We start from the raw sequence: 287,560 nt of genomic DNA on the forward strand, positions 1-287,560 counted from the left end.
GTTAAGACCAATAATTTTAGGCAATAAGTTATCGCAAATTTGGTGTAGTGTCACTAACATTTATCAAATCATCCATTAAAAATTTCCGATTAAAATTGATTTTGCGAAGTCTGATAGCAACTTGTAATCTTGCATGACGAGTTCTCTAATGTTAACATTTTAAGGTTGATTATAATAGTACTAGTTTAATTGGGTCTTAGTCTTTGTATTATTTTAATTGTTACACAGGAAACATCCAAGAAGCAAGAGCATTGACCAGAGGCTTACATCACATGTGGGTCTTGCCTAATAAAACAAAGAAGTGGAAAGAATAGGAGTGCTTTATATTAAGTTAAAGAGAGTTTACAAGAATATATGAATCTGAGAGATAACTCTTTGGAGAATACAAAAAATCGTGGAGCATATCTAGAGGTAATTTTCTTCCTTGTTTTGTTGTCTGTTTTCTCTCTCTTTTCTTTTGTTACAAATTAGCAATGCTTTATCCTTTTCTTTTAAATTTTTTGTCTGTGCAGTTTAATTGTTTGTGACCACCCTTCTCCTGTAATTGTATAGACTATAGACCTTGGAATTGCATTCCACTAGAGAAAATATTATCTGGTACTGGGCTTAGACCCTCTTTTGTACCAAAAAATAAATAAATAAAATTTGTTACTTCCTGTTGCTAGTAAATGACATACTACCTGAAGCTAAAAAATTTAGATCTTCTTAGAAATCGTGGTTGGGCCATACACAACCTCACAAAACCGGCTTGTGTGGTGATGATTATCCCCACTTATAAACACATGTTCATGCCATATTTTGTTCGACGTGAGATTCTTTAACAAATCTCTTGTTTCTTTAATAAGATTTTTGAGATGAGGCAACAAACTAAATATTTCATACGCGCCTGTGGTAAACTCGCACACCACTGAGGCCTATGCATAAGCCTGTCAAAAGTTAGGGGATAAAAATTCGGGAATCCCATATTAGTGTCGAGGACCGGGGTTTCAGCGCAGTTGGCATGCTCGAGGCCGTCCGATCAAGATCGGACGGTCTAGATTTCAACCTTAGAATTTCCTATTAAAAAATAAAAAACTGTCTTAAAATATCAACTGTACGATCTTCATCCAATGGTTCCCAGAGGATGATTGTAGCCTTACTTCACCTATTCCGACTGCATTCAATCCAATTCCCACTGCAGGGATTGAGAGTCTTTGAATTTATGGAGGGAGCTGCCCTGTACCTTTCTTTCTATCTCTCTCCTATAACACACTATCTCCCATTTTATTTTCCTCTCTTTTTCAATTTTTGCTCAATAAAAAATGTCTAAAGTCATCAAAAGGTAGGGAATACGAAGTTAGAGAATCTCAATCCCTCATGTAGTGGTTCACACTCCAAATTTTTATCCAACCACGGGCCAAAACTAAAATGTTATCCTATTGAAACTAAAAACATAATAGTATTATTAAATATAAAAGAAGATGAAGTTCAAATGAAAATGAATGCATTGGTTCAAATGGAAACCAAGCAAAATAACCAAAGCCTTGCCAAAATGACAGATTTTCAAGCTCAAGTAGAGACTCAAAGCGACAGGCAATAAAACTTCAGTGGTAGCACAGGTTACTTTTTTAGCAGTCATTTTTTAAAAGTTAATGTGTCTTAACTCAAAGCGATCGTCAACTAAATAGGGGTCGTATTAACTAGTGGAAGGACCGCTATCATGCACAAAATGAATATTTTTCTTTGTTGGTTAAAACTAATATTTTCTTTATGAATTTAAAAGTTAATGTGTCAAACTGAACTTAAATGATCGTTCAAAAAACTAAACGAGACACTTTTTTTTTTTTTGTGAAGACAAACTATAAATGAGACACCATATGGTCTAATTAATATCTACAATAGCTTAGATAAAAAATTTGACCAAGCATCATCTATTTTATTAGTGTTGATCAAGTATCTCAGTATGCAACTGCAGAGACAGCTCTTAATAATTGGTGATTCAGCTCTTAATTTCTGTGTTTCGTTTGTTTGTATAGATTGATACTTATTGTTGCTGCTTTAGGGTTTCTTCATGTCACAGTTTTAATTAGGTCAATTATTATTAGTATTTCAGTTGGAAAGTTGCACTGATTTGTCACTTTTTAATCTGTTTTTTAGTGTCACAAACTTTGGGATTCTTTCTGGTTAGATATCAATATATAAGCTTGATCATGTATTCTACTAATCAAATCTAATGCGAAAACCTCTGTTGTTTTCTCCCTTCATATATTCTGATCATTTCAATAAATTTTCCATGCAAAATTTTATGGAAAGCTAGCTCGTCCTTGATTATTTATCCCTGTTCTGTGACATGGCCTTGCTTATTGTTGCTCCATTGCATAGTTGAATAGCTACAGCCACCGTCTAATCCACGGTAGACAAGGGTGGAGCCACCAAGGTGGCCTGCTGGTAATACACCTCAACATACTCTAATAAAAGGAACAAATAGTGTATCATTCTAACTTAGTCCTTTAACTTATTTTTCACTTTGGTTCTTATAACTTTTGCTTAGCTCTCCAATACACTCCAAACATATTCTATAGGACTGAATTTCTAATGAGGGACTAGTATTGAGACATTGTGATTATTTATTGAATTCCTTTATGGCATTGGTATGCTTGCTCATTATAATATTTTTAAAAATATCTACATGGTGAGATACAATTGAATGTATGTGTAAAAAATAGTTTATAGTTACAATGAATACAAATTAAATTCAACAAGACTGAATTTTTATTTCAATTGAGAAGTTTCTGAATTCTTAAAGATAATCTAAATTGGACTTGAATACTTAGTACTGCATTACTTGATAAACACATGTTAGTTTTTATTTCAGCGGCATTAAGACACTCATTATTCTACTCCAAAAGATTATAACTACAAATAACATCAATTTATATAAAAAAAGATGGAATGTCGAGTGAACCCCAGAAATAGTGAGAGAAATTCACAGCTATCTTTCAAGTTTGTTATTTATTGATTGAATCCCATGTTTCATTTCAACTGACAGATAGCAAAGGGGTGGCCATGGATGTTATTATTTCAATTGCTGCTAAATTTGCTGAAATTATGGTTGCACCTATTGGACGTCAATTTCGTTACATACTCTACTACAAGGACTACCTTAAAAAGATGAAAACTGATGTCCAAAAGCTGGAGGGAATAAAAAACAGTGTGCAACACACTGTTGATGAGGCTAGAAGGAACGGAGAAGAGATTGAAAATGTTGTCCAAAATTGGATGAGCAAAGTGGACAACACTTTTGCGGAGGCAAATAAACTAATTGACAATGAAGACCTTGCAATAGGTCAACGTTCTATGCGAAACTTTCCCAATCTGTGCACAAGGCATCAGCTGAGCAAGAAGATTAAAAAGATGATACAAAAGATTTCTGAAGTCATAGTAGAAGGAAAATTTGACAGAATATCTTACCGTGCTTCTTTGCAAGTAACAATCACACCATTCGGTAGAGGTTATGAGGCCCTGCACTCAAGAACATCAATGCTGAATGAGATTATGCTTGCATTGAAGGATGCTAACATCTTCATCATTGGTGTGTATGGGATGGGTGGAGTGGGGAAAACGACATTAGTGAAAGAATTAGCTTGGCAAGCTGAGAATGATGAGTCATTTAGTGCTGTAGTTATGGCTACTATAACTGATTCTCCAGATGGGATAGAAATTCAAGGCCAAATTGCTGATGCCTTGGATCTGAAATTTAACAAGGAGACCAAAGAAGGAAGAGCAAGAGAATTGCGTGAAAGGATAACCAAGGAGAAGAGTATTCTTGTTGTGCTAGATGACATTTGGAGGAAAATTGAATTGACAGAACTGGGGGTTCCATTTGGTAATGATCATAAAGGATGTAAGGTGGTGGTGACATCTAGAGATCTAAATTTGTTGAGCTGTGAGTTTGGTACTCAGAGAATTTAGACTTGAAGTTTTAAATGAGGAGGATAGTTGGCAATTGTTTAAGAAAATGGCAGGTGATGTTGTTCAAGATTTCAATATAAAACCAATTGCAGTAGAAGTGGCCAGACGTTGTGCTGGTTTTCCGCTTTTGATTGTTACTGTGGCAAAGGCTTTGAGGAAGAAAAAAATCTTTGATTGGAAAAGCACGTTAAATGAGTTAGAGAGATTTGATCAAGAAGGGCTGCATAAGAAAATATATTCTGCTTTGGAATTGAGTTATAATTGCCTAGAAAGTGATGAGCTAAAGTCACTGTTCTTATTCATAGGTTCGTTTGGACTAGATTACCTCCACACCGGAGAACTGTTTTCAAGCTATTGGGGGATGGGCTTATATAGACACTCTCACACATTGACAGATGCAAGAACCAGATACTGCAAATTAATAAATGACCTAAAGGCTTGCTCACTGTTACTTGAGTCTGAAGCTGAACTAATTAGAATTCATGATGTTGTTAGAGATGTGGCCAAATCAATCGCATCTAGGACTCGACCAACCTATGGTGTGCAAAGGTTCGCTTTGATAAAACAGTGGCCAGAGATAGATCAGCTCCAAAAATGCCATCAGATCAGTCTGCATTGGTCTTATATTTACAATCTTCCTGAGAAGATGGAGTGCCCAGAGTTGACTCTACTTATACTTGAAAATATAGGTGAGTATTTAAAAATCTCCGATGACTTCTTCTCTGGGATGAGAGAGCTATCGGTCGTTAGTTTATATGGAATGATGTTTGCTCCTTCTCCACCACCATCTCTTCGTATCTTGACAAAAATCCAAACGCTGGAGCTGGCTGGATGTGTGTTAGAAGACATATCAATAGTTGCAGAGCTGAAGAGTTTAGAGATTCTCAACCTTGAAAGATCTGATATTAAAGAACTCCCCCAAGAAATAGGACAACTAACTAATCTTCGAATGCTGAATTTAGCCAATTGCTCTGGGCTGAGATTCATTCCTGCAAACCTTATTTCGAGCTTAACATGCTTGGAAGAGTTATACATGGGGAATTGCTTTATCAAGTGGAATATAAAGGGAAGCAAAGATCAAAGTAATCATGCAAGTCTAGAAGAGATTTGGAATTTGTCACATCTAACATCATTAGACATAATGATTCAGGATGCTTCAATTTGGCCGAGGGATTTGCAGGTCTTTGAAAAGCTTGATAGATACAACATATTTATTGGTGATATGTGGAAATGGTCTTTGGAATGGTCTGGATGTGCTTCTGAATCTTCAAGAATACTTAAGCTCGCGGACAGTAGGAGTTCAAACATTCTTTCTGATCATGGGTCTACCTTCTTGTTAAATTCAGCAGAGGACATGTGCCTTGCCAAAATTCAATGTGTTAGAAATGTCCTTTATGAACTGAATAGGGAAGGTTTTCCACAATTAAAGCATTTGCGCATTCAAGATAGTACTGATCTAAAGCACATCATTAACTCAATTGACTGGATTCATCCTTATCCTGCTTTACCCAACTTAGAGAGTTTAGCTCTTCAAAATCTATTTAATCTTGAAGAAATATGTCATGGCCCAATTCCAATTCAATCTTTTACCGAACTAAAATCTTTTGAAGTCAAAGGCTGTGACAAGTTGAAGAATCTTTTATGGTACTCTTTGGTTAGAAACCTTCCTCGCCTTCTCGAAATAAAAATTTCTGATTGCAAAATGATTACAGAAATCATAGCTGAGCAAACATATGATGCTGATAAAGAAATCGATAAGATTATGTTCCATAAGTTGCGTTCTATTGTACTTGAGAACTTGCCTAGTCTCATTAGTTTCTGTTCCATGTTATTGACAGTTGATATCAAAAAGTGTGGTGAAGATTATCAAGGTACACAATGCTTACCTGTGGCCCTAATGGATGAAAAGGTGAAAACATAACGCTTCCACTTTACTATTTTCTTTTTAAGCTACATAGATCCCAAAATAAGATCTTCATGAATTTTTTTGTTAATAGGTTGTGATGCCCCACCTTGAACTCTTGAAGCTGTCTAAGATCAATTCTAGGAAACTGTGGGATGACAAACTTTCGGGGCATTCTTGCATTCAAAACTTGAGGAGTTTGACAATTGACAAATGTGGTAGCATAGCCTATGCATTCTCATCCTCAATGGCTGGAGAGCTTGTAAACCTGCAGCATCTTGAGATTAGTAATTGCCAAATGTTGGAGCAGATAATTGTCTCAGATGGAAAGTTTGACAATCTTCCTTTATCTCAGGAACCATTCTATAATGATGTGGGCATCTATTAACTATTTTTTATTTTCTTTTAGTTCTGCTGCTTGTGAAATTAACTGTTAAAGATCTAAGTATATTCCCGATTGTAGGTCATATTTCCAAACTTGGAGACATTGGTAATATCCCACATGGAACACTTAAAGTCAATATGGCACAATCAACTAGCTACAAAATCATTATGCAAACTGAAACAGTTGAAAATTGAATTCTGCAATGAAATTTCAAATGTAATTCCATCTTATGTGCTTAATAAATTACAGAATCTCGAGATAGTGACTATAGATAATTGTCCCACACTGGAAGTTGTATTTGAAACACAAGGTTTAAAAGCAGATGGTGGTAGACAGACAAGGCTGGAAATGCAGTTGAGAACTCTCAGTTTGAAACATTTACCAATGTTGAGACATATATGGAGTGGGAATCCTAATGAAAGCTTCATGTTTCAAAACCTCTGCCTATTGAATGTTACAGAATGCAAAAGCCTTATTCATGTTTTCCCCTTCTCAGTGGCTAAAGAGCTTCAGCATCTCCAAGAGCTTTATATTGAAGAATGTGGCATGGAGATTATTGTAGCACAAGATGAATTGGTCAACAGATTTCCAATATTTATTTTCCCAGAATTAACATCTTTGAGTTTCCAAGATTTGACACAACTTCGAAGCTTCTACAATGGATTACATACCTTGGATTGTCCTGTTTTAAGAGATGTGGATGTGCTTCATTGTGACAAGCTCGAACTATTCAAGCCAATGTCTATAAATTGCCGAGATATTGTCCCGGTTGATACACTACCCCTCCTTTCAATTGAAAAGGTGCATTCTACATCTCAGTACTCTAACAATATAGATGTAAGAATGCTTTATACATATTTAGTTGCTTCTACATGCCAAAAATGTCATTTTTGATAGATATGTGTCATGCTGTTTGTTATTTTCTCCTTGAAAAAGTAAACAAAATGTGAGTGTTGGTTTCATTCCATGGTTTGATTAAGTTTATCTGATTATGTCTGAAAACCAGTGGGCACTGTTCTTTTCTTTACAAAGTTATTAGCTTTAATCTGATTACTTGTGTTATATATAGGTTGTCCAGAACACAAGGGAGCTTATTCTGAGCTGCAAGGATGTCTCCATGTTACGCAATGGTCAACTTAATGATGAGCTTATTTACGCGGTGAAATCTCTTTGCCTACGATGTTTTCATGACGAGTCTGTCAAGTTTCCATCAGGTTTCTTGCAAAGGTTTATCAATCTCGAAAACCTTAAGTTGACATGTAGTTCCTTCTCAGAGATTTTCTCGAGTGGAAGCGTTTGCACTGGACATTATAAAACAAGTATGAAGTTGAGAAGTTTAGTACTCAGTAACTTACACAACCTTGAGTTTATATGTGATGTCAAATCTGAGGTGCAACCAATTATTCAGAACATGGAAACTTTGGTTGTATATAGATGTTCTAGACTCAAGAATATAGTTCCATCCTCAGTGCTGTTTGAGAATTTAGAGCACTTGCAGGTGAGCGATTGTACTGGATTGGAAATTATTGTGAAATCATCAACAGCTGCCAGTTTACAAAAACTCACAAAGTTGTGCATAGATGATTGTGAAAATATAGAAGAAATAGTTGCAAGTGATGATGAGAATGATGCTTCTGAGCTAGATTTTATGAAACTGGAGTATCTGAGATTGAGTAACTTACCAAGGCTAAGAAGTTTTTGCAAGGGTAGACATGGCTTCAAATTTCCACAACTGCAGAAGTTATTTGTAGTAGATTGTCCCGTGATGGAAACTTTCTCACATGGAGTGTTGAACGCACCAAAGCTCATAGCAGTGCATGTGAATGAACAAGATGAATGGCATTGGAATGGTGACATTAATACTACTATAAGAAAATTTGTAGCAAAAACGGTAATGTCTATACAAAATCGATTATCTCCAATCACAAATCAATTGTTATCGCTTTGCATTCTCACATTGTTGTGCTTTTTCTTGTTTATGAATATCCAGAACTCTAAGGATGATTGAATTTGTTCGCAACGTTCAAATGAATGCTCAAGTAGACCATTCTTCGCAACCACCTGGTAGGTTATTCAGAAACAGCATATTGGCCTTTTTTCTTTCTTTATTTTTTATTATATTTCATGTTAAAAAAAAAAAAAAAAAAAAAAAGAATATTGTGTTAGTTTCATTATATTTAATTTTTCCTGTAATTTTGACAATAGTTCTTTCTTTTTATGTCCTCCTGTAGGGAAAATCCAGATGTATTGGGTGTGAGGCTAATCCCTAATGGCACAAAGTGTTTACATCATGATGTATCAGTCTAATGACTTTTCTATGATGATGACTTCTATCTCTTGTAATCTATTATTAGCAAAACTTATATCTCCTAAACTTCCTTCCTCATTTAATAGGTAAGTAATGCTTGATTCAGTGTGTATGAGCAATTGTTACTTCTTAATATTAAATTGGTGGGATAGAAATGTGTGTTTCTTCAGAAATTTTGTGTATGTTGGTCATTGGTCAGGCAGTCCGGTGCACTACCATTTGGTGTATGTAAGTTTTTTTATTAAAACTTTCTATGGTCATTAAATTAACTTTTTAGGGGAGGCACAAATGCTTTTTAAGCAGCTTTTTAAAAAGGAAAGTGAAAATTCTCTCAAAAAAAAAAAAAAAGGAAAGTGAAAATGAAAATGAAAATTATTTCTCTTGGTTGGTTGTGAGGTTTCTCTTATTTCCAGAAGAAAACTTTCAAATCCTCCTTAATCTTATAAAGGTAGCAAATCTCTTTTGTTTGTGAAGTTAGTTGTGTTATTTTCACACATAATTTGACATCAAATTTTGACAACAAATTATATTGTTTACACATTTCAAATATTTGGTTAATTACTCCTTCAAAAAAATTTTTTTTTGGTTAATTACGTTAAATGAGTATACCAATGTGTCCGTTGCAATTCATTAACCATCAATTGAACGTTATTAACTAAAATCTTTTGTGAGATTAGTTGTCATAAATAGATTAGTTTTATCCAAGAGAGTTGTGAAGAATACAAAATGATTATAAGTTCTTTACTAGTTTACTTCTCTTTACTCCTTCCTTATCATATCAGATTAGATGAGCTTAGACACTTCACTAGAATTGACCATCGATTTATATTATGTGTTATGAATCTTGATATCAAAGGAAAAATACAACCTGTATTCATTTGGAAAAGATCAAGAGAAAAAACCTAGGACTTGACACTCTATGAATTGTTCACGAAGTAAAAGAGTTTTTGTGCTAAGGTTCAAAAGTTCTGATGCGATTTCCTAATTTAAAACCCTCCTCCAATACAATTTTTAGTTCTCCCAAATGAGGAGGATTTTATATTTTGAAGAAAAATAAGTCCTCCAAAACCCTTTCTCCCAATATCTTCTATTTCATCCACCTACTCCTTCCTTTTTTTCATTTTTTTTTTTCCAAACCCTTCCATCCCTTCCCCTCTAGCTTTGCTTGCGAGTTTGGAGGGAAGAGGAAGGAAAGGTTTTGAGGGGTGTAAAATATGAGAGGAAATGGAGAGATCTTTCAAATTTTTTAAAAGTGATAAATTAATGCAAATAATTACTATATTTTTAATTTTAAAAATAATATATATAACAATATAGGTTAAATTTAACAATTCATATAAACCCTCTAAACCCAACCCACCCACCCCCCCCCCCAAAAAAAAAAAAAACTCCTCCAATACAAATTTTTAGTTCCCTCAAATGAGGATGATATAGTATTATGAAGAAAAGTTAACCCCTCAAAGCCCTCCCCTCCCATTTTCCTCTATTTCTTCCACTTGCTCATTCCTTTTTTCCCAAACTTTCCCCTCCAAACTGCCAAACATGTATTTACTGTCCCAAGGAGATAAAGTTTAATGGTGGAACGAGTTCAATGAGAAGTCATTGGTTGAAACACCAAGAGGAAGATAGGAACAAGAAGCAGAAATCGGGTTATCCTTGTCTTTGCTTCCTATGCCTTGTCTTTGCTTGCTATGCTGTTTTACTCTTGTATAAATTATAGGATTTGCTTGTGACATGGTATATATTGCTTGTGACATGGAATGAGTCCAACTATTGCAAAACAAATTCCAGAATTTGACACTGCCAATGATGTTAAGAATCTTGGTTTAGGATGGATGATTGCATTTCTATTTGTTGTTAGCTTTCTTGGTGGATGATTGCATCACAATTCACAAGATTTATTTAATTTTTTGGATGATTGTAACTATTATTGGTGTACAATGATTGAGTTAGCTGTGTTTTTTTGGATGATTGTAACTATTATTGGTGTACAATGATTGGATTGATTTTGTCGTGACTTACAAAACTTATGGAAAACTAGTTACAAAACTTAAAAAAAACTGGTTTAGTTCAAAAAACTGGTTTTTCTGACAAACCGGTTCTGAACCATATCCAAACTGGTTGTACTTAAAACTGGTTTTTAGTGAAGTGGTTTCATGAACAAAACCAAAACCAATATTTAGTTTTGGTTTTGGTTTGGTTTTAACTTTTCACACCCCTAGGTCTAAAACATGACGGTCACCGCGAATGCCTTCAATTCAAAGGCAACAATAACATTGTAAAATTGGAACAAAATTTATTTGTGAAAAATATTGATGTGTTCTCAAAAATCAGAACATTGAAACCTGCAATGAAATAGTACTTATGAAATACAGAAAGTTTGCTTCTAGTTTAGAGCAAAAACATGAAAAACAGCTCAAAACAACTTTTCACATGCCTTAGTTACTGATGAGAATCTTAAGCAACAAATTATATCCTCACTAGATGCAGCTATATATCAGAATAAACAAAAGAACTAGTTACAAAAAGAACAAATCAGCATGCTGTAAATCTAAAATGGCTCAAGTTTCTCTTCATTCATGCCAAGTACATATTCCAACATTTCAATCCACGATACAAATCATTTTACTATAATAAACAAATAGCATGAAATATCAAAATTCACCAACTTTATACGCTAAAAAACTAATAATCAAAAGAAAACAAATTACATGAGAAAGGAGAAAGCTTACCAAAACCAAAAATCGACAAAGGAAAAAGCGAGAAAGCTGTTAATCGAACCCCTAATATCAAAATCCAACCCATTAAGTCATAAGTAAGAGTAATAATCATGGTTATTAAAAAAATTATAGAAAAATATAGTTATTTATAAATACTAAAACCATGTCTCACTAACCAAGTGCAGACTTCACATCTTCAAATCGTGAGGGACAAAAAGCTCCTATAACAAATACAACAGCGTGTGACTCCTAGATTGAGCGAAGACCAAGTTGATAAGCAGGGAAATTAAATTAACATCTTATTATAGAGAGAAAGCTTACAGTAGATTGTGTGTATGGCGAATCGAACTGGTGCGGCGAATTCGAACTGATTGAGAAAGCTTACAGCAGAGGATGGTAACAAACTAATTTGGGGATTAGGGTTTAGGGAAGAAAGATGCGATTAAGTTTTCTGAAGAAAGCCATGACTTTGGGGAAGAAAGATGAAACTGATTTTGGGGTTTTTTGATGGGATGAAAGATTGAAAGAAGGAGTGGGGTGTTCTGGCGTGGCTTGTGAAAGTGGAGTGAAATTTTTGGAGAAAAAAAAGTGTGGGAATGAAATGTGTATTACGCACCTTCTATTTCTTTTTTCCAGCATGTCAAAGTTATCCACAGTCAAAACAAAACCGTGAGAGTTATAGTGTGGCAAGTGGACCCTTCTATCATTTTTTTGTTGTTATCCACGCCTAAGGAAAAATCGTGGCAATTTTAGTGTGGCCAATAGCCGTTTTTTTGGTAGTGGTTTTGCAATGTCTATAAACAAAAGTCAAGGGCAATTACTTGAGTAAGTTGGCATCTATTTTCCACAATCGGTATTCTCGCATGGTTAGCTATATGTTGCAATATCACGTGTTACATCAAGAGATGGTTTGAAGATATTATTAATGGATGACAATGGAGATTGTATCAACACCACTTCATTCCTGTTGGGTAAAATAGGCATATTAGATAAATATATTGTCCCTAATACATCTTACTTGTTGTTTGAATTGAATGATGTATGCAAGTCAAAATTATTTTACGTCAAGGACATTAAGACTTGTGACCTTAAATCTATCAACTAGAAACCCTATGAGGATCAAACTTAAATCCTAAATTGATCTTTCGAGTTACTGGTTTTATCTAGTAAGCCTATTTTCACGTCAACAACCACATACATCAACTTTTAAACTACTATTTTTTTTTTTTTTTTTATATTTCATTTCAAATTGAGAACAAAATTAAGCGCAAAACTTAGGAAAATCCATTGAACACAAGTTATACTAAACCGACAGTTTTAAGTTTACAATGATACCAAAACCAATTGAGAGCATGATTAGCGGATTAGTTAAGTTGTTAATTTGTTCAAATGCATGTACTTTAAGTTTACAATGATACCTTATTTAAAAAAAAAGTTTACAATGCAATGATACCAAGACCAATCGAGTAAAAAGTTTCATGCGCAATTAGTGATATTTTTTATTTTTTAATAATTAAGACCGCTTTAAGTTTAAAAAAGAACGGCCCAATTTTAATTTTAATTTTTTACTTTTGATGATAAAAAGGTGGAAATTATACTAATTAAACAGAAAATCCAATTCCAAATGCGTTGAGACAAGTTATACCAATGATTCCTAAAAAGAAGAAGTTATACCAAAGAGACACTTTTAAGTTTATTAATTACAATGATACCAAAGCTAATTAGGCAAATTTCTTGCAAGATATACAAATAATGTATCCCTAAACCTCTAAGTACACACAAATTAATACAACCTGCATTTGCATCTGATACTTCAAAAGCTCGCACCCAACGAAGAAGAAAACGAAGAACTGAGTATTTGAAATCTGAATCTAAAGCATATTTAAAGGTAATTTAATTTCTTCATTTCGTTGCGTTTCTTTGAGTTATAATTAGAACATATTTATCCAATCATATGTAAGACAAATATCCATCATGTAAATCTTTGCTAACTAAATTAATATGAATATCCTCCAACGTTCTAAAATATAACGTGACTTTGATCATAAATCAACTACACATAAAAATTCCATAAAAATCAACTACACATAAAATTCCATAAAAATTAACGTTCTAAAATAACAAATCTCCTGTTTTATATCGCATCTTAATTTTTATCAAACATAAAGAAATCAACAACACAAACAAAAATTTAGGTTTTTCCTCAATCCTGACCAAAATGTTTCTTCAAAACCAAAACTTTGACACTTATAATTTTTCAACGTTTCTAAGAAATTTTTTCCTTAGTTTCCTTTGTGTTTACATTATTTTATGTACTTCACGTAAACCACAAACACATCTAACATTTCTTTTTTAATTTTTTTCAAGTAAAGCAACTAGGTTGCTTGCATAACAACCATTTTTGCAAAAATTATTTAAGTCATGACAATTTAGGGCACACAGTGGCGGATCTTGAGTAAATTTTTTAGGAGTGCCAAACTTCCATGGAATATATATTAAACAGTTTTAAAAATTAACAATAAATGATAGTTAATCTAGTGGCATAAATCCTTTGAAAGCATCAAGAGATTGTGGGTTTGAATCCCATCAAAATTGTTTCTTTTAATACATTTTTTAAAAGTAAAAGATAAAACTTGTAAAAAGAGGACTAGGCAGTGTTGAACCTGCAACCTTTCCCAAATCATGGCACCCCTTACCACTGCAACAACTAAATTGTTATTGAAATTATACACCAAATATAGTATATAATGGAAATCTGGGGGATGCCATAACACCTGCCTGTCCCTTAGAAGATCCGCCACTGAGGGCACACACCCACTCTCAATATCTTCACTAAGGACTAATATTTTTTAGGGTCCCACACTTCATGCATTAATACCACAACCACAAAAATTAGGATATTTTTCTCGTTAATCAATAGATGTTTTCTTCAATCTTGTAGCCCTAGACAAATCAGCAAATTAGGGTTAGGCAATTTTTTCTCATTTCAACACTTTGGTAAGTTTTCCTAAAAAAAAAAACACTTTAGTAAATCTATACCATATATAAGCAGAATGCATGAGTTTTATCTGTCTGTTTCCTTTCATACTTTATTTAAACAATTTTATTTACGTTTTATAATATTATTTAAATTATTAATTAAAAAAACAAAATCTCATTAAAACAGGAATGGGAAGAGCCATTTCGGCTGAATTTTTCTCTCCATTTTTACCCCTTCATTTAAACCATTTTATCATTGAATTTTGCTAATTACCCCACAAATATTCCTTGTTACATCCTACAATGACAAAATTACCCTTAAATAAAATTTTATTTTCAAATTTACCCATTTATCCAAAAAACTTACGTCTCTTCCTTCTTTCCTCTTCCAAAACACAATTTAAGTAAATCATGTAAACTGAGTTTTTTTAGTGTACATACTTAAACTCAGTTTAACTAGGTCATGTAAACTTAGTTTAAGTAGTCAAGTAAACTTAGTTTGATATGATTATAAACTTTTAAGTAAAGTTTGGTGTAACCAGAAATAGATGGGGTGTGAATAGAAAAACTCTTTATCATTTTTATTTAAATTATTAATTAAAAAATTATTTAAATCCCATTAAAATATGAATAATCCACAACAAAAGAAGAAGCACGATGAGAAACCTTATTTTGACCTTATATAACAAAAAAATAAAAGTGTTTTGATCTAACAATTTTTATTCCAACTTTACCCTTCACTTAATAATTTTTACAATTTTAGCATTCTTTGTCAATAAAAGCGGAAAGAGGGACATGATAGTGCCCTTCTTGATGCTATAGATATATGTAATGGGGATAAGAGATTTTTTACTGGCTTTTTTATTATCCCAGTCATATCCTTAAATAAATTTTTTTATACTAATGTTTATTATTGGTTTCATTAAGAAATTAAAAATTTATATTATATTTGCTATATTGTTAGTGCCATTGAAAAATATAAATATGGTTTGTTAAATTGGTTTTTTTTTTTTGACAAAAAGATTTGTTAAGTTGGTTATAATTTGAAAGTCACAAACATCTATATTTATACTTTTAACTAAAATTTCGTAAAAAGTATTGTTTATAACCCACCCATGATTTAGAACCCAAACTAACAACAAATTTAACTAAGCCATGGGCAGCTCTTTGTTCTTGGTTCTACCAACAAAAGCAACACTAACATTAGGAAGTATGTAAAGAAAATGAATACAATCAGATATAATCAAGTCCAATGCAACTTTCATCTTCGCTTGCAAGCATTTAACATTAGATTCCGAGTCTGTTTCAATGATAACAAGTCCAGGGTGGTTGGAGGAGATTAACCAATTAAGGCACCATCTTAGAGAAAGAGTGGTTGCTCTTTTTATACGAGAAGAATCCCAACTACAGACTTAGAACAAGAACCTAAATTCTTTCTCTTGCAATATTGAGAAAAAACTTAAATGATGTTGATTGATGTGATCAAATTATCTTTGTTTTAATTTTTCTAATTTAATGTGAGTATGTCTAAATATTGTTTATTTTATGTTGTGATTATAGAAGACTTACACTTAATAAACTAATCCATAAATATGAATATTATTTTAGTTTTCATTTCAGTGATATAAAACACTCATTAGCAAATTTGACCTAATTGTATTCATTGTTTTAAATCAACTAACAAATAAGAGATGGCAATAGAAATTTTTATTTCAATTTTTTTTCTAAAGCTGCTGAATTTTCTAAATTTTTAATGATTTTTTGAAGGATGAAAATTGCTAATGTTTATTTGAGTTTTTCTAAATTGAACACAGACACATTTTTATGCCACACGATGGTGTTTCTCTTCTCTTTTTCTTCTTCCACCAATCATTTAATATTGTTATAAAGTGGTAAAATATTTCTCGTAAATTAGAATCTAACTCTCTATTTCAATAGAAAAAATTCTATAAACTCAAATTGGTAGCTAGCAAAGGGGTGACCATGGATGTTATCATGGGAGTTATTAATAACTTTGCTACTAAAACTGCTGAATTTACGGTTGAAGCTATTGGTCGTCAATTTGGTTACATACTCTACTACAAGGGCAACCTTACCAAGATGACAACTGATGTCCAACATTTGGAGGGAATAAAAGACATTTTGCAACACAATGTTGATGAGGCCAGAAGGAACGGAGAAGAGATTGAAAATATTGTCCAGAATTGGTTGAACACAGTGGACATCACTGTTGCAGATGCAAATGAAATTATTGACAGTGAAGGCCATGCAAAAGCTCAATGCTCTATGAGACATTTTCCCAATTTGTGCACAAGGCACCAGCTAAGTAAGAAGATGATAAAGATGATGCAAACGATTTCTAAAATCGTAGCAGAAGGAAGTTTTGATAAAATTTCTTACCGCGCTGCTTCTCAAATTACAGTTACGCCGTTCGGTAGAGGTTATGAGGCCCTTGAATCCAGAACATCAATGTTGAATGAGATTATACTGGCATTGAAGGATCCTAGCATCTTCATTGTTGGGGTGTATGGAATGGGTGGTGTGGGGAAGACAACACTGATGAAAGAGTTATCTTGGAAAGCGAAGAATGATGGGTCATTTGGTACTATTGTTATGGCTACTATAACAAGTTTACCAAATCTTGAAACAATTCGACACCAAATTGCTGAAGCCTTGGATTTCAAGTTTAATAAGAAGACAGAAGAAGGAATGGCAAGTGAATTACGTGATAGGATAACCAAGGAGAAGCGTATTCTTGTTATTTTGGATGACATTTGGGGGAGACTTGATTTGACAGAACTAGGGGTTCCTTTTGGTAATGATCACAAAGGATGCAAATTGGTGGTGACATCCAGAGATCTTAATGTGTTGATTTGTGAGATGCGCACTCAAAAAGAATTTAGACTTGAAATTTTACTTGAGGAGGATAGCTGGAAATTGTTTGAGAAGATGGCAGGTGATGTTGTTCACGAATTCAATATAAAACCAATTGCGATAAAGGTTGCCAAATGTTGTGCTGGTTTGCCCCTTTTGATAGTCACTACGGCAAAGGCTTTGAGGAAAAAACAAGTCTCTAATTGGAAGGATGCCTTAAATGAATTACAGAGATTTGATCAAGAAGGGTTGCATAAGAAAGTTTACTCTACTCTGGAATTGAGTTATAATTGTTTAGAGAGTGAAGAACTGAAGTTGCTATTCTTATTAATTGGTTCCTTTGGACTGGATTACCGCTACACTGGTTCAATTTTTGTATGTTATTGGGGGTTGGGCTTATTTAGACATTCTCACAAATTGGCAGATGCAAGAATCAGATTCAACAGATTAATAAATGACCTTAAGGCATCTTCATTGTTACTTGAGTCTGAATTTGATCGGGTTAGAATTCATGATTATGTAAGAGATATGGCTAAATCAATTTCATGTAGGACTCGACCAACCTATGGGGTGAAAAGGTACACTAAAGTAAATCAATGGCCTGGGATGGATGAGCTTCAAAAATGCCATCAGATCATCCTTCCTTGGTCTTATATTTACAAGCTTCCTGAGAAGCTGGTGTGTCCAAAGTTGGAGCTACTTCAAGTTGAAAATATAGGTGATTATTTGGAAGTCCCCAACGACTTATTCTCTGGGATGAGAGAGTTAAAAGTCGTTAGTTTATGTGGAATGATGTTTACCCCTTCTCTACCATCATCTCTTCATCTCTTGACAAAAATCCAAACATTGGATTTGGGTGGATGTGTGTTAGAAGACATATCAATAGTGGCAGAGCTGAAGAGTTTAGAGATTCTCAGCCTTGAAAGATCAGATATTACAGAGCTCCCTAAAGAAATAAGACAACTAACTAATCTTCGAATGCTGAACTTAGCCAATTGCTCTAGACTGAGATTCATTCCTGCAAATCTTATTTCAAGCCTAACTTGCTTGGAAGAGTTGTACTTGGGGAATTGTTTTATCGAGTGGGATGTCAAGGGAAGCAACGATCAAAGCAAAAATGCAAGTCTAGAAGAGCTAAGGAGTTTGTCTCATCTAACCGCTTTGGACATAATGACTCAAGATGCTTCAGTTTGGCCTAGGGACTTGCTAGTCTTTGAAAAGCTTGAAAGATACAACATATTTGTTGGTGATATGTGGAAATGGTCTTTGGACTGGTCTGGAAATGCATATGAACCTGCCAGGATACTTAAGCTCAACGACAGTAGGGGTTCAAGCATTCTTTTGGATCGTGGATTTAACTCCTTGTTGAATTCAGCCGAGGACATGTGTCTTGCCAAAATACATTGTGTTAGAAATGTTCTTTATGAGCTGAATAGGGGAGGTTTTCCGCAATTAAAACATTTGCGCCTTCAAGAAAGCACTGAGCTTCAGTACATCATTAATTCAACGGGGTGGGTTCATCCCTATCCTGCTTTACTCAACTTAGAGACTCTGGCTCTTCAAAATCTGTTTAATCTGGAAAAAATATGCCATGGGCCAATTCCAATTCAATCTTTTGTCAAACTAAAATCTTTTGAAGTCAAAGGTTGTGACAAATTGAAGAATCTGTTGCGGTATTCCCTTGTTAGAGACCTTCCTCAACTTCGTGAAATAAAAATTGCTGATTGCCAAATGATTACAGAAATCATATATGAGGTGGATAAAGAAATTGACAAGATTATATTCCCTGAGTTGTGTTCTCTTGAACTTGAAAGTTTGCCTCGTCTCGTTAGTTTATGTGCGCCATTGACGCAGTGCATACATGTGCCGCTAATTGATCAAAAGGTAAAAACATGTTTAACGCTTATACTTTTTAATTTATCATAGGATTCTTCCAATACCTTTATTTTCCCGGGGAGGGGGATGGAGTCCCTCTAATAAAAAAATATGATACTCTTATCATTCTATGTATTATTGTTCAATCAACAATATGGTATTTTTTTTTCCTCTTATACCTTCAAGTTCCATTATGTTACCTCATTAGATATTCACAGTGAACTATCTTTTCATCTCAATGATTGTTTGTATTTTTCTCAACATAAATTAATAGGAAACATAAGATCTTCATGAGGATATTTTTGTTAATAGGTTGTGATGCCCCACCTTGAACTATTGAAGCTGTCTAAGATCAATTGTGAGAAACTGTGGGATGACAAACTTCTGAGTCATTCTCGCATGCAAAACTTGAAGAGTTTGACAATGGACAAATGTGGTAGCATGAGATACGCATTCTCATCCTCAGTTGCTAGAGAACTTGTAAACCTGAAATCTCTTAAGATTAGTAATTGCCAAATGTTGGAGGACATATTTGTCTCAGATGGAGAGTTCGGCAGTCTTCCTTTACCGCCAATCTTGGAGACATTTGAAATCTCCAACTCTAATGACGAGGTAGGCATTAATTTCATTGTCTCCAACTCTGCAACCATTAACTATTGTTTTATTTGCTTTTAGTTCTGCTGCTTGTGCAATTAACTGTTAAAAGATCTAAGCATGTTACTGATTGTAGGATCTACTTCCAATGTTAGAGACATTTGAAATCTCCCACATGGAACACTTGAAGTCAGTATGGCACAATCAATTAGCCCCAAATTCCTTCTGCAAATTGAAGCAACTGAAAATTCAATTCTGCAATAAATTATCAAATATAGTTCCATCTAATGTTCTTGATAAATTACAGAAGCTGGAGACAATGACTGTAACAGATTGTCCTAATCTGGAAGTTGTGTTCGAAACACAAGGTCTAAAAGCAGATGGTGGTAGACAGATAAGGCTGGATATGCAATTGAAAACTCTCACTTTGAAAAATTTACCGATGTTAAAACACATATGGAGTGGGAATCCTATTCAAAGCTTCAAGTTTCAAAACATCTTCGTATTGAAAGTTATTGAATGTAAAACCCTTAATCATGTCCTTCCCCTCTCTATGGCTAAAGAGCTTCAGCATCTCCAAGAAATTTATATTGAAGAATGTGGCATAGAGTTTATTGCAGCACATGATGAATTGGCTGACACATATCCGATACTTATTTTCCCAGAATTAACATCTTTGAGTTTTCGAGATTTGTCACAACTTAGAAGCTTCTCTCATGGATTACAGACCTTGGATTGTCCTGTTTTAAGACATGTGGATGTGCTTCATTGTGACAAGCTTGTTCTATTCAAGCCAAAGTCTCTAAATTACCAAGAAATTGTTCCAGTTGATACAGTACCCCTTCTTTCAATCGAAAAGGTGCATTCTACATATCAATACTCTGCCAATAAATGTCAGAAATACTTATGCACACCAAAAAATACATTTTTAATAGATAAGTGGCGTGCTACTTGTTATTTTCTCATTGAAAAAGGGAGCAAAATGAGAGTGTTAGTTTTATTCCATGTTTTCATAAAGTTTATATGCTTATTATTTTCTTCAGATAGCTATTAACTTGAATCTGATTACTTGTATTTCATAGTTTGTCCCCAACACAAGGGAGCTTATTCTGAACAGAAAGGATGTCACCATGTTATGCAATGGTCAACTTAATGGTGAGCTTATCTACAGAGTAACAGCTCTTCGCCTGCGATGTTTCCATGATGAGGCTGACAAATTTCCATCTGGTTTCCTCCAAAAGTTTATCAATCTCATAATGCTTAAGGTGACATGTAGTTCCTTCACATACATTTTCTCGAGTGGAAGCGAATGCGCTGGACATTCTGAAACAACTATGAAGTTGAGAATTTTAGTACTTGTTCAGTTAGATAACCTCGAGTTTATATGTGAAGAGAAATCTGAGGTGCAATCAGTTATTCAAAATATTGAAACTTTGAGTGTACATAGATGTTCTAGGCTGAAGAACATCGTTCCATCCTCGGCTTTCTTTGAGAATTTAGAGCAGTTGGAAGTGGTAAATTGCGGTGGACTGGAATATATTATGAAATCATCAACAATTACCAATTTACCAAAACTTCGAAAATTATGCATAGATTTTTGTGAAAAGATAGAAGTAATCGTTGCAAGTGATGATGAGAATGATGCTTCGGAGTTATCATTTATGAAATTGGGGTATCTGCGATTGAATAACTTACCAAGGCTAAGAAGTTTTTGTAAAGGAAGACATGACTTCAAATTTCCACTATTGAGGACGTTATTTGTAATAAACTGTCCCATGATGGAAACTTTCTCAAATGGTATGTTGAACGCACCAAAGCTCATAGAAGTACGTGTAACACCGCAAGATGATCGTTGGAATGGTGACCTTAACACTACTATAAAAAAAATTGCAGTGAAAAGGGTAATGCATACAAAATTGATTATATCCAATTATGTCTCAACTTTTATGGCTTCCATTCTCACATTGATGTTGCCTTTTTATTTTTTTTCTGAATATACAGAACTCTACCGATGATTAGGTTTGTCCTCAAAGTTTAATGGAGGGTCAACTAGATAATTCGTTGCAATCACCTGGTAATTCAGAATCACCACATTGTGAATTTTTTCCCTTATTATTTTTTCATTATATTTCATGTTCTTCAAAATTTTGTTTTAGTTTCATTGTCATACATAAATCTTTTTCTTTCTTGTTTTGATGATTGTTTCTTATCTTCATTTCATAGGTTGTATCTTCATGTTTCCCAATCAAAGCTAGTCGGCTAATCTCGAATGGCACTAAGCATTTACCACTTCTGTCGCTTGTATCAGTTTAATGACTTTTCTATGATAACGACTTCTGTCGCTTGTTCTCTGTTGTTTACAAAACTAATCTCTACTAAACTTTCCTCTCTCAGTTAATCAATTAATATTCCTTGTTTTCATTTAAAGGCATCTTGATCGTTGCACTGCATTCAAGTGTTTCTTTTAGGGGAACCAGGATTGATTTGTAAGATACTTCTGAAAAAAGAAATTAAAATGATGGCTAAACTCTTCATCCAATTCTACTCTTAAAAAATTGAATCCAATATGAAAATTGTAATATAACAATTAGAAAGTGTTGCAAAGAAAATACACTTAAGATCAAGAGGAAGTCTTGTTTTCTTACAAGCATTTGAGCACACTATATATATCTAGACACGCACAGACGCAAAAATAAATTTAATTTAGGGTTAATTAAGTTTTTGGTCCCTATAAATATCTACAGTTTTGTTTTTAGTCCCTATAAAAATAAATGACATTTTTTAGTCCCTACAAAATTTTCTGTTAATGTTTTTAGTCCCTATTAAATTAAAATTTGTTTAATTATGCTTAAAATTTTAAATTTTTTAATGATTTTTTACATACTTGTTTAAAACATTATAAAAGGTTCCGCCACAATAAATTAGCTCAAAATTTTATTTTTAGGTCCAAATTTTCGTTACTTTTATCTTGAATTTTTGGCGTTTTAAAAAAATTATATTTAATTCATTACATGTTAAAAAATTCTAATTTTTTATAAAAAAGATTATTATAATGTTCTTAACATGTCTGTTAAAAATCATTTAAAAATATAAAAGTTTAAGTATAATTAAACAAATTTCAATTTAATAGGGACCAACAAATACTTTTAGTCCTTGTAAAATTAAAATTTGCTTAATTGTGCTTAAACTTTTAAATTTGTAACATATTTTTCACATACTTACTTAGAATATTATACAAAGTTCCTCCGCAAAAAAGTAACTTAAAATTTTATTATTAGGTCCAAATTTTCATTAATATAATCGTGAAAATTTGGCTTTTAGAAAAATTCATATTTAATTTATTACATGTTAAAAAACTAATTTTTTTTTATAAAAGAGTGTCTTACGATGTTATGAACATGTATGTAAAAAATCTTTTAAAAATTTAGAAGTTTAAGCATAATTAAACAAATTTTAATTTAACAGGGACTAAAAACATTAACAGAAAATTTTGTAGGGACTAAAAAGTGTGATTTTTTTTTTTTATAGACACTAAAAACAAAACTGCAAATATTTATAGGGACCAAAAACTTAATTAACCCTTTAATTTAATTGTTGAAAAATTGATATCTTTTAATTATTTTCCCTTTCTAGTTTTTCTCAATTGTGTATGTGTGCTCTAATAGTGTCCAAATCTTTGTCATCAAGGAAGTATTTTCCTAACAGAAAACACAACTCAAGTGGAGTAATATTAAGGTGCCTAGTAACCTTTATGTCAGTTACAAACATACTTCATTGATATATATTTTATACTCCCTCCGGTCCTATTTATTAGAGAATTTTGGGTCAACAAAAGTTGATGTATCTAATTAAAAATTCAATCCAAATACATTCATTTTTGTTGACCTAAATTTCTCTTATAAATAGGATCGGAGGTAGAATATTTTCTACTGATATCATTCATTTATCTCTTTTGTAACCGGAAAAAAAAAAAAAATCCATTTCCTCTTTTTTTATTGGGTTACCATATATGTAGGAAGTTCTCACCACTGTTTAGATCTGTGATTTATCCCCATATAAGAATATGTGAGGTACATAAGATTCTACTTCAACTGTTTTTTTTTTCAAACACAAGACAGAGATCGAACCTGTATGGATGAGCAATAGTCGACTTCGGATATGATTAATGAAATGCATCTGCATACGTTTTAACCAAGGTAGGGGTCATGTACCAGACAGTGGAAAGGACAGATTGTTCAGGTAGGTTGGTGCAGGTAACCACAACAACAACAAAGAAAAAATAAACAATATGATAATAAACAGAGGGGAGCAAGAGGAGGTCCTCAAAGTGTTGTAATTCTCTCACAATGACATAAAATTCTGCAACGCAACTTTAAAACTATAGCACAAAAAGAAACACAATTCAAACATGCACCAATTGACTTATATACCATGGAGAAGAGTTGGTACATTATTTTTGGTGTGAAGCAAATCTCATTTGTGCACAAATGTAGACACTAATCCTTCATATAGAAGTAGACCGTAATAGATGACAATGTTCTCGCTCAAAAAATTTAACATAAAGTTGACACTTTTATGTAAAAGAGAATCGTTTGTCAAAAAAATAAAAAATAAATGAAAAAGAGATTCTTGCTTTCAATAAAGTACAATTTCACCAGTGTCGATTACAAGCAAAACTAACCAATGTTACAAATATTACTATATATTTTCAATGAATTTAGTATCTAAAAGACTCAAATAAGTCGCTCACTAATTTGGATCAAATCAGTCCCTACTTCATACGTATCTGGCTCATCTAATTGAACCTCATCATGTAGCCATAAGTATCAATTTAGAAAGTGTTGCACAGAAAATACACTGAAAAAGAAATTACATCTCATTTGGAGTAAGATTAAAAGGACATAGGTATCAATTTATGAAGATATTAAGGTGTCTAGTATTGTTTATGTCAATTACAAACATACTTCACTGGTTACTGTTATATTAGAAACAATTAATTATGCCGATTGGCTATCAATAGTAAACTCTTTCGAAAAAAATACTTAAGAATGAAACTACACAATCTTCAAACTATTTTCAAAATTTCAAGATTGTAAAGAATTGACTGCATCGTTGATGTTATTTATATATCAAACAGAATTTTCATACAAATGGTTAAAGTAGTTGCAAACACATACTTCCTATGTCCCTATTTATAAACACATTTGGAGAAAAATGTATCCCTAAATATAAACACTATTTCATTTTATTACAAGATACATTTATTACTTTTTTTCAAAATATATCCTAATTAATACTTCTTATTTGTCTTGAAAGTTTAAAAGTCAATGTAGAATAAATTAACAGGGATGGAGGTCATAAAACAAATGTACACATTCGTTCCTTAAAAAAAAAATGTACACATTCGTTACACTAACAACTTTTCTTAATATATATGTAAAATGGCAAAAGATTATAAAAAGGGATGGAGGAAGAATCCAATAGACCTATACCTCATGATAACTTTTAAAATCTCTGTCATATGAGATTAGCCGATTAGTCTCGCATCCAAAGGAAATAAATAAATAAAATAAACAATTGTTAAAAAGACAATAAAAAAAGGAAATGTATGGAAATGAAGCTAAGACAGCATATAAATATTGAAGAACACAATATTATGCAAAGGAGATGAAAAGTTTAATGTGCTAACTCTGTTTGAATTACCAATTGGAGAGATTTGATCAACAAGGTTTGCATATGAAAGTCTACTCTACCTTGGAACTGAGTTATAATTGTTTAGAAAGGGATGACCTGAAGTCACTCTTCCTTTTCATTTGTTCATTTGGACTGGACCATATCCACACTGGAATGTTGTTTCAATGTTATTGGAGTTCAGGGTTATGTGAACATCTTCCACATTGACAGAGGCACGGAATCAATTTTTCAACTTAATAAATGACCTTAGGGCCTCTTCATTGTTGCTTGAACGTGAAAGAGGTCGAGTAAGAATGCATGATGTTGTACGTGATGTAGCTAAATTAATTGCGTCTAGGTTTCATCGTACTTATTCTGTGAAAAGGTACTCCGAAGTCAAACAATGGCCAACGATAGATCAGCTTCAAAAGTTCCATCAAATCATTTTGCCTTGGTCTTATATTAATGAGCTTCCTGAGAAGTTGGAGTGCCCAGAGTTGAGGCTACTTCTACTTCATAATATAGGCGACAATTTGAAAGTCTCTGATGAGTTTTTCTCTGGGATGAGAGAAGTAAAAGTTCTAGATTTGTATGGAATGATGTTAACCCCTTCCCCACCTCCATCTCTCTCTTTCTTGACAAACCTTCAAACATTGACTCTGGGGGGATGTGAGTTAGAAGACATATCAATAGTTTTGGAACTGAAAAGTTTAGAGATTCTCAGCCTTGAAAGATCTGACATTATAGAGCTCCCAGAAGAAATAGGACAACTAACCAATCTTCGAATGCTGAATTTAACCAACTGCTCTAGGTTGAGATTCATTCCTGCAAATCTTATTTCAAGCTTAACATGCTTAGAAGAGTTGTACATGGGAAATTGCTTTATCCAATGGGATGTCAAGAGAAGCAAAGACCAAAGCAACAGTGCAAGTCTGGAAGAGCTAGGTAATCTGTCACATCTAACAACTTTGGACATCATGATTCAAGATTCTTCAGTTTGGCCAATGGAGTTGCAAGTCTTTGCAAAGCTTGAGAGATACAATATATTTATTGGTGATGTATGGAAATGGTCTTTGGAATGGGCTGGAGGTGCTTCTGAATCTTCAAGAACACTTAAGCTGGCAGAGAGTAAGAGTACAAGCATTCTTTCAGATTATGGATTTAACTTATTGTTGAATTCAGCGGAGGATTTGTGCGTAGCTCAATTACAACGTGCTAGAGGTGTCCTTTACGAGTTGAACATGGAAGGTTTTCCACAATTAAAGCATTTGTGCATCGAAGACAGTTCTGAACTGGAGTGCATTGTTAATTCAATAGGTTGCTTTTATCCCTATCCCGCCTTCCCCAACTTAGAGACTTTAGCTCTTCAAAATCTGTTTAATCTGGAAGAAATATGTCATGGACCAATTCCAATTCAATCCTTTTCCAAGCTGAAATTTATTCAAGTCAATGGTTGCGATAAGTTGAAGCATCTGTTTTCATATTCTCTAGTTAGCAATCTTCCTCAACTTCTTGAAATAAAAATTTCGGATTGCAAAATGATTACAGAAATCATATCTGAGCAAACATCTGAGGATGATATAGAAGTAAACAAGGTTATGTTCCCCAAGTTGCATTTACTTGAACTTGAATGTTTGCCTGGTCTCATTAGTTTCTGCTCTGTGCCATTGGCAGTTGAAAATTATGAAGATACACGGTGCATGGCACTAATTGATCAAAAGGTAAACATACGATTTTTCTCTTTTTTATCATTATTGTCTTTTATAGCTTAATTAAGCATCCTGATGTATTTATTCAAAATCACTGGATGTCTACAATACATCGCCATTATCCTATTGATAAATTTGAAGGTGTTTACATATTTTATTTCCATTTTTATTTTTGACGGAAGCTCCTCAACAACTGCCTTTAGTTGTAACCTGCAAGCATTGATCATAATATATCAGGGATAGACAGATAGCTTTAGCTGTGTAAATGGTAACTAGCATGGTATAAGAGGATGAACTTTCCTATCTTCTGAAAGTATACCAATAATAAAAGGGGTGTATGTTAACTAGGGATAATACTCCAACTAAATGATTGTACGAGCCTGAGTTTGTAATTTATGCTATATAGGAGACACAGATGAGTAGAGTAGTAGTTTGTATTGCTTGTACCTCTGGATTACACTAATCAAAGGGAATTCTGTTGTTAATATTCAACTCTTGTTTAGTGGTTACATCCTTCCTTTGTTTTGTTAGTTCTATCATCTTTTATCTTATTACCGGTTTTCCCCCAACATCACTCAATATGAACAAATAACAATTTTGCAATATTATTCATGTCAATAGGTTGGAATGTCCCAACTTGAGACCTTGAAGCTGTCTAAGATCAATTCTTGGAAATTATGGGATGACATACAATCCGGTTATTCTTGTGTTCAAAACTTGACAAATGTAAAAGCCTTGATCATATTTTTCCATTATCTGTGGCCAAAGAACTTCCATATCTCCAAGTGCTTCATATAGAAGAGTGCGGTGTGGAGACTATTGTTGCACAGGATGAAATGGCCGATGCAGTTCCAATACTTGTTTTCCCAAAATTAACATCTTTAAGTCTGCGAAGTTTAGCTCAACTTACAAGCTTCTGCTATGGATTACACACCTTGGGTTTGCCTTTCTTAAGAGATTTGGATGTGTATCATTGTGATCAGCTAGAACAATTCTGATATGCAGTTTGCTGTTCAAAATCTTGAAGTATTTGAAGTATTTGAAGTATTCAAATGTTGCATACTACGGAATATAGTTCCATCCTCGGTGCGATTTGAGAAGTTAGAGAGAGTGAGAGTGGCCTTTTGTGTTGGAGTGGAAAATATTATGTTATCATCAATTGCTACTAATTTACCTAAACTTCGGAAATTAGTTATAGACAATTGTGAAATGATTGAAGTAATAGTTGCAAGTGATAAAGAAAATGATGCTGGTGAGCTAGCTTTCTTGAAATTGGAGTTTTTGCGATTGTATAACTTACCACACTTAAGAAGTTTTTACAAGGGAAATTACAACCTCAAATTTCCATTGCTGCAGAAGTTAGTCGTGGGAAAATGTGACATGATAGAAACTTTCTCAAATGGAGTGTTGAGCGCACCAAAACTCGGAGCAGTACATGTGACTTTAATACTACAATAGAAAAACTTTTTAAAAGGTCCATGGAGTTGGAATGGTGATTTTAATACTACAATAGAAAAACTTTTTGCTGAAAAGGTAATGTTTACAACTTTTAATTTTTTTTTAAGAGATAATTCAACTTTCATGGTTTGAAATCTTTAGTCGTTACGTTAAATAATGCCTAAGCTTGTTGCGAATAGCTCGAATTGAATCTGATGAGTTAGAATTTGTCCTATAAAGTTGAATAATGAAGACTCAAGGTAATTACTCGCAACCAACTGGTAATTCAGACAGAGTTAGCACATTGAACTTTTCATCTCCTTTGCATAATATTGTGTTCTTCAATATTTATGCTGTCTTAGCTTCATTTCCATACATTTCCTTTTTTTATTGTCTTTTTAACAATTGTTTATTTTATTTATTTATTTCCTTTGGATGCGAGACTAATCGGTTAATCTCATATGACAGAGATTTTAAAAGTTATCATGAGGTATAGGTCTATTGGATTCTTCCTCCATCCCTTTTTATAATCTTTTGCCATTTTTCATATATATTAAGAAAAGTTGATAGTGTAACGAATGTGTACATTTTTTTTTTGAAGGAACGAATGTGTACATTTGTTTTATGACCTCCATCCCTGTTAATTTATTCGACATTGACTTTTAAACTTTCAAGACAAATAAGAAGAATTAATTAGGATATATTTTGAAAAAAAAGTAATAAATGTATCTTGTAATAAAATGAAATAGTGTTTTATTTAGGGATACATTTTTCTCCAAATGTGTTTATAAATAGCGACATAGGAAGTATATGTGTTTGCAACTACTTTAACCATTTGTATGAAAATTCTGTTTGATATATAAATAACATCAACGATGCAGTCAATTCTTTACAATCTTGAAATTTTGAAAATAGTTTGAAGATTGTGTAGTTTCATTCTTAAGTATTTTTTTCGAAAGAGTTTACTGTTAATGCTAGTAGTTGTAAAAATAGCTTTACATTGAAAATGAATACCAGTAAAGTTCTTTTAAAATCCATGTAACCTTTTATGATTCAAAAGTATATTTTTTAATTGGTTTTTGATTCCTTCTCATTATTTATTTCTCATTACTGCACTTTGACAAACTTTGGATGTAAAAAGGGCAAGATTTGAAGTTGCAAGGGTCTACACAAGTCCTGCATGGCCAAAGGATAAATTCTTGGCAGAAACCAGACATGCACATCAGCAAGCCTGCGCTTATCTGCACGGCCTTACAGTACTCAACCAACACACTAGTTAATGGTTGCAGATTTGGAGACAATGAAATTAATGCCTACCTCGTCATTAGAGTTGGAGACAAATATGTCCTCCAACATTTGGCAATTACTAATCTTAAGAGATTTCAGGTTTACAAGTTCTCTAGCAACTGAGGATGAGAATGCGTATCTCATGCTACCACATTTGTCTATTGTCAAACTCTTCAAGTTTTGCATGCGAGAATGACTACGAAGTTTGTCATCCCACAGTTTCTCGCAATTGATCTTAGACAGCTTCAATAGTTCAAGGTGGAGCATCACAACCTATTAACAAAAATATCCTTATGAAGATCTTATTTTTCCTATTAATTTATGTTGAGAAAAATAAAAACAATCATTGAGATGAAAAGATAGTTCACTGTGAATACATAATGGAACTTGAAGGTATAAGAGAAAAAAAATAATACCATGTTGTTGATTGAACAATAATACATAGAATGATAACAGTATCATATTTTTTTATTAGAGGGACTCCATCCCCCTCCCCGGGAAAATAAAGGTATTGGAAGAATCCTATGATAAATTAAAAAGTATAAGCGCTAAACATGTTTTTACCTTTTGATCAATTAGTGGCACATGTATGCAATGCGTCAATGGCGCACATAAACTAACGAGACGAGGCAAACTTTCAAGTTCAAGAGAACACAACTCAGGGAATATAATCTTGTCAATTTCTTTATCCACCTCAGATATGATTTCTGTAATCATTTGGCAATCAGCAATTTTTATTTCAAGAAGTTGAGGAAGGTCTCTAACAAGGGAATAGCGCAACAAAATCTTTAATTTGTCACAACCTTTGACTTCAAAAGATTTTAGTTTGACAAAAGATTGAATTGGAATTGGCCCATGGCATATTTTTTCCAGATTAAACAGATTTTGAAGAGCCAAAGTCTCTAAGTTGAGTAAAGCAGGATAGGGATGAACCCACCCCGTTGAATTAATGATGTACTGAAGTTCAGTGCTGTCTTGAAGGCGCAAATGTTTTAATTGCGGAAAACCTCCCCTATTCAGCTCATAAAGAACATTTCTAACACAATGTATTTTGGCAAGACACAATGCCTCGGCTGAATTCAACAAGGAGTTAAATCCACGATCCAAAAGAATGCTTGAACCCCTACTGTCGTTGAGCTTAAGTATCCTGTTAGGTTCAGACGCATTTCCAGACCAGTCCAAAGACCATTTCCACATATCACCAACAAATATGTTGTATCTTTCAATCTTTTCAAAGACTAGCAAGTCCCTAGGCCAAACTGAAGCATCTTAAGTCATTATGTCCAAAGCGGTTAGATGAGACAAACTCCTTAGCTCTTCTAGACTTGCATTTTTGCTTTGATCGTTGCTTCCCTTGACATCCCATTGAATAAAGCAATTCCCCATGTACAACTCTTCCAAGCACGTTAAGCTGGAAATAAGATTTGCAGGAATGAATCTCAATGCAGAACAGTTGGCTAGATTCAACATTCGAAGATTATTTAGTTGTCCTATTTCTTTTGGGAACTCTTTAATATCAGATCTTTCAAGACTGAGAATCTCTAAACTTTTCAACTCTGCAACTATTGATATGTCTTCTAACACACATCCAGCCAGCTCCAGTGTTTGGATTTTTGTCAAGATACAAAGAGATGGTGGTGGAGAAGGAGCAAACATCATTCCATATAAACTAATGACCTTTAGCTCTATCATCCCAGAGAAGAAGTCATCGGGGACTCTCAAATAATCATCTATATTCTGAAGCTGCAGTAGCTTCAACTCTGAGCACTTTAACTTCTCAGGAAGCTTGTAAATGTAAGACCAAGGAAGGATGATCCGATGGCATTTTCGAAGCTCATCCATCCCAGGTCATTGATTTACTTTAGTGTACCTTTTCACCCCATAGGTTGGTCTAGTCCTACATGCAATTGATTTAGCCATATCTCTTACATAATCATGAATTCTAACCCGATCAAATTCAGACTCAAGTAACAATGAAGATGCCTTAAGGTCATTTATTAATCTGTTGAATCTGATTCTTGCATCTGCAAATTTGTGAGAATGTCTAAATAAGCCCAACCCCCAATAACATACTAAAAGTGGTCCAGTGTAGATGTAATCCAGTCCAAAGGAACCAATTAATAAGAATAGCAACTTCAGTTCTTCACTCTCTAAACAATTATAACTCAATTTTCCAGAGTAGAGTAAACTTTCTTATGCAACCCTTCTTGATCAAATCTCTGTAATTCATTTAAGGCATCCTTCCAATCAGAGACTTGTTTTTTCCTCAAAGCCTTTGCCGTAGTGACTATCAAAAGGGGCAAACCAGCACAACATTTGGCAACCTTTATCGCAATTGGTTTTATATTGAATTCGTGAACAACATCACCTGCCATCTTCTCAAACAATTTCCAGCTATCCTCCTCAAGTAAAACTTCAAGTCTAAATTCTTTTTGAGTGCCCATCTCACAAATCAAGACATTAAGATCTCTAGATGTCACCACCAATTTGCATCCTTTGTGATCATTACCGAAAGGAACCCCCAGTTCTGTCAAATCAAGTCTCCCCCAAATGTCATCCAAAATAACAAGAATACGCTTCTCCTTGGTTATCCTATCACGTAATTCGCTTGCCATTCCTTCTTCTGTATTCTTATTAAACTTGAAATCCAAGGCTTCAGCAATTTGGCGTCGAATTGTTTCAAGATTTGGTAAACTTGTTATAGTAGCCATAACAATAGTACCAAATGACCCATCATTCTTCGCTTTCCAAGATAACTCTTTCATCAGTGTTGTCTTCCCCACACCACCTATTCCATACACCCCAACAATGAAGATGCTAGGATCCTTCAATGTCAGTATAATCTCATTCAACATTGATGTTCTGGATTCAAGGGCCTCATAACCTCTACCGAACGGCGTAACTGTGATTTGAGAAGCAGCACGGTATGAAATTTTATCAAAACTTCTTTCTGCTACGAGTTCAGAAATCGTTTGCATCATGTTTGTCATCTTCCTACTTAGCTGGTGCCTTGTGCACAAATTGGGAAAATGTCTCATAGAACATTGAGCTTTTGCATGGCCTTCACTGTCAATAATTTCATTTGCATCTGCAACAGTGTTGTCCACTGTGTTCAACCAATTCTGGACAATATTTTCAATCTCTTCTCCGTTCCTTCTGGCCTCATCAACATTGTGTTGCAAAATGTCTTTTATTCCCTCCAAATGTTGGACATCAGTTGTCATCTTGGTAAGGTTGCCCTTGTAATAGAGTATGTAACCAAATTGACGACCAATAGCTTTAACAGTAAATTCAGCACTTTTAGTAGCAAAGTTATTAATAACTCCCATGACAACATCCATGGTCACCCCTTTGCTAGCTACCAATTTGAGTTTATAGAATTTTTTCTATTGAAATAGAGAGTTAGATTCTAATTTACGAGAATTATTTAACCACTTTATAACAGCACATGAATAAACAGAGAAAAATGAAAGCACAGAAATGAAGACAATATTAAATGATTGGTGGAAGAAGAAAAAGAGAAGAGAAACACCATCGTGTGGCATAAAAATGTGTCTGTGTTCAATTTAGAAAAACTCAAATAAACATTAGCAATTTTCATCCTTCAAAAAATCATTAAAAATTTAGAAAAATTAGAAAATTCAGCAGCTTTAGAAAAAAAAATTGAAATAAAAAATTCTATTGCCATCTCTTATTTGTTAGCTGTTAGTTGATTTTTTTGGTAGTGGCCGGGGTTTCCTCCAACCACCCTGGACTTGTTGTCATTGAAACAGACTCGGAATCTAATGTTAAATGCTTGCAAGCGAAGATGAAAGTTGCAGATTTGGACTTGATTATATCTGATTGTATTCATTTTCTTTCCTTACTTCCTAATGTTAGTGTTGCTTTTGTTGGTAGAACGCCAAGAACAAAGCTGCCCATGGCTTAGTTAAAGTTGTTGTTAGTTTGGGTTCTAAATCATGGGTGGGTTATAAACAATACTTTTTACGAAATTTTAGTTAAAAGTATAAATATAGATGTTTGTGACTTTCAAATTATAACCAACTTAACAAACTTTTTGTAAAAAAAAAAAAAAAAAAAAAACCAACTTAACAAATCATATTTATATTTTTCAATGGCACTAACAGTATAGCAAATATAATATAAATTTTTAATTTCTTAATGAAAACAATAATAAACATTAGTATAAAAAAAATTTGTTTAAGGATATGACTGGGGTAATAAAAAAGCTAGTCAAAAATCTCTTATCCCCATTACATATATCTATAGCATTAACACTGGCACTATCGTGCCCCTCTTTCCGCTTGACAAAGAATGCTAAAATTGTAAAAATTATTATGTGAAGGGTAAAGTTGGAATAAAAAATGTTAGATCAAAACAAATTTTTTTGTTTATATAATGTCAAAATAAGGTTTCTCATCATGCTTCTCCTTTTGTTATGGATTATTCATATTTTAATGGGATTTAAATAATTTTTTAATTGATAATTTAAATAAAAATGATAAAGAGTTTTTCTATTCACACCCCATCTATTTCTGTTTACACCAAACTTTACTTAAAAGTTTATAATAATATCAAACTAAGTTTACTTGACCTACTTAAACTAAGTTTAAATGACCTAGTTAAACTGAGTTCAAGTATGAACACTAAAAAAACTCAGTTTACATGACTTATTTAAATTGTGTTTTGGAAGAGGAAAGAAGGAAGAGACGTAAGTTTTTTGTGTGAATGGGTAAATTTGAAAATTAAATTTTATTTAAGGGTAATATTGTCATTGTAGGGTGTAATCAGGAATATTTGTGGTGTAATTAGAAAAAATTCAATGATAAAATGGTTTAAATGAAGGGGTAAAATGGAAAGAAAAAATTCAGCCGAAATGGCTCTTCCCATTCCTGTTTTATGAGATTTAGTTTTTTTAATTAATAATTTAAATAATATTATAAAACGTAAATAAAATTGTTTAAATAAAGAATAAAGTATGAAAGGAAACAATCAGATAAAACTCATGCATTCTACTTATACAGTAGAAACTCTTTAAATTAATACTCGGTAAATTAATAAACTCTCTAAAATAATAAATTTGTCCGGTCCCGACTTGGGCCAGTGTAAAAAATTGAATAACTCGATAAAATAATAAGATAATAATTTTTTGGGAGATCCCTTTATAATTTTCGGTCCCAAGAAAATCATAAATTAATAATTCATAGAAACTGAAAAAAAATATATTACACTTTGTTGAAATATGATTCAATAGTTGTTTGTTTTCCTTTAAAGTTCTTGTACTCGCACAACTCCTTACGCATTTGATCTGACATAGTTGATTTTGCAACACCTTTTAGATGAGAAGTCATCTCGTGAGTGGGATATGGTTTGAATACTTTTAACACATTCATGTAATTTATATATGCCAAACTTACTTAAGAATACATTGAACATTCCACTTGTTTACATTTACTATACACTTCAAAAGTCAAAAGTCATATTTCCAATGGATATGAATACAATATTTATTAATTTACATTGAGTCCCAAGATTTGGTGCAACGTAATTCTAAGAGACATAGACTAATTTGCCTTTTTGTTTGGTATGTACAGTATAATTACTTAAAAACTCTTTAAATTAATAATTATTAATTTATCGATAAATTAATAACTCTCTAAATTAATAAATTTCTCCAATCCCGACATTATTAATTTATAGAGTTTCTACTGTATATGGTATAGATTTACTAAAGTGTTTTTTTAGGAAAACTTACCAAAGTGTTGAAATGAGAAAAAAAATTGCCTAACCCTAATTTGCTGATTTGTCTAGGGTTACAAGATTGAAGAAAACATCTATTGATTAACGAGAAAAATATCCTAATTTTTGTGGTTGTGGTATTAATGTATGAAGTGTGGGACCCTAAAAAATATTAGTCCTTAGTGAAGATATTGAGAGTGGGTGTGTGCCCTAAATTGTCATGACTTAAATAATTTTTGAAAAATTCCTTGTTATGCAAGCAACCTAGTTGCTTTACTTGAAAAATATTAAAAAAGAAATGTTAGATGTGTTTGTGGTTTACGTGAAGTACATAAAATAATGTAAACACAAAGGAAACTAAGGAAAAAATTTCTTAGAAACGTTGAAAAATTATAAGTGTCAAAGTTTTGGTTTTGAAGAAACATTTTGGTCAAAATTGAGAAAAAACCTAAATTTTTTTTTGTGTTGTTGATTTCTTTATGTTTGATAAAAATTAAGATGCGAGATAAAACAGGAGATTTGTTATTTTAGAACGTTGATTTTTATGGGATTTTTATGTATAGTTGATTTATGATGATAAAACAAACCCTAGACTGTATTTGGGGTACGAGGATATTCATATTAATTTAGTTAGCAAAGATTTACATGATGGATATTTGTCTTACATATGATTGGATAAATATGTTCTAATTATATAAATCAAAGAAACGCAACGAAATGAAGAAATTAAATTACCTTTAAATATGCTTGAGATTCAGATTTCAAATACTCAGTTCTTCGTTTTCTTCTTCGGTATCAGATGCAAATGCAGATTGTATTTGTGTGTACTTAGGGATTTAGGGATGCATTATTTGTAATCTTGCAAGAAATTTGCCTAATTAGCTTTGGTATCATTGTAATTAATAAACTTAAAAGTGTCTCTTTGGTATAACTTCTTCTTTTTAGGAATCATTGGTATAGCTTGTCTCAAAGCATTTGGAATTGGATTTTCTGTTTAATTAGTATAATTTCCACCTTTTTATCATCAAAAGTAAAAAATTAAAATTAAAATTGGGCCGTTCTTTTTTAAACTTAAAGTGGTCTTAATTATTAAAAAAATAAAAAATATCACTAATTGCGCATGAAACTTTTTACTCAATTGGTCTTGGTATCATTGCATTGTAAACTTTTTTTTTTAAATAATCATTGTAAACTTAAAGTACATGCTTTTGAGCAAATTAACAACTTAACTAATCCGCTAATCATGCTCTCAATTGGTTTTGGTATCATTGTAAACTTAAAACTGTCGGTTTAGTATAACTTGTGTTCAATGGATTTTCCTAAGTTTTGCACTTAATTTTGTTCTCAATTTGAAATGAAATATAAACAAAAAATAGTAGTTTAAAAGTTGATGTATGTGGTTGTTGACGTGAAAATAGGCTTATTAGATAAAACCAATAAACTCGAAAGATCAATTTAGGATTTAAGTTTGATCCTCATAGGGTTTCTAGTTGATAGATTTAAGGTCACAATTCAAACCACAAGTAAGATGTGTTAGGGACAATATATTAATTCTCGTATTTGATGGTGTCAATGACAACATCGGAGATAATCAAACCTGAGATCTCGATGAGAAGTAAACTCTGAGACCCCAAGCCATGGTCGCTATATATTTGAATGAAGAAAAACTTACACAACTAAAAAAGTAGCACTGAAATTGGATATGAAAATAAAGTGAAATACTTATGGTCGCTTTAAATTTGAGTGACGAAAGTCCTCGTGAACTTAGCTCAGTTGGTAGGGACAATGCATAATATATACAAGGTCCGGGGTTCAAACCTCGGCCACCATAAAAAATTTGAATGAAGAAAAATACTTAAATAAAGAAAAAAATAGTAACACCGTTGGGTATGAAAATAAAGAATTTGAGTACAAATTTCATCAAGTTTTTTATTAAAGACAAAATGAATGTATTGAAAAATCACAACCAAGTACAAAATAAAGCTTATAAATATAAAATGGCTTAACAATATCAAAGCCAAATGACACCAAAATCATGATAAAAAGCACCATTATCGGTCAACAAAGAAACACACACCACTACCAACTTGATCTCAAATGATCCCATGCATAACCTACAAATGAGAGACCAAATATAATTCAACTCCATGAAGGTAACAATCTACGAAAATCTCTTCATGAACTCGCCAATTATGGAGACACTTATGCAAAGAATCAACACCAGCAACTTCTACATGAGCATAAGTTGAATGTAGCAATAACCTCTCCATGGAGCAGTCAACGCGCAATAAATGGACAAACTTTATAGTTAAAAATCTGCATAAATGAATCACTTGATAACCTAAGACACCTTAAACCTTTCTGTTAACCTTGGTTTTTGCTAAACAACCGTTGACTTAAAATTAGTTACATGCAAGATCAACCAGTAAATCTTTAGGACATACTGTGTTTGTTATTTTCGAAAATTATGAATGTTCTTGATATTCTTATGTAGAATATGAATATAACCGTCGAATTAAACAAAGATTGAACCCGTCGAAGTTATCTTCAAAGGAGTAGGATAGAATGCTTGAAAAGAACAAGTAAATTGCAAAGGAATTTAAAGAAATAAACGTAAATTGCATAGACTGAATGTAAATTGGTACACATATTCAATACATTGTGACTTGTTACTCATTTCTCTCTGAATGCGGATAGTTTGAGTGTAAGTTTTCTGTATGATTGAATTGTGACCCGTTTTTCCTATGAAAAGCGACTATTTATACTATGTAACTACCTACACAGAAACGATCGAACTTAATTGCTAAAAACTACCACATACATCCCTTTGATTTGAATTTCAATAGACATCCTTCGACAGTAACCGTTGCTTGGCTCCTTTATCTAGCACCAACCTCTCTTCGACGCTTACTTGCTTGTCGAACCATCACCATAAAAACATCAAATCTCTTTAAGTCCAAGAATTCGAAGTTAGTGAATCGAACTCATTAACTCTCTTCAAAACCTAAGTCAAACTCAATTGACTGCATTTATTATAAAGTTCAAGGCCAAATTGTTGATGCCTTGGATATGAAATTTAACAAGGAAAGCATAGAAGGAAGAGCAACACAATTACGGAATAGGTTAACCAAGGAGAAGAGTATTCTTGTTATTCTGGATGACATTTGGGGTAGACTTGATTTGGTAGAAGTGGGGATTCCTTTTGGTGATGACCACAAAGGATGCAAGTTGGTGGTGACATCCAGAGATCTTAATGTGTTAAACTGTGAGATGAACATTCAGAAAGCATTTAGAATTGATGTTTTGCATCAGGAGGATAGTTGGAAATTGTTTGAGAAAATGGCAGGTGATATTGTTCATGAATTTAATATAAAGCCAATTGCGGTAGAAGTGGCCAGATGTTGTGCCGAGTTACCTCTTTTGATAGTTACTGTGGCGAAGGCTTTGAGAAAAAAAAGAAGCCTCCGCTTGGAAGGATGCCTTAAACCAATTGGAGAGATTTGATCAACAAGGTTTGCATAAGAAAGTCTACTCTACCTTGGAATTGAGTTATAATTGTTTAGAAAGGGATGACCTGAAGTCACTCTTCCTTTTCATTGGTTCATTTGGATTGGACCATATCCACACTGGAATGTTGTTTCAGTGTTATTGGAATTCAGGGTTATGCGAGCATCTTCACACATTGACAGAGGCACGAAATCAATTTTTCAACTTAATAAATGACCTTAGGGCCTCTTCATTGTTGCTTGAACGTGAAAGAGGTCGAGTAAGAATGCATGATGTTGTACGTGATGTAGCTAAATCAATTGCATCTAGGTTTCATCCTACTTATTCTATGAAAAAGTACTCCGAAGTCAAACAATGGCCAACGATAGATCAGCTTCAAAAGTTCCATCAAATCATTTTGCCTTGGTCTTATATTAATGAGCTTCCTGAGAAGTTGGAGTGCCCAGAGTTGAGGCTACTTCTACTTCATAATATAGGCGACAATTTGAAAGTCTCTGATGAGTTTTTCTCTGGGATGAGAGCTTTAACGGTTCTAGATTTGTATGGAATGATGTTAACCCCTTCCCCAGCTCCATCTCTCTCTTTCTTGACAAACCTTCAAACATTGATTCTGGCGGGATGTGAGTTAGAAGACATATCAATAGTTTTGGAACTGAAAAGTTTAGAGATTCTTAGCCTTGAAAGATCTGTAATTATACAGCTCCCAGAAGAAATAGGACAACTATCTAATCTTCGAATGTTGAATTTAACCAACTGCTCTAGGTTGAGATTCATTCCTGCAAATCTTATTTCAAGCTTAACATGCTTAGAAGAGTTGTACATGGGAAATTGCTTTATCCAATGGGATGTCAAGAGAAGCAAAGACGAAAGCAACAATGCAAGTCTAGAAGAGCTAAGTAATCTGTCTCATCTAAAAACTTTGGACATAATGATTCAAGATTCTTCAGTTTGGCCAAGGGACTTACATGTATTTGCAAAGCTTGAGAGATACAATATATTTATTGGTGATATGTGGAAATGGTCTTTGGAATGGGCTGGAGGTGCTTCTGAATCTTCAAGAACACTTAAACTGGCAGAGAGTAAGAGTACAAGCATTCTTTCGGATTATGGATTTAACTTATTGTTGAAATCAGCGGAGGATTTGTGTCTAGCTCAATTACAACGTGCTAGAGGTGTCCTTTACGAGTTGAACATGGAAGGTTTTCCCCAATTAATGCATTTGTGCATCGAAGACAGTTCTGAACTGGAGTGCATCGTTAATTCAATAGGTTGCTTTTATCCCTATCCTGCACTCCCCAACTTAGAGACTTTAGCTCTTCAAAATCTGTTTAATCTGGAAGAAATATGTCATGGACCAATTCCAATTCAATCTTTTTCCAAGCTGAAATTTATTCAAGTCAATGGTTGCGATAAGTTGAAGCATCTGTTTTCATATTCTTTAGTTAGCAATCTTCCTCAACTTCTTGAAATAAAATAAAATAAAATAAAATTATTACATGTTTTCATCCTGGTTTTTGTTAGCCTACAAGTTTATATTGTTCTATCTACAAAACATTGAGCATTAATCTTCTTTAAACATAGTAATTAGGCTGAATCTTATTACTGGTATTATATTTATGTTTATATAGGTTGTCCCAAACCTAAGGGAGCTTATTCTGAACGGAAGGGATGTTACTATGTTATGGAACAGTCAATTTAATCACAGGCCGATCTATACAGTAAAAGATCTTCGCTTGCGTTGTTTTCACAATGAGTCTGAAATATTTCCACACAGCTTCCTCCAAAGATTTATCAATCTTGAAAAACTTATGGTGACTTGCAGTTCCTTCACAGAAATTTTCTCAAGTGGAAGCTTTGACCTTGGACATTCGGAAACAACAATGAAGTTGAAAAAATTAGTACTTGTTGAATTACATAACCTTGAGTTTATATGTGGAGACAATTCTGATATGCAGTTTGCTGTTTGATATATAAATAATATCAACGATGCAGTCAATTCTTTACAATCTTGAAATTTTGAAAATAGTTTGAAGATTGTGTAGTTTCATTCTTAAGTATTTTTTTCGAAAGAGTTTACTTTTAATGCTTGTTGTTGTAAAAATAGCTTTACATTGAAAATGAATACCAGTAAAGTTCTTTTGAAATTCATGTAACCTTTTATGTTTGAAAAGTATATTTCTTGGTTTTTGGTTCCTTCTCATTATTTATTTCTCATCTTTTTGAATTAGCTATATGAGAAGGAAAATAGTATAAAAGAGTGCATTACTGCACTTTGACAAACTTTGGATGTAAAAAGGGAAAGATTTGAAGTTGCAAGGGTCTACACAAGTCCTGCATGGCCAAAGGATAAATTCTTGGCAGAAACCAGACATGCACATCAGCTAGCCTGCGCTTATGTGCACGGCCTTACAGTACTCAACCAACACACTAGCAGCAGGACCTGAATTGCTTTTGAATTACCGTGTTAGAAGACGAACATGAACACACAGATCATTTGTCATGGTCGGGCCTATGTTCACTGGACGCAATTTAAGTCAAGCAAAATAAATGTATCTATATGATCAACTTGTAAGGTTGCAATTATTTTTCATTATCTTGCACTGGAGTCATTTTTAATAGAAACACTATTAATAGCCAATCGGCATAATTAATTGTTTCTTATATATAGTAATCAGTGAAGTATGATTGTAATTGACATAAACAATACTAGACACCGTAATATCTTCATAAATTGATACCTATGTCCTTTTAATCTTACTCCAAATGAGATGTAATTTCTTTTTCAGTGTATTTTCTGTGCAATCTTTTTAAATGAATGTTTGATCCTTTTAATCTTTTTCAGTGTATTCAGAGATATATAAATGAATGATATCAGTAGAAAATATAAAATATATATCAATGAAGTATGTTTGTAACTGACATAAAGGTTACTAGGCACCTTAATAGCTTCATAAGTTGATACTTATGTCCTTTTAATATGACTCCACTTGAGTTGTGTTTTCTTTTAGGAAAATACTTCCTTGATGACAAAGATTTGCACATACACAATTGAGAAATACTATAAAGGGAAAATAATTAAAACATATCAATTTTTCAACAATTAAATTAAATTTATTTTTGTGTCTGTGCGTGTCTAGATATATATAGTGTGCTTAAATGCTTGTAACAAAACAAGACTTCCTCTTGATCTTAAGTGTATTTTCTTTGCATCACTTTCTAATTGTTATATTACAATTTCATATTGGATTCAATTTTTTAAGAGTAGAATTGGATGAAGAGTTTAGCCATCATTTTAATTTCTTTTTTCAGAAGTCTCTTACAAATCAATCCTGGTTCCCCTAAAAGAAACACTTGAATGCAGTGCAACGATCAAGATGCCTTTAAATGAAAACAAGGAATATTAATTGATTAACTGAGAGAGGAAAGTTTAGTAGAGATTAGTTTTGTAAACAACAGAGAACAAGCGACAGAAGTCGTTATCATAGAAAAGTCATTAAATTAACTGATACATCATGATGGTGGTAAATGCTTAGTGCCATTCGAGATTAGCCGACTAGCTTTGATTGGGAAACATGAAGATACAACCTAGGAAATGAAGATAAGAAACAATCATCAAAACAAGAAAGAAAAAGATTAATGTATGACAATGAAACTAAAACAAAATTTTGAAGAACATGAAATATAATGAAAAAATAATAAGGGAAAAAATTCACAATGTGGTGATTCTGAATTACCAGGTGATTGCAACGAATTATCTAGTTGACCCTCCATTAAACTTTGAGGACAAACCTAATCATCCGTAGAGTTCTGTATATTCAGAAAAAAAAAAAAAAAAAGGCAACATCAATGTGAGAATGGAAGCCATAAAAGTTGAGACATAATTGGATATAATCAATTTTGTATGCATTACCCTTTTCACTGCAATTTTTTTTATAGTAGTGTTAAGGTCACCATTCCAACGATCATCTTGCGGTGTTACACGTACTTCTATGAGCTTTGGTGCGTTCAACATACCATTTGAGAAAGTTTCCATCATGGGACAGTTTATTACAAATAACGTCCTCAATAGTGGAAATTTGAAGTCATGTCTTCCTTTACAAAAACTTCTTAGCCTTGGTAAGTTATTCAATCGCAGATACCCCAATTTCATAAATGATAACTCCGAAGCATCATTCTCATCGTCACTTGCAACGATTACTTCTATCTTTTCACAAAAATCTATGCATAATTTTCGAAGTTTTGGTAAATTGGTAATTGTTGATGATTTCATAATATATTCCAGTCCACCACAATTAAACACTTCCAACTGCTCTAAATTCTCAAACAAAGCCGAGGATGGAATGATGTTCTTCAGCCTAGAACATCTAGTTACACTCAAAGTTTCAATATTTTGAATAACTGATTGCACCTCAGATTTCTCTTCACATATAAACTCGAGGTTATCTAACTGAACAAGTACTAAATTTCTCAACTTCATAGTTGTTTCAGAATGTCCAGCGCATTTGCTTCCACTCGAGAAAATGTATGTGAAGGAACTACATGTCACCTTAAGCTTTATGAGATTGATAAACTTTTGGAGGAAACCAGATGGAAATTTGTCAGCCTCATCATGGAAACATCGCAGGCGAAGAGCTGTTACTCTGTAGATAAGCTCATCATTAAGTTGACCATTGCATAACATGGTGACATCCTTTCTGTTCAGAATAAGCTCCCTTGTGTTGGGGACAAACTATGAAATACAAGTAATCAGATTCAAGTTAATAGCTATCTGAAGAAAATAATAAGCATATAAACTTTATGAAAACATGGAATAAAACTAACACTCTCATTTTGCTCCCTTTTTCAATGAGAAAATAACAAGTAGCACGCCACTTATCTATTAAAAATGTATTTTTTGGTGTGCATAAGTATTTCTGACATTTATTGGCAGAGTATTGATATGTAGAATGCACCTTTTCGATTGAGAGAAGGGGTACTGTATCAACTGGAACAATTTCTTGGTAATTTAGAGACTTTGGCTTGAATAGAACAAGCTTGTCACAATGAAGCACATCCACATGTCTTAAAACAGGACAATCCAAGGTATGTAATCCATGAGAGAAGCTTCTAAGTTGTGACAAATCTCGAAAACTCAAAGATGTTAATTCTGGGAAAATAAGTATCGGATATGTGTCAGCCAATTCATCATGTGCTGCAATAAACTCTATGCCACATTCTTCAATATAAATTTCTTGGAGATGCTGAAGCTCTTTAGCCATAGAGAGAGGAAGGACATGATTAAGGGTTTTACATTCAATAACTTTCAATTGGAAGATGTTTTGAAACTTGAAGCTTTCATTAGGATTCCCACTCCATATGTGTTTTAACATCGGTAAATTTTTCAAAGTGAGAGTTTTCAATTGCATATCCAGCCTTATCTGTCTACCACCATCTGCTTTTAGACCTTGTGTTTCGAACACAACTTCCAGATTAGGACAATCTGTTACAGTCATTGTCTCCAGCTTCTGTAATTTATCAAGAACATTAGATGGAACTATATTTGATAATTTATTGCAGAATTGAATTTTCAGTTGCTTCAATTTGCAGAAGGAATTTGGGGCTAGTTGATTGTGCCATACTGACTTCAAGTGTTCCATGTGGGAGATTTCAAATGTCTCTAACATTGGAAGTAGATCCTACAATCAGTAACATGCTTAGATCTTTTAACAGTTAATTGCACAAGCAGCAGAACTAAAAGCAAATAAAACAATAGTTAATGGTTGCAGAGTTGGAGACAATGAAATTAATGCCTACCTCGTCATTAGAGTTGCAGACAAATATGTCCTCCAACAATTGGAAATTACTAATCTTAAGAGATTTCAGGTTTACAAGTTCTCTAGCAACTGAGGATGAGAATGCGTATCTCATGCTACCACATTTGTCAATTTTCAAACTCTTCAAGTTTTGCATGCGAGAATGACTCAGAAGTTTGTCATCCCACAGTTTCTCACAATTGATCTTAGACAACTTCAATAGTTCAAGGTGGGGCATCACAACCTATTAACAAAAATATCCTCGTGAAGATCTTATCTTTCCTATTAATTTATGTTGAGAAAAATACAAACAATCATTGAGATGAAAAGATAGTTCACTGTGAATATCTAATGAGGTACATAATGGAACTTGAAGGTATAAGAGAAAAAAAAAATACCATATTGTTGATTGAACAATAATACATAGAATGATAAGAGTATCATATTTTTTTATTAGAGGGACTCCATCCCCCTCCCCGGGAAAATAAAGGTATTGGAAGAATCCCATCATAAATTAAAAAGTATAAGCGCTAAACATGTTTTTACCTTTTGATCAATTAGTGGCACATGTATGCACTGCGTCAATGGCGCACATAAACTAACGAGACGAGGCAAACTTTCAAGTTCAAGAGAACACAACTCAGGGAATATAATCTTGTCAATTTCTTTATCCACCTCAGATATGATTTCTGTAATCATTTGGCAATCAGCAATTTTTATTTCACGAAGTTGAGGAAGGTCTCTAACAAGGGAATACCGCAACAGATTCTTCAATTTGTCACAACCTTTGACTTCAAAAGATTTTAGTTTGACAAAAGATTGAATTGGAATTGGCCCATGGCATATTTTTTCCAGATTAAACAGATTTTGAAGAGCCAAAGTCTCTAAGTTGAGTAAAGCAGGATAGGGATGAACCCACCCCGTTGAATTAATGATGTACTGAAGTTCAGTGCTGTCTTGAAGGCGCAAATGTTTTAATTGAGGAAAACCTCCCCTATTCAGCTCATAAAGAACATTTCTAACACAATGTATTTTGGCAAGACACATGTCCTCGGCTGAATTCAACAAGGAGTTAAATCCACGATCCAAAAGAATGCTTGAACCCCTACTGTCGTTGAGCTTAAGTATCCTGTTAGGTTCAGATGCATTTCCAGACCAGTCCAAAGACCATTTCCACATATCACCAACATATATGTTGTATCTTTCAAGCTTTTCAAAGACTAGCAAGTCCCTAGGCCAAACTGAAGCATCTTGAGTCATTATGTCCAAAGCGGTTAGATGAGACAAACTCCTTAGCTCTTCTAGACTTGCATTTTTGCTTTGATCGTTGCTTCCCTTGACATCCCATTGAATAAAGCAATTCCCCATGTACAACTCTTCCAAGCACGTTAAGCTGGAAATAAGATTTGCAGGAATGAATCTCAATGCAGAACAGTTGGTTATATTCAACATTCGAAGATTATTTAGTTGTCCTATTTCTTTTGGGAGCTCTTTAATATCAGATCTTTCAAGCCTGAGAATCTCTAAACTTTTCAACTCTGCAACTATTGATATGTCTTCTAACACACATCCTGTAAGAACCAATGTTTGGAGTTTTGTCAAGAGACATAGTGAAGTTGGTGGAGACGGGGCAAACATCATTCCATATAAACTAATGACCTTTAGCTCTATCATCCCAGAGAAGAAGTCATCGGGGACTTTCAAATAATCTCCTATATTCTGAAGCTGCAGTAGCTTCAACTCTGGGCACTTCAACTTCTCAGGAAGCTTGTAAATAAAAGACCAAGGAAGGATGATCTGATGGCATTTTTGAAGCTCATCCATCCCAGGCCATTGATTTACTTTAGTGTACCTTTTCACCCCATAGGTTGGTCGAGTCCTACATGCAATTGATTTAGCCATATCTCTTACATAATCATGAATTCTAACCCGATCAAATTCAGACTCAAGTAACAATGAAGATGCCTTAAGGTCATTTATTAATCTGTTGAATCTGATTCTTGCATCTGCAAATTTGTGAGAATGTCTAAATAAGCCCAACCCCCAATAACATACTAAAAGTGGTCCAGTGTAGAGGTAATCCAGTCCAAAGGAACCAATTAATAAGAATAGCAACTTCAGTTCTTCACTCTCTAAACAATTATAACTCAATTCCAGAGTAGAGTAAACTTTCTTATTCAACCCTTCTTGATCAAATCTCTGTAATTCATTTAAGGCATCCTTCCAATTAGAGACTTGTTTTTTCCTCAAAGCCTTTGCCGTAGTGACTATCAAAAGGGGCAAACCAGCACAACATTTGGCAACCTTTATCGCAATTGGTTTTATATTGAATTCGTGAACAACATCACCTGCCATCTTCTCAAACAATTTCCAGCTATCCTCCTCAAGTAAAACTTCAAGTCTAAATTCTTTTTGAGTGCCCATCTCACAAATCAACACATTAAGATCTCTGGATGTCACCACCAATTTGCATCCTTTGTGATCATTACCAAAAGGAACCCCTAGTTCTGTCAAATCAAGTCTCCCCCAAATGTCATCCAAAATAACAAGAATACGCTTCTCCTTGGTTATCCTATCACGTAATTCTCTTGCCTTTCCTTCTTCTGTTTTCTTTTTAAACTTGAAATCCAAGGCTTCAGCAATTTGACGTCGAATTGTTTCAAGATTTGGTAAACTTGTTATAGTAGCCATAACAATAGTACCAAATGACCCATCATTCTTCGCTTTCCAAGATAACTCTTTCATCAGTGTTGTCTTCCCCACACCACCCATTCCATACACCCCAACAATGAAGATGCTAGGATCCTTCAATGCCAGTATAATTTCATTTAACATTGATGTTCTGGATTCAAGGGCCTCATAACCTCTACCGAACGGCGTAACTGTAATTTGAGAAGCAGCACGGTAGGAAATTTTATCAAAACTTCCTTTTGCTACGATTTCAGAAATCGTTTGCATCATCTTTATCATCTTCTTACTTAGCTGGTGCCTTGTGCACAAATTGGGAAAATGTCTCATAGAACATTGAGCTTTTGCATGGCCTTCACTGTCAATAATTTCATTTGCATCTGCAACAGTGTTGTCCACTGTGTTCAACCAATTCTGGACAATATTTTCAATCTCTTCCCCGTTCCTTCTGGCCTCATCAACATTGTGTTGCAAAATGTCTTTTATTCCCTCCAAATGTTGGACATCAGTTGTCATCTTGGTAAGGTTGCCCTTGTAATCAAATTGACGACGAATAGCTTCAACCGTAAATTCAGCAGTTTTAGTAGCAAAGTTAATAATAACTCCCATGACAACATCCATGGTCACCCCTTTGCTAGCTACCAATTTGAGTTTATAGAATTTTTTCTATTGAAATAGAGAGTTAGATTCTAATTTACGAGAAATATTTTACCACTTTATAACAGCACATGAATAAACAGAGAAAAATGAAAGCACAGAAATGAAGACAATATTAAATGATTGGTGGAAGAAGAAAAAGAGAAGAGAAACACCATCGTGTGGCATAAAAATGTGTCTGTGTTCAATTTAGAAAAACTCAAATAAACATTAGCAATTCAAAAAATCATTAAAAATTTAGAAAAATTAGAAAATTCAGCAGCTTTAGAAAAAAAAAATTGAAATAAAAAATTATATTGCCATCTCTTATTTGTTAGCTGTTAGTTGATTTTTTTGGTAGTAAGCTGACGAGGACAAATGTTAGTTGATTTAAAACAATGAATACAATTAGGTCAAATTTGCTAATGAGTGTTTTATATCACTGAAATGAAAACTAAAATAATATTGATATTTATGGATTAGTTTATTAAGTGTAAGTCTTCTATAATCACAACATAAAATAAACAATATTTAGACATACTCACATTAAATTAGAAAAATTAAAACAAAAATAATTTGATCACATCAATCAACATCATTTAAGTCTTGAGTTATGGGTTGTGTTGTCGCTCAAAAAGTCGACTTAGGGGGTTGTATTAAATTGAGATTTTGAAGGATTTTAAATGACTTTTTGGTTATAAAAAAATCTTGAGGTATTCAATCATGATTTTAAAATATTAGAAATAATTTCAGTGGTATTCAATTAAGATTTTCAGGCATTTTTAAAGAGTCCACATTATTAATTTTTTACTCATGATCACGTTATTGCATGTTTATTTTTATTTTTATTTTTCAGTTTGTCCTAAGACTTTTTGTATTAATTTTAATTTTATCATGTAAATTTTTTATTTTTTATTCAAATATTAGATTTTTCAGTTCTTCCTAAGGTTTTTTGAATTTTTTTAGTTCAATAGAGGCATCCAATCTTGTAATTTTGAATTTTTTCTAAAATTTAATAGAGTCATTTCAAATCCTAGGAATTCTCATAAAGTACTTTCAAATCTTTAAAAGTCTTTGAGTTAAAATCCTTCAAAATCTCAAAAAATCTTGAAAGTTAAGGCATTCCTACACAATCTTTTAAAATCTTCATGACTTTTTTTACCAAAATAGTCTTTCAAAATTTCAATCCAATACACCATCCTTAGTATTTATGACAAGTTAGAGCAGACACAAAAACACCCAGTCATAGATGAATCGTGCATTTATTGATTGTTTCGACAAATATGTGCTCGTCTTTTCAAATTTTTTGATCACGCTAACGTTGGTAATTATAAACAATACTTTTTACGAAATTTTAATTAAAAGTATAAATATAGATGTTTGTGACTTTCAAATTATAACCAACTTAACAAACCTTTTTGTCAAAAAAAAATAAAAATAACCAACTTAATAAACCATATTTATATTTTTCAATGGCACTAACAATATAGCAAATATAATATAAATTTTTTATTTCTTAATGAAACCAATAATAAACATTAGTATAAAAAAAATTGTTTAAGGGTATGACTGGGATAATAAAAAAGTCAGTCAAAAATCTCTTATCCCCATTACATATATCAATAGCATCAAGAAGGGCACTATCATGCCCCTCTTTCCGCTTTTATTGACAAAGAATGCTAAAATTGTAAAAAATATTAAGTCAAGGGTAAAGTTGGAATAAAACATGTTAGATCAAAACACAATTTTTTTTGTTTATATAAGGTCAAAATAAGGTTTCTCATCATGCTTCTCCTTTTGTTGTGAATTATTCATATTTTAATGGGATTTAAATAATTTTTTAATTGATAATTTAAATAAAAATAATAAAGAGTTTTTCTATTCACACCCCATCTATTTCTGGTTACACCAAACTTTACTTAAAAGTTTATAATAATATCAAACTAAGTTTACTTGACCTACTTAAACTAAGTTTAAATGACCTAGTTAAACTGAGTTTAAGTATGTACACTAAAAAAACTCAGTTTAAATAACTTACTTAAATTGTGTTTTGGAAAAGGAAAGAAGGATGAGACGTAAGTTTTTTGGGTGAATGGATAAATTTGAAAATTAAATTTTATTTAAGAGTAATTTTGTCATTGTGGGGTGTAACCAGGAATATCTATGGTGTTAAATGAAGGGGTAAAAATGGAAAGAAAAAATTCAGCCGAAATGGCTCTTCCCATTCCTGTTTTAATGAGATTTAGTTTTTTTAATTAATAATTTAAATAATATTATAAAACGTAAATAAAATTGTTTAAATAAAGAATAAAGTATGAAAGGAAACAGACATATAAAACTCATGCATTCTGCTTATATATGGTATAGATTTACTAAAGTGTTTTTTTTTAGGAAAACTTATCAAAGTGTTGAAATGAGAAAAAATTGCCTAACCCTAATTTGCTGATTTGTCTAGGGTTACAAGATTGAAGAAAACATCTATTGATTAACGAGAAAAATATCCTAATTTTTGTGGTTGTGGTATTAATGTATGAAGTGTGGGACCCTAAAAAATATTAATCCTTAGTGAAGATATTGAGAGTGGGTGTGTGCCCTAAATTGTCATGACTTAAATAATTTTTGAAAAATTCGTTGTTATGCAAGCAACCTAGTTGCTTTACTTGAAAAAATGAAAAAAGAAATGTTAGATGTGTTTGTGGTTTATGTGAAGTACAGAAAATAATGTAAACACAAAGGAACCTAAGGAAAAAATTTCTTAGAAACGTTGAAAAATTATAAGTGTCAAAGTTTTGGTTTTGAAGAAACATTTTGGTCAAGATTGAGGAAAAACCTAAATTTTTGTTTGTGTTGTTGATTTCTTTATGTTTGATAAAAATAAAGATGCGAGATAAAACAGGAGATTCGTTATTTTAGAACTTTGATTTTTATGGGATTTTTATGTGTAGTTGATTTATGATAATAAAACAAACCCTTGACTGTATTTGGGGTACTGATCAAAGCCACGTTATATTTTAGAACGTTGAAGGATATTCATATTAATTTAGTTAGCAAAGATTTAGATGATGGATATTTGTCTTACATATGATTGGATAAATATGTTCTAATTATAACTCATTTTGTGGATGGTATGTAAATTTTTGCATTTCCATAAGATGGAGAGTCGTATGTTATTATTTTTTATTTTTTTAGGGAGAGTTGTATCTTCATGTATTTCATAATTTTTTTTTCAACAAGTCATGCATTTCATAGTTAACTATATGTTGGAGAGACTACACTCGATGTAGAATTTTTCTGTATGGAGCCCACTTTATCATGGAGGATTTTAGTATGTATTTGGTTGGTCTATGACTATAGCCCTTCAGAAAAGCTCGACACTACTAATTTCATTTAATTTATTTGTAACTTTACAAATGAAATTAGTAGTAACGAGCTTTTTACCTTAGTGAGAAAAATATTATCTGGGTAATAGATTGGTTGACTTGCAACCATGTCTTAACTACTCAAAAAAGACTGCTATATTGACAATATAAGATAGATTTAGAAAGATTCATAAATCATTGCTCATTTAAATTCAAAGAAATGCAACGAAATGAAGAAATTAAATTACCTTTAAATATGCTAGAGATTCTGATTTCAAATACTCAGTTCTTCGTTTTCTTCTTCGTTGGGTGCGAGCTTTTGAAGTATCAGATGCAAATGCAGGTTGTATTAATTTGTGTGTACTTAATTAGGGGTTTAGGGATACATTATTTGTATATCTTGCAAGAAATTTGCCTAATTAGCTTTGGTATCATTGTAATTAATAAACTTAAAAGTGTCTCTTTGGTATAACTTCTTCTTTTTAGGAATCATTGGTATAACTTGTCTCAACGCATTTGGAATTGGATTTTCTGTTTAATTAGTATAATTTCCACCTTTTTATCATCAAAAGTAAAAAATTAAAATTAAAATTGGGCCGTTCTTTTTTAAACTTAAAGCGGTCTTAATTATTAAAAAATAAAAAATATCACTAATTGCGCATGAAACTTTTTACTCGATTGGTCTTGGTATCATTGCATTGTAAACTTTTTTTTTAAATAAGGTATCATTGTAAACTTAAAGTACATGCATTTGAACAAATTAACAACTTAACTAATCCGCTAATCATGCTCTCAATTGGTTTTGGTATCATTGTAAACTTAAAACTGTCGGTTTAGTATAACTTGTGTTCAATGGATTTTCCTAAGTTTTGCGCTTAATTTTGTTCTCAATTTGAAATGAAATATAAAAAAAAAAAAAATAGTAGTTTAAAAGTTGATGTATGTGGTTGTTGACGTGAAAATAGGCTTACTAGATAAAACCAGTAACTCGAAAGATCAATTTAGGATTTAAGTTTGATCCTCATAGGGTTTCTAGTTGATAGATTTAAGGTCACAAGTCTTAATGTCCTTGACGTAAAATAATTTTGACTTGCATACATCATTCAATTCAAACAACAAGCAAGATGTGTTAGGGACAATATATTTATCTAGTATGCCTATTTTACCCAACATGAATGAACTCTTTTGCATGGAGTCTGATTCTATTATTTATACAAAAATAACAAACTAACTTCTTAAATGAATGAATTACAAGTGTCCTTCAAGATCCTTCGTTATTTTGAAAACAATTTAACATAAACTATCTTTTAGGACATATAACAGTTGTTCATACATGTTGGAATATCTCTAATTTATATAGTACATTTGAAGTGGTGTTGATACAATCCCCATTGTCATCCATTAATAATATATTCAAACCATATCTTGATCACGTGATATTGCAGCATATATGCGAGAACACCGATTGTGGAAAATAGATGCCAATTTGCTCAAGTGATTGCCCTTAACTTTTGTTTATAGACATTGCAAAACACATAACTATAGGAAATTGTCTGCGCTGAAATTTGAAAGGAATTAATTCTCGTATTTGATGGTGTCAATGACAACATTGGAGATAACCAAACCTTAGATCTCGAGAAGAAGCAAACTCTCAGGCCCCAAGCCATGGTCGCTATATATTTGAATGAAGAAAAACTTAAACAACTAAAAGTAGCACCGAAATTGGATATGAAAATAAAGTGAAATACTTATCGTCGCTTTAAATTTGAGTGAAGAAAGTTCTGGTGAACTTAGCTCAATTGGTAGGGACAATGCATAATATATACAAGGTTCGAGATTCAAACCTCGGCCACCACAAAAAATTTGAATGAAGAAAAATACTTTAAATAACGAAAAAAATAGTAACAGAGTTGGGTATGAAAATAAAGAATTTGAGTACAAATTTCATCAAGTTTTTTATTAAAGACAAAATGAATGTATTGAAAAACCACAACCAAGTACAATATGTGCATGGACGGAAAATTACAAAATAAGGCTTATAAATACAAAGGTGAAAAAAACTTTAAATAACTAAAAAAAAAATAGCAACACAATTTCGTATGAAAATAAAGAATTTGAGTACAAATTTCATCAAGTTTTTTATTAAAGACAAAATGAATGTATTGAAAAACCACAGCCAAGTACAATATGTGCATGGACGGAAAATTACAAAATAAGGCTTATAAATACAAAGGTGAAAAAAAACTTTAAATAACTAAAAAAAATAGCAACACAATTTGGTATGAAAATAAAGAATTTGAGTACAAATTTCATCAAGTTTTTTATTAAAGGCAAAATGAATGTAGTGAAAAACCACAGCCAAGTACAATATGTGCATGGATGGAAACTTACAAAATAAAGCTTATAAATATAAATAATCAAAGCCAAATGACACCAAAATCATGATAAAAAGCACCATTATAACAAAAGATGTACTCATTGCACCACTTACAAAACACTCTATCGGTCAACAAAGAAACACCACTACCAACTTGATCTCAAATGATCCCATGCATAACCTACAAATGAGAGACCAAATATAATTCAATTCCATGAAGGTAACAATCTACGAAAATCTCTTCATGAACTCGCCAATTATGGAGACACTTATGCAAAGAATCAACACCAGCAACTTCTACATGAGTATAAGTTGAATGTAGCAATAACCTCTCCATGGAGCAGTCAACGCGCAATAAATGGACAAACATTATAGTTAAAAATCTGCATAAATGAATCACTTGATAACCTAAGACACCTCAAACCTTTCTGTTTACCTTGGTTTTTGGTAAACAACCGTTGACTTAAAATTAGTTACATGCAAGATCAACCAGTAAATCTTAGGACATACTGTGTTTGTTATTTTCGAAAATTATGAATGTTCTTGATATTCTTATGTAGAATATGAATATAACCGTCGAATTAAACAAAGATTGAACCCGTCGAAGTTATCTTCAAAGGAGTAGGATAGAATGCTTGAAAAGAACAAGTAAATTGCAAAGGAATTTAAAGAAATAAAAGTAAATTGCATAGACTGAATGTAAATTGGTACACAGATTCAATACATTGTGACTTGTTACTCGTTTCTCTCTGAATGCGGATAGTTTGAGTGTAAGTTTTCTGTATGATTGAATTGTGACCCATTTTTCCTATGAAAAGCTACTATTTATACTAAGTAACTACCTACACAGAACCGATCGAACTTAACTGCTAAAAACTACCACATACATCCCTTTGATTTGAATTTCAATTGACATCCTTCGACAGTAACCGTTGCTTGGCTCCTTTATCTAGCACCAACCTCTCTTCGACGCTTGCTTGCTTGTCAAACCATCACCATAAAAACATCAAATCTCTTTAAGTCCAAGAATTCGAAGTTAGTGAATCGAACTCATTAACTCTCTTCAAAACCTAAGTCAAATTCAACTGACTGCATTTATTATAGCCTGTCAAAAACACAGGCTAACAAAACAACAATAGCATAAGCAAAATACCAGCAGAAAAGTGGCATTAGTCTATGCTACACAAGCACATACCATTAAATTTTTTCCAGTCCCTGGTGGTCCATATAAGAACACTACAAATTTGAGTTTCATTGAGGCTGTATTTTTCTATTTTGTATCATTGTCATTGAGGCTGTATTTTTCTATTACATTATAAGTTCAATTTGAGTTGCTATCTCAAGCTATGGTTTATATAGTTATTCATACATAGCAGTTGAGCACACAAATTAGTGTTCAAAATCAGATTAATTGTTGTAGTAGACTTTAAGATTCTGCAATAAAACAAAGGTACGAGAAAGAAAAAAAATTAAGAAATGATAAATATCTTTCATTCATTTTTGTAAACTTTGACAAATTTCAGATTTGGATTAATCAATGATCTGAAATTTACATGAATCACATCAGTCATCACATTCCTATTACTTTTAACCCAACACTTTGCCTAGTGCCTATGCAAATATGTCAGGATTGTGTAAAAGTGTTGGGCTTTTTTAAGTTAAAAGAAAATGAAAATGGATATCATTCCATCTATACTATTAACGAATTCCCCCTTCCTTTAACCAATTGATTAACAGAGACAAATTGAAGACCATCTATACTGTCAACAAATTCCCCCTGCCTTTAACCAATTGAATGATGATATCAAAGAATCGACACAAATTAGAAAGATTAATCATGATAAACAAGAATTCAAGTATCCTGACCGTGGGTAGGGGTAAGTGCCACACAAATTTTACACGATGAAACACAATAAAAAAAACAATTCAATAAGAAGGTAACCTTTGTGGAGACGCAACTCGCCAGCACTTTGCTTCTTAACATATACTCCATTGCTGGCGTTTTCAGCTTGTTCTCTTTTCTTTTCTTTTCTTTTCCTACAAGAACCGACATCAACTAGCATTAGAACATTTCATATAACAGACAAAGAAATTATCCAAGCAAAAACAACATCTACAACTTCCTTTCAATAAGAACAACAAACAGACTAAAACAAAAACAACAAAACAAAAAATACCAATCAAGCCCGTCCCCATCTAACAGCTTTGTAGCTTCTGCAATCAAACAGAACCTTTTTCAGAAGCAACAAATATTACAAGCTTGATAAAAAAAAATAGCTAGGTTACACATTAAACTTAACCCAGCTAATCAATAATGATATAAAAGAATCGACACAAATTAGAATGATTAATCACGATAAACAATATTAAGATCGCGTTTAGGTAAAAAAAAAAAATACTTAATCACACAGATTCAACAAAAAGCACTGCTATCTAATCGTAGAACTTCAACCTGTACGAAAAACCAAAGAAATCACAGATACTAGATACTTCGTTTAAATATTAATTAAACAAAATAAAATTTCAATTAGAGACAGATATAGGTAAATTATGAATTAGGGTGAGGTTGTTAATTAGAAAAACAGAAACCCTAGCAAAGGAAAGGGCAAAGGGATCGATAATTGAGAGAGAGTAATAGCGTGAGAGAAATTAAGGAGCGAACCTCACCTGGTTGAGAAGATGATAAAGAACTAAACATGGTTGATTTCACAGCTTAGCTCTGCTTTGATTATCAATGCTGGCTGAGGTTGTGGGTGAGAGTGAAATTGGGGAAGAGCAAATGAAATTGGAAAATGAAATATGGGGAATGCTTCAATTGAGCCATAGGTAGTAGAGATTTAGGTTTTAATTTGGGGGAAAGTTAGATTGTGGAATAAAATTGGGTTTTAGGGTTTTTGAGCAATGGGAGGGAGACTGAAATCGGGAAAGCGGGAGTGATAGAATATTTGGCCAAAATATTTATTGTGAAAAGCGCTTGAAAAAAAAGTATAAAAGCTGCGACCCTTAATCCAAACAGTCGCAAAAGTGTGATTTGTGACAGTTCTAAGCCAAGGGTCGCAAAGCAAATGTCGCAAAATGACAAATTTCTTATAGTGAGAAAAAAAATGACGTTTTTGAATCTTGCTGAACACATTTCATTTAGTCGAAACGAATAACTTCTTAGTATCAGCACCAAAAGGCAGTTGAAAAACCTTTTGTGATGTCATCAAATCCCACTTAGTGGGCCATGTTCCAATATTTGAGAACTACCATTTTCTTCTTTTTTTTATAATCGTCAACCTAAGATGTTGACACTTGTTGAAAATCTGAGACTATAAAAAGGTATAAACCTTTTCTTCTTCACTTTTTCAGTTTTACTCAGACTTTATACTTTCTTCTTCCTCTCCTCTATCACGAAATTTTATCGCATTTTCTCAAACCCTTAAAATCTCCATCAACAGATGATTCTTTCTGAAAAAATCATCCATCATTTTCTTATCATGACGAACAACAGCGAAAGTCCTTCACCATCTCAGCCGGAGCGAGGGTTACAAAATTTCTCCATGCAACATCAATCTGGCAACGCTTGGTTCGCTAGCGAACTGGAATTGAAAGAGATAAAAGCTCAAATATGGAAATCCCAGGAACTGATTCCTTCTTCTGATTCACGTATGCATATTTAGGACCCATTGAGAGAGATGATAGCGGAGAAACTAAAGAATTATTTCCCGATGATAAGACGGATTCACCTCTTATCTTTCCCAGAAACCATGACGAGCCTTATAACCTTAGTTATTTAGATACTAGGTTTTTTAGGTCAGCCCCGAGAATCGATAAAGTCAAAGATTATATCGCATGGCTCGATAGGATGGAAAAACATAAATGTAGTTTTTGGAAGGATTTAGGCATTTTTAACCTTATTCAGCTGTCGAGACAAGGTCCTAGATAACATAAACATATGCTATTGGCTGCACTCCATTTTTGGAATAGTTCCACCAGTAGTTTGCATCTGAAGTGAGGCATGCTTACGCCTACATTGCTAGATGTTGCAGCCATTACTAGCCTAAAACCTACTGGTGAAACTTTCGACCTAAGCACTAGTGAGTCAGTCATTATATCTTTGATTTTGGTAAAGCCACTTGTGGTCACTATATTAGAGACCATCACAAACCTGATGACAAGGAAGTTTCAGATGATGAACCCATAGCCTTTTTGACCTATTGGTTATCCCTGTACGTCTTTTGCACAAGATCTAACCAGTTAGCAAAACACTATAGAACCTTAGCCTACCAATTACATGAAGGAAAACAAGTTTGTCTTGGAAAACTTATCTTAGGTTCTTTGTATGAGTGTCTTAATGATGGAGCAGCTGACATGAGAGACCAAGTTGAGAGTCTAATTATCCTTGACCCAATCTGGCTACTCCAATTGTGGCTGTTAACCACTTTAAAGTCAAAGCTAATTGACACTGCCTTTCTTCCTGGGGACTTCAAAGCTAATTGGCCTCGCATTGTTTCGATATAAAGAAACCAAAACTAGCCAAAAGCTTTTTTCAGAAGCTTTTAAAGTCTTTATGGATTGTGACGTCTTCACATCTTCTCTAGCTTCCTTTTCGACAAGGACATCTGGGCCAGCATGGTTCGTTAGGAAATTTCCTGCCAAAAACGTCGAACACTAAGAAGAAACCAATGTCGTTTGGAAAGCTTATTTGACTCCTACTCTCCTCTCGTAGGACAGGATCCAATACCACTATAGATTCCAATGGTACATTTGGCTATCAGCCAAATTTAGTGGCAAGGCAATTCGGTTTAATCCAAACCCATCCCGGCTCATTTTTCAAAGCTAAGAGAGACATAAAGAGACCAAAGCCCGAACAACGATGGGGGACATATCTTCCTAAATTTAACGAAGTAGTTCCAGACTTCAAACCTGTCCATTTCGAACTCTCATATGAATGCACTAAATCGTTCTTTAAATTGTGGAGAGGATACTTCGTTGACAAAAGAAAAAAGTGAACTTAGACATTTTTCTTTCTGAGCTGATCTCTGTTTTTAATTTTCTGCAGACAAAAACAAAGAAACGAAAGGTATGCACATTCGAGAAATTCAAGCTTTCCAAAAGTACTTTGAAACTGTATATGATCCTTTACATCTTAGTCGGACTGTTTATTATGCTGCTAAAACACTAAAAGAAAAACTTTTAGAAAGAATTGCAACATGTAATTCCAATATCCATTCTCTTACCAGATTAAAATCTATTGAAGTCAAAGGTTGTGAGAAGTTGAAGCATCTGTTTTGGTATTCCCTCGTTAGTGACCTTCCTCAACTTCTTGATATAAAAATTTCTAATTGCAAAATGATTACAGAAATAATAGTTGTGCAAACATCAGAAGCTAATAAAGAGATCAACAAGATTCTGTCCCCCAAGTTGCGTTCTCTTGAACTTGAACGTTTGCCGAGACTCATTAGTTTCTGTTCTGTGCCTTTGACAGCTGCACAATGCACACCGTTGGCACTAATTGATGAAAAGGTAAGAACACGATTTTACTGACGGTGCAGTATTTTTGTTTCATCAAATCCCATATCTTTCCATTATCTCACCATCTCACTTTATCTTGGTTTTTCTCTCAACATAAATGACTGTTACAAATGAGATCTTGCTGAGAATTTTTTTTGTTAATAGGTTGGAATGCCCCACCTTGAACTCTTCAAGCTGTCTAATATCACCTCTAGGAGATTGTAGGATAACAACTTTCCAGGTCATTCTTGCATTCAAAACTTGAGGAGTTTGACGATTGACAAATGTGGTAGCATAGCTTACACATTTTCGTCCTCAGTTGCTAGAGAACTTGTAAACCTGCAATATCTTGGCATTAATAATTGCCTGATGTTGGAAGAGATATTTGTCTCCGATGGAAATTTGGGCAATCTAACTTCAACTCAGAAACCATTTTCTGATGATGAGGTGAGCACTATCTCTAATTCTGTAATTGTTAATAACTATAGTATGATTTCCTTTTTAGGTCTGCTGCTTGTGCAATTAACCATTAAAAATATAAGCATATTCCTGATTGTAGGTTATATTTCCAAACTTGGAGACATTGGAAATCTCCAACTTGAAACACATGAAGTCAGTTTGGCCCAATCAACTAGCTCCAAATTCGTTCTGCAAACTAAAGCAGTTGAAAATTGAATCCTGCCATAAGTTATCAAATGTATTTCCATCTTTTGTGCTTGACTATAAGTGATTGTCCTGTACTGGAAGTAGTATTTGAAGCTGATGACAGTCCGTCATTCGCTATTTCTAGAGTCTTTTTTATATGTATTTTGATCACAAATTGGAGTTCACAAGGCAACTTATGCAGCAAAAGAGTAGAAAACTGAAGAAAATACAAAGAAGAGAATCGTGCCACGATTTGGTAAAAACGTGACACGATTTTAGAAAACCAAAATCAAGCTTCGACATTGAAGAAATCGTGTCACGATGGCATAATCGTGGCACGATTTGAGGAAACCCTAATTCAGTGATTTGGGATTCAAGGAGAATCGTGCCACGATTTTAGGCGAAATTCTGTGCCTATTTAAGCTGAAGACTATTCTGAAAACAAGGGTTACGATTTGGAGAGAGCCAAGTGCGATTTTGAGACCTCAAGACGGCTAGGAGGGCGATTTCTTCAACCTTCTATCAGTTTGTGTATGTTTTAATTCTGATATTGATTATGCTATTTGTAAACTCAATTATGAGTAGCTAAATCTCTTAGAGATTAGGTCTGAGATGATTCTTTGTAACCCTAATTGAACCATGTTGCTGTGAAACTCTATTTATTGTGAATGACAATCTAGTTTTTATTCAATTCAATTGTTCTTAATGCTTTTTATATCCTGATCAAATATAAACATGATTTAGTGAGAATGAATGACTACTGACCATAGCTTTCTACTTAGACAGAATTGAATTGTTCTAATAAACAGGGTTAGTCTAGGAATGGATAATCGTTTGTTAGTGATATTAGGTTAACGTTCTTAAAACCTTCAAAGATTATTAGACCACCTAAGAAATTAGGGGCTGTAGTATGAGAAGAGGGTCCTAACTCAAGGGATTGATTAGGACTATTTTGTTAACTATCGTGGAACTAGAAAATCATTCATAAGAATAGGTGCAGTATACCAATTAGGGGAACATAGATGATTCGAAAGACCTGATCTCATCTCTCTCTTATTCTTTCCAACTCTATCTTTATTTTATGTTATTTAATTTTATGCAAACCAAAACTACTGCCTCAGGCAACTAAAAGAAATTTACACATCCTAGATATTAACCTTATTGCTAAATTGAAATTAATACAGTCCTCGTGGGAACAATATTTTTACTACTTCGATAGTATTTAGTACACTTGCTAAAATATCTATCAAGTTTTTGGCGCCGCTGCCGGGGACTGTTAAGTCATTTCAATTTGGTAATTTTGTTTTTATTTAGGATTTCTGTCGTTTATATTTTTGTTTATATATAAAAAAAAATAAAAAAAATATATGATTGATACTCTGCGTTTTCTTCTTATTGTACTGTGCTACTAAAAAGTTTATCCAAGTTTTGCAGCTATGATAGACAGGTTATATCTCCATGACACAAAAGAGATTGATATGTTGAAGTATGAAAAATATATGCTATCTTTGAAGATAGGATATTTGGACAGAAAAATCTCGAGATTAAATGAGAGATGTGGACGTTATGAGGTAGATCAACCAGGTAGTAATGGTGAAGAGAAGAAAGAGGTGACCAACATAGATTACAATACTCAACTTCAAAATATTTTAGATGAATTCTTGGTGTCAAATCAAGTTTCATTTGAGGAGTTTGATGTTCAGTGTGGTGATCTTGTTGAGAAGGCGCATGAGTCTCAAAGGAAGTTGGTTAAGATGGAGACAGAATGTCACAAGGTTGTGCTAGAAGAAAATCCCAAAGTGAGGAGTGTTGATATCGGTCCGAAATCTGAACCAACGGAGGTTGAAGAAATAACTCGTGTGCAAATGGATGCATGTCCTTCTCTAAGGTGGAAGAGCTTAAATTCCAAAAGATCAATAGTGAGTGCATGGGAATATCTGATTCTTTATGCCAAATTCATGGAATTCCTACCAAACAAGAGGAAGAAGAAGGATGATATCTTCTTTATATCATATTTGCCACCCTAACAGTGGTCGAAGCGTCAAGCTCAATGACGTAAAAGAAAGCGCTTGGTGGGAGGCAACCCATCATTTTTATTATGTTTTTATTTTCAGTCTTTTATTCTTATTGTTGAGTCAGACAATTGTCAGTGTGTTGAATAACTCAGTTGTATCCCCCTGTTATGTAATTGTTCTTGCACTTATTTGTTATTGATGAATTTGCTTGTTTGTTGACTTTTTCCAGTTTAGTAACAAATATGTGTTCAAGTGGAATTCCAAAAGTTCAAAAGGAGGAGTGACTTGTGATTCAAAGGCGAAGTGTACGGCAGTGAAAGATAGGTAGTCTCAACTCCCAGAAATCTAAACTGTAAGGTTCATGACCAAATTTTATTTTCAAATTTACTTTTAAAGAGTGTTCCATGCATTTACATTTCTAGAACTTGCAATTTTTCTCTGCTGTCGATTGATCTTGTCATATACACACTGAGGCAAAAGTGCTTGGTCCTGTGAGCCTTTTGAAGCCTACCCTGATTATATTGAAATATTATCCTTTCTTTAGCCAAATTGAGCCGGTAGGTTTAGATCTTTTTGTTCGGTGACAAACTACATTACAAGCTTAGAGACTTTTAGGAGTTATCCCTTATTGTTTTTCTGAGTTAGGCATTGTAGAATGTTGCTTAATATTAAGTTTGGGGTTGCTATTGGAATTTGCAACCAATTAAGTTTGGGGTGGGGATACTAGAGAACAAGAAAAAAAAAAAAAAAAAAACATTCTCATGAAAACAATATGCCAAAATGGTGTATTAGAAAAAAAAAAAATGGAATGGAAAAGGGACAAAACATTGAAAAATCAAGTAACTTCAAGCTCGATTGTTTCAATTATTTTAAATAATCTCTAGTATCCTTGCAAGAATTGTTGTTCTAAAAGGTGAATTTTGTTTTAAAATATCTATCAGAAGCGCAAGGTCTAAAAGCAGACGGGAGTAGACAGATGAGGCTGGATATGAAATTGAGAACTCTCACTTTGAAAAATTTACCATCGCTGAAACATATATGGAATGGGAATCCTAATGAAAGCTATTGAGCTAGGAGAACTCTCACTTTGAAAAACTTACCATCGCTGAAACATATATGGAATGGGAATCCTAATGAAAGCTATTGAGCTAGTAAATAAATGCACATATTATGCCTAAAATTGTGCATACGTTAGCTGTTATTTTGCTTTTTACGTTACTACTAATTAATGGCAATTGTTACATTGTAACAAATATATATATATGCTTTTTCATTATACTGTGTTGACATTCAGAAATAATTCAATTATTGGAAACCTAATTGGTTATCCCTTTTTCATCTTTTACTTATTCTCATATGGTATCATAGAGCCGTGAGATCCATGGCACCTCGCAACATCCATCAAGTCCTTATTATGTCCATCTAAGCGATGGTCCTACCTCAGTTTCAATTACTCCCCTACTTACTGGTTCCAATTACCATAGTTGGGCTCGGTCTATGCATAGGGCTTTGGGTGGAAAAATGAAATATGATTTCGTTGATGGTTCTATTCCGGTTCCTACAGATCCATTCGATCCAACATTTCGTGCTTGGACGCGTTGCAATATGCTCGTTCACTCATGGATCATGAATTCTGTCGCGGAATCAATTGGCCAATCCATTGTATTTATGGAAAATGCGGTCGATGTTTGGAATGATTTGAAAGAACGTTTCTCTCAAGGTGATTTAGTTTGCGTATCAGAACTGCAACAAGAAATTTATGCTCTCAAGCAGGAGCATCGAACGGTAACTAAATTTTTCTCTGATCTTAAGATTTTGTGGGAAGAACTAGAAATGTATATGCCAATACCTACATGTACCTGTCGTGTCCGTTGCTCTTGTGAAGCTATGCGTACTGTTAGATATAATCATAATTTACTCTATGTGATTCGTTTTTTGACTGGTCTTAATGAAGAATTCAGCGCTGTTAAGTCACAAATTCTGCTATTAGATCCTTTACCTAGCTTGAATAAAATTTTCTCAGTGGTTATATATTCAGCATGAACGTCAAATTGTTCCACATGTTTCAGTTAATGATGACTCTAAAGTCCTTGTTAATGCTGCTGAAAATAGGAGATCAAATTTTAGAAATAATAAGACTGGTTCAAAACCTGGAGAGAGAGTTTGTACTTTCTGTAACAAATCAAATCATACTATTGATACCTGTTATCGCAAGCATGGAGTACCACCTCATTTACAGAAGAAAGGTTCAAACTATGCAGCTCATAATGTTAATGCAGAAACTTCTGCACCTCCAGCCCTTACACATGAGCAGTATAATACTCTTGTGTCTCTACTTCAGGCTTCTAGCATTAGTAAACAATCTACTGCACATGCTTCTAATCAGGTGAACTCATTCCAATCAACTGATCATCCATCAGTCGATGACAAAGGTAATATTTCTGTTATTTCTATTTTTTCTTCTTGTGTTAATAACACAACTCTTGGTTCTTGGATCATTGATTCAGGAGCTAATGATCATATTTGTGTTTCATCCCATTGGTTTCATTCTTTTCATGATATTAGTCCTATTTTTATTAGATTACCTAATGGTAATTTTGCTGTAGCAAAACAAATTGGCACAATTTATTTTTCTCAAAGTTTTTTCTTAACAAATGTTCTTTATGTTCCTAATTTTTCTTTGAATCTAGTTTCAGTTGCCAAACTCTATTCTGATTTACCTTGTCTTGTTAGTTTCACTAATTCACAATGTCTTGTTCAGGATCCTCAGTCATTGAAGACGATTGGTTCTGCTGAACTCATTGAAGGATTGTATCACGTGGTTCTGCCAGATAAGATTCGGAATGTATTTGCTGCCCCTTGCAACTCTGCTGTCATCATACCAGAAAATGCATTATGGCATTTTAGACTAGGCCACCTCTCTATTTCTAGAATGACTTTGCTACATTCTGATTTTCCTTTTATTGTTATAGATCAAAAAGGAGTTTGTGATGTATGCCATTTGGCAAAACATAAAAAATTACCATATCAAAGGAGTTTTTATAAAGCCATGAAACCTTTTGATCTAATTCACTTTGATATATGGGGTCCTCTTGCTATTAAATCTGTTCATGGTTTTTCTTATTTTCTTACTGTTGTTGATGACTTCAGTAGATATACTTGGGTTACTCTTATGAGATCTAAGGCTGAAGTTAGTCAACATGTCATGAATTTTGTCCAGCTAATTGAAACACAACATAACACCCTTGTTAAAACCATAAGAACTGATAATGGCCCATAATTTTTTATTTCTTCTTCTATTCTTCCAAAGGAATTATTCATCAAAAGAGTTGTGTAGAATCTCCACAACAAAATGGAAGAGTAGAAAGAAAACATCAACATATACTAAATGTAGCCAGGGCTTTGTTGTTTCATTCAAATTTACCAAAACAATTTAGGTGTTATGCTGTGTCACATGCTGTTTTTATCATAAACCGTGTCTCTAGTCCTCTTCTTGATAATAAATCACCATTTTTTTTTTATGCATGATAAACTACCTGATTTGAAAATTTTAAAAGTGTTTGGCTCTTTAGCTTATGCATCTACTTTACATTCACATAGAACTAAATTGGATCCCAGAGGTAGAAAATGTGTGTTCCTAGGTTTTAAAAGTGGTATGAAAGGATCTATACTTTTTGATCTAAACAATAAGGAAATATTTGTTTCTAGAAATACCACACACCTTGAACATATTTTGCCATATAATCCAATTTCAAAACCTTCCAATTGGAAATATCATTCTCATGGTAGAACACTCGGTGATGATATTCCAATTATTCATCCCCCTAATGACACTATATCATATAACACAAAACCACCGGATTCTGTTCCATTATCATCTACACTAGAACATAACCTTACAAATTCAACCATACCGGAACCTGAATCTTTCACCCCTGTTCCAAGAATACCAAATCAAAATCCACAACCATCACCTCATCAACCTATTAGGCAAAGGCATCCACCATCTTATCTTGCAGATTATGTGTGCAATGATTCAGATGGTTCAACAAAATCAAAGTCTTCAGGTACTCCTTACCCTATCACCTCTTATCATTCTTTTTCACAATTATCACCTTCACATCAAGGTTTTTCTTCTTCTATCACACACTGCACAGAGCCAAAATCCTTTAAAGAAGCAAGTCAGTATGATTGTTGGCAAATAGCTATGAAATCTGAATTAGATGCATTGGATAAAAATGGCACTTGGATTCTAGTAGATTTGCCACCTCATGTGAAGCCTATTGGTAGTAAGTGGGTATACAAAGTTAAACATAGGGCAGATGGCTCTATTGAAAGGTATAAAGCACGATTGGTTGCGAAAGGGTATAATCAGATTAAAGGTCTTGATTTTTTTGATACCTTTTCACCTGTTGCAAAACTCACTACAGTTAGAACATTACTTGCTCTTGCTTCAATTCATTCTTGGCATTTACATCAATTAGATGTAAATAATGCGTTTTTGCATGGAGAATTACAAGAAGAAGTTTATATGACTATTCCAGAAGGTGTTTTATGTACCAAACCTAATCAAGTTTGTAAACTTCTTAAAAGTCTCTACGGTCTTAAACAAGCAAGCAGGAAATGGTATGAAAAATTGACATCTTTGTTAGTGAAGGAAGGATATCAACAATCTACATCTGATTACTCACTTTTCACATTGAAAAATGGTCATGAATTTACTGCCTTGTTGATTTATGTTGATGATGTGATCTTAGCAGGAACTTCTCTCGATGAATTTAAAAGGATCAAACATATTCTTGATTGTAATTTCAAGATAAAGGATCTAGGAATTCTTAAATATTTCCTAGGCCTCGAAGTGGCTCATTCCAAAATTGGGATCACTATTTCACAAAGGAAATATTGTTTGGATTTATTGAATGATTCAGGTTTATTGGGATCCAAACCAGTCGGTAGTCCTCTTGATCCTTCCATTAAATTACATCAAGATGATGGTAAGCCTTATGATGATACTGCCGCATATAGGAGATTAATTGGTAGGTTGTTATATTTGAATACTACTCGACCAGATATCACATTTGCAACTCAACAACTAAGTCAATTTCTTCATGCTCCAACCATGACACATTATAATGCTGCTTGTAGAGTTGTGAGATATTTGAAGCATAATCCTCGAAGAGGCCTTTTATTTCCTAGAAATTCTGAGGTGCAGATTTTGGGGTATTCAGATTCTGACTGGGCTGGTTGTATTGATTCTAGAAAATAAATTTCAGGATATTGTTTTTTTATTGGTTCTTCCTTGATATCTTGGCGTGCTAAGAAACAACAAACTGTATCGAGGTCTTCTTCTGAAGCTGAGTACAGAGCTCTTTCTACAGCAACATGTGAATTATAATGGTTGCTTCACTTGTTCAAAGATTTGCATGTTATCTCCACACGACAGCCTGTGCTATATTGTGATAGCCAAAGCGCTCTTCATATTGCTTCCAATCCTGTGTTTCGTGAGAGAACAAAGCACCTTGAAATAGATTGTCATCTAGTAAGGGAAAAGGTTCAAGATGGTACTCTTAGACTTTTACGAATTTCATCACAAGAGCAGTTAGCAGATTTTCTCACAAAGGCTTTGGCCCCTCCAAAATTCAACTCATTTATATCCAAGCTTAGCATGATAGACATCTATAATGCTTCAGCTTGAGGGAGGGGATATTGAGCTAGTAAATAAATGCACATTGTTGGAAATCTCGCCCCGAACGTGAGGGGGTGGGTTAGTAATTCCATCTTAATTGTGATCTGACCCGAGTTGCCTTATGTTGGCTTGCCTTTGAGGGGGTGGATTTAGTCCCACATCGGTTATATTGGAAGTTTGATCAGAGTTTATAAAGAGGAGGCACTCCTCACCTTACAAGCCGGTTTTGTAAGGATAAGTTAGGCCCCAAACTCGGCTTCTGCTCTAAGCTCTATGGAAACTGGAATAGGTAAGCCTTACATGTTTTTGCCTTCTGCAAAGGATGTGTGGGAAGCTGTTAAGGAAACATACTCTGATATCCAAAATTCTTCCCAAATTTTTGGCTTAAAATCAAAGCTATGGCATGCTAAACAAGGTGACAGGAGTGTAACTACTTATTACAATGAGTTGCTGACCCTGTGGCAAGAGTTGGATCTCTGTTATGATGACAATTGGAGGTGTATAGAAGATAGTGTTCTGTTTCTCAAGAGGCAAGAAAATGACCGTGTCTTCATGTTTCTTGCTGGGCTGAATAAAGATCTTGATGAGGTAAGAGGTTGAGTTTTGGGAAAAATACCATTGCCAACTCTTCGTGAGACTTTTGCAGAAATAAGAAGGGAGGAGGCACGGCAAGGAATTATGATGGGCAAGACACCACGAAGCTTTGATTCTGAAGGCTCGGCTCTGGCTACTAGGAACCTCGATGAGTAAAAAAGGTCGGACAAAGTAATTCCTTATTGTGATCATTGCAAGCGTGAATGGCATACGCTTGAAACTTGTTGGAAGCTCAAGGGAAAACCTCCTAACTGGAAGAAGAAAGGTAGTCGTGCATTTCAGGCTAGTAATCTTGATCAAGGGCAGCAATCCTCTTCGACTCAGCTTCCACTCACTACGGAACAACTAGACAAACTTTTCAAACTCCTCGAGTCTCCAACCCCTTCTTGCTCTATAGCAACAAAAGGTAATTCTGCCTTTCTTAGTGTCAGTCCCAATCATACTTGGATAGTAGATTCAGGTGCCTCTCATCACATGACAGGTGAATCCACTTTGTTGTCCTCATATAGTCCATGTGTAGGTAATCAAAAAATAAAAATCGCAGATGGCTCTTTTTCAGCCATTGCAGGTAAAGGGTCAGTTGTGTTGTCTCCACTGTTAACCCTTAAAGATGTCTTTCATGTTCCAAACTTGTCATGTAATTTACTATCTGTCAGTAAATTAGCTGAAGATATTAATTGTCAAACTATTTTTTTCCGATCTCATTGTGTCTTTCAGGATTTGAACTCGGGGAAGATGATTGGCAGTGCTAAGAAGAGTGGAGGACTCTACTACCTTGACATTGGATCTGCATCACAACTACCTTCAAAAATAATAAGTTCCTGCTTTGAGTCTTTTTTTGTTTTGAATAATAATGATGACAACGTTATATTATGGCATTTACGATTAGGTCATCCTAGTTTTCGTTACTTAAAACACTTATTTCCTAAGTTATTTCATAATAAGAATTTTTCTTTGCTTAAATGTGAAGCATGTGAGTTTGCAAAGCATCATCGTTCCCAATTTCCTATACAGCCTTATAAACCATCAAAACCTTTTTCTCTTATTCATAGTGATGTTTGGGGCCCTAACCGTACAAGTACACTTTCTCTCAAAAAATGGTTTATCACATTTATCGATGACCATTCAAGAGTATGTTGGGTGTACTTGTTAAAGGGGAAATCAGATGTTTGTCTGGCTGTTAAGGATTTTATTACAATGGTGCAAAACCAATTTCGAACAAATATTCAAGTCTTTAGAAGTGATAATGGCAAAGAATATTTTAACACTGTTCTGGATGATTTTTTTCTTAAAAATGGGATTGTACATCAAAGTTCATGTCCTAATACTCCTCAACAAAATGGAGTTGCCGAAAGAAAAAATAGACACTTATTGGAGGTTGCTAGAGCTTTACTTTTCTCAGGTAAAGTTCCAAACTATTTGTGGGGTGAAGCTGTTTTGACAGCTGCATATTTAATTAACAGAATGCCTTCCAAAGTTCTCAATTTTCAAACTCCAATTAATACTTTTAAAGAATGTTTTCCTAGTACTCGTATTTCAACTTATTTGACATTAAAAATCTTTTGTTGCACAGCCTTTGTTCATGAACATAAAAATATTGGAAAACTTGAACCATGTGCTATAAAATGTGTTTTTGTTGGATACTCCCCAACCCAGAAGGGATATAAATGTTTTGATCCAAAAAACAAGAAAATGTTTGTCACTATGGACGTTACATTCTTTGAAAACAAACCTTTTTTTGATGACACTCATCTTCAAGGGGGGATATAAAGGAAGACTCGTTTCAAACTGAGGACATGAATTTTTCAAATAATTTGTCTTTGCCTGTACCACAAAGTTCTAAGACTTATACTTTTGCACCAACAGAAAATGGCCATGATTCTTTATCTGATCCTACTCCTGTTATGGGTACGGAAGTTGGTGAATCTCAGCCTACATTTTCTCATGTGGAAAACAATGAGAATCTTGAAAATGATGATAGTGATGATCTAATCGAAATGCCACAAGATAATGAGTCACTTAAAGATAGATTTGAACTAGGAAACAAGATTTTGAAAGGGAAGGTTTTTGTGAAGAAGCACCACAAAGAAAGGGATGAGTCCACATCTCAACACTGCCATGAATCTGAACCAGGTAATGATCAACCTCCTAAGAAAAGGAAAGGTAAGTCTATCTCTGAGAGTCGTATTTTGTATCCGGATATAGATGATCCTGTTGCCATTAGAAAACCTGTTAGATCTTGCACTAAACACCCTATGTCCAATTTTATATCATACTCAAATTTGTCTTCATCTTTGTCAGCCTTCAACTCAAAATTGTCCAGTGTAGAAATTCCAAAAAGTGTACAGGTTGCTCTAGAAATTCCAAAGTGGAGGAAAGCTGTACTTGTGGAGATGAAAGCTCTTGAAAAGAACAAAACTTGGAATGTCACGACACTACCAGATGGCAAGAAGACGGTCGGATGCAAATGGGTGTTTAATGTGAAGTATAATTCAGATGGGTCGATTGAAAGGTACAAGGCTTGCCTAGTGGCTAAGGGCTTTACTCAAACCTATGGTATAGACTACTCTGAGACATTTGCTCCTGTTGCAAAATTGAACACCGCCAGAATTCTCTTATCTCTAGCTGCTAACCTGGATTGGCCTCTACACCAGTTGGATGTTAAGAATGCCTTTCTCAATGGCGATCTAGAAGAAGAAGTATATATGGACATACCTCCTGGTTTTAAAAACAAATTTGGATCAAATGTATGCAAACTAAATAAGTCTTTGTATGGATTAAAGCAGTATCCTAGAGCTTGGTTTGAAAAATTCACTCAGTCCATGAAGAAACAAGGGTACATTCAAGGACAAGCTGATCACACCTTGTTCACAAAGTTCTCCAATGATGGAAAATTCGATGTCCTGATTGTTTACGTTGATGATATTGTCCTTACTGGAGATGATACGGTTGAAATGGAAAGAGTAAAAGAGAAATTAGCACTAGACTTTGAAATCAAGGACTTGGGATCCATGAGATATTTTCTTGGTATGGAGGTTGCTCGATCAAAGAATGGTATTGTGGTTTCACAGCAGAAATACATTCTAGACTTATTGAAAGAAACAGGAATGAGTGGATGTCGTCCGGCTGATACCCCTATGGATCCTAATGCTAAACTTTGGGGAGAAGGTAGTGTTCCTGTTGATACTGGAAGGTACCAGAGATTGGTTGGGAAATTGATTTATTTGTCACACACCAGACCTGATATTGCTTTTTCAGTTAGTGTAGTAAGTCAGTTCATGCATTCTCCTTTCGAGGAACATCTTGAGGCAGCATATAGGATATTGAGATATTTGAAGGGAAATCCCGGAAAAGGCTTACTTTTTAAGAAGACTAGTGAAAGAAATGTGTCTATCTTCACCGATGCTGATTGGGCAGGTTCAGTCACAGACAGAAGATCAACCTCTGGATATTGTACCTATGTTTGGGGTAATCTTGCAACATGGTATCAGAGCCTATCCAAGATCTACCGTTGTCGGGATTCCGCATTGCCACGCTTCATGCCCATTGGGTCTGAGCGTGAGGGGGGATGTTGGAAATCCCGCCCCGAATGTGAGGGGGTGGGTTAGTAATTCCATCTTAATTGCGATCTGCCCCAAGTCGCCTTATGTTGGCTTACCTTTGAGGGGGTGGATTTAGTCCCACAGCGGTTAGATTGGAAGTTTGATCAGAGTTTATAAAGAGGAGGCACTCCTTACCTTACAAGCCGGTTTTGTAAGGATGAGTTAGGCCCCAAAATTTCAACACACATATTATGCCTAGTATTGTGCATGCGTTAGCTGTTATTTTGCTTTTTACGTTACCACTAATTAATGGCAATTGTTACATTGTAACAAATATATATATGCCTTTTTCATTATACTGTGTTTTACATTCAAAAATAATTCAATTATTGGAATTATCCCTTTTTCATCTTTTACTTATTCTCATAAAAGCTTCAACTTTCAAAACCTCTGCCTCTTGAAAGTTACTGAATGCGAAAGCCTTAACCATGTTTTTCCTCTCTCTCTGTGGCTAAAGAGCTTCAACATCTCCAAGGGATTCATATAGAAAAATGTGGCGTAGAGATTATTGTGGCTCATGATGAAATAGCTGACACAATTCCAATTTTTATTTTCCCAAAATTAACGTCTCTATGTTTTCGAGAATTGTCACAACTTCGAAGCTTCTACCGTGTATCACATACCTTGGATTGTCCTTTATTAAGTGATGTGGATGTGTTTCATTGTGACAAGCTCCAACTATTCAAGCCTGAGTCTCTAAATAACCAAGCCACTGTCCTAGTTGACACACTACCCCTCCTCTCAATCGAAAAGGTACAATTTACATCTCAATTTACATATCAATATGCTCATTTTGTTGCTGCTACACATAAAACGTCATTTTTAAAGGTGTCTTGCAGCATGTTCTTTTTTTGTTGGAAAAGTATACAGAATTGAGTTCTTTTATAGGTGTGTTTCACCATGTTTAATTACATGCATAAAAGTTTATATAAGTATGTGTGGAATATGGAAATAATTTTCTACAGATAATTTCAAAACATGAATATAGTACAAATGATCATGTGCTTAAATAGACCACAAATGGCGGCCACTAATATACTTAACAATGACAAATAAACAAAACAGCTGAATGAGAGAACAAACAATGGGCATCAGGAATACCCAAAATATCTCAAACTGTGATTCTAACCCCCAAAAAGACAGAGAGGCTACCGATGTAGTCCTTCGCTGGAAATCTTTTGGGAGTGCATGAAGGCGCGTCTAGTGTCTTTTGGCCACAATCTTTCGGGAGCTAGCCAGCTTTGGGCCTGCTATCAGCCGATCCTAATGGCAGGGCCGAGGATGCTGGATTTGCGATAGAAAGTGGAGAAAGAAAGGCGTGAAGGTGCTGTTTGCTTGTGAACTAGTATGAAGTTGGTCAAAGGCAGTATTTGATTGCTGTTTGGTTGTTAATAGGGGTGAAAGCATTCCAATGAATCCTTTTGTTCTATTTGTCTCTAAACAACAAAATGCAGAAAATAGTACTGAGTTACTAATCCGATTTATGAAGTTACATACTTGGTACTATGAGTCTACAACATTATATTTTCATTTATTATCTTTATTAATATAGCACCTCTAAGAAGACTCTCCCATTCTTTTATGTCAACACATTTATGCATCCAATATTTTTTACTACTACTACTCTTGTGCCATTTGAGTTGCAATATAATAATATAGCCGCTACAAATTAGGTGGCATTTCACGTGGGAAAAGTTAATCCTTTCCCATCATGGAAAAGTTGGATTCAATGATTAGATTAAGTGAAGAACATATTCTTAACATACTCTTTCAACATTAGATTTTTCTTCACATTATCTTCCAACAATTTAAAAATTCTGAAAATTAATTTTCAGAAATTAAAAAAATCGAGAAAATATAAAAAAATTTAGATAATTTTTTTTTTAAATTCTGTAATTCATTTATTGAATGTTAGAATTTTTTTTTATTTCAATAAAAATAAAATTTTGGAAACTAAGAATAGTTTTTATTTTTCTAAGTGAAGATTATATTTTTTTTTAATTTCATAATAAAATAAGATATTCTGAAAAATAAAATAAAAATCCTAAAAAATATATTTTGAAATTAAAGTTTTTTATTTTTCTAAGAAAATAAAATTCTTGAAAATAAGGTTTTTGAAAATATTTTGAAATAAAATTCTGATTATTTTTTTTCATTTTTTCAAAAAAATAAAATTCTAACATTCAATAAATGAATTATAGAATTTAAAAAAAAATTATCTGAATTTTTTATATTTTTTTGATTTTTTTAATTTCTGAAAATTAATTTTCAGAATTTTAAATTGTTGGAAAACACATTAACATTAACATAGATAATGCAAAACACATTAACATAGATAATAAGAATGACTATTAATGTTATTTTTTTTCGTAGAAATTCTACTCAAGGTTTTATAATAAAATAGATAATGAGAATGAGTATTAATATTTTTTCTTCTTTCCGAAACCCATAAAGATATGAAATTCCACCACGCCAGAAACATCCACCAACAAATCACCAACCTTACTCAAAACCAAACCAACATTGCAAACGGTAGCAAATTTATCACTGAATGCAACGTTAAGATTTCAGAAAATGGACGAAACGGTAACGTTAATGCAGCAGAAACAATATTCAACAAAATGTCCCAAAAGAACATTGTCACTTGGACAGCCATGCTCGTTGTCTATGCTAAAAATGGTCAAATCATAAATGCCCGTAAGCTGTTCGATAAAATGCCTGAACGAACAACGGCTACTTATAATGCCATGATCTCCGGTTATATTCGTAATGGTTGCAATGTTACTAAAGCTTACGAGCTTTTTACATCGTTTAATGAGAGAAATGCGGTGTCTTATGCTGCTATGATCATGGGTTAAGTTAAGGCTAGGAAGTTCCATTTGGCGGAAGAGCTTTACCGTGAAGTTCCGTGTGAGTTTCGTGACCCGGTTTGTTCCAATGCTTTGATGAATGGGTATTTGAAAATAGGCGAAACAAATGAAGCGTTGAGGGTTTTTGAGAATGTGGGTGAGAGTAAGAGGGATGTTGTTTCGTGGAGTGCTGTGGTTGTTGGTTTGTGTAGAGATGGGAGGATTGGTTATGCTAGGAAGTTGTTTGACAGAATGCCTGAGAGAAATGTGGTTTCTTGGAGTGCGATGATTGATGGGTATATGGAGAAAGGCTTGTTTGAAAATGGGTTTGGTTTTTTTTTGGAAATGAGGAGGGAAGGTGTTGTTGAGGTTAATTCAACTACCATGACTATAATGATTAAAGGGTGTGGAAATTGTGGTGGTGTGAAAGACGGAATGCAGATTCATGGGTTGGTTTCAAGGTTGGGATTTGAGTTTGGTAGTGTTTTGAGTAATACTATTATTACTATGTATTCTTTGTTTGGTTGCACTGACATGGCAAAAAAAGTGTTTTGAGCTATGGGTAATAAAGATTTAGTTACTTGGAATTCTTTGATTTCTGGATATATTTATAACAATGAAGTGGATGCGGCTTATGAAGTTTTTGAGAGGATGCCGGAGAAGGATTTGATTTCTTGGACGGCCATGATCAGGAGGTTTGTAACGGATGGAAGAATGGGAAAGCCCGTTGAATTGTTTGATACGTTGAAAGAAAAAGATGATTTTGTTTGGACAGTTCTTATATCTGGTTTTGTGAGTAATGAGGAGTACGAGGAAGCTTTGTGTTGGTATGTTCGGATGAACCGGGAAGGATGTAAGCCTAATCCTTTAACTATTAGCAGTGTTCTTGCCGCTTCGGCTTCTTTGGTGGCACTGAATGAAGGGCTTCAGATCCATTCCCATGTTCTGAAGATGAACCTGGAATATGATCTTTCAATACAAAATTCCCTTATATCATTCTATGCCAAATGTGGAAACGTAACCGATGCTTACAAGATCTTTGTAGACGTCGTTGAACTGAATGTTGTCTCTAATAACTCAGTCATCAATGGTTTCACACAAAATGGCTTTGGCGAAGAAGCTCTCAATATGTATAAAAGAATGCAGAATGAAAGCCTTGAACCCAACCGTGTTACTTTCCTTGCTGTTCTTTCAGCCTGTACTCATGCAGGACTGATTGAAGAGGGACGGAATTTATTTGACACCATGAAATCTCGTTACCGAAATGAGCCAGACGCTGACCATTATGCTTGCATGGTTGATCTACTTGGCCGTGCCGGCTTGCTTGATGAAGCTAATGATTTGATTCGTTCAATTACGGTAAAGCCTCATTCTGGGGTTTGGGGGGCTCTTCTTGCTGCAAGCAGTGCTCACCTACGACTTGACCTTGCCAAGCTTGCAGCTCAACATATTACCAAGCTGGAGCCTGCAAATGCGACTCCTTATGTGGTATTATCCAACTTGTATTCTGCTGCTGGACAAAAGATTGAAGGCGACTTAGTAAGAAACACCAAGAATTTAAAAGGAATAAAAAAAAGTCCAGGTTGTAGTTGGATTACTATTAAAGATAAACTTCACCTGTTTCTTGCAGGGGATCAATCACACATGAATATTGAAGAGATAAAAGCCATAATACTGACTATAGATAAAGGGATGCAGTGGTTGTATTATTGTGAGCTCTGACTTCAACATTAACTACTGTAATTATTAGTACTAACCATGGAAGTTATATTAGTGTCTAGGCGTCTAGCAGATTTCAGGCATTAAAAATATGTACGTATCTTCTACCTGATATGTTAACATACTGATATGGGACATGCTAGAGAAACAGACTAATATGAGATGTATCAGAAGCTCTTCAATTCTAATATAACTTACTTGAACTTTCTAGTTATCTGTTATAATATTAATAATTTAATAGTGTGTGTTTGTGTGCGTGAGAGAGAGAGAGAGCCTCAATTACAACCTGATGCAGTTCCTCTGATGTTGTCAGTTTACTGCATAATTATTGTTTATTTTGTAAATATTAACATTATTGCTGTTGTTATTATTAGTAATGTTTTCTATGTTTTCTATTAGTGAGTTATGCCCTACTTTGTGGTAGCAAAGGTTTGTCTCTTATGATAACGTTTTTGCTGTTTTTCAAATACGTGTCACCCTAAACTCATAATAAGATGACACTAATTTGCCATTCCCCAGAAAATAAGAAACCAGAATTAACTTTTATAATATTAATTTTGTTTGCCAAAGTATGCATATATCGGAAATTGCATCCAAATTTGACACATTTAACCTTTTTTCAGACCTACAGAAACTGCTACTGTTTTACTCAAGCTTCGTTTGTGGTTGCTAGTTTTGGAAGCTAATATATAATATGCTGTATACTGTGATGGTTATATGTAGGTTCCCTTAGTAAAGATGGTCCACGAAGTTACTGCCAACATACCGAAATGGGCTTCATTTAATAGAAGTTGAGTAAAAGATAATAGAAGTTGATGTATAAGATCCAATTGCACTCAAGGTAAGTTCTTTACTTCTCTTTACTACTCTCTTATCAAAAATCAGATTAGATAACCTTAGACTTTTTTTATTAATATGGATAATCGAAGAGAAAACCTATAAAAACCTCAACACTCTATAAATGATGTTGTTAAAGTCACGTGTCATTAAAATAGGAATCACAGAGCTAAAAACATAGAAGAAATTATGTATGTGTCTCATTTAGTATCGTTTCACTTAAGAAAAAAGTTGCGGCTTACAAGAGCGATTACCTAGAAATATCTTGCAAGTACAAAAGAAACATTTGTTTATGAAATAAAAGAAAGACTTTTCGTGCTAAAGTTCAACAGTTTTGATCTGATGTACTGATTTGAAGTTTGAAATAGAAAAGAGTGAAGGTTGTCCTTGAGGGTATTGGTGAAGACTGTGCTGGATGATGACAACTGTTGAAATTTGGGGTCTATTGGTGAGGAGTGCCTCTTCTTTATAAACTCTTCTCAAGAGTGCTATCTATCCGATGTGGGACTAAATCCACCCCCTCAAAGCCAACATAGTGAAGGTGTTGGAGACTGCAATTAAAGCTAACCAAAGGTCGCAATTAAGGCGACTAGGGGCGGACCACAATTAAGGCGGAATTTCCAACAACAACCATTGGGGACCTCCTCCTGCTCCCGTCTTTATCATCTTTTTTAGTCATGCTTACCTGCTACAGTGCACCAAACAATCTACCCTTTGCACTGCTTAGTGCGTGATCCCTTGGCTAAAACGTACATACATTGGCTTCATTACACGTTGATCATATATTAATGTATTGAGGTTTTCCTATCGGAAATCTACTGCTGCTAACTCATAGCGGCTTCATTACACGTTGTCTCATTACAAGATTTTATTAAATTTTGTTCATTTAATTCATAAAAAATATAAAAATTAAATTCAATGCACGAATTCCAACAAATCATTTCTATATTTGATGCATTAACTTGTGCCCTTTAGCATTCCCCAAAAACAAATTATTATTACGGTTAAGAACGTTAGTTTTTAGGCAATATGTTATCACAAATTTGGTGTAGTGTCATAAACATTTATCAAATAATCGATTAAAAATTCCCAATTCAAATTAATTTTGCAAAGTGTAATAGCAACTTGTAATCTTGCATGACCAGTTCTCTGATGCCGACTGATGTAACTTTTATGCAAGGTTGATTATATTAGCACTATATTATAATGGGGGTCTTAGTACTAGTGCTAGTTTAATTTAATGGAATACTGGTCGCACAAGAAACTTGTAAAGAAAATCCTTGGCATGTGACGCGAAAAAATTAAGAAAGCTAAGACAGCAAGAAGAAAACAAGATTATGAACAATGGGAACATCCAAGAAGTTAGACCATTGACCAGAGGATTAATTAAAGAACTTGCATACATCACATGTGGGTCTCCCCTAATAAAACAAAGAGGTGGAAGGAAGAGAAGTGCCTTATACTTAAAGAGAGTTTACTAAAAGACATGAATACGAGGTATATCTTTTTTTGAGGGTACAAAAAAGCCTGAAGTATACTTAATATATTTAGAAGTGATTTTCTTCCTTGTTTTCTTGTCCTTTTTTTTCATTTTTTTTTTCATCCTTATATTTTAAACAAAATTAGCATTGATTTATCATTTCATTATTTATGTCTGTGCAGAGCAAGCAATCCTTATATGCTCTCTTGATTGTATAGACCTGTCAATTGCATTCCAGGAGAGAACAAGAGAAATTATTGTCAATTACAGCTAGTTTCTAGCACTTGACATATCACCTGAAGCATTAAGGTATTTCTTTTCCATCAACCAAAAAAGTTTAGATTTCTGTTTTTTATAGTACTATTTTATAGAGTGTAGGGTTAAATAAGAGTACATACCAATTATAGTCTTGAGAAAAATGTTGAACCCAATCTGTTTGGATGAACAACTTATTTTACTCCTTATAGCATAAGTGCTTATCATATAAGCTCTTAAAAAAATAATAACTTTTTTGACTAAAAAATAATTATTTATTAACCTGTTAAATTTTTTTGTTTATTGTTTAGCAAATCTATCACTTCTTTTTTGATAAAAAAAAAAAAAGTTTAGGCGAGTTGGGCTTCGAGGACTCACCAGGGTCAGGGCTGACCTCAACGTTCAGCGAGCGTTAACAGAGGTACTTAGAGGTTACCCAACAAAGAGTTACTTACACTGGCAGCAAGAGTTGAACCCACGACAATATGTCAACTCTTTACCAACTGAGGCAACCTTCATTGCCTCTTTAGGGTTTCTCGGTGTCAGAATTTTAGGTCAATTATAAGTAGTAATTCGGTTAGAAATCTGCACTGGTTTGTCACTTTTGAATTTGTTTTTTTAGTTTCTTGCTTCTTTGTGCTTAGATCTCAATTTGTAACATAGTTTAATCAACTTCCTATCTCAATTTGTAACATGTATCCAATACAATTCTTATGAGAAAACCTCTGTTTACTCCCTTCATTTATCCACGGCAGACCAATCATGACAGAATCTTCTTCAGGCTTCTTTTTTCTCTTGCTGCTTAATCGAATAACCATTCACTGGTAACGTACAAACAAGAATGCCTGCAATCAAACTGTGAGCAATAGTTAACCTGAAACCAAGAGAGATAAAACCACAACTAAATGCCAACCTGTTACACGCAACAACAACTATGCAAGCACAAATGTACAGGAGAAATGCAGCTAAATGCAATCCTTTTTAACTTTTTTATTTCAGTGGCATGATGACTCTCGTTAGCCTGTTCCTGAAGTTTATAATTATAAATAACATCAATGCATATACGAAATGCTGGATTATTGAATAAACCCAAGAGATGGTTGAGTCCAACTCACGGCTATCTTTCAAGTTAGTTATTTATTGATTGAATTCTTTGTTTCATTTCAACTACCAGCTAGCAAAGGGGTGGCCATGGATGCTACTATTTCTGTTGCTGCTAAAATTGCTGAGTATATGGTTGTACCTATTGGTCGTCAATTTGGTTACATACTCTACTACAAGCGAAACCTTGAAAGGATGAAAACTAATGTCCAAAAGCTGGAGGGAACAAAAGCTAGTGTGCAACACACTGTTGATGAGGCTAGAAGCAACGGAGAAGAGATTGAGAATATTGTTCAGAACTGGATGAACAAAGTGGACATCATGGTTGCTGAGGCAAATAAACTCACTGAATCTGAAGGCCATGCAAAAGTTCAATGTTCTATAGGACACTTTCCCAATCTGTGCACAAGGCACCAGCTGAGCAGGAAGACCAAAAACTTAATACAAGAGATTTCTGAAGTCCTAGCAGAAGGAAAATTTGACAGAATTTCTTACCGTCTTGCTTCTCAAGTGACAGTCTCGCCATTTTGTAGAGGTTATGAGGCTCTGGATTCAAGAACATCAATGTTGAATGAGATTCTGATGGAATTAAAGAACCCCAACATCTTCATAAGTGGGGTGTACGGGATGGGTGGTGTGGGGAAGACAACACTAGTGAAAGAGTTAGCTTGGCAAGCAGAGAAAGATGGGTCATTTGGTGCTGTAGTTATGGCAACCATAACTAGTTCTCCAAATGTTGAAAATATTCAAGGCCAAATTGCTGATGCCTTGGATCTACAGTTTAATAAAGAGACAAAAGAGGGAAGAGCAAGACAATTACGTGAAAGGATAAGGAAGGAGAAGAATATTCTTGTTATTCTTGATGACATCTGGGGGAGAATTGATTTGACAGAAGTGGGGATTCCTTTTGGTGATGATTACAAAGGATGCAAGTTGGTGGTGACATCCAGAGATCTTAATGTGTTAAACTGTGAGATGGGCATTCAAAAAGAATTTAGACTTGAAGTTTTACAACAAGAGGATAGTTGGAAATTGTTTGAGAAAATGGCAGGTGATATTGTTCATGAATTAAATATAAAGCCAATTGCAGTAGAAGTGGCAAGGTGTTGTGCTGGGTTGCCCCTTTTGATAGTTACAGTGGCGAAGGCTTTGAGAAAAAAAGATTCCTCTTCTTGGAAGGATGCCTTAAATCAATTAGAGAGATTTGATCAAGAAGGCTTGCATAAGAAAGTTTACTCTACCTTGGAATTGAGTTATAATTGTTTAGAAAGTGATGACCTGAAGTCACTCTTTTTATTCATTGGTTCATTAGGACAGGGCAATATCCACACTGGAATACTATTTCGATGTTATTGGAGGTCTGGGTTTTGTAAACATGTTCAGACATTGACGGAGGCGCGCAACAGATATTTCAACTTAATAAATGACCTCAGGCACTCTTCATTGTTACTTGAACTTGATAAGGATCGAGCAGAAATGCATGATGTTGTACGTGATGTAGCTAAATCAATTGCATCTAGGTTTCATCTTACTTATTCTGTGAAAAGATACACTCAAGTAAAACAATGGCCAGAGATAGACCAGCTTCAAAAATGCCATCAAATCATTTTCCCTTGGTCTTATATTGAAGAGCTTCCTGAGAAGTTGGAGTGTCCAGAGTTGAAACTACTCGTTCTTCAAACTATAGGTGATCATTTGAAAATCCCTGATGAGTTTTTTTCTGAGACAAGAGAACTAAAGGTTCTTGATTTGTATGGAATGATGTTGACTCCTACTCCACCTCCTTCCCTTCGTCTCTTAACAAGCATTCAATCATTGGTTCTTTCAGGATGTGTGTTAGAAGACATATCAATAGTTGCAGAGTTGAAAAGTTTAGAGATTTTAAGCCTTGAAAAATCTGATATTACCGACCTCCCAAAAGAAATAGGACAACTAGCTAATCTTCGAATGTTAAATTTAACAAGCTGCTCTGGACTGAGATTCATTCCTGCAAATCTTATTTCAAGCTTGACATGCTTGGAAGAATTGTACATGGGCAATTGTTTTATCCAATGGAATGACGTGAGAAGCAAAGATCAAAGGAAAAGTGCAAGTCTAGAAGAGCTATGTAATCTTTCTCAACTAACTACTTTGGACATAATGATTCAAGATGTTTCGGCATGGCCACGGAACTTGCAGGTCTTTGCAAAGCTTGAGAGATACAATATATTTATTGGTGATATGTGGAAATGGACTTTGGAATGGTCTGGAGGTGCTTCTGAATCTTCAAGAATACTTAAGCTGGTGGAGAGTAAGAGTACCTGCATTCTTTTGGATCACGGGTTTAACTTCTTGTTGAATTCAACCGAGAATTTGTGCCTAGCCAAATTACAGTGTGTTAGAGATGTCCTTTACGAGTTGAACAGTCAAGGTTTTCCACAATTAAAACATTTGTGCATTCAAGACAGTGCTGAACTAAAGTACATCGTCAACTCAACAGGGTGCATTCATCCCAATCCAGCCTTCCCCAACTTAGAGACTTTGACTCTTGAAAATCTGTTTAATCTGGAAAAAATATGCCATGGCCCAATTCCAATTCAATCTCTTACCAAATTAAAATCTATTGAAGTCAAAGGTTGTGAGAAGTTGAAAAATTTGTGGTATTCCCTCGTTAGAGACCTTCCTCAACTTCTTGAAATAAAAATTTCTGATTGCAAAATGATTACAGAAATCGTAGCTGTGCAAAAATCTGAAGCCGATAAAGAATTCAACCAGATTATGTTCCCTAAATTGCGTTCTCTTGAACTTGAACGTTTGCCATGTCTCATTAGTTTCTGTTCTGTGCCATGTACAGCTGCACAATTCACACCTTTGGCACTAATTGATAACAAGGTAAAAACATGATTTAACGTTTCTTCTTCGCTATTTTGTCTTTTTAAGCCATATTGAGTGCTTTACCGGGATTTTTAAATTTCAACATGTTAAATTTAAAATTCTCAGATGTTACATACTTTTTTTATAATTTTGTTTTATAAATTTGAATGTGTTTACATATTTCATTTCCAATTTTATTTTCTGATTAAATTTCCAAAAACTCCTATGTGCTATGTTTGGATTTCCAAAAGGGAATGAACTGTACTAGCATTAATAAATTGCAATTGTTTATATTGTGTAAAATAGAGTGGAAAGCCTAACAGGGGGTAACAGATGGAAAGTTGGTATGAAATTATTATTATTTTTTTTTTTTGACAGAAGTTGGTACGAAATTATTGCGTGCAAATACACACACACACGCACATTAAACATCTACTCTTTTTTTTTTTCTTGACAATATCCATCAACCATCAACTAAATATAATTAAACACTTATTTGAACTGCGGTAATCACACAACGTTTTTCTTGTTTTAAAGCCTTGTAAATAGAAAACCCCAAAAATTAAGCATTGTCTGTCGAAGCTGATAGATAGTAGGCCCAAGAAAAAGCTCAAACCCACATCCACAAAAATGTAAAAAGTGACTGTTGATGGTTGTCTGAGCATGGCTCATCTATATCACATCTTTGGGGGTAGGGGAGAAGTGTTGTCCCTCCAATACATACTGCAATATTATTTCCATTCTAACTATTCTTCAAACAATGAATTGGAAACTTTGCTTCCTTTCAAACAACAGTGCAATATTTTTGTTTCATCAAATCCCATATATTTCCATTCTATTATGTACCTCATTAGATTTTCATAATGTGTTATCTCACCATCTCAATTATTTTTGGTTTTTCTCTCAACATAAATTAATATTGAAAATAAGTTCTTCACAAGAATCTTTTTGTTAACAGGTTGGAATGCCCCACCTTGAACTCTTGAAGCTGTCAAATATCAACTCTAGAAAACTTTGGGATGACAACCTTCCAGGTCATTTTTGCATTCAAAACATGAGAAGTTTGACAATTGACAAATGTGATGGCATAGCGTACGCATTCTCATCCTCAGTGGCTAGAGAACTTGTAAACCTGAAGTATCTTGAGTTTAGTAATTGCCAAATGTTGGAGGACATCTTTGTCTCAGATGGAAAGTTGGGTAATCTTCCTTCATCTCAGAAACAATTCTCTGATGATGAGGTGAGCACTGTCTCCAACTCTGTAGCGATCTTCGATTTCAATTTTAGTTTTGTTGTTTGTGCAATTTACTGTTAAAGATCTAAACATATTATCGATTGTAGGTTATATTTCCAAACCTAGAGGCACTGGAAATCTCCCACATGAAACACTTAAAGTCCATATGGCACAATAAACTAGCTCCAAATTCCTTCTGCAAATTGAAGCAGCTGAAAATTCAATTCTGCAATGAATTATCAAATGTATTTCCATCTTTCGTGCTTGCTAAATTACAGAATCTGGAGACAGTGACTGTATCTGATTGTCCTGTACTCGAACTTGTATTTGAAACACAGAGTCTAAAACCAGACGGTGGTAGACAAACAAGTCTGGAAATGCAATTGCGAACTCTCACTCTGAAACATTTACCGATGCTGAAACACATATGGAGCGGGAATCCTAATAAAATCTTCAAGTTTCAAAACATCTGCCAATTGAAAGTTACTGAATGCAAAAACCTTAATCATGTTTTTCCTCTCTCTGTGGCTACAGAGCTTCAGCATCTCCAAGTGCTTCATATAGAAGAATGTGGCATAGAGATTATTGTAGCACAGGATGAAATGGCTGACACAAATCCAAAGCTTATTTTTCCAAAATTAACATCTCTGTCTTTAAGAGAATTGACACAACTTCGAAGCTTCTATCATGCATCACATACCTTGGATTCTCCTGTTTTAAGAGATATGGATGTGTTTCATTGTGACAAGCTCCTACTATTCAAAAGCAGTGTCCCAATTGATACACTACCCCTTCTCTCAATTGAAAAGGTACAGTTTACATTTCAATACTCTTCCCACAAATGTCATTTAGTTGTTTCTTGTTGCTACACACAAAAAACATCATTTTTATAGGTGTCTTGGAGCATGTTCTTTTACCGTTGAAAAAGTAAACAATTTTCTGTGGAATTGGGAAATAATTTCTTCTATGTGCATAAAAGTTTATATGATTATGTCTGTGGAATTAGGAAATAAATTTATTTTTCTAAATATAATTTCAAAACACGAATAGAGTACCGCCTAATATGCTTAAACAGACTACCGACGGCACACTAATATATTTAACAATGATAAACTAATGAAAGACCTGCAACAAAGAATGAACAATTGGCATCAAGAATAATCACAAAAATAATATCCTGGGTTGTGATTTTGATTCCCAAATAGACCAAGGATTAGTTGGTAAAGCCACCGATGTAGTCCTTTGCTAGAAATAACAACAGCATGGTAGAGTGTGGGTTACACATGTCAGAAATGCCTCGGCGTGTGTAGGCGGTCAGTCGTTTTGGCTGCGATCTTCTGGTTTCTAGCCAGTTTTAGGCCTGCTATTAGCCAATCCTAATGCTACTGGCATGAATGCTGGATTAGCGACGGATAGTGGAGAAACAAATGCGTGAAGGTGCTTTTTGATTCCTGTTCAGTTGTTAACAAGTATGAAACGGGTCAAAAGCACTGTTTGATTGTGAACCGAGGTGAGAGTGCTCCATTGACAGTGCTGTTGGTGTAAGCCCTAGAGGCCAATAGTTTATGTTAAACCTATCTTATGTATCATGACTTTTATTATTGAATAATATATGGCACTCTTTATTATATTTAGATAATGTTAATAAAGTCCTTAGAATAGATAGTTCGTGTAATAATATATTAAGTGTGACTTAATCATGAGATTACATTATCTTATAGAACGCTATTCTTAAATGTATCCGTAGTCAAAGCTTTAATATGAATAAAGGATAATAATAAAGCGTCGAGACTATTATGTATGTAGACTGATGACCGCATCTCATGGGTCATAGATATGAGATATCAAGTCTATACATAGATATAAATATTAGGAGTAATATTTATATTGGATTGACCCACTGTGAGAATACTACATAGTAAGTTATGAAATTGTCATAAGATATTCTCACAATGATAATAATGTATATCGCTCTTGGACCTGAAACCACTATGATCTCTAGATGTGGACTCAAGTGCTTTGTTGCCATTCTAACGTTGTCTGTAAAAGGATAACAATAACGTTGGTTGATGGGCACTTGATGAATCATGCTGAGGGTCATGAGTGTCCTAGATGGGATTTGTCCCTCCTCATAAACAGGAGATATATCTTTAGGCCTCTTGATGAAATATGACTATAAATATGCATGGCCATGCCGAACTAAGTCAATATAAGATATTGGACTTATTCGTTAAATAGTATATTTCGGAATCAAGATAAATGAACATTGATCTATACAAGGGTGACACTATCTATGCCTTGGGATCAATGAAGATATTGAGACAAAGGGGTAATTATACACATATGTATTATCATGAAAGGTTTCGTCAGATCACTTGACATTCTTGTCACTTGGGTAGCCATGATGTGTTGCTAGATACCGCTCATTGTTTATAATATTAAATATTAGATTTAATATTATTGCCAACGTGACTAGAACCTAAAGGGTCACACACAAAGAACAGTCAAAAGAGATATGTATAAGTACGACTTATATAAAGGGTGCGCTTAGTAAATAATGCTAATGATTTAGCAAAGTTTACTAAACTCGTATTGGGCTTAATGAAGTCAAAAACGAGTTTGACTTGCAAAGCACATAAGGAGTTCTATAAATAGAACCCTGGTGCAACAGGTTGCGGTTACGTTCTTTTGCAGAAACCCAAGCTCTCTAACTTCCGTCTTCTTGGCTAGCACCGAGGTTTTGGAGGAGGACTGTTCGTGTGGACTTGATAGAGGCTCTGCTATTTGCTTGGCTGTGATCGTGATTCCGGTTCGCAAATTTCACCGTTCGTTCTCAGACCAACCGTTCTAAGGTAACAATCATATCACTGGTTCAAGTTCCAATTCGTAATGATCCAAGGAAAGTAAATCGAAATTTTATTCCGCTGCTCAGGCCCGGCCCTTGGGGGGTGCAAACAGCTCAATGGAGCTGGGCCTCCCCAAGGTATGGGCCTCATAAAAAAATTTATAGCCTAGTAAATAAGTAATAAATAAATATAACGCGAGTTGTTTTTTGTATTTGCTGAAGCGGCTCAGTGGCATTGTTGCAAGCTGGTAATGCCAAGGTTATGGGTTCAAAACCCCCATTTCATTGTTTTATGATATTCTTTTCCTTTTTTTTTTTCTTTCATTTTTTCTTCTTTTCTTTTCCTTTTTGCTTCTTTAATTAATATGAGGGCTTTGATTTATACATTATTTTATCTGGATTTGAGGTTCATCTATCTTCTCTTCAATTTAGCCAAAATCTTCTTAATATATTAGATTATATATTTACAAATGAAAACATAATATAATTTTTTTCTTCTTCTTATTTTGTTAGAAGACTTGTAATTTTTGGCCTATTCTTGTTGTATAAGATAGTTACACTCTAACAACAAATATTATAATTGTTTTACTTGAAAGAACAAACATTATAAACCATTTATTTTTGGCTTTGTACAAACTAAGGAAAAATATAACCCAGAAGATTGATAAAGATATTCGCTTAAATTGTATTTATATTATTGATTAGAATATTGATCTTTTATGTATTAGTTACAATAAACACTTTTTTTAATCTTTACGGATCTTATTTTCAATTTCAATAGATAATTGCTCTTTTAAAAAAGTTATATTTTTTATTTTATTAGGGGCCTATTTTCACATGAGAGCCGAGCCTCCAATTACTCAGGGACGGCCCTGCCGCTGCTCATTCTGATTACGTCGATTTACCTTCAAGTGCTCCACTGAAGATGGCTAGGGTTTATGCGGAAGCGAGCCTCAAAACCAAGAGCTTGCGATACCATGTGGAATTGGGAAATAAGTTCTTAATATAATTCCAAAACATGAAAAGAGTACAAAACTAATATGCTTAAATAGACCACTCTTCAACTAACAGGTATGATGAATGGGTCGACTACAATTATTACTCATAATTAGATAATATATGCTATTTGCAATAGTGAGAAAACTGTTAGCATTATTCTTTTCTTTACATAGCTATTAGCTTGAATCTGATTACTTGTGTTACCTAGGTTGTCACCAACACAAGGGAGCTTATTCTGAATTGCAAGGATGTCACCATGTTATGTAGCGGTCAACTTAATAACGAGTCTATCTACACAGTGAAAGCTCTTCGTCTGCGATGTTTTCATGACGAGTCTGAGAAGTTTCCAACTGGTTTCCTCCAAAGATTTATCAATCTTGAAAATCTTAAAGTGTCTTGTAGTTCTTTCACTGAGATTTTCTCAAGTGGAAGCTTTGGCACTGAACATTCTGAAAGAAAGATGAAGTTGAGAAAACTAGTAATTGTTGAACTAAATAACCTCGAGTTTATATGTGAAGAGAAATCTGAGATGCATGTTCTTCAAGATATTGAAATATTGGCAGTATCTAAATGCTCTAGACTGAAAAGTATAGTTCCATCGTCAGTCCTGTTTGGGAATTTAGAGCATTTGGAGGTACGCTATTGCGCTGGATTGGAAAATATTATGAAATCTTCAGTGGTTATTAGTATACAAAAACTTCGAAAATTATGTATTCATGACTGTGAAAAGATAGAAGAAATAATTGCAAGTGATGATGAAAGTGATGCTTCTGAGCTAGCTTTTATGAAATTGAAGTATTTGAAACTGATTAACTTACCAAGGCTTAGAAGTTTTTGCAAGGGAAAACATAGCCTCAAATTTCCGCTACTAAAGAAGTTATTTGTAGTAGATTGTCCCATGATGGAAACTTTCTCACATGGAGTGTTGAATGCACCAAAGCTCAGAGCAGTACATGTAAAGGAAGGAGATGAATGGCATTGGAATGGTGACCTTAATACTACTATAAGAAAATTTGTAGCTAAACCGGTAATGTCTATACAAAATCTATGTCTCCAATCATGATTCAAATGTTATAGCTTGCATTCTCACATTGTTGTGCCTTTTCTTGTTTGCGAGTATCCAGAACTCTAAGGGTGATTGAGTTTGTCCTCAAAATTCGAAGAAGGCTCAAGTAGCTGTAATTCTTCACAACTGCTTGGTAATTCAGAAATTCTATGATGCATAGGTACGGGTACGGTACCTGGTCTTAGTACAGATACGAAATACGATAAATATTAAAAATCGAAGGTACGGGTACATTAATGTAAAATATCAAAAAAATTAGTTTTTTAGTGAATTACTACCGTGTTGTTGTAAAAACATGTGTTATGGAAAAAACTCAATTATAATAAAGAACGGTATAATACTATTTGTATTTTAACCATTTGTTTAACCACACTTTATATCATCATCCTTCATAGATTTACTTTCTTTGTCTACTGCATTCACAATTTTAATCAAAAGCAAGAGATATATTTGAAATACAATAAAAAATCAAAATATTTTCTACAATTTTTCACTGCCTGCACATTTTTGCAGTATCAACTACTATGAATCGATCAAGTAAAAATGAGTTTTGATCGGTATGTATGTGCAAGTACCATACGCGTATGCGGTATGGTACGGGTACTTCACCCTTTTAGGAGTACCCATGCTTCAAGGACTGAGAGTATCTAGGAGGAAGAAACCTGTTTAATTGCACGAGTGACAGTAACGCATGACCAATGCATGAAGATCATTGTTTCTCTCATTAGAAACTTTTGTGTTGAAGATATGCAATTATTATTCATTGTAACTTCTGGTTTCCTTAGTGACACTCCCTCTAGTTTTCATAAAGCACTAAAATCATTATTAGAGAGAAATTGCAATGTCTCAGTTTCCTCTCTTTCTATTTGTCTCTCTACAACAAAATGCAGAAAATAGTGTGATTGGTTTGCAATAGTACTGGTTATTAATATGAGCAAGTTGGGATTGTAGAAGAGTAAAACTAATTTTGCGTCATGCACATGCTATCTATCCATAGGCTCTTTTGTTTATTGCTATTTCCAATTGGCTCTTTGAATGTAGGCTTAATAAATACCCGGTCCCTTAACTTATTTTAATTTCTCAGATTGGTCCCTTAACTATCAAATGTTTCAGTTTGGTCGTTATCTTTGTTTTCGTCATCAATTTGATCCTATTTTATTAATTTTAAATACCTAAAAAAGTAGACCATTGGATAAAGGAAGTTCATCATATCTTACAGTGCATCACCAACACTTAAGTATCTGAAATTTAATTTTTAAAAATTCAAAGTAAAATATAAATTCATTTATATTAATTTAGAAATAAATAAATTTAAAAAAATTGAAAATTAATTTTCGAAAATAAAAAAATTCAAAAAAAATTCAGGATTTTTTAAAAAAAAAATAAATTGGAAAATTACTTTTAATTTCGAAAGAAAAATCTGATCTTTTTCGGAATATATTTTCTAATAATTAGGCAAAATCGATTTTTGATAATTATATTTTTTTCGAAACTAAAAAGATTTGAAAAAATTCTGAAATTTAATTTTCAAAATACACAAAAATTTTAAAAAAATGTCAGATTCTTTTTCGAAAAAAAAGTTTTTAAATTTTTTTCTACAAAAAAAAAAAAAATTGGAAAATATTTTAAATTTTAAAAATTTGGATACCAATTTAGAAAAAATTCAGATAATTTTTTTCAAAAATTTTATTTCTGAATTACGATTATTTTAAAAATAATTTTTTTTACGAAATTATGAAGATTTTTCGATTTTGGCTAATTATATGTTTCGAAAAAGTTCATATTTTTCTTTCAAAATTAAAAGCCATTTTCCAGAATTATTTTTAAAAAAATCTACAAAAAAAAAAAAAAACCTGAATTTTTTCAAATTTTTTAGAATTTTTTTTTATTTTTGAAAATTAATTTTCAAAGTTTTTTATTTCTAAATTAATATAAAATAATTTTTATTCTTTTTATAAATTAAATTTTGGATACTTAGGTGTTGGTGATACACGGTTAGATATGATGAACTTCCTTTATCCAACGGTCTTTTTTTTTATGGATTTCAAATTAATAAAATAGGACCAAATCGATGACGAAAACAAAGATAAAGACCAAATTAAAACGTTTAAAAATTAAGGGACCAAACTGAGAAATTAAAATAAATTAAGGGTCCGAGAGATGTATTAAGCCTTGAATGTATATGAGCCAAGTTTTTATCAAAATAAACAAACTTAACTCATATCATTAAACAACGGAATTGAAGACAAGGAGCACTATCAAAGCTACAGTGCCAAGCCCATGAAGTGGCCGCCCTTTCAAGCGTATGAGCGACCATATTCGCTTGTTTGCAAATAAACTTAGTACTAACCTCATAGACAAATCTATGCCGCATGAATCTATGCGTGCAACTCTTTCTATGCCGCAACTTGTAACTACCAGCTATGCTAGTTGAACAAGTGACAAGCTCCCTTCAAGACAAATCTTGGTTTCTGCTTCCAATCCCTCTCTCCAATGATGAAGGCATCATATCAGAGTTTGAGCAGCACAATGGTGATCTTTGACACCTCTTTCCTTAGGACCTTTCCTTTTTTAGTACAGATTCAATTTTTCTTTTCATAGATTTTACACTTTGTGACTCTGGTGTATTGATTCAGGCCTCTCTCGTCGTTTATATTTTATTGCTTTGATAAAAAAAAATAAACAAAGTCATTTATCTTGTGGTATATGTAAATGATATTGTTATTACCGGTAATGATAAGAAGGCATTAAAGATCTAAAACAACATTATTCAACCACTTTCAAACAAAAGAACGTTGGATTAACTCAACTCGTTTACATTATTAGAACCAATTGCAACTTAAATAGCAATAACTAAAAAGCATATAGATAGAAGTATAGGCATGTCGCAGGATTGTTTACCCTTCTACCTTCACAACACTTGGTCATATTAATATAACCCAAAACTGTTCTAAATCAAGTACTATTTTCTGTATTTTCTTGTTCAGTGACAAATAGAATGAAAGGAAACTATGACATTGCTATTTCTCTCTAATCTTGATTAACACTATTAACACAGGGAAGGTTTGCTAACAATATTACATTGGCCGTTTCAACAACGAAAAATCATAGGGTATAAAACGATCCAACTTGAAGAGGGAAGGTCACTCTCATGTATAATATATTTGTACATGGATAATTAACTCATTATAACACAGCTATTCAAAATGTGAGAGCACAATATAAAATTGAATTTGTAAAAGGGTTAATAGGTCTTTACTTATCCCCTGTAATATAGGTCATTTCTGGTTTTCCTCCCTATCTTTATTCACCCCCCGTAAAATATTTTTGTTTTAAAAATTTTCGTTGTTTTTGACAGGAGGTGAATCAAAATAAAAATTTTACAGGGGAAAAACCGGAAATGACCTATATTAGAGGGGTAAAGGGTAAAGACCTATTAATCCTTTGTAAAATTAAATGTTACTATGTAAAACATGAGAAATCATTTTAGCTTCGTATGGTTAATGACTGAAGAAAGTAACAGTATGGTTAAAAAAAGTAATAGTAAAAAAAAAACAACTTAATGCAGTCCAATGATGAACATGCACGGAACTTCTGAAGTAGCATGTCTTTGAATTCCAACATTTTAATCTCAAGAATTAACAATTGATCTCACACACACTTAATCAAGCAATCATCTCCTATATTTTAAGTAAAGTTTAGGAGAGATCAGTTTTGAAAATAACAGAAAACAAGTGATGACAGAAGTCATAATCATAAAAAAAATAAGTCATTGCACTGATACATGATGATGATTGTAAACGCTTCATGCCATTTGAGTTTAGCCGATTAGCCTCGCACACAAAACATATGGATACACCCCCCTGCAGTGGGAAACAGAATGAAAGAATAATTTTCAAAATGACGGAAAAAGGATAATAATGTATGCCAAAGAAACTAACACAAAATTATTGAAGAACATGAAATATAATAAATAAAAAGCCCAATGTGCTAGTTCTAAATTACCATGTGGTTGAGACGAATCATCTACTTGAGCCTTCAATCAAGTTTTGAGGACAAACACAATCATCCTTAGAGCTCTGGATATTCATGAACAAGAGAAAAAAAACAGCAAAGTGAGAATGCAAGCCATAACATTTTGAATCATGATCGGAGATAATTGATTTTGTATATATTACCGTTTTCGCTACTAATTGTTTTATAGTAGTGTTAACATCACCATTCCAATGCCATTCATCTTCTTCCCTCACATGTACTGCTCTGAGCCTTGGTGCGTTCAACACTCCATGTGAGAAAGTTTCCATCACGGGACAATCTACTACAAATAACATCCTCAGCAGTGGAAATTTGAAGCCATGTCTTCCCTTGCAAAAACTTCTTAGCCTTGGTAAATTACTCAGTTGCAAAAACTCCAATTTCATAAAAATTAGGTCAGAAGTATCATTCTCATCATCACTTGCTACTATTTCTTCAATCTTTCCACAACAATGTATGTATAATTCTTTAAGATTTTGTAAACTTCTAGCTGTTGATGGTTTCATAATACTTTCCAATCCAGCACAATGGCCCACCTCCAACTTCTGTAAATTCTCAAACATAACTGACGATGGAAATATATTCTTTAGTCTAGAGCATGAATTTACTACCAATCTTTCAATATCTTGAAGAACAGGTTGCACCTCAAATTTCTCTTCAAATATAAATTCGAGGTTTTGTAACATAATGAGTTCTAAACTTCCCAACTTCATAATTGTTTCAGAATGTCTGGTGCATTCGCTTCCATTTGCAAATATATATGTGAAGGAACTACATGTCACCTTAAGGTTTTTGAGATTGATGAACCTTTGGAGGAAACCAGATGGAAACTTTTCAGACACATCGTGAAAACATCGCAAGCAAAGAGCTGTTACTGTGTTGATAAGCTCATCATTAAGGTGACCATTGCATGCCATGGTGACATCCTTGCTGTTCAGAATAAGCTCCCCTTTGTTTTGGACAATCTATGAAACACAAGTATTCAAATTCAAGCGAACAACTAGGTAAAGAAAAAAGTATCGGGACATAAACATATAAACTTAATAAAAACATGGAATGAAACTAAACTTGAATTTTGTTTACTTTTTCAAGAAGAAAAGAGCAAGCAGCATGACACATATCTATTATAAATGACATTTTTGGTGTGTATACTAAAAGCAACTAAATATGTGCATGAAGCATTTTGCCATTTGTTAGTAGAGTATTGAGATGTAGAATGCACCTGTTCAATTGAGAGAAGGGATTTTGTATCAACTGGGACAATTTCTTGGTAATTTATAGACTTTGGTTTGAATAGGACGAGCTTGTCACAATGAAGCACATCCACATGTCTTAAAGCAGGACAATCCAGGGTAAGTAATCCACGGTAGAAGCTTTGAAGTTGTTTCAAATCTCGAAAACTCAAAAATGTTAATTCTGGGAAATTAAGTATTGGAACTGTGTCAGACATTTCATCTTGTTCTACAATAATCTCAACGCCACATTCTTTTATATAAATCCCTTGGAGATTCTGAAGCTCTTTAGCCACAGAGAGGGGCAAAACATAATTGAGGCTTTCGCATCCAGTAACTTGCAAAAGGCAGAGGTTTTGGAACTTAACACTTTCATTAGGATTCCCACTCCAAATGTGTTTCAGCATCGGTAAATGGTTCAAAGTGAGAGTTCTCAATTGCATTTCCAGCTTTGTCTGTCTACCACCGTCTACTTTTAGACCTTGTGTTTCAAATACAACTTCTAGTGTATGACAACAAACTACGGTCACAGTCTCCAGATTCAGTAATTTATCAAGCACATAAGATGGAATTACATTTGAAATTTCATTGCATAATTCAATTTTTAACTCCTTCAGTTTGCCAAAGGAATTTGGAGTTAGTTGATTGTACCATACAAACTTCAAGTGTTCCATATGGGAGATTACCAATGTCTCCAAGTTTGGAAATATAACCTACAATCGATAATATACTTAGATCTTCCGCAGTTAATTGCACAAGCAGCAGAAGTAAGATAAAATCATACAATAGTTAATATTTACAGAGTTGGAAACAGTGTTCACCTCATCATTAGAGAATGGTTTCTGAGACAAAGGAAGACTACCCAACTTTCCATCAGGGACAAATATGCCCTCCAACATTTGGCAATTACTAATCACAAGTTGCTTCAGGTTTACAAATTCTCTGGCGACCGAGGATGAGAATATGCATGCTATGTTATCACATCCGTCTATTGTCAAACTTCTCAAGTTTTGCATCCAAGAACGACTCGGAAGTTTATCATCCCACAGTTTCCTAGATTTGATCTTAGAGAGCTTCAATAGTTCAAGGTGGGGCATCTCAACCTATTAACATAAAGATTCTCATGAACATCTTATATTTCATATTAAGATGATACAAGAATAAGTGAGATGATGCAATATTTCATGGAAAGATGCGATTTTTTGAAACAAAAATACCATATTCTTGTTTGAAAGGAAGCCAAACTTTCCATTTTATTGTTTGAAAAAATACAGAATGGTAAGTTATAATATTATTTATTATAGTAACTCCATCCCCTTAACCACAAATTGAAAGATAAAGAAAGTAGAGGTATTGGAAGAATCATAATAAATATATGTCGTTTGTTTTTATTCTTTTTCACACTGCTCTTATTTTTTTACTTTTGTAAGATATTGACTTTGTATATACATGAAAATAACAGATGAGTTGAAGGTAACAAGCTGCGCCACTAAGCCTTTTAGGTGACAAAACCAATCCAAACAATGGAAACTAGAATGCCATTTCATTTCTTGAACTTTTAATTCTGTTTCCTTTTGTCAATTCAAACACAGCGCACATGAGTTTTTTTAGCTTTAGTCGGCAATTAAAATAGGAAATGACATCAGGTAACACATTAAGTATGTAAACATCAAAAAATTTAAATCTAACTATGTTGAAACATCACCATAAAGAACTTTATGTGCCTTAAAAAGACAAATAGTGAAGTAGTCGCGTTAAAACATATTTTTACCTTTTGATCAATTAGTGCCACAGGTATGCATTGTGTACTATCATAATTTTCACCACGCACTTTGAGACTCTTTTCAATTGTCAATGGCACGGAACATAAACTTACGAGACTTGGCAAACATTCAAGTTCAAGAGAACGTAGCTCGGGGAAGATAATCTTCCCCATTCCTTTTTCTACCTTAGATGTTTGCACAGCCATGATTTCTGTCATCATTTTGCAATTAGAAATTTTTATTTCACGAAGTAGGGGAAGATCTGTAACAAGGGAATAACATATCAGATTATTCAACTTGTCACAACCTTTGACTTCAAAAGATCTTAGTTTGGTAAAAGATTGAATTGGAATTGGCCCATGGCATATTTCTTCCAGGTTAAACAGATTTTGAAGAACCAAAGTCTCTAAGTTGGGCAAAGCATGATAAGTTGGGTAAAGCATCGAGTTAATGATGTACTTCATATCAGCAATGTCTTGAATGCACATATGCTTTAATTGCGGAAAACCATTCCTGTTAAGTTCACAAAGAAAATTTCTAACACAATGTATTTTTGCAAGGCACATGTCCTCAGCTGAATTCAACAAGAAGTTAAACTCACAATCCAAATGAATACTTGAACACCCATTGTCTGCGAGCTTAAGTATTCTTGAAGGTTCAGAAGCACCTCCAGACCAATCCAAAGACCATTTCCACATATCACCAACAAATATGTTGTATCTTTCAAGCTTTCCAAAGACCTGCAAGTCCCTTGGCAAAACTGAAGCATCTCGAATCATTATGTCTAAAGTAGTTAGATGAGACAAATTCCTTAGCTCATCTAGACATGCACTGTTGCTTTGTTCTTTGCTTCCCTTTACATTCCACTCGATAAAACAATTCCCCAAGTACAACTCTTCCAAGCAAGTTAGGCTTGAAATAAGATTTGCAGGAATGAATCTCAGTCTAGAGCAATTGGCTAAGTTCAGCATTCGAAGATTAGTTAGTTGTCTTATTTCTTTAGGGAGTTCTGTAATATCTGATCTTTCAAGGCTGAGAATCTCTAAACTCTTCAGCTCTGCCACTATTGATATGTCTTCAAACACACATCCAGCCAAATCCAATGTTCGGATTTTTGTCAAGAGATGAAGAGATGATGGTAGAGAAGGGGTAAACATCATTCCATATAAACTAACGACTTTTAACTCTCTCATCCCAGAGAATAAGTCGTTGGGGACTTCCAAATAATCACCTATATTTTCAAGTTGAAGTAGCTCCAACTTTGGACACACCAGCTTCTCAGGAAGCTTGTAAATATAAGACCAAGGCAAGATGATCTGATGGCATTTTCGAAGCTCATCCATCCCTGGCCATTGTTTTACTTCATTGTACCTTTTCATCCCAAAAGTTGGTGGTTGAGTCTTAGATGCGATTGATTTAGCCACAGATCTAACAACATCATGAATTCTAATCCACTCGGTTTCAGACTCAAGTAGCAGTGAAGAGGCCTTTAGGTCATTTATTAATTTGTAGTATTTGGATCTTGCTTGTGTCAATGTGCGGGAATGTTTGTATAAGCACAATCCCCAATAATATGAAAATAGTTCTCCAGTGTGGAGGTGATCTACTCCAAACGAACCAATGAATAAGAACAATGACTTCAGTTCATCACTTTCTAGGAAATTATAACTCAACTCCAAAGTAGAATTGATTCTCTTGTCGTTATGCAGCCCTTCTTGATCAAATCTCTCTAAATCATTTAATGTGTTTTGCCAATCAAAGATCTTTTTTTTCCTCAAAGCCTTAGCAACAGTAACAATCAAAAGGGGCAAACCTGCACAACGTTTGGCCACCTCCACTGCAATTGGCTTTATATTGAATTCTTGAACAACATCACCTGCCATTTTCTCAAACAATTTCCAACTATCCTCCTCATGCAAAGCTTCAAGTCTGAATTCTTTCTGAGTGCCCATCTCACAGCTCAACACATTAAGATCTCTAGATGTCACCACTAACTTGCATCCTTTGTGGTCGTCGCCAAAAGGAATCCCCACTTCTACCAAATCAAGTCTACCCCAGATGTCATCCAGAATAACAAGAATACTCTTCTTCTTTTTTATCCTATCTCGTAATTCTCTTGCTCTTCCGTCTCTGGTCTCCTTGGTGAATTTCATATCCAACATCTCAGCAATTTGGCTTTGAATTTTTTCTACATCTGGAGAATCACTTATAGTAGCCAAAACAACCGCATTAAATGAGCCACCATTCTCTGCTTTCGAAGCTAGCTCTTCCACTAGTGTAGTTTTGCCCACTCCACCCATCCCATAAACACCAATAATGAAGAAGTTAGGATCCTTCAATGCCAGCATAATCTCATCCAACACTAATGTTCTGGAGTCCAAAGCCTCATAACCTCTACCAAATGACGAGACTGTCACTTGCGAAGCAGTACGGTAAGAAACTTTGTCGAATTTTCCATCGGCTAGGATATTAGAAATATCTTGCGACATCTTTTTGGTCTCCCTGCTCAGTTGGTGCCTTGTGCACAGATTGGGAAGGTGGCCCATAGAGCACTGAGCTTTTGCATGGCCTTCACTGTCAATAAGTTTCTTTGCCTCAGCAACCATGTTGTCCACACTGTTCAGCCAGTCCTGGACAAACTTTTCAATCTCTTCTCCATTATTTCTAGCCTCGTCAACTTTGCGTTGCACACTATCTTTTGTTCCTTCTAGCTTTTGGACATCAGTTTCCATCCTTTGAAGGTTGTCCTTGTAGTAGAGTATGTAACCAAATTGACGACCAATAGGTACAACCATATACTCAGCAATTTTAGCAGCAACTGAAATAATACCATCCATGGCCACGCCTTTGCTAGCTGTCAGTTGAAATGAAACAAAGAATTCAATCAATAAATAACTAACTCTAAAAGATAGCTGTGAATTGCTCATTTGCTATGAATTACTTATTGGGTTTATTCAATATTCTAGCTTTTCTTATATAAATTGATATTATCTGTAGTAACAAATTTTAGGATTAATCTAACGTGTCTTCATGTTGCTGAAATCAAAAACTAAAAAGTATTTATCAAATAGTAAACGTGTCCTATTAGGTGGTGTAGTTCTAGAAAGTATATAAATATCTGGAGCTTGCTAGAGATTCATTCACAGATTTCCTTGTGTTTTCGTTCCGATATTCAAAAAATTCTGCAGCACAAATTCAACCCTCAATCAGTTGGAGTATTTGGCACATCAGACATAAGGAATCGAGGGAAGAAGCCGAGGAAACTCATGTTCAGATTGTTAGTTGTCATGTGTGCAAGCAGTTTTGGAGGAATGAATATCAGCAAGGGCAGAAGTGAATGTACAAATCAGATAAATAATTCTCCATTGGGTTGTCACTGGTGTAATATCAAGCTATCACTCGCATTTTGATTGATATACTAACATGTATTGCTTCTATTATTTGGTTTACAATGCAACAGTTCTGTTTAAATAACAAAAAACTCACACCACTAGTAAACAAAAAATATAAATAGAGAAATAAACCAACACCATGTATCTTTGACAATGACACATGGTATCTATCTAAAGTAAAACAATGCATGAGAGTCTTTCAGTTTGATTTTTAAGTCAAATACTCCCATTTTATAGTAACATCTCGCTTTGGATTACATGCAAAGAAGGATCATTTTGTTCCCTCACCTAATGAATGGTAAAGAATAATGGAAGATAGTTCAAACAAACCATCACTTGATTTGAGGTAAAGAGATAAACTTAGAATTTAAGTAAGTGCCTTAAACTCTAAAATGTTTATCATATAACTTTATGGTTGCAAGAGATTATGTATATATTTTTCTATTGGTGAAATAGTTGCGAAAAAAGATTATATTAAAGTGTCTACGATGGTAGTATAAATTATAAGTTAATATCTTCACATGAAAGTTTGATATTTGATTGTGATTCCTATATTTAAGATATATAAATCGTGTAAAGTTGTGTGACATTTATTTCTTCACATTTATTGAGGACTTGAATTTTGGGTTTGCCGAGGACGCTTGTTTAGTTGAATGTGAAGATGATAATAATTTACAGTGTTCAGTTCCTTAAGGTTTTAAAAAAGATGATCCAATTGTGGATGCTCTTGTTCAACAAATACAAGATGATTGGGTTTTAAAAACAAATGAAGATAAGGAGGTTCATATTGTAAATCAACAACCTTCAACGTTTTAGTCGGATACCGTTCAAGTTGTGGAAGGAAACTACTAGTCGTCCTCCTAGTAAGCTTGTGGCCGAATGTACTGAGGGATCAGCCAAGGCTATGCCGAGCAAGGAGTCTAACCATAGTCAACAAGTTAAAAAAAAAGAAGAAAAGTGGCTCCATCGTTGACTGGGTTAAAAAGGATTGCAAGGGTTATCCGCAACAGATAGAAATGCATTGATTCGTTCTCTGAAATTTTCAAAAAAAAAAAAAAAAGGCGATGGTGAACACATCCAAATCCTCATCAGGTAATAAGAAGAGTGTATCTTTGTCTGCCGGCTCGGGACCTTATGCTAATTCCAAAGATTGGAAAAATTGGGTTGATTTACATGGTGATGTTAAGGGGGTGGAGGCTGATATTATAGATGTGGGGTGAGGCTATTGGTCTTACGTGTAAAATCAGTTTTCAGGTGTTATCTAGAAGGGGTGGTAAGTAGGGTGTGAGGGTGGCGGGTGGGAGTTGGAACGGGTAGGGGGTTTGCAATGAAGATATTTTCTTTTAATATTCGTGGGTTAGGGGCGGTGGAAAAGAGGAGGGAGATTTGGCGGTTGATTTCGAAGAGGAGACCAGATGTTTTTTGTATTCAGGAAACAACATTGGAAGTGGTGGATGATGTTTTAATATGTGTCATTCTTTGTGGGGGTCTGGAGATGTGGCTTATTCCTTTAACCCGTCAGTTGGAGCGTCATGGGGTATTATTACGATGTGGGATATTAGTGTGGTGGACGTTTGGATGACAGTGAATTTATCTAATGCTTTGATTGTTAAAGGTGATTATATGTTGTCATTACGTAATTTTTAGGACTTATTTTGACACTTTGATTGAGTTCTTAGGCAATCTAAGGTATTTAGGGGTGCAAAATGCAGAAAATCTGGAAGTCCAGGAAGAAGAGTGGCATGGCGCGATTTTATGTTGTGTGACGCGATTTTATGACCAGAATGAAGGTTAGATTATGTCACTGAAATCGTGGCACGATTTCTGGTGGCTTGGCACGATTTTGCAGAAGGATCTTGAAGGAATCTAGGGTTTATGAAGCAATCGTGGCGCGATTTTGAGCGTAGTGAATATTTCCTATTTAAGCTAAAGTCAGTTCCAGAAACAAAGGTGACAATTTGAAGAGCGAAAAGTGCGATTTTGAGACCTAAAGATGGCTAGGAGGGAGATTTCTTCAACCTTCTATCAGTTCATGTATGTTTTGATTTCTAAATTGATTATGCTATTTGTAAACTCAATTATGAGTAGCTAAATCTCTTAGAGATTAGGTCGCAAGTCGCAAGTTACGTAGCTGAAAGAAGGTGATGCAATCTCAAAAAATTTCCACGGTATTATGTCCTCTCGTAGGCGCTCAAATGCGTTAATTTCTTTAAATGTTAATGGGGTTCCAATTGAAGGGGTGCAAGAGGTGCATCACATTGTTTATCTAACATTTCAAAAATCACTTCCAGATCGGACACCGCTTATTCGACCAGACATTGGCGGCTTGGTGTTCAAATCGATATCTGCCGCGGAAGGGGCTGACCTCATTAAACCCTTTCAGCTATAAGAATTAAAGCTGCAATATGGGACTGTGATAGCTACAAATGTCCTGGACCAGATGGCATTAATTTGGATTTCTTTAAGGATTTTTGGGATGTGTTGAAGATTGACTTGTTGATTTTTTTGCTGAATTTTATCGTAATGGTAAGCTTACTAAGGGTCTCAATTCTACCTTTATAGCTTTGATCCCAAAGGTCAACAGTCCGTAACGGGTGGCTGATTTCCGTCCAATTTCTTTGGTGAGTAGTGTTTATAAAATTCTTTCCAAAGTGTTGGCAAATAGATTGAGAAATGTTGTCGGTAATGTTGTCTCCACAACTCAGTCGACTTTTATTAAGGATAGGCAAATTTTGGATGAAATCTTGATAGCAAGTGAAATTGTTGATGATGCTAAGAAAGCCAAAAAAGAGCTTCTCCTTTTTAAAGCATGTTATTTTACCACTAAACTAAGTCTTTGAAGTTGGTTTATCACAACAAATTTCCGATATTTTCTTCGGCAAAAGAAAGCTTCTGAATTAGTATAAAAGTTAGGGTGAAGAAAAAAACATTGTTTAAAATAGATAATCAAATGCTAGATTGTTCAATATTTTATCTTCTTTTTTTTGTCAAAAAAAATAGGCTTAATTGCACTTTTCCCCCCTATCTTTTGCCAATTGTGCGATTTTGCACCCCCTCTTTTTTTTTGAGCGATTTTGCACCCCATCTTTTTGCCCCCTTTCTGATTTTGCACCTCATCTTTGTGTTCAATTGCACTTTTGTCCCTTATCTTTTTGCTAATTGTGCGATTTTGCACCCTCACTTATATTTTTTGAGCGATTTTGCACCCTATCTTTTGCCCTTTTTCCCCTCTTTTAATGATGATTTTGAACAAAACACAGTTGGCAAAAGATAGGGTGCAAAATCGCTCAAAAAAAAAGAGGGGGTGCAAAATCGCACAATTAATAAAAGATAGGGGGGAAAAGTGCAATTAAGCCAAAAAAATAATATGATTATATCTATCATCATTTAATGTTATGTTATATTTTTATATTTAATTTTAAAAAAAAGTTATAGTGTATGAGTGTTGCTTAGGATATATACCCAACCAAAACCTCATATTACCTAGTAATTCTCCTTTTATTTTATTTATTTTGTATGGTTTCTTAAATATATTACTACAATAAATATTAGAATACAGTGAGAATAAACTAGAGTTACTTAGTGGTAACTAGAGTAGAAAGTTAGTTAGGGATTTAGTTATGCCAAATCACTATAAATAAATCACCCTGTGTATATTTTATATCTTTTATACAATTGTTTCTTGGTAATGATTTTTAGAGAGAATTATATAATCTATCTTTTCATTGTATTTGATCTAGAACCATGGAATCCTTTGATTCATAACAATAAACTATTATTTTCTTTCCTCGTGAACTTAGCTCAATTGGTAGAACAATGCATAATGTATCCAAGGTCCAGGGTGCAACCACCAAAAACTATTATCTTCTACAAAATCATTCGACTTTTTTTAAAGAGAGAGATGTGATTTTTTTTTTTTTTAATATTGATGAGAAAACGATACCTTAAAACTGATCTGGTAGGTTGTCAAGAAGATTTAGCGGTAGTATACTTATATATCAGATCTTGCACTCAAGTATATATGTTCTAGAACTCTTCTTCTGCTTCAAAAAAAAAAAAGTATGGATTAGAACCAGAGAGAAAGTGTAGTTACGAACTATAGATAGACATAATTCAAATATCATTGATAGCGAATTTAATATAAATATAGATTAGAAGCAATCCAGAAAAATGAAGAAAATCACCTCTAAATATATGATGATTCAGGTTTTAAATAACTTCTTCAGACACCTCTTACCCTTCACTACCAAAATGAGAGCACAACGAACCTTCTTTTGTTTGTCTTTTGTTGTTTTAGATGCAAACTTAAATTAAAGAGTAATGATATTTGTACATCCAATTGATGATAATTTGGACGAAAACCTTGCTTTTCTCTTTTTTTATTGGTAAAAAACAATGGAGAAAGAAAAATGAATAGAGAGGATAAAAATATCATGTGAGTATGAGAGAGAAAATTGTTCAAAAATTTTTACAAAATGATTGAACAAATATCATTTCTCTAAATTAAATGGCCAAAATGTCTGCTTTTCTTAAAGGACCATATTGTCTCAGCTATTTTTATTTTTTATTTTTTTAAGAAAGATAAAAAGGAATAAATTAATCAAAGAATTTTCACGTCCGCACAATGAGTGCTAGATAAGGACTCAAAAGTATCAATCATATACAAAGAAAGAACCAATCTTGCAAACCCATCATTAGTTCAAGCATAAAGAAATTGAACACGTGAATGTAAATGTTTTGGAAGAACCGAACACAACACGGTTTGGTTTAAAATAAAATTTACCAAATTAGCCTTTATGTCAACCAGATTTTAAATATTAAAAGATGGTTTTTTGGTAAAAAAAATAATAAGTGGGAGTAGCATGTTAATTTACACTATGTGGGCGTAAATTAACGGCCTTATATATGTATATATATTTATACTAAGGTTCCATCTTTTATTTCAACTACTATTTTAAATAAAATGTGATAAGTTTCTTTATTATACGCCTAAGATTCGATTCACCAAATTAAAGTTTCACCTTATATTTCTACTATTATTTTAAATGAAGTTAATTATTTTAAAGAAAATGCGATAAGTTTCTTTATTATTGCAGGTGAGATTCGATCCACAAATTATTCTCTTATTCTGTTGGTCCACGACACCAACGAATGCTCTTGGATGCTGCAATAATTGATCTTTTGGCGCTTGCTGTCTTTCTTAACTTTTCTGCCTCACTTCCACGAATTTTGCTTTATAAATGACTTTTGCAAAATTATATTCCATTAAACTTTTTGATGTCTTTGATGGTGGATTCTAAGGTGAGGGAACAGTTAAGTCCCTCATCGATGGATCATGTATAATATATCATTAGATCTTTAAAAATTATTTAAGGGTTTAGATTCATTAAAGAAAAGAGAGTAACACATATGCCTTTTTCCACTCAATCTCTCCTCCTAGTTGGCTTCTTCAACAAAGGGGTGCTAACCAGTAACCACCAAAAAATAGCGATCTCATGTTGTAGATAATCCTGAAGATCTTCTCATAGTTGAGGAACATGAGGATGATGGTCTGCCAACACAACACACCAACGATGATCAAGTTTAGGATATTCGAAATAAATAAAAAATTATGGCTTACCTAATACATTCATTTCACACTGTTATCTGCCTATATATTCCTTTCGAACCATGTTTCTCATCTTCTTTCTATAATTATGGCTATAAATATATATTAAACATTAGATTTGGTTGCAAATTTAGGCAAAATACTTTGAATAAATTTTAAGATTTCAAATCGTTTTTTTTTTTTTTTTATCAATTGCCAATGTTAAGCCATGAGAAATTCATATGAATTGTGCTTTTTTTAATCAATTGTCAAACTTGAACCATTGTTACTAGGTTTGAAGTTTATTTGATTTGAGTTTTCTCTTTCCATTGTTACAAGGCTTGAAGTTTTGTCTTCTTAAAAAAAATTTGATGGAGGAAGTCATTATAGAAGAAATAGAAAGAAGAGATTAAGGAAGAAAGAGAAGGATTTGGATCCTCAGCTGCAGTATCTTCTGCTGCAATGTCTACGGCTAAATCTGAGCCATTGGATTAAATAAATAATTAATTAAAATAAATAATAATAAAAATATGAAAACTGCCCAATTACATCATGTCGTGCGCGCGTTATTTTGTTTTCGAATGGCAAACAAGAACACACAACTCAGTGAGTGAGAATGACAAAATCTTCAAAAATCAGATACACCGTCTCTTTCAACAATCACCTATTCAAACCCCTAAATTTCTTTTGGGTGCGGTATGTGCCGATTCAAGTTGCGAAACGCGATTTGAAGAACCAGGGATCAAAATTTTCATCGTTGAGTGATCAGTGGTCCTCTATTCAATTCTCATCATCTCACTTCTCATCTTTCTTGCGGTTCAAAATCTGGCATATACATGTTATTGGGTTCTGTGAATTGGGTTAAACCGGGAGATAAGTTTTTCAGGTTTTAACATTGATAAAACTAAAAAGAAATTTTGTTAGAAATCACTGCTTAGTGCTTCCTATAAAATGGATAAGTTATTGAGTGTGGCTCTGTGTGTTTTGCTATGTGCTTTGAGGTGGATGGTGAATTGGTGAGTAATTTTACTAAGGAGTCACAAGTGATTTTAACTAATATTTCTTCTGCAATTTTCTGGTATTGGTGGCTTAGCTTTAAAATTGCCTCAGTCTCAAATTCGGACAATTATTAGAATTGTTTTTGGAGTATGATCGCATTTTTCATTGAGTTCGAGTTGGACATCCACATCTCAAGCCATGCTCTTGTCATAGGATTATGTTTGTATTTTGCCATGTGAGTTGTTGGGTTGCAATTAGATTTATTGGCTTTACTGGATTTTGTACTGCATTTAGGAGGTTTTTTTAGTAAAAGTTAGTTCTCCTTAAATAGAAATATGGTCATTGGGTAATGGAGCAAGTTGTGTGGACTTATTATGCATGCCTTGTGGCTTGGTAGAGTTTGGTTTGGTTAGTGCATACTAGTTTGTAGGATTTGAAAGTGCAAAAGAGATTGTACAAAACTGCTATTAAGCCTTTATTTTTTTGAACATGTACTGGTTTGGAGTATTATATCATGTTGCTTGGATTTTAAATTAAAAAACTTATTTTAATGATGGTACAAACTCATTTTAGAGAAGTTAAAACAATATAACTTTTGATTATTTAAAAAAAAAAATACATTATTAAATTCATTTCTTTTTTACTTTTGGAAGTCACGGAATATGCAAATTTGGCAAAATGTGTCGGAAACCTGTCAAGTTATTTTTGAATGTACACGTAAGTTGTTACAAGGATGGAAGGAAGTGTAACGCCCTAGTTATTTATTTAATTATTTTATTATGTCGAGTATACATATATTATTATATATGATGTTCGATGATTTATGCGGAGTATATATATGCATATATTTGTATATATGTGATTTTTTGGATGTTTTATGTGGTGCATTATTTTATTATATGGTTTATTTAATAATAATTAAAATAAGTATGAAATAGTAATTATTTTGAGGTTTGAGGAAATAATAGGAGTTATTAGAAATTATGGGGAGTTAAGTGTAATTAGGAGGGAGTTACTTTTAAGAGGAAAGTTATCAGAGAAGTCAGAATTAGTTTTACGTAGAAGCAGTTTTTGGGAGAAAGCAAGAGAGAACCAAAGAGGAACCAAGAGTGGACTTTTGCTGCACATTTCTTCTGCAATTTTAAGGTAAGGGTGAGGTTTACTTCAATAGTGTAGATTTTAAATTCTGATTTTGTGTTTAACAGAGTTCTGGTGAAAATTGGGAAATTATGGGTTTTGTGAGAATTGATGATTTTGGGGTAGAGAATGTAGTTCTGGTGTTAGAAATAATCTCTGAATGTATACAGCAAGTCAATTTACATCTGTAAACTAATTTGGGGAGTGAATTGAAGAAAAATGGGATTTTGGGGAAAAACATGTTTTCTGCCCGTACAGAAGTTCATCGCTCGCCTCGCGAGCAGCTGTGCTCGCCATGGCGAGTGAGCAACTTCATAGCTCGCCTCGCGAGCAGACCAACTCGCCATGGCGAGTAGCCCATATCAAAACTTGATTTTTGAAAAGTTGTTATAAGATGTTTTGGGGATGGTTTAAGGTACCTGGATGATTTTAATGATGAATGGTGAAAGTTTTGGATTAAAAAGATGAACAGGGAGCTTAGAATTGGAGTTTGAGTGAGAAAATGTCACTTTTTCCCGAGAGTACCTGATTTTCACTCGCCTCGAGTTCGCCTTGAACTCGCCATGGCGAGCTAGTGTTTTTGTGAACTCGCCATGGCGAGCAGATGAGCTCGCGAGGCGAGTTGCACAGTTCCTGAGTGCTAACTTGCTTGTATGATTAGTAGTGGTTTGAGGTTGTTGGATTTGAGCATAGTTATATTTAATTGTGCATTGTTATGGATTGATGAATTGCTGGTTGTTGTTATTGCTGATGGCTATGATGTATGATTATTTATTAAACCATACATGTTGTATTAATTGGAGTCACATGGAGTTGCATTGCATGGTCAGTTGTATGTAGATATACACAGGTAGGTCCATTGCATATGCATAAAACAGCGGTGAGGGCTTCGGTCCTGGAGTACTAGTTGCTCAACAGCGGTGAGGGCCTCGGTCCTGATGAATGCTTTAATCATTCAAAAGCGGTGAGGGCTTCGGTCCTGTTTGGTACCACATGCATAATGCATTTCATTAAGAAGTCTAAGATGGTGTCTTAGCAGTGGTCATGTCATTTGCATGAGTCTTGGTTGTTGTTCGATTTTATCTGATGTTGATGTTGACGTTGAATATACATTTATTTATATATATTCATTGTGATCTTGATGTGTTGTTGATGTTATTGGTAATATGTACATTGTATACATACTTGCTAAATGGATTATTATGGTGATGTTGTTGTGGTTTGTGAATTAAATATTGATATTTGCAAGATTAATATGTTTGAGGTAATAGGGTGTTAGATTCATTTGATGATTTTAATATCTATATTTATTGTTGTGAATCTCACCCCTTCTGCTTGAAAACGTTGCCCTTCCTATGGGTAACTTGCAGGTGATCCTGAGTAGTAGGTGGTGGCTCAAAGTCGTGTCTAGGGCTCTGATACGTGGGATGGGAATTATCATTTTTGTTATTGTTGCTTTTCCTTTCCATGTATCAAATTTTGGAACTTGTGGTGTGGAGCCTTTTTGTTGTCTTTGAACTATGATGTTGAATTTATGTTAAGGCCTTTAATGCCAAAGATTATTGTTGGATGTTCATGAGGTTATGGATTTTGAAAACTATTCCGCTGTTATGTTTTCATATATATAAGTTGATTTGATTAAATAGTTCTATTTTCTATTTAAGAATTTTGAAATGACGTGTAGCATGCCCGTTGTGGGATTACTCTGATGTTTATATGCTATTTTATTGTTTTTGGGTAACGGGGTGTTACAGGAAGCATATATGTGTAAAGCTAGGCTGGGGGAGGGCGAACAACACCGTATCAGCCGACAGGAGCAGCAGTTCAGTGCTGGGAGAGGGCGAACAGCAACCTGCTATGCGTGCTGTCAGCACCATATCAGCTGGCGGCAGCAATTCCACACAGCAGCAGCACATCAGGTGGCAGAAACCAGGCACGGGAAGGCTTAAGTGTAATGTTGACGCAGAATTCACGAGATCCTTGAATGTTATTGGTGTTGATATGTTTATAAGGGACGAAGCTGGACAGTTTGTGGCAGCCAAGACGCTACGGTCTAGTCCTATATGTGAATCGGGTATAGGTGAAGCTTTGGGCCTCTCATACGCTATCCAATGGGTACATGAGCTGAAACTCACTAATGTCGACTTTGAGATGGATGCCAAAAGGGTTGTAGATTATTACAATAAGGTAAGCAATGATATATCTGAATTCAGCGCAACCATTGATGATTGTAGACGTTTATGTTGTTATTGGTTTGAAAACTCTAAGACAAAAAGAGCTGCGTAAGGGCCACCTATATGTTAATTATACAAAAACAGCTGCTCCCGTATAACAAAAGAACGCATACCCCTTCCTCATAATTCACATAGAAAAAACTTAGACAAAAAACTCCAGCAAGGCTGCCACCCCCCAATACCATACCATTACCTACACTACTGTTTGAAAGAAAAACAAACCAAAAGCCATAGCAACCAACATCCGTGCATGACCAGCCCTTGAAGCATGAACTGGAAAAAAACCACCCCACAAACAAAACCAAAGACAGCTACTGCACCTTCAATTTGTGTGAGTGTGTCCAAATGTTTTACATTTGTGGTTTCCACACAAGTATTCATCCTCATTTTATACTTTGGTTCTAATTATAACAATATAGAATTCATTTACTTTTGTAAACAAGAAAAGCAAATGGATGTTTTACTTGCATTGACATTTGACAGCACCTAATCAAACAACAAAGAAATAGTACAATAATTGTAAAAGGGGCTTATGTAAAGCAACACCTAATTAAAAATTCATGATAACACTTAAATAACTAATCAAAAATAGCAGCTAATAAAAAAAAAACTCATGTCAACACTGAATTTGTATCATAAGCTCTTCAACATCTCGATACAACTATGGGCCTCAATTCAAGTCTCTGGTACCATCATCAAATTGCTCCTATAATTTAAAAAATGCAAATTAATATTATATATATAGATTTGAAAGTGAATCGTATAATTTGAAATTTACCATCAATAAGCTAGTAAAACTAGCAACACCGAATTGACTAGAAGTTCCATCGTCTCCCTACATAAAACCCAAAATAATTTAAACACTAAACATAGTTAAGGTCATTCACAAATTCAAATTGTTATTAGCTAACCATAGATGGTTGATTGTATGCATTATTAAGCCATATAGGTGCGCTTGTAATTGACGATGCAAATGGCTGTTGACGTTGTAAATCACTAGTGTTGGACACAACATATTGCTTTTGACTTTGTGGAGCACTTATGTTTGACACTTCATCCCGCCTCTTTATATTTTTGGAACCCTGCTTACCTTTGTTCTTCTACACGAAAAAAAGGAATATAAAGGTAAGCTTATGTAGTCAACAAAAACAAAAAATAAAACTAAATATATTAATAATACCATAGGTTCTTGAATTTGTGAAGCAATGGACTTCGCACGTTTCTTTCTCTTGGCCAGTTTTGTTTCTACCCAACCTTTCCAACGTTTTGAACCCTTTGGACCTTCGTTGTTCTTAAACCCCTTTACTTGTGTTGCACAATCATTAGTAATTGATATCTTTTTAATATTGTTAGAGGTTCCATTCACTTGTTCACTACTTATTTGCATATTTTGAAACTTTAGCATTTGCTCGTCCAATTCATCAGCAACTTCCTTAAGAAACTCAACAGCTTCTGGACTTCTACATCCTTCTGTGACTATCCTAATAAAGCGGGGACAAATTTCCTTATAACATTGTGCTGGAGATAAATCCAAGTCTTCTACCACATGACTAACACCAATAGTTTGTGAAGCTCTACTTCTTGCTATCTTTGTCCACCTCTTTAAAATATAAGGCTCAGGCACTGATGTAACGTCCGTATGAATGAAGACTTTTAAGCAATGACAACAAAGTCTGCCAAAGCTTTCAAATTTACGACAAGAGCAACAAATTGTATTCTTTTCCAAATCGAAGGTCACTTGCCATTCTCCCATATTCCTTTTCTTGGCAATAACATAAGTAGATGATGATGTTTGTATGTCCATGCTTTTCACAAAGCATGCTTCAAACAACTCATACTCACGTTGGAATAAGTCGAAAATAGTAGGAGTATAAAGCTTGGACACTTGTTGCAAAATATCAGAATATGAGTTCTTTAGTCTTGGAATTTTTTGGCGTGCTTCAAATTCACACTTCAATTCTTTATACCGCTTTTCTTCTACAACATCTTCAAAACGCTCAAAAAATTTAATTAAATCCAAGTTCTTACTCATAAAATTTTTAATATCTGCATTCACACTTTCACTAAGTTGAGTGCTTCGCATCCCTAATGTCAAAGTCTTCTTCATGTAACAAGATGCCCATTTCTCCTTTATATTGTACATTCTTTGCAACCAATCATTTTTCTGAACACCATACTTTATAAGGAGGGATGTCCAACCATCTTCAAATTGTTCTACATCTTCATAACCATACATGCATTTCTTAAAGTCACTAAGAAAATAAGATTCCCCCTTCATTAAATTTCCTAAGTGTTTAATTCCATTTTGCATCAAGTGCCACGTACATAAACCATGGTAAGCTTCAGGCATAACCTCGGCTAATGCTTTTGCCATTGATTTGGCTTGATCAGTAAAAACTGTTTGAGGCATTTTCTGCTTATGTGCTTCTAGAAATGTCTCAAATAGCCACTCGTATGACTCGGCAGTTTCGTCATATAATAATGCAGCTCCAAAAATTACGGCTCCTCGATGGTGGTTAAATCCCGAGATGATTGCTAGTGGTCTGTGCGAACTATTTGTGCAATATGTTGAATCAAGAGAAACAACATCACCAAAATAACTGTAATCAACCAGCATCCTAGCATCTGCCCAAAACACATTGGTGATTTGATCTTCAATATCTAGCTGATAAGCATGGTAGAAAGTTGGATTTTCTACCGTCTTTCTTTGAAAGTATTGCAATAAATAGCCGGCCTCCCCTTGTACCAAACTTCTTTCTCTTTTTTTCCGAAGATAATTCTTTTGATCAAGACGTATAAAACCCAAGTTAGTTCTGCCTCCTACTTCTTTACTCAATAAATCAAATGATTTCTTTTGTTGTACACCGACACTATCAGCTAGTTCAATTTGTTGACAATGAATTTCAGAAACCTTTCGTTGAGACGACAACATATGAGTTGTTTCTGGCAAAAGTAACTCGTGGTTGTGGTCCTCCACAAAATCATGCACCATCAATTTTCCATCCACATTCTTAAGTCCTAACCTTGCTTCACAATTTGTTCTGGTCTCTAGTCTTGGATTCTTTGTTTTATAATCTCGCTTGTCTGGCTTTCGCATGCCTTCTTTGCAGCAAACAAACCTACAAGAAGAAACTGAACCATCCTTTTTTCTGTGTGTATAATCTTTCCTCACTCCGAATCCAACCTTACCACCGTAAGTGTTCCAGAACTCCCAAGCATCTTCAAAGCTACAGAAAACCATATCTACTTTTGGCTTCCAATCTTCATTCATCTTGTATCAAAAGTCTTAAAAATTCCTAAAAACAAAAAATGTATATCTTATTTGCGGTAGCCAAATGTATACCTTATTTAATTATAAATGAGTATAAACAATCTAAATTATCATCGTAAAAGAGTATATATAACTCACAAAAGAAACAATTATACATGAATATAAACAATCGAAATTAACGTAAAAGAGTATATATAACTCACAAAAGAAACATATATATAATATTTAATGTATCACATTTTAAAATCAATTCTCAACTCTGTTGGTTAGTTTTTTGTAATCATAAAAGTGAATGAGGACAAACATGTGAAATAATTTGTTTCTTATATAAGTAATGAGGACAAGCAAGTGAAAAATATTACAAGTAAAAGTAATGGATCAGCATATGAAATTAGTTATGACCAATGGAGAAAAAACAATAGACGTACCTGAGATTTGAGACAATCGAAAAAGTAAATAAGGGCAATTGAATATTAGTGTTCTTTGTGTTTTGGCACAAGCTAGTTAGTTTTTGCAGCAACGATGAATAACTTCCCTGGTAGAAACAAAATAACGCGCGCACGACATGATGTAATTGGGCAGTTTTCATATTTTTATTATTATTTATTTTAATTAATTATTTATTTAATCCAATGGCTCAGATTTAGCAGTAGACATTGCAGCAGAAGATACTGCAGCTGACGATCCAAATCCGAAAGAGAACGATGAAGGTTTTTTTCTGGAGAAAAAAGAAGAGAGTAGGGATTGGATGGAACAAGCCATATGTACTACTCTTTTTTTCTAATAAAATCTAAACCATTAGATCATTTTTAAAGATCTAATGGTATATTATAGATGGTCCACCGGTGAGGGACTTAATTGCTCCCTCACCTTAGAATCCACCGTATTATAAAATCATTAATAAAAATAAGTTTTGTTCTTAAATATAAAATTTCCTACAAATTTTTAAATATGTTTATTATTCTATTTTCAAACATATCATTTATTAATAGTAATTTGTTTTAGAATATGAAAAATTAATATTTAATATATAAAAAATGTTAAAGAGTGTCTTCTGATCACTTTGTAATGACTTTAAGTAGTAAGGTTTTTAAGAAATTTTGTGTAATTAATGTATTAGAAATTGTAATAATTAATTTTTTAAAAGAATAATTTTCTCAATATAAAATCTTTTAAAAGTGATCTGGAATAATCGTTAGCAAGACTCTTAATATATTATACACAAGTGTAATTTAGTAATAGTCATAGCAATTAAAAAAAAAATACTTCAACAATTTTTTTGATACTTGCAATTTTTTATACACATTCTTTTAAAAACTCTTAATATACTCCATTCGTTTTTAAATATAAGCAAATTTGACTTTTTAGGTTCATTCAATCAATGATGTATGTGATTCATATTATAGACTACATACATCATTAATTGAATGAACCTAAAAAGTCAGTTTTGCTTATATTTAGAAACGGAGGGAGTATTAAACTGATTTGAGGACAATGAGCGATCAGTAATTCAGTATGTTTCTTTTTTAAAAAAGACTTAATACATGCTTTGGTCCCTTAACTTATTTTTGAATTTCAATTTGGTCCCCTAACTTTAAATTGTCTCAATTTGATCCCCTAAGTATACCCCCGTTTATCCAACTGGTCCTTTCTGTTAGTTTTTGTCAAAAAACGTTAACTTTGTCCATGTTGGCTACATGAACAAAGTTAACGTTTTTTGAAAAATACTAACAGAAATGACCACTTGGATAAACGGAGGTATACTTAAGGGATCAAATTGAGACAGTTTAAAGTTAGGGGACCAAATTGAAATCCAAAAATAAGTTAAGGGACCAAAACATGTATTAAACCTTTAAAAAAAATAATGAACAATAAAGGGTATATGACCCCACTTACCTTACTTTGGAACATTTTTTTTTTAGGGAACCTACTTTGGTTGGAACATGAAACGTTAACGAATAAACAAAAAAAAATTCAAAAAAAAAGTTAAGATAAAGTTACCTCAAATAATATTTGGTCTTCTTCTCCTGGACCAGGATCTGCTGCTGTAGTTGAAAGAATACAATTTCACACATTTGTTCAAAAAAAAAAAAAAATACAATTTCACACATTTTTCAATTATAATCATGAGTTAAAAATTGTGTTGTACATTACAACACCAAATCCATTTCTCTTATGTTTTCTTTCATAAAAATAATGGATAATTAATAAGTTAATTGATAGATTATAGTTTAGTTTATAACTGATTATTGATAATTTATAACTAGAGAAATGCTATTTTGTATGGCAATTTCACGGACGCGTGAATACGTCCATTTTCCACGCGCTGCACTTCTGTTTATTTTTTTAATTAAAAAAAGAAAATTAGCTTGCTTTCGTTCTTTCTTCCTTAACAAATTTGTGTAGAGGAACAACAAATGATTCTTCAAAGCTTCAATACTTCTCTCAGGTGACACACCCTTTCTTTCTAATTTCACAGTTGCCTCCACAAACTCTCCTTTTTCTCTATCCAAAACCAGCGAAGAAGATGAACCATATCCATTTCCATTTACACCTTGAAAACAACTATCAATTATTCTACTTGGGTTATTTCACACAAATGAGAATGAATTCCAATCAAAGGTTTGAATCACGGTGAGGAAAAACAATTGGGACAAGAGTGGTGAAATTGGGTTTTATTTCTATTATTAATGGCGAGTTATCCAGATCTCCACAAAATGCAAGCTACTTTTTTTTTTTAAATTAAAAAAATCAGAGAGTGCAGCGCGTGTAAAATTGGTGTATTCACGTGTCCGTGAATTTTCGTTGTGAAGTTCCCGTACCAAATAGCACTCCTGTTATAACTAATATTATTATATTTGATGATTGTTGACTGAGAGCTGGTAAACTAATTGAAATGTTTCGTAAAATTAGCGGTTTAACATTCTTAATTCATAATAAAATTTATACTTGACGCGGTTGATTGAGGCTATTTAGATGCACTCATGGGAAGTATGTCCTTTCGACGTCGTGGAGGAAGTGGATTAAGGAAGGTGTACGTACGGCTACAACTTTAGTTCTAGTTAACGAAAGTCATACTGATGAATTTCCTCTTGAGTGGGGTTTGCATCAAGGTGATCCTCTTTCACCGTTTTTATTTCTGTTGGCAGCAGAGGGTTTGCATGTTATGATAAAAGCCATGGTTTAGTCTGAAACTTTTAGAGGATACAGTGTTGGTGTCGCAAATCATATGGTAGTGTCTCATCTTCAATTTGTTGATGACACTCTTCTCATTGGAGACAAAAGTTGGGCCAATGTTTCTGTTATGCGGGCCACTCTTGTTCTCTTTGAGGCCATGTCCGGATTGAAAGTTAATTTCCATAAAATTTCCCTAGTGGGGGTTAATATTATTAATTCTTGGTTGCATGAGGCAGCGTCCGTGCTGGGTTGCAAAGGTGGGAAAATGCCTTTCCTTTATTTGGCCGTTCCGATCGGCAGGGATCCAAGGCGGTTGTTGTTCTGGGAGTCAGTTGTTAATCACTTTAAATCTAGATTGATAGATTATAGTTAATTGATAAGTTATTCTTTGATAAAAATAGCGGATAATTGATAAGTTTATTGATAGATTATAGTTTATAACTGATGATTGTTAATTTATAACTGTTATCGCGATTTTCGGGTGCCAAGTCATTAATTAGGCTTGAACCTTTCAATCTTTGATATTCTCTATTTTTTCTTGGGAAGGGCAAAATTGAGAAAAAACCCTTAGATTCTAAGTTCGGGGGTCGTTTTCGCTACGGGAAGGTGTTAGGCACCCGGAGCGATTATGGTACTCCATAAGAACCGTTCTCCTAAGCTTATTTCTACGCTTTATTTTTATTGCCTACTTATTTAAAAGAGAAATTTTATTTGAGTGAAGAATGGGGGAAGAGAAGATGATTGGGATTTTATTTTACTTGGCTTGGAGGAGTTTTAACTCATTGCCTACGTACCCTTTTAAGGGATTAAAACCAAACGTAGTTCGTTCTCGAAAATTGTTTTTGTTTTTGTTGGTTGATTTTAAGTTTGAAAAAGGAATTTTGAAGAATGGAGATGAGAGGCCTCAAGGGCATGAGATTTGGAAAATGTGAGGTGGAAGTAGTTATTTTGTAAAATAAAGTCTAAGTATGATTAAAATTCATTGGGATTTTTTCTTAAGAAAACAAAAGGGAAATGAGGAGTTTTGACTCCTATTTTAGAAAAAAAGTTTTCAAGTGAGGTTATTCATATTTTTGAAAAATGATTTTTTTTCTAAGCGTTGTAAAACCTAAGCATACATCTAAGCGGTAATCATGCAACGTGTGTGCGTGTCGGTGCTTGTGTCGGTGTACATCCCTTATAATGTCCATAGTCCTTTACATTGTCCTAGATACATGCTATGGTCTTTGTGAAGAATTTTAAAAGGAACTAATCTATCTAAGATTATTACAAACCCAATTGATATAGAAATGAATAGAAAAAATGATGCCAAAATTATAGGATGAATGAAATGTGAGATGAGATGGTTAGTATCATAAAGCATAAAAATAGTAGAAAGGTAAACAAAATTGAATAGAATAGCAAGAGAGAAAAGAAAGTAATGAAATGAAATAAAGTGGTAAAAATACACCTAGAATTTAGGTATAACACTCATACATGCATATGACCTATAATTCCCTCATTATAGCCATTTTTTGAAAGGTTTGAATTTAAGCTACAATGTGAGGATCATAAGAGCACACACAAGCAAAGCATTATATCATATTCCTAGAGATATTTTCACACATTATTTCACATGCCAAAATATCACAATATGAAAAAATGCATCAAGAACATATATGGAATTTAATGAGCAAGAATTAAAAGAACAAAGTAAAGAAAATAAATGCAAAAATAAGCAAATAAATTCTAAAACTTAGAGGAAAAATCAAAATGATAGGGAAATATTTTTAGAAATTTTTTAGAAGCATAAAACACCAAGAAAGTGTAAAAAAGGTATTTAAAACACAATTAAAAAGCAATTAAAAAAAGAGGCTCAGCAGGATTTAATCTGGTCCACTGGATGAATCCAGAGGTCCAGATCTAACTCCCAAGATCACATCACAGCCACTGGATCTGGTAAAAAAAAAAAGCACAAAAGATAGTGTAAAAATGCAGGAAGCACAGTGACCGTTAGATCAAAGATCTAACGGTTCAAACAGAAGATATATCATATTCCACACAAAAAGTCACACACAGGATTCAAAATCAAACACACAGCAGCCATCAGATCTTGGAACAATCCAGATCTGATGGTTCACAGAGCGAGGGAACACAACAAGAGCACGCACGCGCGCGCGTGGGAACGGAGGGAGTATAAAAAGGATTTTTCACACAAAAAAACTCACAAAACCTTTTCCTCTTCTCTCTCTAAGTTAAACTTAGAGAGAGAAGCTCTCCCTTCTCTCTAAAACAAACACGACGGAGAAGATGGTGGGAGGGTGGCTGGAGCTGCTCCGGCGCGGTGGCCGGCCGGTTTCCGGCGGTGGCGCCACCGCGTCGGAGTTTTTTTTTTCTTTTTTTTTTTTTAAATTTTTATACCAAAAGCTTCGTCTCCTCCTCCTCTACACAAATCCGGCACTAGTTTTAGCGAGAACGGTTCGGTTCGGACTAGATCTACATTTTTCTTTGAAAATTTTTTCACACTTTTTTTTGAAAAAAAACCACGGATCTAGATATCCTTTTCGCTCTAGTGTCCGAATCCGGCCTCAAAATTTTCAAAATCCGAACGTACAAGCCTAGATCTACAAATACATATCCGTAACAAACTTTTTCACACTTTTTCTACACTACACATATGCGCGCGAAAACGGAGAAAAAGAGGAGAGAAATGTGTTACCTCTGTCGTAGAACGGAGAAAAATCTTCGGAAAACTTCGAGTCCTCCTCTTCTCCTCGCGCGCGCGCGCTATGTGTCCCGTCGGTGTTGTTTTTGAGTGAATCCGGTTCGGATTTGTTGATTTTGTGGTGGTTGGGGCTGTTTTGGAGCAGATCCGGTTTGGATCTGTTGATTTTGGTGATGAAGTGTTCTTGGTGTTCTTCCTCTTTTTCTCAGCTTTTTTCTGTTTTGATTCTGTTATGGATGAGAGAGAGAAAAAGATTCTGTTTTGGGAGTGATTGTGATTGATTCTGATTTTTCTGACTTGATGTGATGGATCTGACACATTTACTATTTATAGCCTGCCATGTGTATCTGAGAACCAATGAAAAAATGACATCTGGACCGTTTTGGACTTATGGACTAATCTGCAAAAAAGTTAATATGAGGACTAATCTGCAATAATAAAAAAAAGACTAAAAAAATGCAATTAAAAAAAGTATTGGACAAAAATGCAATTTTGGGACTCTTTTGGAGAACCGAAATGTAAATAAAAAAAATAAAATGAATTAAAATTGGTAATTGGTAAAAAGGTAAAGTGAAACGAAAAATAAAATCAACAAACGGACTAAAACGAACAAATTACCGACATGAGGTATTTTAAAATACCTCCCTGTCGAAATTTTGACAGGAAAAGACCAAAATGCCCCTAGGGACTAAACTGACCCAAACTGACTCAAATGCAATTTTGAAATGATTTTAAAAAGAGATTCAACAATGATTTGTACAGACAGATTGAAAAGACTCAGAGGCAAACACAGGGACTAAAATGGGTTCCACTGCAGGAAATGACCAAAATACCCTTTTTGTATGATTTTTGAAATAAAATGCAAGAAAAGTAATGCGACGTTTCAGAGAGTTCTTAAATGACTTGTAATGTCAGAAAAGACAGAGACAGTATGATATGTTTTAAAAAGAGAGTAAAGATTCAGAGAAAAATAACGACGAACTGACAAGTATCAGTGTTAGAAAAGAAGTTTGAATGAGTATTTTTAGGTCCAAAATCAGGGTATAACAATAACTAATATATGATATTTGATGGTTGTTTCCTAAATAGGTACTTTTCGGAAGATGTTCGCGGGAAGAAGAAAATTGAGTTCCTGGAGCTGAAGCAAGGTGATATGTCAGTAGTGGAGTATGCTGCTAAGTTTGTTGAGTTGACAAAGTTTTATCCGCACTATAACGCTGAGACTGTCGAATTCTCTAAGTGTATCAAATTCGAGAATGGCTTTCGTGTTGAGATTAAGTGAGCGATTAGGTATTAGAAGATCCAACAGTTTTCCGAGTTGGTAAGTAGCTACAGAATTATGAAGATGACACCAAAGCTCATTATAAGATTCTGAATGAGCGGAGGGGTAAGCACCAACAAAGTCGGGGTAAGCCTTACATCGCTCTGGCTGATAAGGGTAAACAGAGGGTGAATGATGATAAGAGAACCAGAAAAAGATATACTCCTACCAAATTTGTTTGTTTCCGATGTGGAGAAAGGGGTCATAAGAGTAACGCTTGTAGTGGTAATGTGAAACGGTGTTTCCATTGTGGTATGAAGGGACATACAGTTGCGGATTGCAAGCATGATGATGTGGTTTGTTTTAACTATGGTGAAGAAGGACATATTAACCCTCAGTGTCAGAAACCTAAGAAAGATCAGTCTAGTGGGAAGGTGATCGCTTTAGCTGGTACTCAGACAGTGAATGAGGATCATCTGATCAAAGGTACATGTTTCATTAATAGTACTCCCTTAATTACTATTATAGATACTGGTGCTACACATTGTTTTATTGCTGCTGATTGTGTTTCGAAATTGGGTCTTGTTATGTCGTCTATGAAAGGGGAAATGGTTGTCGAAACCCCGGCAAAGGGTTCGGTGACTAATTTTCTAGTGTGCTTAAAGTGTCCTTTGTCGATGTTTGATAGAGATTTTGCAGTGGACTTAGTCTGTTTGCCATTGAGTGGGATGGATGTGATACTAGGTATGAACTAATTGGAATTTAACTATGTTCATATTAATTGTTTTAGAAAGACGGTGCGTTTTTCTTCTGCCGAAGAAGGAGACACTGAGTTCCTGACTACTAAGCAGTTAAATAAGTTAATGTCTGATGGAATCGAAATGTTTTCTTTGATGGCATCCCTGTCTATTGAGAATCAAGTGGTGATTGATAAGTTGCAAGTGGTATGCGAGTTTCCAGAAGTTTTCCCTGATGAAATTCCTGATGTGCCGCCAGAGAGGGAAGTAGAATTTTCTATTGATCTTATTCCGGGTACGAAGCCTATTTATATGGCACCTTACCGTATGTCAGCTTCCGAATTAGCTGAGTTGAAAAAGCAGTTAAAAGATTTGCTTGATAAAAAGTTTGTAAGACCGAGTGTATCGCCCTGGGGAGCGCCGATGTTATTGGTTAAGAAGAAAGATGGTCGCATGAGGTTATGTATAGATTACTGACAGTTAAATAAAGTGACAATAAAGAATAAGTATCCACTTCCGAGGATCGAAGATTTGATGGATCAGTTAGTGGGTGCGCGTGTGTTCAGTAAAATTGAGTTAAGGTCAGGCTATCACCAGATCAAAGTGAAAGATGAGGATATTCAGAAGACGGCCTTTAGGACACGTTACAGACATTACAAATATTTTGTGATGCCTTTCGGTGTTACTAATGCGCTGGGAGTGTTTATGGAATATATGAATCATATTTTTCATACTTATCTGGATCGTTTTGTTGTTGTGTTTATAGATGATATTTTGATATACTCCAAGTCCGAGGAGGAACATGTCGAACATTTGAGAATTGTTTTTCAAGTGCTGAAAGAGAAGAAGTTATCTGCCAAGTTATCGAAGTGCGAATTCTGGTTGAACGAAGTGAGTTTTCTCGATCATATTATTTTCTGGTAGTGTTATTGTTGTGGATCCATCTAAGGTTGATACAGTATCGCAATGGGAGACTTCGAAGTCGGTTACCAAAGTTAGGAGCTTTTTGGGTTTGGCAGGTTATTACCGAAGGTTTATTGAAGGATTTTCCAAGTTAGCACTTATGTTAACTCAGTTGACTTGTAAAGGTAGATCTTTTGTATGGGATGTTCAGTGCAAAAACAGTTTTAATGAACTAAAGCAACATTTGACGACGGCTCCAATTTTAATACTGCCAAAATCCGGTGAACCATTTGTTGTATACTTTGATGCGTCTAAGTTGGGTTTAGGTGGTGTGCTTATGCAGAATAATAAGGTAGTAGCTTATACATTGAGGCAGTTGAGGATTCATGAACGTAATTATCCTATTCATGATCTTAAGTTAGCTGTAGTGGTTTTTGTACTTAAAATTTGGAGACATTATCTGTATGGTTCTAGATTTGAAGTGTTCAACGATCATAAAAGTTTGAAGTATTTATTTGACCAGAAAGAATTAAATACGAGGCATCGAAGGTGGCTTGAATTGCTAAAGGATTATGATTTCGGGTTGAATTACCATCCGGGTATGGCTAATGTTGTTGCAGATGCTTTAAGTAGGAAAACATACATATGTCTGCTATGATGGTTAGAGAGTTGGAGTTGCTTTAACAGTTCAGAGACTTGAGTTTGGTTTGTGAAGTGTCGCCACAGAGTGTGAAATTGGGGATGTTGAAGATCAACAACAAATTTTTGGATAGTATCAAAGAGGCTCAGAAGGTGGATGTGAAGTTGGTAGATTTCATGGTTGGCAATAATCAGACTGAAGATAGTGATTTTAAAGTTGATGATCAAGGAGTGTTGCGGTTTCAGGATAGAATTTGTATTCCTGATGATACAGAAATGAAAAAGATGATTCTAGAAGAAAGTCACAAAAGTAATTTGAGTATTCATCCGGGAGCTACAAAAATGTATCATGATTTGAAGAAGTTGTTTGGTGGTCCGGGTTGAAGCGAGATGTGGCACAATTTGTGTATGCGTGTTTAATTTGTCAGAAGTCGAAAGTTGAACATCAGAAACCTGCTGGGTTGTTGACACATTTAGATATTCCAGAGTGGATATGGGATAGTATATCCATAGATTTTGTGTCGAGTTTGCCGAATACTCCAAAAGGACATGATGTGATTTTGGGTAATTGTGGATAGATTGACGAAGTCGACTAATTTTATTCCAATTAACATCAGTTTTCCTGTATCTCAGTTGGCGGAGATTTATATCCGTGAGATTGTGAAGCTACATGGTGTTCCATCGAGTATTGTATCAGATAGGGATCCAAGATTTACTTCTAGATTTTGGAAGAGTTTGCAGGAGGCGTTGGGTTCTAAGTTGAGTTTGAGTTCGGTGTATCATCCGCAGACAGATGGACAGACGGAGAGGACAATTCAGTCGTTGGAGGACTTGTTGAGAGTTTGTGTACTTGAGCAAGGGGGAACTTGGGATAGTCATCTTCCATTGGTCGAGTTCACTTACAATAACAGTTACCATTCTAGCATTGGAATGGCACCGTTCGAAACGTTGTATGGTCGGAGATGCAGAACTCTGTTGTGTTGGTATGAGTCCAATGAGAGTGTAGTACTAAGACCATACATTATTCAACAGACTACTGAGAAGGTTAAGTTGATTAGAGAAAAGATGAAAGCGTCGCAGAGTAGACAAAAGAGTTACCGTGATAAGCGTAGGAAGGATCTTGAGTTTCAAGAAGGAGACCATGTGTTTTTTAGAGTCACCCATGTGACCGGTGTTGGACGGGCGCTAAAATCAAAGAAACTGACTCCGAGGTTTATTGGCCCGTATCAGATTTCGGAAAAAGTTGGGGTGGTTGCGTATAAAGTGGGTTTACCACCGCATCTTTCGAACTTACATGATGTGTTTCATGTGTCACAACTTCGGAAGTATGTTTTGGATCAATCTCATGTGATTCCAAGAGATGATGTGCAAGTGAGAGACAATCTTACGATCGAGACCTTACCACTGAGGATTGAAGGTCGTGAAGTGAAGAAGCTGAGAGGCAAGGAGATACCTCTTGTGAAAGTCGTTTGGGGAGGAGCGGCTGGTGAAAGTTTGACGTGAGAGTTGGAGAGCAAGATGTTGGAGTTGTATCCAGAGTTATTTGAATGAGGTACATTTTCGAGGACAAAAATATTCTAAGTGGGGGAGAGTTATAACACCCTTATTTATTATTTAGTTATTTTATCGAGTTTAGTGTCATTTTGAATAATTTATGTGAATAATTGCGATGTCTGATGTTTTGTGTTATGTGTTGGTGAATATTAGTAGCTTATTATAGTATTATTAGTGAATGAATAAAATTAAAATAGAATAATGTGGCAGTATGGGCAAAATTGAAATAAGAGGGAATGTATTAAGTTAGGAATAAGGAGAGGTTAGGAATAATGATGAATTTAGGTGTATTTTAATAATTATTTCGTTATGTCCATGAGTTGTTTTTGAAGCGTTTTCGATTAAGGTATGCATGCTTGAGTTTCGTAATTATAAGCGTGTGAATGAAATTATTGTTTATTTGCGAAGAATAATGTTGATTAATTGTGAAATTGTGACGCGAAGTTGATGTTGTTGTTATTGCATTTTAATTGTGTCATTGCATAATCATTTCACTTTAATTACAATGGCCTGGAATGGCACCACGATGGCCTGTATTGGTGATTTATTAAGTGAATGGAGTTGTAGCCTGTCAAAGCCGAATCATGGCATTAGCGAAGGGAGTTGTAGCTCTGTTGGTACCACATGCATAATTGCATTGCATTGCATTTGTTGAGTCATGTTGTTGCACTGTTGAGCGAAGTTAATTGATGATTTGTAGTTGGACTTATGTGAAGCATTGTTAATGATGAATTGCTGCTGTTTTGTATTGTTAAATTCTTTTACATGAATTATTGCTTATTTTTATCGAATGTGAAATCTCACCCCTTCTGTTTTACTGTTACCTCTACGTGGGTAACGTGCAGATATTCAGGAGTAGCAGATGATGTGAGTTGAATTCTCGTATTGTCATAGGAGTCATGTTCTGATATGTAACGAGATGGAGATTCTTATGTGTTTTATTTTCCATTGTTACGTATCTTCTTATAATTTGATGTTGGACCACTTTTAGTTGGATTTTATAGTGCCAAGTAATGCTTAAAGATTAAATATTTCCGCTGCGACATTATTTTGAATTATTGAAAGTAGTTTAATAAATAGTGAATTTAACTCTATTTGTGTTAAATGATATTTTGAAGGACGAAATGTGACATCCTATTTGCGATGAACTCTGATTTATTTTATATTATTTATATGTTGGGAAAACGGGGTGTTACAGTGCTCATATCACATTGGACAAAATGTGAGAGGAAAGTGTAAATTGGATTTCAAAGTGGAGGATCTGAAAGGCAAGAATGGGCAAGCGATTAAGCCTGCGTCGGTGGTGAAGACTATGATGGCTGCATGGATGGATACTGTGGACTCCAACACGTAGGAAGCATATATTGATAATTGGACCCGGTTCAAAGTTCTATGCGCAAAATTTCCCATGTTTTTGGAATATGTTGAAAAGACAATTTTGGATCTGGTTAAGGAGAAGTTTGTGAGGTTTTGGGTTGACAAAAATCTTCATATGGGGAATACTACAACAAACAGAGCTGAATCTGCACACGCTCGGTTGAAAAAGTACCTGAGTAGTAGTATGGGTGATTTGAGTACAAACTGGCAATCTGTTCATAACATGGTAGAGTTGCAACATACTGCAATACATGCTTCATTTCAGACGAGCATAATAATGCTTGAACATAGGTTCAAAGGAAAGTTATTTTGGTCTAATTTGATCCGGAACATTTCAAGGGAAGCTTTACATCATCTCCTAGTGGAGTACAATAAAGCACTTGAATTTGGTACGGATAAATCAAAATGTGGTTGTTTAAGTTTGATCACTTACGGATTACCGTGTGCGTGTATGATTGGTTTGAAGATCAAAAACGGAACCGCCCTCCATTTGGATGAAATTCACACCCACTGGAAGAGGTTGAGGTTCGAGTACAAGGTTGACCCGAAGCTTTCAAAAAAAAAAAAAAAAAACATCTCTCTATTTCCAGAATGAGATATTCTTCAGGTAATTTTAAAAAAAAAAAATGTTACTTTAGGTTCTGCCTAGGATTTTCTGTCTTAATTTCATGTACCGGTGCAATCCGGATTTTATACTCCAGACAATGTTAATGACTTTCGGATTATAAAATCCGAAATGTAGCATTTACGCCCCATGCAAGCGCATTTAAGGCTCATGCAAAGGGTGTATTGGGAAGTTCCAGAGTAATATTCTGAATTAGATAAGTGAGTTCCGGATTTTAAAATCCGAAATGTATCAGTGCACAAATCAGACTGATAGTTTTGTTACAATATTGCAGGCTCAGTTCAAGGACACCGATTACAACATGAAGTTGCATTTGAAGGAAAAATTCCGGCAATTTGTTTTACCAGAGACCACCTCTATGCGTCCACCACCAAATAAGGTCACCACCAAATGAGCTCCTAAGAAAGATAAGCAAAGCATTCGATCGACAAGGCGGTCCCCTTCTCTATGGGAGATTGTTGACTCCCAGGAGCAAGAGACACATGGTTCACAGACAAGATCAACAGGGACGAGTACAAAGAGTGCACGAAAAAGCAACATGTCATCTACTCCTCCTAAGTCAACTCCAAAAAACCCCAACAAGCCAACACCGGTTAAAGTCAATATACCACACAAAGACCAAATCCCAATTTGGATGCATAAATTTATTGAAAAGGTTACAGATGTACCCGGTGATAGCCATTGTGGGTTCTGAGTAGTTGCGGTCCTACGTAACTTGACTGTTGATGATCACACATTATTCCGGTACAACCTTTACAAAGAGCTTATCAGTGTAGAAAATGCCCGCTATCGGACGATGATTAATAATGATAGCGGTATAAAGAGGTCTTATGCACTCTATCCTACGCCGATATTGGGAATGCACCACGGGACAAATGGATGACCATGCCGGATATGGGTTTCCTCATCGCACAAAAATTCAACCAACTGATTGTTGTGTTGTCCACTGGGTTAAGGCCATCGGCAACCTATTTCCCTCTATGTGGTCCACCGCCGCCGCCAAGTATCTCTCCGTTGATGTGTCTGGCATATGTGAATGACAACCATTTTATGGCTTTGGATTTGAAGGATGGTTGTCTGATTCCTCCCACTTGCAATCTATGGAGACGACAGCACCGAGAGGATGCAGACAGCTGGCCTGATAGATATGTCAGCCGGATGGTAGATTATAATGAGCTAAGTCGGGCGGCGGGTTAAGCGATGGTAGAAGATGATGAAGAATTATACATTATTGAAAATCTTGATCCCGATGAGAGGGTTGGTCGTGTTGGTCCTGGTCCATGTGTGAAGGCTGAAAATGATGATAGCTCCATTGATCTTTCGGCGCCATAGATTAGATATATATCATTTGTTTAGTTGAGATGTATATCATTAGGCGAAATGTGTAATGATATAAATTCAACTCTTTTTTGGTATAATGATATATATATAAAAGGCTAAAATATGGTTTTGGTCCCTGCAAATATGCTTCGTTTTGGTTTTAGTCCCTGCAAAAAAAATTTGTTGTTTTTGGTCCCTGCAAATATGTCTCATTTTGGTTTTGGTCCCTGGCTCCACTTTTGTGATAATTTGTACACGTGTCACATGATGACTGAACCATTTATTAGAGAAATAGTCCCTGCAAAATCTTTTGATTTTGAAAAAGGTCCCTGCAAAATATTTTGTTTTTGGAAATAGTCCCTGCAGGGACTATTTCCAAAAACAAAATATTTTGCAGGGACCAAAAACAACAATTTTTTTTTTACAGGGACTAAAACCAAAACGCGATATATTTGCAGGGACCAAAACCATATTTTAGCCTATATAAAATCATTTTTTGATATAATATTTAAGTTAATTGCCTTTTATACATACATATATAATGATTTATTGAAAAACAATGATAAAACCCACAATGACATGCAAATTTGTTTCAGTTATGTGTACTGGTTGATTCCGGAATATACAATCCGGACATTTCTGGATTTTAAAATCCGGAATGCTGCGGGGGTATTTTTGGAAAAAAAATAGGGCGCGCGAGGAAAGACATAGAGTGGGAAAAGTAACACTCTTATATTAACAGTCTTATGACGAAGAATTGACAGATTAGTGTTTCTCATATTTATAGGCTGCCATTTCAATATATACGGGTATATATACGAGTATTTACTATTTAGATCATTCACGGTCGGATTGTGTTAACATTTTTATGGTCGGATGTAGTCAATGTTTATTTTAATCGTCATGTTCCTATGTAGTTTGGTCTAACGGTCTCCCTAATTTTGAAAAAAATAAAAAATAGGCATTCGCTAGTTCAACTAAGTGAACCTAAAACCGACTAATTTTCATGTTGGTTTGATTGTGGTTGTACTTCAATCGCGTTCAATCAAGTTACACAATCGTTAAATCAAGTTAAACCGCGATTGGCTCAACCTGTTTTATTCTTGAAATTTTATTTTAACATATTTAATATTTATTTATTTATCATCCGGTTCAACCTTTCAAATATGATTAAACTATGATTTGGTTGTCTTACCGGTTTATTTTGCGCAATACATTATAACAAATTTTGTCTAGTGCAATAACATTTATCAGGTCATCAATTACAAAATTCCAATTCAAAGTGATATTGCAAAGTCAAATTTCTTGCATGCGGAATTCTCTGTTGTGAACTGATGCTTAGCATTTATAAAATGAAGGTTGATATGCAAGGTTGATTATACTATTACTAGTTTTTATTTTATTACTATATAGTACTAGTTTAACGAGGTTCTTTGTAATAGTTTAATGGAATAATGGTTGCACAAGAAACTTGTAAGCATAATCCGTGGTATGTGACGCAAACAAATTAAGAAAAGCAGCAAGGAGCAAAGCATATTATGAATAAGAGGATTGCTTTATATATATATTAAAGAGAATTTTCAAAAGAATATGAATCTGAGGGATATCTTTTAGAGAATACAAAAAAAGCGTGAAGTATAGTAATATATTTAGAGGTAATTTTCTTTCTTGTGTTTTGTTTTGTTAGTAGATTAGCAATGATTATCTTTTTTAATTTTTTTCTTTTTTTAATTAGCATTTGTTTGTTATAACCATTTTTCTGCTCTTGTAATTGTATAGAGCTGTCAATTGCATTCCTCAAGAGAAAATATTATCTGATACTGCTGCAACTTTCTTTAAGGTATTGCTTTTCCATCAACAAAAGAAATTTAGTTGTCTGTGTTTTTAATAGTACGTTTTTAGAGAATATTAGGTAAATAGGGAGAAATATATTGAGACAAATTTGAGATCAAATTCGACAAAAAGTTATATGGTTGTTGCCCTTCAAATACATGGTTTACATAGTTTAGTGGATTGTTAATAAATCCAAGGTCATGCTAACCGGTTCTCCATTTCTCCATTTGAAGATATAGATTAAAAAAAAAATTGAAAAAAGTAAAAAATAATTAATGATAGTGGGACTCACTATCTATTTTATGTGTCTATCTCACTCTAAATTGTGTGCTTCCATTTATTTTATCAAATAGAGAGGATCCTAACCCGGTTAAGGATATCAAAAATAAGGAAGTTATTACTAATTTTTTTTTTTTTTTTTACTTTTTATCGATTGATTACACAATTTCAATGCAATAAATACTATATAATTTTCTTTTTTAGTATCCTTAACCCGAGACACTGATTAACATTTCCTTAAACATAATAGAATGTTGCATGCATCTTGTATTCTTATTAACCTTCCGGTAACGACCATTAACCCCTTAAAAAAAAAGACAATTAATTATGATCCGTGATGTGAATTCGGTAATTTCAAATCTCACATCAATGGAATTTAGATTTGTGGAAAATATCAACGACAACCAATAACCAAAACAACCACAAGCAACAAAATCATTTCTAGATCCAATCTAGAAACCAAGTGTAAAACACAACCACAATCAAACCAAAGAATAAACAAGATAAAGAGAGTAGAGAAAAAGAGCTACACCAAAAAATGTTTACCGAGTTCAGTCCAACAATGACTTACTCTGGGGGAGTGATTGATCTTTTCAACCCACTATCAATGAATTATTTACAAAGAGATACAAAATGGTTACAAGAAATTAGCTTCAATAAGCTCTCCAAGAACAAACCTAACTTCTACCCATTTCTCAATCTCCTTCCATGAACAAGACACTCAATGATTTCCACTCTGTCAAGGTGTTTCCCAACTCTAGAGCCTAACCCCCAAAAGAGAACCAATATTTAGCTTTTGATTTCCTAAGGATCCCCCTTTTGGTTTCGCAAGACTCACTCAAGTTGCTCACAAAGATTCTCCTTTGGTGTGTTTCCCAACCCCATGAATCTCTCCCCAAAAGGCACTAACTCTCTCCCATAAGCCCTCATTTTTGGTTGTCCAAGATTCACATTTTGATGTTTTGAACCTCACCCAAAGACCCTCAACATATAGTATCTAAATACCCTAAAAGTTCCCTCCTTTGAGTTCCATAATATTCACCAAGATTACCCAACGAATAGGTCAAATGATGCTTATATAGTGTCCATATCCACGCAAAATCATGTCACGATATGCCAGAATCGTGTCACGATAAGTCTCGTACACAGTCCAGTACTGCACCCTTATCCCAAACCCGTCCCAATCACGATTTTGTTCTTTTGCTCTCTTATTGATTTTTTTTAAATGTTCCAGTTGGTTAAAATTTTGTTCAAGATTTGATTTTTTTTTTTTTTATAGGGTCTCTTTCTATTAAATCCATGTATAGTACATATTTAACATTATTTTGCGCCACGTGGTCATTAGTGAGGTGCCATGTGACCTCCTAAATAATACACGTGACACCTCACTAATAGACTGGGGGTTCAAAACTGCTAAAGAATCAAAACATAGGGGGCTGTTTTGTATTTAAATTAGTTAGGGGGTCATAACCGCAACTTTTAGAAAGATAGGGGTCCAAAAGTGCAATTAAGCCTTAAATTTATTAGTTAAAAATGTTTATAAATATAATTTATAACATATTAAACATATGTGTACTTTTAGGTCATTTTATATTTATCAGTCACTTCAAAAGTTAATTTTATGAAACATTTTAATTTTAATCAATTAGTTTTTCAGCTATAAGCTATAAACTAGTTTTTCAACTATCAATTAACTTAATTTTACCAAACACATCCAAGAGCGTTGGTCTTTGTACTCTAATTTTTGCTTTTTAAAAAAGGTAGAGTAGAGGTAGCTAAAATTAGATTGAGAGGGATTTAGGATTGTCCGACTTTGCTCTACTTATTTGTTTCCTTTATTGTTTATAAGATAAGATAGACACGAGATAAATATTGACAAAAAAAAAAAAAAGACACAAGAAATGAGTAAAATTCATCTTATTTAATAGATCCCACTGGTATAATAAATCATCACTTATGTGTATTGTCTCATAAAGAGATAAATTGTGCAAAGTGATTGGAAATGAGCTCACCTTGAAACAAATCATTTAGGAGAATCGGGTTTGATTTTTAGTAGGAACAATTTTTTGCTTATGTCTGACACTCTCACTCTTCTTCTTTTTTCTTCCACCCATCCATCGTCTCCAACTGCCATGGTATTCCTTTCCCTTTTCCTCTTATATAAACTCTGTTCTTTGCCTGCTGTTTTTTTGTTCTCCTGTTGTATATGTTGGTACTTATTGCTGCTACTTTAGGTTTTCTTGCTGTCAGAAATTTTATTAGGTCAATTATAATCAGCTTCCTATGTAAACCATGTAATTCAATACAACTCTTATAAGAAAATCTCTCTTATAAAACTGAGAAAGAACCAACAGAAAGAGAGATAATGTTGGGGAGTCTGGGGAGCGGGAATGGGCTAAATGTCTATGACTTGCTAGAAAGACACCACACTCCTACACAAAACCCTAAGACAATTGGTTTATGGGTCTCCTCTCTTAAGTATCCAACATTTCCTCCAGTTCTAGTCGATGTGGGACATAATCGCTCACACTTGATTTCCAACAGATAAAACTGTTAAGAGTCCCACGTTCGATGAGATAAGGCTTGAGCATGAGCTTATAAGTAGAGGCAACCCTCACTATAAGTCGATTTTATCAAGTTAAGTTAAGACCAACCCGCACAACGACATCTATGCGAGCAGAAACGTGCAGAGGAGAAAATAAAGCCACCGAAAAAAGGTAGCAAAACAGATTTTATAAGTAGAGAAACAGATTCGAAGCACAAAAAAACCTTGATTCATACCTCAAATGTCATGAAACACTGAGTCAAATAATGGTGGTCGTGTGACGAGACTAGATGAGACAAGATAGAGGTTATGCGCCTAGAAAGATAGTTTAGGCTTCTAGCGCATGAAAACGAACAACCAACAGTTCCAGTGATGGGGCATATGTTGTCATCGTTGTCGCTGATTGTGGTCTGTTGACTTCTCAACATATTGACCATACAACCCCTTAGATTAGTATGTCAACATGGTGGGATGTGGTTGGATGTATCATGTATGTGCTTCTTAGGTTAGTTCGTCAATATGGTGAGATGCGGTTGGATGTATCATGTATGTATAAAATAAGTTTTACCCTGACATTGTAGACAAATTAAATCCAATAAGAAACTAAACTTATATTTCAATTGAGAAATTTCTATTATTAAAGAGGTATGTTATTTGAACCACTATTTTTAGGACAACTTATGGAACAACCCAAGATATACAAAGAAATGTAGGTATTGGCAAAAACTAAAGCAATAGAGAGAGAGAGAGAGAGTGAGAACACAATGAAAATACGAGGGAGAGATTTGTCCCAAAAGTTATCACAGAATAGTTGTACAAATATCATTTCTCATTATTTTAAGATAATCTAAATTTGACCTAGATAATAATCCTTTTTAGTTTTTAATTTCAGTGTCATGATGACTCTCATTAGCCTATTCATAAAGTTTGTAATTATAAATAACATCAATTTATATAAGAAATGTTGGAATATCGAATAAACATAAGAGATAGAAGAGACCAATTACGACTATCTTTCACGTTTGTTATTTATTTATTTAATTCCTTGTTTCTTTCAACTGACAGCTAGCAAAGTGGTGGCCATGGATGTTATTATTTCAGTTGCTGCTAAGATTTCTGAGTATACGGTTGTACCTATTGGTTGTCAATTTGGTTACATACTATACTACAAAGGAAACCTTCAAAGGATGAAAATTGAGGTCCAAAAGCTCGAAGGATCAAAAGATCATGTGCAGCACAGTGTTGATGAGGCTAGAAGGAACGGAGAAGAGATTGAAAATATTGTCCTGAAGTGGCTGAATGGTGTGGACAACACTGTTGCTGAGGCAAAGAAACTTATTGACACTCAGGGCCATGAAAAATCTCAATGTTCTATGAGATATTTTCCCAATCTGTGCACAAGGCATCAACTGAGTAGGAAAAGCAAAAAGATGATACATGAGATTTCTGAAGTTCTCGCAGAAGGAAAATTTGACAGAATTTCTTACCGTGCTTCTTCTCAATTGACAGTCACGCCATTTGGTCGAGGTTATGAGGCCCTGGACTCCAGAACATCAATGTTGAATGAGATTATGCTGGCATTGAAGAATCCTAACATCTTCATGATTGCGGTGTATGGGATGGGTGGAGTGGGCAAGACAACACTGGTGAAAGAGTTAGCTTGGCAAGCTGAGAATGATGGATCATTTAGTTCTGTAGTTATAGCTACTATCACTGAATCTCCAGATGTGGAAAAAATTCAAGGCCAAATTGTTGATGCCTTGGATATGAAATTTAACAAGGAAAGCATAGAAGGAAGAGCAACACAGTTACGGAATAGGATAATCATGGAGAAGAGTATTCTTGTTATTCTTGATGATATCTGGGGTAGACTTGATTTGGTAGAAGTGGGGATTCCTTTTGGGGATGACCACAAAGGATGCAAGTTGGTGGTGACATCCAGAGATCTTAATGTGTTAAACTGTGAGATGAACATTCAGAAAGCTTTTAGACTTGATGTTTTGCATCAGGAGGATAGTTGGAAATTGTTTGAGAAAATGGCAGGTGATATTGTTCATGAATTTAATATAAAGCCAATTGCGGTAGAAGTGGCCAGATGTTGTGCCGGGTTACCTCTTTTGATAGTTACTGTGGCGAAGGCTTTGAGAAAAAAAGAAGCCTCCGCTTGGAAGAATGCCTTAAACCAATTGGAGAGATTTGATCAACAAGGTTTGCATAAGAAAGTCTACTCTACCTTGGAATTGAGTTATAATTGTTTAGAAAGGGATGACCTGAAGTCACTCTTCCTTTTAATTGGTTCATTTGGACTGGACCATATCCACACTGGAACGTTGTTTCAATGTTATTGGAGTTCAGGGTTATGTGAACATCTTCACACATTGACAGAGGCACGGAATCAATTTTTCAACTTAATAAATGACCTTAGGGCCTCTTCATTGTTGCTTGAACGTGAAAGAGGTCGAGTAAGAATGCATGATGTTGTACGTGATGTAGCTAAATCAATTGCATCTAGGTTTCATCGTACTTATTCTGTGAAAAGGTACTCCGAAGTCAAACAATGGCCAATGATAGATCAGCTTCAAAAGTTCCATCAAATCATTTTGCCTTGGTCTTATATTAATGAGCTTCCTGAGAAGTTGGAGTGCCCAGAGTTGAGGCTACTTCTACTTCATAATATAGGCGACAATTTGAAAGTCTCTGATGAGTTTTTCTCTGGGATGAGAGAAGTAAGAGTTCTAGATTTGTATGGAATGATGTTAACCCCTTCCCCACCTCCATCTCTCTCTTTCTTGACAAACCTTCAAACATTGACTCTGGGGGGATGTGAGTTAGAAGACATATCAATAGTTTTGGAACTGAAAAGTTTAGAGATTCTCAGCCTTGAAAGATCTGACATTATACAGCTCCCAGAAGAAATAGGACAACTAACCAATCTTCGAATGCTGAATTTAACCAACTGCTCTAGGTTGAGATTCATTCCTGCAAATCTTATTTCAAGCTTAACATGCTTAGAAGAGTTGTACATGGGAAATTGCTTTATCCAATGGGATGTCAAGAGAAGCAAAGACCAAAGCAACAATGCAAGTCTGGAAGAGCTAGGTAATCTGTCACATCTAACAACTTTGGACATCATGATTCAAGATTCTTCAGTTTGGCCAATGGACTTGCAAGTCTTTGCAAAGCTTGAGAGATACAATATATTTATTGGTGATGTATGGAAATGGTCTTTGGAATGGGCTGGAGGTGCTTCTGAATCTTCAAGAACACTGAAGCTGGCAGAGAGTAAGAGTACAAGCATTCATTCAGATTATGGATTTAACTTATTGTTGAATTCAGCGGAGGATTTGTGCGTAGCTCAATTACAACGTGCTAGAGGTGTCCTTTACGAGTTGAACATGGAAGGTTTTCCACAATTAAAGCATTTGTGCATCGAAGACAGTTCTGAACTGGAGTGCATTGTTAATTCAATAGGTTGCTTTTATCCCTACCCCGCCTTCCCCAACTTAGAGACTTTAGCTCTTCAAAATCTGTTTAATCTGGAAGAAATATGTCATGGACCAATTCCAATTCAATCTTTTTCCAAGCTGAAATTTATTCAAGTCAATGGTTGCGATAAGTTGAAGCATCTGTTTTCATATTCTCTAGTTAGAGATCTTCCTCAACTTCTTGAAATAAAAATTTCGGATTGCAAAATGATTACAGAAATCATAGCTGAGCAAACATCTGAGGATGATATAGAAGTAAACAAGGTTATGTTCCCCAAGTTGCGTTTACTTGAACTTGAATGTTTGCCTGGTCTCAGTAGTTTCTGCTCTGTGCCATTGGCAGTTGAAAATTATGAAGATACACGGTGCATGGCACTAATTGATCAAAAGGTAAACATACGACTTTTCTCTTTTTATTATTATTGTCTTTTATAGCTTAATTAAGCATCCTGATGTATTTATTCAAAATCATTGTCTACAATACATCGCCATTATCCTATTGATAAATTTGAAAGTGTTTACATATTTTATTTCCATTTTTATTTTTGACGGAAGCTCCTCAACAACTGCCTTTAGTTGTAACCTGCAAGCATTGATCATAAATATCAGGGATAGACAGATATCTTTAGCTGTGTAAATGGTAACTAGCATGGTATAAGAGGATGAACTTTCCTATCTTCTGAAAGTATACCAATAATAAAAGGGGTGTATGTTAACTAGGGATAATACTCCAACTAAATGATTGTACGAGCCTGAGTTTGTAATTTATGCTATATAGGAGACACAGATGAGTAGAGTAGTAGTTTGTATTGCTTTTACCTCTGGATTACACTAATCAAAGGGAAATCTGTTGTTAATACTCAACTCTTGTTTTGTGGTTACATCCTTCCTTTGTTTTGTTAGTTCTATCATCTTTTATCTTATTACCGGATTTTCCCCCAACATCACTCAATATGAAAAATAACAATTTTGCAATATTATTCATGTCAATAGGTTGGAATGTCCCAACTGGAGACCTTGAAGCTGTCTAAGATCAATTCTTGTAAATTATGGGATGACATACAATCGGGTTATTCTTGTGTTCAAAACTTGACAAGTTTGACAGTTGACAAATGTGATAAGATAACTTACATATTCTCATCCGTAGTGGCTAGAGAACTTGTAACCCTGCAATATCTTGAGATTAGTAACTGCCAAATGTTGGAGGACATAATTTCCTGGGATGCAATTTTAGGCAATCATTCTTCATCTCCAGAACCACTCTCTAATGAGGATGTAAGAACTTTCCCAAACTCTGTAACATTGGTTTGGTTTACCTTTATAGATCTGTTGGTTTTACATTTAACTGAAAAGGATCTAAATATTTTGTTGACTGCAGGTTATATTCCCAAACTTAGTAACATTGATAATCTCCCATTTAGATCACTTGAAGTCAGTATGGCACAAACAACTTGGTCTGAATTCCTTCCATAAATTGAAGCATCTGGAAACTAAATTCTGCGATAAATTATTAAATATATTCCCATCTCATGTTTTTGAAAACTTGCAGAATCTAGAGACAATAATCGTAACCAATTGTCCTGCACTGGAAGTTCTATTTGAAATGCAAGATTTTAAAACAGGAGCTCGTAGCCAGATGCAATTGAGGAATCTTTCTTTGGAGCATTTACCAAATCTTAAACACATATGGAGTAGAAATCCTTATGGAAGCTTAAGGTTTCAAAACCTAGGTCAACTGAAAGTTGTTGAATGTAAAAGCCTTGATCATATTTTTCCATTATATGTGGCCAAAGAACTTCCATATCTCCAAGTGCTTCATATAGAAGAGTGCGGTGTAGAGACTATTGTTGCAAAGGATGAAATGGCTGACACAGTTCCAATACTTGTTTTCCCAAAATTAACATCTTTGAGTCTCCGAAGTTTAGCTCAACTTAGAAGCTTCTGCTATGGATTACACACCTTGCATGTGCCTGTCTTAAGAGATTTGGATGTGTATCATTGTGATCAGCTAGAATTATTCGTGCAGAAATTTCTAAACTATCAGGGTAATACCCCGGTTGATCCAGAAGCCCTACTGTCATTTGAAAAGGTAAAGATTAATCTCAACATTCTGCATGCCAAACATGTTATTTTAGATAGATAGGTGCAATGTTACTTGTTTTTTCTCTTTTGAAAATGTAAATAAAATAAAATTATTACGTGTTTTCATCCTGGTTTTTGTTAGCCTACAAGTTTATATTGTTCTATCTACAAAACATTGAGAATTAATCTTCTTTAAACATAGTTATTAGGCTGAATCTTATTACTTGTATTATATTTATGTTTATATAGGTTGTCCCAAACCTAAGGGAGCTTATTCTGAACGGAAGGGATGTTACTATGTTATGGAACAGTCAATTTAATCACAGGCCGATTTATACAGTAAAAGATCTTCGCTTGCGTTGTTTTCACAATGAGTCTGAAATATTTCCATACAGCTTCCTCCAAAGATTTATCAATCTTGAAAAACTTATGGTGACTTGCAGTTCCTTCACAGAAATTTTCTCAAGTGGAAGCTTTGACACTGGACATTCGGAAACAACAATGAAGTTGAAAAAGCTAGTACTTGTTGAATTACATAACCTTGAGTTTATATGTGGAGACAATTCTGATATGCAGTTTGCTGTTCAAAATCTTGAAGTATTTGAAGTATTCAAATGTTCCATACTAAGGAATATAGTTCCATCCTCGGTGCGATTTGAGAAGTTAGAGAGAGTGAGAGTGGCCTTTTGTGTTGGAGTGGAAAATATTATGTTATCATCAATTGCTACTAATTTACCTAAACTTCGGAAATTAGTTATAGACAATTGTGAAATGATAGAAGTAATAGTTGCAAGTAATAAAGAAAATGATGCTGGTGAGCTAGCTTTCTTGAAATTGGAGTTTTTGCGATTGTATAACTTACCACACTTAAGAAGTTTTTACAAGGGAAATTACAACCTCAAATTTCCATTGCTGCAGAAGTTAGTCGTGGGAAAATGTGACATGATAGAAACTTTCTCAAATGGAGTGTTGAGCGCACCAAAACTCAGAGCAGTACATGTGACTCCTAGTTTAAAAGGTCCATGGAGTTGGAATGGTGATCTTAATACTACAATAGAAAAACTTTTTGCTGAAAAGGTAATGTTTACAACTTTTAATTTTTTTTAAGAGATAATTCAACTTTCATGGTTTGAATTCTTTAGTCGTTACGTTAAATAATGCCTAAGCTTGTTGATGAATATGCAGAATTCTAAAAATATTGCGAATAGCTCGAATAATTGAATCTGATGAGTTAGAATTTGTCCTATAAAGTTGAATAATGAAGGCTCAAGGTAATTACTCGCAACCAACTGGTAATTCAGACAGAGTTAGCACATTGAACTTTTCATCTCCTTTGCATAATATTGTGTTCTTTAATATTTATGCTGTCTTAGCTTCATTTCCATACATTTCCTTTTTTTATTGTCTTTTTAACAATTGTTTATTTTATTTATTTATTTCCTTTGGATGCGAGACTAATCGCCTAATCTCATATGACAGAGATTTTAAAAGTTATCATGAGATATAGGTCTATTGGATTCTTCCTCCATCCCTTTTTATAATCTTTTGCCATTTTTCATATATATTAAGAAAAGTTGATAGTGTAACGAATGTGTACTTTTTTTTTGAAGGAACGAATGTGTACATTTGTTTTATGACCTCCATCCCTGTTAATTTATTCTACATTGACTTTTAAACTTTCAAGACAAATAAGAAGTATTAATTAGGATATATTTTGAAAAAAAGTAATAAATGTATCTTGTAATAAAATGAAATAGTGTTTATATTTAGGGATACATTTTTCTCCAAAATGTGTTTATAAATAGGGACATAGGAAGTATGTGTTTGCAACTACTTTAACCATTTGTATGAAAATTCTGTTTGATATATAAATAACATCAACGATGCAGTCAATTCTTTACAATCTTGAAATTTTGAAAATAGTTTGAAGATTGTGTAGTTTCATTCTTAAGTATTTTTTTCGAAAGAGTTTACTTTTAATGCTAGTTGTTGTAAAAATAGCTTTACATTGAAAATGAATACCAGTAAAGTTCTTTTAAAATCCATGTAACCTTTTATGTTTCAAAAGTATAATTCTTGGTTTTTGATTCCTTCTCATTATTTATTTCTCATTCTTTTGAATTAGCTATATGAGAAGGAAAAGTGCATTACTGCACTTTGACAAACTTTGGATGTAAAAAGGGCAAGATTTGAAGTTGCAAGGGTCTACACAAGTCCTGCATGGCCAAAGGATAAACTCTTGGCAGAAACCAGACATGCACATCAGCAAGCCTGCGCTTATGTGCACGGCCTTACAGTACTCAACCAACACACTAGCAGCAGCACCTGAATTGCTTTTGAATTACCGTGTTAGAAGACGAACACGACCACACAGATCATTTGTCATGGTCGGACCTATGTTCACTGGACGCAATTTAAGTCAAGCACAATTAATGGATCTATATGATTAACTTGTAAGGTTGCAATTATTTTTCATTATCTTGCACTGGAGTCATTTTTAATAGAAACACTATTAATAGCCAATCGGCATAATTAATTGTTTCTTACTCCAAATGAGATGTAATCTTTTTCAGTGTATTCAGAGATATATAAATGAATGATATCAGTAGAAAATATAAAATATATATCAATGAAGTATGTTTGTAACTGACATAAAGGTTACTAGGCACCTTAATAGCTTCATAAGTTGATACTTATGTCCTTTTAATATTACTCCACTTGAGTTGTGTTTTCTTTTAGGAAAATACTTCCTTGATGACAAAGATTTGGACACTATTTGAGCACACATACACAATTGAGAAAAACTAGAAAGGGAAAATAATTAAAAGATATCAATTTTTCAACAATTAAATTAAATTTATTTTTGTGTCTGTGCGTGTCTAAATATATATAGTGTGCTCAAATGCTTGTAACAAAACAAGACTTCCTCTTGATCTTAAGTGTATTTTCTTTGCAACACTTTCTAATTGTTATATTACAATTTTCATATTGGATTCAATTTTTTAAGAGTAGAATTGGATGAAGAGTTTAGCCATCATTTTAATTTCTTTTTTCAGAAGTATCTTACAAATCAATCCTGGTTCCCCTAAAAGAAACACTTGAATGCAGTGCAACGATCAAGATGCCTTTAAATGAAAACAAGGAATATTAATTGATTAACTGAGAGAGGAAAGTTTAGTAGAGATTAGTTTTGTAAACAACAGAGAACAAGCGACAGAAGTCGTTATCATAGAAAAGTCATTAAACTGATACATCATGATGGTGGTAAATGCTTAGTGCCATTCGAGATTAGCCGACTATCTTTGATTGGGAAACATGAAGATACAACCTAGGAAATGAAGATAAGAAACAATCATCAAAATAAGAAAGAAAAAGATTAATGTATGACAATGAAACTAAATCAAAATTTTGAAGAACATGAAATATAATGAAAAAATAATAAGGGAAAAAATTCACAATGTGGTGATTCTGAATTACCAGGTGATTGCAACGAATTATCTAGTTGACCCTCCATTAAACTTTGAGGACAAACCTAATCATCCATAGAGTTCTGTATATTCATAAAAAAAATAAAAAGGCAACATCAATGTGAGAATGGAAGCCATAAAAGTTGAGACATAATTGGATATAATCAATTTTGTATGCATTACCCTTTTCACTGCAATTTTTTTTATAGTAGTGTTAAGGTCACCATTCCAACGATCATCTTGCGGTGTTACACGTGCTGCTAAGAGCTTTGGTGCGTTCAACATACCATTTGAGAAAGTTTCCATCATGGGACAGTTTATTACAGATAACATCCTCAATAGTGGAAATTTGAAGTCAAGTCTTCCTTTACAAAAACTTCTTAGCCTTGGTAAGTTATTCAATCGCAGATACCCCAATTTCATAAATGATAACTCAGAAGCATCATTCTCATCGTCACTTGCAACGATTACTTCTATCTTTTCACAAGAAACTATCCATAATTTTCGAAGTTTTGGTAAATTGGTAATTGTTGATGATTTCATAATATATTCCAATCCACCACAATTTACCACTTCCAACTGCTCTAAATTCTCAAACAAAGCCGAGGATGGAACGATGTTCTTCAGCCTAGAACATCTATGTACAGCTAAAGTTTCAATATTTTGAATAACTGATTGCACCTCAGATTTCTCTTCACATATAAACTTGAGGTTATCTAACTGAACAAGTACTAAATTTCTCAACTTCATAGTTGTTTCAGAATGTCCAGCGCATTCGCTTCCACTCGAGAAAATGTATGTGAAGGAACTACATGTCACAATAAGCTCTATGAGATTGATAAACTTTTGGAGGAAACCAGACGGAAATTTGTCAGCCTCATCATGGAAACATCGCAGGCGAAGAGCTGTTACTCTGTAGATAAGCTCATCATTAAGTTGACCATTGCATAACATGGTGACATCCTTTCTGTTCAGAATAAGCTCCTTTGTGTTGGGGACATACTATGAAATACAAGTAATCAGATTCAAGTTAATAGCTATATGAAGAAAATAATAATCATATGAACTTTAAGAAAACATGGAATAAAACTAACACTCTAATTTTGCTCCCTTTTTCAATGAGAAAATAACAAGTAGCACGCCACTTATCTATTAAAAATGTATTTTTTGGTGTGTATAAGTATTTCTGCCATTTATTGGCAGAGTATTGAGATGTAGAATGCACCTTTTCGATTGAGAGAAGGGGTACTGTATCAACTGGAACAATTTCTTGGTAATTTAGAGACTTTGGCTTGAATAGAACAAGCTTGTCACAATGAAGGACATCCACATGTCTTAAAACAGGACAATCCAAGGTATGTAATTTATGAGAGAAGCTTCGAAGTTGTGACAAATCTCGAAAACTCAAAGATGTTAATTCTGGGAAAATAAGTATCGGATATGTGTCAGCCAATTCATCATGTGCTGCAATAAACTCTATGCCACATTCTTCAATATAAATTTCTTGGAGATGCTGAAGCTCTTTAGCCATAGAGAGGGGAAGGACATGATTAAGGGTTTTACATTCATTAACTTTCAATAGGCAGATGTTTTGAAACTTGAAGCTTTCATTAGGATTCCCACTCCATATGTGTTTCAACATCGGTAAATTCTTCAAAGTGAGAGTTTTCAATTGCATATCCAGCCTTATCTGTCTACCACCATCTGCTTTTAGACCTTGTGTTTCGAATACAACTTCCAGATTAGGACAATCTGTTACAGTCATTGTCTCCAGCTTCTGTAATTTATCAAGAACATTAGATGGAAATATATTTGATAATTTATTGCAGAATTGAATTTTCAGTTGCTTCAATTTGCAGAAGGAATTTGGGGCTAGTTGATTGTGCCATACTGACTTCAAGTGTTCCATGTGGGAGATTTCAAATGTCTCTAACATTGGAAGTAGATCCTACAATATCAGTAACATGCTTAGATCTTTTAACAGTTAATTGCACAAGCAGCAGAACTAAAAGCAAATAAAACAATAGTTAATGGTTGCAGAGTTGGAGACAATGAAATTAATGCCTACCTCGTCATTAGAGTTGGAGATTTCAAATGTCTCCAACATTGGAGGTAAAGGAACACTGCCCAACTCTCCATCTGAGACAAATATTTCCTCCAACATTTGGCAATTACTAATCTTAAGAGATTTCAGGTTTACAAGTTCTCTAGCAACTGAGGATGAGAATGCGTATCTCATGCTACCACATTTGTCCATTGTCAAACTCTTCAAGTTTTGCATGCGAGAATGACTCAGAAGTTTGTCATCCCACAGTTTCTCACAATTGATGTTAGACAGCTTCAATAGTTCAAGGTGGGGCATCACAACCTATTAACAAAAATATCCTCATGAAGATCTTATTTCCTATTAATTTATGTTGAGAAAAATACAAACAATCATTGAGATGAAAAGATTGTTCACTGTGAATATCTAATGAGGTACATAATGGAACTTGAAGGTATAAGAGAGAAAAAAAAATACCATATTGTTGATTGAACAATAATACATAGAATGATAAGAGTATCATATTTTTTTATTAGAGGGACTCCATCCCCCTCCCCGGGAAAATAAAGGTATTGGAAGAATCCTATGATAAATTAAAAAGTTTAAGCGCTAAACATGTTTTTACCTTTTGATCAATTAGTGGCACATGTATGCACTGCGTCAATGGCGCACATAAACTAACGAGACGAGGCAAACTTTCAAGTTCAAGAGAACACAACTCAGGGAATATAATCTTGTCAATTTCTTTATCCACCTCAGATATGATTTCTGTAATCATTTGGCAATCAGCAATTTTTATTTCACGAAGTTGAGGAAGGTCTCTAACAAGGGAATACCGCAACAGATTCTTCAATTTGTCACAACCTTTGACTTCAAAAGATTTTAGTTTGACAAAAGATTGAATTGGAATTGGCCCATGACATATTTTTTCCAGATTAAACAGATTTTGAAGAGCCAAAGTCTCTAAGTTGAGTAAAGCAGGATAGGGATGAACCCACCCGGTTGAATTAATGATGTACTGAAGTTCAGTGCTGTCTTGAAGGCGCAAATGTTTTAATTGCGGAAAACCTCCCCTATTCAGCTCATAAAGAACATTTCTAACACAATGTATTTTGGAAATACACATGTCCTCGGCTGAATTCAACAAGGAGTTAAATCCACGATCCAAAAGAATGCTTGAACCCCTACTGTCGTTGAGCTTAAGTATCCTGGCAGGTTCAGATGCATTTCCAGACCAGTCCAAAGACCATTTCCACATATCACCAACAAATATGTTGTATCTTTCAAGCTTTTCAAAGACTAGCAAGTCCCTAGGCCAAACTGAAGCATCTTGAGTCATTATGTCCAAAGCGGTTAGATGAGACAAACTCCTTAGCTCTTCTAGACTTGCATTTTTGCTTTGATCGTTGCTTCCCTTGACATCCCATTGAATAAAGCAATTCCCCATGTACAACTCTTCCAAGCACGTTAAGCTGGAAATAAGATTTGCAGGAATGAATCTCAATGCAGAACAGTTGGTTAGATTCAACATTCGAAGATTATTTAGTTGTCCTATTTCTTTTGGGAGCTCTTTAATATCAGATCTTTCAAGCCTGAGAATCTCTAAACTTTTCAACTCTGCAACTATTGATATGTCTTCTAACACACATCCAGTAAGAACCAATGTTTGGAGTTTCGTCAAGAGACATAGTGAAGTTGGTGGAGAGGGGGCAAACATCATTCCATATAAACTAATGACCTTTAGCTTCAACTCTGGGCACTTCAACTTCTCAGGAAGCTTGTAAATATAAGACCAAGGAAGGATGATCTGATGGCATTTTCGAAGCTCATCCATCCCAGGCCATTGATTTACTTTAGTGTACCTTTTCACCCCATAGGTTGGTCGAGTCCTACATGCAATTGATTTAGCCATATCTCTTACATAATCATGAATTCTAACCCGATCAAATTCAGACTCAAGTAACAATGAAGATGCCTTAAGGTCATTTATTAATCTGTTGAATCTGATTCTTGCATCTGCCAATTTGTGAGAAAGTGTAAATAAGCCCAACCCCCAATAACATACAAAAAGTGGTCCAGTGTAGAGGTAATCCAGTCCAAAGGAACCAATTAATAAGAATAGCAACTTCAGTTCTTCACTCTCTAAACAATTATAACTCAATTCCAGAGTAGAGTAAACTTTCTTATGCAACCCTTCTTGATCAAATCTCTGTAATTCATTTAAGGCATCCTTCCAATTAGAGACTTGTTTTTTCCTCAAAGCCTTTGCCGTAGTGACTATCAAAAGGGGCAAACCAGCACAACATTTGGCAACCTTTATCGCAATTGGTTTTATATTGAATTCGTGAACAACATCACCTGCCATCTTCTCAAACAATTTCCAGCTATCCTCCTCAAGTAAAACTTCAAGTCTAAATTCTTTTTGAGTGCGCATCTCACAAATCAACACATTAAGATCTCTGGATGTCACCACCAATTTGCATCCTTTGTGATCATTACCAAAAGGAACCCCTAGTTCTGTCAAATCAAGTCTCCCCCAAATGTCATCCAAAATAACAAGAATACGCTTCTCCTTGGTTATCCTATCACGTAATTCTCTTGCCATTCCTTCTTCTGTCTTCTTATTAAACTTGAAATCCAAGGCTTCAGCAATTTGGCATCGAATTGTTTCAAGATTTGGTGAACTTGTTATAGTAGCCATAACAATAGTACTAAATGACCCATCATTCTTCGCTTTCCAAGATAACTCTTCCATCAGTGTTGTCTTCCCCACACCACCCATTCCATACACCCCAACAATGAATATGCTAGGATCCTTCAATGCCAGTATAATCTCATTCAACATTGATGTTCTTGATTCAAGGGCCTCATAACCTCTACCAAACGGCATAACTGTGATTTGAGAAGCAGCACGGTAAGAAATTTTATCAAAACTTCCTTCTGCTACGAGTTCAGAAATCTTTTGCATCATCTTTATCATCTTCCTACTTAGCTGGTGCCTTGTGCACAAATTGGGAAAATGTCTCATAGAACATTGAGCTTTTGCATGGCCTTCACTGTCAATAAGTTCATTTGCCTCCGCAACAGTGTTGTCCACTGTGTTCAACCAATTCTGGACAATATTTTCAATCTCTTCTCCGTTCCTTCTGACCTCATCAACATTGTGTTGCAAAATGTCTTTTATTCCCTCCACACGTTGGACATCAGTTGTCATCCTGGTAAGGTTGCCCTTGTAATAAAGTATGTAACCAAATTGACGACCAATAGCTTCAACCGTAAATTCGGCAGTTTTAGTAGCAAAGTTAGTAATAACTCCCATGATAACATCCATGGTCACCCCTTTGCTAGCCACCAATTTGAGTTTATAGAATTTTTTCTATTGAAATAGAGAGTTAGATTCTAATTTACGAGAATTATTTTACCACTTTATAACAGCACATGAATAAACAGAGAAAAATGAAAGCACAGAAATGAAGACAATAGTAAATGATTGGTGGAAGAAGAAAAAGAGAAGAGAAACACCATCGTGTGGCATAAAAATGTGTCTGTGTTCAATTTAGAAAAACTCAAATAAACATTAGCAATTTTCATCCTTCAAAAAATCATTAAAAATTTAGAAAAATTAGAAAATTCAGCAGCTTTAGAAAAAAAAAATTGAACTAAAAAATTCTATTGCCATCTCTTATTTGTTAGCTGTTAGTTGATTTTTTTTGGTAGTGGCCGGGGTTTGAACTCAGACCTTGCATATTTTATGCATTGTCCCAACCAGTTGAGCTAAGCTCACGAGGACAACTGTTAGTTGATTTAAAACAATGAATACAATTAGGTCAAATTTGCTAATGAGTGTTTTATATCACTAAAATGAAAACTAAAATAATATTGATATTTATGGATTAGTTTATTAAGTGTAAGTCTTCTATAATCACAACATAAAATAAACAATATTTAGACATACTCACATTAAATTAGAAAAATTAAAACAAAAATAATTTGATCACATCAATCAACATCATTTAAGTTTTTTCTCAATATTGCAAGAGAAAGAATTTAGGTTCTTGTTCTAAGTCTGTAGTTGGGATTCTTCTCGTATAAAAAGAGCAACCACTCTTTCTCTAAGATGGTGCCTTAATTGGTTAATCTCCTCCAACCACCCTGGACTTGTTGTCATTGAAACAGACTCGGAATCTAATGTTAAATGCTTGCAAGCGAAGCTGAAATTTGCAGATTTATACTTGATTATATCTGATTGTATTCATTTTCTTTCCTTACTTCCTAATGTTAGTGTTGCTTTTGTTGGTAGAACCAAGAACAAAGCTGCCCATGGCTTAGTTAAAGTTGTTGTTAGTTTGGGTTCTAAATCATGGGTGGATTGTGCCCCTGATCAAATTGCAGCAACTGTTTGTATGGACTCTTTTTCTTCCAGTAAAAAAAAAAATAGATCAGTTCTGCCTCGAAATGGTGGTTGCTGAAGCTAGAGAAAATCTTTCGAGTTATGGGTTGTGTTGTCGCTCAAAAAGTCGACTTAGTACTTATGACAAGTTAGAGCAGACACAAAAACACCCAGTCATAGATGAATCGTGCATTTATAGATTGTTTCGACAAATATGTGCTCGTCTTTCCAAAAAAATTTATCACGCTGACGTTGAAAATTATAAACAATACTTTTTACGAAATTTTAATTAAAAGTATAAATATAGATGTTTGTGACTTTCAAATTATAACCAACTTAACAAACCTTTTTGTCAAAAAAAAAAAAAAAAACAACTTAACAAACCATATTTATATTTTTCAATGGCACTAACAATATAGCAAATATAATATAAATTTTTAATTTCTTAATGAAACCAATAATAAACATTAGGATAAAATAATTTGTTTAAGGGTATGACTGGAATAATAAAAAAGCCAGTCAAAAATCTCTTATCCCCATTACATATATCTATAGCATCAAGAAAGGGCACTATTGTGCCCCTCTTTCCGCTTTTATTGACAAAGAATGCTAAAATTGTAAAAATTATTAAGTGAAGGGTAAAGTTGGAATAAAAAATGTTAGATCAAAACACAATTTTTTTTTGTTTTTATGAGGTCAAAATAAGGTTTCTCATCGTGTTTCTCCTTTTGTTGTGGATTATTCATATTTTAATGGGATTTAAATAATTTTTTAATTGATAATTTAAATAAAAATGATAAAGAGTTTTTCTATTCACACCCTATCTATTTCTGGTTACACCAAACTTTACTTAAAAGTTTATAATAATATCAAACTAAGTTTTGCTTGACCTACTTAAACTAAGTTTACATGACCTAGTTAAACTGAGTTTAAGTATGTACACTAAAAAAACTCAGTTTACATGACTTACTTAAATTGTGTTTTGGAAGAGGAAAGAAGGAAGAGACGTAAGTTTTTTGGGTGAATGGGTAAATTTGAAAATTAAATTTTATTTAAGGGTAATTTTGTCATTGTGGGATGTAACCAGGAATTTTTGTGGTGTAATTAGAAAAATTCAATGATAAAATGGTTTAAATGAAGGGATAAAAATGGAAAGAAAAAATTCAACTGAAATGGCTCTTCCCATTCATGTTTTAATGAGATTTAGTTTTTTTAATTAATAATTTAAATAATATTATAAAACGTAAATAAAATTGTTTAAATAAAGAATAAAGTATGAAAGGAAACAGATAGATAAAACTCATGCATTCTGCTTATATATGGTATAGATTTACTAAAGTGTTTTTTGTAGGAAAAATTACCAAAGTGTTGAAATGAGAAAAAATTGCCTAACCATAATTTGCTGATTTGTCTAGGGTTACAAGATTGAAGAAAACATCTATTGATTAACGAGAAAAATATCCTAATTTTTATGGTTGTGGTATTAATGTATGAAGTGTGGGACCCTAAAAAATATTAGTCCTTAGTGAAGATATTGAGAGTGGGTGTGTGCCCTAAATTGTCATGACTTAAATAATTTTTGAAAAATTCGTTGTTATGCAAGCAACCTAGTTGCTTTACTTGAAAAAATTAAAAAAGAAATGTTAGATGTGTTTGTGGTTTACGTGACGTACAGAAAATAATGTAAACATAAAGGAAACTAAGGAAAAAATTTCTTAGAAACGTTGAAAAATTATAAGTGTCAAAGTTTTGGTTTTGAAGAGATATTTTGGTCAAGATTGAGGAAAAACCTAAATTTTTGTTTGTGTTGTTGATTTCTTTATGTTTGATAAAAATTAAGATGCGAGATAAAACAGGAGATTCGTTATTTTAGAACGTTGATTTTTATGGAATTTTTATGTGTAGTTGATTTATGATGATAAAACAAACCCTAAACTGTATTTGGGGTACTGATCAAAGCCACGTTATATTTTAGAACGTTGGAGGATATTCATATTAATTTAGTTATCAAAGATTTACATGATGGATATTTGTCTTACATATGATTGGATAAATATGTTCTAATTATATAACTCAAAGAAACGCAACGAAATGAAGAAATTAAATTACCTTTAAATATGCTTGAGATTCAGATTTCAAATACTCAGTTCTTCGTTTTCTTCTTCGGTAGTTGGGTGCGAGCTTTTGAAGTATCAGATGCAAATGCAGGTTGTATTAATTTGTGTGTACTTAGAGGTTTATAATAAATTGCTCCACAGGAATACAACAACAAATTTATAATAAAATGCAAAATGAAATACACATGCTAAAAATTGCTTCACCTTTTTCTTCTTGTTTGATACGCCTTTTTCTTTTTGCTCATTATCATTTTCTTCATCCTCATAATCAGAATCGGAATTAGCTTTCTTTTTAGTAGCTGCAGTTTCCTCCGCCACATCCTTCTTATCAGTTTCCTAATGTTGCAATAGCAAACCCTTAATAAAAATTCAAAACAATAAACCAAAGAAGTTGCAATGACCAAAAAAATCAATTAAGGGCAGCACATTACCTCTGATGCAGCGACATCAGTGAAACTAAATTTCTCAAATATTTTTCTAAATTCTTCATCCATGCCTTCGTATAGGTCTACCTTCTCTGGTACATACTCAATTTCAACTTGTTCAAAAACCTAAAAATGAATAAGCAAAAAAATTATTACACAAGTATGCTTAGTAAATCAAAATGCTAGCAGAGATATTTCAATTTCACCAATTATGAAAACCATTATCTACTTAGATGAACAATTTCCTAAACACTCTATGATCAATTTTTTTGGTGATAGGGGCAGAGATAAAAAAAAATTCAGTATAATATTCACTAAAACGCGCTTAATTAAAGTTCAAACACCCTAATTTCACTAAAATATTGATTCAACAAACACAAACATTCAGAATTAAATTTGAATAGCACCTATCAATTTAATTTAAAATCAATTTCCTCCAATCTATGAACAACGAAAATCAAATGAATCAAAGGTTATGCTTGTTGGTACCAATGTCATGGTTGAGTCTTCCTTTGCCTTTCACACGCTCCGGTTTTCGGGTTGTCGATGGAAGCAAACCACTAGTGAGCGTATTGTCGGAGTGATGGCAAAAGAGGACCTAGCCTCTCTATTTATAACTTAGGCACCACCAATCATGGGCCTAGTGTTTGGGCCTACCATATGTTTCTACACAAATCAGATTAAGTGGCCAAAAACCAATTATTTTTTTATTTTATTTTATTTTTTAAAGGAAAAACTATTATTTATTGATCACTTTTGTTAGGGCTAAGTATCACATCACATCAGTCAACAACTTGCAGGGACAAAATATTAGAAGAAATTCTAACATATGCGCGATAGTAACAAAAGTTAGAAGAATTGAAACCTGCTTCGGATCAGTATTCTCCTTAGCATTGTCACTATCTTCGCCGATGTTAGAAGCTGGCTGCTCAGAAGCTTTGTTGTTTTTCTTCGCCTTCCCGCGACGGCGACGCCGATCGTTCTCCTTCGACTTTTTCGCAACAACGCCGTTTTGGTATGGAAATGTTTCCGCAGCCATCGTTGAGGGTTTAAGAGAAATTGAGGAAAAAATTGAAAAATGGAATAATGCAATTGAACAGACATTTATCGAGTGGGATAAAGTACAGAGTTTTTATATCTTCACAATCCACCGTCTTCACATCAAGGAAGTTGGAGCTTGTTGTTGGGCCGTTTCGATGAGGTTAAACGAACCCAATATATATGAAGGGGGTGTATTGGATTATGATTTTAAAAGACTATTTTAATAAATAAATATGCCATTGGGTGCGAGCTTTTGAAGTATCAGATGCAAATGCAGGTTGTATTAATTTGTGTGTACTTAGAGGTTTAGGGATACATTATTTGTATCTTGCAAGAAATTTGCCTAATTAGCTTTGGAATCATTGTAATTAATAAACTTAAAAGTGTCTCTTTGGTATAACTTCTTCTTTTTAGGAATCATTGGTATAACTTGTCTCAACGAATTTTCCTAGTTTTATAATAGATAATACTTTTTGCAAGAGATGCATTATCTTTAACCGCTTTTGGAATTGGATTTGCTGTTTAATTAGTATTGCATGGTTCATATTTTTTTTTGGTTACAATTTTTTTTTTTGCATGGTTCATATTTAAACTTAAAAGTATTTTTCTTTTTGTGGTGAAAATTAAAAATTTATATATTCATTGCATTAAAATTTGAAGTATTTAATTTATTTAATGAATAATTTTTTAATTGAAAATTTTTAGAGACCTTAGAAAGATCCTCTCTTTTGGGATAAAAACTAATAAATTGATAAAAAGGATTGAGAACTATATCAAACTTATCTCGTTAGTTATCGTCATAAATACATAATAAAATATAATTAATTTAAGATTAAGTGTTGAGTTCAAACAGGATCAAGATCCTCTCCATTTATAACTTTTTTGTTCAAATTTAAGGAGTAATAAATGAAACCTTTTTAGGAAATTATACTCTATACCCATACATTTGTTCCTTCACCCCAACAAATCGTTGATAATTTCAAAATTGCCCTCTTTATTAGTTAATTATTACATTTATATTATTCATCTATTTTCAACATTCCTGAGTCTAAGATGAGTTCACCCCCACATACCATGGCATTACATCTTTCTCGGAAAACTATTTTGATTTTGAACATATACGTTCACACTCCAATAAAATTGGCTAAAACATTTCCAATTTAATTAGTTTTTAAACGCCAGAAAACTTTTAAGACCATTTCAAGGTCAATATCAATTTCCGAATTATATAGCAAGAAAGCATATGTAGAAAAATTCTATTTTTTTAGTTCAGAAAAATTCTATTTTTTCCGAATTCTATTGTTTTTTAACTGAAGTATAAAATATTGTTAGATTTAGGTTTGATTTTAATTGTCTGACATGATAATTTACTCTATCAACAACAATTCATGTTATAATTTTTTTTTGTTTCAGAAATTCATATCATTAATAGATTTGCTGAAGATTAATTTATTTTTTCTGGTACAATCGAGGATAAAGTTTTATCCAAGTGTGCTTGTGTCGTGATGTTCCAAATATAAAACTTATGAATTAATTCAGTATTTTTAACGACGTAAAAATCAATGATTAATTCAATTCAGTTTAAACAAGTTTTCAAAGTAAAATTTTTTAAATCGAATCAATGTAAAAAAATCATTGTTGAACTTTTCCGGTAAAATCAACAGACCGGAAGAATGCTATGAGTTTTCCAAAATCTCACAAACAAACAAAAAAATGGAAACTTGAGTGAAAGAAATTCTATGTGAGGGTGAACAAGACATGTTTAAAATAGTTTTTCAAAAAATTTGTGCTACCATTGTATGTGGGGGTGAACTCATGTTGGACTCATGAATTGAACATAGGATGAAGAATATGGGTGTAAAAAATTAAATGATAAAGAGGACAATTTTGGAATTATCGATGATTTGTTGGGGTGAAGGTATAAACGTAAAGGTATAGGGTATAATTTCCACCTTTTTATCATCAAAAGTAAAAAATTAAAATTAAAATTGGGCCGTTCTTTTTTAAACTTAAAGCGGTCTTAATTATTAAAAAAATAAAAAATATCACTAATTGCGCATGAAACTTTTTACTCAATTGGTCTTGGTATCGTTGCAAGTATTTTTTAAACAGGTATCATTGCATTGTAAACTTTTTTTATAAATAAGGTATCATTGTAAACTTAAAGTACATGCATTTGAGCAAATTAACAACTTAACCTCTCAATTGGTTTTGGTATCATTGTAAACTTAAAACTGTCGGTTTAGTATAACTTGTGTTCAATGGATTTTCCTAAGTTTTGCACTTAATTTTGTTCTCAATTTGAAATGAAATATAAACAAAAAATAGTAGTTTAAAAGTTGATGTATGTGGTTGTTAGGGATGGCAATGGGTATCCAATGAGTAGGGTACTACAGTGCCCGTCCCATACCCGCATTTATAAAAAATACCCGGATCCTCGTCGGCAACAACTTTAGTCTCCTTCTCCATACCCTATGGGTACCTAAGTGCCCATACTCGCACCCATTACCCGCACTTTAACTATGAAAAAACAAAAAGAACATCACAAATAAAATAAAATTACGATCCCAATTTTTTAAAATTAACTCATAAAATAATATGAATCGTAGTATTTAGTCAAATAGAAAACATCCAAAATATCCCTAAACAATTATACACAGGCACGATGGAATTGTTATTGTATTAAGCAGTTGTTTGGTTTAAGTTTAGGTTTAGGCTTAAATAGCTAAATAAATTAATTAATTATACATAAAAAATAAATAAATAATTTATGATATTATATAAATATGTATATGCGGGGTTGCGGGTCTGGGCAATATAGTACCCTTACCCGTGCTCATACCCATTTAATTTTGTGGGTACTACCCGTACCCAAACCCATAAAAGCGGGGTTTTACCCTATCCATTGTGGCTATTTTTTGCGGGTACCCATTGAGTCTGGGTCCAATTGCCATCCATAGTAGTTGTTGACGTGAAAATAGGCTTACTAGATAAAACCAATAAACTCGAAAGATCAATTTAGGATTTAAGTTTGATCCTCATAGGGTTTCTAGTTGATAGATTTAAGGTCACAAGTCTTAATGTCCTTGACGTAAAATAATTTTGACTTGCATACATCATTCAATTCAAACAACAAGTAAGATGTGTTAGGGACAATATAGTTATCTAGTATGCCTCTAAATTTAATATTTTTAGATACTTTTTTAGACCTATTGGCGATACTACGTAGGAGTCCTAAATTTTAACAATTTGTATCATTTTTCATGATATTAGGGATGAATCCAAGCGAATTCTTTGGAAAAAATTGTGTCTTTCACTACGGAATCCTATAAGTGAGATTTCGAGTAAGTGTCGACACAATTTTCTTGTGCACGTGTGCGAATATATTTTGGAAAATGGGTATTTTACCCAACAGGAATGAACTGTTTTGCATGGAGTCTGATTCTATTATTTATACAAAAGTAACAAACTAACTTCTTAAATGAATGAATTACAAGTGTCGTTCAAAATCCTTCGTTATTTTGAATCTTTGGTGCTGAAGTTCTTTAATTGCTCCTCAGAAGACTTCTTCTATACACTTTGATATGGCAATTTTGGAAAGTCTTAGGAAATTTAAACTTCGAATGACTTCGTCCCATTTTCCGGAGCACAATCAATACTATAGCTAGGATATTAAGCTTTACTAGCTATCTTTTTAGTAGATTTGCTTTTAAGGAAACTTTCATCAAATTTTGACAAGGTTAGAAAATCATAGTAAGGAAGCGTTTATTGTTTATAAAAGAACTAGAACTTTTACTCGGGCGGTAACAATGGAGAAGCTAATATATTGCAATATAATTCATTACATAGATAAGAAAACAATTTAACATAAACTATCTTTGAGGACATATAACAGTTGTTCACACGTGTTGGAATATCTCTAATTTATATAGCTAACCATGTGAGAACACCGATTGTGGAAAATAGATGCCAACTTGCTCAAGTGATTGCCCTTGACTTTTGTTTATAGACATTGCAAAAACACACAACTATAGGAAATTGTCTGCGCTGAAATTTGAAAGGAATTAATTCTCGTATTTGATGGTGTCAATGACAACATCGGAGATAATCAAACCTGAGATCTCGAGGAGTAGCAAACTCTCATGCCCCAAGCCATGGTCGCTATATATTTGAATGAAGAAAAACTTAAACAACTATAAAAGTAGCACCGAAATTGGATATGAAAATAAAGTGAAATACTTCTCATTGCTTTAAATTTGAGTGAAGAAAGTCCTCGTGAACTTAGCTCAGTTGGTAGAGACAATGCATAATATATACAAGGTTCGGGGTTCAAACCTCGGCCACCACCAAAAATTTGAATGAAGAAAAATAATTTAAATAACGAAAAAAATAGTAACAGAGTTGGGTATGAAAATAAAGAATTTGAGTACAAATTTAATCAAGTTTTTTATTAAAGACAAAATGAATGTATTGAAAAACTGCAACCAAGTACAATATGTGCATGGACGGAAAATTACAAAATAAGGCTTATAAAATACAAAGGTGAAAAATACTTTAAATAACTAAAAAAATAGCAACACAATTTGGTATGAAAATAAAGAATTTGAGTACAAATTTCATCAAGTTATGCAAAGAATTTGAGACCAAATATAATTCAATTCCATGAAGGTAACAATCTACGAAAATCTCTTCATGAACTCGCCAATTATGGAGACACTTATGCAAAGAATCAACACCAGCAACTTCTACATGAGCATAAGTTGAATGTAGCAATAACCTCTCCATGGAGCAGTCAACGCGCAATAAATGGACAAACTTTATAGTTAAAAATCTGCATAAATGAATCACTTGATAACCTAAGACACCTCAAACCTTTCTGTTTACCTTGGTTTTTGGTAAACAACCGTTGACTTAAAATTAGTTACATGCAAGATCAACCAGTAAATCTTAGGACATACTGTGTTTGTTATTTTCGAAAATTATGAATGTTCTTGATATTCTTATGCAGAATATGAATATAACCGTCGAATTCAACAAAGATTGAACCCGTCGAAGCTATCTTCAATGGAGTAGGATAGAATGCTTGAAAAGAACAAGTAAATTGCAAAGGAATTTAAAGAAATAAACGTAAATTGCATAGACTGAATGTAAATTGGTACACAAATTCAATACATTGTGACTTGTTACTCGTTTCTTTTTGAATGCGGATAGTTTCTTCATATAAATCTCCTTTTCTAAGTCACCAATTTTTTTATGAAATCCTTGAGTGGTGCAAAGGTATCATATGTAATGATCTCAAAATCTAACTATGTTGGAATCCCAGGCATTACAATACAATCATCTAGATCACCACACAAAACCAAGAGAATCTATAGTAAGGCAAAGACATTTTATCTCTAAAAAAATCTTCATAAATAAAATCTAGAGCATGGTCTTACCAATGATTACTAATATAGTCAAGACTCAAGACTATAATTAGCTAACTTATCTCCAAATTGATCTCCTTCCCTAAATCGGGAGAAATATGAAAATGCATATTTGAGAAAATATGTAAATAATTGGCCCAAGGATTATGTATCCTCCAAGAAACTAGAAGAACATTGGAGAAAGCTTCCACAACTAGCCTTGAATAACATTCTATCCAAACAAAGTTCCAATTTTCATGTTTGTCAATCTTAATTTCCGTCATTGCAGCCACAATTTCAGCAAACAAATAAAATTGAGTACTAATATAAGAGCTAAAGTCACCCAACATATCTCCAAAGTGGTTGGTTTATTAAAATTCGTAAAGGATAAAGAGATGTAAAGTTGATCCATCTGTCCTTCCACAAATACTGCATATGGAAAGAACACATCAGTCATGGTTCCTAAGTTTCTCATGATAGGGGACTTTAATCTGGAGAAGTTTTCAAAACCAGAAAGATCTAGAAGGAGGGATAAAAGCTTCCAAATCAACTGACTAGCAGCAGCTGTATTAGCAAGCACAATTTAAAACTAGATTGTGCACCCTTGCGTAATACATGTATAAAACTTATCGTTATTTCTAATTGATATAAAATAAAATTACAGTCATGAATCAAATTTAAAATAATGTTTAATAAATTACTCATAAAAACAATATTAAGAATAGGATTCTAATGTGTGCCGTAATAACACAAAAGAAAGGCCAAGAATTTAAAAGGAATAAAAAAAAGTCTAGGTAGTAGTTGGATTACCATTAAAGATAAGGTTCATCAGTTTCTTGCAGGGGATCGATGCAGTGGTTGTATATTTATGAACACTGAATTGAAGTCTCATGGTGTTCTTTCTTAACTATAAGTACTAACCTTGGAAGTTGCAAGTAGTATTACTATCTAGGTGATTTCAAACATTCAAAATATCTCTTCTACAGTTCTACCTAGTACCTGGTACGGCACATGCTGAAAAAATAGATTAAGAAGATCAGATTCATTGTTATCCAAACGTCTCTTTAAATCTAATGTAATTTATTTGGACTTTCTACTTACCTGTTAATGTTATCATCTTACTGATGCAGTTGCTATGATGACTTCAGTTTAAACCCCTGCTAAAGTAATGTTTACTTTGTAATTTTTTATATTTATTATGCTTGTTGTTATTGTTGTTTATTGCAAATGGTTTTGATGCTCTCTATTAGCGAGTTATGTCCAGATTTGACACTATAAAGACTATAATTTTGATAAAACCTATAAACACCTTGACACTATAAATAATGTTGTTAAAGTCACGTTTCTTGTAAAAGAGGAATTATAGAGCTGAAAACATAGGATCAACTCACTTAAGAAAATTCTTGTGTCTTACAAGGGCAGGCACCCACCTTGAAATATCTTGCAAGTATAAGCGAAATATTCTGATGCGATGTACTGATTCAAAATTAATTCTCGAGCTTTTGTCTGTTTATTTATTCTAATGAAGTTTTGCTGCTTTAAAAAAAAAAATTGGTATAGATAGAAAATGGGCAGCTCAAAATAAGCAATAAGTATCATGGAAAAGTTATTGTAGAACCCTTGCCAAGAAGGGAACACATGGAATTAATCAACAAGAACTTGTTCAAAATTAAACTGAGGGCAGAGGCAGAGCTAAGCTAGGTGTCACACTGTCATGTTTGTATTCTTAAAACTATAGTAATGGAGGAAATGGAGATCATCCGTTCCATTGTAGATATACCCCTTTTTGTCGTCATCCCTCTCTCACCTCTTTCCCAAGTTAGAAGACATTGTTGAATTTCTTCTTTCCCTCTCTCCTTGGTCTTCTTGACAGCAGTAGTCTGTGGGATTATGCAGAGGCAGAATGGTGCAACCTATCGACAATATCTTGAGGTTAGTGTTGGATATCTTATTAGAATTGTGTCAGTTTTATTATAATTATAGTAGTTAATTATGCAGTTATGGTTTATTATTATATTATGATTAATAATTAATTAAGTCAGTAGTGGGAGGTTAAGTTTTAAGAATAAATAGGGGAGGGATGGGAAGATTGAGGGGCATCTGAGGATTTGACTGGGAAGGGGCCATTTTGGCAATAGGGAGGTGCAGACCCTCGAAGTTCTGCAATATTATTCTGTAATCAAAGGGATTTTCCCTATTTTATTCTTCTATATCAGTTGATTTCTATCAGTTAGTCATGACCTGACCTACACCAAACATCCACCGTATGTGATGATAACAGCTCGACAATGGAGCCACTCCCCACACTTGTGCTTAGGGGCTCCGGTAAAGACTGTGCTGGACGATGGGACTTCCTCCTGCTTCCCTCTTTATCATCTTTTTTAGTCATGGTTATCCGCACTGGCGGTACATGATCCCTTGGCTTAAACATGCGTACATGGGTCTCATTACATGTTAATAATTTATTAATTGATTTTCTTATCTGAAATCTACTGCTGTTAGGGATATATAACAGTGCATATTTTTTCTTCTAAAAAACAAATTATTATGGTTAAAATGATCTTCAAGGCAATATAGTATTGCAAATTTGGTCTAGAGTCACTAACATTTACCAAATTAATTTTTACAAAGTCAAACAGCAACTTGCCATTTTTTTTTTTTGAAGAGCAACTTGATATCTTATCTTGCATAGGGAGTTCTCTGATGTCAGCTGATGTTAGCATTATAAAATGAATACTGGTTCAACTGCCTCTTTGTATTTGTTTAGTGGAATATAATGGTTGTACAAGAAATTTGGTATGTTACCCAATAGAAATTAATAATAATTGTAACTCCCAAGAAGCAAGAGCATTGACATAGGATTAATTAAAGAATTTGCTTACATCACATGCATCCAAGTCTCTGATAATAAAACTAAGAACTAAGGTTGAAGGAACAGGAGCACCTTATGTTAAAAAGAGTTTACAGAAGGATATGACTCTGAGGGATATCTTTTTTAACAGTACAAAAAAGCGTGAAGCATAGTAAAGATTTAAAGGTAATTTTATTTTATTCCTTGTTTTGTTGTCTGGTTTTTTCTATTTTTATTTACAAAATGAACAATGATTTATCTTTTTAACTATTTATGTCTGTGCAGAGCAATTGTTTGTAATGATCCTTTGTCTTTTGTAATTGTATAGGCTGGTCAATTTCATTCCACCGGAGAAAATATTATCTGTTACTGCTAGTTGTTTGCTCTTGACATACATACTACCTGAAGCTTTAAGGCATTGCTTTTCCATCAAAAAGTTTTTCATTACATTTTTAGACAGTAGGGTTAAATTGAGAGTAATTATTCATTATAGTCTTGGGGAAAAATGTTGAACCCAATTTAGTCTTGCAGGAAAAGGCCTATAATCACTAAAGTGTTTATATAGAGTATAATATACTTAATGGGCTTAATTAACGGGACGGATAATATCTATACAAATAATTACAAAATATCAAATTTTATTTACAACACACCCCTCAAGCCAGTGAGTACAACCTGTACTCAGGCCAGACAAGCAACAGCCAAAATAAGAACCACAAAATAAAACCAAAGTAAGTAATGAAACCAATGAAATTCACAAATTACATGTAAGTTGACTGAATCTTTCAGTTGGTAAGCCCTTTGTTAATACAACTATCAACCAATGTCCGAAAGGAATGCAAGTTGTAGTTATCAATTCACTGTCCAAATTCTCTTTGTTGAGATGCTGGTTTATCTCAATTCGTTGTCCTGTAATGTGAACAAGATCGTGACGTGAGACGTACTGATGACTGGTTTATTGTCACAAAACAACTTCATAGGACCCTCGGATATGGGGAGGCGAGTCTGGTGGTATGGTCACCGATGTGAAAAATGCAGTATACAGTGGTCAAGCACACGAAACAGTAACGGGTATAGTGTGTATGATAACGAGTTATGAATATGAACTAGATGATTCCAAAGACAGTCCAAATTACTTGGGCCATTCTTTCTAAACTCACCCTCTACACTGCTTTTGGCAGCTACTATCTGCGTCTTACTTCTCCATGTTACCAAGTTTGGCTAATCTGTATCAGTAAATATACTCACATTGTTATCACTAATTTTTTCATAGAATAGGCCTTTTCCAGGGATAGCCTTTTCCAGCAAACAGAGAAGGCAATATTAAAGTCACGTGTGTGCCAAGTAAATCAATTTTCTAACAGTTGTGTCCCTTTTTTTCCCAGAGTTTTGTATGTTGGTCTTTGAGAGCATGGTAGTTAAAACCGTGATCTAGAACGTAGAGTCGCACGCGATCTTGCAGGTCTTGGTCGAGTTTGTGCCTAAGCAGAATCAGAAATTGGTAGGCACGGGTAGGATTACCGTGATAAATCATAAACTCTAGACATAGATCAACTTTTGCGACCCTCAAGAAGTATTTGAATTGAAATTAAAATCAAATAGTATCAAGGCTAATAATGATTAAATATTTCAACACAATGGTTGATATTTTAAATTTATTTTATCGTGTATTTTTTATTAGTAATAATTTTATTTTTGTAAGATAAATTAGTATAATTTGATAATGCAGTTTAATTTAGAAATTAAGAAGTTAAACTTTTATTTCTAGTGACTAAATTCTTAGTTTATAAATCCGACAAGAAACTATATTTTTATTTCAATTGAGAAATTTCCAAAATTTAAAAGATAATATAAATTTGAAGTGAATATTAATATTTTTTTAGTCTTTGATTTCAGTGACATGGACTCTCATCTACCTGTTCCTAAAGTTTATAATTACAAATAAGTTTAATTTATATAAGAAATGTTGTAATATCTAGTAATCCCAAGAAACAGTTGAGACCAATTCAAGGCTATCTTCAAGTTTCTTATTCATTGATTGAATTTCTTGTTTTGTTTCTCAACTGACAGCTAGCAAAGGAGTGGCCATGGATGTTATTATTCCAGTTGCTGCTACATTTGTTGAGTATATGTTTGTACCTATTGGACGTCAATTTGGTTACATACTCTACTACAAGAGAAACCTTGAAAGGATGAGAACTGAGGTCAAAAATCTGGAAGGATCAAAAGATAGCGTGCAACACACCGTTGATGAGGCTAGAAGGAACGGGCAAGAGATTGAAAATATTGTGCAGAACTGGCTGAACAAAGCGGACAGCACTCTTGGTAAGGCTAAGAAACTTATTGAGTCTGAAGGTCATGCAAAAGCTCAGTGTTCTATGAGACACTGTCCCAATCTGTGTACAAGGCATCAACTAAGCAGGAAGAACAAAAAGATGTCACAAGAGATTTCTGAAGTCCTCGCACAAGGAAAATTTGACAAAATTTCTTACCGTTCTGCTTCTCAAGTGGCAGTCAAGCCATTTAGTAGAGGTTATGGGGCCCTGGACTCTAGCACATCAATGTTGAGTGAGATTATGATGGCATTGAATAATCCTAACATCTTCATTATTGGGGTGTATGGGATGGCTGGAGTGGGCAAGACAACACTAGTGAAAGAGTTACTTTGGCAAGCTCAAAATGATGGGTCCTATAGTGCTGTAGTAATGGCTACTATAAGTGGGTCTCCAGATGTTGAAAATATTCAAGGCCAAATTTCTGATGCCTTGGATTTGGAATTTATCAAGGAGACCAAAGAAGGGAGAGCAAGACAATTACGTGAAAGGATAACCAAGGAGAAGAATATTATCGTTATTTTGGATGATATATGGGGCAGACTTGATTTGGAAGAAGTGGGGATTCCTTTTGGTGATGACCACAAAGGATGCAAGTTGGTGGTGACATCCAGAGATCTTAATGTGTTAAGCTGTGAGATGGGCACTCAGAAAGAATTTAGACTTGAAGTTTTACATGAGGACGATAGTTGGAAATTGTTTGTGAAAATGACAGGTGATGTTGTTCAAGAATTCAATATAAAGCCCATTGCAGTAAAAGTGGCAAAATGTTGTGCTGGTTTACCCCTTTTGATAGTTACAGTAGCAAAGGCTTTGAGGAGAAAGAATGTCTCTGCTTGGAAGGATGCCTTAAATGAATTAGAAAGATTTGATCAAGAAGGATTGCATAAGAAAGTTTACTCTACTCTGGAATTGAGTTATAATTGTTTAGAGAGTGAGGAACTGAAGTTGCTATTCTTGTTCATTGGTTCCTTTGGACTAGATTACATCTACATTGGATCGATGTTTTTATATTATTTGGGGTTGGGCTTATTTAGACACTATCACACATTGACGGATGCAAGAATCAGATTCTACAAATTAATAAACGACCTGAAGGCCTCTTCGTTGTTACTTGAGTCCGAAATTGATCGGGTTAGACTTCACGATGTTGTAAGAGATGTGGCTAAATCAATTTCATCCAGGACTCGGCCAACCTATGGGGTGAAAAGATACACCGAAGTAAAACAATGGCCAGAGATGGATCAACTAAGAAAATGCCATCAGATAATCATTCCTTGGTCATATATTTACAAGCTTCCTGAAAAGCTGGAGTGCCCAGAGCTAAAGCTACTACTACTTCATAATATAGATGACTTTTTGAAAGTCCCTGATGACTTCTTCTCCGGGATGAGAGAGCTAAAGGTCATTAATTTATATGGAATGATACTTACCCCTTCTCCACCACCATCTCTTTATCTCTTGACAAAACTTCAAACATTGGTTCTTTCTGGATGTGTATTAGAAGACATATCAATTGTTGCAGAGTTGAAAAGTTTAGAGATTCTCAGGCTTGAAAGATCTCATATTAAAGAGCTACCTAAAGAAATAGGGCAACTAACTAATCTTCGAATGCTGAACTTAGCCAATTGCTCTGCACTAAGATTCATTCCTGCATATCTTATTTCAAGCTTAACACGCTTGGAAGAGTTGTACATGGGGAATTGCTTTATTCCATGGGATGTCAGTGGAAGCAAAAATGCAAGTCTAGAAGAGCTAAGGAATTTGCTTCATCTAACTACTTTAGACATAATGATTCAAGATGCTTCTGTTTTGCCAAGGGACTTGCAGGTTTTTGAAAAGCTTGAAAGATACAACATATTTGTTGGTGATAGGTGGAAATGGTCTTTGGAATGGTCTGGGGGTGCTTCTGAATCTTCAAGAATACTTAAGCTCACGGACAATAGGAATTCAAGCATTCTTTTGGATCCTGGGTTGAACTTCTTATTAAATTCAGCTGAGGACATGTGTCTTGCCAAAATACATTGTGTTAGAAATTTCCTTTATGAACTGAACCGGGAAGGTTTTCTGCAGTTGAAGCATTTGTGCATTCAAGACAGTACTGAATTGAAGTACATCGTTAAATCAATGGGCTGGGTTCATGCTTATCCTGCTTTACCTAACTTAGAAACTTTGGTTCTTCAAAATCTAATTAATCTGGAAGAAATATGCCATGGCCCACTTCCAATTCCATCTTTTACCAAATTAAAATCTCTTGAAGTCAAAGGTTGTGAAAAGTTGAAGAATTTGTTACGGTATTCCCTTGTTAAAAATCTTCCTCATCTTCTCGAAATAAAAATTTCTGACTGCAAAATGATTACGGAAATCATTGTTGAGCAAACATCTGAGGCTGATAAAGAAATTGACAATATTATGTTCCCCAAGTTGTGTTCTCTTGAACTTGAGCATTTACCTAGTCTCATTAGTTTCTGTTCTGTACCATTGATAGCTGAGGGTCACAAGAAGTGTGTGGAAAATTATGATGATAAACACTGCATGGATGTGGCACTAATTGATCAAAAGGTAACAATATGATTTATCACCTTCTACTTCGCTAGTTGTCTGTTTAAGCTACATAGTTTGCTTTAAGTTGATGTTTCAATTTCAACAGAGGTGGATTTAAAATTCTATTTAAAACACATGGATATCTTTCTGCTCTATTTTGTACCTCATTAGATATAGATATTCATCATGAACTGTCTCATCATCTCTCTTATTCTTGGTCTTTTTCTCAACATAAATTTATATGTCGAATAAGATCTACACGACAATCTTTTTGTAATAGGTTGGAATGCCCCAGCTTGAAATCTTGAAGCTGTCTAATATCAACTCAAGGAAATTGTGGGATGACAACCTTCCCGGTCATTCTTGTATTCGAAACATCAAGAGTTTGACAATTGACAAATGTGGTGGCATTGCGTGTGCATTCTCATCCTCAGTGGCTAAAGAACTTGTAAACTTGGAGTATCTCGAGATTAGTAATTGCCAAATGTTGGAGGGCATATTTATCTCTGATGGAAAGTTGGGAAGTCTTTCTTCATCTCAGATATCATTCTCTGATGATGAGGTGAGCACTGTTTCCAACTTTATAACTGCTAACTATGGATTGATTTTCTTTTAGTTCTGCTACCTATGCAACTAACTGTTAACAATCTAAATATATTACCAATTGTAGGTTATATTCCCAAACTTGGAGACATTGGTAATATCCCACATGGAACACTTGAAGTCAGTATGGGACAATCAATTAGCTCCAAATTCATTCTGCAAACTGAAGCAGTTGAAAATTGAATTCTGTAATAAATTGTTGAATGTATTTCCATCTTATGTGCTTGATAAATTACAGAATTTGGAGACACTGACTGTAAGTGATTGTCCTGCCTTGGAAGTTGTATTTGAAATGAAAGGTCTAAAAGCAGATTGTGGTAGACAATCGAGGCTGGAAATGCAATTGGGAACCCTCACTTTGAAACATTTACCATTACTTAAACACATATGGAGTTGGAATCCTAATGAAAGATTCAAGTTTCAAAACATCTTCCAATTGAAAATTACTGATTGCAAAGGCCTTAGTCATGTTTTTCCTCTCTCTGTGGCTAAAGAGCTTCTGCATCTCCAGGAGCTTTATATAGAAAAATGTGGCATAGAGATTATAGTAGCACAAGATGAAACGGCTGACACTGTTCCAGTACTTAATTTCCCAGAATTAACATCTTTGAGTTTTCGTGATTTGACACAACTTCGAAGATTCTACCTTGGATTACATACCTTAGATTGTCTTTTCTTAAAAGATGTGGATGTGCTTCATTGTGACAAGCTTGAACTATTCACACTAAGGTCTCTTAATTGCCAAGACAATGTACTAGTTGATACACTACCCCTTCTCTCAATTGAAAAGGTACAATCTCAAATCTCAATACCCTAACCACAAATGGCAAACTGCTTTATAAACATATGTAGTTGCTTCTATTCATAAAAAATGTCATTTTGAACGGTGTTTTGCCACATCTTATTTTCTCAATAAAAAAGTAATCAAAGTGCATGTTTTAGATTCATTCCATGTTTACGTGTTCATAAAAGTTAACATGATTCGGTCTGCTAAATGGTGAGCATTATTCTTTTCTTTACATAGCTATTAGCTTGAATCTGATTACTTGTGTTTCATAGGTTGTCTCCAACACAAGGGAGCTTATTCTAAACAGTAAGGATGTCACAATGTTATGCAATGGTCAACATAACAATGAGACAATCTACACGGTAAAAGCTCTTCGCCTACGATGTTTTCATAATGAGTCTGACAAATTTCCATCAGGTTTCCTCCAAAGGTTTATCAATCTCAAAAACCTTAAGATAACTTGTAGTTCCTTCACAAAGATTTTCAGTGGATGTGCTTCCAGCGGACATTCTGAAACAATTATGAAGTTGAGAAGTTTAGTGCTCGTTAACTTACACAACCTCAAGTTTATTTGTGAAGAGAAATTTGAGGTGCAAACAGTTCTTCAAAATATTGAAAACTTGTTTGTATATAGATGTCCTAGACTCAATAATATAGTTCCATCCTCGGTGCTGTTTGAGAATTTACAACAGTTGGAGGTAGGCAATTGTGCTGGTTTGGAAAATATTGTGAAATCATCAACAGCTATCAGTTTACAGAAACTTAGAAAATTAATCATCGAGGGTTGTGAAAAGATAGGAGAAATAGTAGCAAGTGATGATGAGAATGATGATTCTGAGCTAAGTTTTATGAAATTGGAGTATTTGCGTCTGAGTAATTTACCAAGGCTAAGAAGTTTTTGCAAGGGAAGACATGGCCTAAAATTTCCGCTTCTGCAGAAGTTATTCGTAGTAGATTGTCCAATGATGGAAACTTTCTCACACGGAGTGTTAAACGCACCAAAGCTCAGAGCATTAAATGTAAAGGAACAAGATGACTGGCATTGGAACGGTGACCTTAATACTGCAATAAGAAAATATGTAGCTAAAATGGTAATATATACAAAATTGATTATCTCCGATCATAATTCAAATGTTATGGCTTGCATTCTTGCATTGTTAATGCTTTTTCTTGTTTCAAATGTTATGTTTCAGAACTCTAACGATGATTGAATTTGTCCGCAACATTCAAATGAATGCTCAAGTAGACCGTTCTTCGCAACCACCTGGTAGGTTATTCAGAATCAGCATACTGGCCTCTTTTTTCCATCTTTATTTTTTTTATTATATTTTATGTTAAAAAATAAAAAATAAAAAAAATAAAAATAAAAAAAGAATATTGTGTTAGATTCATTGCCATACATTATATTTAATTTTTACTGTCATTTTGACAACAGTTCTTTCTTTATATTTCCTATAGGGCAAATCAGCATGTATTGGGTGCGAGGCTAATCCCTAATGGCACAAATCGTTTACATCATGATGTATCAGCCTAATGACTTTTCTATGATAATGACTTCTGTCTCTTGTAATCTATTATTAGCAAAACTTATATCTCTTAAACTTCCTCACTCAGTTAAAATAGGTAACTCATGCTTGATTCAGTGTGTTTGTGTGATCGATTGTTAATTCTTGATATTAAATTGGTGGGATAGAAATGCATGTTTCTTCAGAAGTTTTGTGCATGTTGGTCATTGGTTGGGCAGTTCAGGGCACGAAAGCTTCTTTATATATAGAGTCTAGAATGGGATTCCACCATTTGATGTATTTTACGCATGTTGGTCATTGATATTTAAGTTTTTTTTACTAAAACTTTCTATGGTCATTAAATTAACATTTTTGGAGAAGCACAATTGCTTTTTAAGAAGCTTTTTTACTAAAGCTTTTTTTTTTCTAAAACTTTCTATGGTCATTAAATTAACATAGAGTCCAAGTGCTTTCTTAATGCTCACAATAAAATCAGGTAGAGCTTTTGACACACTATCTCTCTCCATGCATCTCTTGGTCCAAGCCATTAGTTTAGGACACTCCGTTTCCATTTTGAAGTTGCCATATGTCTCAAAAGCATAGAACCAGCTATTTACTTTAAGAATATTAGCTTTTTCTTTTGGTTACCATATGTGGTGGCAGCAACCCCTTGTTTGTTTGGGGATAGGTTGATTGTTTCCGCCGTTTTGTTGTATATGGATTGATTTCTGTAACTTTCTTGTGCTTCTTTTGGCACTTCTTGTGCTAGGGAGTATATTGTTTTGTTTATATATCTCATTTTAGCTTGTTAAAAAAATAAAAAAAATAAAAAAGGGATCAGACCAATATCAAGAAACCCAAATGTGTCACCACCATAAAAAAGTTTGTCACTCAATGCCCCCTCTAGTGTCTTAAAGATAGAGATCAATTCCATCTTCCCTTCCTCATAAGCCACATTTTCTTCCAAGTGTCATAAACCTACATATTAAGATCTATACTGAATATTTGTATTGTCCATCATTTAATTTAAGGGTAATAATCACTTTAGTCCTTGAAATATAGCAAGTAATCACAATAGTCCTTCAATGCATCGAAAATGTAAAATAGTCTTTAATTGTGCATTTTATTAGTTAAAATAGTCCCCAACGTTAAAATAGTTCTTCATTATTGACATTAACTCTATTCATATAGGGATTGATATAACAATAACTAAGTACATACAAGGTCTGATATGATAATAAATAAGTATATTGAGTGACTAATATGACAATATTAACAAAATATTTTAACGTAAGAAACTATTCTGACTAACATAATGCACAATCAAATATTTAATTAAAATTTTGATACATTGAATGACTTTTTTGAATATAATAACTTAAGAAGGATCGAGTTCAATTTTTGAATGACAAACTTTAACTATACTTTACTTATTTTTTTGACTGAACTCTGAATTATTAGAGTCTCGTCCCATTGAAGGGTTAAAAACAATACAACCCACCAAAATTGATTATGAAATTAAGAGGTTAACAAACCAAATTAAGAAATTACCTTTTTGTCACTATACTCAACCCAAAATCTAGCTTGAGCTTTCTCATAAGGGTGAGAAGACATGAATGAAGCTTTATCATTCCAAACTTCATCTATGTATTGCACAATAATTGCAGATTCACAAATGGATTTTCCATTATGGATAAGAACTGGAATCTTCTTGTGAATTGGATTCATTGAAGAAGTAAAGGACTCTTATTTCTAAGATCTTCTTCTTTGTACTCATATTTAACACTCTTTTCAGCTAATGCAATTCTTGCTCTCATACCAAACACGCTAGCCCATGTATCTGACAGAATTACCTCGTTTGCCATGATTGTAAAAACAAATCCTAAGTAGTCGAGTGAGAACTGACTAGTGCTAGTGTGGGACATTTTCATATTTTTTGACAAAATGTGTAACCATTTTTTGGATAAGATTTGAATGATATAGAAAAATCCGAAATGTACTTTTGGTTGGACCAAGATTCACTATATTGAAATCAAGGAATAAAAATCACCACAAAAAAAGAAAAAAAAATCATGGTATAAAAATAGAACGATTCTGATTCTACGCAATAAACGTGGATTAGCCAGCCAATGTTAAAATAATTTTATACTTCTTTCTTATATAGTTTTTTTCTACTTTATTTTAAATTAGACTAAAGAATCAATTTGGTCTATCTCAATTTGAATACATGTCATTTATCAATGTAATCATTAGATGAAAAATAGACGGACTTAATTGCAGTTTTACTCTCTCTATTTTCACTGTTGTATGGAAGGAATTGATCTCATATTTTAAAATTTAATAGTTTTCGTCCTTGTATCAAATATTTTATCTAAAATATGATAATATGTCATGATTTAAATGAATTAAAAAAATTAAAAAATTATCATCATCTCAGCATTTTCCTTTATGATATATCATATATCACAACATTTTAGATAAAAAATTGGATGGATGATCCAAAACTTACAGATTTAAAAATATGGGGACCAAATCCATAAATTAGTGAAAATAGGGGACCATATTTACAATTAAGCCTAAAAAATAATATAAAAATTAGATACTGCAATTCTATGGGAGGGACAAATTAGTCTCTATGAAATTTGATCATTAACTTCATGATGTATCTGATAAAAGTGATGACATGTTACTACAGGGTCGGTTTTAAGACTTTTTGTGCCCTAGGCGAAACAATAAGATTGTGCCCTTTTAAATATTTTAATATTTTTTATCTTGCATTTTTTGTTTCAAAAGATTTATTTATAATCAAAGTTCTCTAAAAATATATTTTCAATATAATTAATCAAACCGAATTGAAAAGAAATATATCTATATTAGTATTAACTATTAAGTAAAAAAAATAATTTTGATGCCTTTAAAATAATGGTGCCCTGGGTTGTCGCGCCCTCCCGGCCACCCTTGCATGTCAGTAACAATGCAACCATGAAAAACAATTTTGATTTAATTTTTTTTTTTAATCTTGATAATCTATTTTATCCAACCAATAGACATAACTTTATTGATACCATTAAACTCTATAAATATAAATATGGCTTTATTGATAAAATAGATATTAATATATGATAAAATTATTATATACACAGACACACACCAAAGTAAAAACGTAGAAGAATGTAAGTAGTACGTCAATGTAACAAAAAATTGGATGAACACGAGATACAATTAGAAGAAAAAAATCATCATCATAGAAGAGATGAATCAAAATTAGAGCAATATATAAGGCCAGCCTAATAACAAGTACTAATTTCATCCACTAATAGAGTTTTCTAGATCAACCAAATGAATTGAAATTGACAAAAATTGTATGAGTGCCAACATTATGACGTACATGTAAATTATTCGATTACAAGTAACATACAATTATGTTTTTAATTTAATTGTTATACTTAGATGCACTCACAAATACGAAGAATGCAATTTGGGGTTGAAGGAGGGTAGCATGTGCTTCTTGGACAACCAAAGCTAGTCAAGCAAGGAACAGAACCTACAATGTCCAATACGATCATAAAACAATTTTTTTTTTAAAAAGGTTGGTGAAATATTGTGTGTAAGAAAAATTAGAAATTAAAATTTGGTATGAAAAATGAAGACCTACCACCGTTGATTAGATCACCGTCGGTTAGAACAAGTAAAAGAGAAAGAAAGATGATCAAATCATAAAATAATCTGATGTTTGGATTCATACTTTCTCTTTTTTGCATATGGAATAAATAGAAAATCATTGGATCGCTTTATAAGAAAAGAAATCCATACCTTTTAACTTTAATTAAATAGTTTTTATCATTTACAAGTTGTAAGAGATCATTCATAAATTGGAGTTATTGTTAAATGTATCTAAGAAACGTTAGTGTGTCGTGTTTCCCTTTCTCTCGATCAATCAATCAATCCTTTAACTTCGGTAAAAATATCATATAAAATTTTGATGTGCGTCAAAGTTCATTTTTCTTTTTTTATTGAACATTTATATATTTCTTTATTTCTCTCTTTTAGCCTTTTATGTTAAACAACGGAAACATATCAAAAGAATAGCAATAATAATGATTGATGTAACCAACAAAACAATAATGATGGTTGATGACAAAATATGTCTCTAGCAATTAAAAGTATCATATGATAATTTTTTTTTATGGACAAAATTATAGTATCTATTGAAATAGAAAAAGTAAGTGAATAACCGTAAGTTCTAACTCAATTGATAAAAAAATATTAAAATTGTTAGATTGGATATAATGGTCGAGATTCCAACACCGATACATCTATTTGTCAGTATGAGTTTATAATAATTTTGTTAATTCATCTATTAAAAAAAGAGAATATGAAAGGTATTTATTGAAACCGTGTGTTTGAATAATATAGAGAATTACATAAGGAAGAGAATTAATTAAATAATTTGTTACGTAGTATAGTATGCTAATAAATTTACTATGCTAAGAACCTTTCCGAGTAGCTAAAACATATTTACAATTATTCCAATTATTATTTAGTTAAATATCAACATCTCCCTCAAGTTGAAGTATCCATAGATTGGGATGCCTCAATACCTAAAAAATAAGAGTTTAGCAAGGTCTTTTGTTTGTAACTTATTAGAAAGATGTTGTTTCAATTGGAGTATTTCTTGTTAATTGCTATCAATTATGACAATAATAGAGGTTAATTGTTTCAATTGTTGTCACTAATAATTTTGGCATTTGGCATGACTAATAGTAAGGTAATATGAAATTAAAAGCATATTAATGGATCAACAACTTGCTCAAGTGTTTAATGGTATCCAAAGCCATCTAGATCAAATTTCATATCACAAACACTAATGTGCATATATAACAAAAATATTCATATTTCTGATGACAATCCTAAAACTTCATTTGGCTTCATATTAGATGACTCGTTTTTTCTTGTTTTGTCAAAGGGTATATTCCAAGATTAAAGAAAGGAAATTGCCAAATTAGGAGGCTTCTACACTACACAAAAACTAAATCAAAATTGACCAAACTAATAGCACACGCAGTATAATGCAACCATTTCCTCAGCATCACATAATGTATGTTTAATTTGGAATGGCCCATAGACATGTGGCTTGATCGGTCATATTAACCCAAATCTTAAGTCAAACTTGCTCTAATATTATTATTAGAGTTTTTTTAACTATGATATAATTAGGACCCATAACATGTGGTTTTATATAAGGATTCCGTAAATAACAAGTATTTATTAAAATAAAAATAAAAATTTCGACTTTTTAAAAAATAAATAGGTAAATTTCAATACATAATTTTTATTTCTAATATGTTTCCTACGCTCATATTAGCATTTCTCGTATTATTGTTAGAGTTGAAGCTTAAGGGACATGAGGAGAATCCTCCATGTTATGATGTCACTAATTCATTAGGAGTCAACCTTCCTGTATGTATCTTAGTCAATTAATGATCGATTGTTATGTGATATCCAAATCACCCGAACTCGTAAAACTGTCCCAAATTATTCCAACGATTTTCAATATTGTTTTACAGTCCGGGTAGAATATTGTGCATTGTGCATTAATTTACCACTCCAATACAAGGAGTTCTTCACCTCCCTCAAAAAATATGCACATCTCTATTGGTTGGCGGGAAGCCGAGAGCAAAAACGGAGCAATACTCCAAAATTACAAGAGAGATGTAACATCTCTATCCAAATTCTTCAGACATAGATATATAAGTCATATCTCTTATATATCAAACATGTTAACCATTTATAGGCGATGTGAGACTTAATCACTCATATTTAAAATTCAACAATCTCGTCTTCAAATATGAGTTTTTACCTCCTATAACAAGATTCAACACAGAATTCAGCTCCCACTCTCCCACCAAGTTGGATCATGGTTTTGATACCACTTATTGGAGAGTCGGAGACGGTGGAGCATATCTTTTGTTGTGGTTTACTTCATAAGCCATATTAAATACTTTAGAAAACAATTTATTCTAATTTATTATATGAAAATTAACTTCGAAGAAGTATGCATGGGGAATTACGTATTTAATTATGATCAATGATCATATATATATTAGTAAAAAAAATAGTTAGAATATTATATTGTTATAAATTTGAACTTAATTTTATATGGTTATGGGGTACTTAACTAGTTATAGTATCTTTGTTAAATTCTGACGGTCGGGAAAAAGTAAAAAGACACATGCATTCATAGAAAGACACACAAACATATGAAAAAGAAGAAAAATGAAAATCCAAGAAAAAGAAACAAACAATTAAGTAAAGTTTTATTGAAAGAAAACAATTAAGTAAAGTTACAGTTGGCTAAAAGAAATTATATACATTTGGTGAACCCATTTGGTGCTATCATATGGAGGAAAAAAGAAATTATATGCATTGAGCAAAAAGAATATGCTCAAAGTTGTCAAAGTTAAAATAAGTGCAATGATTCTATTGATCCTTAACCTACAAGTTGTTTGTAGTAGCTAGTTATTTCAGTTAGAAACTACCAATTTCGGACCAAAAAATGGATATAATAAAGTAATATTAAAAAAAGGTTAGGCATCACCACTTTATTCCGGTAAGTGAATTTTGTCTATTTATGTGAAAGACAAATCATGATAAGGGATGCGTCAAAAAAAAAAATTATGATAAGGGAAGTTGCTTATAAATAAATAAATATATTGTAACTTTTGGGGATACATACATATATACAAATTCTCATCATAAATAGTATATATATATATATATATATATATTCTAACTACACTTTGGTTATTTGTCACCTCAACAATTTTTTCCACTACAATGATGAGTTTCTTTACAAAATATCAAAGAGTTACAAGAATTAGTCTTGAAACCTAATTCTACCCAAAGTCCTGAATTTCTTCCCGTAATCAAGAGACTCTATCTTAGCAATGTTTTGTTTCAGGTGAATCAAAACAATCTCAACCCTAGTGTTTATTGCCAAGAGAAAACTCTATAAACCGTAGTTTGTTGTTGGCTTCTAAACCATGTTTTTTTTACATAATCTGTATTTATAAAAAAAAAAATATAACCCTTAAAATTAGGAACATAAAATATGCTGAAAATACGTTTCTATTTTTCTCCTTCAGCGCTCCATCCTGCCACGTTTCGATTCCATATCGTGGCATGATTTTTCTAGAGAGTTATTCCAGAAATTCTTCAACAATCGTGGAACGATTCATCCAGTCATGGTACAATTTCTTTCGGATCCTGATTTTAAGTTAACTCTCACAATTCTCCACCTCGACTTCAAATCAATGATGATGCCAATTTAACCATCAATCACTTTGTCTCTCTCTCTCTCTCTCTCCATTTTATTTTCCCTTGGTTCCAACTACACCATGTAGTTCCACAACCTTCCACCCTTTTTCCTCTTCAACCATCAGAATACCTTCCGCCTACTTGAAGATCCTTGCATCCAACTACACTAGAAATTTTGGATGTGAGGTTAATCCCTAATGACACAAAGTGTTTACAAGCATAATGATGTATTCGCCTAATGATTTTTCTATAGCAATGTCTCATTTCCTTTCCTTCTATATGTCTCATTTCCTCACAATTTTATTGCAATTGCGAGGATGATACTGTTGGGTGTATTATCCAGCATAATTTCATGTATATTAAATTTTATAATGACATGAACGATCAAGTTAGGAGTTGTAATTTCTTGGTACGGTAGAGTAGCTACTGATGATGGGAAGGGACAAAACTTTATAGTAAATATAATATTTTTTTATATATAAATAAACCTTAATTTGACTATTAGCACGAATAAGTGGTGGTGGTGGTAAGTAAAATTCGTCGTAAGTGAGGCAGAAAAGTTAAGAAAGACAGCAAGAAATACACTAAGGTCCAAGACTAAGAGCATCTTTTCCCGGATTAGTTGAGTTAATAATTTGCTAAAATGCATGTATGTATCTAAAAGTCTCACACGCAATAATAAAGAAAAAAAAATTTACCAAAAAATAACAGAGAAAGAAAACATTTTACCGATCAAAGTTGGGTTTAATGAAAGAAGTTAAACTTCAATAATGTGACGGATTCAAGTTTAAGTCCAGGATGAAACAAACATTTATATTTAATGTTTGACATATTTCAAATATGATTACTTCTAGTAGAGAAAACTATGAAAAAACAAATTTATAAATGTTTTTTAAAAGAAAGGCCCACTAGTAAATATCTAATGAATAATGTTTGATTTTTTTAAAAGACGTTCAGTTGGTAAGGACAATCCATAATATATGCAATGTTTGAGATTCAAACTTCGGTCACCACAGAAGAAAAAAAAAAAAAAAAAAAAGACGTTTAGTATGGATCTGGACCAAAGATAATTGTTATAATTTTTTGACAAATTTCCCTAAAAAAAAATTGACAAATTATTGTTTTTAATTTTACTAATTTTTAAGAAAATATTCATATGTCCTTTATTTTTTATTGTTATAAAATAAATATTTTTAAAAAAAAATGGCAAGAGATCCATTTTTTAGAGGTCCAACACACCCTTTTTTTCTTTCTAATATTTACTTTTTGACCGGTGTTTTTTCCTTAATATACTTTAAAACAGTAAAAATAATCTTAATAAGGACATGGTACAATGAAAAGACCAAGTCTACGGTGTATTTTAATGAGAGAGAATGATTAAATAAATGTTAAAAAAAAAAATTGATGGGAGAGAATGACTAATTAGGAGAGAGATAAAACAAAGTCATTAATTAATGTCACAAAAACTCAATGTTACTCGAGAATAGAAACACATTGTTTTACAAAATGCACAAGATTTTAAATAAAATATGATGAGTGTTAATTATCTAATAATAGAAAATAAACTTGTGTACACACCCATTAAACAAACCCTTGTTTTTAAACTATATGGAAAACAGTATAAAGGGACATTTAATAACGGACAAAAAGAGTAGTGTAAAAAAGAAGACCATAAACCTTATGCATTTGCATTCTTACATGACTAACTGGCCTTAAATCGAAGTCTCCCATCAATAATAAAAAATACATGCACTTGCATCAACTTCATAAATAAACCAAGTCTACTAGCACGCAACATCAAAAACCGCACTCGCTTACACAAACAAGAGTGAGTGAGTACACTTTGATATCTCAAATTGAAGTAGAGGTAATTGTCTTTTATTTTACTGCGTTTCTAGTTTCTTTTTTCTATTTTAAATAATTTAACAATCAATTATTTCTAGTTTCTAGTACTCTGATGTTTTTAATTATTTACTACTCACGTTTCTGCAGAGCAATCTTGGTAATCACACTTACTCTCTTAAATACACACTTGTTTAGCTCTTGACATATTACCACCAGCTCAAAGTTCTATAAGGTGCCGCATTCTCATCAACATATATACTTTTTTTCTGGTTTCTCTATGTTTTGTTCTTCTTTTAATGATTTGTAAATAATAGGAGTATATTGCAGCCCTAAATAAATCTCTATATACTGCAGTGGCGTATTTGAAACTTTTATTCCTTTTTGACAAAATTTTGTTGAGTTGTTAAGGAACCATTTGTGTACTACCTCCTCCGTTCCTTTTTAATTGTCACATTTTGACATTTTACATAAACCAAGACAATCAACAATTGATACTACTTTTGATGCAATAAACTATACTTTTACTATAATGACCTTATTCATTTAATATTTCATTTCATATATTTCTCTCTCCGCAATAAATAACTAAGGACAATATTGGTAAAACAACATTTAATGTTGTATTGAACTTTGAAAATGACAGTTAAATAAGAACAAAATTTTTCTCCAAAAGTGACACTTAAAAAGGAACGTAGAGAATATTTTATTAGGTTTCTTTTCTAAATAAAAAATTATTATTAATAACTGCACGAAGCACTAAGTTGTATAGTTCAATAAATTTTAATCAACAAAGATCACAATATATTTTAATGGTGTGTTTTCAAGCATTTTTCACGGTTAAAAGATTAAAATTTAAAAACATATTTTATAGGCAAATGTTATTTCCATCTCTTTGTGTTCCTCTCCTCTAAATCACCCCAATTTAGGGGAAGCAAGTAATGGATGTAGGAGGGATTTTTCTCCACTCTTGTTCCCTCCGTAACCCCAAAGGTCCAAACCACACCGACCCTAAGATTTTGTTTGGAAGTTTGAAGGGGAGGGAAAACGAAAACTTTAAAGGGTTGGAAATATAAATGAAAAATAGTAAAATCTTTTATATTTTTTGAAAGAGTAATTTTTTAGAGAATAATAAATTAATGCTTATGATTAATATATTTTTAACTTCAAGAATATTATAACTTCCCTAAAAAAATAAAGGCTAAATTATACTATAGGTCCTTTAAGTTTGAGGTTTGTAATAAATTGGTCCATTAAATTATTTTGGTCACGCATCAGTTCTTTAATTTGGGGTTTCTAATAGATTAGTCATTTAAGTTCTTTTTGTCACACATAAGTGCTTTAAGTTTGTAAACGTTTTCAATTTAGTCATTCTGTTAAACAAAATTTTCAAATTAACCTCAATAAATTTCCAAAAAATTGCAAATTGACCCCTAATTATTTTAGAAATAGCAAATTTACCCCTCAAATTTTTCAAAAGTTATAAATTGACCCCTCAAATTTTTTGAAATTCGCAAAGTGGCCCCTATTTTCAATTTCCAAATTTGGCCACAAAAAATAAAATTTATAAAAGTTGCCCAAAAATATTACATTGACATTTTTTACAACTCTATCAAAACAAAAATATTTAGAAATGAAGACAATTTAATTTAATCATTTGAATTGCTTAGAATTCTAAATTCTTTAAAATTTCTCAATAGTCATGCAAACACACTCTTATAGTGTTTTTGGATTGGGGAATGTTTTAAGGTTGAAGGCATGTGGTGAAGGCATGAGACATAGGATTGTGTTCTTATCCTTTTAGTTGAGTGATTTAGGCCCCGTTTGGACAAACAACTTATATATTTACTTATAGCATTAGAGCTTATAACATTAGAGTTTACATCATAAGCTCTTATACTTGATAAGCTATTTATGTTTGGATATGTACACTAAAAAGTACTTACATAAATTGAAGTGTTTGGATTTGTCATTACATAAGCAATTATTGAAATTTTAAATATTTTTAATTTAACAAAAAAATCAAATACTCGAACCACAATTATCAAGATTTTTTTTGATAAAATTAATCAAGATTTAAAAAACATTATTATAATATATTAATTATAATTATAATTATAATTTTTTTTACAAGAATTATAATTATATATATATATATAGGGCATTTCAAATGAGAGCACTTTTTAAATGAGAGGGTGAGAGGAATTAATTTAGACCGTTGGATCTAAATCAACACTTCAGATTTAATTGCTCTTTAAAAAGGGTCATGGACTGTAACATCCACCTTTTCTCTTCTCCACTCTCTTCTTTCTTTGCTGCTGCTTCTTCTTCTTCATGGTTTTAATTTCATGCACTGTAACACCATCATCATAATAAAAAAAAACCCTTTTTTTTTGTTTTTTAATTCTCTCTTTCTGTGATACTTTTCTTTCTTCTCTCTATCCACAAGGTCCCTCATTGTTCTTCTGTTTCCTTTCTTTCCTCTCCCTCAATTTAGGTTTTATTTGAAAGACAAATTACAAATCATAACAGTTCTTTTGATGAAGACTACCAAATAATTACAACTGAAATTTATATAAAAGTAAACAAATTTATAGAAAAATGATTAATCTCATTTGACTTGAATCTCAATTTTAAATTAACCCATTTTCAAATTTGTTAACTCATGATTCAATTGGTGTCGGTGGGAAAGAAACCAGGTTAGGGATATCAATTACTAAGAAATGGGTCACAGAAATAAAAAAATCAGTCAATTAAGGGTACGTGAAATGGATTTTATTTGGCTGTAGAAATTCTTTCATCAAAAGCAGGAAGGAACCACTACTACAATAATGACATTTAGTAACACTTGAAAATTGTAACTAAATCAAGAAAAATGTTAGTAATTAAATTTAGTAACACCTGAACAATTGTTAGGTAAAGCCCGTGTTACCAAAGAGTTTTAGTTACATTTTATAGTACTATCCGTAACAATCAAAAAGTGTCGCAAATGTTACACTATTGTAACACTTTTTGTATAACTAGTAACAATAAAAAAGTGTTACATTTATAAATTTTAAGAAGTTGTAAAAAGTGTGGCAAAATTGTTTAGACTATAATTTTTTTAATCTACAAAAATTTTCTTTGCTTAGACTTCATTCATATTTGAATTAACATATTAGAGACAAGTTTTAATAACCAATTTGAATTACATACTCTATAAAATTTCCCCTGTCTTGCATAATGAAAATGAACTATGCACTATGCAACACATTTTGAATTACATACTAAAACGATTACAAGTTTTCATCCAATGTACCATGTACTCTATAATTATAACATAGTCACAGGTATAATTGTAGTCTATATCCCCCGTCTTCCCATGTCTTTTCCTTTCTTTCTTCTTCAAATCTTCTCACATCCTTTTATAGTATTCAACTTTTTGTTCTGCCAAAACAAACAATATAATGCATGCTTATGTGGTGGTCACATATAAACTATAACATAGTCACAGGTAGCAACATAGAAAAACTTGCAATGATATCAACAATCACAAAGCAACATACAATAGTAAAACCAAATATTGTTGAATCAAAAGATCAAAAATATACTCAGAAATGAGCAACAAAACAGAACAATCAAACAAGCTCTTTTTAATTCCTTATGTACATGTTATTTCTATAGCTAATTGTCCAATTCTTGAGTCTCCTTCCTACAAGAAGCATACCTTCTAAAAGCCCATCTAAATTAAGTATTAACAATCGAATTAAGTATTTGATGTGAATTAAGTATTAACATCTAAAGTCCAGTAATAACAATCAAATTAAGTATTAACAGTAGGAACGAAGCTAACCTTAGACCATCTTTTGAAGAGCATCAATAGCCAACGTATTTGATGTCACAAATAAAGGATTCGGGTCATTACTTTTGACACCATTGTCTGATCCGGTCACAGACCCTCGGCAATAACTCTAGTAGCAGTATCCTAAACAAAAGACACGCCTCATTGCCTTGTATCTCATAATACAATGTACACACACTCAATGAACACACATACATTCACATAGAAAATTCACAAACCTTGTCAGTCATGATTAACTAGAAAGAGCAATTTGCACATTTTGTTCAGAATTGCAGTTCATATAGTTAATTGCATTTCAACATCTAAGAAAGATAAGTACATACATTTAAGACTATTAAGTACATACAATGTGTATCTAAGAAACTCAGAAGCTTAAACCAAAGCACATCATCCATACAAACATATTTGCAACATAATTTAGTAGAAAATCCTGACAGGTAGAGCAGAAACCAAAGTGACATGATAAGGTGAGGATTCCTAGTAAAATAAAGTCAAGGATAAAACCCAATATTGAACTTTTTTCCTATGAATCTGAAGGTGAAGATTCCTTGTGTTTTTATATTGCTTCAAACATGAAAAGTTACATTTCTCCTATGCAATGGGAAGCTTATACACACATAAATCATCCAAACAACTAAACACATAAATTGCCAAGTAAACTAATCTGAAAGGTTAGCTTTCACACTGTTTGTTCAATTCTAAATTTCTCATGCCAAATTGCAGCATTATAGAACTAGTTATCATAAATGTGAAAACTATGCAAAATCCTGTCCAAGGAAACTAGCCACGGACATAAATTAACATGGACATCATACCATCAGGGCAAATAGAAAGGATACCTTTAAGTCTGCTTTTGCACTATTACAGGTTTCTAATAGCTCTAATAGCCACCCACTGTCGGAGCTGAAGCAGCAATAGTTTGGTTGTGTGTGACGGGAAACTGACCGACTTCTGTATCATCGAGGAACTAATATCCATTTCTTCAACCCTAAGTTTCCAAAATTTTAGTTAAAGTCGAATCTAAAATTTACGGATAATCGCATTCCGAACAAACAAATCTGTTCATTTTGCAAAATCGAAAAACATTTTAAGAGCATAGATGCAGGAGAATCACATTTCTGAGATTAGAGAAGTAAATAAAATTTGGTTCAAGCATTTTATCAGACAAACATTAAGCATTGTACCATAAAGGTAGATTGAAGCATTTTATCAAACAGAAAACAAGCATTGTAGCATTGTGTCAAAAAGTTTGATTGAAGCATTTTATCAAACAGAAAACAAGCATTGTAGCATTGTGTCATAAAGTTTGGTTGCAGCATTTTATCAAACACAAAACAAGCATTCTACAATGAAGCACAACAAAAGAAAAATCAAAACAATAACCAACACAATACAAAACTCACACTTCATCTCAACCATTTTTTCAACGTGACAAACCAAAGTGAAAGAAAAATAAGCAAGGAGATGCAAAACCAAAAATGAAAACAAATACATAATCGAAGATGAAATCAAATACGAAATGGAAGATGAAATGGAATGCAGAAAGATGAATTCGTATACGGAATCGAAGACGAAATCAAATAAAATCGAAGATGAATGAAAAACGAAATAGAAGTTGAAAATCAATTTCGAAATCGAAGATGAAATTGAATTCGGAATTGAAGAACTGTGAATTCACCTGTGATTGGAATCGCACATTTAGCTTTGCGGCCATGTTCGAACGTTTGCTTCTGGTTAGCTGGAACACATGGAGAGAGAGAGAGAGAGAGTGTGTGTGTGTGTTAAAAGAGTTGAAATGTTTTTTGTTTTAGTAGAATATGAATGTGTTTTGATATAAACACTACCGAAAAAGAGTGTTACTAATGCAACACTTATTAAAAAATGTTAGTAAAATCTCTATATTAGTAACTATTAAACAAGTGTTGCAATATGAATGTTACTAAAACACATATGTGTAGTAGTGAACTAACATGGCTGGAGGGCTTTGTGAAAGGCTGCAACTTTGAATTGCATCTGAGCTTTTCATTTTCTGCTGATTTGCATACTGTTTCGATATAGAAGATCAGAAGAATGATGGGGAAGGGGAAGAGGTAGCTAGTAAATATGAAGGAAGGAGACGCAAGAAAAAAGAAGAAAATAAATCATGTGTAATTAATTAAATATGGAACTTTTAATTTGAGCCACACAATTTGATCTAATGGCTATTAATGAGTCCTCTCATCTCTCACCATAAGACACTCCTCTCACTTGATACATGCTCTATATGTATATAAAAATATCAATATTTATATAAGACAAAATTAACATTACTTCATCAAAAAAGACAAAATTAACATTAGATGTGTAAATAAACTTACCATACATATATATAGAAAATACAAAATTAACATTAGAAGTGTAAATAAACTTACCATATATATAGATATTAGTGTACAGTTTGTTACCAAAAAAGACAAGTTAAGTTTATGTTTTTATTCAGTTTCATTTTGCTACGTAACAAAAAAAATAAAAAATAAATATACCTTAAAAAAAAAATTAGTTATGTGTTACTTTAGTAAGATTGTATAGAGCAATTTATGCACCGCCAAAGATAATTACCATTATAATTAAAATATATGTTTGTTTCTAAAAACAAAAAATAAAATATAAAATATATGTTTTGAAAAAGTGGATCCAGAGATAATCGAAGGAGATTACATAAATTCATAAGCTCCTTGTTAAGCCGAAGGGTAAGCTGAAAATTTAGGCTTATTAAAATATGACATAAGCAGCTTATGAAACTATGATAAACTATTTTATTTTATTTATCCAAACACTTTTAAAAAGGCTTATGGGAGTAGATAAACTCATATAAGCTTAAAATAAGCCAATCCAAACGGGGCCTTAGTATCAATGCAAATCACTTTCCCAATTCATAATTTGGATCCCGTCATAATATTATGATACGGTCATGCTATGATTATGAAGTATGATTGGATACTTGTATAAAACCATTTACACTATGAGAATTGTTGTATACACATGTTAAAGGGCTGAGAAACACTAGTAAAAGACCGAAATACCCCTTCGGTAGTTAAAGGTTGAGGAATTAAAAATCCGGCTGCAGTTAACTGCTGAGGAAAACTTCGGTAGTTAACTGTCGAAGAACTTAAAACCTGAAATTAAATAAGGAAATACACTAAGTTTTTCCTTAATTAAATTTAATTCTTTAATAAGAAAATATTTGTAATTAATTTCATTGATGTCTATCATTATTTAAGGTAGTAAAATAAAAAAATTAAAGGTAATAAAAAAATATTCTTAATCTTAACCAATATATATTCTTAATATATATTCTTTTTTTTTTCTTAATATTTATTCTTAATAGTGCTAAGATTTAACTCATAAAATTAAAAATAAATATTCAAGGTAATTAAAAAATATTCTTAATCTTAACCAATAAATATTCTTAATATTTATTTATTTTTCTTAATATTTATTCTTAATAGTGCTAAGATTTGACTCATAAAATTAAAAATAAATGAAAGAGAGAGAATTTTTTTTTTTTTTTTGAAAAGTAGGTAGCAAAGTGCTAACCTACCAAAAATATATATAAATAGGAGTGTGAACCAGTAACAAAAAAAAAAAAAAAAGAGGGGGGCCAAACCAAACCTCTCTAATGGGACACAAACCTAAAATTAGGCAAGCCTAATCTATTCCTACCAAGATATGACCTTATACACAAAGGAGGTTCATACCAAACAGTGGGATTAGCAACATTAGCACCTAGATTAGCCAAAGAGTCTGCACATTCATTACCTTCTCTAAATATATGAGATACCAAAAAATTCATTCTACTAATTACTTGCATACAATTCAACCATCTATTACGTAAATGCCAAGGAATAATAGCATTGTTTTTGAAAGCCTTAACTACCAACTCTGAATCAGTTTCCAGCCAGAGGTTTGTCCATTGGTGAGTGTTGGCTAGCTCAATAGGACGCATGGCTCCTGAAAGCTCAGCATGCAAGGAATCTCCAGGTCCAGTATTTTCTCCAAAACAGATCATGAATTCCGCTTTGTAGTTTCTGAATATTCCTCCACAAGATGATAAGATCCCATTTGTGGATCCATCAATATTACATTTTACCCAAGCTCTATGAGGAGGTTGCCAAAGAACCTTTATGATTTTTGGAGCTCTAGGAGGATGAAGGGAAACATTAAACTTCTTCAAAATGATAAAATTGGCAATGCTGGGAGAGGCAACCTTCTTAGATAGATTTCCAGAGAGTGCAACATTTGAAATGATAGAAGCAATTGAGGATCTCCATGGAATCTTCTTGCTTTGAAATCTTATTTGGTTTCTTGCAAACCAAATGCTATTAAAGATATTAATCAAGGCAGAGGTAACCACTGTCTTACATTGAGGATTCCAAGATCCATTACAAATGTTCCAAATATCATCTTTTGTTTGTAAATTTAAAGAACAGTTGAAAGTAATGTCAAACCACCTCCAAATGTGTAAGGCATAAGGACATTCTAAAAATAAATGAGAGGAGGATTCAGAGCTAACCCGACAAAGAGAGCACTTGGAAGGAATGTAACATCCCCTGGCAGTGAGGTTCTCATCAGTTGGGAGCTTATCCAACATAAACCTCTAAACAAGCAGTGATTTGGATGGAGGAATATCAGCAGACCAGATCAACTTAGCCCACTTAACTTTAGGAAAATGAGTTTGTTTAAACAAATAAGCATCTTTAACAGACAGATTCCCTTTGGAGTTGTGCTTCCAGACCAATTTATCCCTCATACAAACAATAGGAAGAGTTACATGTGTAGCAAGATTTCTCAAATTAGGGATGAGATCAGACAGGTCATCTGGGAACCGCCATCTATGGTCATAAATATAGACATTTAATTTGCATTTAATTTTATGAGTCAAATCTTAACACTATTAAGAATAAATATTAAGAAAAAAAAGAATAAATATTAAGAATATTTTTTTATTACCTTTAAAAAAAAGAATATTTTTTATTACCTTGAATAAATGATAGACATCAATGAAATTAAATACAAATAATTACAAATATTTCCTTATTAAAGAATTAAATTTAATTAAGGAAAAACTTAGTGTATTTCCTTATTTAATTTTAGGTTTTAAGTTCCTCGGCAATTAACTACCGAGGTTTTCCTCGGCAGTTAACTGTAGCCGGATTTTTAATTCTTTGACAGTTAATTACCGAAGGGGTATTTCGGTCTTTTACTAGTGTTTCTCAATCTTTTAACGTGTGTATACAACAATTCTCTTACACTATCACTGTATATAGTTATTCAGAACTTGTTTAGGATAGTAAAGTTGTTCATTGGTATGAGCGAAAACATAGAAGCGTAATGAGTAAAATTCTAACACACAGTAACAAGTGTGTCTTAGGATTCTTGGTTAAGAAATAAAAAATGGAAAATATATATTATAAGGTGTTCTAAGACTTTTTTTTTTAACAATAAAAAATGGAATATATAAGCAACTCCTCTAGCACAAGGTGTGCTAAAAGAATTACTTTACAAAAACAGAGTCAAAACAAACAACCAATACAAACCATTAAACGATGCCTAAACATTGGAAAGGACTTGAGCACCACCTATCTGTACCAAACCTAAAAACAACCTTTTTGTCTTTCAACCATGCTAAAGACATACATTTAACTTTATCTAACAACCTGAGAATAGAAGTAACAACATTATTGAAGAGTCTCTTATTACGTTCATTCCTTCAAATAGAAAGTGCATTAGGAGTTATATTCAATAATATTTTCAAGGGTTAATTAAGTTTTTGGTCCCTATAAATATCTGCAGTTTGTTTTCAGTCCCTATAATAATAAATCACACTTTTTAGTCCCTACAAAATTTTCTGTTAGTGTTTTTAGTCCCTGTTAAATTAAAATTTGTTTAATTATGCTTAAACTTCTAAATTTTTGAAAGATTTTTTACATACATGTTCATAACATCGAAAGACACTATTTTGTAATTTTTTTTAGTTTTTTAACATGTAAAACGAAAATTTGGACCTAATAATAAAATTTTAAGTTACTTTTTTGCGAAGGAACTTTGTATAATATTCTAAGTAAGTATGTAAAAAATATGTTATAAATTTAAAAATTTAAGCACAATTAAGCAAATTTTAATTTTACAAGGAGTAAAAGTATGTGTTGATCCCTGTTAAATTGAAATTTGTTTAATTATACTTAAACTTTTATATTTTTAAATGATTTTTAACAGACATGTTAAGAACGTTATTTTTTTGAAGAAACTAATAGAAATATATTAAAAAATCAGTCTCTCAAGCACAAGATGTGCCAGAGAAAACTGAGAAAGTTAATTACAATACAAAAAGGCTATGGGAGCCATAAAACAACAAGAAACAGACTTTACAAAACAGTCTGTAAACAAGGTAAAGGATTTTTTTCTCCAATAAGAATAATAAAAAACGAACAAGATGTAGTTAGCTTTCAACCACCAAAATGTTTGAAGTTTGACTCTTTCAAGTAGAACCTTTGATAGATATTTTAGCAAGTGTACTAAATACTATCGAAGTAGTAAAAATATCGTTCCCATGAGGACTGTGTTAATCTCAATTTAGCAATAACGTTAATATCTAGGATGTGTAAATTTCTTTTAGTGTCTGAGGCTGTAGTTTTGGTTTGCATAAAATTAAATAAACAGAATATAAAGATAGTTTTGGAAAAGAATAAGAGAGATGAGAGCATGTCTTTCGAATCATCTATGTTCTCCTAATTGGTATACTGCACCTATTCTTATGAATGATTTTCTAGTTTCACGATAGTTAACAAAATAGTCATAATCAATCCCTTGAGTTAAGACCCTCTTCTCAAACTACAGCCCCTAATTCCTTAGGTGGTCTAATAATCTTTGAAGGTTTTAAGAACGTTAACCTAATATCACTGATAAAGGATTATCCATTCCTAGACTAACCATGATTATTAGAACAATTCAATTCTGTCTAAGTAGAAAGCTATGGTCAGTAGTCATTCATTCTCACTAAATCATGTTTATATTTGATCAGAATATAAAAAGCATTAAGAACAATTGAATTGAATAAAAACTAGATTGTCATTCACAAAAATAAACCGATAGAGTTCCGTCGTTGCCGTCTTTACTCCTCAATTTCTCTTCCTCGTGCTACTGTTGATGTTGTTTTTCTATAACCATGTGCCTCCTAGCCGTCTCGTGATGCGTGCCTCTCTTTTCTTTCCCAATCATGATTCGGCTCCTGTGTGCCAAAACGTGAATAATTTGCAGCTCCCTTGTTGCTTCTTTATATAGGTTCATCTAACCTAGTTGCCTTTCCAATTAATCACGTTTTTCTCCCCTTGGATCAACATATCCCATTAATTAATATAGGAATTCTTAATTCCATTACTTCTTGACACCTCCTCTTTTGCTCTTTTTGATCATATTTTCTCTTGTTCTTAAAATCGTGTCACGAAATAACCATCGTGACACGTTTTAACCAATGTCGAATGAACTCATCCTACGCTCCAAATCGTGACACGTTTTCAACAATCGTGACACGAATTTGCTTTCCTCAAAATCTTCTATTTTTCTTGTTTTCTTTGTTGTTTAAACTTGTTTGTGAATTCAAAATATCATGAAAATGACACTAAAAATATTGAATGACTGACTATCATCAACCTTCAAAACAACAATTTGGTTTTGGAAAATTCTCCTGTTGCGATCTTTTCATATAGTATATAAGACCGAAATCCAAATAATAGTAAAAGCTTTCATAGAATTCTTTGAGAAACCTCTAGAGCGCAAAACTGATTAGCATGAGTATATAAATTGCCGTTGAGAACCGTAACAAAACCTAACCAATCCGATAACATAAGTCATAATCGACCATAATAATCACATTGGAAAAACAAATGATCTCTTTCCTCCTCCTTACCACATAAAGCACCACAAGAAACATTGGTAGCCTCAAGAACATTCCTCTTGCGAAGATTATCCTTTGTAGCGAGTCTATTCAGAAAGAGCCTCCAAACAAAAATATTAACTTTTAAGGGAACCGCTTTAAGCCATAAAAATTGATCAAAATCTGCAGTGATGTTAGTGTCCACCGCTGTTAAGTAAGAATAAGCTGAATGCATCGTATAAACTTGTGACGAGTGGAGTCTCCACACCCATCTATCAGACATGTCTACCAAAACAAAGTTAGTCAACCGCTCCATAGACTCCTCCACCAACTCTTCCTCCCATGGAAATAATCTCCGTCTCCACCTCCAAGCGCCCCCATCGACCCCCCATCCTAACAAAAACATCTCCCTCACCGTAACACCTTTATTTTCTGACAACTCAAAAAGTCTAGAGAAAGCCACTGCCAGCGGAACATTTAACAACCAAGAATCCTTTCAAAACATGGTGGTACTCCCATCACCTACCTTCCTGACTATGTTATCAACCAACCACGTAGACTCAACCAACCTCACACCAGCTCTAATTTGGTTTAACTGACGCCACCAAATCGACCCAACACCCTCACAAAACCGCACCCTCCCTCCAAACTCACCGTATTTCGCACGCAACACCACATTCCATAAACTTTCCTTATCCTCCAAAACCCTCCACACCCACTTTCCTAATAAAGACATATTAAACTCCCGCAATCTTTTCACACCCAAACCCCCATTCTTCTTATTCAAACAAATATTATCTCATTTAATCCAAGAAATTTTCCTAGAATCCTCACCACCACCCCAAAAAAAAGTAATAAAAATAGAATCAAGGATAGAAATGATACCTGAGGAAGCTTTGAAGAAAGAAAGGAAATAAACCGGTTGCACCTATTGCGTCATCTTCAAAGTTGATTATTTTTTGATTGTACTCCTTTCAAATGACAGCTAGCAAAGGGGTGCCATGGATTCTATCATTTCAATTGCAGCTAAAATTTCTGAATTTACGGTTGCACCTATTGGACAACAATTTGGTTACATAATATATTACAAGGGCAACCTTTTAAGGGTGACAGCCGCTATCCAAAATCTGGAGGGATTAAAAGACAGTGTGCAACACACTGTTGATGAGGCTAGACGGAATGGAGAAGAGATTGAAAATATCGTCCAGAACTGGCTGAACAAAGTAAACTACACCATTGCTGAGGCCAAGAAACTTATTGACACAGAAGGCCATGCAAAAGCTCAATGTTCCATGGGACACTTCCCTAATCTGTACACAAGGCACCAACTTAGCAAGAAGACCAAAAAGGCAATACAAGAGATTTCTGATGTCCTAGAAGAAGGAAAATTTGAGAGAATTTCTTACCGCACTGCTTCTCAAGTCACAGTCACACCGTTCGGGAGAAGTTATGAAGCCCTGGACTCTAGGACATCAATGTTGAATGAGATTATGCTGGTATTGAAGGATCCTAACATCTTCGTTATTGGGGTCTATGGGATGGGTGGAGTGGGGAAGACAACACTAGTGAAAGAGTTAGCTTGGCAAGCTGAGAATGATGGGTCGTTTAGTGCTGTAGTCATGGCTACTATCACTGATTCTCCAGATGTGGAAAAAATTCAAGGCCAAATTGCTGATGCGTTGGATCTAACTTTTAACAAGGAAACCAAAGAAGGAAGAGCAACACAATTACGGGAAAGGATAACCAAGGAGAAGAGTATTCTTGTTATTCTGGATGACATTTGGGGGAGACTTGATTTGGCAGATCTGGGGGTTCCTTTTGGTAATGATCACAAAGGATGCAAGTTGGTGGTTTCATCCAGAGATCTTAATGTCTTGAACCGTGAGATTGGCACTCAAAAAGAATTTAGACTTGAAGTTTTATTTGAGGATGATAGTTGGAAATTATTTGAGAAAATGGCAGGTGATGTTGTTCAAGAATTCAATATAAAGCCAATTGCAGAAAAAGTGGCCAAATGTTGTTCTGGTTTGCCCCTTTTGATAGTTACAGTGGCAAAGGCTTTGAGGAAAAAACATGTCTCTGCTTGGAAGGATGCCTTAAATGAATTAGAGAGATTTGATGAAGAAGGGTTGCATAAGAAAGTTTACTCTACTCTTGAATTGAGTTATAATTGTTTAGAGAATGAGGAACTAAAATTGCTATTCTTATTCATTGGTTCATCTGGAGTAAACGATGTCCACACTGGAGAACTATTTTCATGTTCATGGGGATTTGGCTTATATAAACATGCTCGCACATTGACAGATGCAAGAAACAGATGCTACAAATTAATAAATGATCTCAAGGCCTCTTCATTGTTACTTGAGTCTGAAGCCGAATTAGTTAGCATGCATGATGTTGTTAGAGAGGTGGCTAAATCAATTGCATCTAGGCTTCATCTTTTCTATGGCGTGCAAAGGTATACTGTACTGAAAAAATGGCCAAAGATAGATCGGCTTCAAAACTTAGATGCAATTGTTGTGCCTTGGTCTTATATTCACGAGCTTCCTGAAAAGTTAGATTGCCCAGAATTGAAACTACTTGTACTTCAAACTATAGGTGACCATATGAAAATTCCCGATGAGTTTTTTTCTGTGATGAGAGAACTGAAGGTTCTTGAATTATATGGGATGATGTTGACACCTTCTCCACCTCCTTCCCTCCGTCTCTTGACAAACATTCAATCATTGGCCCTTACTGGATGTGTGTTAGGTGACATTTCAATAGTTGCAGAGCTGAAAAGTTTAGAGATTCTCAGCCTTGAAAAATCTGATATTACTGACCTTCCAAAAGAAATCGGACAACTTGCTAATCTTCGGATGCTGAATCTGACAAACTGCTCTCAACTCAGATTCATTCCTGCAAATCTTATTTCAAGCTTGAAGTGCCTGGAAGAGTTGTACATGGGAAATTGTTTTATCCAATGGAACGTCAAGGGAAACAATGATGAAAGCAACAATGCAAGTCTAGAGGAGCTAAGTAATTTGTCTCATCTAACTACTTTAGACATAATGATTCAAGATGCTTCAGTTTGGCCAATGGACTTGCAGGTCTTTGAAAAACTTGAAAGATACAACATCTTTGTTGGTGATATATGGAAATGGTCTTTGTTTATGGCTGGAGGTGCATCTGAATCATCAAGAACACTTAAGCTCATGGAGAGAGGGAGTTCAAGCATTATTTTGGATCACGGATTTAACTTCTTGTTGAATTCAGCTGAGGACATGTGCCTAGCCAGATTACAGTGTGGTAGAGATGTCCTTTCAGAACTAAACACAGAAGGCTTTCCACAATTAAAGCACCTGTGCATCCAAGACAGTGCTGAACTGAAGTTCATCATTAACTCAATGAGGTGGATTCATACCTATCCTGCTTTCCTCAGCTTAGAGACTTTGGTTCTTCAAAATCTGTTTAATCTGGAAAAAATTTGTCATGGCCCAATTCCAATTCAATCTCTTACCAGATTAAAATCTATTGAAGTCAAAGGTTGTGAAAAGTTGAAGCATCTGTTTTGGTATTCCCTCGTTAGTGACCTTCCTCAACTTCTTGAAATAAAAATTTCTGATTGCAAAATGATTACAGAAATAATAGCTGTGCAAACATCGGAAGCTAATACAGAGATCAACAAGATTCTGTTCCCCAAGTTGCGTTCTCTTGAACTTGAACGTTTGCCCAGTCTCATTAGTTTCTGTTCTGTGCCTTTGACAGCTGCACAATGCACACCTTTGGCACTAATTGATAAAAAGGTAAGAATGCGATTTTACTAACAGTGAAGTATTTTTGTTTCATTAAATCCTATATCTTTCCATTATCTCACCATCTCACTTTATCTTGGTTTTTCTCTCAACATAAATTAATATTACAAATGAGATCTTTATGAGAATTTTTTTGTTAACAGGTTGGGATGCCCCATCTTGAACTCTTGGAGCTGTCTAATATCACCTCTAGGAGATTGTGGGATGACAACTTTCCAGGTCATTCTTGCATTCAAAACTTGAGGAGTTTGACGATTGACAAATGTGGTAGCATAGCTTACACATTTTCGTCCTCAGTGGCTAGAGAACTTGTAAACCTGCAATATCTTGGCATTAATAATTGCCTGATGTTGGAAGAGATATTTGTCTCCGATGGAAATTTGGGCAGTGTAACTTCAACTCAGAAACCATTTTCTGATGATGAGGTGAGCACTATCTCTAATTCTGTAATTGTTAATAACTATAGTATGATTTCCTTTTTAGGTCTGCTGCTTGTGCAATTAACCATTAAAGATCTAAGCATATTCCTGAATGTAGGTTATATTTCCAAACTTGGAGACATTGGAAATCTCCCACGTGAAACACTTGAAGTCAGTTTGGCCCAATCAACTAGCTCCAAATTCCTTCTGCAAACTAAAGCAGTTGAAAATTGAATCCTGCCATAAGTTATCAAATGTATTTCCATCTTATGTTCTTGATAAATTACAGAATCTGGAGAGATTGACTATAAGTGATTGTCCTGCACTAGAAGTAGTATTTGAAGCACAAGGTCTAAAAGCAGACGGGAGTAGACAGATGAGGCTGGATATGAAATTGAGAACTCTCACTTTGAAAAATTTACCATCGCTGAAACATATATGGAATGGGAATCCTAATGAAACCTTCAACTTTCAAAACCTCTGCCTCTTGAAAGTTACTGAATGCGACATCCTTAATCATATTTTTCCTCTCTCTGTGGCTAAAGAGCTTCAACATCTCCAAGGGATTCATATCAAAGAATGTGGCGTAGAGATTATTGTGGCTCATGATGAAATAGCAGACACAATTCCAATGTTTATTTTCCCAAAACTAACGTCTCTATGTTTTCGAGAGTTGCCACAACTTCGAAGCTTCTACCGTGTATCACATACCTTGGATTGTCCTGTATTAAAAGATGTGGATGTGTTTCATTGCGACGAACTCCCACTATTTAAGCCAAAGGCTCTAAATAACCGAGATAATGTCCCAGTTGATACACTACCCCTTCTGTCAATTGAAAAGGTACAATTTACATCTCAATACTGTGCCCTCAAATGTCATTTAGTTGCTGCTATACACAAAAAACGTCAATTTTTATAGGTGTCTAGCAATGTGTTCTTTTCTCGTTGAAAAAATAAACAAATGTGAGTGTTAGTTTCATTCCATGTTTATATGATTGTCTCTAAATATAATTTCGAAATATGAATAGAGTACAAATGCTAATATGGTTAAATAGGCAACTCTATAACTAGCGGGACTGATTAATTGGTTGACTACAATTATCACGCTTAATTATATAAAATGTGCTATTTACAACAGTCAGGAAAACGACAAGCATTATTCTTTTCTTTATATGGCTATTATCTTGAATCTGATTACGTGTGTTTCCTAGGTTGCTACCAATACAGGGGAGCTTATTCTGAATTGCAAGGATGTCACCATGTTATGCAGCGGTGAACTTAATGATGGGCCTATCTACAAAGTGAAAGCTCTTCGCTTGCGATGTTTTCATGATGAATCTGTCAAATTTTCAACTGGTTTCCTTCAAAGATTTATCAATCTCAAAAACCTTAAGGTGACATGTAGTTCCTTCACATATATATTTTCGAGTGGAAGCGAATGGACTGGACATTCTGAAACAATTATGAAGTTGGAAAGTTTAGAACTCATTAAGTTACAAAACCTCGAATTTATATGTGAAGAGAATTTTGAGGTGCACCCTGTTCTTCAAGATATTGAAAGATTGGTAGTAAATTCATGCTCTAGACTAAAGAATATATTTCCGTCGTCATTTCTATTTGAGAATTTACAGAAATTGGTGGTGGGCCATTGTGCTGGATTGGAAAGTATTATGAAACCATCAACAGCTAGAAGTTTACAAAATCTTAAAGAATTATACATACATTGTTGTGGAAAGATTGAAGAAATAGTAGCAAGTGATGATGAGAATGATGCTTCTGAGCTAATTTTTATGAAATTGGAGTTTTTGCAACTGAGTAATTTACCAACGCTAAGAAGTTTTTGCAAGGGAAAACATGGCTTCAAATTTCCACTACTGCCGAAGTTATTTGTAATAAATTGTCCCATGATGGAAACTTTCTCACATGGAGTGTTGAATGCACCTAAGCTTCGAGCAGTACATGTGAAGAGACAAGGTGAATGTCATTGGAATGGTGACATTAATACTACTATAAGAAAATTTGCTGCGAAAAAAGGTAATGTTTACCAAATTGATCATCTCCAATCATGATTCAAATGCTATTGTTTGCATTCTCACACTGTTGTTGCTTTTTCTTGTTTATGAATATCCAGAACTCTAAGGATGAATGAGTTTGTCCTCAAAATTTGAATGAAGGCTCAAGTCGATAATTCCTCGCAACCACCTGGTAATTCAGAATCAGCACATTGGGCTTTTCTTTCCGTTTTTTTTTTTTTATTATATTACATGTTCTTCAAAATTTTGTCGGTTTAATTGCCATACATATCCTTTGTCTGTGTCATTTTGACAATTGTTCTTTCTTTTTATTTTCTACAGGGTGTATCGACATGTTTTGGGTGTGAGGTTAATCGCTAATGGCACAAAGCGTTTACAACCATCATGGTGTATCGCGTTTTTGAGATTGAATGAGTGGATTTTAATGGCAGCTACTTCAGAAGTTACTATGAGTGTCGCTTTCTACATTTCTAGTTTTGTTACTATGCATTGATTTGTTCATAAGCGTTCTCCTGGATGCATGTAGAGTGTCTCTACAGAACCTACTTGTTTATTTGCTTGTCTGGTATTTTACAGCAGAATACATAACCTATGTATGAATACACTATTTGTCTCATTACTAATTTTAGTCTCGAGAGATATGCAAATATACCTGTAGTTTTAATAAAGTACTAAGCTCCCCTCTGTTTTAGCACAGTTGATCAAGGTTAGATTGAAATGGCATTGTCCCTGAATCCTTTTGTTCTGTTTGTCTCTAAGCAACAAAATGCAGAAAATAGTACACAACTCCAAAAGTGTTGTTGTATGAGTGACTAGTGTGACTTTAGGTTCATAAAAAGATAGAGAATTTTTCTATGTTTAGTGAATAATTATGATTATTATATTTTTACTTTTTGAGTCTCTTCATTTTAGAGAAATTTTGTACTATGTATGAGAAAAGAAATACCCCCATTCAAGTTTGAGGAACTAACCTTTTTTTTTAAATCCTCTCCTCCTTTTCTAAACTCGCCTTAAAGAATAAGAAAGTTGTGTTATAAAGAACGTACCTATAAAGAACGTACCATGTGTATTTGTGGCTAAGCAATATATGTTGGTGATTTCCAAAATAATGGAATCATTTTAGAACCAAAAGTTGTAACTCTTCATGGGAACCATTCATGTACATTGGAACATTATTATTTATTATTGATACTGAACCATGACATTGATTCAAGTATATATGGTTATAATCTTTGGCAAAAGGGTGCTTAATGAACCATAATATTGATTCAAGTTAAAGGGGTGTTTTCTTTCATGTGAAGAGTCATATAATGCACTATAAATGTTTGGCATTTGGGCATTAGTTGAAAACACACAACTAAACACAATTTGGACAGAATTTTGTTACATTAACAACATAATTCTTCATCATTCTCTTATTCTAAATCATCCATCAATTCTCTAATGCATGAGTGAATTGCTAGAACCATAAATCTGTAAAATACTATTAGGAGATACGCTTGGTGTGGTTGTGCAATACACGTCAAGGAACTCATAGTATCCTGAAGGGGATTCGCCGGTCATTCCTATTGCATCCAATATACATTTATTGGTGGGGGCGAATCGAACTTAAAGGTTAGTGTGGCAACCACATACGCTTTGAGTTTTCATTAAACATTTCAGGTTTCAAGTGCAGCAGCTCTTCCCAACAAACAAGATATATAACAATATATAAGAGGAGGTTAAAGCTGGTGTACATGGGCATTCTGGCAGAAGAAACCAATGCTCTTTGAACACGTGTCCACCCTCAATCCCTTGATCTGCATAAATTGTTCCACTTCAGGTGCTGCTGGGTGACTTTAGCTTTCTGCATCATTTTTATCCCTTATACATCAATTTTTTTTTTTGTCTACAAATTGGATTTTTTTTTCCAAGGATCTACAAGTTGGTTGTAATTTATATTTATATTTTCTTGCTTGCATATTTTTCTCAAGTTAAAAGAAAAGTATTATTTATCGTACCTTTTAATTTAATAGACATTTAGAGAGATAGGCATTTATATGATAAAAAGTGAGTATTAATTTTTTATTTCATGTGTGTCGCTCTCCAAATAAAAAATATCTATTATGGATAAAGTTATTTTCATTTTTGTTATATGTAGATATATATTTAAGTTTTACAACTTATGTTCTTAACAAGAGAAAGTTTTACAATTTATGCTCATGAAAATCATGGTAGCTAATGTTAAATTTGATAGAGATTTGTGGCAGATATTCTTGGATACTGTATCTGTAAACAAGAAGATCAAAAGGTACACTTTAAGAACATATGGGTACTATGGCCCACGTCCACTTTATAAAAGCAAATGAGAAGCTGTAAATAAGTGGAATGAAATCTGTGTTATAAAGAAAGAAAAGTTGAATGAAATTTGACTTGAAGACTTCGAATATGCATGATGCATCTGTATATGAATGAATCATTTTAGTATGAATAATGTGGCTGCGGAACCACTCAAAAGCTATATATGCTAAAAAAAATAATTTAGAAGACAACAAGCACTTCATGAGATTAATTAAATCACATTTTACTTTTGATTACTTGATGTGCATAAGACAAGTGTTTCTCTCTATGAATACACTACTAATGACATATGAGTGAAAATTCATGCAATTTGTGAAGAACCTCAAAAATGGAATGGAATAAAAGTATATTTCATTCTTTGCCTTTTTATTTAGAATAAAAAAAACATTTTTCAAGTACTCTATTATTTTAAGAAATTTATATTTTCTCCATAATTTATGTAACTTTTTTATATGATGAGAGACCCGCATAAATTTCAACAAAAAGAGAGAAAAATAATAATATGTTATTGACACCAGTGACCTAATATGCAAAAAAAACATTGACACTAGTGACAAATTTTAATGTAAGTTTGGATTGATAGTGAATTTGACAAAATTATATTATGTTATGATGAAAAAAGATATTCATTTTGTAGGATAAGTATACCAATTCTACAATTAAACCCATACCCAATAAATGACATGGTCAAGATTTATTAAGCAAATATAAAACCATATGATCAATAATTGAAGTCCAAAAAGCATTGAGTGTGGATTAATTAAAGAATGTTAATCAATGGGTCACCCTTTGTCTCTCACACATGTATCACAAAGTCTCACACGTAAAAACAACACTCACCTAATTAAAAATTAAAAATGCAGTGCCATTAGCATTTTTTAAAAAGACACCATCACTTTTCTTTCCTAGTTCCACACACATGCATAAACAAATACAAATTCAAACACCCTTTCTTCTCTTTTCACCAGTGTTGTGAAAACCGGACCAACCGGTTCAAACAAAAACCGACCGGTTGGTGGTTAGTTCAACAATGGTCGGTCCATTGTCCTAAAAAAAATCGGATCAAATCAGTTTGAACTATGTTGAACCACGATTCAACCGCTATTGGCTTAATATTGTTATTAGTATTTTTTTAATATTTATTTTCTAATCGTCTAGTTTCACCTGTGGTTAAATTAGTTGAACCATGACGTAAATGTTATAGGTTTAATCTATGGTAAGATTTTGACAACACTACTTCTCACCTTAGAGGGAAAGAAAACTCTTAAAACAAAAAGAAAGCATGAAAAGCAAAAGCAAAAGAAACCATTCAGCTTTCCACTAACACTAAAACACACTCTAAAGTGCAAGAAAGCAAAGCATACCTCACTAAGTAAACAAAAGAATGAAGAAGATTCCACATATATACTTTGAAACCGTGTCACCCTTTTGCTGGTTGATGAAGAAATGGCAGAGATTGTTCTTGCAGAACCAATTCATTTTGAACAAGGAGAGTCATCAACATCTAGACAAAACCAACATCATCAATATGAACATGAATATGAACATGAATATGAATATGATAATAGTATGGCTATTACTACCAATAGTGTTAGCAGCAGCAGCAATGATGAACACCTTCAACCAGGTCCCTTTGATAGTGAAAGGTTGCCACCTGTTTTTGATTCTGAAATTCAAAGATTCCTTCGTGTTGCTAATTTGCTCGAAAGGGAGGAGCCTCGTGTTGCTTACCTTTGTAAGTCTTTGAAACATCTTCAAATGTGTTTCTCGTTAGTTAATATGGTATCTAATTCGTTTTCGTTAGCTACCTTGGTCATTGAAACTGTCTTCTATCTATTAGTCAGTTAGGTTTATCGGATTACTATGCGATACACGCGATGTTGTTTTCATAATTTTGATACATTCAGGATTATAGTGACACCGTCTCACATTTTAGAGACTAAAATCACTGTTTACCGTCTTTTGAGCTTCGTATTTAATGTGTTTGGTTGGTTTATTTTTGCTATTTAGATTTTAAACGGTTTTTTGTTTCGTTTCTTCTCAAAATCATCATAATTCTATTTTGCAGGTCGAGTTCACGCCTTTGTAATTGCACACAACATGGACAAGAATTCAAGTGGAAGAGGTGTTAGACAATTCAAAACTACACTCCTTCATAGACTTGAGAAGGTATACAAGAATGTTGAAGTAACTGAATGAATACAAAAGCATATAGTGAAAAAAAGACACTTGGATTTTATGTCTTGGTTTATTTTACATGTTCATTTGTTGTGACATATATGGTTTTTTGTGATTTGTAACATACAGGATGAGAATGCTACAAAAAGAGGTGGAATAGGCGATATCCGTGAACTTAAGCGAGTTTACCATGTCTACCGGGATTATTTTACTCGAAATAATAAAGCATTTGATTTAGAACAAAGGTAACTTTGCTTAAACAGATAGTAACTATGCACCGACAACATAAACATGTTTTAAAGGACTGTTACACTGGCAGTGCATAGTCCATAAACTTTTAAACTAATGTTATGTTCTATCTAAACAGTCGAAGGGAGAAATTGATAAATGCAAGATTTATTGCTTCTGTTCTGTTTGAGGTGCTAAAAACAGTTACAAACACACCTAGTAATCAGGTATTTCTTTTCTTCCTTTTTTTCGTTTTTCTAGTCAAATGTATGTATAGATTATCACTTTACCATGTATTCTTCGTGTTCTTAGAGTTTATCAATTTGTTGATTAAAATAGGCTCTTACCGATGGAAATGCAATCCACAAAAAAACTGAGTTTAACATTCTTCCACTTGAGCAAGGGGGAATTCAGCATGCAATCATGCAGCAGCCTGAGGTTCGATACTTCTTCGATGATTCACATTTACCCTTTTTTTATCGATATTTGTTGAGTATGACTCATATTCACAGATAAGTCACTAACCTGTCAGAGATGTAGGCATAATTAATTGAACTCCATGATCAATCGTAGTTTTCATTATGTTTAGAGTTGAATTTGATGTTCTGACAATATTTTATCCAAGTGTCACAAAGGACTCAGTTTGCAATTTGATGGACTGATTGTCCTACTAAATTGATACAGATTAAGGCTGCCATTGCAGTTATTCGCAATATTCGAGGTTTACCCCCAGCCCAAGATTTCAAGAAACATGGAGCCTTTGTTGATCTGTTTGATTTTCTTCAGCATTGTTTTGGATTCCAGGTCAGTAAAACTGGACTCAAACTTTCCATCTCACTTCTTCATAATATAGGTCCAATTGGATTTTAGCCCTGCAAATGATACCGAAGACTAAAAGTGGAGGAATCTGAAATTATCAGGACAAAACCTATTTCTCTTTTGTAGGGAATAAAATAAGATTGGACATATACTATAGGAACCGGAAGCGCTATATTATTGCATAAAATGAAACTCCACTTTTATGATCAACATTGCTTCATATTTATCCTTTTCTATATCATGTGCCTTACATTAGGAAGCCAATGTGGCAAACCAAAGGGAACATCTGATTCTACTGCTAGCCAACATGCAGACTAGGCAGCAAACTCACAACCAGAAATCTGTTCTGAAGGTGAATTTTCTGTTGAACATGCTTATTGTGGTTTTTCTTTATTACATTGTTGATTATGTAAAGTAAATCATTCTTGTTCTATCAGTTAGGAGAAGGAGGTGTGGATGAATTGATGAGAAAGTTCTTCAAAAATTATACAAATTGGTGCAAGTTTTTGGAAAGAAAAAGCAATATCCGGTATGTTAACTGATCTAATTCTCCTGTTTTTTTCAATAAGTTATATTTACTTGTTCCTTGATTAAAAAGACAAATTAGTATATTTCTCTCTTTCTTTGTGAATTTTCAAAATATTTTCCATCAGTTGTACTCGTATCAGGAAAATTCAAGTCTCACACTGGCTAGAGATTAGGATTAAATAACGTTTATAAAGCCTAGGCAATCATCATTTTATAAGTCAGTTTTGTACGTTTGAGTTAGACTGAAAAGCTAAGAATGTATCACGCACCAAGTCCAACAATGATGAAGGCATGTAACAGATGAGATTGAGTTTAGAAATCCTAGGCAGCTCTAATCATGTAACAGATGAGATGAGATTTCTGGTGATATTTTAGGCATTTAATGTGTCGGACACACTGGCTAATTGTTATTGCATTAAACAATTAATGCATCTGATGAAATTATAAGGTGAATTTCTAAACAATGATTCGCAACTGTAAGTTGAGTCAGGCTCCAAGCCAAATAATTTGTTAAAAATTCTTCATTCCTTCAACTTTTATTTTTTATTCATTTCATGTAAACAATAATGTATTTGGTTTGAAGATTCTTTTTCCTGTTTTCTGATGTAAGTCTGTTACTTGTGCTGCAGCTTACCTTTTGTGAAACAAGAAGCACAACAATATAAAATTTTGTACATTGGTCTTTACCTGCTCATATGGGGGGAGGCTGCTAATTTGAGGTTCATGCCAGAATGTCTTTGCTATATCTTTCACCATGTAAGTTGAAACTATAACATATTCTTTGTATCATTTCCTTTTTTCAATAAAAGGAGAAATATTTTGACATGTCTTAATTAGTTTACAAAATTAAATATTGTATTTTAGTGATACTGGGAATACCATATGACATATTAAACATTTCAAGTGCAAAGATTCCATATATTAAGGCTTAAAAATATAAACAATCTCCTTCTCTGGTTTACATCGTATGACCAAGACTTAAAATTGTGTGCCGTATTACCATAGGGAATCAATTTCCATGAAGGGATAGGCATGTATGATGAGATTACGTAAATGCTTGATTGAGTAATCCATAAGCACCTATGTTCAAAAATGATTAGAAGTTTCAAACAACCTTACCTTAAATGACGATTCTCTTATTTCTTGTCATCATTTTTTTGTGTTTTAAAGATGTCATATGAAATGCATGGAGTTTTAAGTGGTGCTATCAGCTTAACAACATGGGAAAGGGTCATACCCGCATATGGAGGAGAACCAGAATCTTTCCTTAATAATGTTGTCACACCTATATACGATGTTATAAAAAAGGTACTGTCTAATGCATCCTATTTTTGTTTCTTTGTCTGTTTTCTTCAATTTAACTAATATATCTCCAAACAATAGGAAGTTGAAAATAGCAAAGGTGGGACAACGGACCATTCTGCATGGAGAAACTATGATGATCTGAATGAATACTTCTGGTCAGTAGTATAACCTTTAGACCAATATTTTCTAGTTGTTTTCATGTGGCCTATGAAGCACTGACACATACACAGGACACGACACTGACATGTAGACACTGGTAATAATTTAAGAAAATGTGAGTAATTGAATGTAACCATGTGTGTCAGTATCAAAGACTTGACACTTACTCATGTTAGACACTTTTAATTTGAATCGTCGGTGCTATATATTATGTGTTCCTCCTTTCCATATATATCATGAGGTCCTTGCTGCTTCTATATGTTTAGGTCTCCTGATTGTTTTGGAATCGGTTGGCCGATGCGTGATCAGGACCACGATTTTTTCTTTGTAAAAACCAAAGATAAACCTGATTTCAAGAATGCTCTTGTTGTATCACATGCTCAAAAGAAAGAAAAGAAAAAGAAGAAAAAGAAAGAAACGAAGGTTGACGAAGAACCACAGGTGATGGATATTTGTAGAGAAAGTTAGATTAGTTCTACACTCCTGCTATATGCAAGGAACTACCACTCTATACTAACAAGATTTACCTGTTTATTTCTTTCCTTGTACAGGAAACTGTGGAGGAAGATCAAGAAAACAACGAAAATGAGGAAAAGAGAGAACGGCAATGGCTAGGAAAGACAAATTTCGTTGAGATTCGTTCATTTTGGCAAATTTTTAGAAGCTTTGATCGAATGTGGAGTTTTTATATTATATCCCTTCAGGTTTGCTTCAAATATATAACTTAAAAATTTATGTTTCTTATGATCGATGGTCTAAAATATTTCGTTATTGCATTGATTCATAGGCCATAATAATCATTGCCTGCCATGACTTGGGATCTCCACTTCAGTTGTTTGATGCCACAGTATTTGAGGACATCATCAGTATCTTTATTACTTCAGCCATTCTTAAATTTATTCAAGGTATAGTGTCAATTTATTGCATTACATGGAACTGAATTTAATAGGATGGAACATATACTATACTAAAACAATTCTCATCTATAATGTGTTACAGCAATTTCAGACATCGCATTTACGTGGAAAGCCAGATACACCATGGAACATTCACAAAAAGTGAAACTTTTGGTGAAGCTGGGATTTGCCATGATGTGGAATATTATTCTTCCTGTGTGCTATGCTAATTCAAGAAGAAAATATACTTGTTATTCCACCAAGTATGGAAGTTTGGTTGAAGAATGGTGCTTTACTTCCTATATGGTTGCTGCTGCGATATACTTGACAAGTAATGCAGCTGAAGTTGTGTTATTTTTTGTACCTGCTATGGGAAAATATATTGAGGTATCTAATAACAAGATATGCAAAGTTTTGGCTTGGTGGATTCAGGTAAATTCCATAACAATGTTTTGGCTGATTCTCCTACAGCGCGCATGTAATTGAATGTAATATGCATCCATGGCGTTAAATGGTATAACTTAGTGTCACATGTATTTATTGTACAGCCAAGAATCTATGTTGGCCGAGGGATGCAAGAAGACCAGCTTTCTGTTATAAAGTATATCCTATTACCTTGTTAAATTGTTCGGATTGTTCGCTTTAGTTTCATTGGTATATGAATCGAAACCTATATAAATATGTTGAATTTCTTCAAATAGGTACACATTATTTTGGATATTGGTGTTGTCATGTAAATTTGTGTTCAGCTACAGTTTTGAGGTAAAAATAAAAACAGAACTTCAATTATAGGTTATGCTAATCGTATTTTCCGAACTAGGAACTTACTCTTAATGACTTATGCCATTATCAATACACGCAGATAAAACCACTCATAGAACCAACTAGACGAATTATGAAAATTGGTGTAAGAAAGTATGAATGGCATGAGCTTTTTCCAAGAGGTATGCAGCATTTATAATTGTATTAGTAAACATTATATGATGGATAAGTTATTATCTCTGATAAAGGTTTGCTTATGCTACAGTCAAGAATAATGCTGGTGCAATTGTGGCTGTGTGGAGCCCTGTAGTAATGGTGAGTCTGCATCAATATTTTGTAACATATACTTATTTGGTCTTAACTTTCGATATTAACATTATATTGAAGTCTTAAGATATGGATTTAATTGATATGCACTGACAGTGTAAAGAATTTTTACACTGTCGATTAGTCATTACCGTTGGACATTTCAAATATATATTAACACACTGTAAAGATATTAACATCATGAATTCTTCATTTATTCCAGATATATTTTATGGACACACAAATTTGGTATTCTGTTTTCTGTACAATAGTTGGTGGAATTTATGGAGTTTTGCATCACCTTGGTGAGGTAATCTATCTTTTTTCATTACTTCTTTCTTTGAATCTTCCCTCAGAAATGAAATGGTTCACTCACCTTTATCATTGAAAATAGATACGGACACAAGGAATGCTAAGAAGTAGATTTGACAACTTGCCAGCAGCATTTGACGTCTGTCTGAATCCGCCATCTTCCAAACGCGGTAAAAAGAGAAGAAAAGGTTTCCTCAGCAATATATTTCAAAAGGTTTGTTCTAGTTTAGTAATAGTAATATATTTGTAGAAAATATTTATGATATATAGACTACTATAAACTTAACGAGTCTGATTAATCGTCCAAATACAATTACTACACATAATTGCAGAATATACGCTATTCACAACTATATTTATGTTAACCACTTTTCTTTGTTACAGCTTCCTGATGAAAAAAATGCTCTTGCAAAATTTGTGGTAATATGGAATCAAATTATAAGCCATCTTCGTCTTGAAGACTTAATTAGTAACAGGTGATTTTCGTTGTAACTTAACTATATGTCTATTTCTTGGTCCAACATCTGATAATATGTTTTTTCAACAGAGAAATGGATTTAATGATGATGCCTGTATCTTCAGAATTATTTTCTCGCAAGGTTCTTTGGCCTGTTTTCCTCTTGGCAAACAAGGTAACGTACTCTTAAACCAACGTTCTATATTTTGATTTAGTATAGCAAGAATCATTACATGTACATTGTCCATTTATTAATGAACTTTTCTTGCTACACATTCTAGTTTTCTACAGCTTTGACCATTGCTAAAGATTTTGAAGGAAAGGAAGAAGCTCTTGTCAAAAAAATTACAAAAGACAAATACATGTTTTATGCCGTAAGAGAGTGCTACCAGTCACTGAAATTTGTTCTTGAGATTCTTATTGTTGGTAGCCAGGAGAAAAGGTAATCAAATGGAATATGTTTCTTGATAAAATCTTCCCATTCTCAAATAATTTTGATATTTGCTGCTAATCTAGTGGTCACTTGTGCATGTTTAGGATTATACGTGATATACTAAGCGAAATCGAAAACAGTATCGAAGAAACAACTCTTCTTAAGAACTTCAACATGAAAGTTCTCCCATCTCTACATGTTAAGGTCATTGAGCTAGCTGAACTTCTGGTAATTATTACCGCAAACTAAACTAAAGGTTACAAATATTATGCTGACAAATTTATATCCGCAAAACTTAGTCCTAACTACTTTGTTATGAAATGCCATAAGATTGAGGGAGGTAAAGACAATCGGCACAGAGTTGCGAAAACTTTACTCGATATGTTTGAACTAGTAACAAACGATATGATGGATGACTCGAGGTATTTATGCTCAATAATTTGTTGTCCTTACATCATTACTAGGCTACAAATTTTAACTTGCTCGCTTAATCTGTGCAGAACATTGGATACATCACACTTTCCAGAAGAAAATGAATGTGGCTTTGTCTATTTTAGAGATGATAATCAACTATTTGCCACTGAGGAAATTGATAGTGAATCCTTTCCATTTTCCAATGAAAGTTGTGTCCATTTTCCCTTGCCAGAAGGCCCTTTGATGGAAAAGGTAGTATTTTCTCTTCAATGATTCTTACTTTTCATTCTCCAAACTATAAAAAAATTTGCGACATATAGTATTGAAAAATAACACCTTGCATAATTTTAACTCTACTCTTGTTGTTATCCTAACATAATCAAGCATGTTCGTGACAGATCAAGCGATTTCATTTATTAGTTACCGTCAAGGAGACTGCAATGGACATACCTGCAAACTTAGATGCTCGTCGGCGCATATCATTCTTTGCTACTTCTCTGTTTACAGATATGCCAGATGCTCCAAAAGTGCATAGTATGGTGCCATTTAGGTAATTTAATGAGAACTTCGTTATTCATTGGTGACACATCAAACTAAGAAACAAACTTTTTAGTGAACATTATTATATTTCTATAGTTCAGTCACAGAACTCTGATACATAGCATGATCGACAGTGTTATAACCCCACACTACATGGAGGACATCAACTTTTCAATGAAGGAGCTTGGTTCCGAAAGAGAGGAGGACTCCATCATCTTTTACATGCAAAAGATATATCCAGGTTGTTACAAATAAGAATTTTCTTATATGTAACATAAAACATTCTATTTGAACTCGTCTCATAGCTTGTCGTATAAATTTAAATAGATGAATGGAAAAACTTTTTGGAACGTATGTGTTGCGAAGACCGTAGGAGTTTAGAAGATGAAAACAAATCAGAAGAGCTTAGATTGTGGGCTTCATTCCGGGGACAGACACTAGGAAGAACAGGTTCGGTTTTTGTATTATTTTCTAAATTAGACGTTCGTGGAATTTTTGGGAATTTTTGTGATCATTGAAATCATATTTGTAACAGTTAGAGGGATGATGTACTACACAGAAGCGTTAAAATTACAAGCATTTCTTGACATGGCAGAAGATGAAGGTTAGTAACAAAGTATAAATGATACTAGGTTGTGCAAATAAATATGAAAACTAAATTCAACAAAAATAAAGAGTTTCATTTTGATACACTGTCTGTGTAAGACTTGTTACATTGCAAACCAATCACAGATAAACTTACATGAGACTTTTAAAACAGTCTTGATTAAGTTTGAACTTTTTAATACAGATATTCTTGAAGGTTATGAGACGGCAGAAAAGGGTAATCGTGCTTTATTTGCTCGCCTAGAAGCACTAGCAGACATGAAATACACCTATGTCATTTCCTGTCAATCATTTGCATTACAAAAGTCTATGAATGATCCGCGTTACAAAGATACAATTGACTTAATGATAAGGTGAGTTTGTACAAGGAGAAAAATATCTAGCTTCTTGAAGTAAAATAATTAGAGACAATAACCAACTAATGCATGCTTGTATTTCCTGCAGGTATCCGTCTCTTCGTGTTTCTTATGTGGAGGAAAAGGAGGAGATAATGCAGGGTAGACCTCACAAAGTGTATTATTCGAAACTGGTTAAGGCTGTCAATGGTTTTGAGCAGGTATTTTTTTACAACATCACAAGAATTAGTCTTGGAAATATTGATTATCTCAGAATAATTTTGTTTACCATTTAAGGAAAGTATTTATAAGTTGGTTTTCATATTTTAATAGGTTAGAATGTCACTTAACTAAAACAGTCGCATCATGAGTTGTAACTTGTAAGCAGAAGTTATATACAATAGATTATGCTAATCACAATCACTCTGCATGAAGTTGTCTGCCTCGACAGAAATTACGTTTGTAACGAAGCTATAGATGTAGATGTTAGAAGCCAATTTTTTTACAGTAATAATGAAATTATATGATATAACTTAATATTCTTAATTTTCTTTACAGACAGTATATCAAATAAAACTTCCAGGTCCACCACAGCTTGGAGAAGGGAAGCCTGAAAATCAAAACAATGCAATAATATACACTCGTGGCGAAGCCCTCCAAACAATTGATATGAACCAGGTATATTAATTACTATCATTTTACATAAACCTCGACCATTTTTGTTGTGTTCTTATGATTATCTTTATTTGCAGGATAATTACTTGGAAGAAGCTCTAAAAATGAGAAACCTTCTCCAAGAATTTCTTAAGCGCCAAGGACGGAGGCCTCCTACAATACTTGGTTTAAGAGAACATATTTTCACAGGAAGGTTAGTCCTCTTAATTCCAATAAATTAAAATGACCATATTACAGTGACACGATGGAAAAACTGAGCAAGATTCCTTATAGTTATAAACATTCATATTATGTAACATATTATATGCACAATGTGAATCACATGTTCCTTGAATGCATGAACATGGTCTAAGTTTAAGAAAGTATGTCATGCTATAGGCTGCATTGACCATCCAAATTATTGTCGAAATTTGTGCTCGAATTTGTGTCAAATGATCATTTTTATACTCGGAAATGTTAATAAAGAATTAGAGATGTTAAGTACACTAACATGGTATCTTCCATCTTTTTCAACTGCAGTGTGTCTTCTCTGGCATGGTTCATGTCATATCAGGAGACCAGCTTTGTCACAATTGGTCAAAGGCTTCTGGCTAATCCTCTCAGGTAATAACTGCAAAATGACATTCTGAAAAAGTGAGCAATAACAGGAAGTAAAACGTTCATTATGCGACTTAAGGGTTTTAGAAGACCTACCACAATTTTGAAATGATAGTTTAATTTTCATGATTCTTGCTAGTTGTATGTATAAACAAGTACTAACTTTTCTCATATCAAGGAGTAACTAATTGATATGATTTGTAAATTCAGTTCCTAATCTATGATTCTAACACTGATGCATTCTCTCACTAGGGTGCGGTTCCACTATGGCCATCCTGATGTATTTGACAGAGTTTTTCATATTACAAGAGGAGGAATAAGCAAAGCGTCTAAAACAATTAATTTGAGTGAAGACGTTTTCGCTGGTATGAGTTCAAGGACTTTAACAACATAGTATTCTTTCTAACCACATGTTGATTGTTAATAATAGAGATAAATACATGTTTATTATCTAATGCAGGATTTAATTCTACTTTAAGAAGGGGGTGTATTACATATCATGAATACTTGCAAATTGGCAAAGGTCGCGATGTAAGTCTAAACTCGATCTCAAAATTTGAAGCCAAGGTAGCAAATGGAAACAGTGAACAAACTATAAGCCGTGACATATTCCGCCTTGCAAGACAATTCGATTTTTTTAGGATGCTATCTTGTTATTTCACTACTATTGGATTTTACTTCAGCAGCTTGGTAATTTCACTGAACCATAATATTCTTCTCTATGATATATTTCACTATCCTGTTGCCTATATGAAGAGAAGTATGACATGTATAGATTCTTCATAATGCAATTTTGACTGATATAAATCTATTGCATTTCTTCACAGATATCAGTAATAGGAATATATGTATTTCTCTACGGACAGTTATACCTTGTTCTTAGCGGCTTAGAGAGAGCACTTATCATTGAAGCAAGAATCAAGAATGTACAGTCCTTAGAAACAGCTCTTGCTTCTCAATCATTCATACAACTTGGACTTCTAACAGGCTTACCGATGATGATGGAAATAGGCCTCGAGAGAGGTTTCCTAACAGCCCTCAAAGATTTTATCCTCATGCAGTTACAGCTTGCAGCTGTTTTCTTCACATTCTCCCTTGGAACAAAAACACATTACTATGGCAGAACAATTTTGCACGGAGGCGCGAAATACAGACCAACCGGACGCAAAGTTGTCTTCCACGCTAGCTTCACTGAAAACTATAGATTATACTCGAGAAGTCACTTTGTAAAAGCGTTTGAGCTAATGCTGCTTTTGGTTGTTTATAACATGTTCAGAAAATCTTATCAAAGTAACATGACATATGTGTTGATAACTTACGCGATTTGGTTCATGTCTTTGACTTGGTTGTGTGCGCCTTTTCTTTTCAACCCTGCCGGATTCAGTTGGACTAAGGCGGTAGATGATTGGAAAGAGTGGAATAAATGGATCAGACAACAGGGTGGATTGGGAATCCATCAGGATAAAAGTTGGCATTCTTGGTGGTATGACGAACAAACTCATCTTCGACATTCAAGTCTTGGTTCGAGGTTTGCTGAAATATTACTTTCGCTTCGTTTCTTCATCTATCAGTATGGTTTGGTCTATCACCTTGACATTACTCAGCAAAGCAAAAACTTGCTGGTTTATGTTTTTTCATGGGTTGTGATTTTTGGAATTTTCGTCTTGGTAAAGGTAAGTTTTCATTTAAGCCGTCTTTGATTCGTAAAATTTAATATAAACTTTAGTCAGTCACCAAATAATGTGTCACATAGAAAAGGAAAAATGATACTTGTACAGCTAAATTTAGACAACTTTTTTGAAGTGGATAACGTAGTTCAACAAGTTATAAAACTACGTAAACCACTTAAAAAGTTATCGCAAAAGTTGTCAAATTTCACTTGTTCAAATAACACAGCTCGTAAAAAATATATGATGTATTGTTGCATGTTAATGACATAAACATGTCCATGCAGGCTGTCAACATAGGAAGGAACCTACTTAGTGCTAATTATCAACTTGGATTCAGATTTTTCAAAGCAATCTTATTTGTTGCCGTTGTTGCTCTCATCATTACTCTTTCAATCATATGTCAGCTGTCAGTGTCAGACCTTTTTGTTTGTTGTATGGCATTCATGCCAACTGCATGGGGACTGATACAGGTAACAATCTTCAGCAACCCTCTTTTTACATTTTTCGAAAATGGATTCCATGCATTCGAAATAGCACATAGTCACTACAGTCGGTCTATCAGAACCGTCCAATAAGGATCAGATACTCGTATGAACAATCTGATCATTACCAAAAGGTTCGGATTTACCGACCGATGAATATGTGATATTGCGACCACAGATAACCTAAATCTTGCTTTTAACCTATGAAGCATGGACACCCCTGTGTCAGACATGTGTGGGTGTCCGACACCGACACATGATTACACTGAATTATGTCATTTTATTAAATTATTATCGGTGTCGACGTGTCGGCGTTCGTATCGTGTCTGGTGTCTGGGTTTGTGTTTGTGTTCGTGCTTTATAGCTTTTAACCCTAGACTTAATCCAAGTAAATACTTTTGGTGATTTAGATTGCACAAGCAGCAAGGCCAAAAATAGAGCATACAGGATTATGGGACTTTACACGTGCACTTGCTAGAGAATTTGACTATGGAATGGGGATAGTACTTTTTGCACCTATAGCTATTTTGGCATGGCTACCAATTATTAAAGCCTTCCATGCTCGTATTCTTTTCAATGAGGCATTCAAAAGACACTTGCAAATTCAACCACTTCTCTCAGTCAAGAAGAAGAAGCATAGACCTTGATCTCATATGTAGCATGATTCTTGTGCTTGTTTTTTGTAAAGAAAAATGAAAATATAATAGTAATTAATGTTTTAACATTCTATAGGAGGATTTTAGGAACTAGATAAAACTCATTATGTATAGATAGCTGCATTCTTGTGAGTATATACATACATAGTCATAGATGTAACATAGAGGGAATTATTGTTTCTAGATATGTCGTTGAATAAGACAAGGAAGAAGAATGAAAACAAGTTTTGCTTCAGGGTTAAACCACTAATTTAATTTAATAGACATTTTGTATAAATGTATTTCATAAAGGATACAAGAATAGGTTTGTTCATCCTTCAATTTGTATACATCGGTCAATTTGATCCTTGAACTTTTTGAAATAGCCAAACTATCACTTGTTTGATTCACGTCTATCTAATTGGTCCATTCATCAAAGTCTAGGTGTTAGACATACTAACAAACAACCATTAATGTTAATGTGTCCGTCTATGTCGCCTCCTCCTGCGTATGGAGGACCAATTTGATATGAAATTTACATTCCAAAAAACATCAAACTATTTTATCAAAATAAATATATATAAAAATATCATCATTCTAAACCCAAAAATGCAACAAAATTCATCATCATCTTTCCCTTCAAACCCAAAAATCTTTAATTGCACCGTGTTACACCACAAATCAAAGTCATAACTACACTTAGAAATAAAAACTTTCTAAATCAATTTCTTTTTTTCAAAATAAAAAGTAAAATAGTGTATGTGTCTGACCAAGAAGGAAGATTGATATATTTGAGTGTTACTTTCTAAATCAATACTCACATATTTGTACATGAAACAACTTTTTTTCCTCATATTTATATTATGTTTTTACTTTATCTCTCTGTTGCTTTGATTTTAGTATCAATACCTACTTTTCTTTAAAAATTTATAATTGTCCCATAAAATAGTACAAACAGTTGTTCAAATAACACACATCCATCTTTTAAAAAAAATAACACACATCTAAAATGTGTGAACATCATCCACTAAATTATTAGAAAAAAAAAGAGACTAATTTATCTTTAGTATGAAAATTATAGAGATTAATTTTTTTTATCTGTGAGGGACTAAATTCAGCTAAAAAAATTATTTGAGGGGACTAAATTAAATTGGGTTGGAAAAAAAAAAAAAAAAAAAAAAATTGTTAGCGATTGAGACAGAAATTATGGTTCACTGTTTCTGCATTCTTCAGCATCCTCCAAAATTCAACCATGTTTTCCCGAACCCGTTCTCTCCTTCCTTCTCTAACCTCCCACAAAACCCAAAACCCATCACTCTTCTCTTCTTCACAACAAAACACAAACAACAACAAAGATAACCTCATTCTCCAACGTTTCCACCACAAAGACTGGTTAACCTCAAAAGAAGCAACAACCTTAACAAACTCTCTAACAAACCCATCTCTCTCCTTAACAATCTTCCATCTCTACTCTTCTCGCAAAGACTACAACCCAACTCAACCTTTCTGTATCTCCCTCATCACCAAATTCACTCAATCCCACAATTTCACCTACATTGACACCCTTCTTAAAACCCTCCCTAAACCCTACTCTTTCACTCAAGACTTTTTCTTCAACCTCATCAAAATCTATGCTCATAAAGCACAACGTATTGATAAAGCTATTCAATTGTTAAATGAAATGCCCAACTACGGTACATGGCCTAGTATAAAGACTTTTAACTTTGTACTTAATGTACTTGTTAATAGTAAGTTATATGACGTTGTTTTTGATCTTTATGCTTCTGCGTTGAAGCTAGGGGTTGAAATAGATGCGTGTTGTCTTAATATTATGATTAAAGGGCTGTGTAAAAAAGGGGAGATGGAAAGTGCGTTTAAGGTGTTTGATGAATTTCCTAAGATGGGTTTGAAGAGGAATGAGCGGACTTTTGCTACAATTATGAATGGGTTGTGTGAGAAAGGGATGGTGGATGAAGGTTTTGGATTGTTGGAGAGGATGAAAGAGGAAGGGATTGTTGTTGATGTTGTTGTTTATAATGTTTTGATACATGGGTTGGTGAAAAATGGGAGAGTTGATGAAGGGGTTACGGTTTTGGAAGATGTGATGATGAGGAATGGGTGTTATCCTAATGAGAGTTCTTATCAGCATGTGTTGTATGGTTTGATTGATTTGAAGAGATTTGAGGAGGCTAAAGGGGTTGTTGAGAAGATGGTTTTGAAGGGTTTTGTGGTGAGTTATGATTCTTTTAAGGGTTTGGTTTTGGGGTTTTGTAGAGAAGGGTTGATTGAGGAAGTTGATTGGGGTGTTAGGAGTATGGTTAGGATGGGTTTTGTTCCTAGGATGGGGATGTGGAGACCAATTGTTAGATGTATTGTTGTTTCTAGAGATGTTAGTGTTTCTTTTGATAAGATTTTGGATTCTGTTAACAATTGAATAAGAGAATGTTTGTGGTGATTTTTTTAATGTGCATTTTATAACCAATAACTTGTTAAAAGAGAATGTTGAATGTTTTTTGGTGGTGAGGAGGTAATCGCATACGATACAGAGCATACGGTTCAGCCCAACAACAAGAGTACTCGCATTGCAGGATCGTTTGAAATGCAATGTCGACGCCGGGTTCCATCATCTGTCAAATAGAGCTAGCTACATGTGCTGTCTCAGAAATGCAGAGGAAGAATTTCTTTCATCCTTGTCCAGTTGGACATGTTCAATGCTAGAAGTATATGAAGGTGAAGCAACTAGCTTGTGGGAATGCTATGATGCTCTAGAAATGAGAAACCTTCTCCAAGAATTTGTTAAGCGTCAAGGACGGAGGCCTCCTACAATACTTGGTTTAAGAGAACATATTTTCACAGGAAGGTTAGTTCTTAATTCCAATAAGTTAAAATGACCATATTATAATGACAAAATGGGAAACTGAGCAAGATTCATTATAGTATAAGCATTCATATAATGTAACATATTATATGCCCAATGAGAATCACATGTTCCTTGAATACATGAACATGGTCTAAGTTTAAGAATGTATGTCATGCTAAAGGCTGCATTAACCATCCAAATTATTGTCGAAATTTGCTTTCAAATTTGTGTCAAATTATCATTTTTGTACTCGTAAATGTTAATATAGAATTAGATGTGTTAATTACACTAACATGGTATCTTGCATTCTTTTTCAACTTCAGTGTCTCTTCTCTGGCATGGAACCAGCTTTGTCACAATTGGTGAAAGGCTTCTGGCTAATCCTCTCAGGTAATAACTGCAAAATGACACTAAAAAAGTAAGCAACAACAAGAAGTAAATGTTCATTATGTTGCTCAAGGGTTTTAGAAGACCTACCATAATTTTGAAGTGTGTTGTTGCTGTTAGTGATGTTTGTGTTTCTCTTGATACGATTTTGGATAGTCATGATGATTGAAAAATATGATGTTGGTGGTTTCTTTTTAAGATATTGATACAAATTGATATTGATACAAATTATAGTAATTGACATTTCCATTTCTTTAAAGAATTGAAGAGGATCACTACTTCCGTTCAACCGTCTCATGGAAATGTTGGCATTCTTACAAGAATAAATCAACGGTTTATTACACTTCGATTTAATCGCTAAAGTATGTGGAGATAATTATACACTACTCTCTAAAGTATATAGAATTTATCATCACTTGTGTATATGAAATCCGTTTTGTTGGTCTCCAGCATCTTTACACAAAAGACTGGTGAGGACCAAGAAGTGTCTAATAAGGAGGAAAGCAAAAAACAAAATTCAAGTGGTGAGCAATTCAAAAAGAAAAGAAAAGGATTCAAGTCATCATGACCTTATAATAATTGTTAGGTTACTGTGTTTAATTTGATTTTAATTTTTGTTTCTAAGAGTTATAATAGTTTCTTCATCTTCTTAATCTAATTCATGTTTCCCCTTTCATTTGCTACTTCGACTCAAGAAATCACATAATTATATCTTCCATTTCCTGAAATCAATTACATCCAAATCATAAATTAAAGTGACTAATTTCAAATTTTATCCAAGGATAATTATAAAACAATCATACAATGAGTAGTGCTATTCCCAGCGACAAAAAACTGTCCCGAGCTTTTCACGATGTCTGTGCACCATTGGATCATGTTTTTTTTATTGAAATACATGTTTGGAGAGAACGTCGGCCAGGGTAGTAAAAAGCCTATCAACACTATTCGTGATCTAGTCGGGATGAATTTTCTGAGGATACAAAGCATTTTTCCCTTTTACAATATCAATTCAACTTTTAGTTCAGAATATTGATGTATGAATGAGATTTTTATTTTGAGGGATGATGTATGAATGAGATGTTCACTTGAAAATCGCATATCTCACAATTGATTTCATTATAAATTTAAAGTAAACTAATTTATTTTTAAATATTTTTATTTGGAAGCAAGTTCAATATAAACGAAGTGTACATTTTTTTTAATCTAATATCAAATACTTCAAAAAAATGAAACATATCTTTCAAAAAAATCAAATTTGACAATTATAAAGGCCGACCACAGTTTCGTGTTCTCGTGTCCTACACTTTTCTTTTTATGGTAAAAATCTCATGTCCTACACTTTTCTTTCTTTTCTTTTTATGGTGAAAAAAAGATCATGTCCTACACATATTCACAAGTGCATAAAACTTGAAAGTGACGGTTGCAACATTCAAATATTGGTTACTAGAGGACAAAAACAAAAACAAAAAAATATTCTTCTCACTTTTGTATACGTAAAAAAGTATTTACATGCACAAAGTACAAACCTCTGAGCTGAGAAAGTACAACACCAACAGCACTTAGTGGCATAAACTTGTTTAGGAAAACAAGACCTATCACTACTTTACACCAAAAAGTATGTAACCAAACTATAACATAACATAGAACAAAAACATCAACTTGAAAAACTGTACACTACTATATAACAATGTAGCACCGACAATTCATATTTGAAAGTTGTACTATATCCGATACCGACACTGATGCATGTAGCTACATTCAATCATTTCCATTTTCTCAAATTATTACAGGTGTTTATATGTCGGGAGCTGTGTTTGATATCTGTCAGTGCTTCATAGCGCTGTAGAATGCTACTGTTCACTTGCAAACACATTCTTCACTCTGCTATACTGCTGACAACCCGTTTATCTGCCAACATTTCTTCTTTATCATGTTCGCCAGACATACCAATTTTTTCACTAGACCTTTCAGGGGAGAATGCCTTTTGAGGCTCCTTGTTGACCACAGTGGTGTTGGATGGCACATTGTGAACCACATCCACATCGGGTTTGGGGGAACGAACATTGCGAACCTCATTCACATCGGATTTGGGGGAGCCAATGTTACATGGAGCAATGGCCTGTGAAACAACTTTAGTTCTTGCATCTTTTGGGGACTGAACTGAAAGAGATTCACCACTAGATGAGTCAGATTCATTTTCTCCTTCACAAAATGTTGCCGCTGAATCACCTTTTGATTTCCTTGATTTACCAGAAAGAACATGTTTTAAGCTGCGAGCCGATTTTTCTGCATGTTTGAAAATATTCTTTGCCATGTCCTTGACGTCTCTCTTTGCTGGGCTATCAGGACCACTCCCTTCCGTTGATCCACCTTCTACCTGAATCTTACCAGTCGGAAAGCCAGCAATGTTATCATCCATAACAAACTTCACGCCGACCCCTTTAGAAGCATTTACTGACCTAATGTTATCACGTGGAGATGGAAAGTCCTGCGCAATAGGACCTGAATTATCGTCCATTTTCCGACTCCTACGAAATACAGAACTGATTTTGTGCAGGCCTTTCCTGACAGTTTTCATTCGATGTTTATCTTCAGCATTGTCATCAGGACTGCTGCTGTCATTGTTCAAGGAACCAGATACAGTTGAATTACAGCCAGATATATCGTTAGGTTCCCTCTGAATTTCTGTGTCGAGGCGTCGACTCTTGCCTTTTCTTGGCTCCCACATTTGGGGAACTTCGCTTCCTGGCTGATGTACCCAAACACCTGTCTTCTCTTGGCCTTCAATTTTTATTGGCTCATAGTTATCTGCCAATCTTGGAGATTTTCCAGATGAAATGGATGAGAAGGAACCTTTGTTGGTGGTCTCATTTGCAAAAGAATCTTTTCTTTCTTCAATGTCTATTGTCTCTTGGTCACATGTAGTATCAGCTTCCTGTAAACATAATTCAAAATTGAAATCAAACATCAACAACAGATCAAATAACAAAGGAGCAACTTGTAGCGCTACGTGGAGACTAGAGAACTGTTTTCATTTTCATCTTCTATAACTAGACTGTAACCCGTAGGTTGCGTGTGTTGATACATTTTATTTTCATTCTAAAATATATAGCTATTCTGTACAATTGAAATATTGAAATAACAAAAGTCAATGACAATAAAGTTTAAGCATATAGATAACAATGTAATTAATTTTCAACATTTAAATGTAGCATAAGATAATTTAAAATATGCAAGTGAAGAGAGAAGATATATTTTTATTGTATCTTCTTTTTGTTTCTGAAAATTGGGTTTTCTTCTTTCTCGGTCCTTTTGTTCCACTTTATTCTCCTTTCATTTCTTTTGATTTTGAAGAAAAGATTATTATTAATTTAAAGTATGTAAGTTTGAAACAATGTACCTGTTTAATTGGCTTCTGAAGACAATGATATTGTAAGATATTGTTAGGTGTAAAAGCTTGTGTGATGTGTAGTTGTGCAAACTTCTTTAAAATTGTGATATGAGAGCTTTACAATTTCAAAGAAAAAAGTATGATGACAATGATGTTGTGAATTAACACAAGTCTTACTTGGAGTCAATTTCCAATGCTCTCTCTTGTACTGAGTCAATTTCATTCTTGATAACGGAATGAATTGGTATATCAAATTGTGTATGATAATGTAACGTAACTTCACAATATATAATGTACTTTATAAGTACATATGTTTGTTTTGGAAATATATTTATTATTATGGTCAATGGTCTTTTATCTTCTACTGAAGTCTGCACATTTTTGTAGGCTTGCCAGCTACATATATTTTATTTTTTTGTCTGCTTGAAGAACTCCGATGATATCTAAAATAAAATTGATGTTTTGTTAGTAATTAGTATAATGTTTATAAGATTGAATATTGTGAAAATGGAAATGTGTTCGAACAATGCAACAATGTTTTTGAAGGATGATGAATTTATGATTTCATACCTGTCAATACATAATGATTTCCAAAACGATTGGCTCTTGTTCATTTTGTGTGGAAAAGACATTCCATATGTGAAAAACTTGTACTAAAAAAAATAAAAAATCACAGCTTTTGGTGCTAATATTTTGTAGAAAATAATGCTCTAACCATTAGAAAGGATTTAGAGGTCATTGAGTTGGATCCAAATTTGGTTTATGATAGAACACTATGGCGTCATTTGATCCATGTAGCCGACCCCACTTAGTGGGATAAGGCTTGGTTGTTGTTGTTGTTATTGTAATGCTCTAATCAAAATGATAACTATGATTCTTGTGTTTGTTTTATTAGTTGGGAATTAAGGGTGGATAGAGATCATGAGTGTTAAATGTGTGTGTTCGGATTTGATTTCATATATGTGAATTTATATTATTTAACATATACTTGAATCTAGAAGTTAAAATGTTTTTAGTTTTTAGCTATTGATGATATATTTAACATGAAATAATTGTATGTGAAAGTTGTTGATGTTACAATCTGTAAGTGTATAGAAAATGGAGAGAAAATATAGAAAAAAGAGGGGATTGTAGGTGTTGACGCCTCTTGGATTTTCGGTGATGTGGCACAATTATACTTGTGTGGAGTAAACAATGTCGAGGTGTCAACATATACGCTCACGAGTCTATTTTAATATACTCACTTTATTGGACAATATTGCAAGGAAGGAATTTGAGGTGGAGTGGGGTTACCTTTTCTTTATCATCAAGAACTGTTATTCGCAAGTGCAACCTCCCCATTTTTACTTTCTCTAGTGGCAGCCACTTATCATATTTTTGCCCGTCCCGAAAATCATTGATGTTCACAGAACATTCCCTGCAAGAGAGTAACATTGGTTCAGATGAATACACCCAGTGATTGAATAATTGGAAGGAAATCGTCATACACAGTGAACATCGTATAGCAGAGATGATCAATAACCAAACAAAGTGCTAGAGAAAAGGTTGAATAAGAAATAAAAAGAAAGTATTGTAAGATTGACTTCATGATAATAGCAGAAAAGGCAGGTAGAGATGAAGTCGATTCTCAAGAAAAATAAATAAACAAAGCAAATGTATATTAAAAAGGATTTACACTGTCAGTGTAAAACATTTTACACCGACATCTAGTGAAAATATATTGTTTTGCCACATCACCCACTATTGTACGGGTAGTTTAAAATTAGCAGTATGAGATAGAAACATGATAGTTTCTCATTGGATTTCAGGGTAATGTTGTTTTACACTAACACTGTATGTCCATTGAACTATACTAAAAACCACATAAGGAAAAGTTCAAAGTTTAGACAGACGGAACTAACCCAAGGATGTCATCATAGAAATGGTCCTTGTCACGAACTTCAATAGCCAGCACATTGTTACAATCCCATGTTATGATGGGAATTCTAAATTCCTCTTGCCATTTTGGAGAAAGTGTTTTCTTTTGTACCTTTGTCCTGAATCTGTATCCTCCCAACTGACCTTTCAAATAAGGATCGGCTAATCCTGAAATATACTATAATTTGTTATTCAAAACAAAAAAAAAAAACTAAAGAAAAGAATGACAAAAATATCATCATAGAGAAAGGGATAATAACCATTTAGATCTGATGGCTTCATTTCAGCTGCCTCAACAATTTCTATTTTTGCATAAGCAACAGGTTCCTTCTCATCCACTTTAAACCAAGGCTCTATAACATTAAGATTAATGGAAAGAAGAGTATTTAATAATAAAAATTGTAACAATTATGTCAAGCATATGTTATAATTAGATTTCATTCAAAGATTTGTTTAAGAAGGATTCTAGTGAGGGTTATGGAAGTGTCCTTTGTTCAATGACTAATGATTTTAACGCAAGTCTAAGAAAAAACATGACAGACATATTTTACCTTGGTCTGGTGATACAAATTTCTCAACATCAACAACCAGCATATTGGGCTGCAAATTTAAACAATTAAAAATATAACAGGTTTCTAACTTCGAAACAAATAAGAGACGTGAAGAACTCTAAAACATGTATATTAGCAACACATTATTTTACTTTCTTAAGAAGCCAAGTTATGTAAAATATATAAAAATAACAGTATGAGAACATCATTACAAAACAGACTTCACTCACCTCAACAAGGGTCTGTTCAAAAGCAATGGACAGAAGCTTATCCTGAAACAACGAAAAGTCACGATAAATACAAATTACTTAATTCGAGAGAAGGAAAACAAAACGAAAAAAATCATTCTCATGCTGCATAATATAATTTTCTTTTTAAAGTGCATTATATAAATCAAATAAAATCCATGTACACTTACAAGCCAGCCAGCAATTCCTGGAAGTTCTGTCACATCAAGCCCGTGTGTAAAAATAGGTTTGACAGTCATCTGAAAATATGGAGGCTCCACAAAGCATACACGTATGCGACCAAGAAAAGGCCATTCCTTGAGAAACTTCACCCCTACCAAGACCTATAGAAAAAACAAATATAAATAAAATAATTGAAATGTTATGTAAGAATTGAACTGCATGAGTAATATTTTGAATTTCAAACAAAAGTTCAGAGACGTGCATATCTTTTATCTAACCTTAATCACCAAAAGAATTTTTATTTTAACATATACAACAAATGAGTCATGGTAAAATTGAAATTTCGCAGTCCTACCTTCCCTTCCACATGCATTCCTGTTATATGCAGCTTTGCTGACATTCCAAAGCCCAATCTTTTTCTTAGTTTCACAGCAAGTATTGCACTCATATCATCACCCGTGAGAAAATTCATTCCTAACTCAAGAACCTGCATTGATCACAGCGTAAAATGTGAAATTTTTAGTTGACTATGCTGATGCTGAACAACACATTGTTCTTAAATGCTTCTTAAGAATATCACATACCAAGTGGTCATCATCACACTGGCGAAGTACCCTGATATCAGTAATCAAAGGTGGGTTTCTCCCCAAATATAGGTGCTGAACAGAAGCTTCTTTCTGGAAATAAAATACATTGACATTAATATCTATCTGATCATACACAATCAGAGGAAAAGTTTTACACTCAAACGCAAGCATAACGAAACGATAATATAGAAAAGGAATGACGTTTGAACATAATTATTAAGAAAATGTTTGAACTTCATATGGTTTAATCAAGCACTATCAAAGATTAACAACTGAAAGGTATATGAATCATACAGCAGTCCAAGGTTTGTACTTCTCTAAGAACCAAGGTATGATAGGGAGTAAAATCTTCTGAGATGCAATCTGTTCCATACATATAGGCCATATGTTTTCAACAGCATGGTTCAACCACCGAACTGTTTCAGAATCAGAAAGCACCTAAAGCACAAAAAAGACCATCATCATGCACGTTATATTAGTAAATCATCATAAAATAATCTTCTGCAATATGAACACCACATCCCCCGATAACTCTTGAGCCAAAAAACCAAAGATGCGTGTTTGTTTAAATTGAGAGTGAGTTCGGCGTGTGAAGCTCCAAAATGTAGCTTTGTTAAAATCACAATGCCTCAACGTGATTCTGTAAATCTCACCGCCAATCCAATCAAGCAATAAAAAAGTTGAACATCAATCATTGGTGCATGTGCATGTTTGGATTTGGGATGAGATTGGCAAAATCACAGTGAGCCACTGTGATTTGGGCAGAAACTACACTTTGAAGCTTCAACAACATCACGGTGCCACCTTGATTTTGTTAAACTCACCGCCGATTCAAACATACACCAAGCAATAATCCATTCAAAACATATGATAAGGGGTTAACAGTTAACACATTTGGATTTTAACTTCATATCTTCACTCAAGCTCAGATTCTATTTCAAAAGTAAAATAAAAAAGTTTATCCTTTGAGAAGAATTTGTTTCAGATATAAGTTAATTTTTCTTCATTCACCACAGTTCATTTACTACAACCTTATTACTTCCCCCATCAAACTAAAACATCCATAAAATCAAATAACAAGCAGAATCATTACCCTTCTTTGATTAGACTGTTTCCTCTCTTCAAACTGCAACTTCTTCCTTAGCCTTGTAACATAACGTTCATGAACCTTTCCAAAGAAAAAGAACAAAGTCAGAAAATAGAATATTCTCTACCCTTTTTTTTCCTTTTTTGGTTACAACCCTTTTATCTTTACCCTTTATAAATAAGACAAAAAACAGACAAAATCCAAAATACAAATTCCAAATCCAATCACTCAGAATAAGTACTCTCGTATTAGTTTCCTTTACAAAACCACCAACTAATTCATTCAGAAGAACCCGAGTTCTATTTTTGGACAGAACAATCTTTTGCTTGCTAAACTTTACTTAGTAACCGGCCGAACTCCGGATTACCAGGTCCCTCCCTCAGAATTGGAGGGTTAACACAAAAAATACCACCAACTAATTAATCCAAAGCATATAATAATCAATTTCATAAACTAATTAATCCAAAATCAAAAAGCATAGCATATATTAATGAATATCATGCAAAAGTTCAAAAGCCAAAAAATAAAAAAAAAAAGGATTCTCACCAGATAAAGATAGATCAAAGCCACAAAATAAAAAGCAGCATGACAACGATCGAATGTAGATAGCAACCATAGAGAAATCAAAACAATTCCAACATGATGCAAGATTGAAACTTCTGTAATATCCATCATAACAAAAACTGAAGAAGACCCAAGAAGTGAAATTTAATGAGTAGTGATTAATTTATATAAAGTTTGAAACTTTATGAAACCCATTTGATTAAAATTTGTTATTTAATCAAAAAACACGGAAAAACCACGTTATAAAAGGAAACCCCTAAATGTGAGTAATTAGGGTTAATTAACCCCACTTGCGAAAAAAGGAATGAAATTATTAAAAAAAGTCAAAGATTAAAAGAGGAAATTAATTGAAGTGTAGATGGATATGGTGGGTCAAAGAATGATGAAATTGAAGTGGAGAAGGTAACGGTGATAAAAGTGTTGCAATTAGGGTTTACAGGGAAATAGATTGAGTTGAATAATCCGGAAGAGTGAAACGGTGACGTAAAGGGGAAGTAACGGGATGACAAAGGTAACAAGAAGAAGTAATAGTAATCTCATTGATTAATTTGATTAATTAATTTATTATTTAAGTTTAAATGTATTATTGTCCATGTAAAAAAAAATTAAATATGTTTTCGGTCCTTACATTTTGCACTCATTTGAAAAATAGTCCTTACATTTTATTAAATTAAATATTTTTAAAATTCTTAAATTTTATATCTGCTATAAGATTAGTCCCTATTCTTAATTCTCTAACGAAATATTGTGGGTTCCAATTAATTTAAGGTTAAATATATTTTTATCTCTGCATTTTATTTTACTTGAAAAATAGTCATTTCATTTTATTAAACAGTCTTGCTAATTTGTGCCTAAAGATACAAGATAAAAAAAACTAATTGTGGAAATTTATTAAAAATGTGCATTTATAAAAGTTTAAAAGCTTTTTTTTTTACAAGAAAAAGTTTAAAAACTTATCAATGTAATATATATACATTTTAATTCTATTTTAAAATCCTTTTTATTTCCTTAGAGCATAAGATAATGTTAGTTTTTTAATGTTTTTTTATGAATATATTATATCATTAAAAATGACTAAAAAATAAAATGAGATATTAAAATTTAAAAGAAAAAATATTTATCCAAAGAGATCGAAAGACCCATTTTTAAATTAGGTAGGTCAAAACTTCCTTTTTTTTCAAACAAAATAAGGACTAAAAAGGCATGTAGGTCCCCTCAAAAGAAAAATGGATTAAGGTTTTTTATGTATTAATTTTTTGAAAAAGTGGGTGTCACGTGTCCATATAGTGTGTCGGCAACTCAGCATAGGTTATTCAACAACTATGAGTCAGCAGTTTTTTTTTTAACTCAACAACTACTAGTCAGCACTCAGCATGGGAGTTCAAACTCTTTTCTTTGTTTTCTGTTTCTTTTTCTTTTTTATATAAAATCTCTTTAGAAATTAAATATTCAATAAACTATACAACAACAGAAAATAAATTAAAGCTCTCAAAAAAAAAAAACAGAAAATAAATTAAAGATAATTGAATTTGTAAATCACAGGTAAATGCTCATACATCATTTGTTTGATTACATCTTCTATTTTCTTTTGAGCTTTTTTTTCTTCTTGATTCTTTTTACGGTTGTAATAGTTTCGATGAATGTGATTTAGGCTTTGTTTGAGAGTTTGGAGGGGAAGAGAGGGGAGGGAGGCTTTGGGGGTTGAAAATATATAGAAAAATAGACAAAATAATTCACATTTTGAAAGAACAGTTTTTTAGAGAATGATAAACTAATACTTATGATTAATATAAGAATATTATAATAACATAGATTGGATTTGAAAAAATCATATAAACCCCCAAAACCCTCCTTCAATACAATTTTTTAGTTCCCCCAAATGAGGGGGATTTTTTATTATGAGTAAAAAATTAACCTCCAAAACCCTCTCCTCCCAATGTGTTCTATTTCTTCCACTTGCTCCTTCCTTTTTTCCAAAACCCTCCCCTCCCCTCCAAACTCCCAAACAAAGCCTTAATGAAATTGATGTATTCGTCAACACCTTTTGTCAATGAATCATAACATAAAATCTTACAGAAGTAACCCTTCTCTATCGGTTGATAGTCCGAACATCAGATTCAATCCTCACCTTTTAATTTAAATGTTTCTCAAATATTTTTGTGTGTTCCTTTCAAACACTCAAAATTTGATGTGCGTAAGTGTGTGTTATATGCCCCACATCAATAGAAAAAGTGGAGGTTGAACACTTTATAACTTAGATGACCCATAAACTTATTTCCTTAAGGTTTTGGGTAAAAGTGTGTAGTCTCTCTCAATTTGTGCGGTTGCTCTGGCCTGAATGTGGGTGGTCCCCCGAGCTCCCCTCGTGACCCAACAGTGGTATCAGAGTTGTGGTTTCGGGAAGAGTTCGACCGGCTCCTTGTGTCGAAAGTCCTCCTAACCAAGGGTGTTCAGGCGGCGGGTTCCGTTGTGTGTGAAGACAACGGCGGTACAAGTATAAGTGTGTGCGGATGAAAGAGCTTCCGCTTGAGGGGTGAGCATGATGAATTGTTGGACTCACACTTGAGGGGAAGATTGTTGTGTGCAAGCGTGTGTTATATGTCTCACATCGGATAGAAAAGTGGAGGTTGAACACTTATAAGTGAGAGGACCCAAAAACTCATTGCCTTAAGATTTTGGGTAAGAGTGTGGCGTCTCTCTCACTTGTGTGGTTGCTCTGGCCTGGATTTTGACGATCCCCCGGGCTCTCCTCGTGACCCAACAGTGGTATCAGAGTCGTGGTTTGACGAATAGTTCGATCAGCTCCTTGTGTCGAAAGTCCTCCTGGCCAAGGATGTTTAGGCGGCGGGTTCCGTTGTGTGTGGAGTGATGAGATAAAACCGCAAGTGCACGGTTATATCGAAGTAGTAAAAATAGAGTATCGTTCCGACAGGGAGTTATAAATTCAATTAACTTTAGATAATGATTAGACTGAAGATTTATAAGGTAGAAAGTTTTGGGTTTTTTAATTAAAGGTAAATAATAAAAGAAAAGATAAAAACCTTGGGATTATTGGTTCATCTAAAGGACAAGTCCTTCACAAACCAAACTATAGCTTATAACTTTATGTTAGACCTAATTTCTCAAGACAGTTTCTCTTTTGTTCCTCTAGCAACCAAGCCTATTTCGCTGACTTGATTACTATTAGATTTTGGTTCCTCTAACAACCAAGTCTATTTCGCTGACTTGATCATTATTAGTTCCCTTGAAGATCGAAACTATATGTCTCAAAGATTTCAAAGACTATTTCGCTGCCTTTGAAACCCTTGTCTAAATTCACTTGTTCAAATATCAAAGCTCCACTTTCGTTTTATGAATTGATATTTGAGATGATGGATAAACAATTATCAAACCCTCCACTTTTGTTTCCACAGTTTGATAATGGTTGATCCATGTTAAAGCGGTGAATTTAGATAAGAAATTAGGGTTACATAAGATTAAGGCTTAGAGCTTGGTTTGATTAGGATTATGTCATTTAGACTTATCCAACAATCCCAAGACAAGATAAGTCTACTCACTAATGTTCATCGTAGACAAGGAGAAGAAGAGAGAAAGCATAAAAGTAAATAACAAGAGAGTAAAAAAACTTTTATTAGAAAGACAATTGTCACATATTGCATTCCAAGAAAAGATGAATATTTGTGATGGATAGCTACTCTATTTATAGCATACATTCGACTTAAAATATAAGCAATTACATTACTGGAATGTTCCACAAGAAACTGCGGGCTAAAATAGAGTAGCTTAAAATCTAAGTAAAAGCAGCAAAAGTAACTCTGGAGGGTGGCACGGCCGTGCCAAGCTTCTGACTTTGGGGAGACATATTTTTGTCTCTGAATCTTCGTATTTTCGTACTAAATCAGCTCCAAGTCCCTTTCTTTTGCTCCAAGACTCAATCCATCCAATATTCGTTCCTGAAATATAATAAAATGCAATTTGTAGTAAACTAACTCAAAAAGGAAATAATACTAATATAAAATAAAATAAAATCATATAAAAACAGATAATAAATGACTCATCAAACTCCCCCACAGTTGAATCTTTGCTTGTCCTCAAGCAAAAGGCATAAACAAGGTAGCATAAAATAACATTATCATATGACAATTACATTAAAGCACATGTCTCCTCAAAGGCTTTTATTTCAAAGAGTACACTAATCACAAACTCAAGCATTTCTTATAATCCTTTTTCAACCCAACAATCAAGTCTTAAGTGAGTGTGTGTGTGTGTGTAGTCCAACCCTTTTCTTGCTCCTGTATAAGATAGATATAATGAGGAACATGTTCTAATCCTAGTACTAAATTAACCAAGAAAAATTCTTCTTTCAATTCATATAAGAGAGATGGGAGTTTTTGTGATCTTTTGCCAATTACATTTTGGGTACTTTATTTAAGGAACAACACCTTCACGTAGGAGGTTGGAGGGCCTACCCCCTTCCCCAATCTAGATTCAATGGCGCCCCTTAAAAACATCATCTTCACGTAGGAAGTCGGAGGGCCTACCCCCTTCCCCAATCTAGATTCAATGATGCCTTTTAAAGTTTCTTTTTCAAGATAACATTACCTTCACGTAGGAAGTCGGAGGGCCTACCTCCTTCCCCAATCTAGATTCAATAATGCAACCTTGAAATAAATTTTAAGCTTGGCTTTTTTATAAACTCCTTTATACTAACTTATATTATTTTTACTTTGAGAATTTTTAAAGGTTAACGTACCACTAAAATTAGAACGCATTTCCTTAAAATACCTATTCATACATTTACTCAAGGGAAGCAACTTGTGCATTTTTTATTCACTTTAAAACAAGATGTGGGTATATAAGGAGAACTTAAAACACAAGAGTTTACTTTCATGTACAAGAAACGACCAATAAGAGGAGACAATAAAAAATTTATGTCATGATTTTTCAATAAAAACAAGCTACTTAATCATACCTTTCACAATAAAACAAAACAAAAAGAATAAAGTTCAAGGGAGTTTGGAAACACTACGACAAAAGACACTTTATTAGGCTCCCCCCATACTTAGGAGAAGCATTGTCCTCAATGATTCAAAATAAGAGAAATAAAGAAGAAGAAGAAGAAGAAGAAGAAGAAGAAGAAGAAGAAGGAGAAGAAGAAGGAGGAGGAGGAGGAGGAGGAGGAGGAGGAGGAGGAGGAGGAGGAGGAGGAGAAGAGAGGAAGAGGAAAACTCACATTTTTCATTGAGTTCTATAGGGAGGACCTTGGAGGTGAAAATGGTGCATCATGTTCCGAAGCATTTGGTTATTTTCTTCGGATATGCGGTTGCCCCTTAGGACATCATTCCTTAGTCCCGATAATTCAACACCTTGCCTTAGTTGCTTGGTGCTTATCCTCTCGGCCTCGGTATGCATCCATGCCCATCTTGCATTTTCATTTGTTTCTCCGTCATCATGGTCATGGTGCTCCTCATCATGGTGCAATTGTGCACCTTCCTCTTCTTGGTGCAAATGTGCATCTTCCTCGCCTTCATTATCGTGTTCTTCATGTACTTGTGGATCATCAACAACATACAAAAATTTTCTTCCACCTCGGTGTTAGTCCGAGATGGGTTAGAAAGTATAATCAAAATAGGCACATTGAGTTTGAGTGTGTAGGACATGGGTGGACGGGGCTTAATGAAGTTCATAAAGATAAGGGTCTCTATGTTAAGCCTATTGTTTCCCTCAATTTTGGTAATCCCTTGGTCCTCACCCACTCCCAATTGCCTAGCTATGTATGTGATGATACCACCCACAACTATCTCTCCTCTACTATCAAACCTATTACCGACATGGGAAAGGTAATCAAGCAAGTAAAAGCATGTGTTAACGGGGTGGTTGTTAAGCATGGCCCACGACATGTAGAGTTCATCCGTCCTAGTGTTCCCCAATTCGGTCCTACCCCAAATAGTGCAAGTCATTACCCTTTGAAGGTACCTAAGCACCGGGTGGTGAATACTGCTAGCTTTGTTTGAACGTGTGTTAAATTGCCTAAGGTCGGTGATATGTTCCTAAAAGGTGGCGGGTTGATAGTCAACCGGTTTAAGACTTTGATCCCAAGAGTCGTGGATGAACCTCGCGTTAGCGAAGCTCATCTCATCACAAAAGTGTTGGAGAGACATCTCGTAATCAATGTTCATAAGCCGGAAAGAGATTCTATGATTAGGGTTATCAAAATTCATCCTATCCTTTGTAAAAACGATAGAACTTAAAAACTCATAGGTGTAATTTTCATAACCCCGCATAGGTCTTAACATAGCAACCCACCCTAATCGTCTTAGAAATTTAAACACATTGTCACTAAGGCCTAGTGTAACCAAGTCATAATTATCAGGGTACCTGCAAGGATGTAAAGGTTTAGAGATGAGATTTTTATACCTATCTATTTGCTTGTTGTCCTTGAATATTATGCCATGATTCTTTGTCGGTACTTGCTTCTTTGGGGGAGGTCCTCTTGAAGATGTTGCAACTTCTTTTCCACTTCTTTTGGAAGCCATAGCCTTGACCTTGATTGGACTGGGTGTGGTTTTGGTGAAGGTTGGGTTTAGTGAATGTTTTTGGTGGAGGAGGTTGGTTTTAGTGATGGGGAAAAGGTTTAAGTGAGTTTTAGGGGTTGGGTTGTGGAAATTGGTAATGAATTTGTGGGTTTTTGGGTGAGGTTAATGGGGGCTACGAATTTGGATGATTTTTAGATTGAGTGGATGAAAGTTGTTTTTTGAATGAAGGGTTGTGGTTGGAATGGTTTTTGTGGTTATGAAGGTTGTAGAGAGAAGATGGAAGGATAAGAGACGTTTGGTTTGGTGAATGAGGGAAGAAGAAGATGAAAAATGAGGTTTTACCTTACCTAGGGTTGGGCACGGCCGTACTGAGGTTTGCACGGGTCGTGCCAAGTTCCTGGGTTTGGCTTGGTTTTTGAGAGGCAAGGTCTGGCACGGCCGTGCCAGTGTGAGCACGGGCCGTGCCAAGGTTCTGGGCTCCGGGGCTTCAAAATTTTTCATTTTCTTGAATCGTTCTTGGACAATTACCTACAAAATAACCTAAAACAACAAAAAATAAACAAAACAAAGCAGTTAAATACGTGGGTTGCCTCCCACGAAGCGCTCCTTTATAGTCATTAGCTTGACATTAAGAAAGGTTTTCCTATCCTATACCCAATCTTTCACAAAGGGACAATGACATCAAATTGATATTATCCCCCAAATCACACATGGCTCTTTCTATAATCTCGGATCCTATGACACATGGTATGGAAAAATTCTTTGGATCCTTAAGTTTAGATGGCAAATTGGCTTGAATGATTTCAATAAATTTCCTAACCTGCTCATCTAGCTTGAACTCATCAAACCCTTGTGGGAAGGGAATTTTTGGTTCATATTGCGGTGATATGTTAGGCTTTTCACTCTCTATCACAACTTTCTCACTTTGTGGCTTTTCACTCTCTACCTCAACTACATTAGTTTTGGTTTCCACAACGGGGTCCTCTAATTGTTTACCATACCTAAGTGTAACATCAATCAGTTGACCCTTTGGGTTAGCCTTAGGTTGGCTCGGAAGGATTCCGGAGGTTTGGGAGGGAGAGGCTACTTGATGGCCTACTTAAGGGTTTTGAATCTCTAGAATTTTGTTGTGAGTACAAAGAGAATCTGCTTTTGAGGAAAGCCTATCGAGAGAGTCCTTCAAATTTCTAGCTTGGATTTCAAATTCTTTGTTATGCCTAGAGTTATCTAATACAAGATTTTCTAGCAAAAGTTCCAAGTTGGATCTTTGAGGGACTCCTTGGTTATTTTCAAAATCAGGTGGTGTTGTTTGTTGTCCAAAAAGATTTTGAGGGGTTTGAAAAAATTGATCGTTCCTAAACCCTTGATTATATTGAGCATAGTTTACTTGCTCATAACTTCTAACAACAATACCTAGTTGACCAGTATGACCAAATATTCCATAACAAGGAGGCAAAACAGGGGAAGGAGTCCAAGGATAGTAGTTTTGAGCCATGCCTGAGATAAGAACGGTTAAAGATAAGAAATAATAAAAATAAAATAAAATAAAAAATAATAAAATAAGGAGAAAGGGAGGGAGATATATATATATATATATATATATATATATATATATATATATATATAAAATAAAAAAATAAAAAGATAAGAAAAGGGAATAAAATATTTTATAAATATATATATATATAAAATAAAAAAATAAAAATAAGAAAAGGAAATAAAATGTTTTATAAATATATATAGACTAACCACTATTAAAAAGTTAATCAAATTACAATAACTCCCCGGCAGCGGCGCCAAAAACATGATGAGATAAAACCGCAAGTGCACGGTTATATCGAAGTAGTAAAAATAGAGTATCGTTCCGACAGGGAGTTATAAATTCAATTAAATTTAGATAATAATTAGACTGAAGATTTATAAGATAGAAAGTTTTGGGTTTTTAAATTAAAGGTAAATAATAAAAGAAAAGATGAAAGCCTTGGGATTATTGGTTCATCTAAAGGACAAGTCCTTCACAAACCAAACTATAAGCTTATAACTTTATGTTAGACCTAATTTCTCAAGACAGTTTCTCTTTTGTTCCTCTAGCAACCAAGCCTATTTCGCTGACTTGGTTACTATTAGATTTTGGTTCCTCTAACAACCAAGCCTATTTCGCTGACTTGATCATTATTAGTTCCCTTGAAGATCGAAACTATATGTCTCAAAGATTTCAAAGACTATTTCGCTGCCTTTGAAACCCTTGTCTAAATTCATTTGTTCAAATATCAAAGCTCCACTTTCGTTTTATGAATTGATATTTGAGATGATGGATAAACAATTATCAAACCCTCCACTTTCGTTTCCACAGTTTGATAATGGTTGATCCATGTTAAAGCGGTGAATTTAGATAAGAAATTAGGGTTACATAAGATTAAGGCTTAGAGCTTGGTTTGATTAGGATTATATCATTTAGACTTATCCAACAATCCCAAGACAAGAGAAGTCTACTAACTAATGTTCATCGTAGACAATGAGAAGAAGAGAGAAAGCATAAAAGTAAATAACAAGAAAGTAAAAGAACTTTTATTAGAAAGACAATTGTCATATATTGCATTCCAAGAAAAGATGAATATTTGTGATGGATAGCTACTCTATTTATAGCATACATTCGACTTAAAATCTAAGCAATTACATTACTAGAATGTTCCACAAGAAACTGCGGGCTAAAATAGAGTAGCTTAAAATCTAAGCAGAAGCAGCAAAAGTAACTCTAGAGGGTGGCACGGCCGTGCCAATGCTAGCATGGGCCGTACCAAGCTTCTGACTTTGGGGAGACATATTTTTGTCCCTGAATCTTCGTATTTTCGTACTAAATCAGCTCCAAGTCCCTTTCTTTTGCTCCAAGACTCAATCCATCCAATATTCGTTCCTGAAATATAATAAAATGCAATTTGTAGTAAACTAACTCAAAAAGGAAATAATACTAATATAAAATAAAATAAAATCATATAAAAACAGATAATAAATGACTCATCATGGAGACAACGACGATACAAGTATAAGTATGTGCGGATGAAAGAGCATGCGGATGAAAGAGCATCCGCTTGAGGGATGAGCATGATGAATTGATGGACTCACACTTGAGGGGGAGATTGTTGTGTGCAAGTGTGTGTTATATGTCCCAAATCAGATAGAAAATTGGAGGTTGAACACTTTAGAAGTGAGAGGACCTATAAACTCATTGCCTTAAGGTTTTGGGTAAGAGTGTGGCGTCTCTCATTTGTGTTGTTGCTCTGGTCTGGATGTAGGCAGTTCCCCGGGCTCCCCTCGTGACCCAACAAAATAACATTTTTGTCACATTTAGATGCTTTGATATATAACAAATTGATGTTCTTATTGTTTGTTGATATGTGCTCTTAGTATATTAATTTAAAGACAAGTTTCAAATTTTAATCTTCCTTACCCACAAGGGTTTTTGAAAATGAAGCACGTATAAATTGTTCAAATCATTCTTAAACACGAGTAAAAATGTTCTAATGTCTAATGAAATCATTTTTTTCAAAACATACTCCAATAAGTTTAGTAGAATGACAAGAATGAACTTCGTAGAATAAATCATTCCAAACATAAGCCATGTATTGAAGAGAATAATTGAGGAATAATTAAAAAAATATTCTCATGATCACAACATGGAATTTACACAAGAAGGACGAGCAAGATCCAATAATATGTCATCACCTTTAAGAAATTTGTTTTGGACCAATCATAATCTTTTGTAAAAAAGAAAAGTACGGATGCGACACAAATGACCATTTTACATTTGTCATATGTAAGACTTGAACGTTGTGCCTTAAGTTAGAAATTCAAACTCTTACTTATGAGCTAACATGAATGGATCCTTTAATGTTAAATGAGAGTCCATTGAAATGTTTCTCAAAATTTATCTCTAGCATCAACTGGAACCACGTTCAACCAAATAGGCATGATGAATGAGCAATCTCTAAGCAGATGAATATTACGACAGCCGTCCTCTTCGCGATGCCTCAAATACAACCCTCATAGCATGTCTCAATTCCATAGTCAATATTCCAAAAATAGTGGACAGATCATATTATTATCATTTGTTACAAAAGGAACATGTTGAGATGAACCGACCAATTCCTCATACGGCTATATCACATGTCATTAGTGATTATTGATACGTGCATTGGTGCATTAATGTCAGCAAGTTTAGTGCCTAAAATTATGAGATGACCGTGTTAGTAACGTAATTTAAGTTAGATTGTTGCATTATTGACCATTATTTATCTTAACGTAATTAAAAATATTGCTACCAATGATTGAATTTGAGAGCGACATAAAATTTTCAATTTTCAAAAGTTAACCCTATTCCTTAGATTCCGTCGGTAGGAAATAGTGTCCATTAGTATAATGGTTTATGGCTGATTTCACTTGGGTACCTAACATCACTGGTTGCAATATTTTTAATTAGTATCAATGATTTATTCTTTCAAGTTTCATCCAATAAAATTTATCCATTTTTTGTAGTGAAAAAGATTCTTCCGTGACCACAAAAATTTTACTAACAATTAGAGAAGGGTAGCACTTTGATGACATTGAGGTGTCAAGTAAAAAACTAAAAATTGAGTCTTTCCTTAATTCCCAAGTTTTTGAAGTTCACACCAAAAAAAAATCAGCGAGTATATTTCTAACTTCCTCTCCAAGTTTGAGTTATTCAGAACTTCAAGACTCAAGATTTTGTTCAAACATAGCCTACTTTTTCAAAAGTACCTATCAAACCAAGATCTCTTCAAAAGATAAAATAATACACTTCATCACTAAAATATATCTTTGGATCTACATTGTCAAATACTTAGAATCATGTTTAATCGTTACAAAGTTAGATTAGATCCATATTAAATCTTATCTTTCTAATCACCATTATAATTTTTTAGTGTTAGTGATTAAGTGAGTGTATATCTTATTAGTGATTAAGTGAGTCTATTTCTTACAACTTTTATTTTGACTTCAAGTCTCACATTGATAGTGAATATGTAAAATTAACGATATACAACTTAATTGTTCAAATTAACCATTTAATATCAACAAAGTCTAAAAAACGATCCTTTAAAATTATAAACACATATTCTAATCTTGTAATTTGAGTTTTTTTTTCTTCTTATTTTTGACTCTATAATATACACGAAGTCCAAAAAAGTGACTTAAATGTTAAAAAATTTCATGATTATTTACAAGCATGTTTATGATGTTAAAATATAAATTTTTAAAATGTCAAAAACTTAGAAAACAAAACAACAAAAATCTCGACCTAAAAATCAAATTTTGAGTTGATTGATTGCATAGACATCTTTAAAAAATACACTGAAAGGATTTGAAAAGTTTTATAGCATTTTGAAGATGCTTCATTTTTATTTTATTTTTCAACCAAAGCGTGTAAAATTGTAATTTTGTTGCGAGTAAGCATATACTCATGGGTCAAATTTTGTTCCCTAATTTTGTAGGTAAATTTAGAACATCATAGCAACCTTTAATATGAAATTTTAGAGTGTTGTCAAATCTATTTGATTTTAGAAGTCTAATTGCAATTGATTGACTCTTAATAAATAGACTTTTAAAAAAGTCTTAAAATCTATTAGGAGCCCTAATCATTAACTTGTTGCAGCTCCGGGTGTTATAGACTCTCCAAAAAACAATTGATTGTGTGTGGTTTAACAAACGAGTCATGCTAACTTGTGTCTTTAAAGCACATGTTAAAATTAGCAAGAATTTATTGAAAAAAAATTAATATTAAACATTTTGAGTAATAAATTAACACAATTTTCAATACATAATTTCTCTTAATGAAATTCTTAACATATACGCTACGGACACAGGTTAACATTTCCCTTCGTGCGTTTGATTTGCTAAAAAATGAAGGACAGGACAGAGCAACTCTAGTTGTCCAGTGTTTGATTTGTAAAACTGTTTCAGGTACAGGACAAACTGGAGGCAGGGGACAGGACAAAAACTCATATTTTGTCTCTCGCCAAACCACAGCACAACTTTTTGTCTCACGTACAAGTTGTCTAAAATACCAAAATAGTATTTTGTCCCTCAAAAATCGTATAAAACAAAAAATTACTCAATTCCATAAAAATTTTGTCCTGTGCTGTTCTGCCTTGTGTTGTACGGTTCTATCTTGTACTGTTCTGTCCAGTACTTGCTCTTTTGCAAACCAAACACACCCAGCAACACACAACAAGAAATCTATAAAAGATTCAACTAGATGTCGAAATCTACAAAGCAAAATAAGCTTAAAGACATTGTTTGCTTATTGCCTTCAAGTCAGCATCTTTTTCTGATTCACAAAGATTTGAATCTGACTATCGTCATCTGCTTTTGGTTATCAAATTCATCTTTTGATGCACTAACCAAAAACGGAGTTAAGAATATCATATCTCTTATAACATCATTTGATTGATGTTACACAAAAGATAAATATCATATAACAAAAAGAGATGCTTTTCATGACATCCACCATGTTATAGATAAAAGTAAAATTTTAAAAGGAAATAGTATAAGATAGATTGCATTTGTACGAATAAAATTTCCCACTACTCAATAGAGGATAAAAAGAACATATTTTTTTGTTCTTTTCAAATCATCAAGAAGGTCTTCTTTTTTTTTTTAAATGTGAAAGAAGGTCTTTGAATCACAGCAATACTGTGTGTTATGATGAATTGATTATATATTCCTATGCAAAATAAAGACTCACTAGAAATAGAGTGATGATATTTGTACAATCATTTAGTGACAACTTTTGTAACAACATTTTTTTCTTTTTTTATTGGTAAAAAAAAAAAAAAAGCACACAATATGAGTATGAGAAAGAGTTGTCCAAAGTTATCACAAAAATCAAAATGGTTGCACAAATAACATTTATCATAGAAATATTTATTTGGATTTAAGAAGTACAATCTTTATAAAAATTTCACAATCTTGTGGGAATGAAAAATTTTAAAAAAAAAAAAGTGATATTAAGTTATTGACGTGAGGGAAAATGGGGGTGTAGGTAGCAAATATCATCTTGGAGTATATTGGGTTTAACTTCTTTTGCTTTTGTTTATATAATGGGCTTATGAAATGTTAAGGGAAATTTTATCATTAGGCACCTATGATTCGCTCACACGCACCCCAAACTGATCAAAATGCCCCTAGCGAAAATTAATTACCGTTTGTCAAGGATCGGTGGTTAATTGCCGTTCCAAAAACGGCAATTAACTCAGTTAGAGATAAAACCTGCAGAATTTCAGAAACTCAGTTTTATGTGATTTAGCCACTAGCCTTCCTTCCTTCCTTCATGTGTTCCTTCCTTCATTCATTCATGCAAACATTTATAATCATACATTCATTCATTTATACATTCAATCATACATTTGTATGTCTATTTATTTATTCATAAAATTAGACACAAGTCATTCATTAATTAAAAAGTGCACACAACAAACAACATGAAAAAAAAAAAATCAAAGAAAATTCTGAGGCATTTCGTCAAAATATAAATACAATGCACATTATATTATTTTATTCCACATTGCACTAAAACTTAGTTTAATCTACAAACACAGTCAAATCAAGTATGCAATCGAACAACAACTCTAAAAAAAAAAAAGGATTTTTTTTTTCGGCCCTACTTTTGAAAATTATTGTTCAATTTGCCCTACATTGAAAATTATTGTTCAATCTATCCTACTTTTCATTTCCTTCTTACATGGCTCCATCTGATATGGCACCATCGTCCTTCAGGATGGCTCTATCTCAGATGCCGCCATCCTACTAGTTTTTTTTTCTAATATTTATCAATCTATATTATTATGTTATTTTATAATTTTTTTATTAATTATTTATATAACAAATTTTTAGCCAAAAAAAAAAACTCTAGTAAGATGGTGCCAACTGAGATGGAGCAATGATGAAGGAAGTATAAATTATTAATCCAAAAAATAAATGAAAATCGAAAAGAAAAAAAAGGAAAAAGCTAGTAGGATGGCACCATCTGAGATGGAGTCATCCTAAAGGATGATAGTGCCATCTCAGATGGAGCCATGTAAGGAGAAAATGAAAAGTACAGTAGATTGGAGAATAATTTTCAATGTAGCTCAAATTGGATAATAATTTTCAAAAGTAGGGCCTGCAAAAAAAAATCGTTAGACATCAATATAAAAAAAAAAAAAAAAAAAAAAAAAAAAAAAAAAACATAACATATGAGCAATTAAAAAGAAACCCAAACATACAATGCTAACAATGAGTAGTATGTTTAGAGATTTTGAACACTTACTTGATTACATACATACTTGAGTCTGGAGAAATTTGATGGAGTTTGATTTCTTGGAGTTTGGAGAGAGTATGATTTGTGTTTTTAGTGTTTTTGAATATGTGGGTGGTTCAATTTCTTACTTTGAAATATGCTTATAGCAGAACGACAATTAATTGTCATTCAGTAGTGAACATCAATCAACTCTCGTTCAACAATGAACGGTAATTAATTGTCGTTGAGAGCAGTTTGGCCGGTTCGGGGGTGCATAGGAGCAAAGCATAGGTGCCTAAAGAGCAATTTTCATGTTAATGTATGTTCTTTGTTGTTTTTTGTTTATGAAAAGTATACATGGGGAATTTCTTTTCCTACCCTAAGTCATTCTCGTACGTCCTCCATTTTTTCAATTTTATCCATGTTTGAATTATATAATCCAACACATATTCTATGTTTTTAGGATTATGAAATCTGAAATATCCTAGTAACAGAACAATGTGCAAATTCCTTTTTCTTTTTACCATAATCGTAACACATTATAATACAACGTAAACTCGATTGATAGAGATGACATAGTTACAAATTGACAACACAATTTTTTAACTCAACACAGTTTGTATAGAAGATCTCTAGCTGAGCTTTTAAGCATATTAAGCGGCTTAATAGGCATATCTTAGATAATCTATTTACATTAACATCATTATCAAATAAAGATATAAACACACATCGAAAAAATCCTTTAATATCATTACTACATAGAACTACTACAAACATGTTTGACAACTAAAACTAAATCTATAGTACAAGATATGGGAAGAATATGGAGGAGAACCTAAATCTGTAGTAGAAGAAAATGGAGTACAAATGAGAACAACCTCATATCCAAACTAATAAGAAATACAAGATGATGGTGGACAACCCTGTTCGATCAATCATAATACACCAACTACTTATATGAAGGTAATTGTTGAGCATCGTACTACCCCCACAACTACCATTAAACAACTCTAAAGTTGGTATGAATAACAAACAGTGAAACCATATCATCATAAGCTCCCCAAGGAGATTCACGCAAAACCAACATACAAAAAAAGACAATTTAAAATAAAAAGAAATCTTTTTGCGTTGGATATTTATAGACATAGGAAAACATCGATGGTAATGACATCCACAAGGGATACCTCGATGGTAACGACACCCACTGCCCAAACCTCGATGGTAACGACACATCATCGTTCAAACCTCGATGGGAATGACATCGTTCGTAGTTTGAGGTGTTTTTAGATTATATAATCCGAAATATGTAAATATTCTGATACCCAAATGTTTAAAAACTTGTGTATTCGGAAGTTTAACATGTTTCAAAATATGTAATCTAAACTAGTCGAATATAGAATATCTTTTGAGGTCCTTAGTGCATGGACAATTTCCGTGGTGCAAAACACACGACAACTTTTATAAATAGATGTGTTTAGTTAATTTGCAACCCACGTTACAAAACCACGAACACTAAACTAGTTACAAGGTATTACAATATGAGAAATCCAATATGCTTGTAGTCTATATTGATGAACATTATTTTTCGTCAATATTAGACTTAGACTTAATCAATCATAACCATTGTATCAATCCCTTAAAAAAAAATCACTGTATCATTGAAAACATTTATTTGTTTTTGATAAATCATTGAAAACATTTAACTTTAAATAAAATAAAAGAAAACTACTTCTAAAATAAAAAACTTTCACATGGCTAGCTTATAAAAATTAATGTATTGATAAAAAAAAACCATATATCCACTATATATTTCTTTCTAATATACAATAATATCCATTCTCCTATTAGCACTTGACAATTAGCAATATCAATTTATATATTCATATTGGACACTATGATGATGATGATGAGTATGATCCCATAACAACCAATTTGGATTTGATATTGATTTATACAGTCTGTCTCTCCATTCCATTCCTATGCACAATGTCTACAATCTTGTCTATATCCTCTCCATAGAATTCATCATTTCATTATTATATTAACAACCCAACATCAACAACATCGTCATTCATTCCTCTCCTTTATCTCCTATCTCTATTCTCTAATATTTATATTACATACTCAACCACAACAAACAATGCTTAAATCCCAATTCATCAAATTCACCCCCTTTTTTCCTTATAAACCCTCTTTTTCTTCTCTTTCAATTTCCACTACAATTAAGCTCAAATCACAAATGGCTTCTTACTCTACTTCTTCCTCTTCTTCTAAACTCTTGTTTCGTCAGCTTTTTGAAAAGGAATCATCTACTTATACGTACCTTCTTGCTGATGCTTCACATGCTGAAAAACCAGCAGTTGTAAGTTCACGAAAAAAATTGATTTTTATGTGTTTGTTTGATTATTTGTGGGAAATTTTTATCTGGGTCGGAATTATTTATTGAATTTGATGATGGGTTTCTTCTATTTTGGTGATTGATGATTTTTACTTTTTTGTGAAAAAAGTGATTTTGAAGTGTCTGTTTGATTATTTGATGAATTCAATAATGGATTTCTTCTGTTTTGTGATTTTGGTCTTTTTTGTTATGAAAAATTCAGTTGTTTTGATGATTTTGGTGTTTTTATGAAAAATTTAGTTGATTGATGATTTTGATTTTTGATTTTTTTGTTGTTGAAAACTTCAGTTGATTGACCCTGTTGATAGGACAGTAGATAGAGACTTATCACTAATTCAAGAATTGGGTTTGAAGCTTGTGTATGCTATGAACACACATGTACATGCTGATCATGTTACTGGAACTGGCCTCATCAAGGTATTTAGTATGCACCTGATGGTAAATTATTGTTTTAAACTTTACTCTGAAGGAAAGTGAGCAAGAAATGGTGTTTTAAACTTGCTTTTATCAAAATGAAACTTAAATTGTGTATGCTATCTTAATTTTATCAAAATACATACCTTGATGATTACATTGGTCCTTATGTTGTCGTAATAGGTTTTAAAAGTAGCTTATACTGTGAACAATTTAAATTGTGTATGCTATAAGCTATTTTAATGACATTGGCTAGGATAGGTCCTTAAACTTAAATTGTGAAAAAAAACTTAATTTTATCAAAATAGCTTATAGAAATGGTGTTTTTGTATGCTATAAGCTATTTTTATAAGATATATTGGAGAACTTATGAAAATAAAGCTTGTGAAAATTGTCATAAGGTTTTTTCATAAGTTCTCCCAAACAGTCTCACAAAACTTATGTCAGTAGATAAGCTGAAATAAGTCAATCCAAACAAGCCCTAAATAAATCAAGGGTGTATATATCCTTATATGTAGCACTGGCATTCCAGATATGCACGTGTAGTGTCCTACATGTGTCAGTGTTCTTGTCATCTGACACCGCATCCGACACATCTTGTTACATTCAATAACTTGATAGAAACGAGAATTTAGACCTCTGGTACTGTGTATTTATTGACTGAAAATGGAGCTTCACAGGAAAAAAAAAAAAAAAAAAAAGGAAGCAGAAAACTACACCAGAGTTCAAGAACTCTCACAGCAGAGCAGTATTGCTCCTAAACCAGGGAGAATCTCTCTCCTAACTGTCGCTAACAAACTTTCTGAATGACTCTAAACTTTCCCTCCTTTTTATCTTATAACAGTATATCCCCCATAAAAATCAGGAGAATGATAACTAACTCTTATTCCCTCTGCTTCTGCAACCTTCTAGAAGTTGGGCTCAATGGTTGGGTCATCGCATGGACCTTGACATCTTATCATAGCTTCTATCTATTTTCTTAGATTTTTATTGGTGTCTACGTATCGCGGTGTTGCACATAGTGTCCTTTGTTTAGTCACTTTATTCTAGAATTATATATTTTTTTCCAATATTTTACATTACTTTTCTGTGGTGGTAACTTAGTTTGGTTTTGTTTTTCACACATTTAATATAGAGCAAAGTTCCTGATGTAAAATCTGTTATTTCAAAAGCAAGTGGTGCAACAGCAGATCTTTACGTAGAACAAGGTGATAAAATCCGTTTTGGTGATCTTTTTCTAGAGGTGAGTCTGCAGTTTCATACCTAGATTAATTTTTTTTTTTCCCACTTAGCTTTGTTTTGTAATACTAATACTAATATTAATGCATTATAATCAGTGTCAATGTGTATCATAAATTGCTTCTTCATTGTTGCTTAAAAAATTGCTTCTTTATTGGGGTTGGTTGACAAGGAATTGTCAAATACACCCTACATTTCATTGTTGTCTATAAGAGAAGAAGTGGATATATTTATGCTTGGACGGTCTATTTCTTTATGTTGTGTGATAAGTTTGAACTTGTCGACAAAATTCTAATATTAGGAAGATTCTGATGAAATATAATTAAATGCGGCTTCTAGTATTTCAATATCATTTAAGATAAGAGCTCTGAATCTGATTAGTCAAGCAGATGGGCAGATCATAGATATGTTTTTGATTTTAGGTGAATCTTAAACTAATACGGTGATGGTTTCGAAAGCTAGCTCATTACAGCTGTAAACCTTGTGCAAAGAAATGGAATGGGCCAATGAATCAAAGACAACTTCACGTTAGTCTTATTATCAATTTTAGATGAAATGGGAAATTTATGCAAATAGATCTTATTTTCTCTTGTGATGGGTGTGAATGGTTAATGTTAATGGTTTATTGTATTATCTACTTTGTAATGTATATTACTGTCTTCTTTGCTGTAGGTTCGTGCAACTCCCGGTCATACCTTAGGTTGCCTTACCTATGTTACAGGAGATGGACCTGACCAACCTCAACCTCGAATGGCATTCACCGGAGATACCCTATTAATACGCGGATGCGGAAGGACAGATTTTCAGGTATCAATGTTGTGTCCGGTGTCTGTGTGTGTTCGGTGCTTCATTGTATGTTACAGTTACCTCTATTTTATTAAGTGATATAAGGCCGAGTTTCACTCTTACCAGATATTTTGTATCTAATCCATATCAATTATTATGCAGGGTGGGAGTGCAGAGAAGCTTTACAAATCAATCCATTCACAGGCATGAACTTGACATTCCTTGTGTATTAAGTTAAACAACTTTTTTCCTTAGCAACTTAGGAAAATAGATTAAGAGATTTCTGGTTCATTAAATATGAATATTAATAACGTGTTACTCTTTCACATCTTTTCTGGATACAGATTTTTACTCTGCCTAAAGATACCTTACTCTATCCAGCTCATGACTACAAAGGATTCTCTGTAAGGACCTTTTATGGTTTTTGGTTGCCAAATTTTAGATAGTTTCTTTGCTTATACAAATACTATTATTTTAGGTAAGCACAGTTGGAGAGGAGATGCAGTATAATCCGCGCTTAACAAAGGACGAGGTAATGTTTGATTACATCCACAATTTATAAGCTTGATCCACTAAATGAAACCTATGAAAGTAGAACTTTTAATTCTGACGAGAGACTCTGGATTTAAAACAACTAGCGAGTGTTGTCAAATAGAAGATATATCATAACAAAATTCGAACAAATCGTTCTTGCTCTGCCATTCGCCGTTAGTGCAAAAAGTTGTCAAATAGCGACGCTGTAGCACTGTAGCATAATGGAATTTTAACAAATCTCAATTTTTCGTGATCCGCGATTGACAATACCAGCCAAAAAAAATGAGCTAATCATGTTTTAACATGTTGAAATGAGCATAATGGAATTTTAACATGTTTTAACATGTTGAAATGAGCATAATAGAATTTTAACAAATCTCAATTTTTTTGGAATTTGAGCTAATCTAAAAAAAATTGTGATCCGCGACTGACAACGGGTCAATCATCTCAAAAAAGTTTTAACATGTTGAAATCCTGTTTCATCTGCTGGTTAGCCCCAACTCATGTAATATCTCACAATTGATAATGTTGATCCCTCATATGCAGGAAACTTTCAAGAACATCATGGCAAGTAAGTACTAGCTAACTTTCACCAAAACCTTGTCAAATTTATATTTTTTTTTTCCACATATGCATCATCAAAGACAGATGTTTAGCTCATCTTTTTTATCTGATGATTGCACATTTGATTTGCACAACAGATCTTAACTTGTCATACCCAAAAATGATCGACGTAGCTGTTCCGGCTAATATGGTTTGTGGAGTCCAATCCAAAACAAGCTGAGCTTTCAACATTCTTGTCCGATAGTCACATGGCGATGTTGTTTAACATGGAGGCATTGCTAGTAAAGAAAAAAATATAATGTTAATTGTCCTTTGTGTTGAATAGAAAAATGAAGATTGTAAATAAATAAATTGATGATTATTGGCCTAAATATATGCTCTGTGTTCTGTTCTATTTTTTATTTTTTTGGTAATATGTTTGTTCTATTTAATTATAGAATATACATACATAATGAAATATCATACATGTTCATTACTAATTTTTGGAATTAACAGGATATGCGGAAATAACTAGTTGGAAATCAGTTACTTGAAATGCTGGGCCATGGCTGCAACTTATTAAAGTAACTTGTCATAATGATAGTTTTTCATGAGTATTCACATTTGCAGTAGTTTCATTTTTGCTGCTGACTTTTTAAAAAAAAAAAAAAAGGATAAATGGAAATTAGAAATATTATCACGTGTCTAGTTCCTCACTGTGTTACCTTTTGGAGAGGTTGAGTAGATCAACTGGTTTGAGTTAGATGATAAAGAGTTAGATGTCATAATTAAAACCCGATGTCATAATTAAAACCCGAATGAATGAGTAAATATCTATGAAGCACGGATACGGACACGGATCTCAGACACGACACGGACACTAGCACGCCGACACAACTAATAATTTGAAAAAATGACATAATTTAGTGTAATTACAAATGTCGGTGTCGACATAACACATGTTCGACACTGGGATATGCCTAATCTGAGAAATGTATGTGCTTCATAGGTAAATATTAATCTAACAAGAAAATGATGTTTAAATGACATTTGTAGCCGGTATTAATCTGTTGGCTTGTTTTACCAATTCGGCGTGGTCTAAGAAGCACAAAGTTATGAGTTTGTTATTTGGCTAATGCATCAAAGTCCAATATTTGATGGACAACTTTTAAACATGTACCACAATGATAAGGTTGTGTTATGCCTCGACAACCAATGTAAATTTTTGGCGAATCTTTATGATATGGACTAAATATGCAATTGCGTGAATGCTAGATGGTTGCCCATAAGCAACACATTGTATAGCTCGAGTACAGTGTCAAATGAGCAAGAGTCGCTGCATTGTCGTCTGGATGTAGTGAAATATAAACAAGGGTACCACATCTTCAAGAACAATTGTGGGTAAAAGTTAGTTCCTAGAAACTAAATGCGTGGGTGAAAAGACGAATGAATTATGTTGCATTCTTATATTTTGTATCATGTTTACCATTTGTTTTGTAGTATGTACTCGTTAGTTAGTACAATTGTACTAAATAATAAATATGGTTTATGTAGTGTGTACTTGGTAGTCGAGGCATGGTTATTTCATACATGATCATATGATTTGTACCCATCAGTTAGTATTTATTTATGTCATTATATGAGACTATGTATTTGATGTATTTTATTTAGACAAAATTTTTGTAATATTAATGTATTCAGTACTAAGTTTAATACCCGTCTAAATATTTTAGACAAATTTAGTGTGAACGTTATATAAAAAAATAAAATTAGTTTTTTAAATTAATGTATTCTTTAGTGTGAATGTTGAATATCATTCAATATAAAAAATAAAAAAAATTAGTATAATGGTTGATTATAGAAATATAATGATGTTTTTTTTAATTAATTTTTTTTAGAGTTCATTTTCAAATAACAGAAGTTTTCAATTTCCATTGGATTCTTACCTCACATCTTGTAGAACAGAAAATAGTTTTTCTGTTATTGCTATTTAAATATAGCAATAGCCAACCAAGATGCATACATTATTGTGTCTAAATGAAATATCCAACAAATCCTTTGTATGTTATGAATGAATGCCTATATATAATATCATGTTGATTACTAAATGAATAAAAAAGATATTTATTTTACTCTATCTTTTCTTGCCTCTTTAATTTCTGAACCTTCTTGCTCATTTTTAATGGAAAATCATAATGGTGTATCAAATATGACTCAACAAGACAAACCTATAACAGACGTTGAATCCGGTATTGTTCTATCTTTCTAGCTCTTTTTTTTTTTTTTTTTTTTTAAAAATTTATTTATTGGGTTTGATTTTCAGCTTGGAAATGAAAAATGCAAGTTTTTTATATTTATATTTTGGGTTAATATATTGGATGATCTCTACGATGGATTTGATAAAATATTTGAAACTTTTGTGATTTTTTGTTTTTTTCAATTATGATTGGATTCACTTATGCTACTTATGTTTTTTTTTTCTCTTTTTTTTCTAAGGATGATTGTTTTTATGTGATTTTTATAGCCACGTTTGTTTTATAAGTAAAAATATAGTAAACGAGTAATATTACAAAGCATCAACAATTAGATGCATTGAAAAAAAGCATTTTATTTTGTATACTAATTTAAAAAGACTAAATTCTTATTAATGCCAACCTTAGAAATGAAGCAACTATTAGATTTAGGTCACATTTCAATAAATAATTTAATTATGTGTATACTGTTGTTTGTATAATAAAAGATAAAACGAACTATTTTTTTCTCTCATATAAGCTACAAACCGTTTTCATGAACGCTCCCAAAGAGTTTAAGAAAACAAGCTGAAAATAATACATGTACATGTGATAAGATATTGGCAAAAAAAAAAAAAAAAATTTATAACAAAAAAAAAAGATATTGGCAAAATTACACAATTAGTCCATTAACTTAATTTTAGGTAACATTTTCGTCCTTTATCTTTTTTTTGTAACGATTTAGTCCTTTATGTTATAAAATGACACTATTTTATCATTTTTGTATGAGAATTTTTCAATGAAATTTGATTTTCTTGAATAGTATGATGAAGATTTGCGTTTGTCTATGAGTTTGATGAATTTTTTTTTGGAATTTTTGATTATTTTTTTCATAAAAAAGATAACTATGTTGTTATTTTATAACATAAAGGACTAAATCGTTACAAAAAAAAAAAAAGATAAAGGACGATAATGTTATCTAAAATTAAGTTAAGGGACTAATTCTGTAATTTTGCCTAAGATATTTAATTTCATAAGCTCTCTCAAACACCGGTAAAAAAGTTTGTATTAGTGAATATACTCAAATAAGTCCTTTTGTGGGAGTTAAGGTTTCTAAACTTAGTTATCTTTAATGTACTTCATTTCATAGAGGGAAATATTTTGATATTGTTTTTGCTATGTAATATTGATTCATAGATTTGGCGGTTGCAGAAGAAGGTGAGGAAAAACGTCTTGGGTGTGGTGGTATTGGTGTTGGCTGGGTGTTGTAAGTAAATTAAATTCCCTTGTATTTATATATAATTTGGAGGAGTGTTATTTTAAAAACTATAAATAATGTATTTAACACGAAAAAGGTCAATAATATATTTAACACCGTACAACAATATATCATTATAACTAATATGTTGAACAAATATTTAGTTATCCAAATAAATTTGCGACAACGACGGATTAAAAGAATTTTTTAATCTGTGAATAATATATATCACTTTTTGCTTTTGATCTCTATGAATTTTGTTTTAGTTTTCATAAAATTTATTTATATTAAAATTAATCGTTGTAAGTTTATTTTAATCATTTAAAATAAGGACTAAAATATAAAATAAAAAACTAAAATTAAAAAGTGGAATATCTATGAAGAAAAAGTGGAAAACTAAAAACATATTAAAAAAAAAAGTACATTTGTGATTTGTTAGTCTATCATTGGCAATCTTAAAAAAAAATATAACCCAAGTTAAATAAATTGTAACCCATATTCATCATAGAACTATCCTTGTTATTTTTTTTTTTTGACAAAACTATCCTTAACTTAATTTCTTTTGCACCAGGTTTATATGTGGTTTCTTTTTTCCTGTCCCATGGTATGTTGGGGTGTTAATTATGCTCTTTTCCAAAGTAGACAAACGAGAGAAACCTGGATACATTGCTTGTTTTATTTGTGTAAGTGATTCTATTTTTTATGGTTTTCTAAATTATTAGTAATTGAAAAAAATATCAATGATTAGTTTATGGAAATTTTACAAGTTTTTTTACAAATGGATATCCATCCATATTTGTTTAGAGTTGGTTTTTTAGGATCAACTTTGTCATGCATTAATATTAATCAGTGCTCCCGAGAGACGGATTAAAGATACTAAAAAAATAAATTATATAATAGTTATTGTATTGAAATTACACAATCCATGAAAAAATCAACAAAGTTTTCTTTCTTAAAAATAACTTTCTTTTTTTTAGTATCCTTAACTAGTGTCTGAGAGCATCGGTCAGCATGACATTATATTGAGAATTAAATATCTCTTTTTGATTGGATTGAGAATTATAAATATCTTAAAGTTATCAAATTCTTCCGTAACATGTATGAGAATTGTACCTTGTTTTGTGACTTTTGTCATACAATAATAACTTAGTGAGTCTTCTTTCTTTTGCAGGCTGTTTTGTATACAGTTTTGGTTATTTTCAAGTGGACTTATCATCAAAACCCCGCCCATTATAAGCAGTAATTGATCTCGAGCATATATTTGAGATCAAATCCATTCATGTTACATCTTCATTAAATCAATTTATTTTAATAATCTTCATATTTTATGTGAGAATCCAAATCAATTCTTGGACATGGTAACAACTTGCACAATAATCTTAACATCAAGATTTAAGTTGTACTAAAAGTTGTGTCTTGTGAAAGATTTATTTATACCAACCATCTATTTATCAAAAGATGCTATCTTATATATGTGTAAACAGTGTGATGTATTTTTTTTTTAATAAATATGTGAAATGTATTTTGTGATTGCATTGTTAATTTACTTTTCAACAAATTTTATTATTATTGAATATATATATATATATTGCACACAGGTGTGTGTTAGCATCCTGCCCCTTTGTTTTTGACAAAAAATACCCTTTTCTCTTTCTTAAATTGTGATTAAATGCATAACTGTTAAAGTAATTTTATTATCTACAGCTATCAATTTCTCCCTCCATACAAATAAAAATGAGTTGTGTTATTTGAACAACCATTTAAATGAGAACTTATGAGACAATCATAAATTAACAAAAAAAAAAAAAAAGAGGTATTGCACAAAAACCAAAGCAATAGGAAGATAAAGTAAAAACAAAATGTGAGTATGAAATATAAAGTTGTCAAAAAGTTATCAAAAAATGATTGTACAAATATCATTTTTTGAATAAAAAAAAATACTTCAGTTTCTCTCTCCTTCTCTCATATCTCTTCAAAGAGAAATGATATTTGTACAACCATTTTTGTACAACTTTTGTACAACTTTCTCTCTCATACTCACATTATCTTCATATTCTCTCTCTTCCTTTTTCTCTCTCTATTGTTTTTTGACCAATGAGAAGAGAGAACAACAAGGTTGTCCCAAAAGTTGTACCAAAAGAGTTGTTCAAATATCACTACTCCTCTTCAAATTGCCTTTAAGTTGCAACTTATGTTCATCTCTTCAAATTATTAATAATGCTTTCAAGTTAAAAATGAAATTAGATTGGGTCTGTTTAAAAAAGAAATAAGATTGGGTTTACGAAATTCCAGAAATTGGTTTCTATCAAAATTCCTGGAAAGTTTATTCAACAAAAAACCAAAATATGGCTTATATTAAGGAAAGAGACTAATGATTGAATAATAAATCTTGGTGTAGAGTATATTAACCGGAACAATACAAAAATGTATTCGACCTTGTCTGTCTCAAAACCTAACCAAATCAATCTAAGCCGATCTTGTTTGGTTTGATTCTCAGTTTTTCATTTTGAGATTCAAGAAATCGATGAACTGAACCAACGGTAACTCCACTCCCTATTTTACTAATATTATCCCTCCTCACACACTTATGATTAGACCTAAAATTAAAGTTCAACATAAAATACTCTTTTATTCATTCACTTTCTCCCATTATCATCACATCTCATTCCTCGGACTCTATTTCATTTCTTCTAAAAAAGAAACCCTAGCCATCAACCACACCTAACCCATCATTCTTCACCACCGCTGAGATCATACATCTGTTGGTATAAAAAAGGTGTTTGAAAAATAGAGAACATGAAGAAAAAAATATGAAATACAAAGTTCTATCAAATATTTAGTATGATGTATGTTGTATGCATGAAATACAACTTTGTGAGAATATGATTTTTTTTAAAATTCTATTTCAAATAAACCGATCAACCGAACACAAAACCAATTTGTTTGGTTTGATTTCTTTTTTAAAAAAGAGTGAAAACCGAATCAACGTAGAATTCATCTGTTCATACAAATTTTTGACTAAAAATCGATCTAAATTGAACCATTACACCCCTAGGTGAAATAGTAGGAATTTGTTCAAAAGTAAAAATAAATAAAAAATAACGACCGTAAAGGATATCACGTTTTACATACATACATAAAATCATAATGAAAAAAAAACAATGGAGAGAGAGAGAGAGAGCGGGGGGGGGGGGGGGGGGGGGGGGCGGTGGTCCTACGGGGTAATCGCGCCGATTTTCTTTTTTGCCGAAGGAAAGAAACATCAGGGGAAAGGGGTCCAAGCATAGTGCCACAAACGGGGGGATAGGGGACATTGGATTGATGTCAGATCACGACGTTAGAAATCGCGGTGACAGGAGGATTATGGATAGGACAGGCAAATGGATAACTGGAAGCATGGAGGAAGTGCGATTTCAGATTCAAGGCATTTTAGGGTTAGGATTTCTATGCGAGACAAGTCTCATCTCAGAGAGAGGTATCGGTCAGAGGCTCGGAGGTCACAGTTTGATCATGGTAGGGAAAGGGGATAACAACAACAACAGTTACGATCATGGGAATGGGATGATCACGCGACTGATGGTGCTGCTTCGGTTAATGGTAAGAGGGAGCAGGCGGTGAAGGGTGTGTGGAAGAAGGGTAGGGTTTTTGGTGTGCATGAGGGAGAAAATCAATGTGACTTTGGGAAAGATGATTGAAGGTTAAGGAGGTAAGACGTCAAGTGTGGTGAGGGAGAGGGTGGACAAAAGGGAAGCGGTGAGGGTGGGTGAGGTTTTGGTTCGGTTAAGAGGCGAGAATGGGAAGGATGATCACTGTGATGCGGTGGGGGTGGTGGTGGATAAGGATCAAATTGCACTAACGGTTTCGAAGGATCATGTGAGCTCGGGTAATAATGGGAAGCAAGGTCCGACACAGAAGCTGATATGTAATTATAAGTCACGTGTGCATGATTTGGAATGGGCACGAAATTGCGTGGTTACTACGCTGATTAATGGGGAAGTTGTTCTGGTGGTTTAGAACAAAATTGAGGATGCGAGGTTCAAAGAGTTAGATATTATTCCTTTGGGCACTGACAAAGTGTTCATTCATAGCGTTTCAGAGTTCGATGTTATAATAATACTTGATGGGGCAAAGGAATTTTTCAAACATTTTTTTTCAATATAAAGGATCAAGTTGGATTGAAGAAGGATACGACACTACACTACTTACAAGCTTATACAAAGTCTAACATGTTAATATATACTATTGTAACTATATATTTTTTATAGTATATATATTGTCTAGAAAAGAAAAAAAAGAAACACATGTATTGATACACTTTAAGTGTATTGTGCTTCATATTTGTTTACTACTCCTAGAGTCTGTGTAAACACTATCTTTTGTAAAAAAATAACTTGTTGTTGTATATCTATTGATTGAGCCTAGGAAGTCCTCAAGATTGAGGCAAGGAATCTCGGGCAAGGTTGTCTTAGTATTGTTGTTTTAATAAGGTTTTGGTTATAGTGAAAAATTTCGTGGAAATGCAAAAGGATCGATGTAATCCCGAATTGTGGGGTGAACCAGAATAAATTCTTTGTGTGTCTCTTTCGCTTACCTATTTACTTTCCATTGTTATCTCTGTTTTTGAAAAAGTTGCAAAAGCGTCAAAAACAATTCAAACCCCCCATTCTTTTATTTTTCTCAGCTTTAGTTGGCATCAAAGCTAAGTCTCATAAGCTTCACTTAATCCTGCCAGTTAGAGAAAAAAAATCCTAAGGAAGATATGTCTTCCTCTATGTCCTATTCCTCCACTTCCAAGAGTGATTCCAAAATAGATTCCTATATGTCAAGAACACCTACATTCAGCGGTGATGTAGAACAATTTGCTTGGTGGAAAAACAAGCTATACAATATTTGAATTACTCAAGATGAAGACATTTGGGACGTCATTTAGGATAGAAAAAATGTTTTTGTGGGTAAAGATGGTAAAGCAGTACAGAGGAAAGGTTTGATTGATAATGAAAAGAAAGAATACAAAAAGCATCACAAAGTCATAAACAATTTGGTGAATGCTTTATAATTCAAGGAATTAGACAAGATTGCTGATAATTCTACTCCCAAGAGTATCTTTATGCTCTTTGTGCTACTTATGAAGGAAATCAGCACATGAAAGAGGTGAAAGCCAATCTTCTAGTGCATCAGTATGAAACCTTCAAGATGAAGGAAGATGAAGATATTTAAACCATGTTCTCCAGGTTTCAAGTTCTGGTATATGGTATCTGGCATGCAAGTACTTGACAAGAGTTATTCTACTAAGGATCATGTTTACAAGATTCATAGAAGTTTACAAGTCAAGTGGATACCCAAGGTTACAACCATTCGGGAACTTAAAGATCTAAAAAAATTGGGATTGGAGTCCCTAATTAGCAACCTGATGAGTCACGTGTTAAAGCTGAATCATGATGAGGCTAAACCTAAAGCCATGTCTATAACACTCAGATCCAATGGCAAAACGGTGAAAGCTCTGCAAGCTGAAGATGAAGCTCCAGAGGAAGCTGATGAAGATGTTGAGCTCTCTGATGTAACGCCCTCTCTAATTATTTGAATATTTTTAATGAGTTTAGAATACACTTATATGATTTGTATGATTTATATGATTTATTTTGATGAGTGATATTTTGTTATGATATATGTTGGTATTTATTAGTATAACATATATGTTATTTGGTTTAGAAATATAAATGTTATTTGATTTAGAAATATATATGTTATTTGATTTAGAAATATATATATATATATATATATATATATTATTTGGTTTAGAAATATATATATGTTATTTGATTTAGAAATATATATGTTATTTGATTTAGAAATATATATATATGTGATTTGTTATAGAAATAAATGTTATTTGTTGTAGAAATACACATGATTTGTTGTAGAAATATATGTTAATTTGTGTAGAGATATATGTTATTTTGTGTAGAAATATATGTTATCTGGTGTAGAAATATATTTCTTATTTGGTGTAGAAATATATATATATATATGTTATGGAAATATATTTGTTATAGAGATATAATTGTTATTTGTTGTATAAATATTTTATATATATATATATTAGAATAGAATATTGAGATTTTGGTAGGCAATCTAATATATTTTTGTACTGAATAATATATTTTTGTACTTAATATAATATATTTTGGTACTCAATTGATATATTTAATTACTAGATCTAATAGGTGCATTACCTGTTTCCAAAGTTTCTCACTTATTAGTTGTAAATTATCTCTATAAATAGAGAACTCACACAGTGCATTCTACACACCGAAATTCACAGTTGATACTTCCTTTGCTTTTCTTCTCTTCTCCCTCTTTTGACTTGTGTTGACGAGTCTTTCTTCTTTTTCTACTCCTTTCTGTCCCTTCGTAATTAAAAGTGTTCTTAAGACCATAATCCCTCTTCGGTTTAATATCCTTTTAGATAAGAGAAAGCGGTAGAGTCCTTCGTCGATCAATTCAAAGGTAAGGGTGAGACTAACTTTGCAATTCTATTAAGTATGTGAATCAATGGTTAGGTTTAACATGATGTAGGATGAGTTTTTGAGGAATTGAAAAGTAGGTTAAAATTGTAGAATTAATGAATAAACAGTGGAAACTTGTTAAAAAGATGTAGAAACTGTCCTTAGACCTTAGATAGTGATTAAGATGATTTGATGATATTTATAATGTTATATAATTAGATATATATTGCATGAATTATGTTTGATGATTGAGATGTTGATGACGTGCATTTGTAATTGTTATATATGATGATTATCATTATTGATTGATGCTATTTTGTTGTTGTGATGAATATGATTTACTTTGATGATATGATTAATGAGAGAATATTATATACTGTGAATTAATGATTAAATGCATTACTTGAAATATTATTGAATGATCAAGATGTTGAAATGAATTGTTATTAAGCTTGATATGAATTGATTATGCTGCAATTGTTGTTAAACTAAGTTGCATGAGTTGTTGTTGATTATCATTTGATATTGTTATATCTTGAGATGTTTACGTGTCGCCTATGTTGTTGTTGTTGATTATGTGAAATATTTATATGACTTATGTGGAAGATGTATGATGTTTAAGTTGTTGATACTTTATATTAATATTGTTATGTTGTGAATTGCTTGTGCTGTTTCTGTTGCTGTTATGAACTGCTAAGTTGTTTATAATGTGATTTAATGATTAAATGCATTACTCGAAATATTATTGAATTATATTAGGAGCTTTGTCTTCCGCACGATTATTAGTATGAATAAGTTGATGATGAACTCCAAATTATTGGATGTATAAGTGATAAGTTGATTAAGGTGTCTTGTCGATAGAGTCCATGCATTAGCATTCATTGAGCTTTGTCCTCACCACGATTAGGAGCTTTGTCCTCCGCACGATTAGGAGCTTTGTCCTCCGCACGATTAAAGTATATTAATACTTATGATGACGATTGGTACCACATGCATATAAGTGTCTAAGTTGCATTGTCGCATTTGTCGAGTCAAAGTCGTTGTTGATGAATTATCATCCATGAGTTGTTAAGTTGTCGATGAATTATCATCTATGAGTTGTCGAGTTGTCTTCTACCCATGTGTTGTTAAAGAAGTACCTACGAAGATTATACGATGTGAATTATATGATGTTGACTAAAATATTGCTATGTTGTTTAACATGTTGATTATGATACTGTTATGTTGCTACGTTGTTTAAGATATTGATTATGATATTGTTACGTTGCTATGTTGTTTAAGATATTGATTATGATATTGTTATATTGTTATGTTGTTATGATGTTGTATATGATACTGATTATAATGTTATGATGTTGTTTACGATGTTGATTATATGATGTTATTATGATGCTATATGTTGTGATGTATATAAGTGTTATTATTAAGTGATGAATATGTTGTTCTATATATGATTAATATTATTAAGTGAATATTATGTTATGTTATTGATGATGATCGAATGTTGTGATTACTTGGTAATTGTTTATCAAAGATGCTATGATGTTTAAGATGATATTGTTTAAGATGATTATGTTTAAGATGTTTATGTTGAAGATTTATGATGTTGATTATGGTGTTAGTATGTGTTGATTATATTTTGATAAGATGATGAATATGTTGTTGTTGTTATATTATTATATGAAGATGAATATGTTGTTGTTATATTATTATATTATGATGAGATGATGTATATGTTGTTATTATATAATTAAGATGATTAATATGTGTTGTTCATGTCGTTATAAGATGATGATTTATGTTGTATTGTATATGATTATTATTATAGTGAGATGTTGATTATATTGTGTTGTTTTAAAGTTATTAGTGATGATGATTACATGATGATATCTATGAGTTGTTAAGTGTACTTGATGATGTTTATGTTAAATTGATAAGTTGTCTTTTATTAATGAATTGATAATGAGATGTTTGATGAATAATTATTATTACGAATTAATGATGTTGTTATGTTGTATATGAATTAGGATTAAGATGTTGTTATGCTATATATGAACTATGACTATGATGTGATGATCTATGTTTGTTACGATTTGGTTAATATGTGTTAAATGATAATTAGAAGTTGGTTGAGTTATTAAGAATTATTACATGAAGAATTATTATTACTAAATGATGTTATTTATGTTGTTAAATATAATTATTGAATTATATGCTTGATATTATTGTTTTGTGAAATCTCACCCCTTCTGCTTGAAAATGTTGCTCTTCGTATGAGTAACTTGCAGGTATTAATGATTAGTAGGAGTGGTGGCTCAAGTGTCTCTAGGTGCTCTGATACGTAACGGGATGGGAACTTTGTTATTGCTTTATATTCCTTACGTATTGTTTTTGAAGAATTATGACTATGTTTTTAGAATGGATTTTTATGACATAATTGTAAAGAGGCCTTAGTGCCAAAGACTGGTTTTAGTTATTGAATAAATTCCGCTGCGAAGTATTAAAGATTTTGTTATTGAATTTTAAAGGATAAATAGTTATTTATTCAGTTTATGATTTTATGAAAAGAAGTGTAGCATTCCGTTTACGTGAATAACTTTGATTATTAAATGAAATTTTCACGTTGGGAAAACCAGGTGTTACACTGCAAGCTGAAGATGAAGCTCCAGAGGAAGCTGATGAAGATGTTGAGCTCTCTGATGATGATAACTGGCTTTCCTCACTAGAAAAGTTAAACAACTATGCATGGATTTTACTTTCATTCTAGGTATTTTTTCAAAGTTCACATTGTTTAGAAAGAAATGTGTCCATAAACCTATTGTAGATAAGATTATGTTCAAGAGCAATAACAAGAGTAAGAGTGATCTTGATACTCTTCAACAACTTTAGGAGTTCTTGCATTTACTCATAATTTTCAACTTTCTTCTTTGGTACCTTAGCTTGTAAAATCAAAGGAGCTGGTATGCCTTCTTTATGCACTTCTTTACCATCAGTTGTCTTTTCCATCCTTTCTAGACCACACTTCCTATTCACAACCATCTTGCACATCCCTTTTTTTCTTCTTCAATGTGAGCAAGTTGTGTAGAAATCTACCTAATTTGTGTCTCTAAGTTCTTAATTGATGTTTCAGTATTTCTTTGAGATTCCTCATGATTTTTCGAGAGAGCATCAATGTGACCATGAGTAGTGTTCATATGTTGGGTTAGGACTCCTTCTTGGAAGTTGTTATTTCCTCCCCATGAAAATTTTGATGGTTTGGTCAGTCGGAATTAGAGTAAGTATCAGCTGGAGGTATCATGATAACATGTCCTTAAATGAGTGTCACCTTCAAAGCCATAATAGGGGTGTTGATAAGAAGTAGGGAGTTGTGAGTTTCGAAATGCATGATGCCTTACTAGTAAGCAACAAACTCCTTAATTAGTGCTAAGATTGAAGCACTAGCCGAGAGGTTGAATGTGCAAGAAGTAGCAAAAAGTATTAGAGTAAGGATTTCTTTGTTGTCTGGTATAAGCACCCATGTATTTCACTTGCTCCTCGAATAACCCCAATCTTTTTAGAAGGCATGCACCACTTTCATGAGCTAGCTTACAAAAGTCGTAGCTTACACCATTGATTGATAACATTGCTACTTCTTGCACATTCAACCTCTCGGCTAGTGCTTCAATCTTAGCACTAATTAAGGAGTTTGTTCCTTACTAGTAAGGCATCATGCATTTCGAAACTCACAACTCCCTACTTCTTATCAACACCCCTATTATAGCTTTGAGGGTGACACTCATTTAAGGACATGTTATCATGATACCTCCAGCTGATGCGTCTAAGAGCATATAGATTGTTGGATTAAGACCATCTGTGACAATTAACACAATTTCCATTTTCGAAAACTTGTGTTCGGGAAAACACTTGAAAAGTAACTTGTATCTTCCCATGAATCAATAACTAAATGAGTTATTATTATTTAAAAAACAAATTTTATAAGATCATTAAAAAAAATTATAATAAGAACTTAGTATCATTTACCAAAACCTTATAACGAAATACCATTTAAAATTTTCAAAGTTTGTTATTACTGATAATGAATGTTGAATATAGTTTAATATAAAGAATATAAAAATTAGTATAATAGTTGGAGAAAGACAATAAAATGATATATTTTTTTAATAAATTTTTTAAAGTTCAAGGGTTAACAAATAACAGAAATTTTCTATTTCCATTAGGTTATTACCTCACATCATGTAGAACATAAAGTGGTTTTGCTATTATTGCTATTAAAAATATAGTAATAGCCAGCCTAGATGCACACATCATTGCATCCAAAAATATAGGCAACAAATCATTTTATGTTATGAATGCCTATATATAATATCATGATGATTACTAAATGAATAAATAAGATTTTCTTTTACTTTCACCTCAAATAAAAAAAAAGAGACATTTCTTTTACTATATCTCTTTTTCATTCTTCATTTTTTTTTAACCTTCTTACTCATTTTTCATGGAAAATCCTAATGGTGAATCAAACATAACCGAACAAGAAAGATCCATTACAAACATTGAGTCTGGTATTGTTCTATCCTTCTAGCTCATTTTTTTAGTTTATTTATTGGGTTTGATTTTGAAGTTGGAAATGAAAAATGCAAGTCTTTTATATTTATATTTTGGATTAATATATTGGGTGATGTTTATGATGGGTTAGATCAAATATTTGGAACTTTCGTAATTTTTTTTTTTTGAGGGATGGAACTTTCGTGAAATTTTGTTTTGTTCAATTATGTTTGCATGCACTTATGCTACTTATGCTTTCTTTTTAAGGATGCTTGTTTTTATGTGATTTTTATAGACAATTTTTTTATAAGGAAAAATATATTAAACGAGTATAAAAGAGTACTTGAAACTCATTAGAAAGCATCAATAATTAGATACATTACAAACAAGCAATTGGATTTTTTCACCAATTTAAAAAGACTAAATTTTGATTACCATCCTCCTTAGAGATGAACCAAGACTAATAAAGACGCTTAATTCTATCAAACACCTCCATTAGATTAGCCATTTTTTTCATTGAAAAAAACATTTTTCATTTTGAATTAAATACAAAAAGCTATTGTCAACACACAAGATGAGACACCTTTTTTCTTTCTTGACTTTACACACATTTTGCTTTATGTGTATATAGTTGTTTCTATAATAAAATACAAAACAAAGTAATTCTTAAGCCCTACAAACTATTTTCATGAATGTTTTTGGAGAGTTTATGAAAACAAGTTGAACATAATTTATAGATATAGATATTTAATTCTATATAAACTCTTTCAAGCGGTAGTTACAGTTTCTAGACTCTAAGTTAAAGCATTTCGTCTAGTGGTAAAAACAAATGTCTTGAACCCGAAAAACACTAGGTTGAGCCTCATTAATGCCTTTAGAGGAAGATAAATGTAAATACATTTATAAAATTCTTTGAACCCAAAAAGTCTTTCCTATGTTGGATTGAGGTAATATCCTCCCACCCTAAATTTATTTCTATCAAGAAAGAATACAAGTGTATTAATATGGACCTCTCAAATGGTTTAAAGGTGGAGTCTTGGTATTTTTAGTAAAAGTGAATTTATATAACAATAAAAACGAAAACAAATATAATATTTATTAAAATTTACAAAAAATAGTAAAATCAACATTTTAACCAAATTCTTACTAGACGACCCATAGAATTCAATGGAATTTATCTATGCAGTGTACTTCATTTCGTAGAGGGAAATATTCTGATATTGTTTCATTGATATTGATTCATATATATAGGTTATGCAAATGCTGTAGGTGGAGAAAAAGGTGTCGGATGTTGTGGCATTGGTGTTGGATGGGTGTTGTAAGTAAAAAATAATTTTCCTTGTAATTACATATTAGTTTGCAATATTAGTTTTAAAAATACATATTTCTATCTTTATCTTATAAAAAAATGGACCGAAACTAAACTATAATTAATTGTAGAATTTTCCTTGTTATCTTATATCCTTTATTTCTTTGTCCATGTTTGTTGGCATAAACCACTTAACTTTTTTTTTTCTTTTCCTAGGTTTATATTTGGTTTCATTTTTGTTGTCCCGTGGTATGTTGGGACGTTAATTATGCTCTCTTCTAAAGCAGACAAACGAGAGAAACCTGGATTCATTGCTTGTACTATTTTTGTAAGTGGTTCTACCTTTGAATTTTTTTAATAAGTTTTTCTAAATTAATAATTGAGACACTAAACTAGGACAACAAATATAAAGTATCTTATAAATTAGTGATTCTACCTTTTTTTTTTCTACTTTTGCAGGCTGTTGTGGTTACAATTTTGTCTATTATTCAAGAGCTAACTTTTAGAGGAACATGCCATTGGTTTTTTGTTGGTATTATTTGTCATTAATAAAACCACCCATTACAAGCGTCAATTGTTCTCAGAATAATCAGTTCTTAGATTAGATACCAAATTTTAAAAAATAAAATAAGTGTTGATTGATCTCAACCATATATATATTTGAGATCAATCCATTCATGTTACATATTTCATTAAATCAATTTAATTTAATAATCTTCTCATTTTATTTGAGAATCCAAATCAATTCTTGGAGATGGTGAAAGATTTATTATACCAACCATTTATTCATCGAAAGATGCTACCTTATATGTGTGTATTTTGTAACTGGATTGCTTGATTTTTTTTTTCTAACGAATTTGATTATTATGGAATATATACATTATATCCATGCATTATAGGGGTTATTTTGAAATTTGATTTAATTTAAAATTTATTTATTGAAATGGAAAAAAATACAATCATTAAAAAGACGAGAAATATACTAATCATATAGAAGGAGATTTTGAATGAAAAATAGAGATCCCCTCAACAAAAAAAAAAAATAGAGATGTTAAAGAAAAGGCATAGATTTATGAGAGATTTAGTTGATTTTTTTTTTTTTTGTAGCTTTTTTAAAGAAAAAAATGAAAATGAAAAGATATTATTATTAATTACGAATGCGACACCCTAATAAACCTCAAAATATAATTTATGATAACTATACTTAATTAGTTAAACTGGTAACGGGAACGGGTAAACTTGGACTATTTTTTTATTAAAAAAATTAACGACAGTAAAGAATATGACATTTAATATACCCAAAATCACAATGTTAATACTCAAAAACTTTGATAAATTAAAAATTTGTTAGTTACAACAGTTTCAAAATATGAATTATAAATGATTTGATTAGTAGAACACAAATTATCTCAATTTGATGTCCCCAATAATAGTGGGGAGGATTTTCATACAAAAGATGTGCAAAAATAGAGACACCGAAACAAATGATTGTAAATTTAAGTTTACAACTTTAAAGAGCAAAACACTACTACTAGGGTAGTATATTACAACTTTACAAATGTTTGGAAAACACAAAGGTTTCTTTCTCAGCAGAGAGAATAAAATGATGAAGCTCAAAATACAATGAAATAAAATTCAATAAAAATAATAAAGAATTTAGGCTCGTTCACTAGCTCTCAAGGATGATTCTTGAAATTTGAATTGCACTCAAGAAAGTTGAGAAAATGGGTTAGGAAGAGTCGTTTCTTCAATGATGCATGATACTCCATCCGTCCTGCAATAGATAATCCATTTGAAAAGAATTTCATTAAAGAAAATTATGACCGCCTAGGGTTTTTAGAAACCCTAATAATGTAGAGATTGTATGATCACGTACTTCATATTGGCAACTGTGTGTGAAAGATTCAAAACTGATTTCCAAGACCTGTCTCCTTATCCCTTAAAATTATCGTACAATTATTTAAAGCAGTGTTTTACCAAACACACATAATCAAAAGTTTTGTTGGTTGGAAACAAATGATTTTCTTCAAAGGAATAAAATTAGAGGATCTGTTGAATTCACTTAAAATACTTCTCCTACACTCTTAAACAAACATCAAAGGAGAAATCGTTCTCTTATAGACGTTGTTATCATAAAAAAAATAAAAAAATTATGGTTCAGTGTTCTTTTCAAATAACTCAATTTAAACAATTTTCCTTTTTTTGATAACGACACACACATTGATGAACACTTTTCCACTAGAAAAATATTTCTACGAACTTTAGAGGCACCCCCTAAATAAATAAGGAAAATAATATCAATGGTATGAAAAATAACTTGTCTAAAACAAAACTAAAAATCCAAGACACAGTTAACAAAACAAAATATTGAAACAAAGAAATAAAATCCTAAGGGTTTGAAAGTTTATCAACAACTGCGCATAAGGCATACTTGATCTTGTAAAATCTTATGTTGGTCGACTTTTGCAATAGCTTGAACAATAAGATGATGATAATGAACATGATGTTGATTGTACGAATGAATGGCAAAGTATGCATAAACACACTAACCTTTAAGCTTGATTTGCCCCAATTAATTTATGCAAATGGGTAAAATAGCAAATACCGTTTATGATACTTTGAAGTCCTTGACTGGAATTGTACACTCATATCATACTAATCAATGATAGTTTACATAATAAAACTTCATCAATTAACTTCGTACACTAAAGAAAAGAAGAAATGATTTAGCATAAATTTGACTCATATACAATGAACTTTTGTGTCTCTCTATGCCTTATGATTGACTCTATTTATAGATAAAATCTTTTCCGCCGTTTATGATACTAAGCCTTATTATACTCACAGTGGTGTGGTCTTTGTCAAGCTTTTCCGCCAGAGAATGCCGTTGCTGCCGTAACAGAAATCAAGGTTGAGGTTCTGCCCAAAGTTAAGGTGGGGAATTGAAAGAGAGAAGATCTTGACACTTAGATACATCCAATGGCTCATATTGTTCTGACTGTGTGACTTTGTCATTCTCTTAACTGCAGTGAATCTGCATCCTTGGCTTAGTGATTTTGTCATGCCTTTTCATTGGGAGGAAGCCTGTTCAAGTCTCATTCATGCCATTTTGGTTTGTTTTGAATTTTAACATCAAAATAGTCCAATTTATTTTTTGGTACAAAAGAGGGAACAATGCATATATTTTGAATTTTTACATCAAAATAGTCTAATTTTTACATCAAAACAATGCTTTCTATATTGAATGATGCAACTTTACAATTATATGATCCATATATATTGGATCATGATAACTTCTGTCCTTAGGGTACATGTTAAGGATTTTATCAATGATAAATATTTATTACAAAATATTAATTTTTCATCTTTTGAAGAATAAATTGATACAATTTCTTTGACAAAATTTTCACTTTCGGTTCCTTAACATGTGCCCTAAGGACACAAGTTAACATTATATAATTTGAAAATAACTATAACGACATCCAATCATTTAAAAAATAATATGCAATTATTCCAGAAATTTTATGGTTTCAAATAAAGACAATGTTAAACCAAAATGGGTTTTTGAATAATTCTCTAAAGTGTTGATTATAACAATGTACGAAAGAATAATTGGGTACTCAAAGTTTGTTTAAGTGTATATGACATAATTAAATTCTGACTCTGAAGTTAATATTCTGACTCTGAAACATCATGCTCTGAATGAGTTAGAATGTATTTGTTACAAAAGACGAAGCTCTGATGACAAATCTTTGATATCAAAATGATCAACAAAAGTCAATGCCCTGATCAGTTCGCATCGAATTGAAGACAAGCTCCGCTTTGATTACAAGCTTTGAAGGATAAAGTCAACAGTCAATGCTTTGAAGAATATCTGACCAATTTTATCTTCTTATGAAGAAACGTCGTTGTCCAAGTTCTGCAATACATTTTGTTCCAGCTGATTTAAATGAAGACACATTGTAGAAAAAAAACAAAGCATTCTTACAAGACAAAGTAGATGCAACATATCATTCTAAAAGAAACAAAGAAACTCCTTTAATATCAAGATGATCAACAAAAGTCAAAGCTCTGATAAGTTCACATCGACTTGAAGACAAGCTCCGATCTGAAGACAAGCTTTGAAGGATAAAGGCAACGATCAGTGCTTTGAAGAACATCTTACCTGTTTTGTCTTCTTATGAAGAAACAAACAAAGTTCTCTTACAAGACAAAGTAAATGCAACATATCATTATAAAAGAAACAAAGAATTTTTGTTGTTCAAAGAAATTATCCATTGAAGGTAAAGTTTTCAAACCTATAGAAAGCTCTTTATGCGTTGACAATCTCTTCAAACAATGGCTCTATTCAAATCTCATATGAAAGGATCATGTGCGTTTGAAGGTAAATTTAGAAATATTTTTACGAACTTTCAATCTTAGAATTTCTTAAGTGTTCAAAAATTATCTAAGCGTTTGCCAAAGTGTGACATAAGTTTGCCCTAATCATAATCCTGCCTTTTTGGTGGGTCTAAGAAATTTTTATGAAAAAAAAAGTCTGCAAGGAATTGAACCAAGTACCATATGCTTACACTTCTCACAACTTTAACCACTATACCACTTCCAATTTTGTTGAAATATTGTTGTCTTCAAAAATGATATACATGACTAAAACAGCCTTAGCTGATCTATATGTTGCTTCATTTGCTTGTCTCTTCACAAACTCAACACTAGATTGACATAATATTATTATTATTTAAAGATAGTTTTACAATTTTGAATAAATCATCCCAAACTATATAACATCATGATGTGCAAATGAAAAACTATCCACCACTTTATTGGCATCAAGTTCAAAATCAATAGGTCGTGAGTATAGTTGATGAACCCATTTTAAAACTCATAACAATTCAATAACTTTGCCAACAAGTACCTCACATACTAGTACCACAATAAAACAAAAGTCTACGTATCATCCTTCCTTCTACAAACTCCTTTTTTCACTCTATTAAAGAGTTGGTTTGATCTATTTCACATTTTCATTTGTCGAGATGGAAGAGTTTAATTTATTTTGAAATTAAATTAACACAGCTATGTTGGGGTCCACATTTTATTTTAAAAGATCATTGGGCCCACATAACAAGAAAAACAAGTAATCTCCCTTCAAATTCATTCATTCAATGTTCCAATCACACAAACACATTCATTCACACACTCTTCCCACGTTAACCCCCAACTCCCACCAACACAAACAATCATGACCGAACACGACAAACCCAAATCCTCCTCCGGCCACCCTCCTCAGCCACCGTCGCAATCTCAACCTTTCCCAGTTCCACCTCCTCAGTACGGTACTTTCCAAGGTGTCTCCAATTTCCCACCACCTAATCCTGGCCCTTACCCCACCGTCGGTTTCCCTCACCCCGTTCCCCCTCCTGGCTCCGACCCCTCCGCTCCTCCTCCTCCCTATTACCCTCATGGCTACCAAGCTTTTCCCGGTACTTTTCCTTTTTTATTTAGAGTTTTTTTTTGTTTATTTTATTTTTAGCTTGAAAATGGAAAAATTGAATTTTTTAGGGCTTTAATTTCTTTTTTATTTAGGGTTTTAATTTGGGGCTTATTTCGTTTACTGGGTTTTGTTTTTGAGCTTGAAAATGGAAAAATTGAAAGTTTTTACTTTGTGGGTTGGTATATTTTGATGATCTCTGTGATGGGTTAAGTCAAAAGATTGGAACTTTGGTGATTTTAGGTTTTGCAGCTGTGAAATCAATTTTGGGTTTAGGGGAAAGTTTATAAGCTTGAGTTGACTTTTTATTAGTGTGTTAATATATTTGATTTTAAAGGTTGATGGTGATGAATGATCAGGGATATGTTTTTTTTTTTTATTTTTTTTTTTACTGTTTAGTGTTGTAGAATACAGTGGAATTTTTATTTTAGGGTTTTAATTTAGGGCCTGTTTTATTTATTTATTTGGTTTGATTTTGAGCTAGGAGTGGAATGATGGAGTTCTTTTTTTAATTTCTGGGTTCAAATATTGGAAGTGGGTTAGATCAAAGATTGCAATTTTCGAGATTTTTTTTGCAGATGAGATTTAGTAGTAGGTCAACTCTCTTTGAATGAAATGTTGGGTTTATTGAAAAGTTTCCTATGAAGCCGGGACACGGTGACATGTTGACAATGGTATTAGTTTGAGAAAATGTCAAAACTGAATGTAATAACGTATGTCGGTGTCGTTAGGGGTGTACATGGGTTGGGTAAACCCAAAAAACCCATCAAACCCACCTAAAAAAACCCAAAAAAGTGGGTTGGGTTGGGTGATTGGGGGGATATGGTTTTAAAAAATGAAAAACCCATAAAAAATAATGGGTTTTGAGTAAAACTGGACCCATACCCAATAAACCAACTTACCCAATAATTTTCAAATTTTAATTTCATTTTCATAGGGAGGAAGAAGAATAACAAATGTTTTGATCATAAATTTAGTTTAATTTCTAAGATTGACACAACACATCCTCTATATTGAAAATAAAAAAAATATTAGAGTTACAAATTATGATGTTGCAATTTATAGTTACTTTGATGCTAAAGCAATTTTACGTCATTCAACTTTAATTTATTTCAAGTATTCGATGATTAAATTTTTTATTTAATATTAAAATTTATTATTTTATGATGCTAAAATATAGTGAAAATAGGTTACATAATTATTTTAAGAAAATAAAAAGTTGAGAAATTTTTATGAAAAAAATACAAGGACTCGTCGTTTAGTCATTTCATATTAACAAAAAAAAAATTGGGTAACCCACCATCCAACCCAAACCAAACCGGAAATTAGTGGGTTTGCCCAAACCCATCCATTAATTTAACGGGTGGATATTTTACCTAACCCAAACCGGAGTACCCTATATGGTTCGGGTCTTGGGTTTGGCCAAACCCAACCCAAATCGACCCACTTACACCCCTAGGTGTCGTGTCAGTGTCAGTCAATGGATACGTCTTCGATTAGAAGTGTCGGTGCTACATAGAAAGTTTCTAAGCTTGAGTTGACATTTGATTTATGGGTTAAAATATTTGATTTTGAAGGTTGATGAATGATCAGGGATTCATGGATATGTTTTCATACTGTTTTATGTTGTAGAATACAATGGAATTTGTCGTTGTTTTCATACTGTTTTATGTTGTAGAATACAATGGAATTTGTCATTTTAGTGTTAAGTTTAGTAGAGGATTAGATTTTGATATTGTTTTGTTGTGTCTGATATTGTTTTAGGTTATGCAGTTGCTGAAGGAAGACCTGTGAGAGAAAGGCGACTTGGGTGTTGTGGTATTGGTTGTGGTTGGTGCTTGTAAGTAAATTAATTAATTTCTCGTGTAGTTGAAGATTAGATCGCGATTACAATTTGTGGAATTTGATAATTATATGTGAAGTTGGCTTTTCTTTTCATTATATGGCATCCAAAGCTATATTTACGTATATTACAAGCTTTTTTCAACTCCAAGCTATGCTCCTAGCCTGTTTTTTTATTAAGCTGAATCCATGAAATGAAAGAAGACTCTTGATTTTCTATTTGCTGTAGAGTATGTTGTTGTGGTTTTTCTTTGCTGAGGAGATATGTTTATCCACATACATATTTCACTATGGTTGTCAACTTTGAATGCTTTGAACCATTTTATGTTTGTGTACAGTTTCAATGACAAAAGTTCTTTTTATTTTATCTTTTTTGGGGAAAATTGAATTCTCAAATTTGCCTGCTCTGCATGAGGAGAATACTCTTTCCTTTCTATTGTTATTTGTTAACTTTTTTTTGTTTTGATCTTTTTGGGCGAGGGTATACACCAATAGAATATTGAAATGTTAAATGAATTCTTATTTATTAATTTTGTTGGTGATTCTGGCTAATTAATGATTGAAATGGGTCTCATGAAATTGGTCATCGTAGTCACTAGTCGGTGTTGTCAAATAGCAGCGCTATAGCGTAGCACAATTTGAACAAATTGCTATATTTTGCGATCTGCGATTGACAACACTTATCATAGTATATTAAAGAGCTGGTCCATGAAAAATATTTCAATTTGAGAGGGAGATGAGGGAAATGGTATAAGATTTGCCATTTCATGAGACCCATCTCAATCATCAATTCACAGCTTTGTGAGAAAGGACACCTTCCAGCAATCTGCTTTGAAGTTTTAGCAGTTTGTGTCAATTGGTTCCTACACCTTTTTTATATTCACATTTTATTAATAATCCTTCCATCTTTCGACTTTACTGTTCAAAGGAGAATGATTAGACATATAATCATTATATTTTAATAGTGTATGATGAGTTGAGGGAATTGGTCATCATAGTATTGAATTGGCAAAACTGCACCTAGGGGTTCTTTAACTTAATTTCAAGGTTCAAATAGGTCCTTTATATTGTTTTTATATAAAAAATGTCATTTATCTTTTCTAAAGTCAACAATGTCAAACCTCTAGTGACTTTCTGTCTTAAACCAAAATTTGAGATATACCTTTTTTGTCTGATTTTATGCATTTGGGTTTTTGTTCCTTGTTTCCGGTTGTTCAGTAATGCTTTCAGTCATTCTAGTTAAAAACAGACATTTCTTTTCACGGTTTTGAACGGAAAATCACTAAAGATTCATTGTTGCCGTCGTTTAGAAAAATAAAGGACCCTCTTGATATAAAAACTGACATTTTTTATATTTAGGACCTCTGATGCAATTTTACCTATTAAATTTATAATAGCTGATTTCTTTATTAAGTGTAGACTATCATAGTTTTGTCATTATCTGTCCTGTGAAGAATATTACAATTTGAGAGGGAGAGAAGAGGGAAATGGCGTAAAATTAGCCATTTCGTGAGACCCATCTCAAACATCAACTCACAGCTTTGTGAAAAGGGCCACCTTCCAGCATTCTGCTTTGAATTTTCGGCAGTTTGTGTCAATAGGTGTCTACACTTCTTTTGTATTTCTGTTTATTAAAACCCTTCCAATCTCTTCTGACTTGACATTTCAACGGAAAATGGTTAGACTTATAGCCACTTGGGTTGGCTTGGTGGTGTTGGCTTGGGACCTTGGAGTGTGCTCCTCCTCAAGGTCTCATTTCGATTCTCCCCAGTGCCAATTTGGGTGGGCTAGTTTAGCTTCTGAAAAAATTAAAAAGTTATACTCAAGATCATGCTTTGAAGTTGATGTGCAATGATGGGAGCTATATAGCAGCATTGTCCTTTCTTTTATGTCTCAGACTTTTTTGACAGTTCACAGATACTGAATTATGTGGTGAAATGTGAAACATGTAAATGTAAATTGATGACATGATTGACCATGCCTTTGTTTAAATTTTTGTGTCTGCTCTTTCACTTCACAATGGTGAAGAAAATTTGGTAAAAAGTAGTATTTTCTGCCTTGGTGTTGGGTATTTGTTTTTTTTAGTGCCAACTAACTTGAACCAGGTGGATCATTTCAATTTTCACCTAACTATAGAGGCATGGTATGGATATGGTTCATTTAGTGTGTATACCGCTATGTGTTTCAATTTTCCGATTTCCAGTTTTCTCATAAATTTTGACAAATAAGACAAGTCACAAATACAATATCACATGTCACGATTTTAGTAAGGATAGTACATGCCTCTATAGTTTTAGTATCACCTTGTTGATATGCTGGAACCACTTACAATTGACATTTTTTCTATTTATGTTGTCCATTTTTCAATTTTAATTTGTACTTGTGTCATTTTTACCTTTTTTTATATTTTTTTATTGGGTGTTTGTATTGCTTACTTACCTTTTAATTTTTTGTCCTTTGAAGGTTTATAATGGGTTTCTTTCTCGCTGCTATCCCGTGGTATGTTGGGGCAATTATTATGCTTTGTTCTAGAGTAGACTATCGAGAGAAACCTGGATTCATCGCTTGTATAGTCGCGGTAAGTGATTCCATCCTCTCATTTTTTCACTTGAAGCCTGTTTCAGTTCTTAAATTCTGTCTAATCTAGCTTTTATAGCATACTTTGTGCCATCAATTGTTTGTGTTCCATCCTATGTCATCGTTAGTCCACTAGTTACCCAAGTACACCATAGAAAGAAGCAGTATATTAGCAAGGAGAGTGGGAAATAGCGATAAACAAGATCATTGTGTATTTGATTTAGTAAAGCTATGAAGCACTGACACAGATATAACATTGACACATAGACACTTCTAATTTAAGAAAATAGAGGTGATTAATTACATATGTTGGTGTCCAACTCCTACATGTATTGGACATGCCATCAATCTGAAGTGTTGGTGTGGCATAGTTGTTACCTCTTCAATTTGAAGTGTTGATGCTATATAGTTTTTAACTGCTTATTGAAATTTTTGGAGAGTTGAATTAAGTTTTATTGAAAAAAAAAGAAGCAAAATATAGCTTATATTTAACAAGTTATTATGTATCCATATTCCAGACACTGTATTTAGATTGTATTAAATATCTTATAGTTGTTTGAATTACTTGTATTAAATTCTTCCAGAAGTATGAGAAATTGAGAATGGTAGTTAAGTTTTGTCATGTAATAATACTAGTTTTGTGTGACTGCTTTTGCAGGCTGTTGTGGCTACAGTTGCGATTGTTCTTGGAGCGACAAATGTTGCAGATGACTGGTAATATTCACTTCAAGAGTTGTAAAGTTTGCTAGACTGAGTGTATCTAAAATGTACTAAAAGTTGTGTCCCACTGAAAGATTTACTTATACCGACCATATATTCATTGAAAGATGGCACCTTATGTGCAAACTTGTAATTGTATTGTTTGATTTTTTACAAACTACTCCTGCTCCACACCAATATATATTATTAAGCATGACTTTTGTGCTATAGGTAAATATAATCAGGGGTGTGTATGGTTAATAAAGCAAACAAAATTGGATCAAATTATGGTTTGGCTCAGCTTCTTCAACCTGTTTCAATAAAAAAAAAAAAAAAAAACATTTCTTTTTGCAAAACCAGTTCGATCCGATTTGGAATTGATATATTATTCAAATCAATTTATTGTCTTGAACCAGTTATGAACATGTTTTTTTTTTTTTTTTTTTTTTTATTTCACTGGTTTTTTCATTCAAACTAGTTTTTCTCAAATTGTTTTTCGAAGCTGTTTTTCAGCAAGTTGGTTCTAAAAAACATTCTAAATTTAACATTCTTCATGTCTGAGAAACTCTACATATGCTAGAACTGCTTTGGAGTTTGGAGTTCTTGAGCACTCTAGGGTTGTCATTGAAGATTCCATCTCCCTTCAATTGTTCAATGAGCAACAGACATTAACTATCAATCAATTTGGTGAAATGTTTGAATTACACAATGAAGGGGAGCGAAACCTTCCAAGAAGTAGAGGGGTTGTGGGTGAATTTTACGCACCTTTCTTTTCTAACCATCTTGCCGAATCCGAGTATTATGTGATTCTGCACAATCTAAATTTTAAAGCTTCCTTCATATCAAGTCCATGCTTAGTATGTACGGAGGGTGATGGAAAACACAATCTTGTTTAGAAGTGACAATGGAGAAGAGGGACATGGAAAACACAATCTTTTTTTACAGGTGACAATGGAGTAGAGGGACAATCATATTGGAAGCACTATGTGAGATGAGTTAATCAAGACGAAGTTGAAGAGCATCAAGCCCCACCACCATGGCCAAGAGCATGCATGGAAGGTTGATCTTCCACCTTTCGTGCTAATGATTATGAAAGAATAGAAGCAGAAATAATGCCTCAAGGAGGAAGAATTGATGAAGTGTAAGATGGTTGTGACAACCACATCAGTCAAGGCCATGTTCTCATTTTATCAAAAGCTATGCTCTTTTTCTTGTCACCGATTTTGATTCCCTAGAACCTGACTTGTAACATTGTTGAAGCTACTTCCTTCTTGTGAAGCATGTGTGATGAGATTAAAAGAACTTAATTTTCTTTTGTCCTTATAAATAAAAAAAACAAACATGTGGAGTCAAATTTGATTTCTTTATAAACAACCACCAATATCCATAACATAGCGGTTAGGAATTTCAATTTAAATCTTAGGTCACAAACTCCACTCGAATTGTAGGCTGCAGCGGTAAAGTTAATAAGTTGCAAGGTAGGTGCTGAGAGATTTTGAGAGGGTGCAGAATAGAAAAAGCTATAAAATTAAGCCTAATTGCAAAACTATCATCAAGGGTTCTTCATGCTCATCTAAGCTTGTAGACTATGTCATAATGTAGGGTAGAGCATTGGTCGATTAGGGGCGAGTTCGATTCAATAATTCGTAATATGGATGACACCGTTGGTTGAAAAAATTCACCCATTCACGACTGCTTAAGGTGCCAGTTTTGGCGGGAGGCGGGTTGTGCGGTGAACGAATTGTACCGGTGGGTTCAAACAGGTTGGCCGTCGGAGGAAACTCGTGCAACACCCAGGGCCTTCCCGCAGTGTCATACCTTCGTCTTCCAGCTTCTTGCAACACTATCTCCCATCCATCTCTTCTTTTGTTAAGCATACAATTTTGCAGGAAGTAAACTCTCATAAAGAAATAACATAAGAAGAGAGAGGGACGTTTCAAACAGTACAAAGAATCAGTATGCATTTTTAAACAATGCAAAGACAATTGTGTTGAAAGTGATAAAATTTAAAAATAAACAAATGCTTGTGTTTTTTTGTCGAACACTCATATCTTCTTCTATGATTTCTGAGACTTTTTCTATCACAATTTTTTTTTTGCGGTACACTTAATAGAGGGAAATATGTGTGATATAGTTTGCTTTATATTATATATTAATATTTATTATTATAGTATACTTGAATATAATATAATACAATACATTTCTATCTTTTAGTTTGGTTACTGTTCTTTTTAATGGTAATCTGGTTGGACCTAAAAAGGTTGTTGGTCGGATGATATCCGATGTATAGAGGGATTTAGCATCAATCTATCCGTCAAGAGCCATGTTCTGTTGAAGAGTTATGCGGCTATAGTGAGGTTAAGAAGTGTCATACCTGGCCCAAGGCTAATCTTATGTATAAATAGTGGCCAATTAGGTCTTAGGTGTCAACCCTTATCCTGCCAGTTGTGTCTGGAGGTACGGGCTTCAGTAACTCCTGGCCTGGTGGTGAGAAACTCTTGACCTGCATATAAGTGAGCAACTCCCAAACCAATGAGCAATGCTCAACCTGCACTGTAATCTAGAGGATTTTAGGACATGTCCGTCGTGTAGTGTCGTGTGCTTAGTGGGCTTAGGGCAACCCCAACGAACTCATATTGGGCCTTGGCGTAGTTCGAAATAGTTTTCCCCTAAGCTATAGGATAAGGGAGTCATATTGTATCTTGATAAAGTTTCTCCAATGTCTTGTCTTACGAACAAAGGCCTTATCTAACTTCGTACCTTTGGACTTAAAAGAGTTTTTCCAGGATTTAGGGTGTCCCTTTGAGGTTCTCGAAGATAGGATGTAGATAGTAATCAGTGATCCTTGGCTTGTCGATTTCCAGATTCCGTTCTAGTATTCCTTCGAGGCATGGGTTCACACTCCAACTTGCTATCCGTTGGACTGGTCTTGCTTTGTCTTCTGACCTGGCCTCACGGGGCTAGAGCTTTTTTCTTTTGCCACCTGTTAGTAGTTTTGATGTCTTTGTCTGATCGATTTTCGTCGGTTGGGTTCCTCCAAGAGAGATGTCAGATAACATGTGATGGTTGCACCTATTCGAGGTGCTTTCCTTGATGGGCTTTGGCATCATTAGATCGAACAATTTCAGATGCTTGCTTGAACATTCATTGGATATTTGCTGTTTCCATTGTTTTTCTAGAGCCTATATAAACCTTCAGTGACTTCCTTCTTGTAGTTCCTTTAAATTTCAACCTTTTGGCGAATTACTGAGGAACATTGAAGTGCTTGTTTTCTCCATCGTCCAAAGTCTTTGCTTCTTCATCTGGTAAGGTTTTCCTCCATTTTTTTTTTCCTATTTGACCTACCAGAATCATCTCCCCATAGGGGCTACACCACTTTGAGGGAGTGGAATGAGTGAGTTCATTCTTATGTAAGGCCTTTTTTTTTTTTTGGTGTTTTCCTCCGCAATTCTTTCATCTAGTTTTATTTTTGCTTACCATCGTTGTCTTTAAAGTACGATAGGGATATCCTTGTTGCCTCTGCTTGCTTTCCATAGATTATTCCAGTCCAAAGCCCGAGATAATTCTTATTTTCATAGTGTAGTGTTTACCTAGTTTGAGCCGCAAACTTCTGAATTCTTTGTTTGTTTGTTGTCGGTTATCTAGCCTTTAGGGGATATGATTGTCACACCTCCTGTCTAATCATGACATCTTCTTTGTGGACATGTCCATGACTATGGTTAGGAGGGGAAGTTATTCACAAGGTGGACAGATCATTCCTGCTAATTACTTGGTCGGGTTCCCTTTTGTTAGCGAAGAAGTCTTGGGGCAGGTTTCTGTCTTCAGGGTTCCTGGTTGTCATACCCGACATCTGCCTGACGTGCTTTCGGATGTTCCCAGTGTTTGGACCGTGGAGGCCCATTTCTTTGAGGATCGTGTATGCATCCCCTAACGATGTGTCTTCATGATGTGCATGAATCTGTCCTTTACTAAATTGGGGACAAGATCCTTTTCTCCCCGTTCGAGACCAGCGTGCTAAATCGACTGTAGGTTGCTCCATGCCAGTTTCATTCCTTATGTTGGGGCTATATTCAAGCTTTCTCTAGAGTGTGTGAGTGTTATGTAGTTGTGGCTTGGGTGAAAATCTTCCTCTATATCTTCCACCCTTACTAGAAAGGTTAGAGTGGGTCTTCACATCATTGACTCTTATATTTCGTCCAACCCGTCAACTTCTTTGAGCCTTTTATATGTCCCATTGATAATTACCGGAGCCGCTACCTAGTGGAGAGGCCAGCTTTGTAGCCTCTCGGGAGGTCATTTATAAGCACTCCTCCAGGTCTTTCCACAATTAGGGGTGTGCATATCAACCAGTTTTAGGCCCAAACCCATAACCATATCCAGTCCACTTTAAAATATCTGGATTTTTTGTAAATGGGTTACCAACCAACCCATTTTAAACAGGTTGGATATCCAAACCGGCTAAAATTTGGATCCAGATTTTAACCATTTCAGTTTTCCATTTTCTTTCTCTTTTCCAATTCCCAAATCTCAAATTTGCAACCCTAATTCCCAAAATTGTGAGGTATAATCACGATTTCACAATCCCAAATCAGGATTTCACTTCTCAAACTTATAATCACGATTTCTCAATCTGCTTCACCATTAGCTGCTCGTTGTTGCTCGCTGTTGCTCTTGAGGATTCTTCAAAACGGTAGTATTCTTTTCTCTCTCCACTCCTTTGTTCTCATGTTCACTGTTGTTGTTGCTCTGTTCGATTTCACTCAACCAAATCACGATTTTTGCTCTGTTAGCTGCTTATGATTTCTAGGAATGGGTTTTTTTTGTTTGTGATTTTTTAGGGAATTTTGTGGTTTCCGATTTTTTTAAGGAATTTTGTGGTTTGTGGTCTCGTATGATGTTGTGCTTAGAGTTGAAATAGAGTATTTGTAGCTATGATGTTAACTATTTTGAAGAAGGGATGAGTAAGTTGATTATTTGTTCAGCTTTAAAATTATACAATATCATCACATTAACAAAATCCTTGTTCTACCCAATTTTCTCTCTCTAAATCTTATTTGTTTAGAATGGTAAATGTGAATCAAAATCTTATTTTATGTTTACTATATGTGGTATTGATAATCTACTAGAAGCAGAATTTTGTCAATTTGGTGTTTTTGACAAGAACTTTATGTCAGTTTGATGTTTTTTATTCTATATATTGCATGGATTCTAACCACTATCTCCCTTTCTTGAAATTGTAGATAAGCAGATGAAAGTGAAAAGAATAAGCTTACATTAATCATTTCAGAGCTTCAACTTTGCAGTGATGGATATTCGTGACTTTCCAACCTCTGAAACATCAGAGCATGAGGTTTCTAGTCCTACCCCTGCTTGCAATCCATTACCTCCTCCCTCTCGGGTACGCAAGAATCGCTCAGAAGCATGGGATCACTTTATAGTTGTTTCAGAGGAGGAAAAGAGAGCAAAATGTATTTACTGTCCCAAGGAGATAAAGTTTAACGGTGGAACGAGTTCAATGAGAAATCATTGGTTGAAACACCAAGAGGAAGATAGGAACAAGAAGCAAAAATCGGGTTCATGCTCAACAGCAGATATGGAAGGGAATTCATCCGCAATCTCAAAGTTCGATCAAATGGAACTTCGAAAATCACTAGGTAAAGTGTTCATAGGTCTTGAGCTTCCCTTTAGAAAGGTGGATCATGAAGCACTTCATGATTTTTTGAACCTTAGAATACCACAATTCAAGATTCCCTCACGCACTACATTATCACGTGACATCTTGCAAATGTGGGGCAACGAAAAAGTAAGGTTGAAGACATTCCTTTCCCAACATTGTGGTAGAGTTTGCCTAACCACTGACTTTTGGACTTCTTGCCAAAACTATAGCTATATGTCTTTGACGGCTCATTTTGTTGACAACAATTGGAAGTTAAACAAGAAGATTTTAAATTTTTGTCAAGTGCCAGGCCACTCAGGAGATGTAATGGCTCAGACGGTGTGGAATTGTTTGACTGGTTGGGGGTTAAATAAGGTGCTCACTATGACAGTCGATAATGCATCATCTAATGATGTTGGAATATCGCAACTCAAAAAAGCCCTTATGCCTGATGGTTTACTTATGGGAGGAGAGTATTTTCATACTCGTTGTTGTGCACATGTCTTAAATTTAATCGTGAAAGAAGGTCTAAAGGATATTGAGCGTGAAGTTTTGAGGATTCGTGGTGCAGTGAGGTATGTTCAAGCTTCCTTTTCTAGGTTACAAAGATTCAAGGCATGCATTGATCCACAAAAAGTTCAATATAAGGGTTTTGTCAACCTAGATATTGAAACAAGGTGGAATACTAGCTATTCAATGCTTGATGCTGCACTTAAACACATGCCAACATTTGCATTGTTGGAGATGCAAGATCATACATATGTCAAAGAGTTACGGAAAGGGAAAGGTTTCCCTTTGCCTGGGGATTGGGAATATGTGCGCTCTATTCTCCCCTTTTTAGAGTTGTTTTAGAATGCTACTGTGCGTCTCTCTGGTTCGTCCTATGTAACTAGCAATATGTACATGTTTGAGGTATTTGGCATTGGAAAGAAGATAAAAGAAATGTGCAATCATCCAGATAAGCGTATAAAAGATATGGCTGTAAGTATGAAGATTAAGTATGATAAGTATTGGGGGGATCCTAATAGCCTGAACATGATGCTGCTAATTGCTCTGGTATTAGACCCTAGACACAAACAGAAGTTTATCATTTGGTATACCTGTCACTACGGTTGCCTCTGAATCTGCTTTCAGTACTGGAGGAAGGGTCCTTGATCCATATCGAAGTTCTCTATCATCAACAACCGTGGAAGCATTGGTTTGCACCCAGGATTGGCTTAAAGTAAAAGATCAAGACATTGAGACTTCATCTGTGGTTACAAATGATGATCTTGACACTCTACATGAACTTGAGCAAGGTAAGACTAGAAGATGATATTTACTATATTAAAATATGGCTTGATACATAATGAAATGTTTGTGTTTTGTAGATATTCTTTCTCAATTAAATTTTGATGGCCATTCGGCTTCTTTGAGGCTTGATGATGATTGAAGGTATTTCTCCCATCCAATATTAGTTTTTGTATTTCTGTCATGGAGAAATTGGTGAACTTATCTGTTTGTTACTAGAAAGTGTGCACCAATTTTAGAGTTTAAAAGAAACTACTACAAATGAATCAAGACCTAGTTGCTGAAAATTATTTACACAGAAAAACTGTCATCTGGATTTGATTCTTGGCATCTCTAGCATACATTATTAACAGTACTCTTCATGAGTTATTTTGGGATTACAGAAGGTCTAAATAATGCCTGGCCAGGGGGAATGTACTGGTGATTGAGACTTGAGAGGGACATAGAGAGGTAGAAAACCAACTTTTGTCTAAGGGTATTCTCTAACTTTTGAATTTTCTACCCTTAGATAGGGACATATTTATTGCTTTATTATTATGTTGGTGTCCAACATCCATTTTATCATTGCAGTGAGGCCTAAAGGAAGCAGTGATAATTTCCTAACATTGCATTTCTAATGCTGCTACTTATGGTTTCTCATTGTCTTGGTCCCTAAGCTCTTTGGTTCTAATATATAGCTTCTCCTAATTACACATCACTAGCTCTGTAGTTAGGATATTGCATTCACTATCAATGTATTGGTAGCCGTTGGGTCAGGATTGTACGGTTTCAAAAACATGTAGATTTTCTTTCCGAAATCGAAAATATCAAATTTAAAATTTGATCCATCCTATCTTAATTCATCGGTTACAAATATGTTGATTGTGTGAACGCATGATATCCTGCTCGAATATGCCATAATATGCTGGAAAGATGGACCCCCAAAACATAATGTTTTACAACTTGTCAGTCAATTAGTTGTTCTCAGTAAAAAAAAGAAAAAGTATAGAAGATATATTGTGCTGACAATCATTCACAATCATTTACATTCACTTTTGAGTAAAACAAAACTTCAGAAAGGTAAAGAACCACACCTTGTAATTTAAGCAAGGTTCAAAAGCTTAAAAGCATTTTTAAATGTATGCTTGCTATGTTGTTTTACTCCTGTATAAATTATAGGATTTGCTTGTGACATGGTATATATTTAAGTTTATGAACACATTTATATTGAGGTTTTTAATCACATTTGTGTCCTCATCCTTAGTTTTCTTTGAATTTTTTGTCTCAGACTTGCAGAAAATGGCAATTCAATTTAAACAAAAGGTGACTGCATTTCTACTTGTGTTAGCTCTCTTGGTGGATGATTGCATCACAATTCACAAGATTTAATTAGTTTTTTTGGATGATTGTAACTATTATTGGTGTACAATGATTGGATTGATTTTGTTGTGACTTACAAAACTTATGGAAAATTAGTTTTAAAACCGGTTTGATTATTTTTGAAGTAGATATATGTTATTGAATGAAATTTAGAATTTGCAAAAAAAAATAAAAAACTAGTTTTTTTTTTAAACTGGATTAAAACCGGATTTTGAATAAAAAAATTGATTTAAAACCGGTTTGAATAAAAAAAACTAGTTTAGTTCAAAAAATTGGTTTTTCTAACAAACCGGTTTCAAACCGGTTCTGAACCATATCCAAACTGGTTGTACTTAAAAATCGATTTTTAGTGAAGTGGTTTCAGGAACAAAACCAAAACCAATATTTGATTTTGGTTTTGATTTGGTTTTAACTTTGCACACCCCTATCCACAATCCTTGTGGTCAAGATGCCAAATGTTACTTTTTTTTTTCTTCCGCCACTCCTGGTCCAATTTTTTGAGAACCTCCTAATTTTCGATTGACTAAGGTGAGCTCCTAAGCCCAACAACAATTTTATCTCACATTGAAGGACTTCGTGGGTGGATTCATTTCATGAAAAGAAGATATTATTTTCACAATCTTCCAACAGACTTAAATTTAAATTTAAATATTTTTCATTAACACAACATATACCAATTTGTGATCCATTGAAACTAATAAATGGTGCTATTTACCCCCTTAAAAAAACGGCGCCATTGATAAATAAATAACTTTTCTATAGTAATCAAAATCCTTCATATGGTATAGAAATATACTAAAATAAATTAAATTGTGTACGCAACTATTTAGTAGTTTGTTTTAGGGAGATGGAACTATTTTAGTAGTCACAACGAAAAAAAAAAAAAAATACTTTTTATTATTTGCTTACTTCCTTCCTTTTCAGGTTCGGTATAGAATTTATCTCTAAAAGGTTGTAGATTTTTTTATAATTATTTATAATGGTCAATGTTGTATTATGTGAGTTACCATGATTTAATATTTTTTTTAGTAAGCTATCAAGAATCATAACGGGCGTGGAATTAACTTTGACTCAATCTACCAAATAATAATAGTATTAAAAATAGAATATTATAAAGGTTTTGACCAAAAAAAAGAGAGAATATTATAAAGGTTTGGATTTAAACTTCAAATAAATACAATTAATTAATTAAAATTTGAAATAAATTGATTACTTATTTGACCAGATAATAATAATAATAATCATAATAAAAATAAATAAATAATAGTAAAAAAGGGATCTATTTATTATAGATCATTTGACTATAAGATGTGCTTTTCCCATATAAAAAGATCATGGTCTAGTTTTCCTAATCATATAGATGATAGAGAAAAATATTGAGTTGTCACTAAGAGTTAAACAAAATTCATGCTCCTTCATCTTTCATTTTCTTATCATTTCTTATAAAAGCCAATAATTGCTATCCTTTTGTTAGATCCTTCTTCAGACCAAGTGAACAAAGAATGGGGGAAGGAGCGGATGAAGAAGAAGATTTGTTCAACAATCTTCCTGATGTCTTTCTAACTTATATAGTTTCTTTCCTACCGGCAACCGATGCTGCGAGAACTAGTGTGCTTTCCCATCGTTGGAAAACAATGTGGAAATACTCTTCGCGACTAAGTTTTGACCAAAGAGAAATGTTGAAATCGTTGATCAAAGTTTATATTGAAAAATATGATCAAAATAAGCGCATTGAATTGGCAATGCTTCGCAGAGAGGTACACTCTTAGAGAAATCATTTAATAGTATTTACAAATTTTTTTCTTATAGGTTTTACGATTATAGGTTAATAAAATGTAGGGTTAATAGGTCTTTACTCCCTGTAATATAGGTCATTTTTGGTTTTCCCCCCTGTAAAATTTTTATTTTTATTCACCCCCTGTAAAATATTTTTGTTTTGATTTACCCCCCTAATAAACCAAACAAAAACCATTTTTTTTTCAAGGAATTTTCGTTTTTGTTTGGCCTATTAGGGGGGTAAATCGAAACAAAAATATAAAAATAAAAATTTTACAGGATGAAAAACCAGAAATGACCTATATTACAGGGGGTAAAGACCTATTAACTCTAAAATGTAAATCTCTTTGCGGTGAAATAATGATTTTTGATTTGTTTTTTTAATTTTTGGACTTAATTCTCTCTAGTTCATCCATCCTTTCCAATACTACAATTAGATTATTAAAAAAGTATAAAAAAGTTAGGTTAATCAATTGTTTCAGATTTTGTTTGAGAGTTGTTTAGAAATGATACTAGAGAATCTAATTCCATGTTTTTACTTCCCTTTTTGTAATAAAATAGATGAACTTCGATTCTTAATTCTTTCGAAATATGATATAGATTCCTAAAATTTGTGCATGACAGATACCTCTTAAATATGCGAATGCATTTTTGGATCCAATTGCTAGAGCGGCCTTGTTGATGAAATCAACTATTGATAATCATATCGGTCCATTGAAAAATTGCAGCATTAGACATATGCTAGAGAGTTGTGCAAGCGGGGATGTTGTAAGGTGGATGAAGAAACTACTAGAGAAAGGGGTAGTAAACGTTTCATTGGAACTTGAATCCCATGATCTACAAAATATTAGTTGTCATTTGACGATATTTGGTGAAATCCTTTGTATGCCTTTTGATGTTTTAACTAGTTTTAAGGTTTTGGAATTGAAGAACTATTATTTGAAAACTACACTTTCCCCTAATTCCCACCAGGTTTTGAACACTCTTACCCTTAACAATATTCGTGTTGAATCAAATGATTTTGAAAACATTCTCTCTCAATGTTCGTCACTTGAAAATCTCACCCTTAAAAAATGTAATTTATTTGGAGATGGGGTCAAGATTGATAGCCCAAGTCTCAAATATTTTAAATTTTTTGATATGACCGTGCATAAGATGTTGATTTCTGCAACTAAAATTGAAGTGATTGAGATTGGAACCATTATATGTTATAATGAAGATCTAATTTTCGAGACCCCAAATCTCCATGTTATCCGTATTTGCAATGATGTGAAGAATCTTGGGAGGCATTTAGCAACAAGAGATATTGTTGAAATTTGCAGCGGCATTTCAGTGAGTTTTTCTTCTCATGTCTACAATATTTTAGGGTGAGGGTATGGTACCCCAGTTCAAGGCATGGAAGACCTTCGGGCTCAAAGAGCACTAACAAAGATATTTACATTTACCTCCTTCCAAAGGCACTAGCGGAGCTCGAACCCAGGATCTCTCGAATTCAAGACCTATCTTTTTACCACTAGACCAAACCTTTGGAGTTCTACAATATTTTAGTTTGCCCATGAATCAATGTCAATAGTTTGTGCTTTTTGCATATATATATATACATTTAATTTAATTAATTGAAATTAGTAAGGTTTTTTTAGAAGAAAAAAAAAAAACCTTATTAATTCCAGTTAATTAAATGTATATATGCAAAACCTTATAATCCAATGTTTTGAGTTGCGTATGAATCAATGTTAGTAATTGGTACTTATTGCAACCCAATAATTTATGTAAATAACTTAAGCCCTATTGTAATTTTCATAATTTAACATTATATATTTATGTATGTTATTATAACAATCTGTCCTTATTTTCTTAGGTTCGCCATGGTTGCATGAGAAGTATATTTGACAATTTGGTTACCCTCTGTCTCGACCTCGATTTTACAAATAATAGAAATGCAATAGCTCTTTCGTTTGCACTTAAGTCCAGCCATCAACTAAAGAATCTTCAAATAAATAATCAGGTGCGTTTAGGCTTTACTTCAGCCATATGTTAAAAACTATACTTATTTAATGTTATATGTGTTGAATCATACAGGTCTTAGATTGAATATGCAATAAAAATAGTCATAATATGATTTTTTTTTTGTCTGTGAAAAAAATGTTGTAGTCGAATTAGTCATATTTTATTCTGAGGTGACCACAAGGCGACCATGATTTAAGTCCTACTTAATTTTCTTTTTTTACAGCATAAGACCTAATTAATAGTAGTTAAGAACTACTTAGCTATAATCCATGAAATGTTTTTTTTTTTCAATTTTTGCTAGGTCAATATGGATTACATTTACAATGGTGGCGTAACTGATCAGAATGACAATGCTTGTTTACCGTATCCTGGAGTCTTGTTTTGGGAAAAAAGGGAGCCATGTCGGTGTGTCATTTACCAACTAAAGTCTCTTTGTATAAGGGGATATACAGGTGGAGAGTTTGAATATGAATTTGTTAAGTACTTAATATTAAACGGTGGAGTTATAGAGAATATTACACTTTGGTTTTTGGATGATTGCTCATGGAACAAAGTTGTAGCAACTAATTGTCTGCTTTCGTACCCAAAGCTTTCTTCTAAATTGTCCTTTGATCTTAAACCTGGAGCAATCTTTGCGAGAAAATATAGTGGTAGTTTTAACAAATGGGTAACAACCCTAAGGTGAAGAGCTTCCTAGCATAAAAAGTGTTTTGTTATTATCATATTCAAAGATCACTCTCAAACTATCCTTCAAACATGAGGTACTATATAAGAGAAATTATGGATGTTAGATAAGTGCTTATTGTTAGGAAAAAAAGAAGGTATTTTTGTTATGAATAATCTTTGGTTTTGAACAATCCAAGTTGGTGTAAGACTTGTGTTTATTTTTTGGTTATGTGTTTTGGATTTTTAAATGTTTTTCCATTTCATAATTACAAGCTTGATTATAAGCTTTTTATGCACTTAAAACTTATATATATAATCCTTAAATTAGTTCAAATTGATGCAAAGATCACCGGATGTTCTTGTATCGATCCAAAACAAGCTATCATTCATAATCTCTAAATGGTAAGGTAAACTTCCTTCTTACCTTAAACTTCCAAAAGGTAGACCCTAAGCTCTAATCTACTCTCCTTTTTGAGTTTCTTCAAGCTAGACCTTCTTCTCCCTTAAAATTCTTCTTTCTTCCTCTTTCTCTCAATTTTTCTTTCTTCTCCCACTTTGCCTCTTTTATTTCAATTGTGACAAATGAGCTCTTAACATAATTTTCATAAAGACTACATATCTTATATACTCTTGGGTTTATTCACATTCACTAATGAGCATAGTAACTTTTAATCGCTCATAAAATATTACTACACAATTGCTTCATTAAAACCCTCACTATTACCCATACACCACTATTCCATTAATTACTCAAGTTACTACTAATTTCATTAAATAACTCTCCATGCCCAAAATTACTAAAATACACTTCATTCTAAAATAACTAAATTTTCCTTACTCTTTAAATGATCAAAATACCCCTATCTGTAACCAAAAAAAATATACCCCTATCTCTATGTCTATTGCACCCTCTCTCTTTCCCTCAACCTCTCTCCCAAGAGCTATTGTACAAGCACGAACCGCGTGATTAGGAGAGAAAAGTTAGGGGTAAAGTTTGTGAAATTTGAACTATTTTTTATGATTTGATGATCAAACTCTTAACACTACACTGGTACAAAACAAAACCTTTTAAGTGCAAGAATAAGAAAATATCTTACATTTAGTCTTTGTTCTTATCATCTTATTTTTTAAAATTGGTAAAAGTTAAATCATTTTTACGTTACCTTGTTTACATTAAGAAATAGAAGGAAAATTTTTCAAACCCATCAATTTTTTATATAAGATTAATAAATTATATTAAATTTTTCTCAAATAAGCCTTAGGATACATAATTTTTTTTTATCAACAAGTTGGTTTGTTCTATATGTGATAAGAACGGATGAAAAGGTAAGTAATTTGTTTTTTTTTTTTTAGTCAAATAGCTTATTTGCTAGAAGAAATTATGCTTATTGGCCGGTAACATGATAACGGCTCGAGCGATGTGAGGGACTCATAAAACTATAACTGATCATGTATGAACAAATTTTTTTTTTTTTTCCGAATCAAAACAAAATTGTGAAAGTTTGAGACTTAAGTCTTATGTGTGAAGAAAACATAGTTGTCGGTGGAAAATACACCTTGAAAAAGGTATCGACATTTAATGTCTAACATGTCTCAACTTGAATCACTTCGAGGGAATATAGGAGTAACTAAATGATACTGATGATGATAATAATAATAACAATAATAATAATTATAATAATAATAACAACAACAATAACAATAACAATAATAATAAGGAAAAAGGTAAGGTCATACTTAAAATAAAACATTTGATAGACTAATAGGCCAGGCTTAAGCTTTAGTTTTTTCAACTAGGCTCGACCTATTTAAGCATAGTCCATCTCGGCCCAACCTATTTCCACCCCTAATTGTGGATGAAGAACTAGGGTAGTAAAAGTTGCAATGGAACTTGAATCCAGTAATTACCAAAAAAAGTAAATTCATTTTAGGATATCTCGAAAAGCCCTTGATTTTCCATCATATTCTTTCATTATTTATAGGGTTTTGGAATTAAAGAATTTTCATTTTAAAACTACAATTTCCCTTAATCCCCATCAAGCTTTATGAACTCTTAGCCAACATAGGTGCTTGATCAAACACTTAAGAGATTCTCTCTCATTGTTTGTCTTCTGAGACCGGGTTTATTAAGAGACCGGGTTAAAATTGATAGTCCAAGTCTAAAATATTTTAAATTTTTTAAAATGATTGTGCAAAAGATTTTGGTTTCTACATCCAACATTGAAGTCATAAAGATTAGCTTCATTATCTCTAACAAAAAACACAAATGTACAGTTTTTTCCTTTATCATTTAAAAAGTGTAACAAACTAGGTGAGTGTATTTATATTTATTTTTCATTATCTCAATTATACCTATAAATAACATTGAAATAAATTATCATGATTAATTAGATTTATTATAATTTAAAAGAAAAAACCATTTATATTTTTACATTTAATTAAAATTAAAATTTTATAAGAAAACACCGTTCATAAAAAAGTAGAAGAGGAAAAACTTTTTTTTTTCTTAGGGAAAAAGGGGAAGAACTTTGATGATGTAAATATAGATGTGATTCTACAATAACTCTGACAAATTTATTTACAAATATAGCTTTAAATATAAGTTGGGAAACACCATCCATAAAAATTAATTATGATTCATTATGGTCAACTTTTTCACACAGTCACACATTTATTAGATTAATAGCCGTTTGATCTTGATCAAGCAGTTCAGAAAAAAATATTTAATTTTTATTTATAATTATGTTCTCAAATCAGGACCATCCAATAATGATCGGACGGTCGAGAATGCATAACTGCGTAAATACGGCAAATTATCAACGGCAGTCAATCACGGTCCCACAAATTGTATCACTCATTCTATTCGTTACTTGCATTGAATCATTACAAATTAAATCACCGGAAGCTTTTGGTACTGACAACAAGTTTTCAGCTGCTTCTATTGAATCATTACAAATTATAGTAACCCTCTTCATCATGGTGGCTCTTGTTATGAGATATTTTGCAAATATCACTTCTTGCATACAAACTTCAGACTATTTTGGTTTTTGATGTTGGTGGTGGAATTTTAGTTTTTTGGACTATTTTGATCACCTTTCTTTGGTCTATATTTTTTCTTCGCGCATTTGATTCTTCCTCTTTTATAGATAAGTTGTAATTAAAAAAAAAAAAAATCTTTAGAAAAGATTCATAAGACATTTAATTTGAGTTTTCTCACTTATATGTTGTTCAATTTCAACATTTCATTCATTTCGAAAATTTTGACACTATGAAGTTTTATGGGCTCTAGAGAACACACCATTAATACGGTCAAAGAGGAGATAATTAAAAGAGTTATAAAGCCACAACTATCTCCTATCCCTTTCTCTATCACTGCTAATTCTTCTACTAGAGAAGAAGGAACAAGTGGAACACCAGGTTGCAATGTGTATGCATGCAAAACATGTAAAAAAACTTTCACTTCATTTCAACTCAAAACAAAAGAAAAAGAAATGTGGAATGGATCCTTCATGAACCCCTTCAACGGTATAAAACCCATGATTCGAAAATATTAAAAGTTATATGTCAAATGTTGATGTTAACTAATTCAGTGGTTGTCAATTCCATAAGATAGATTGTTTTGCCACTTCCATAACAAACAAAAAACAACCACTCACTTAGTTAACATCAGCAGTTGACATAAAACTTCAATATTTTCAAATCATTGGTTTTGTGCCGTTGAAAGGTTTTCATGAAGGACCCGTTCCACATTTTTTCTTTTCTTTTGCGGTGAAATGAAATGAAAGTTTTGTTACATGTTTTGGATGCATACACATTGCAGCCTGCTCTTTCACTTGTTTCTCCTTCTCAAGAATTGGTAGTGATAGAGAAAGAGATAGAAGATTGTGGTGATTTTATAACTCTTTTAATTATCTCCTCCTTGGCCATATTAATGGCGTGTTCTCTAGAGCCCATAAAATTTTCTAGTGTCAAAAGTTCCAAAATGAATGAAAAGTTCAAGTTGAATAACATATAAGTGAGATGACTCAAATTAAATGTCTTAAGGATCTTTTTTGAAGATTTTTTTTTTTGTTTTCAATTACAACATCTCAATGAAAGAGGAAGAATCAATTCTGCATAGAAAAATTATAGACCAAAGAAAGGTGATCAAAATAGTCCTAACCTCTGTTGTCAATAGCGGCCGCTACCGGTGATATCGAGGCCAAAACAGCCAAACCGCCATAGACTGCAACAGAGCGGAGTTTTTGGAGATAGCACTCAAAGTGGGTGAGTTTTGCTGGAGTGGTGCAGCTCAAAGCGATCGCTACATGGGTTTTGTGTAAAATACATGAAATTTCTTCACTTAAAGTGTTCACTTCATCCTTTTTCTAGTAAAAAAGAAGAAAACAGATAAGAAATGAAAGAGGAACGATGAAAGAAAGAGGAAAAATTTGTGAGTGAAGATGGATTTTACAGATCTGATGGTTTATGCTTGCTCTCTATTGTGTTTCATTGACAAAAGATAGATGAGGAAGAACATAGAAGGTGACGGCTACAGAAAAATTAGGGTTGTATAATTAGATGAGCCACTTTTATAATACCTTATTGGGCTGGGTTGAGATCTATATAGTGGGTCTTATTTTTTGATCATTTTCTTTGGATCATAATGGGGCTTGAAACCGGATCTAAATACTTGGACATTCTTCTTTTTTATTTTTATAAAAAAAAGTATACACAATGGGATTAACACTAGATATTTATACTAATTATAGTTTTCATTTATATTAATACTAAATATATTTTATGTTAATACTAAATATCAATTAGATATTTAGTAAAAATAAAAGTAAACTAATTATTTTTAAAACAAAAAACCAATCAATTATCTTTAACTTTTAAAATATTAAATATATATTTTTCATACTTTCTTACTCCTTAGATAATAATATATCTTTTATTATTAGTGTTTGCGTTACTGAAATAGACCTCGATACGCGCCCGCATCATGCACTGCGTCTATTTTTCAGGTGGCCCCGCCGCTTTGACAACAGAGGTCCTAACAAAATAAAACTCCACCACCAACACAAAAACATCAAAACCAAACTACCACCACTAATTGCATTGTTTTGATATGAATTTGTTAATTCAACAAAAATATCAAGACATAGGCAAAAAGTTATAGTTGATAGCAATAACAAATATACAAAATGTGATTGTATTATAACATGTAGTCAATTATACATTTAAGGCTTAGATTTTTCAGCGACTTCTTTTTTGTAATCAGAAAATTA

The 287,560-nt window shown here is 33.4% G+C and overlaps 24 protein-coding genes, 5 long non-coding RNA genes and 1 pseudogene across 38 annotated transcripts; 18 read left to right on the forward strand and 12 right to left on the reverse strand.

Moving 5' to 3' along the window:
* The first annotated feature begins 231 nt into the window (after positions 1 to 231).
* Positions 232 to 6,242, forward strand: LOC120578393 (probable disease resistance protein At4g27220). Its single transcript, XM_039831082.1, has 4 exons — positions 232 to 411; positions 3,029 to 3,920; positions 3,952 to 5,860; positions 5,949 to 6,242. The coding sequence occupies exons 2-4, from the start codon at positions 3,046 to 3,048 to the stop codon at positions 6,240 to 6,242; spliced, it is 3,078 nt and encodes a 1,025-aa protein (XP_039687016.1). The 5' UTR covers positions 232 to 411; positions 3,029 to 3,045.
* Positions 6,243 to 6,321: 79 nt separating this feature from the next.
* On the forward strand, positions 6,322 to 8,895 carry LOC25487097 (uncharacterized). Of its 3 annotated transcripts, XM_024776662.2 has the most exons (4): positions 6,322 to 7,040; positions 7,309 to 8,130; positions 8,230 to 8,303; positions 8,471 to 8,895. In XM_024776662.2, the coding sequence occupies exons 1-3, from the start codon at positions 6,357 to 6,359 to the stop codon at positions 8,245 to 8,247; spliced, it is 1,524 nt and encodes a 507-aa protein (XP_024632430.2). In that variant the 5' UTR covers positions 6,322 to 6,356; the 3' UTR covers positions 8,248 to 8,303; positions 8,471 to 8,895. The 3 variants fall into 3 exon arrangements, with proteins under 3 accessions (XP_024632430.2, XP_039686593.1, XP_039686594.1); XM_039830659.1 differs by having other exon boundaries at positions 7,309 to 8,303; XM_039830660.1 differs by lacking the exon at positions 8,471 to 8,895 and having other exon boundaries at positions 7,309 to 8,347.
* Positions 8,896 to 11,098: 2,203 nt separating this feature from the next.
* On the reverse strand, positions 11,099 to 11,895 carry LOC112419277 (uncharacterized). The gene is made up of 3 exons (XR_003009459.2): positions 11,589 to 11,895; positions 11,444 to 11,488; positions 11,099 to 11,330 (listed from the first exon to the last, which is right to left on the reverse strand). It is a non-coding gene; the product is annotated as an uncharacterized lncRNA (long non-coding RNA).
* Positions 11,896 to 16,191: 4,296 nt separating this feature from the next.
* On the forward strand, positions 16,192 to 20,671 carry LOC120578394 (probable disease resistance protein At4g27220). Its single transcript, XM_039831083.1, has 4 exons — positions 16,192 to 19,004; positions 19,308 to 19,607; positions 19,726 to 20,448; positions 20,633 to 20,671. Exons 1-4 carry the CDS (start codon positions 16,230 to 16,232, stop codon positions 20,669 to 20,671), a joined length of 3,837 nt encoding a protein of 1,278 aa, XP_039687017.1. The 5' UTR covers positions 16,192 to 16,229.
* On the forward strand, positions 20,666 to 22,016 carry LOC120578079 (uncharacterized). Its single transcript, XM_039830156.1, has 3 exons — positions 20,666 to 21,490; positions 21,591 to 21,663; positions 21,813 to 22,016. Exons 1-2 carry the CDS (start codon positions 20,720 to 20,722, stop codon positions 21,606 to 21,608), a joined length of 789 nt encoding a protein of 262 aa, XP_039686090.1. The 5' UTR covers positions 20,666 to 20,719; the 3' UTR covers positions 21,609 to 21,663; positions 21,813 to 22,016.
* A 3,560-nt stretch (positions 22,017 to 25,576) lies between these two features.
* On the forward strand, positions 25,577 to 26,846 carry LOC120578395 (putative disease resistance protein At1g63350). Its single transcript, XM_039831084.1, has 2 exons — positions 25,577 to 26,707; positions 26,811 to 26,846. Exons 1-2 carry the CDS (start codon positions 25,577 to 25,579, stop codon positions 26,844 to 26,846), a joined length of 1,167 nt encoding a protein of 388 aa, XP_039687018.1.
* Positions 26,847 to 31,860: 5,014 nt separating this feature from the next.
* On the reverse strand, positions 31,861 to 33,036 carry LOC120578396 (disease resistance protein At4g27190). The gene has a single exon (XM_039831085.1). It carries the CDS (start codon positions 33,034 to 33,036, stop codon positions 31,861 to 31,863), a length of 1,176 nt encoding a protein of 391 aa, XP_039687019.1.
* A 5,467-nt stretch (positions 33,037 to 38,503) lies between these two features.
* Positions 38,504 to 40,908, forward strand: LOC25487099 (probable disease resistance protein At4g27220). Its single transcript, XM_024777087.1, has 3 exons — positions 38,504 to 38,780; positions 39,094 to 40,337; positions 40,570 to 40,908. Exons 1-3 carry the CDS (start codon positions 38,504 to 38,506, stop codon positions 40,906 to 40,908), a joined length of 1,860 nt encoding a protein of 619 aa, XP_024632855.1.
* A 1,412-nt stretch (positions 40,909 to 42,320) lies between these two features.
* Positions 42,321 to 48,061, reverse strand: LOC25487104 (probable disease resistance protein At4g27220). The gene is made up of 6 exons (XM_039830661.1): positions 45,280 to 48,061; positions 44,735 to 44,977; positions 43,894 to 44,616; positions 42,852 to 43,670; positions 42,676 to 42,748; positions 42,321 to 42,526 (listed from the first exon to the last, which is right to left on the reverse strand). Exons 1-5 carry the CDS (start codon positions 48,040 to 48,042, stop codon positions 42,731 to 42,733), a joined length of 4,566 nt encoding a protein of 1,521 aa, XP_039686595.1. The 5' UTR covers positions 48,043 to 48,061; the 3' UTR covers positions 42,321 to 42,526; positions 42,676 to 42,730.
* Positions 48,062 to 54,457: 6,396 nt separating this feature from the next.
* On the reverse strand, positions 54,458 to 56,869 carry LOC112419278 (uncharacterized). 2 transcript variants are annotated; one of them, XR_005644166.1, is made up of 4 exons: positions 56,461 to 56,869; positions 55,971 to 56,007; positions 55,736 to 55,830; positions 54,458 to 54,914 (listed from the first exon to the last, which is right to left on the reverse strand). It is a non-coding gene; the product is annotated as an uncharacterized lncRNA (long non-coding RNA). The 2 variants fall into 2 exon arrangements; XR_003009460.2 differs by lacking the exon at positions 54,458 to 54,914 and having other exon boundaries at positions 55,616 to 55,830; positions 56,461 to 56,867.
* A 17,418-nt stretch (positions 56,870 to 74,287) lies between these two features.
* On the forward strand, positions 74,288 to 75,235 carry LOC25487107 (pentatricopeptide repeat-containing protein At1g53600, mitochondrial-like). Its single transcript, XM_024777091.1, has 2 exons — positions 74,288 to 74,684; positions 74,799 to 75,235. Exons 1-2 carry the CDS (start codon positions 74,288 to 74,290, stop codon positions 75,233 to 75,235), a joined length of 834 nt encoding a protein of 277 aa, XP_024632859.1.
* A 3-nt stretch (positions 75,236 to 75,238) lies between these two features.
* LOC112419425 (pentatricopeptide repeat-containing protein At1g53600, mitochondrial-like) lies at positions 75,239 to 76,402 on the forward strand. The gene has a single exon (XM_024777092.1). The coding sequence runs from the start codon at positions 75,239 to 75,241 to the stop codon at positions 76,400 to 76,402; it is 1,164 nt and encodes a 387-aa protein (XP_024632860.1).
* A 2,020-nt stretch (positions 76,403 to 78,422) lies between these two features.
* Positions 78,423 to 89,436, forward strand: LOC25487108 (probable disease resistance protein At4g27220). Of its 3 annotated transcripts, none has more exons than XR_003009114.2 (7): positions 78,423 to 78,733; positions 78,899 to 79,025; positions 80,146 to 82,943; positions 83,884 to 84,165; positions 84,267 to 84,968; positions 87,828 to 88,075; positions 88,212 to 88,343. XR_003009114.2 is itself a non-coding variant. In XM_024775930.2 (7 exons), the coding sequence occupies exons 3-7, from the start codon at positions 80,163 to 80,165 to the stop codon at positions 89,143 to 89,145; spliced, it is 4,602 nt and encodes a 1,533-aa protein (XP_024631698.1). In that variant the 5' UTR covers positions 78,423 to 78,733; positions 78,899 to 79,025; positions 80,146 to 80,162; the 3' UTR covers positions 89,146 to 89,436. The 3 variants fall into 3 exon arrangements, 2 of the variants coding, with proteins under 2 accessions (XP_024631698.1, XP_039686596.1); XM_024775930.2 differs by lacking the exon at positions 87,828 to 88,075 and adding an exon at positions 89,128 to 89,436 and having other exon boundaries at positions 88,212 to 89,030; XM_039830662.1 differs by lacking the exon at positions 87,828 to 88,075 and having other exon boundaries at positions 88,212 to 89,436.
* A 3,215-nt stretch (positions 89,437 to 92,651) lies between these two features.
* Positions 92,652 to 103,796, reverse strand: LOC25487109 (probable disease resistance protein At4g27220). Of its 3 annotated transcripts, XM_013608961.3 has the most exons (8): positions 103,676 to 103,796; positions 103,435 to 103,531; positions 96,108 to 98,953; positions 95,158 to 95,439; positions 94,327 to 95,049; positions 93,248 to 94,069; positions 93,075 to 93,148; positions 92,652 to 92,932 (listed from the first exon to the last, which is right to left on the reverse strand). In XM_013608961.3, exons 3-7 carry the CDS (start codon positions 98,934 to 98,936, stop codon positions 93,092 to 93,094), a joined length of 4,713 nt encoding a protein of 1,570 aa, XP_013464415.2. In that variant the 5' UTR covers positions 98,937 to 98,953; positions 103,435 to 103,531; positions 103,676 to 103,796; the 3' UTR covers positions 92,652 to 92,932; positions 93,075 to 93,091. The 3 variants fall into 3 exon arrangements, with proteins under 3 accessions (XP_013464415.2, XP_039686597.1, XP_039686598.1); XM_039830663.1 differs by lacking the exon at positions 103,676 to 103,796 and having other exon boundaries at positions 103,435 to 103,647; XM_039830664.1 differs by lacking the exons at positions 92,652 to 92,932; positions 93,075 to 93,148 and having other exon boundaries at positions 93,962 to 94,104.
* A 5,845-nt stretch (positions 103,797 to 109,641) lies between these two features.
* Positions 109,642 to 112,719, reverse strand: LOC112419426 (protein FAR1-RELATED SEQUENCE 5-like). Its single transcript, XM_024777093.2, has 5 exons — positions 110,629 to 112,719; positions 110,360 to 110,548; positions 110,227 to 110,283; positions 109,913 to 109,934; positions 109,642 to 109,721 (listed from the first exon to the last, which is right to left on the reverse strand). The coding sequence occupies exons 1-5, from the start codon at positions 112,717 to 112,719 to the stop codon at positions 109,642 to 109,644; spliced, it is 2,439 nt and encodes an 812-aa protein (XP_024632861.2).
* Positions 112,720 to 130,993: 18,274 nt separating this feature from the next.
* LOC25487110 (probable disease resistance protein At4g27220) lies at positions 130,994 to 139,818 on the forward strand. The gene is made up of 6 exons (XM_039830665.1): positions 130,994 to 131,263; positions 132,739 to 135,548; positions 136,152 to 136,433; positions 136,537 to 137,247; positions 137,490 to 138,317; positions 139,366 to 139,818. The coding sequence occupies exons 2-6, from the start codon at positions 132,756 to 132,758 to the stop codon at positions 139,399 to 139,401; spliced, it is 4,650 nt and encodes a 1,549-aa protein (XP_039686599.1). The 5' UTR covers positions 130,994 to 131,263; positions 132,739 to 132,755; the 3' UTR covers positions 139,402 to 139,818.
* A 548-nt stretch (positions 139,819 to 140,366) lies between these two features.
* LOC25487095 (uncharacterized) lies at positions 140,367 to 141,690 on the reverse strand. The gene is made up of 3 exons (XM_024776660.2): positions 140,891 to 141,690; positions 140,718 to 140,790; positions 140,367 to 140,568 (listed from the first exon to the last, which is right to left on the reverse strand). Exons 1-2 carry the CDS (start codon positions 141,659 to 141,661, stop codon positions 140,773 to 140,775), a joined length of 789 nt encoding a protein of 262 aa, XP_024632428.2. The 5' UTR covers positions 141,662 to 141,690; the 3' UTR covers positions 140,367 to 140,568; positions 140,718 to 140,772.
* Positions 141,691 to 141,764: 74 nt separating this feature from the next.
* LOC25487111 (probable disease resistance protein At4g27220) lies at positions 141,765 to 150,864 on the reverse strand. Its single transcript, XM_039831086.1, has 6 exons — positions 150,549 to 150,864; positions 149,690 to 149,809; positions 149,442 to 149,594; positions 143,377 to 146,127; positions 142,776 to 143,075; positions 141,765 to 142,655 (listed from the first exon to the last, which is right to left on the reverse strand). The coding sequence occupies exons 1-6, from the start codon at positions 150,720 to 150,722 to the stop codon at positions 141,765 to 141,767; spliced, it is 4,389 nt and encodes a 1,462-aa protein (XP_039687020.1). The 5' UTR covers positions 150,723 to 150,864.
* Positions 150,865 to 158,069: 7,205 nt separating this feature from the next.
* LOC25487113 (probable disease resistance protein At4g27220) lies at positions 158,070 to 166,960 on the forward strand. The gene is made up of 7 exons (XM_013608966.3): positions 158,070 to 159,166; positions 161,051 to 163,875; positions 164,138 to 164,419; positions 164,528 to 165,250; positions 165,520 to 166,338; positions 166,441 to 166,514; positions 166,706 to 166,960. The coding sequence occupies exons 2-6, from the start codon at positions 161,068 to 161,070 to the stop codon at positions 166,456 to 166,458; spliced, it is 4,650 nt and encodes a 1,549-aa protein (XP_013464420.1). The 5' UTR covers positions 158,070 to 159,166; positions 161,051 to 161,067; the 3' UTR covers positions 166,459 to 166,514; positions 166,706 to 166,960.
* A 58-nt stretch (positions 166,961 to 167,018) lies between these two features.
* On the reverse strand, positions 167,019 to 168,880 carry LOC112419427 (glutathione S-transferase 3-like; annotated as a pseudogene).
* Positions 168,881 to 169,930: 1,050 nt separating this feature from the next.
* On the reverse strand, positions 169,931 to 170,599 carry LOC25487115 (uncharacterized). Its single transcript, XR_003008949.2, has 2 exons — positions 170,408 to 170,599; positions 169,931 to 170,296 (listed from the first exon to the last, which is right to left on the reverse strand). It is a non-coding gene; the product is annotated as an uncharacterized lncRNA (long non-coding RNA).
* Positions 170,600 to 175,803: 5,204 nt separating this feature from the next.
* LOC25487116 (probable disease resistance protein At4g27220) lies at positions 175,804 to 194,578 on the forward strand. Its single transcript, XM_024777394.2, has 8 exons — positions 175,804 to 175,936; positions 176,062 to 176,146; positions 188,650 to 191,449; positions 191,602 to 191,883; positions 191,996 to 192,718; positions 193,089 to 193,911; positions 194,009 to 194,082; positions 194,232 to 194,578. The coding sequence occupies exons 3-7, from the start codon at positions 188,666 to 188,668 to the stop codon at positions 194,014 to 194,016; spliced, it is 4,620 nt and encodes a 1,539-aa protein (XP_024633162.2). The 5' UTR covers positions 175,804 to 175,936; positions 176,062 to 176,146; positions 188,650 to 188,665; the 3' UTR covers positions 194,017 to 194,082; positions 194,232 to 194,578.
* On the reverse strand, positions 179,061 to 181,622 carry LOC120578231 (uncharacterized). Of its 2 annotated transcripts, XR_005644168.1 has the most exons (4): positions 181,431 to 181,622; positions 180,592 to 180,740; positions 179,744 to 179,875; positions 179,061 to 179,337 (listed from the first exon to the last, which is right to left on the reverse strand). It is a non-coding gene; the product is annotated as an uncharacterized lncRNA (long non-coding RNA). The 2 variants fall into 2 exon arrangements; XR_005644167.1 differs by lacking the exons at positions 179,061 to 179,337; positions 179,744 to 179,875 and adding an exon at positions 180,271 to 180,343 and having other exon boundaries at positions 181,431 to 181,616.
* Positions 194,579 to 197,608: 3,030 nt separating the features above from the next.
* On the forward strand, positions 197,609 to 210,843 carry LOC25487117 (putative callose synthase 8). The gene is made up of 41 exons (XM_024776480.2): positions 197,609 to 197,985; positions 198,319 to 198,419; positions 198,558 to 198,673; positions 198,796 to 198,883; positions 198,996 to 199,094; positions 199,341 to 199,460; positions 199,732 to 199,827; positions 199,913 to 200,004; positions 200,633 to 200,759; positions 201,174 to 201,311; positions 201,387 to 201,463; positions 201,734 to 201,908; positions 202,019 to 202,171; positions 202,255 to 202,372; positions 202,467 to 202,795; positions 202,912 to 202,964; positions 203,065 to 203,125; positions 203,226 to 203,307; positions 203,391 to 203,440; positions 203,655 to 203,741; positions 203,826 to 203,957; positions 204,128 to 204,219; positions 204,291 to 204,375; positions 204,482 to 204,642; positions 204,738 to 204,861; positions 204,964 to 205,055; positions 205,134 to 205,299; positions 205,446 to 205,597; positions 205,722 to 205,828; positions 205,915 to 206,037; positions 206,123 to 206,191; positions 206,378 to 206,546; positions 206,638 to 206,749; positions 207,087 to 207,206; positions 207,281 to 207,396; positions 207,723 to 207,806; positions 208,053 to 208,165; positions 208,261 to 208,490; positions 208,628 to 209,473; positions 209,755 to 209,940; positions 210,363 to 210,843. The coding sequence occupies exons 1-41, from the start codon at positions 197,697 to 197,699 to the stop codon at positions 210,597 to 210,599; spliced, it is 5,967 nt and encodes a 1,988-aa protein (XP_024632248.1). The 5' UTR covers positions 197,609 to 197,696; the 3' UTR covers positions 210,600 to 210,843.
* A 940-nt stretch (positions 210,844 to 211,783) lies between these two features.
* LOC25487118 (pentatricopeptide repeat-containing protein At3g14580, mitochondrial) lies at positions 211,784 to 214,363 on the forward strand. The gene is made up of 2 exons (XM_024776052.2): positions 211,784 to 213,447; positions 213,771 to 214,363. Exon 1 carries the CDS (start codon positions 211,840 to 211,842, stop codon positions 213,019 to 213,021), a length of 1,182 nt encoding a protein of 393 aa, XP_024631820.1. The 5' UTR covers positions 211,784 to 211,839; the 3' UTR covers positions 213,022 to 213,447; positions 213,771 to 214,363.
* A 930-nt stretch (positions 214,364 to 215,293) lies between these two features.
* LOC25487119 (C2 domain-containing protein At1g53590) lies at positions 215,294 to 222,835 on the reverse strand. The gene is made up of 12 exons (XM_013608972.3): positions 222,324 to 222,835; positions 221,784 to 221,858; positions 220,985 to 221,128; positions 220,688 to 220,780; positions 220,459 to 220,590; positions 220,112 to 220,264; positions 219,924 to 219,965; positions 219,694 to 219,742; positions 219,403 to 219,495; positions 219,127 to 219,310; positions 218,519 to 218,642; positions 215,294 to 216,769 (listed from the first exon to the last, which is right to left on the reverse strand). Exons 1-12 carry the CDS (start codon positions 222,450 to 222,452, stop codon positions 215,711 to 215,713), a joined length of 2,277 nt encoding a protein of 758 aa, XP_013464426.1. The 5' UTR covers positions 222,453 to 222,835; the 3' UTR covers positions 215,294 to 215,710.
* A 16,191-nt stretch (positions 222,836 to 239,026) lies between these two features.
* LOC25487120 (persulfide dioxygenase ETHE1 homolog, mitochondrial) lies at positions 239,027 to 243,506 on the forward strand. The gene is given in 10 exon segments (XM_013608974.3): positions 239,027 to 239,532; positions 239,857 to 239,985; positions 241,118 to 241,225; positions 241,894 to 242,028; positions 242,170 to 242,211; positions 242,352 to 242,411; positions 242,486 to 242,539; positions 243,088 to 243,112; positions 243,243 to 243,303; positions 243,305 to 243,506. Coding segments are annotated over 10 exon segments (936 nt in total). The 5' UTR covers positions 239,027 to 239,310; the 3' UTR covers positions 243,405 to 243,506.
* A 20,571-nt stretch (positions 243,507 to 264,077) lies between these two features.
* Positions 264,078 to 269,821, forward strand: LOC25487121 (60S ribosomal protein L18a-like protein). 2 transcript variants are annotated; one of them, XM_013608978.3, is made up of 4 exons: positions 264,078 to 264,410; positions 266,192 to 266,258; positions 268,724 to 268,838; positions 269,496 to 269,821. In XM_013608978.3, exons 1-4 carry the CDS (start codon positions 264,170 to 264,172, stop codon positions 269,553 to 269,555), a joined length of 483 nt encoding a protein of 160 aa, XP_013464432.1. In that variant the 5' UTR covers positions 264,078 to 264,169; the 3' UTR covers positions 269,556 to 269,821. The 2 variants fall into 2 exon arrangements, with proteins under 2 accessions (XP_013464432.1, XP_013464431.1); XM_013608977.3 differs by having other exon boundaries at positions 264,079 to 264,410; positions 266,183 to 266,258.
* Positions 269,822 to 276,336: 6,515 nt separating this feature from the next.
* Positions 276,337 to 277,210, forward strand: LOC112419502 (uncharacterized). The gene is made up of 3 exons (XR_003009595.2): positions 276,337 to 276,490; positions 276,563 to 276,626; positions 276,866 to 277,210. It is a non-coding gene; the product is annotated as an uncharacterized lncRNA (long non-coding RNA).
* A 2,133-nt stretch (positions 277,211 to 279,343) lies between these two features.
* On the forward strand, positions 279,344 to 282,309 carry LOC25487122 (putative F-box protein At3g58860). Its single transcript, XM_024777096.1, has 4 exons — positions 279,344 to 279,598; positions 280,242 to 280,949; positions 281,476 to 281,622; positions 281,926 to 282,309. Exons 1-4 carry the CDS (start codon positions 279,344 to 279,346, stop codon positions 282,307 to 282,309), a joined length of 1,494 nt encoding a protein of 497 aa, XP_024632864.1.
* Positions 282,310 to 287,560: the final 5,251 nt, after the last annotated feature.

The sequence above is a fragment of the Medicago truncatula genome, chromosome 2 (assembly GCF_003473485.1).
Source record: "Medicago truncatula cultivar Jemalong A17 chromosome 2, MtrunA17r5.0-ANR, whole genome shotgun sequence".
NCBI lineage: Eukaryota > Viridiplantae > Streptophyta > Magnoliopsida > Fabales > Fabaceae > Medicago > Medicago truncatula.

Excerpts from the sequence above, each read along its gene's own strand:
- LOC120578396 (XM_039831085.1), bottom strand. The coding sequence starts at position 33,036 with ATGGATGTTGTCATGGGAGTTATTAATAACTTTGCTACTAAAAGTGCT.
- LOC120578394 (XM_039831083.1), top strand. The coding sequence starts at position 16,230 with ATGGATGTTATCATGGGAGTTATTAATAACTTTGCTACTAAAACTGCT. Across the intron at positions 19,005-19,307 it reads TGCCGCTAATTGATCAAAAG|GTTGTGATGCCCCACCTTGA; the intron begins GTAAAAACATGT and ends TTTTGTTAATAG. Across the intron at positions 19,608-19,725 it reads TCTCCAACTCTAATGACGAG|GATCTACTTCCAATGTTAGA; the intron begins GTAGGCATTAAT and ends TACTGATTGTAG.
- LOC120578395 (XM_039831084.1), top strand. The coding sequence starts at position 25,577 with ATGCATGATGTTGTACGTGATGTAGCTAAATTAATTGCGTCTAGGTTT. Across the intron at positions 26,708-26,810 it reads CCAAGCTGAAATTTATTCAA|AAATCATATCTGAGCAAACA; the intron begins GTCAATGGTTGC and ends AAATGATTACAG.
- LOC25487095 (XM_024776660.2), bottom strand. The coding sequence starts at position 141,661 with ATGTTATGCAATGGTCAACTTAATGATGAGCTTATCTACAGAGTAACA.
- LOC25487117 (XM_024776480.2), top strand. The coding sequence starts at position 197,697 with ATGGCAGAGATTGTTCTTGCAGAACCAATTCATTTTGAACAAGGAGAG. Across the intron at positions 205,829-205,914 it reads CATGCAAAAGATATATCCAG|ATGAATGGAAAAACTTTTTG; the intron begins GTTGTTACAAAT and ends AAATTTAAATAG. Across the intron at positions 209,941-210,362 it reads CTGCATGGGGACTGATACAG|ATTGCACAAGCAGCAAGGCC; the intron begins GTAACAATCTTC and ends TTGGTGATTTAG.
- LOC25487097 (XM_039830659.1), top strand. The coding sequence starts at position 6,357 with ATGGAACACTTAAAGTCAATATGGCACAATCAACTAGCTACAAAATCA. Across the intron at positions 7,041-7,308 it reads CCCTCCTTTCAATTGAAAAG|GTTGTCCAGAACACAAGGGA; the intron begins GTGCATTCTACA and ends TGTTATATATAG.
- LOC25487119 (XM_013608972.3), bottom strand. The coding sequence starts at position 222,452 with ATGATGGATATTACAGAAGTTTCAATCTTGCATCATGTTGGAATTGTT. Across the intron at positions 219,496-219,693 it reads ATTTGTATCACCAGACCAAG|AGCCTTGGTTTAAAGTGGAT; the intron begins GTAAAATATGTC and ends TTAATGTTATAG. Across the intron at positions 219,311-219,402 it reads GAAGCCATCAGATCTAAATG|GATTAGCCGATCCTTATTTG; the intron begins GTTATTATCCCT and ends AGTATATTTCAG.
- LOC112419426 (XM_024777093.2), bottom strand. The coding sequence starts at position 112,719 with ATGAATGAAGATTGGAAGCCAAAAGTAGATATGGTTTTCTGTAGCTTT. Across the intron at positions 110,284-110,359 it reads CATACAATCAACCATCTATG|GGAGACGATGGAACTTCTAG; the intron begins GTTAGCTAATAA and ends GGTTTTATGTAG. Across the intron at positions 109,935-110,226 it reads GTTTTACTAGCTTATTGATG|GTGCTGTCAAATGTCAATGC; the intron begins GTAAATTTCAAA and ends TTGTTTGATTAG.
- LOC25487109 (XM_013608961.3), bottom strand. The coding sequence starts at position 98,936 with ATGGATGGTATTATTTCAGTTGCTGCTAAAATTGCTGAGTATATGGTT. Across the intron at positions 95,440-96,107 it reads TGGCACTAATTGATCAAAAG|GTTGAGATGCCCCACCTTGA; the intron begins GTAAAAATATGT and ends TTATGTTAATAG. Across the intron at positions 93,149-93,247 it reads AACAATTAGTAGCGAAAACG|AGCTCTAAGGATGATTGTGT; the intron begins GTAATATATACA and ends ATGAATATCCAG.
- LOC120578393 (XM_039831082.1), top strand. The coding sequence starts at position 3,046 with ATGGATGTTATTATTTCAATTGCTGCTAAATTTGCTGAAATTATGGTT. Across the intron at positions 3,921-3,951 it reads TCTAGAGATCTAAATTTGTT|ACTTGAAGTTTTAAATGAGG; the intron begins GAGCTGTGAGTT and ends CAGAGAATTTAG. Across the intron at positions 5,861-5,948 it reads TGGCCCTAATGGATGAAAAG|GTTGTGATGCCCCACCTTGA; the intron begins GTGAAAACATAA and ends TTTTGTTAATAG.
- LOC25487116 (XM_024777394.2), top strand. The coding sequence starts at position 188,666 with ATGGATTCTATCATTTCAATTGCAGCTAAAATTTCTGAATTTACGGTT. Across the intron at positions 191,450-191,601 it reads TGGCACTAATTGATAAAAAG|GTTGGGATGCCCCATCTTGA; the intron begins GTAAGAATGCGA and ends TTTTGTTAACAG. Across the intron at positions 191,884-191,995 it reads AACCATTTTCTGATGATGAG|GTTATATTTCCAAACTTGGA; the intron begins GTGAGCACTATC and ends TCCTGAATGTAG.
- LOC25487122 (XM_024777096.1), top strand. The coding sequence starts at position 279,344 with ATGGGGGAAGGAGCGGATGAAGAAGAAGATTTGTTCAACAATCTTCCT. Across the intron at positions 279,599-280,241 it reads TGGCAATGCTTCGCAGAGAG|ATACCTCTTAAATATGCGAA; the intron begins GTACACTCTTAG and ends TGTGCATGACAG. Across the intron at positions 281,623-281,925 it reads ATCTTCAAATAAATAATCAG|GTCAATATGGATTACATTTA; the intron begins GTGCGTTTAGGC and ends AATTTTTGCTAG.
- LOC112419425 (XM_024777092.1), top strand. The coding sequence starts at position 75,239 with ATGGGTAATAAAGATTTAGTTACTTGGAATTCTTTGATTTCTGGATAT.
- LOC25487113 (XM_013608966.3), top strand. The coding sequence starts at position 161,068 with ATGGATGTTATTATTCCAGTTGCTGCTACATTTGTTGAGTATATGTTT. Across the intron at positions 164,420-164,527 it reads TATCATTCTCTGATGATGAG|GTTATATTCCCAAACTTGGA; the intron begins GTGAGCACTGTT and ends TACCAATTGTAG. Across the intron at positions 165,251-165,519 it reads CCCTTCTCTCAATTGAAAAG|GTTGTCTCCAACACAAGGGA; the intron begins GTACAATCTCAA and ends TGTGTTTCATAG.
- LOC25487107 (XM_024777091.1), top strand. The coding sequence starts at position 74,288 with ATGAAATTCCACCACGCCAGAAACATCCACCAACAAATCACCAACCTT. Across the intron at positions 74,685-74,798 it reads TTATGCTGCTATGATCATGG|GCGAAACAAATGAAGCGTTG; the intron begins GTTAAGTTAAGG and ends ATTTGAAAATAG.
- LOC25487118 (XM_024776052.2), top strand. The coding sequence starts at position 211,840 with ATGTTTTCCCGAACCCGTTCTCTCCTTCCTTCTCTAACCTCCCACAAA.
- LOC120578079 (XM_039830156.1), top strand. The coding sequence starts at position 20,720 with ATGTTATGCAATGGTCAACTTAATGGTGAGCTTATCTACAGAGTAACA.
- LOC25487108 (XM_039830662.1), top strand. The coding sequence starts at position 80,163 with ATGGATGCTACTATTTCTGTTGCTGCTAAAATTGCTGAGTATATGGTT. Across the intron at positions 84,166-84,266 it reads AACAATTCTCTGATGATGAG|GTTATATTTCCAAACCTAGA; the intron begins GTGAGCACTGTC and ends TATCGATTGTAG. Across the intron at positions 84,969-88,211 it reads CCCTTCTCTCAATTGAAAAG|GTTGTCACCAACACAAGGGA; the intron begins GTACAGTTTACA and ends TGTGTTACCTAG.
- LOC25487104 (XM_039830661.1), bottom strand. The coding sequence starts at position 48,042 with ATGGATGTTGTCATGGGAGTTATTATTAACTTTGCTACTAAAACTGCT. Across the intron at positions 44,978-45,279 it reads TGCCACTAATTGATCAAAAG|GTTGTGATGCCCCACCTTGA; the intron begins GTAAAAACATGT and ends TTTTGTTAATAG. Across the intron at positions 43,671-43,893 it reads CCCTTCTCTCAATCGAAAAG|TTTGTCCCCAACACAAGGGA; the intron begins GTGCATTCTACA and ends TGTATTTCATAG.
- LOC25487111 (XM_039831086.1), bottom strand. The coding sequence starts at position 150,722 with ATGGCTGCGGAAACATTTCCATACCAAAACGGCGTTGTTGCGAAAAAG. Across the intron at positions 149,810-150,548 it reads AGAATACTGATCCGAAGCAG|GTTTTTGAACAAGTTGAAAT; the intron begins GTTTCAATTCTT and ends ATTCATTTTTAG. Across the intron at positions 146,128-149,441 it reads TGAAGCAATTTTTAGCATGT|AAAAAATTCTATAAACTCAA; the intron begins GTATTTCATTTT and ends CTATTTCAATAG.
- LOC25487121 (XM_013608977.3), top strand. The coding sequence starts at position 264,170 with ATGACCGAACACGACAAACCCAAATCCTCCTCCGGCCACCCTCCTCAG. Across the intron at positions 264,411-266,182 it reads TGGCTACCAAGCTTTTCCCG|GTTATGCAGTTGCTGAAGGA; the intron begins GTACTTTTCCTT and ends ATATTGTTTTAG. Across the intron at positions 268,839-269,495 it reads TCATCGCTTGTATAGTCGCG|GCTGTTGTGGCTACAGTTGC; the intron begins GTAAGTGATTCC and ends CTGCTTTTGCAG.
- LOC25487099 (XM_024777087.1), top strand. The coding sequence starts at position 38,504 with ATGAAATTTAACAAGGAAAGCATAGAAGGAAGAGCAACACAATTACGG. Across the intron at positions 38,781-39,093 it reads ATTGTTTGAGAAAATGGCAG|GGTTATGCGAGCATCTTCAC; the intron begins GTGATATTGTTC and ends ATTGGAATTCAG. Across the intron at positions 40,338-40,569 it reads CCAAGCTGAAATTTATTCAA|GTTGTCCCAAACCTAAGGGA; the intron begins GTCAATGGTTGC and ends ATGTTTATATAG.
- LOC25487110 (XM_039830665.1), top strand. The coding sequence starts at position 132,756 with ATGGATGTTATTATTTCAGTTGCTGCTAAGATTTCTGAGTATACGGTT. Across the intron at positions 135,549-136,151 it reads TGGCACTAATTGATCAAAAG|GTTGGAATGTCCCAACTGGA; the intron begins GTAAACATACGA and ends TCATGTCAATAG. Across the intron at positions 136,434-136,536 it reads AACCACTCTCTAATGAGGAT|GTTATATTCCCAAACTTAGT; the intron begins GTAAGAACTTTC and ends TGTTGACTGCAG.